General features: G+C 43.0%; 4 protein-coding genes and 1 non-coding gene across 7 annotated transcripts; 3 read left to right on the top strand and 2 right to left on the bottom strand.

Moving 5' to 3' along the window:
• Positions 1–14,521: 14,521 nt before the first annotated feature.
• Pnpla4 (patatin like phospholipase domain containing 4) lies at positions 14,522–15,598 on the bottom strand. The gene has a single exon (XM_048347459.1). It carries the CDS (start codon positions 15,502–15,504, stop codon positions 14,614–14,616), a length of 891 nt encoding a protein of 296 aa, XP_048203416.1. The 5' UTR covers positions 15,505–15,598; the 3' UTR covers positions 14,522–14,613.
• Positions 15,599–65,284: 49,686 nt separating this feature from the next.
• Positions 65,285–86,132, top strand: Eif2s2 (eukaryotic translation initiation factor 2 subunit beta). Its single transcript, XM_048349024.1, has 9 exons — positions 65,285–65,446; positions 71,094–71,271; positions 73,433–73,536; positions 77,893–78,028; positions 79,356–79,456; positions 79,937–80,085; positions 82,620–82,676; positions 85,113–85,198; positions 85,658–86,132. Exons 1-9 carry the CDS (start codon positions 65,432–65,434, stop codon positions 85,831–85,833), a joined length of 1,002 nt encoding a protein of 333 aa, XP_048204981.1. The 5' UTR covers positions 65,285–65,431; the 3' UTR covers positions 85,834–86,132.
• A 7,143-nt stretch (positions 86,133–93,275) lies between these two features.
• Positions 93,276–164,055, bottom strand: Raly (RALY heterogeneous nuclear ribonucleoprotein). 3 transcript variants are annotated; one of them, XM_048349025.1, is made up of 9 exons: positions 163,823–164,054; positions 127,292–127,374; positions 101,126–101,386; positions 99,695–99,767; positions 97,451–97,680; positions 96,785–96,898; positions 96,393–96,589; positions 94,912–94,960; positions 93,276–93,638 (listed from the first exon to the last, which is right to left on the bottom strand). In XM_048349025.1, exons 3-8 carry the CDS (start codon positions 101,379–101,381, stop codon positions 94,916–94,918), a joined length of 915 nt encoding a protein of 304 aa, XP_048204982.1. In that variant the 5' UTR covers positions 101,382–101,386; positions 127,292–127,374; positions 163,823–164,054; the 3' UTR covers positions 93,276–93,638; positions 94,912–94,915. The 3 variants fall into 3 exon arrangements, with proteins under 3 accessions (XP_048204982.1, XP_048204985.1, XP_048204984.1); XM_048349028.1 differs by having other exon boundaries at positions 97,451–97,617; positions 163,823–164,052; XM_048349027.1 differs by lacking the exons at positions 93,276–93,638; positions 94,912–94,960 and adding an exon at positions 95,025–95,217 and having other exon boundaries at positions 96,363–96,589; positions 163,823–164,055.
• LOC125354060 lies at positions 154,479–154,585 on the top strand. Its single transcript, XR_007211444.1, has one exon. It is a non-coding gene; the product is annotated as a U6 spliceosomal RNA (small nuclear RNA).
• On the top strand, positions 159,206–159,637 carry LOC125353739 (alpha-ketoglutarate dehydrogenase component 4-like). The gene has a single exon (XM_048349396.1). It carries the CDS (start codon positions 159,206–159,208, stop codon positions 159,506–159,508), a length of 303 nt encoding a protein of 100 aa, XP_048205353.1. The 3' UTR covers positions 159,509–159,637.
• Positions 164,056–230,776: the final 66,721 nt, after the last annotated feature.

The raw sequence follows: 230,776 nt of genomic DNA, 5'->3' as shown, positions 1-230,776 counted from the left end.
TGCAACCCCCTGGTTCCTGAATATTTCGGCTAATGACTCCCTCTTCCAAGTCTGTGGAGGCTGAAAGACTCAGCTAGTTGAGGAATGGTATTTTGCTGCCAGTCACTGCAAGTTGGTTTAAATAGGTTGTCAAGATTCTGTAAGTCCTGGCCAAAGCCTGCCAAGGGGAGGTGGGGCAGTGAATGCCATGTAAGCATACTCTCTTGTTTCTGTAGGGACACCCACTGAAAAGGGTATTAATTTGCCACTTCTGGAGAAACTGGAAGGTCTTTATTGAATAGCATGGGGCCTTAGCTCTACAATCTGCCTCATCTAGGTTGAGTCCATGAACTTACTCATCTCTTTGGGAGGAGATCTGTGCTGGCTCCTGTTGTGGCTAATGTTTCTGTTAATCTAGGATATAGCAGAAAGATGACCAGAGCATCACAAGACCTGGTTTCAGATTCCACTTGCCTATCAAGGCTCTGTGGTTTTGAGCTGGTTTATCTGCTTTGAGTTGCTTTATCGTAATGCAGGTAAATATCCTGAAGGAGATACAGTGAAATGAAGTGAGCTAGCTGTGAGGCTTTGTACACATGAACTGCACCTGAAATCAAGGGAACACATTGTAGCACAGGAAGATTCTTTCCACAATTATATTGTGAGGCCAAGGAAGGAGTTCAACGATTCCCAAGTTCCCCCTGTGTTGGGGCCACTGTAGTATAAAGGCATTACACTAGAAATCAGCAAAAAGTGACATTATAACCTCCAGAAAACTGTCAGGAGAGCTTCACAATTCAGTGGGGGATGATTATCTTAGTAAAAGAAATATAAATTTATAAAGGACAAAAATGTATCTTGTATGTGTCATACTATGTGTTAATTACTCAATATTGCTTTCTCATTTACTCTTTATCAATGATGTTGAGAACTTCCATTATAATTTGTTTGTGTAGATGAGACATCGAGGATCTTTGCATTAAGAACTGTCTCTAGGGGCTGGGAATATGGCCTAGTGGCAAGAGTGCTTGCCTCGTATACATGAGGCACTGGGTTCGATTCCCCAGCACCACATATACAGAAAATGGTCAGAAGTGGCGCTGTGGCTCAAGTGGCAGAGTGCTAGCCTTGAGCAAAAAGAAACCAGGGACAGTGCTCAGGCCCTGAGTTCACGGCCCAGGACTGGCCAAAAAAAAAAAAAAAAAAAAAAAAAAGAACTGTCTCTAGAGAGTAAAATTCTTCCATGAAACCTTCCTGCATCTTCACAAAATATGTCCTAAGTATCCTAATTAACGATGATTTTATTTTCTGAACTTCTTTAGTGTTATTGACTGTATCACCAATTGCATGCATCTAATTATTGTAAAGTCTTATTTGGCTAATTTATTAAACAGTAAGCATTTATTGAACTGCCAACCATGGACTAGACAGTAAGGTTACATAGATGAGTAAAGCATATCCCCTTTAATTAGGAGTTAAAAATCTAAGGGAGAAGGCTGGGAATATGGCCTAGTGGTAAAAGTGCTCACTTTGTATACATGAAGCCCTGGGTTTGATTCCTCAGCACCACATATATAGAAAAAAAACGAGAAATGGCACTGTGGTTCAACTGGTAGAGTGCTAGCCTTGAGCAAAAAGAAGCCAGAGACAGTGCTCAGGCCCTGAGTTCAAGCCCCAGGACTGGCAAACAACAAATAAATCTAAGGGAGAGCCAGGCACTAGTGTCTTATTCCTGTAATCTCATCTACTCAGGGGGCTGAGATCTGAGGATCACAGTTCAAAGCCAGCCTGGGCAGGAAAGTCTGTGAGTCTCCAATTAACCAGCAGAAAACTGGAAGTGGAGTTGTGGTTCAAAGTAGCAGAACACTGCATTAAGCAGAACTCAGGGACAGTGCCCAGGTCTTGAGTTGAAGCCCCATGACTGACAAAATTAATAATAATAATAATAATAATAATAATAATAATAATAATAATAATTTAAAAAATCTCAGGGAGGAAAGAACCCACAAGTAATTTATAAATGCCTCAGTTTATCTAAGATTAAGTTACTTTCTCTACCTCTTTCCCCTTTAGTTTAGAACACTTTTATTTCAGCTTGCAAAGGAAAAAAATTGAACCAATAAGCCCCAAAATAGTAAACACAAAGCTTAGGGCAAAGGAGAATTTTGACTAATAAACTAGACCAGCACCTATCCATAAAAGCCAATAATAAGCGAAGTGGAGGCAACTGAGTTAAAACTAAATTTCTCCTATGAACTTGTTTCCACATGGCAGAATGTTATACTCCCAGCACTGAGACAGTGCAGATGCTGGTTCTCTGTGATTTAAACATTCCCTATGGAGGAAAAAAAGTCATTTCCTGGTAACTAGGTACGGCTTCAGGAAGAAAACTGCTTCAGCCTTTCTCCTAGCCAGTTATCCTAACAAAACATTGTAATGGTACTATTCATAAGTGCAACACAAACTTTTTTTTTTGCCAGTCCTGGGCCTTGAACTCAGGGCCTGAGCACTGTCCCTGGCTTCTTTTTGCTCAAGGCTAGCACTCTGCCACTTGAGTCACAGCGCCACTTCTGGCCGTTTTCTGTATATGTGGTGCTGGGGAATCGAACCCAGGGCTTCATGTATACGAGGCAAGCGCTCTCGCCACTAGGCTATATCCCCAGCCCTGCAATATAAACTTTTTTTTTTTTTTTTTTTGGCCAGTCCTGGGCCTTGGACTCAGGGCCTGAGCACTGTCCCTGGCTTCTTCCCGCTCAAGGCAAGCACTCTGCCACTTGAGCCACAGCGCCGCTTCTGGCCATTTTCTGTATATGTGGTGCTGGGGAATCGAACCTAGGGCCTCGTGTATCCGAGGCAGGCACTCTAGCCACTAGGCTATATCCCCAGCCCCAATATAAACTTTTTGACATACTGAAAATCCATAGATAATTATATATGCAAACTCTAAAACCTAGAAAACGTTGCTCAGCTTTGGTTTCTTCTTGGTTGTTTTAGTTCATTTGAATCCTGCTTCCTTGCAATATTAGCTTCTTTTTTGTGGTTTTGTTTTCAATTTTTTAAATTTATTGTCAAAGTGATGTATAGAGAGGTTATAGTCTCATACATTAGGCCTTGGGTACATTTCTTGTATTGTTTGTTACCTCCTCCCTCATTCTCCCCTCCCCCCTCCCCTTTATCCTCTCCCCCCATGAGTTGTTCAGTTGGTTTACACCAAATGGTTTTGCAAATATTGCTTTTGGAATCGTTTGTCTTTTAGATTTTTTTCTCTTCATTTTCATGTCCTGAGTTAATTCATTCCAACTACTTTTAATTAAAAAAAACCTTTATTGTGCAAAGCAACAGAGTAGGCACGTATAAGAAAACTGATATAAGTAAAAGATTCCCTGCTTCAAAGGAAAAATATAAGTGGCCATTCTAATATGGACCCAGAAATGTCATGATCTTGAGATGAGTACTTATACTCTTAAGAGCCATGTAGTTGGCCTAGCACAATCCCCTCTATAATCCCTGAGGTTTTAGGCTGGGCTATGTTAGTGAGACCATGTGTATGAAAATGCTTTTCCCAGAAATAAACATTGGAAGCAACCTCTAAAGTGCAGCTGAACTTAAGAGTATCTCTCTTAGTGTCACCATTGTAACCTAGTACCCAAAGAAGAGAGCCAGTCACCAATCTCTGTGACTATCTAGGGTATCCATTCTCCATCCTTTCTAAGCTTAATCCTGGGTAAAACATTCTTCACTGAAGCCTCATCCTGCCTACAGGACACTATCACCAAAGCTGTCCTAGTTCCATTCCAGGCTTTAGCCCTTGAATCACAGTCCTGTCTCTATTCCCATTCTCTCTGGGTGATACCATATGTTCTCTTGGTTTTAATTGCTATCTACCTGCTAATAAAATCTGAATCTGTGAACACCAGATTTTTAATTTTAACATATTTTCAGATATCTATCCATCTACTTATCCATCTATCTATCTATCTATCTATCTATCTATCTATCTATCTATGGCCTATAGATACCACATAGTAAACACCACTTTCTCTCTGTCTTTCTTGTCTCATCAGAGCTACCATCAATCACACAGTCACCTAAGCTAGACGCTAGAAAGCCTTCCTTTTCTATTTTCCCTTTCATCCAAGCCCCTTGTATCTGCTGCTTCCCAAACTTCTTCCCTACATGCTTATTTGTCTTTTTGCTATATTATTCTGCCTTCATTTATATTACTTTCCCTGATCTCTTTGTGTCAGGATACGTTGCATCCGTGTTCTGCTCCTCGTCTCTTGTTTCCTTCCACATTTTTGCTAGCCCTGGCCTTTCTGTGTGAAATGTGGGATCCTTCTGTCATCAGCTCCTTGCTTCTACATAGCAATTCATTGTTTAAGGTTCAGCTCAGACATCACTTCTTCCAAGAAGCATCCCCCAACTAGCCCCTTCCCTTGGCCCATTTGCTGCTTGCAAATCTTAGTGTGCCTCTATCAGTATGTAGACATTATTTATTGCTGCTGTTTTCTATGTCTTTGCAGGCAGAAATGACACCATTATACCCTCTATGTTTTAGTGTATGGTTTAAATTAAACTTCCAACAATTGTCCAAGTGGATAAATGTCAGAAAATATCCTTAGATTTTTTTTTTTACAAATCTTCATTGGGTGGGTGGGGGAACCTGAGAAATTATTTTAGCTAAACCTTTGTTACTCGTTCAATTCCCTGAGCATTTTAACAGGTGACTGCATCTATTTCAAGTTTATGCCAACTTCATAGTGACCCTACAAAAAAAGACATTCCTTAATCATTTAAATGCCCAGCTTGGTGACTGTCTTTGTTGCTTCTCCCTTGTCTCCCTCATGTCTCTAAAGAGCCAGCTGGAGAGACACACACATCTATATTCTCCTCCCTATTCAAGTGCAATGTGAACTCCAGTGTGGCCACCTGGGGGCAGTGCAGTGTTGAGGATGGGTTTTACAACAGGATTTGGGGAGCAGGGCTTCTGAGCAATTCCAGTCCCAAGTGTGATTTCTCCCTTCTTCAATTTAGTCCATCACTGAATGGATGAGAGGAGGAGCAGACTCTGTGCCCAAGGATGAGGCTCACTTACAGAGCGGTATGCACACCCAAATATACACATCCTGGAAAATTTCCAGCCTCCAACTTCTGAGGCAAGATTAAACAAAGAAAGTTGAGGCTTCTTTAAGCCAGGAATTACAAATAACTTAGAGAAAAGAGTGGAGGCCAGCGTTAAGCACTGTTAACAGGTATAACTTTGTTCCATGGCATACATGTAGTAGAACTGTTGAGTCTCCCAAACAGCAGTACAAAGCGTTGCTCATCTCCTTGACGTGCCATTCAAGGTCTTACCGCCTTAGGATCCAGGAGCCTGTGAAAAAGCTGGAGCAGGAGGATGTGGCACTCTTCAGCCTTATCCCCTTAAAATCAGGCTCAGGAAATAAGCTCTCCTCTGTCCTCCTCTAATTTAACAGCACTTCTTTTTCAGACAAAACAAATCAATCATCTCTGAGACCCTGGGCTGATTGAAAAAAACAAGTCTATTGATTTCCTTTTTCTTTTTGAGATGTGAAAAGGCCTTTAGTACAAAAAGCCCTGGTTATTCTTTCAGATAAGGACTGTGGAAGAGGAGGAATGGCCCATTCTTTAATCAAGCACAGAAATGGTTGGTGCCACAGAAATAAGAGACAATTCATTAGGAAGTTTACCCTAGCAAACACTGAAGCAGGACTCATCTTAGACCTTGTTCTAAAAATATGGGGGCCCTTCTAGGAAGAGGATACACAGTGACACTGTACCAGCTGATCTGGGTCAGAAGTAAATAGAAAACTCAGATCCTCTCATTTTCTGTGTATGATCCCAGAAATACTGGAAGGTGGGGCTGGTACTTCCAGGTTCCAATTCCTGGAGGGCTGGTCAACTTTAGGCTTTTACATTTCATGATCTCAAGAAGAGGTTTGAGGAACCCATGAGAGAGTTATCCTAGGAGTCCATCTAGCATGCTGTGTAATAATAGAACTCTCTTAATTACTTTTGCATAAATAATAATTACTATTTTTTCACAGTACTAGGGTTTGAACTCAAGCCCTTGTTCTTGTACAGCCAACACAACTCCAGCCTTGTTTTTTGCTGGTTGTTTTGGAGCTGGAGTCTAGCAAACTTCTCTACTTGGGCTGGCCTTGAATCTCAGTTCCCCAGATCTCAGCTTCTTGAGGCACTAGGATTATAGGCATAAACCACTGGCATCCAGCTTATAAATTGTTTAAACAATTCATTAAAACAATTATTTTGGGGTTGGGAATGAGGCCTAGTGGTAGAATGCTTGCCTAGCATGCATGAAGCCCTGGGTTTTATTCCTCAGTACCACATACACAGAAAAAGCCAGAAGTGGCGTTGTGGCTCAAGTGGTAGAGTGCTAGCCTTGAGCAAAAGAAGCTCAGGGACAGTGCCCAGGCCCCTGAGTTCAAGCCCCAGAACTGGCAAAAAAATTGTTTTGACTATTGAGATTGCTATAACCCCTTTAAATTTTAAACCTAAGATATATTTCTCATATAACCATAGTCTGACTGTGGTAGCTGCCTCTTGTAGTACTATGCAAGGCTTTGTGGCCTATGGGTTGTGGACAGTGGTCAGATCTGGCTCCATGAGACCCACTGGTGGGACACAAGCACCTCATCCTGATTCTGAGTCAGTGTTGGGAGCCCAGAATCCTGCAGGGCCAACACTTCTCTGAGTCCTCAGGTTGCCTGTGTTGAAACCCCATCTGTGAGACACACTGGCAGATCTGGATATCAAGTCAAAAGTCCTTATTGATTTTTGACATAAATGGAGACAATCTACTCACATGTATTAGGGTGTTACAGGAAGATCCAGCAATTTCATCATAAAAATCTCTATTTTGATCTGAAACTACATCATTCTATCCAGATGTCTAGCCTCCTGTGTAGCCATTCCCCCTGTTCTCCAGGCATAACAAGTACTCTGATGCCTTTATGACTTTCTTGTGTAGTCACCTTGCCTTGGAATACTTTGTTTTCCTCTCTGCCTGATGAATTCTTTACTCATTTTTAAGGTCCAATTAAATTGAATCTCTTCTATACCTTCTCTTTTTTTCTTATTTGTCAAAGTGATGTACAGAGAGGTTACAGTTTCATACATTAGGCCTTGGGACATACCTTCTCTTGACATGTTCCCTTCCTTGAAGTTCACTAACATCCTTGTTTGTCCCTATCCCATGATTTCTATGTGTCTCCCTATAGCATGCCAAGCTCAGTGAATGTCTTGAAGACTCAGGAAAGAGCCACTTTGGGAGCTTATTTCCTCTTCTCTCCTCATCCTCTTTGTCCAAGACTTCATCTTTGTATTATAGCTCTTAGCATAATGCTGGACATGTAAAAATTATTTAAACACGTATCAAATGTGATGAAAGCTAGATGACATTAGGAAAAATATGATTGCTCTTTTATTTTCACTTTCCATTTTCTACTTTTCAGGAAATTTTGGTTACTGGCCTTGATTTCCTCTTCTGATTATTTCAATTCTCTGACCATATGCATTTGATTTCAATTTTACCTCCAGTTACTTATTCCTTCACTCAGCATGTATTTTATGGAGCACCTACTGCTCTACAAGCACCATTTTAGACACTGAGTATGTAGCAATGATGAAATACTTTCAAGAAGCTTACACAATGGCTAGAGAATCTGAACAAGTAAACAAACAAGATGATTTCAAATAGTAACAGTTCTAGAAAGGAACAAGGGAGTGAAGTGGGGATAATGGGAGAGGCTGATGAAACAAGTTCTGTCTGAAGAGGGAGTACTTTAAATCAGAAGGGCAAGGAGCTGACTACACATAGCTGGGGGAAGGAGGAGAAGGCTTTCAAGCAGAGAAATCAACAAGCACCCAAGACCTGAGGCAAGAACAATAGCTAAAAAATTATAAAATTATTACTGTTTTAAGGGTTTCCTTTGCCTGTCATTATCCCTTTACCCCTTTATCCAAGAGTAGCTTTGATCCCTTCTAGGAAGTGACTGACTTTCCCTACCCTTCACCTTCTTACCCCTCAATCCACAGGATTTTCTACCAATAAATCCTGCTGAGCTCCTCTGATGATAATCTGATCACAATCATCTTGGTGACTAAAGCCATCTATGTGATCCGAAGCTTTCTGTGGCTCTTTATGTTAAACAGTACTTCCCGCCCTGTCTCTGCTAAGTCTTGGTTTTGCCCTCTCAATTCCAGGGGGAAGGTTACTTCACAGGAAGACTCAAGTAGAAATCCAGGGATCCATGGAGGGGGGAAAAATCCAGTTCTCTGACTTGACATCCACAATGCCTGAGCATAGAGTTTACCTCTGTGAATCCTAGAAGAATCTCCCTACTCCCTACTGCCATTCTTTTCTCCACACTTCACATTTGCTCACATTGGGCTCCCATGCCCAGCTAGTAAGGGAGTCCCAAAGAGCTGCCTCCCCTCTTAGATATCAGAGCAGCTGCTTAAAAGGCTTGAAGGTTTCCTGCTGCCGGAGACATAAAATGTTCTTAGCAAGCTAGGAGCCTGAATCAAAACCATATGGTTTGTTTTGCAGTAAAGATCACAGGGCCTGAAAAATATGAGAAAGGAGGGCCATCCAGAGGACATGCTCTTTGGAGTGAGGAGGAAGTGCCTCCTCTGATCCTGGCAGCCCTGTGACCACAGGTGGGGAAGCTCGCCTGTCCTAGGACTCCTGACCTAGCTGGACTCTTCTCAGGCCCAGAGATGTTGAAAACACAAATGTTGAAAGAATGAGATTATCTGTTCCCTAAATTATCAGGCCCCTCTAAAAACTTCCTGACCAGATGCCTCAAAAGTGAGAACTGTCCTTATCAACTCATTTCTTTAATGAACTCAAATATTCCACATCTCAGAAATAACCAAACAGCCCCTGACCTGCTTGCTTACTGTGTATCTAGAATATAGTTTAAGAGGAAATCCTGGATTTTTTTCTAAGGTGCTATCATGATAGAATCTACAAATATTTTTGTTGACAAGGTGTTGTGCAAAAGGGGTACAGTTATATAATAGGGCAGTGAGTACATTTCTTGTGATATCTTACACCTTCGTTTTTCTTTCCCTTCCCTAGATCAGGTAGGCATATATGCAATACCCAGCGTACTAAACTCATATACAGTAGCCACGTGGTGTGCACCAAAGGAAATTCACCTAGTACTTTAAATATAACGTCAACAATAGAGTTTGCTTATCCTTGTCTTATATGATCACATATACATAGCTGTTGAGCTACTATGATCCACTAAGAGGTCTATTTTACACCTTTTTATGTTTAGTAGTTGTTTGGTTTTAGATACATAATGTAAGGTTGCTAACCCAAACCTGTGGAAATACCATTTGACAAGAAGTTTTTTGTTGGGGCTGGGGATATAGCCTAGTGGCAAGAGTGCCTGCCTCGGATACACGAGGCCCTAGGTTCGATTCCCCAGCACCACATATACAGAAAACGGCCAGAAGCGGCGCTGTGGCTCAAGTGGCAGAGTGCTAGCCTTGAGCGGGAAGAAGCCAGGGACAGTGCTCAGGCCCTGAGTCCAAGGCCCAGGACTGGCCAAAAAAAAAAAAAAAAACTTTTTTGTTTCGAAGACCTGGTCTCTACTGTCCCCCCCGCCCCCTCCCCCGCCCCCAAACAGTCATATATCAAGGAGACCATGCCCCTTTGTTCTCCGTGTTCTAGGCTTGTTTCACTAAACATTATTTGTTCAAGTTCTGACCATTTCCCTGCGAATATCAATATTTTATCATTTCTAATCACTATGAATCTACAAATATTAAAAAAATAAATTTAGTGCTGGGCATGGTGACACTGCATGTAAGCTATTCAGGAGGCAGAGATTGATTGGGTCATGCTTGGAGGCTAGCCATGTTAGTGAAATCTGATCTCAACAAACAAGCTGAGCCTGGTGGTTCTGTCCCCAGTCTAACTCTTCATGTAAGAGGCATTTTGGGTTGTGAAGGATTGTCTTCAGGAAGGGAGTAGCATGGTTTTCATGACAGTGGGTAAATCATCCTGAGAACAAGTTGTTATAAATTGAGCCAAATACCTTTTATCCACGTAGGTGAGCTCCTTCCATACCTACCACTTCCCATTTTAGTGTTCTGCCACAATATCCTTGACAGAAGCTGAGCCTAGGCTGGAGCTATGTTCTTTTTTCTTTATAAATTACTTAGTTTCAGGTATTGTAGCAATCCAAACAAACTGAGGGTATTAGGAGCTGCCAGATTGGTGGGATTGCTGGACGTTTCCAACCAGGTTAAAAATAAGTTTTATTTTTCTGTTTTACATATTTTGTAGGCCCCCTTGTTTTCATCTATGATGATGCTCCTGAGTCCTGGGCTCAAAGTTGGACTCAGAGTGACCTGAGCTACAAGAAATCCTCCTGCCTCCATCTCGTAAGTAACTTTGACTACAGGTGTGGAACGCATGCCTGACAGATTCTTATTTAAGCTTCACAGTATTGTATTTTGGAAGAGCAGAGTATATTAACTATTATTACATGTGAGAGGATACAAATCCATGATTAAACATTTTGCTCAAGTGTACATAGCTCTGATGTGACCAGAATCAGGACTAGAATACTAACTTTCTGACTTTTCGTGTAGTATTTTTCACTTTATTTGGTTCACGCTTATAATCCTAGCTACTCAGGAGGCTGAGATTGGGGGATCACAGTTCAACACCAGCCAAGCAGGAGGGTCTGTAAGACACCTATCTCCAATTAACCACCCGAAAAGCCAGAAGTAGATGTGGCTCAAGTGTCCTTGAGCAGATAAAACTCAGTTACAGCACCAGGCCCTGAGTTCAAGCTCCAGGAATGGCACGTGCACACATACACACACAAAGAAGAGCAACCATCTTCTTTCCCCAATCACATTCAAAGAGTAGAAAAGCTGTTTTCATTTTAGCAAGCAAATGAGAAGAACATGGCTTATATCCTGGGTGAGTCTGCCCTGTACTAAAAGACTGGGTAATAAAGGTTGGCATCTGGTTTCTCAGAGAGTACTTACGAGATAACTTTAAAACCAATGAGCGGTCTATCTGCAAATTCTTTCTAATTTGTACATTCTGAATGTTTGTGATATAGGGAACTCATCTACTTTTAAATCTTTCTAGGAAACTATGTCTACACAAATTTGGTCCAACTTCATTAGAAAAGGGAAAGCAAAAACCATACAGGGTAGGAAAGTCCATGAGACTCATCTCCAATTAACCATCAAAAAGCCTAAAGTAAGCTGTTCCTCAAGTGAGTGCTAGCCTTGAGCAAAAGAGCTCAGGGACAGCACCCAGGCCCTGAATTCAAGCCCTAGTACTGGCACAAAAGGTGAAAAAAAGTGGAAAGTGGAAGCAGAATGAATGCAAAATTCTCTGTCATACACTTGAGCAGTCTGAGTATGTGCTTGAACTCAGGAATAAGGTGCTGTCCCTTACCTTTTTCACTCAAGAATGGTTCTTTACTAGTTGAGACACATGTCCCCACTTCCAGCTTTTTGCTGGTTAATTGGAGAGAAGAATCACATGAGCTTTTCTGTCCAGGTTGGCTTTAAGCTGTGATCCTCTATCTCAGCCCCTGTGCAGCTATGATTACTGGTGCGAGCCACCAGTTCTCAGCTTGACAGAATCATTCTTAAAGTAGAAAACAGGAAATGGGGGGGGGGGCGGGAGATCAGGTTTCTGGCAGCAAAGTTATAGCCAGGACAGTACATTTGAATGAGATAAGAAGGAATACAACTTGGAGAGAAATGTACCCAGAAAAATAGTTTGGGAGCTGAGAGAAAACTGATTTCAGATGAGTTGAAAAGATTTATTTCATTTTGGGAAGGAAATCAGAAATAGCTCTAGGGATAAAGTCATCCCTTGAGTCCTAAAGGTCTGCATTTTATTCACAGGTCAGCTATCTTGAGGAAAAAGAGGAGGTCTGAGTGGAGGAGGTTTCATGAGTCACTGGGCTGGCCTCCTTTCCAAAGGTATGATCCAGCCATAAATTGCCTTCTAGACAGCCACCAGTTCAATCTCCATCTGTTCCCCAAAAGTGTATTTACAAACTTGCTCTTTGCATTTGGGTGTTTTTTAGGAAGAATCAACTTGGAGAGCCAAAGTACTAAACTTGAGCCATTTTAAAGCACCATTTGAATCTTGTTAACTGCCAAAAAAACCCAGAAGTGGCTCTGTGGTTCAAAGGGCGGCCAATCAAAAGATAAGTGGAAATGGAGGTATAGCTTAAAGTGGCAGAGTGGTAGCCTTGAAAACAAAAGCTAGGAACAGTACCCAAGCTCTGAGTTCAAGCCCCAGGACTGGCAGAAAATATCATCATCATCGTTATCTGCCTGAGCTCCCAGCACTGATTTAGAAGTCTTAAGAGAGTAGTAAACTCAATGCCAGCCTGGGCTACATACTACATACCGAGGACCTTTCTAAAGGAAAAAAAAAAAATCATTTATTTCCCTGAACTAAATACTCTAGATATATGCTAGACATATGTATGCTAGACAAGTACTCTACACCATGGAGCTATACTCCATCCTTTTGTATTTTCTTTGAAGAAATGTTTTATTATTTACTTTATTGTTATTATCTTTATTTTTTGGAACTGGGGATCAAACCTAGTATGCTGCACTTGCCACTGAGCTACATCTTGTCCTGAACTAATGTTTTAATTGAAAGAAAAGAGATAAAAGTGATCAGTTTGGCTGGGTGCAGTGGCTCACTCCACTAATCCTAGCTCAGGATGCTAAGATCTGAAGATCATGGTTCAAAGCCACCCTGGGCAGGAAAATCCTTGAGACTCTTATTTCCAATAAACTACTCAAAAAAAAAGCTACAAGTAGAGCTGTGGTTTAAGTGGTAGAGTACAATCTTTGAACAAAACAGCTCAAGGATAGCACTTAGCACACACAAACACATGTATGTATGCTTGAGCCTGTGTGCACACACACACAAACATAAGTTTGAATACCCCTAGAAAAGCAGAACCTAGCTCTAGTGTAAAGATAACCACCATTCTTTTTCCTCCCAGTACTGGAGTTTGAACTCAGGGCCTATCACTTCCTAGGTAGGTATTCTATTATTTCAGCCATGCCCCCAGCCCTTTTTTGTTAAGCTAAGCACAGTACCTCTCAAATCTCAGCACTTTCAAATCATCTTTTTTCCTTAATATACCAGATTCTTCCAAGAAATTCTGGGCTACTTCTGCAGATAGGTAAGTTGGAGGAATACATTCCTCAGTTGTGGGTTTATTTATTTATTTTTTGTATTTAAGAAGATATTTAATTTTTTTTTTTTTTTGAGAAACAACTTTTAGGGGAGCTACAGGGGCTCCGTCCAATCCCACAGGTCCTCGGCCTGTTTTCAACATGACGTGTGGTGTAGTGTTCTTGTTTTTTATTTTCCCCTAAAATGAAAAAAATAAGGTGGATGACAGCAAGGGTGGTGACTCAGTATCCCCAATGCCGAGGAAATACACAAACAGCACACAGAAGTATAGGAGTCATTTTCTGCAGGATTCTCCCCACTCTGGCTGCCTTGCGGAGACCTCGAGAGAGAATTTTTTTTTGGCCAATCCTGGGGCTTGGACTCAGGGCCTGAGCACTGTCCCTGGCTTCTTTTTGCTCAAGGCTAGCACTCGGCCACTTGAGTCACAGCGCCACTTCTGGCCATTTTCTGTATATGTGGTGCTGGGGAATCGAACCCAGGGCTTCATGTATACAAAGCAAGCACTCTTGCCACTAGGCCACAGTCCCAACCCTCGAGAGGGAATTTTATGGCGACTTGAGGCAGGAATTTCACTCCGCATTATCTCCACCCAGCCAGAAAAGGGGCATTTTTCTCTTTTTAGAAGCACTTTCCTCCCACTGAGGCCCAGGGTGGCGTCCGTCAGTCAGTTTGTTGGCCTTGTACGGCCTGCGGTGGTGATTTTCCCCAGTGACTCCGAGTGACCGCCATTGAATCCACTCTGGTTTCTTCCCTATTCATTGTTTCCTCCTTACCCATCATGGCGGGAACGACCACCAAGTGCTCAGACGCGCTTCTCCAGGAGGGGAAATCGAGTCACAGTTGTTCTACGCTGAAAGGGAATAGAGGCTGTGTAGAAAGCTCGGTGTTTTTTCTCTCCAGCTTCGGTCTCAGAAGCTCCGTGAAGCCAAGCGTGGGCAGTTGCCATCGCAATGTTTGTCAACAACCCTGGTGAGACTCCACCGGAAGTCTCCTTCCAGCAGCCACAGGAAGTTTTCAAGCAACCACTGGAAGTCACACTGCAAGCCTTCAAGCAGCCACCCGAAGTCTCATTTCTGAATCCCCGGAAGTCTTCAAGCAGACATCCACATCCGGAGTCTCACCGCAGCAGCCACCGGAAGTGTCATTCCAGCAGTCACCGGAAGTCTCACTCCAGGAGCCACCAGAAATATTCAAAAAGCCACTGGAAGCTTCACTGCAGCAGCCACCTTAAGTGTCACTCCAAAAGCCACAGGAAGTCTCACTCCAGCATCCACCAGAAGTGCCATCCCAGCAACCACCGGAAGTCTTAAAGCAGCCACCGGAAGTCTCATTCCAGCAGCCACCGAAGTCTCGCACACTTCCCGGCGTCTTCATTCCAACCAGTCCTCCTTCCGCAGGAAGCGCAGGGCATCCTGGAAGCCAGCCTGGTATAAGGCCTCCATGCTACCCCGGGCGGGAGGGAAAAGGGCGAAGCGCAGGCGGACCAGGTTCGCCATAGACAGCTCCACTTCCTGCCTAGCGATGTTGACGGGTGGGACCCGCCGGCCTCCATCCTGGGGGCCTATGTCCGTCCTCCCGCAGAACGGGGACGCGGTGAGTGTGCGGCCTGATGGGAAGACGGGGAGGCCGTCGGAGAAGACGCCGTCCACCCAGGGCTGCCCCTGGTGACGCACGGGCTTCAGGCCGGCGTAGACGGGGACAAAGCAGCTGGCCAGGAGCACCTGGACCAGGTCCTCTCTGGAAGCGAAGGTGGACACCCTGTAGTTGGCTCGGGAGCGGGCGTGGGTGAGGGAGACGAGCAGGCGGTGCTCGGCCTGGAGGTGGGCGTCAGGCGGGAACAGGGATTCGATCCCGCGCCTGAGCCGGCCCAGGAAGTCGTAGCCGGGGGTGGCAGCGCCGAGCACTTGAGCGCGAGTCTCCTCGGCCAGGGCGAAGGCGAAGTCGGCGCCGGCCTGTATCCGGTGGGGCGCGGTGAGCAGCAGGGCGGCCGCCAGCGCCCCGGCCGAGGCCCCCGCGTAGCCCCGCAGGGCCCGCAACAGCCTGGGGCTGTGGGTGCTTAGGGCCTGGGCCACTCCCAGGTGCCAGACGCCCAGGAAGCCGCAGGCCGCCATAGACAAGTGCAGAGGGCCGCAGTTCATCTCCAGGTCGCGAAGAACTGGATTTCCAACTGCTGAGGATCCGGGTTCGAATCCTGCGGCGGGGCTGCAGGGGGTCCAGCCGGAAAGGGGAAGAGGGGACCGCGTTGTCACCGGAGCCCGCATGTCCAGGCCGAAGGAGAAGGCGGGACCAAGCTGTCACTCAACGCGACTTCACCTATCAGAAGAGGGGAGCTTCCTCCGCCGCGCGGGCGCGGCTCTGTGACGTCACAGCGGCGCCAGACCGGGAAGCCTTTCCCCACGCCCCGAGCCTCCGCCATATTGCTGCCGGCTTCCCACCCGCGGCCGGAGCTGTGTTGATGGCGGCGGCCGCTCGACCCCAGGACCGGAACCGCGGCTCCTCCGTCACCACTCTAGCCGGGGGTAATGAGGCTTCTGACGTCCGTGTCAGCGAGCCGCCGCCGCCCATCAGTTGTGTTTTCTATATTCACTGAGGAATTATGCCCACTCTTACATTCTCAGAGGACAGTTCATTCATTTGACTAACAAATATGTATTAGGTATTTTCTATATGGCAGGTAGACAATGGGAAAACAATACGAAAAAAACAACAGGGGTTGGGAATGTGGCTTAGTGGTAGAGTGCTTGCCTATCATGCCTGAAGCCCTGGGCACCAAATACACAGAAAAAGCCAGAAGTGGCGCTGTGGCTCAAGAGGTAGCATGCTAGCCTTGAGAAGAAAAAAAAGAAAAGCCAGGGACAGTGCTCAGGCCCTAAGGACTAGCAAAAAAAAAAAAAAAAAAAAACAGTGGAAATGGATTTAGATTAAAAAAAAAAGTTATAAAAAATGAGAATACTAAAAAGAAAGTAGGATACTGCACAGGGTACCTGGAAGAGGTTTGCATTAGATACAGTAGGAAACAGCCCTTTTTGTTTATATAAGCTCTGTATATATTCTGGATATTTTTTCCTCCTCCTCTTCTTTCTCCTTCTCTCCTCCCTTCCTCCTCCTCTTCCTTGTCAGAGCTTGTACTGAGGGCCTGGATATTGTCTATTGTCCCTAAGCTTTTGCCCTAAGGCTAAGTGCTTTACCACTTCTGGTTTTCTGATGGTTTATTGAAGGTTAAGTCTCACAGATTTTCCTGCCAAGGTTGGCTTGGGACAGTGATCCTCATATCTCAGCCTCCTGAGTAGCTAGGATTGCAGGTGTGAGCCACCAAGTGCCCAGCTGGATACTACTACTTTGTCCAGTGAATAGTTTGTAAAGATTTTTCTTTCATTCTGTGGGTGGTGGTGGTGGTGGTGGTGGTTCTTCCTCCTGCTCCTCTTCCCTCCTCCTTTTTCTTTTGTGCCTGTCCTGGGTTTGAACTCAGGTCCTAGGCACTATTCCTGAGCTTCTTTTGCTCAGGATTAATATTTTATCACTTGAGCCAAAGCTTTACTTTTGAGGTTTTGGTGGTTAATTGGAGATGAGTCTCTCATGGACTTTCCTGTCTGGGCAGGCTTTGAACCACAGTCCTCTGATCTTAGCTTCCCGAGTAGCTAGGATTACAGGCATAAGCTACTGCCACCACCCACCACCACCACCATCTCCCCTTTGTAACTCCTACTGTACTCTTCCTATCCTCTTCCTTCACCTCCTTCTGGTGCTGGAACTCAGGGACTAAGTTTGTCCTTGAACTTCTTTTGCTCAAGGCTAGTGCTCTACTACTTGAGCCATACCTCCACTTTCAGGTTTTGTGTTTTCTTTTAATGGTTAACTGGAAATAAGTCACATGGACTTTCCTGTATGGGTTGGCTTTCAACTGTGATTCTCAGATCACAGCCTCCTGAGTAACAAGATTACAGAAGTAAGCCACTGGAGCCCAGCTGTGCCCTTTTATATGTATCTATTATAAACACTATTCAGTTTGGTTTTGGTTTTTCATCCTACCTGATATTGGTATTTATACTGGGGTTCCCTTGCTGTGCTGTGTAACAAAACTATTGTAAACCTCAGAACTTTTATTCTTTTTTTTTTTTTTGCCAGTCCTGGGCCTTGGACTCAGGGCCTGAGCACTGTCCCTGGCTTCTTTTTGCTCAAGGCTAGCACTCTGCCACTTGAGTCACAGCGCCACTTCTGGCCATTTTCTGTATATGTGGTGCTGGGGAATCGAACCCAGGGCTTCAAGTATACAAGGCAAGCGCTCTTACCAGTAGGCCATATCCCCAGACCCAACTTCAGAACTTTTAACTTACTATTTTATAGGTCAAAAAATTGTCCTAGTCTGGGTGGGTTCATTGCTAAGGCTCTCATATGACTGCTAGCACTCTTATCTAAAAGAATACTTGCTTTCAAACTCATTCTGTCAGAAAGTGGTGCCTGTGACTGTACAACTGGGTTTTTCATTTCCTTGCTAGCTTCTATCACCACCTAGTGGCTACATGCATGAATTTTCCTGTGGCTCTTTTCTAATATACTAGGAACAGAACCCTTCTGAACCAGTAGTAGATCTCCTTCCCATCCAGTCCTCCTTAATCTTGAATACCTATGACTTCTGCCACCATAGGGAGGAATTTCTCTCCTTTTAAACAGCTTATGTGACATCTGCAAAACCTCTAAGGAGCAAAATCCACAGAGGCCATCATTGAACTGGGCCTCCTATACTGTACCATGTATACTTTTTTTGTTGTTGGTCGTGGGACTTGAACTCTGGGCCTGGGCACTGTCCTGAGCTCTTCATCTCAAGGCTAGTGAGCTACCACTTGAGGCACAGCACCAATTCTGGTTTTCTGGTGGTTAATTGAAGGTAAGAGTCTCATGGACTTTCCTGCCTGGGCTAGCTTTGAACCACAATCCTCAGATCTCAGCCTCCTGAGTAGCTAGGGTTATAGGCATGCGTCACCAGTGCCTGGCTACATGCTTACTTTCAAAAAATACTACTTAAAAGAATTGATTTAGGACTGGGAAGTGGTAGAGTGCTTGTCTAGCATGCATGAAACCCTGAGTTCGGTTCCTCAGGACCACGTAAACAGAAAAAGCCAGAAGTGGTGTTGTCGCTCAAGTGGTAGAGTGCTAATCTTGGGCAAAAGAAGCTCAGGGCCAGTGCCCAGACCCTAAATTCAAGGCCCATAACTGGCAAAAAAAAAAAAAAAAAAAGATTTAGAGACTTAAAGGACAGCAACATACCTTTCACTCCACTTTCTTTAATGTTAATAACTTACATAACCACAATACAATGCTCAAACTCAGGAAACTGGTTTACATAGTGGTATAATACTCCAAGTGAATGCATTGATTTATATTAATTTCTCCACTAATGTCAGTCTCTTAGTCCAAGATGCAATCTAGGACCCTACATTGCTTTTAACTATTACAGCTCCTTAGTCTCCTTCAACCTATAGCAGTTTCTCTGTGTTTTTTTTTCAAGTACTTTTTTTTTTTTTTTTGCCAGTCCTGTGGCTTTAACTTTGGGCTTGGGTGCTGCCCCTTTTGCTCCACTGTGCCACTTCCTTTTCAAGTTCTTTTAAGGAGTGACTACACATTATGTATTTAATATAATTTCCCTAAATTTGAGTTTGCGTGATGTTTTCTCATGACTAAGTTAAAGTCATTACTTTGGGCAAGAAGACCACAGAAATGAGTGTGTAGCCTTCTCAGTATTTTCTATCAGAATGGTGTTATATTCTAGTATTGGTAATATCAATCTTGCCATCTTGGTTAAAAAGATGTCTTCAGGTTCTGCACTGTGGAGTTACTATTTCACGCTCTGTAACTAATAAGTATAATACAGGAATGTGTGAAAATACTATTTTTCATCATATATTTACCAACACATTTCTATAGCCATTGATGGCTATCGTTTGCAACTGTTATTGTGGTTTTGCCTAATCATGATTTTCCTAATCATGATTATGCCTTTTACATTTACTATTTGAAATTCTAGCATAAAAAACTATAATCTTCATTTATTCATCTAGTTATATTTATCCATATAATTTCACAGATATTTTATTTATGGCTTGTAATTCAATAGTGTCATTTTACTGCCCACATTATGTTACCTTTGATCATTAGATGGATCTTTCATATTGGCTCTTATATTCTCTCAAATTTTGCCACCACAAGATATTCTGCTTAGTATCCCACTGTGTGGCCATACTTTGGTTTATGCATCTACTTTTTTACTTGTGGACATTTAGATTATATCCCACATTTTACATATATAATCAATGCTCCAATGAATGTGTGCATTTACATTCTCATACTGTTAAAGATTCTTAGGATTGCTAGGTTAATGGCAAGTTCATCAGAATAGGCAAGTCCATACAGAGAACATAGATTAGTGTTTGCCTGTTCAGGGGTAGATACAAGAAATGATTACTGATGCCCAAGGGATTTCTCTCATGTGCTCAGAATACTCTAAAATTAAATTGTGATGCTTATACAACTTGAGTAAATATCCTAAAAAACACAGAACTACATACCTTAAATAGGTAGAGTTTATAGTATATGAAATGCATTTCAATAAAATTATAAGAAATTAATAAGGTGATAAGGAATATGTAGTTTTGATGGGCCTTTTCAAGCTTTCCTCAAAGAAGCTGTGCTAATTTGCATTTCTGCCAGCAGTCTATGAAAATGCCCATTTCCTAGAGCTTCACCAGGAGATGTGGTCACACTTTTGATGTTTGTCAATTTGATGAGTAAGAAATTAGATCTTGGGGTGAGGGGTATAGAAAGGGGGAAAATGAAAGAAGAGGTAACAAGTTGGATAAGAAATGCGTGCACTGCCTTATGAGACTAACCCCTCTGTACACCATTTTTACAACAAAGAATAAATTTTTAAAAAACTTAGATCTCAGTGTTACTTTAACTAGTGTCACTAATTATGAGAACACTATTTCATATTTTTGGCACATGTATGGGAAGTCTCATGTAATTTCCCTCCTGCACCCCCTCAATTTTCAGGTAAAGAAGAATAATTTTTTTTAATAAATTTGTTTTTCTGGTCCTGGGGCTTGAACTCAAGGCCTAGGCACTGTCCATGAGCTTCTTTTTACTCAAGACTCTTACTCTACCACTTGAGCCACAGCACTACTTCTGGCTTTTTCTGAATAGTTTGTTGGAGATAAGCGTTTCATGAACTTTCCTGCTTTTAAGCTATGAGCCTCATATCATAGTCTCCTGAATATCTAGGATTACAGGCATGAGCCACCGGTGACTGGCTCCAATCAATTTTTGTTTTGTTTTGTTTTTTGCCATTCCTGGGGCTTGAACTCAGGGCCTGAGTACTGTCCCTGGCTTCTTTTTGCTCAAGGCTAGCACTCTACCACTTGAGCCATCGTGCCGCTTCCGGCTTTTTCTATATATGTGGTACTGAGGAATCGAACCCAGGGCTTCATGTATATGAGGCAAGCACTTTACCACTAGGCCATATTCCCAGCCCCTTTGTTCTGGATTTTATTGTAGTTAGAACCTATTCCTGTTTTCTCCTAGTACAGAATTTCATGAATAAGCTTAGATCTCTGATCCATTTGGAATGTATTCTTATGTATGTCATTAAGTATACATTTTTTTTCCAAAGGTCTGTCTCATTCTCTATATTAAAAAATTCACTCATACAAGGAAGGAGGAAAGATAGTGATTTAGCGATATCCATCACTCACCTGTGTCTCCACAAATTTCAGGTGCATGGCTTCAGGTAGAGGGAAGCAGTATGGGAAACAACAGGAGTTCAGTGGTAAACAGTACACAGAGATCAGGTGAAATCCAGAAATTCTTAACTTTAGATCTGTAAAAGAAACAGGCTAAGGTAAGGACCTCCCCCTGTCTACTGGATAAAGCCTGAAAATCAGTGTAGAACCCAGAAACTTGTAACTTGGACACAGATTTGTGAACACTAGTCTTAAGTCAGTAGCAAGTGTGGGCCACATTGCAGAGGGAACTCTAGAGTGATTACATTTAGGAACTAGCCAAACATCAAGGAAGAGGGGAGAGATCAACTTTGTGTGAGGGCTGGGTTAGGATGATGTACACAGGTTCAGGATCAGTCAGTGCCTGTGCTTTACCAGTGCAAATTGCTTTGGTCTGGTTGCTTCCTACATTTTCAGAATCCCAGAAAAAATGAGGAACAGTTTTCTTAGGCATTTCCCACACTGGCAGACCCCCTCTGGTGAGAAGGGGCATCCAACTGGGTATTCAGCAACTGGTGGAAACAGTTTGTGGTGGCTCCAATATTGCCTGCATTGCTGGGCCTGGGTATGAAAAACAAAGGCAGAAATTCAAGCCACTTTAGTCATTTGCCATGACAAGAAAGGAAGGGTAGGGATCAGCCTGTAAACAGCTCTTTCTGGTCTAACCTGTTTGAACTTCAGAGAGAAAATGACTCAATACCCCTGTGCTCTTTGTATAGCAAGGAAATTGCAAAATGACAAGCCAAAGAAAAAAATGAACCACCTCCATCCTCATGGTCTAAGACCACTCCAAAGTGTAGATGCTCTCTGAAAAACCATCAACAAATAAAACAACTAAGGGCATGACTCAAGTGGCAGGACGCTTGCCTAGCAAGCAAGAGGTCTTGAGTTCAGTTGCAAGTGCCACCATAAACAAACAAGAAAACAATGAAACTATAGGCCAGTTTTCTTAATGAAGTAAACGTGAAGATCAAATGCAAAACAAATTTAGCAACATATGAGAAAGATCAGGGGACTGGGAATATGGCTTAGCGGTAGAGTACTTGCCTTGCATGCATGAAGCCCTGGGTTTGATTCCTCAACACCACATAAACAGAAAAAGCCAGAAGTAGCACTGTGGCTCAAGTGGCAGAGTGCTAGCCTTGAGCAAAAAGTAGCCAGGGACAGTGCTCAGGCTCTGATTCCAAGCCCCAGGACTGGAAAAAAAGAAAGAAAGAAAGGGAGAAAGGAAGGAGAGAGAGAGAGAGAGAGAGAACAAATGATAAATCACACACATAAACATAATACAACACATCGAATCAAGGGCACAAGTCACACAATCGTTTCAATAGATACAGAGAAAGGCTTTGACAAAACTAAACATCTCTTTATGAAATTCCTGAAGAAAATAGGAAAAAAAAGAATCATATCTCAACATAATAAAGATGGATTATGGGGCTGGGAATGTGGCTTAGTGGTAGAGTGCTTGCCTAGCATGCATGAAGCTCTGGGCTCCATTCCTCAGTACCACATAAACAGAAAAGTCCAGAAGTAGTGCTGTGGCTCAAGTGGTAGAGTGCTAACCTTGAGCAAAAGAAGCCCAGGGACTGTGCTCAGGCTGTGAGTTCAAGTGCCAGACTGGCAAAAAAAAGAAAAAGAAAAAAGGTGCCAATGGCTCACAAATGTAATCCTAGCTACTCAGGAGGCTGAGATCTGAGGATTGTGGTTCGAAGCCAGTCTGGGCAGGAAAGTCTATGAGACTCCTATCTCCAATTAACTACCAAAGAAACCAGGGGTAGAGCTGTGGTTCAAGTGGTAGAGTGCTAGCCTAGAGCACAAAAACTCAGGAACAATGCCCTGGCCCTGAGTTCAATCCCCATGACTGGCAAAGAAAAACACCCCAAAAACAAGATTTAAGGATTTACAGAGCTGGTTGACACAAACTATTTTATTTGAATTACAGAGAAGATGGTTGTCCTCAGTTGGCTTGTGAAAGAGCTAGAAACAAAAGAACTCCACTAAAGAAAGACAATGAGGTACATTTCAGCCTAAATTAGCCTTGAAAGCTTATTCTCTGCAAACTAGAAAACTATTTTAATTAACACCTCCAAACTTGCCTTGGAACTTTATTGAAGCTGTACACTTTTCAGATTTTCAAAGCAGTCTCCAGCTTTAATTCTCCTCTTCATTAAATAAACTTCATATGCCCTATTCTTTGACTTAAGAATGTCATCACTGTAGATGTGAAAGAGCCTAAAAATCAAAACCTTAAATTAATTTTACTTTAGATTAGTGTGATAGTCCTATAAAATCCCACTTTCCTCAAGTCTTGCCTGCGTATCTCAGAAGGTCCTAGCTACCTCTGAACTCTGCTGGCAGAAAAACAGGTATACTGTATAACAAAGTGAATATAGCTGTGCTCTAACAATACTTGATTACACAAACAGGAGATGGGCTAGATGTGGCACATTTGCTGTTGAGTTTTCTGACCTCTGGTCTATAGGATCACCTGCTTCATGATGTCCTCTCAATGGGACATTTCATCATTTGTTTCTGACTAATCTTCTATTGTTCCAACCCTTAGACTTCATGCAGTCCTCAAGTCCTCCCATGTGCTTTCCTGCTTTCAAGTCTTGGCCTATGCAGATTCCTCACCAAGAGTAGCCTCTTTCCTTCCACCTGCCTTTCAAAAGCCTACCCAGCCTCTGGGGTCAGGCTATACCTTCTTTATGGATAACTCCAAAAACATTCTCACAATGTAGTTTTTCAGACCATATACTGAGAAGAAATAATCTAATGATGTATATTTCAAGTGACATTTTGAAATAGAGATGTTCTTCCTTACAAATAATTACTCAAAATTATTTTAGACATTTTACTTTAATTTTAAGATAACTTGCCTTTAAGAGATCTCTCCTGGGCTGGGAATATGGCCTAGTGGCAAGAGTGCTTGCCTCCTACACATGAAGCTCTTGGTTCCATTCCCCAGCACCACATATATGGAAAACGGCCAGAAGGGGCGCTGTGGCTCAGGTGGCAGAGTGCTAGCCTTGAGCTGGATGTTGCTCAGGCCCTGAGTCCAAGGCCCAGGACTGGCAAAAAAAAAAGAGAGGTCTCTCCTCTTCCCAGAATAATTGAAGAGGTTGGTTATTGATCTCTCCCATTGTTCCAGAAGTAAATACCTGAGATATTTGTTAATTGATACTTTAGAATGCATCAGATTCTATACATGTCAGAAACCTTTAGTTTAAATCAGGTGTTTGGGTTTTATTAATGGGTTTTGCTGCCTTTCTAGAAGGTGTATTACTAAAGCTAGAATTTTAGAGGCCAGGCCTAAATGTTAGAACTTCTACATTTCAGTTCCATCCACTCACCCCATGTGTCAAATCAGAGACAGTGTAAGGCAGAGAAAGGAGATTTGTTGTAAGGCCACAGACAGTGATAAGGAAGACAGTATGTCAACCCATCTTCAGCCATCTTCATGGTACAGAAATGAGCTACAAGTTTAGGCAGATAAAGAATCAGGGGCTGGGTGCTGGTGGCTTATGACTATAAGCCCAGCTACTCAGGAGGCTGAGATCTGAGGATCCCTGTTCAAGGCCAGCCCAGGCAGAAAAGTCTCTGTGAGACTCTTATCTCCAGTTAACCCTCAAAAACCAGAAGTGTAGCTGTGGTTCAAAGTGGTAGAGCATTAGCCTTGAGAAAAAAGAGCTCAGGGACAGTGCCCAAGTCCTGAATTCAAGCCCTATAAAAAGAAAAGAAGATGGAAGGGCTGGAGGCATGGCTAAAGTGGCAGAGTGCCAGACTAGCAAGCTTGAAAACCTTATTTCACACCCTAGTACTCCTACAAAAAAATAATGAAGTCAGTGTGTTATTTTTCTGACAAAGTCTTCAGCATATTCTCCACTCTTCTTCCCTCCCCCCTACTAGGACTTTGTCTGTTACTGTGCTGGTAAAGATCCTTTCCCAAGTGGATGGCTGTCTTTCTAGTTTGGTGGCTATGTCCTTAGCTGTGCAGAAACTTTTTAATTTATAGTAGTCCCATTTGTCGAGTCTCTCCCCTATTTGTTGTGCCCCTGGGACTCTATTCAGGAAGTTCCTTCCTGTGCCTATAAGTTCTAGTGTCTTTCCTACTCTGTCCTTCAGTAGTTTCAAGGATTCAGGTCTGATGTTGAGGTCCTTGATCCATTTTGAGTTGATCTTGGTGCATGGTGATAGGCTAGGGTCTACTTTGAGTTTTCTGCATATGGCTGCCCAGTTTTCCCAGCACCAGTAGTTGAAGAGTAGTTGTATGTCTTTAGCTCCTTTGTCGAATATCAGCTGACTGTAAGAGTGCGATTTTATTTCTGGGTCTTCAATTCTATTCCATTGGTCTTCAGGTCTGTTTTTATACCAATATCAGGCTGTTTTTGTTATGATGGCTCTATAATAGAGCTTGAAGTCTGGTATTGTGATACCTCCTGCACTGCTTTTTATGCCTAGAATTGCTTTGGCTATTCTAGGTCTTTTGCTGTTCCATATGAATTTATGGGTTGCTTTCTCTATTTCAGTGAAGAATGTAGCTGGGATTTTGATAGGGATTGCATTGAATTTGTATAACAATTTGGGCAATATGGCCATTTTCACTATATTGATTCTGCCTACCCATGAGCATGGGAGGTCTTTCCATCTCCTTGTGTCTTCTTTGATTTCCTTTCTTAGATTTTTATAGTTCTCATTAAATGGGTCCTTCACATCTTTGGTTAGGTTGATCCCTAGGTACTTTATTCTCTTTTTGGCTACTGTAAATGGTATTATTTCTATAATTTCCTTTTCTGCTTGTACATTGCTGGTGTACAGAAAAGCTGCTGACTTTTGTCGATTGATTTTGTATCCTGCTACTTTGCCAAAATGGTTTATTAGGTGTAGGAGTTTGGGACTGAGTTTTTTGGGTCCTTCAGATATAAGATCATGCCATCTGCGAACAGGGATAGCCTGATTTCTTCCTTGCCGATGTGGATTCCTTTGATGTCCTCCTCTTGCCTTATTGCTATGGCTAGGGATTCCAGCACTATGTTGAAAAGAAGTGGGGAGAGTGGGCATCCTTGTCTTGTTCCTGAGTTTAGGGGGAATAATTTTAGTTTCTTCCCATTTAATACGATATTAGCAGTTGGTCTGTTATATATGGCTTTTATTGTCTTGAGGAATGTTCCATCTATTCGTGTTCTCTCCAGAGCTTTTTTTTTTTTTTTTTTTTTTTTTTTTTGGCCAGTCCTGGGCCTTGGACTCAGGGCCTGAGCACTGTCCCTGGCTTCTTCCCGCTCAAGGCTAGCACTCTGCCACTTGAGCCACAGCGCTGCTTCTGGCCGTTTTCTGTATATGTGGTGCTGGGGAATCGAACCTAGGGCCTTGTGTATCCGAGGCAGGCACTCTTGCCACTAGGCTATATCCCCAGCCCCTCTCCAGAGCTTTTAATGAGTATGGATGTTGTATTTTGTCAAAGGCTTTTTGGGCATCGACTGAGATAACAATGTGATTCTTGATTTTAGTTCTGTTGATGTGGTGAATTACATTGATTGATTTACAGATGTTGAACCATCCTTGTATCTGTGGGATGAAGCCTACTTGGTCATGATGTATAATTTTCTTGATCAGTTTCTGGATCCTGTTAGCTAATATTTTATTGAGGAGCTTTGCGTCTGTGTTCATTAGTGATATTGGTCTGTAATTCTCTTTTTTTGTTGGGTCTTTGCCTGGTTTGGGGATGAGTATGATATTAGCTTCATAGAATGAGTTTGGGATTTCTCCCTCTGTTTCTATTTCACGGAAGAGTTTGAGGAGTATTGGTATTAGCTCCTCACTAAATGTTTTATAGAATTCGTTGGTGAATCCGTCTGGACCTGGGCTTTTCTTTGTTGGGAGGTTCTTGATTACCCCCTGTATCTCGCTGTAAGTGATTGGTTTATTTAGTTGATTTATTTCTTCTTGGTTCAGTTTGGGAAGTTTATACTTCTCTAAGAATTGATGCATTTCTGTAAAATTATTGTTTTTTAGTGAGTAGAGGTTCTGGAAATAGTTCCTTATGATTGTCTGAATATTGTGTGTATTTGTTGTAATTTTTCCGGTGGAGTTCCTGATTTTACGTATATGAGTCTCTTCTCTTCTTTTTTTTTTGTAAGTCTTGCGAGGGGTCTGTCAATTTTATTTATTTTCTTAAAGAACCAGCTTTTAGTCTTATTTATTTGTTGAATGGTCTTTCTATTTTCAATCAGACTTATCTCTTCTTTAATCTTTGTGATCTCTCTCCTCCTAGTCATTTTAAATTTGATCATTTCTTGTTTCTCCATTTGTTTTAATTTCATCGTGAGGTTATTCACCTGCTCTGCTTCCATTCTTTTAATGTGAGTGCTGAGGGCAATGATCTTGCCCCTCAATACTGCCTTAGCTGTATCCCATAGGTTTCTTCGTGATGTATTTTCATTGTCTTTGTGGCTTATGAATTCGTTAATTTCATCCTTAATTTGTTCTGTGGCCCAAGTGTTAGATAACAGTGTGGGGTTTAGCCTCCAAGAATGTGTACAGCCTCTGTGGCATCCTTTGTTATTGAGGGTTACCTTTATTCCACTGTGGTCAGATATAATACATGGGATGACGTCAATACTTTTGTATTTTCTGAGGTTCTTTGTGTGGGCTATGACATGGTCTATTTTGGAGTATGATCCATGGGCTGCTGAGAAGAAGGTGTATTGGGTTTCTGTAGGGTGAAAGATTCTGTATAGATCTGTCAGATCCATTTGGGATATGGTGTTACTTAGGTCCTCAGCTCCCTTGCTAGTCCTCTGGGTGTTGGATCTGTCTCTTGGAGAGAGTGGGGTATTAAAGTCACCCACTATGATTGTGTTTGGGTCTATCTTGTTCTGTAGTTCTGTGAGAATTTGCTTGACATATGTAGGGCCTCTTTTGTTCGGTGAGTATACATTTATCACTGCGTTGTCTTGATTCTGGATTTTTCCTTGTATGAAAATGTAGTGTCTTTCTTTGTCTTTTTGAGTTGATTTTAGTGAGAAGTCCAGCTTGTCTGAGATCAGGATTGCTACTCTTGCCGTTTTGGTAGGTGTGTTTGCTTGGAAGATCTTGCTCCATCCTTTCATTCAGAGCCTCTTTTTTTTTTTTTTCTTCAAGATTTAATGTACATTTATTCTTTTTTTTTTTTTTGGCCAGTCCTGGGCCTTGGACTCAGGGCCTGAGCACTGTCCCTGGCTTCTTCCCGCTCAAGGCTAGCACTCTGCCACCTGAGCCACAGCGCCCCTTCTGGCCATTTTCCATATATGTGGTGCTGGGGAATCGAACCAAGAGCTTCATGTGTAGGAGGCAAGCACTCTTGCCACTCGTCCATACTCCCAGCCCTACATTTATTCTTAACACGTGGAACATAGAGTATAAAGATTTCATACTGAATAAATGATATTCATTAAGCCAAAAAAGAAAAAAAAAGGAGGAATTTACATCAAGTTTTAGCTACATTGTTGAAATACAAATATGCAGATTTTATCACTGAAAAAATCTCAATTTTGTGTCTTCATCAGGAACTTCAACTGAACCTAGAACTTTTTCACACCTCGATTAGAAAGAAAAACAAAACAAAAACCCAGGAAAAAATAAACTATAAGTTGATTGGCTGCTGAGACAGCAAGGACTTTTTACAGATACCTGTACAGCACTGCACCAAGAAGGGCAATGTCAGAGCCTATTTTTATCCCTTGCTGTAAGACAGGTCTTTTGAAGACAAGAGATGGCAACTTTTTGTTTGCGGATCCACTCTGTCAGTCTGCTCCTCTTTATCGGAGAGTTTATACCGTTTATGTTCAAATAGATCAAGGATAAGAGTGTTTTTCCCTCGAATGTGAATTGTAGTTTCGCTGGATATCTAATTCTGCGTTGGCAATTGTTGGCCTGTAGGACTTGGATTGTGTTCTTCCACTCTCTTCATGCATGGTAGGTTTGTGTGGGAGGTCTGCTGTTATTCGGATCCTTTTTCCATTGTAATAAATCTCTTTCTTCGCTTTGGCTGCATTCAAAATTTGCTCTTTATTCTTGAGATCTGAAGTCTTGATTATTATGTGCCTGTGCGAGGATTTTCTAGGGTCTGGTCTGCCAGGTGTCCTATAGGCTTCGGTTACCTGGGTGAGGTCCTTGTGAGATTGGGGAAGTTTTCTGCATTAACTCTATTGAAAATATGTTGAAGCCCTCTGCTCTGGTATTCGGCTCCTTCTTCTATTCCAATTATGTGAAGATTATATCTCTTGTCTTTGTCCACTAGCTCCTGGATTAGTCTGTCCTGGAGTTTTACTGTTTCTTGGAGTGTGGTAATTTTCTGGTCCTTATCGGCTGCATCGTCGTCCAAAAGAGAGATTCGGGTTTCAATATGATCTATTCTTTGTGATGTGGTTTCAAGCATGGAGTTTATGGCTGTCAGGGAGCTATTTATGGTTACCAGATCAGCTCTGATTGTGGAAATTTCTTCCTTTAAAGAGTTGTATTTTAAATCTATTTTTTCATGCATTTCGCTTCTCAGGATGTTAAGGTCTTCTTTAACAGAGGTTTTCACTGTCTCCATTTTTGCTTCCATTTTTTCTTGACTTCCTGAAGGTCCTTCGAGACTTCCATTCTAAACTCCTGGAATTGTTTTCTGAATTTGTTCCCAAGGCTTTCCATCATTTCTGCTATCATAGCCTCAGTTGTTTTTTTATTCTCCATCTCCTCTTCAGTTGTACTGCTTTTTGGAGCTGGCGAGTTGGCTTGCCCTTTCATGAAATTTGTAATATTTCTTTGTGATTTGGGCATCTGGAGATCTGTAGGAGGCGTCCTTGGGTTGGGTTTGTGCTGGTTCCCGCTGGTCCGTCAGTGGGAGACTTGTTTGTGTCCTGGCTCTGGGTTTGAGTTTGGCTGTTGAACCTTACTGCCCAATGGGTGAGCGTGACCGTCTCAGTTGTTGCCGGGGTGTGTCGCCCTCACTGCACTTGGGGGTGGGTTAGTTCTGTATCTTTCTCTGCAGGACAGTGTCCTGCCCCTGTGCTGTGCTGACCCTACCGTGCCCCTGGTGGGGGTTTGCAGGTCGCTGATTCAGCATGGTGTGGAGACTTTTCTCTTCTTTGGTTCTTTTTCCCACTCGGTACAATGGTCAGAGGAGCTCCCCTCTCAGATTGAGATTTGCCGCTGAGAGGCGGCTCGCCCACCTGTGTGGATTGCTCCTGTCGGAGCAGGTGTTCCTATTGAGGGGCAGCCCGCCCACCTGTGTGGAGTGTGCCTATCAGAATGGGCATTGCCGCTGGGGGGCCCTGCCCACCTGTGCGGAGTGGCCTAACAGAGCAGGTGTTGTAGTTTACCTGCTTGTGCACTCCCACTGGGGGTGAGGCAGGAGATCATCCTGCTGGAGGGCTAGCACGCTGGCCCACGCTGGCCCTCCGGGGGGGGGGGGGGCACGTGCGTGTGCACTCTAGTGCTTCCTTTGGGGACATGCTGCCCCGAGTTGTTGGAGTTTGCTTGTGCCCTCTCGCGAGTCTGCTGTGGGGGGTGGTATGCTGGACCCCAGCAGGTTCAAGTCTCCGGGTGGGGGTTGGTGCCCACAGACTCTCTGCACTTCCACTGTGAGGGGGGCGTGTGATCGGGCCCAGGTGTCCCTGCTGGGCTGGTATTGCCCACCAGCAAGCCTGTGACTGTTGTTCAAAAAGTCTGCAGGGACCAGGCGCCTCAGGTGGCATTCCAATGCCTACCAGTCTCTGGCCCCCTGCTGAGGAGGGGGCGGGGCAGGTGTGGCCAGATTCAGGCTCCTCTGCTGGGGCTTTGTGGGGATGCCTGACTAAGGTGTTCCCTGGTCCCCTTGTTGGGCGCTGCTCTGCCTCTGCTAGCTCCCGTGTCCTCCCAGAGGTTGTAGGGTCCTAGAGCCACAAGATATGGGGCTCCTTTGTTCCCTTGGGGTAGGGAGGGATAGAGGGAGCTCTAGCTTCTTTGTAGGGTTTGGGTCTCTCCTAGCGCTGGTCTCGCGTTTGTGGGGGGAAGTAGTGGGGAACTTACTGGTCCTGGATTGTGTGTGTGTCCCACACTGCTGTGGGCTTTTCGGGGCTGGGGTGCTGGGGTGTGGCGATCGGTTGTTTGGTGGTGGCAGTCCCGGCTCTCCCCGTCCATCAGGCTCTCACCGTCTGTTCCGCCCGGTTTCCCTGTTTACGTCTGTTCCCGGCCGTTCTGTCCCACGCCGCCGTCTGTCTCGGTCAGTCTGTGCTCCGTCTGGGGTCCGTGGAGCTCCTGCTGTCTGGACTCTGCACTCCTGGTGTGACTTTTCGGCTGTTGGTTCGCTGGCACCGGGTCCCCTTTCTCAGCCTGGCCCTGTTCAGGCCAGGGTCGGTGTGTGTGTGGGGTTAACCCCGGAGATTTTCTGGCTCCATGCAGGTTATAGGCTCTTCTTTTTTTGTTCTTTTTCAATTCTTGTGTTTCTCTGTTGCTTCTGGTTGTTGGGTTTGCTGGATTCTTGATGGGGTGTTGGGTGCTGGAGTTCCCAGCTCATTATTTGGTTGGAGCGAGTTGAGGTGCCTCCCTATTGTGATGGCGCCATCTTCCCTCCCTCTAAAACATTATTCTTTTTTTTTTTTTTTTTTTTTTGGCCAGTCCTGGGCCTTGGACTCAGGGCCTGAGCACTGTCCCTGGCTTCTTCCCGCTCAAGGCTAGCACTCTGCCACTTGAGCCAAAGCACCGCTTCTGGCCGTTTTCTGTATATGTGGTGCTGGGGAATCGAACCTAGGGCCTCGTGTATCCGAGGCAGGCACTCTTGCCACTAGGCTATATCCCCAGCCCTAAAACATTATTCTTAAACCTATCTCTCTAGTAATTTATGAGGGATATTTTCTGTAAGCAATATGATTCCTTAATTTGAACCTTTTTGTTTAAAGATGATATAGAGAAACATAAGCTGTTCTTCCAATATGATAAATATGTGTTTCAAAATCGAGCTGGGGATATGGCCTAGTGGCAAGAGTGCTTGCCTCGTATACATGAGGCCCTGGGTTCGATTCCCAGCACCACATATACAGAAAACGGCCAGAAGTGGCGCTGTGGCGCAAGTGGCAGAGTGCTAGCCTTGAGCAAAAAGCAGCCAGGGACAGTGCTCAGGCCCTAAGTCCAAGGCCCAGGACTGGCCAAAAAAACAAAAAAAACAAAATCAACCCATTTTCTTCCAGGGACATTTTTCTTTGTATAGGTGTAAAGAATAAGCTGAGCATAGTGGTACATGTAATCTAGCTTGTAATCTAGCTAAATGTGAGGCAAAGATAGGAGGATCTCTGTCTGAGACTAGCCTCAGGTAAAAAGGTGAAACTCAACCTGAAGAATATACTAGACCAGGAAGGGCTAGGGACAAGGTTCAAGTGGTAGAGCACCTAGAAATTATAAGACCCTATGTTCAAACCCCAAGCGTTTTATAACAGAAGCTCCAAGATACTTTGTTCTCTACCTACTAAACATAATACTAAAGTAGTCTGGTTTCAGCAAGCCTGAGGAAGGAAGACTAGACAAAAGGCTAAAAAGCAAGCAAAACATAAGCTTTCTATGAGGCACTTCGTGTGCGTGGGGGTAGGGGGGTTCTGGGACTTGAACTCAGGACCTAAGTGCTGTCTTTGAGCTTTTTTGCTTAAGGCTAGTGCTCTATCACTTAAGCCACAGCTCTACTTCTGGCTTTTGGGTGGTTAATTGGAGATAGGAGTTTCATGGACTTTCCTGCCCGGCTGGCTTTAAACCATGATCAATCCTCAGAACTCAGCCCCAATTAGCTAGGATTACAGATGTGAGCCACTAGCACTGGGCTCTACTGGGCACCTTTTATGAAACCATAATTTTCATAACTTATCAACTTTGCTGCAGAAGGAAGACAAAAACTGTCAATAGCTGAGTCACCAGGAGAAGGCACAATAACATTGCAAAGACATGTTTTACCTTGAAAATCAGCTGCTTCCCCCCTAAATACATACCAAAGTGAATTGCTACATGTCTTTAAAGAGCTGCAGCTTTTCTCTAAGGGAGAAAACTGGTGCCGGTTTCCTAAGAGGGCCAAGTTGACGTCTTTAGAATCCAACATCAGGAGAAAGGAAGATGGACTGTACTTTGAAGTGCTCTGTTTCTAGGCCCTCACCACTTGCTTATTAGAAACTTTACTTCACCCACATCTCCCCTCCAAAGCACATGTATGTGAGAAAGAAGGGACAGCACAGAAACATGCTGCCAATGGGAATTGCCAGTTGTGAGCGCCTACAGTGATGAAGTGCAGACAACCGTGTCTTGTGTTCTCTTGACATGTGCTTTTGTGTATTTCAGGCCAGAGAAGCCTAAGTTGGGAATAGGTGAAGTGCTATCCTTTCTTCTTGTGCTAAGACTACCTTATTTCCCCAAGTCATCATTTGTGTATGGGTGGTGACTAATTGTAGTCTAAGGTAAGAATAGTAACAACAGGGCTGGGAATGTGGCCTAGTGGCAAGAGTGCTTGCCTTGTATACATGAGGCCCTGGGTTCGATTCCTCAGCACCACATATACAGAAAATGGCCAGAAGTGGCGCTGTGGCTCAAGTGGCAGAGTGCTAGCCTTGAGCAAAAAGAAGCCAGGGACGGTGCTCAGGCCCTGAGTTCACGGCCTAGTACTGGCCAAAAAAAAGAAATGTCCTCACTACTTTACATGTGTAACTGTAACCCCTCTGTCCAACAGCTTGACAATAAAACTAAATTAAAAAAAAAAAAGAATAGTAACAACAGAGCTGACTTTTTTGTTGTTGTTTTAATTTATCCAAATACTTCTGTGCAAGTGACTAGGCGTACAACAAAACATAGGTAGCTCTATATGTCCTATAAAGTCATTTTTAGGCAAAGTTGTAAGAAGACTTGAAAAGGTACAGAGTGTGCTATGAGCAAAAACACCAAGTTTTACAACAGGGAAGGGAGTTAGTTGGGACAGATTTCAGAGTTTTTCCTTAGTAATATGCATTAGGCATTAGAGTGGACATTTTAAACTATGTTTAAAAGTCATTATCTTGGGGCTGGGGATATGGCCTAGTGGCAAGAGTGCTTGCCTCGTATACATGAGGCCCTGGGTTCAATTCCCCAGCACCACATATACAGAAAATGGCCAGAAGTGGCGCTGTGGCTCAAGTGGCAGAGTGCTAGCCTTGAGCAAAGAGAAGCCAGGGACAGTGCTCAGGCCCTGAGTCCAAGCCCCAGGACTGGCCAAAAAAAAAAAAAAAACAAACAACAAAAAAAAAGTCATTATCTTGATATTCAATTCTTTCCATAAATGGTCTTCACCTCTCCAACCTTTTCTCCTTTCAGTAGTCTAATCTGGATCACTGAAAAACTAGCTTCCTAGTCTAATTTAAAATGCAATTATTTTAGTTCAAATGGTCCTAGGAACTTCTAAAACCTACGGGGGGGGGGGGCTGGGAATGTTGCTAAGAAGTAGAGTGCTTGCCTAACATGCATAAAGCCCTGGGTTCAATTCCTTAATACCACAGAACAGAAAAAGCCAGAAGCAGTGCTACAGCTCAAGTGGCAGAGCATTAGCCTTGAGTAAAAGAAGCTCAAGGACAGTGTCCAGGCACTGAGTTCAAGCCTCAGGATGGGCAAAAAACACAAATAAGGGCTGAGAATATGGCCTAGTGGCAAGAGTGCTTGCCTTGTATACATGAAGCCCTGGGTTCAATTCTCAGCACCACATACGTAGAAAAAAGCCAGAAGTGGCACTGTGGCTCAAGAGGTAGAGTGCTAGCCTTGAGCAAAGGGAAGCCAGGGACAGTACTCAGGCCCTGAGTCTACATCCCAGGACTGGCAACAAAAACAAAACAAAAAATACAAATACAAATAAAACCTACTGTGGGGAAGTTTTTCCTATCATACACAGACTTGATCTATTTCTTTTGTTGAAACTTTATCATCTTTTTGTGAAGTTGTAGGCACCACAAGGACAAGGACTGTATTGGTCCTGTTCAGTATGTATGTCCAGTGCCTCCCACTGCCCACATCTGATGCACACTTATTGAATGCATGAGTAAAGTAATGCCTTAAAGCTCTGGAGGATGGTAGGGATAGGGATAGCAGGATAGTGAGTAGGGGATGCCAAAAGCAGAAGTATACTAGACAGAATAGGAGCAAAGCTGAAGGAATCTTAAGGATGCTGCTTTCTGAGGCCTAAAGATGACCCTGCTTTCCAGGAATTGCTTTACAGAGAAAATGTTCAGAGGTAAAAAGAAGCAGAGTTAGGAGAGCCATCTGAGGAGAAGAAAATGACAAATACATGAAGGAAAAACTATTTGATGAGACCAGAACAGAGGAAGTGAGCAGGAAAGCCTTGCATAGTCAGTGGTCAGGAGAATGAACTAGAGAAACCATGGACTCTATCTAAAGAGGATAAAGGGGGAATCCATTGTTCTGCAAAAATGATAGGAAAATCAAAGGTAACTCTGAGGTACCTGGCCTTGAAGTAGCCACAATGGTGATAATGGCAGCAGGAGCAGCAATCACTGAAGTTGGGGGCATAGAAACCAGAGATATACCAAATTGCCAGAAAACTTTTCACAATAAAAACAATGGTGGAAGTATGAAAAAAATCCAACATTTTTAGCAGTCCACCTCCAACAACATGCTGAATAAATTCAAATATGGTGGATCCTTCAGCTTAATTTATTCTCCTGAATCTTTGCCCTCATTCACAGGAGTTGTTAGGCCTGGCTTCATAAGTAGCAGCTCTGTTTCAACTGTTGCCAGTTATTTCTGGCTTGACCATACCCAAGACACTTAGCAATAACTAGTCAGTGTGAACTACAGGGAAATGAGAAACAAGAGAGGGATCTTTTTTTATTATTATTAAGCTTTGCCTACATCAACTCATGAGCCTGCTTTGATGAACCACTGAGACTCTTTGATGAACTCCACAGATGAACTCTTTCTTGTCTGAGAACTATAAACCTGTCATTTCCTCTGCCTGTACTAATTTACCCCCTATTCTTTGCAGGACTAAGTCTTATGCTTCAGGTTTCAGTTTAAAAGTAATTTCCTTAGAAATCCCACATATGAGGGATCTAAATGAGGTATGTAATTCACACAATATGAATTATTATATACAATGACAACCAAGTCCAAATTTCCTGGAATCATTTCTTATAAATTAATAAAGTATTATTAACAATGAGTTTACATTAACCAGGCATAAACATAAATGATATTTAAAAGAATAACTCCTCTCTTCTCCATTTGAGGTTCTTGTATTTGTGAAAATTAGACTTGAATACAAGTTTGAAATAAAACACATTTGGGTGAAGTCTTTGTTTTTATTTTTCTAGTCTCTTTTCTGAGTTTGCCTTTTGTTTTTATATTACCTCTACTGGCTTTCTCTCGTCTCTTTTTTTCCTCTACTTTTGTCTATTTATTCCCTTCCCTTTGTCTTAGTTATATGAAACATATTCCCCATATTCTAGCATTTACTGAAATCAAGCCTTACTTATTCTCCTGGTAATAAGATCCAAGTAGCCTAGAGAATCGTTCTGCTTTTTTCATGTATTGATAGAACCAATACCCAACCAATTCTTGAAACCTTGAAATACCCTTCCTGGGATTACTCTAGAGCTCACAGGCAGGGATCACGATAGGCAATTGAAGAAATCACAGCCACTAATATGCTTTGTAAAGAATATCAATCTCTTACTCTCACCTACAGATATAAAAGTATCTTTCAGAGGTGCCAATTATAATAAATAACAAGTGTACAGCTCATTAAAGTACTTTTCCTTTGTGTGTGTGTGTGTCTGTCCTGGGGCTTGAGCTCAGGGACTTTGCACTGTCTGTCCCTGAGTTTTTGTGCTCAAAACTAGTGCTCTACCACTTGAGCCACAGCTCAGCTTTCATTTTGTTTTTGTCTCTGTGTGATTTTTTTGCTGTTTAATTGGAGTTAGGAGTCTTACAGTCTTTCCTGCTCTGGCTGGCTTCAAACTAAGATCTTGAGATCTTAGCCTCCTGGATAGCTAGGATTACAAGTATGAACCACTGGGGCAGGCCCTGCTTTTTTCATTCTTAATCTCATTTCAGCAAATCTCTGGGTAGATATTATTTCACCCTCATTTAACATCTCAAAAAAAATGAAGTCCACATAAGAAAAGGACTTTCCAAAGGTCGCTAACCTAGTAATTGCCAGAATTTAGGCTCCAAGAAGACCTCAATTCCATATTAAAAACAAATATTTACAATAAAACTAAAAATAGTAAAAAGAACAGTGACAAGAAAAGAAACAAGAAGTCTTCCTGAGCCATAAGGGAGTTAAATAATCCTTCATGGAATGCCTTCTGATGCCGATTCTCTTCCTTCAAAGAAAATAAACACAAACATAAACATCCTGATTATCAGAATTTGTCCTGTGGGAAGACCTTACTATTCATAAGCCACTACATGTGTTCACATTTATATCCTAAACATGTAGTATCTGAGAGTAAGTTCTCAAGTTCTTTCTCATTATCCTTTGTGTGATATCTTAATCCATATTTTTGGAGTTTTGTCTATATTTCCTAGCTCAGAACTCCTTTCCAAAGCAGGCTGTAGAAATTAGAATTTTTGTGTCTGATGGAGGGTCATAAAAGTTCTACCTTCCTGGGCTGGGAATGTGGTTTAGTGGTAGAGTGCTTCCTTGCCTAGCATGCATGAAGCCCTGGGTTCGATTCCTCAGTACCACATAAACAGAAAAAGCCAGAAGTGGCACTGTGGCTCAAATGGTAGAATGCTAGTCCTGAGCAAAAGTGCCCTGGCCCAGAGTTCAAGTCCCAGAACTGGCAAAAAAAAATTTTTTTTTCTAACTTCCTGCCTTTTATTGATCATAGTGACAAATCTCTGATCTACCTTACCTGAGGGCAGATCAAAGACACACCTCACCCCAGAGGTGAACATTCCCAGAGGAGAATGTTGCACAAAGAGATAAAAAAAAATACTTGGAGAAATAGAAGCAAGAAGATTTTTCTTTGTTGCTGTTCATGCTTTCATTTCTTTTTTGTCTTGTTCATCTGTCTTTGGGTAGCAAAGGGGGGGCACAGAATCAGAGGGACATAGGGCGAACAAATGAAGCAGTAGTACACTATGTTGAATTATACAACTTGGAGATGGAGGTGGGAGGGTAAAACTGGGAGACAGCGAGGGAAGGATGACATTGCCCAAAGAGAAATGTACTCATTATCTGACTCATGTAACTGTAATCTTCTGTACTTCACTTTTATAACAATTTTTAAAATAAGGACAAGAATAATCATAATATACAGGCCTTGCAGAATTTCCCCATTCTATCAGTAATCATGTCTATACAATAAAAATCTCAATTAAAAACAACAACAACAACACCACAAAAGACAGGGTTTAGAGAGTTTCCGGATAGCTGAACACATGGAGATCTCAGAAGGGGAAACATGCAAGCTCTGTGTGTCTTCTAACATACTTTCATGTATGTACCTCTTCATTTGCATTCTTTGAACTACCTTTGATAATAAAGTAAACCTACATGTTTCCTTGAGTGCTATGAGCTGCTCAAGCAAATTAATCAAATCAAGGAGAGTGCCGTGAGAACTTCCATTTATAGGTGGTGAGCCATAACCATCTAAAGTGTGGGGTGAGAGATCTTAGAACTGAGCCCTCATACTGTGGGATCTGACTCTAGCTCCAAGTTAATAGTGTCACTTGAATTAGAGGACAGCAGTTGGTGTCCAGTGATGAAGAAATGCCTACTTGCATATGACAAGAATTCTCTATACATTAAGGTTACAAGAGTCTTCTGTGATGATCTTTTGGAAAAACCCCATTGCCTGGGAAATTCCCAAAGCTTCAAACAAGCCTTCAGGTGTCTGGTCTTGTCCTCTTTCGGTCTCTCCTCCATACTGTTACATGTAATGATTCTGAAGTGTAAAATCTATTCATAGCCTTCCCCAATGGCTCTTATTATGGGCTGAACTGTAGCCCCTCTCTCAAAAATATGCTGAAATCCAAATTCCTTGTATCTCAAAATATAGTAGCATTTGAAGATATGGTTGTGAAAGAGGTTTAATTAAGCTAAAATGAAGCCATTAGGGTGACCCTAATTCAAACTGGGGGTCTTTATAAGGTACAAGGACACAGGCACAAATAGAGGAAAGACCTTGTGAAGAAGATAGAGGCAGAACATAGCCATCTGCAAGCCAAACAAGAGAGGACTCAGAAGAAACCAACTCTGAAAACACTTAATTTTGGGATTCCAGACTCCATACCTGGGAGAAAATGTATTTCTATTGAAGCCACCCCGTACATAATACTTTTGTATGGCAGCCCAAGCTAATCAATTAATACAAGTTCCCAATGACGACACCACAAAATATAAACATTTTAATTCAAGGTCCTTCATGATCCAAGTAGGTTCTTTGGCTATTCTCCATTCACTACATAATGGCTCTTTTATTCTCAAACTCTTTATGAGCGTCTCCTCCTTTATTACTGTGTGAGGTCCTGAAAAGGAGAAACTTTTCATCTTTAGACTCCATCACACTGACACATTAACAGGTAAATATCTGCAGATCAGTTGGACTGTAAGGAAACCATTTTCTTTATCGTCTCTTTCTCCACAGATGAAGAGTCAGCTTTCTCCACTTTGGCTGCCCTCAGACTGGCAGCTACTTTGACTTATCTCAAAGTTAAGAAAGGGTTGGTTCTATAGACATCAGAATACTGAGAACATGGCTCAGAAGTTTCAGCTGTATCTTCTGTGTCTTCTCCTGTAGCATCCAGATTCTTCACTGAGTTCTTCGGACTCTCAGTTTCATCTCTTGGCAGGCATTTTCAGAAGTCCAATTCCTAGAGGAAGTCAGGATCTCCTTCTCGTCAGTCCATCTATCCTCTACCTTGTTCTTATTCCATACAAAGAATTCCTCTATGCAGCCAGGGTAGAAAGGCATGAAAGCACCAAGCTTACATTATCCCATTTTAGAAATAAAATGGAAAGACACTGTTTTTCTCCTAAGAAAAGATTCTATCTCATATTCACAGATAACATGAGTGCTTCTTAGATTTCTTTTTTGGTAGTATCAAAGTTTAAATTCAGGGTCTTGGACTTGCTTTGCTTTCTTGTTCAACTTGTGTTCTATCACTTGAGCCATACCTCCAGCCCTGCTTTTTTTGCCAGTCCTGGGGCTTAGACTCAGGACCTGGACACTGTCCCTGAGCTTCTTTTTGCTCAAGGCTAGCACTCTACCACCTGAGCCACAGCACCACTTCTGGACATCTGACTTTTTCTGTTTATGCAGTACTAAGGAATCAAACCCAGGCTTCATGCATGCTAGGCAAGCACTCTACCACTAAGCCACATTCCCAGCCATAGAGTAATTACTTTTGCCAGCAGAATGAGAGACTATGATTTGTTCAGGTCTGAGGAAAATTCTTTATGCTGCTTGGTGCCGCTCAGCCATTCACACATCAAGTTCAGTGAGTGAAGCTGTGAATGAAAGGATCTTCCCATATATGTTAGCTACAACTCATATAATAATTATGACCAAGTTCACAGTATGACATATGACATAGTATGACAAATGTTCGTAGTAGCTTTATAAAAACCAGAAGCTGGAAATGACACAAATGTCCATCAGTAAGTGTTTCCAATGGATGGTTAGGTAAACAGTCTGTTATAGAAATCTCATAATACAAAGGAATGAGCTTTTCAGCAACCTAGTAAATCTCAAAAACATAAGCTGAGTAAAAAAAGGCAGACATAACAATATGCAGTATATGATTCCCTGTGATTTAAACTTTAGAAATGACAGGTCTAATTTACAATGATAAAAATCTATTCTGACTGTCTGAATATACGTAGGAAGGAAGCAGATTGAGAAGGCCATATGTGAAATGGTAATGGCAGTGGTTACACAGGTGCATATGTTTTCAAAAGTCACCAAAATGTAACTTGAAATATGCATATTTTGTATAAATTATGTGTAAATAAAATTTACCTTACAATATACCTACATAAAGCACTCACTTTTCATAGATATGTGAAATTGATATATCATAGTGTGATGATTATCACAGTATTGACCTTTCAGAATAGAGTCCAAGTATCTTGAGAATCCCTTGTTAGTCAGGACTCTCACTGGCTCTGCAAGCCATCTTTCAGAGCACCACTCTCCTCTACTGTACTTGTGGGCTTGAACTCAGAGGCTGGGTGCTGTCCCTGAATTTTTTTTCCCCTCGTGGTTAGTGCTCTATCGCTTGAACCACAGCTCCATGTCCAGTTTGCCTTTTTTTTTTAAATGGTGTTTGATTGAAGATAAGGGTTTCACAGACTTTCCTTCCTGGGCTGTCTTGGAACTTTGACCCTCAGATCTCTGCCTCCTGAGTAGCTAGTATTATAAATGTAAGACACTGGCACCAGGCTCCTCTACTGTATGTTGACTCTCACATTAATTGCAGAGCCTCAAAATTTTCTGCCTTTTTGCCTGAATTTATATATATATGCTCTCTTGGTCCACCACAGTTCACCAAGTAAATAACTTTTCCTAACAGCCATCTGTGCTGCCTTTCCAGATTCATTAGGCAGAATGTATTCTTTCTTTTTTTTCCCCTGCATTAAACCCTGAATATTGCTTGTTTTTGTGCTTGTACTGAGGCTTAAACTCAGGGCATGGACACTGTCCCTTAGCTTTTTTGCTCAAGATTGGTGGTTTATCACTTGAGCTTTATCACTTGGCTTTTGGCTTTTTGGTAGGTAGTTGGAGATAAATAAGTCTTAGACTTTCCTGCCCTGGTTGGCTCAGAACTGTAAACCTTATATCTTAGCCTCCTGAGTCCCTAGGATTATAGGTGTGAGCCATGGGCTCGCAACCTGAATAGTTTTTATTTGTTACTTTTATGGTCTTTTATTTGAGACAGGGTCTCACTATTTAGCTTAGGCTAGTCTAGAACTTGGGATCCTCCAGTCTCAACCTGCTAAATCCTGGGATTACAGGTATATGCTACGATGTTCAGGTAGCTTCTATTTATGTGTACACTGACTCCTCTATTAGACTCCTAATAGGAACAGACATTACTTCCAATGAAATATATTGATGGTTATTTATTTATTTATTTATTTGGCCAGTCCTGGGGCTTGGACTCAGGGCCTGAGCACTGTCCCTGGCTTCTTTTTGCTCAAGGCTAGCACTCTGCCACTTGAGGCGCAGCGCCACTTCTGGCCATTTTCTGTATATGTGGTGCTGGGGAATTGAACCCAGGGCCTCATGAATACGAGGCAGGCACTGTAGCTACTAGGCCATATCCCCAGCCCCTAGTTATTTATTTTTTGTTTACATTTGAAAAATAGAAGTTAAGCAAAAACTCCTGAAATGTTCACTTTCTATCAGAAATTGTGTTATACCTTTGTATCTCCTGGCTGGACTATTTGTTTTTTACTATGACATCAGAGTTTCAGAGGAAAGCTATAATCAGGGACCCTACAATCCAGAACCATTCTCTATGTCTCAAACAATATAATATATATTTTTATTATGAAGAGCTTTTCTGTTAATTATTAAGTCCATATGTATTTCAATAGAAATTTAATACTTTTTTACATCATTCACACTCAATCCATCATGGTTACTTTTAAGAGCCATTTGATGTTCAAGAAGCCATTAGAACCCCCCATAATGCTCATTTCTGAGAAAAAGGATGTGGGTAAAATAAACCAAAACCAAATGTTAACAAAATCCTCAAAGAATAAAAATAATCATACTGAGGAAAGCTATGCTACACTGCTTTGGCTTTTAAAATTCCAAATGTGTCAGTGTGACTTAAGAGGCCCCCACATCTTTATTACACATTCCCTAAGGAACTGGGTAGAGAGGAGAAAAGGAACAGAATTTGAGGGATACCGGAATATTGGGCATGTTGTTTCCAGTAGATTTTTAGTTTAGATTTCCTGAAAACTCTCTGCTGAAAAATATCAAAAATTTAAAATTAAAATGTCATAAATACCTTTTTTTTTGGTCAGTGGTGGGGCTTGAACTCAGGCCCTGGGTGCTGTCCCCTCTTCTTTGCTTAAAGGCTAGCATTCTACCACTTTGAGCTACTGCTCTATTACCTGTTTGAGTAGTTAATTGGAGATAAGAGTCTCATGGGACTTTTCTGCCTGGGATGGCTTTGAACCATGAGCCTCAGATCTCAGCCTCGTAAGTAGAATGACATATGTGAGCCACCAGTACCCAGCTCATGAATATAATTTTAAGTACACATGTACTCCTTTTTTGTTTTTGCGTTTGTGCTGGTACTAGGGCTCCATCTCAGGGCCTCAAACTTTTACTCAGATTCTTTGCTCATGGCTGGTGCACTGCAACTTGAGCCACCTCCACTTTTGACTTTTACTTGATAATTGGAAATAGTCTTTCAATTTGTCTGTCTCAATCCTCAGATTTCAGTCCCCTGAGTAGATGTAAGACATCAGTGGCTGACTGCCCATGAGTTCTTTGTTGTTGTTTTGTTTTGTTTAATTTTGTTTTGTTTTTGCCAGTCCTGGGGCTTGGACTCAGGGCCTGAGCTCTGTCCCTGGCTTCTTTTTGCTCAAGGCTAGCACTCTACCACTTGAGCCACAGCGCCACTTCTGGCCTTTTCTATATATGTGGTGCTGAGGAATCGAATTCAGAGCCTCATGAATGTGAGGCAAACACTCTTGCCACTAGGCCATATTCCCAGCCCTGTGCATGAGTTCTTAAGAAAACAAAAGTCATCTAGTTACCAGTGGCACAAGCCTGTAATCCTTGCTACTCAGGAATCTGAGATCTGAGGATTGCATTCCAGGCAGGAAACCTCATAAGACTCTTACGTCCAATAAAATACCAAAAATCCAGAAGTGGAGCTGTAGATCAAGTGATAGAGTGATAACCTTGAGCAAAATAAGCTCAAGGACAGTGCCCAAGAACTGGGTTTAAGCCCTAGGACAAGAACAAAAATGAAAAAAAAGCAAATATCCGGGATAGTTCTGTCCATCTGTCCTTCTATTTGTGATGGTTAACTGTCAACTTGATTGACTAAGAAATGTCTAGAAGATTAGAAAGTACACCTCTGAAGCTGTCTGTGATGACATTTCTATAGATGATTAGATTATAAGGAATCTCACCTAATCCATGAATTGATGCCTTGATGGATTCATAACATGGTATTTTGAGGTGATAGTGAATGCTAGGATGTGAGGTCTAGTTGGACAAAGACATTTGTTGGGGGTGTCCCCTTTTGAACTATATCCTATCCTAGGCTCCTTATTTGATTTGATTTTTTTCCCTTTGCTTCCTAACTGCCATGATGTAAGCTGCTCTGTTTTGTGATGTCCTATTTACCATGATGGACTAAAATCATGGGCCAAAATCAACAATTCCTCTCCTTGTTTCTCTAAGGCATTTATTCATAGAAATGAGTGGTCTGACTAAAATACTGTATTAGACAGAGAAAAAAGGACCTAACATTTTTGTATTCTATGTTTTAACATCCCAGAAATCTTTCCTAGGTCTAAGAATATGGCCTAGTAGCAAGAGTGCTTGCCTCGTATACATGAAGCCGTGGGTTCAAGTCCTCAGCACCACATATATAAAAAAGGCCAGAAGTGGCACTGTGGCTCAAGTGGTAGAGTGCTAGCCTTGAGAAAAAAGAAGCCAGGGACAGTGCTTAGGCCCTGAGTCCAAGGCCCAGGACTGGCAAAAAACAAAACAAAACTTTCCTAGATGAGAAGATACTGCCCTTCCCAGAACTAGCTGACTCCTAGAGACATAAAAATGCCCCAAAGGGAGCAAGTCTTTTACATGTATACTAACCAGGCTCTAGCATGCCTTCTCTACCTTGTCCAGCCACCCTGGAAGGCAATATTATTCTACCTTAATTATCCCATGGCCAGGTCCCAGGCAACAAGGGATAGCTCAAGTTTGCAGAAACAATTCAAGTTACCCAATTATCTATGTACCTGGTCCTCCCTTGCTTTATTGTAGTAAATCTCCAGACTTTAGCCTATATGGGAAATTCCAAGACGCAAAAACATAGTGAATATTTTTTTACTTCATAGTACTGGGGTTTGAACTCTGGCTTGCACTTACTAAGCAAGTGTGACTAAGCCATGTCACCATCCCTAGAATTAGTGCTTCTAAAGTTTTTATAGATATAAGGTTTTCCAGAAAGAAAACCCACCACATGGTTCAGGAGTTTAGTGGGAGGAAAGCAAACTGCCAGCCCACACAAGATGGAGGCGTGGGGAGACAGAGGGGAAGAAAGAAGGGTAACAGAGAGAAAAGAGCAAGAGAGAAAAGGAAAGAGCATGGGGACTGTGTTGAACTGGATTATATAGGGAGAGGCGGGAGGTATGGCCAGGTGCAATTGGATGTGACCTCAGAGAAGGAGGAGGCAACTGGCTCCAGGTGTGCCAGTTACCTAGGTAATGCAGGTACTGAGCACAGACTTAAAACAGGTGGGGAGCATCTGCATGGAGCCCTCCTGAGGGTGGACCTCACAACAGGTTAATAGAGAAGACTGAATGAACCCTAACAAGTACACTGGAATATATTTATAATTGACAGGGATTTAGCATATAGCAGTCCTTTTGGACAATATTCAATCGTGATTTAGCTTTTAGGCAAAGAGAAGAAATGGGAGGGCCAGTGACAATATTACAGATAAGGTGGCTCACAGAACCAAAAAATAGTAGAAAGGGAACTTTAGTTAGATTTCCTAATATTTGCATATAAGACAGTCTCAACATTACCTTAAGGAAAACAGCACTTTGAAGAGGCAGAATATTTATGACATGTAACTCACAATAACAAAATCTCAGTCAGTAAAACTGATTAGAGCTCCCCAAATAACAATATTCTAGCAGTCTACCTTATTTTTCTCATTTTGTGTGTTTACAACCATGACACTCCAAATGAATTGGAGCACTTCAAAATAATAGTCTTGTTAGGACTTTTTCCTCAGTTATATGAAGTTGTTTCTTTTTAATATTTATCTAGAACTTTTCTGTAAAGAGAAGGTCTGAATGAACACTAAACATCTTCCTTTTCCTTTCTTCATCTCTGTGAAATCTGGATTGTGGTTTGAAGCCAGCTTGGACAGGGAAGTCTGTAAGACTCTCATCTCCAACTAACAATAAAAAAAGCTAGTAGTCGGGCTGGGGATATGGCCTAGTGGCAAGAGTGCTTGCCTCGTATACATGAAGCCCTGGATTCAATTCCCCAGCACCACATATACAGAAAACGGCCAGAAGTGGCACTGTGGCTCAAATGGCAGAGTGCTAGCCTTGATCAAAAAGAAGCCAGGGACGGTGCTCAGGCCCTTAGTCCAAGCCCCAGGACTGACCAAAAAAAAAAAAAGCTAGTAGTCACACCGTGGCTCCAATGGTAAGGCATAAACTTTGAGTGAAAAAGCTAAAGGACACCACCCAAACCCTGAGTTCAAGCCCTAGGATTGAGACACATGCACACACAAAATAGCAGGAGTATATTTTACCACATTCACAATCATGCTCACAAAATGCATACACATACAATCTAAAAGTGAGGGGGGGGCAGTGGTCTTCCAAAACCTGAGACACTCTCTGAAACTACCATTTACTTCCTTTCATTTGTATCACCATTTTCTTAAGTAAAACATTTATACTACTATTGGATGTACAAAGGTGATTTAATTGAGAGCTGGGGGTGTTGATATCTCATACTTATAATCCTACATACTTAAGGAATTTGAGATCTGCCAGTCCAGGCAGAAAAGTCTGTGAGAGTCCATATCCAAAATAATTAATAAAAAGTCAGACCAAAAGGCATTTCAGGTGGTAGAGCACCAGCCATGAGCAAGAGTGCAAGGTTCTGAATTGGAACTCTAGTACTGTTCCTGGAAGAGGCAGAGTTTTGATTACTGAATGCTGGAAAAGCATTTATTTATCCCTCTTATTTGATCAGTAATGCAGCACAGTAGAATTCTAGGCTGAAAGTATTTTTCCCTCAGAATTTTGAGAGTACAGCTACATTGTCTTACAGTCACAAGTGATATTGGTAAGAAATCGACAATTCTTATTACTTACTCTTTTACCTACTCCTTGTTTTTCCCTACTCCTTGTTTCCTTGAGTTTCTTTTTTCTTTTCCATTTCTATTTGATGATATCTTCCTTGGTGAAAGCTTAAATATCTGGTGATGTTTTGCTGTCCCTTCATAGTTAAGAATGAGTCATTAAGAAGGTATTTGAAATCAACATTTAAAAGAATTTTTCAGTTGCTGGATTTCCTTGTAGGATGATACAGTGGAGACCTAGCATTTTATTACAGAGCCCACAAATATCAGATTTTCAGAACTTTCCTTTTGGATTATTTTAGTTTAAATTACTCCCAAAATTACCTCTGATATCCTACCTAGAGATTATAAACTTTGCTGTTACCTTTCTTGGGTCAAAATCTAGCAAGAGTGCTGGGTACATTTCACATTCAGCATGTAGAGAATATATCTAGTCTGTTTTCTGTGTTGTATCCCCGTAATCTAACCTCCCCAGTGTGCCTGAGTCTAGTTAGGTTCTGCCACTCTATTTTTTTTTTATTTGTTGTTTACAGGGTAAATGATGAGGATTCTGCCAGGCAGATAGAGGGAAAATTAGCAGGATGGACAAAGAGACCTTGTAGTTTAACTTCCTATGAGAACTTTCAGCCACAGGGTACCAGTGGCTCATGCCTGTAATTCTAGCTACTCAGAAAGCTGAGATCTGAGGATCACAGCTCTAAGCCTGCCCACCCCAGCAGATACATCCTCATGAGACTCTTATCTCCAAAAACAGGAAAAGGAGCTGTGGCTCAAAGTCGTAGAATGCTAACCTTGAGCAAAAAGGGCTCAGGGACAATGCCCAGATCCTGAGTTCAAGCTCTATAACAGAAAATAAAACAAAACAAACCAAAACAACAACAATACTTTCAGCCACTCCCAACTCTAGTATCCCAGTGTTCTGCAACAAAAATCTGTGTATCTTTTCAACTGTTTATTATCTCTAAAGAATGACAGTATTTTTTAAAAAGCTGATATCAATCAAGATTTATTCTACTTATAAACTCATTTGTTGAATGTTGACACCTTTGTGTTAACATTTTTTGTAATTTATTTATTAATTAAGCAAAATTTTTTGACAAGTTGTGCAAAAAAGGTACAGTTACATAGTAGGGCAGTGTGTACATTTCTTGGGATATCTTACACCCTGTTTTTCTTTCCCTTCCCTAGGTCAGGTAGACATATATACAATACACAATGTACCAAGAACATATACAGGGGGCTGGGGATATAGCCTAGTGGCAAGAGTGCCTGCCTCGGATACACGAGGCCCTAGGTTCGATTCCCCAGCACCACATATACAGAAAACGGCCAGAAGCGGCGCTGTGGCTCAAGTGGCAGAGTGCTAGCCTTGAGCGGGAAGAAGCCAGGGACAGTGCTCAGGCCCTGAGTCCAAGGCCCAGGACTTGCCAAAAAAAAAAAAAAGAACATATACAGTACCCACATGGCCTACGCCAAAGAAAATTCACCTAGGGCTTTAAATGTAATGTCGACAATAAACAATATGTCGACAATAGTCTTATATGAACGTACATACATAGTTTTTGAGCTATTGTGATCCATTGAGAGGTCAATTTTTGACCTTTATATGTTGAGTAGTTGTTTGGTTTTAGTTACATAATGTAGGGTCGCTGACCCAAACCTCTGGGCCATACCATTTGACAAGAAGTTTTTGGTTTCACAGACCTGGTCTCTACTGTCTCCCCCTCCCCACACCTTAACAGTCATATATCAAGGAGATCATGCCCCCTTGTTTTCTGTGTTCTAGGCTTGTCTTGCTCAACATTATTTGTTCAAGTTCTGACCATTTCCCTGCGAATACCAATATTTCACCATTTCTAATCGCTATGTAGTATTCCATTGTGTATAGGTACCATACTTTTTGGATCCATTCATCTGTGGAGGGGCATCTGGGTTGTTTCCATATTTTGGCTATTGTGAATTGTGCAACGATAAACATGAAAGTGCAGATGTCTTTTTGATATCTTGGGACCTGTTGTTCAGGATACATGCCTAGGAGTGCTATGGCTAGGTCATAGGGTAGATCTATGTTAAGATTTTTTAGGAACCTCCACATTGTTCTCCAAAGTGGTTGTACTAATTTGCACTCCCACCAACAATGGAGAAGGGTGCCTCTTTCCCCGCCCCCCCTCCAACATTTGTTGTTGCCTGAGTTCAGAGTATAGGCCATTCTAACTGGAGTGAGGTAGTATCTCAGGGTTGTTTATATTTGCATTTCCTTTACTGCCAGGAATGTTGAACATTTCCTCATATGTTTCTTTGCCATTTTTATCTTTACTCTTGTGAAGTCTCTCTTTAGCTCCTTTGCCCATTTCCTAACTGGTTTACTGGGCTTAGAGGGGCTTAGTTTTTTGAGTTCTCTGTAGATCACAGTTACTAGGCCTTTGTCTGTTGCTGTGCTGGTAAAGATCCTTTCCCAAGTGGATGGCTGTCTTTCTAGTTTGGTGGCTATGTCCTTAGCTGTGCAGAAACTTTTTAATTTATAGTAGTCCCATTTGTCGAGTCTCTCCCCTATTTGTTGTGCCCCTGGGACTCTATTCAGGAAGTTCCTTCCTGTGCCTATAAGTTCTAGTGTCTTTCCTACTCTGTCCTTCAGTAGTTTCAAGGATTCAGGTCTGATGTTGAGGTCCTTGATCCATTTTGAGTTGATCTTGGTGCATGGTGATAGGCTAGGGTCTACTTTGAGTTTTCTGCATATGGCTGCCCAGTTTTCCCAGCACCAGTAGTTGAAGAGGCTCTGTTTTTTCCATTGTATGTCTTTAGCTCCTTTGTCGAATATCAGCTGACTGTAAGAGTGCAATTTTATTTCTGGGTCTTCAATTCTATTCCATTGGTCTTCAGGTCTGTTTTTATACCAATACCAGGCTGTTTTTGTTATGATGGCTCTATAGTAGAGCTTGAAGTCTGGTATTGTGATACCTCCTGCACTGCTTTTTATGCCTAGAATTGCTTTGGCTATTCTAGGTCTTTTGCTGTTCCATATGAATTTATGGGTTGCTTTCTCTATTTCAGTGAAGAATGTAGCTGGGATTTTGATGGGGATTGCATTGAATTTGTATAACAATTTGGGCAATATGGCCATTTTCACTATATTGATTCTGCCTACCCATGAGCATGGGAGGTCTTTCCATCTCCTTGTGTCTTCTTTGATTTCCTTTCTTAGATTTTTATAGTTCTCATTAAATAGGTCCTTCACATCTTTGGTTAGGTTGATCCCTAGGTACTTTATTCTCTTTTTGGCTACTGTAAATGGTATTATTTCTATAATTTCCTTTTCTGCTTGTACATTGCTGGTGTACAGAAAAGCTGCTGACTTTTGTCGATTGATTTTGTATCCTGCTACTTTGCCAAAATGGTTTATTAGGTGTAGGAGTTTGGGGACTGAGTTTTTTGGGTCCTTCAGATATAAGATCATGCCATCTGCGAATAGGGATAGCTTGATTTCTTCCTTGCCGATGTGGATTCCTTTGATGTTCTCCTCTTGCCTTATTGCTATGGCTAGGGATTCCAGCACTATGTTGAAAAGAAGTGGGGAGAGTGGGCATCCTTGTCTTGTTCCTGAGATTAGGGGGAATGATTTTAGTTTCTCCCCATTTAATACAATATTAGCAGTTGGTCTGTTATATATGGCTTTTATTGTCTTGAGGAATGTTCCATCTATTCCTGTTCTCTCCAGAGCTTTTAATGATTATGGATGTTGTATTTTGTCAAAGGCTTTTTGGGCATCGACTGAGATAACAATGTGATTCTTGATTTTAGTTCTGTTGATGTGGTGAATTACATTGATTGATTTACAGATGTTGAACCATCCTTGTATCTGTGGGATGAAGCCTACTTGGTCATGATGTATAATTTTCTTGATCAGTTTCTGGATCCTGTTAGCTAATATTTTATTGAGGAGCTTTGCGTCTGTGTTCATTAGTGATATTGGTCTGTAATTCTCTTTTTTTGTTGGGTCTTTGCCTGGTTTGGGGATGAGTATGATATTAGCTTCATAGAATGAGTTTGGGATTTCTCTCTCTGTTTCTATTTCACGGAAGAGTTTGAGGAGTATTGGTATTAGCTCCTCACTAAAGGTTTTATAGAATTCGTTGGTGAATCCGTCTGGGCCTGGGCTTTTCTTTGTTGGGAGGTTTTTGATTACCCCCTGTATCTTGCTATAAGTGATTGGTTTATTTAGTTGATTTATTTCTTCTTGGTTCAGTTTGGGAAGTTTATACTTCTCTAAGAATTGATGCATTTCTGTAAAATTATTGTTTTTTAGTGAGTAGAGGTTCTGGAAATAGTTCCTTATGATTGTCTGAATATTGTGTGTATTTGTTGTAATTTTTCCGGTGGAGTTCCTGATTTTACGTATATGAGTCTCTTCTCTTCTTTTTTTTTTGTAAGTCTTGCGAGGGGTCTGTCAATTTTATTTATTTTCTTAAAGAACCAGCTTTTAGTCTTATTTATTTGTTGAATGGTCTTTCTATTTTCAATCAGACTTATCTCTTCTTTAATCTTTGTGATCTCTCTCCTCCTAGTCATTTTAGATTCGATCATTTCTTGTTTCTCCAGTTGTTTTAGTTTCATCGTGAGGTTATTCACCTGCTCTGCTTCCATTCTTTTAATGTGAGTGCTGAGGGCAATGATCTTGCCCCTCAATACTGCCTTAGCTGTATCCCATAGGTTTCTTCGTGATGCATTTTCATTGTCATTGTGGCTTATGAATTCGTTAATTTCATCCTTAATTTGTTCTGTGGCCCAAGTGTTAGATAATAGTGAGGGATTTAGCCTCCAAGAATGTGTATAGCCTCTGTGGTAACTGTTGTTATTGAGGGTTACCTTTATTCCACTGTGGTCAGATATAATACATGGGATGACGTCAATACTTTTGTATTTTCTGAGGTTCTTTGTGTGGGCTATGACATGGTCTATTTTGGAGTATGATCCATGGGCTGCTGAGAAGAAGGTGTATTGGGTCTCTGTAGGGTGAAAGATTCTGTATAGATCTGTCAGATCCATTTGGGATATGGTGTTACTTAGGTCCTCAGCTCCCTTACTAGTCCTCTGGGTGTTGGATCTGTCTCTTGGAGAGAGTGGGGTATTAAAGTCACCCACTATGATTGTGTTTAGGTCTGTCTTGTTCTGTAGTTCTGTGAGAATTTGCTTGACATATGTAGGGCCTCTTTTGTTCAGTGAGTATACATTTATCACTGCGATGTCTTGATTCAGAATTTTTCCTTGTATGAAAATGTAGTGTCTTTCTTTGTCTTTTTGAGTTGATTTTAATGAGAAGTCCAGCTTGTCTGAGATCAGAATGGCTACTCCTGCCGTTTTGGTAGGTGCGTTTGCTTGGAAGATCTTTCTTTCATTCAGAGCCTATTTTCATCCCTTGTTGTCACGTGGGTCTCTTGTAGACATCAGATGGCAACTTTTTGTTTGCGGATCCACTCTGTTAGTCTGCTCCTCTTTATCGAAGAAATTATGCCATTTATATTCAAAGAGATCAAGGATAAGAGTGTTTTTCCCCTTCCATTTTCCTGTTAGGCTGTTTTTCCTCTCTTTTTTTTGTTGTTGTCTTTAATGAGCTGCTCTTTCTGTTGGGCTCTGGTTATTGTAGTTTCTTTCTTTTTCTGTCTGTGTGTCCTGCACGATTTCTGTTGGGTGGGGTTCCCCTCTTAGAATTCACTGTAAGGCTGGTTTTTTTATTCACATACTCCTTTAGATCCTCTTTGCTATGGAAAGATCTGGTGTTACCCTCGAATATGAATTCTAGTTTCACTGGATATCTTATTCTGGGTTGGCAATTGTTGGCCTGTAGGACTTGGATTGTGTTCTTCCACTCTCTTCATGCATGGTAGGTTTGTGTGGAGAGGTCTTCTGTTATTCGGATCCTTTTCCCATTGTAGTAAATCTCTTTCTTCACTTTGGCTGCATTCAAAATTTGCTCTTTATTCTTGAGATCTGAAGTCTTGATTATTATGTGCCTGGGCGAGGATTTTCTAGGGTCTGGTCTGCCAGGTGTCCTATAGGCTTCGGTTACCTGGGTGAGGTCCTTGTGAGACTGGGGAAGTTTTCTGCAATAATTTTATTGAAAATATGTTGAAGCCCTTTGCTCTGGTATTCGGCTCCTTCTTCTATTCCAGTTATGCGAAGATTATATCTCTTGTCTTTGTCCACTAGCTCCTGGATTAGTCTGCCCTGGAGTTTTACCATTTCTTGGAGTGTGGTAATTTTCTGGTCCTTATCGGCTGCATCGTCGTCCAAGAGAGAGATTCGGGACTCAATATGGTCAATTCTTTGTGCTGTGGATTCAAGTGTGGAGTTTATGGATGTCAGGGAGCTATTTATGGTTGCCAGATCAGCTCTGATCGTGGAAATTTCTTCCTTTGAAGAGTTGTATTTTAAATCTATTTTTTCATGCATTTCGCTTCTCAGGATGTTATGGTCTTAACGGAGGTTTTCACTGTCTCCATTTTTGCTTCCATTTCTTTCTTGGCTTCCTGAAGGTCCTTCTAGAGTTCCTTTCTAAACTCCTGGAATTGTTTTCTGAATTTGTTCCCAAGGCTTTCCATCATTTCTGCTATCATAGTCTCAGTTGTTTTTTTATTCTCCATCTCCTCTTCGGTCGTACTGCTTTTTGGAGCTGGCGAGTTGGCTTGCCCTTTCATGAAATTTGTAATGTTTCTTTGTGATTTGTGCAGCTGGAGTTCTGTAGGTAGCTTCCTTGGGTTAGGTTTGTGCTGGTTCCCACTGGTCCATCAGTGGGAGACCTGTTTGTGTCCTGGCTCTGGGTTTGAGTTTGGCTGTTGAACCTTACTGCCCAATGGGTGAGCGTGACCTTCTCAGTTGTTGCTGAGGTGGTCACTCTCTCTGCACTTGGGGGCCGGTCAGTTCTGTGTCTTTCTCTGCAGGACAGTGTCCTGCCGCTGTGTTGTGCTGACCCTAGCTTGCCCTTGGTGGGGGTTTGTGGGTTGCTGATTCTGCGTGTCGTGGAGGGTTTTCTCTTCTTTGGTTCTTTTTTCCACTCGGTATTTTGGTCAGAGGAGCTCCCCTCTCAGATTGAGATTTGCCGCTGAGAGGCGGCTCGCCTACCTGTGTGGATTGCTCCGGGGCCAGTGTTGTTCTTGAGGGGCAGTCCACCCACCTGTGCGAAATGCGCCTATCAGAGTGGGCCCTGCCTTTGGGGGTGGGGTTCCCTGCCCTCCTGTGCGGAGTGCGCCTACCAGAATGGGTGCTGCCGCTGGGGGGCCCTGCCCACCTGTGCAAAATGCACCTATCAGAGTGGGCCCTGCCCACCTGTGCGATGTGCGCCTATCAGATCAGGTGTCGTAGTTTTCCTGCTTGTGTGTTCCTGTGGAGGGTTGGGCACGTGCTGCACCGAGTTGTTGGAGTGTGCTTGTGCCCTCTCGTGAGTTTGCTGTGGGGGGCGGTATGCGCGAGCCCCAGCAGGGTCAAGTGTCCAGGCGCGGGTTGGTGCCCCCAGACTCTGCGCTTCAGCTCTGAGGGGGGTGTATGTTTGGGCCCAGGTGTCCCTGCTGGGCCGGTATTGCACACCAGCAAGCCTGTGACTGTTGTTCAAAAAGTCCACGAGGACCAGGCGCCTCAGGTAGCATTCCAATGCCTACTGGTCCCCGGGCCCCTGTTGGGGAGGGGGTGGGCCGATGCGGCCTGGTTCAGGCTCCTCTGCTGCCTTGGCACTGCTCCACCCTTGCTAGCTCCTGTGTCCCCAGCACCACATATATATATATATATATATATAACTGCCAGAAGTGGTGGTGTGGCTCAAGTGGCAGAGTGCTATCCTTGAGCAAAAAGAAGCCAGGGACAGTGCTCGGGCCCTGAGTTTAAGGCCCAGGACTGGCAAAAAAACACACACGAGAAAAGATGGACATTGTAGTACATGCCTATAATCCCAACCAAGGCTGAAGCAAGAGATTCCTGAGCTCATGGCTAGCCTTGGCTACATAGCAAGTTCCAGGCTAGACTAGGCAATATAGCAAGACTCTGCCTCCAATATTATTTAAAAAAAAAACCCATAAAGAACAAAACAAGCCCTGTTATCCTAGCTACTAGAGTCTGAGATCTGAGAATCATGGTTTGAATTCAGTCTGGGAAGGAAATTTTATGAGACTCTTATCTCCAATAAGCTACTTAAAAAAAGCCAAGTGGAGTTGTGGCCCAAGTGGCAGAGTGCTAGCTAGCCTTTAGCAAAAGAAGCTCTCAGGCAGTACCTAGGCCCTGAGGTCAAACACTAGGACTGGCACCAAACAACAACAACAAGAAGAAGAATGAAAGATACTCTTAGTGCCCATTTAAAAATTTAAAAGAATTATAACTAGAAAATATAGAGATGAAATTCTGCTATTATGAAGCTGATTTGGAAAAAGCTGAGAATTACAGTACCGGTCTCCAAGTTCTATTACTACTTTACCTATCTCTTGATGTTAGGAAAGTTGAATTTTCTCACTGTGGTGTCCTCATCTGTAAAGTGGTGATAATCATCTCAATGCAATTTATATTACTTATTTAATCAAGTAAAATAACTTATGTAAAAGTACTAACATATATCATTTGTCATGAACTCTATTCCAGTAAATACATTCTCTTAGTCCCCTAATTTCAGACTATTAACTATATTAACATGAAAAGAAGTGGCACTGTGGCTCAAGTGGTAATACGATGGCCTAGAGCACAAAGAGGGTCGGGGCAGAGCCCAACTCCTGAGTTCAAGCCCCAGGATCAGGGAAAAAAATAATACAAGAATCTGGAGCTTGTATTTCCTTATTTAATGCAAAACCACACTGATAATTAACATCTTAGATTACCAATAGTCCTCATAAAGGCTGTTTATTTGCTGTTTTCGTGAAGCCTAATTATATGGTCAGACCAAATTGAAGGGGTTCAGCATACAAACCCTTTGAAGTGGTAACAAGCTATGGCTGAGGTATCTTAAGGAACATTTTGTTATGAAATAAGACGCGAAACTTGTAATGAATATTGAGAGACAAGGGACACTTGGAACACTGGAAAAACTACTCATCAAAACATGGCCTTAAGAGTTGTTTTGTTTTGTCTTATTTTATATGATCTCCATACCAGAGCCAGCAGACTTCATTATCCTGATTAAAGATGAAGGAACAAGGGCACTGAGTAAAGAAGGGGCTTGCTTAATATTCATCAGTAACCAAGAATTTGTCTTTTGACCCTCTGTTCTGCACCCTGTTGTTGTTTTTTAATGTGTGAAAATACACATGCCATATCATCTCAACCATTTTAAAGAGTACATTTTCAGGACTCTTTCATCATATGAAACTGAAATTCTGTGTCCATTAAACAACACCCCTCTCCTTGCACAACCTACAGCCCCTGACAAGCTACACACGATTTGCTGTTTCTAATTTTCCTACTCTAGGTATCTAATTTAAATAGGCTAGTGAAGTATTTGTACGTGTGCGCGCGCGTGCACGTGCACACGTGGGCTTGTTCTGGGGCTTGAATTCAGGGCCTGGGCATGGTCTCTGAGCTTATTTTTGCTCAGGGCTAAGATCTATCACATGAACCACAGTTCCACTTTCAGATTTTTTTTGGTCATTTTAGTGGTCAGACTTTCCTGTCCAGTCTCAGATCTCAGATCTCAGCCTTCTGAGTAGCTAGGATTACAGCCAGGAGCCACCCATGCCTGGCTAAGTATTCGTATTTGTATGTTTGGCTTATTTCACTTAAAAAATGGCCTCAAAGGCTATCCATGTTGTAATATATCATAATTTCCTTCCTTTCCAAAGCCAAATGATATTCCATTGTACATATATACCACGTTGACTTATCATATTTGTCTAGTGATAGACAAATATGATTCCTCTTGACTATTGTGAATAATGTTGCTGTAAATGGAGGTATACAAATATGTCTTTAAAAACCTATTTATCGGGGCTGGGGATATGGCCTAGTGGCAAGAGTGCTTGCCTCGTATACATGAGGCCCTGGGTTCAATTCCCCAGCACCACATATACAGAAAACGGCCAGAAGCGGCGCTGTGGCTCAAGTGGCAGAGTGCTAGCCTTGAGCAAAAGGAAGCCAGGGACAGTGCTCAGGCCCTGAGTTCAAGGCCCAGAACTGGCCAAAAAAAAACCCAAAAAACTATTTACAATTCTCTTGGACATATAACAAAAAGCAGAATGGAGTAATTCTATGTTTAAACATGTGAAGAATAGCCATATAGTTTTCCATAGTGGCTGCACAATATTACATTCCTATCAACAGTGCACAAATGTTCCACTTTCTTTACGTTCTCATTAATACTTGTCATTTTTAGTGTGTGGCTCTTTTGTATATCATAGCATTATAATAAGCATAAGATAGTGTCTCTCTGTGATTTTATTAAGAATTTGAAGTCATCTATTGAGATGCCAAAACACTATGCAAGCTTGGGTAACAATTTATAGTAATGATACTACTCGGTTTAAGATACATTAGACTAGAGAAGGGAAAGAAAAACAGGGCGTAAGATATCACAGAAATGTACACACTGCCCTACTATGTACCTGTACCCTTTTTGCACAACACCTTCTCAAAAAAATTTGTATTCAATTAATAAATAAATTAAATTTTAAAAAGACACATTAGAAGGCACTCTTTTAACACATATTTTCTCCTCCCAAGAATTTTATAATCTATCTAGAAAGAACAAATGCATTTAAAAATAAAAATATAGGAAGTAATAGGTGGGATGGGAGGGAAAAACTGGGAGAGAGGGAGGGAAGGGTGACATTGTCCAAAAAGAAATGTACTCTTTGCCTGACATACTTAAAACTGTAACCCCTCTGTACATCACCTTGATAATAAGAAAAAATTTAAAGGTTAAAAAAAAAAGAAATGTACTCACTGCCTTACATATGAAACTGTAACCCTGCTGTACATCACTTTGTCAACAAATGAATAAATTAATTAAAAAAAAAACAAAAAAATATAGGAAGTAGAGCTGTGGCTCTCAAGTGGTAGAGCACTAGCCTTGAGCACAAAAGCTCAGGTACAGTGGTCAAGCCCTGAGTTCAAGCCCCAGGCCCAGCACAAAATAATAATAATGACAATAAAAAACAATAGCAATAATAATATATGCAAAAATAGCATAGTCTAAATGCTTACTCAGTAATATCAGTAATTATTATGTGACAACAGCAAATTGTAAAATAATAATAGTCTGGGTTGAGCAGAAAAGTCTGTAAAGATAAACTGGCACCTAAAAATAGTTTACAAGGGAAGGTTCAAATTGTCAAAGAGAGGGGATTTTAAAATATTTTACTTATGAATTCATTAATTCTTTGAGTAACATTTGACGACCTCCAGATGGGTATTAGACACTGTGTGAGGTACTGAGGTTACAGAGTCCTTCAAAGACAAAGGATGCTGTGTGTGTACAAGGTAGACCGAACCACTCCTTGAGAGCCTAATAATCTGTCAAGAAGAATGTTATCACCTTCTTTTACTGTGAATCATAAAGGGAATATATAAAACACATTTCTTTCCTATGTTCACACGCAATTATTCCAAACAGAACACAGCTGGGAAGTTTCTCATTTTCCCTTGAGAAGGACACTAAGGTCAAGAATCTTAAGGCTGCTGTCAAGTTAGTTATTAGTGCTAAGTATCTGTTATCTCATGTGAGTTTTTGCATTCCTAAACATGCTGGGGGAGCAAAGAAAGATGAATAAGAAACAGAGCCTGTCTTCAAGGACTTCAAAGTGACAGAGTAATAGAGGGATGAGAAGGAATAGGGTTTTTTTTTTTAATCCTCCTAGGAAATCAAAGGATTTGTGTTTTTTGTTTCCAAAAAGGATCATCAATGCTACATATTAAAGAATAACTGGAGTTTATCTAATGGAAAAAAAGAAGGAAGGATATTCTATCCAGGAGGAATAGCATGGACAAAATAAATAGTGGAGCATATTCATGAAATACTATGTGAGTTAGTAGGCAAGAAATATTAAATGATTTAGTGCAACTGGGAGTAATAACAAAGGAAGGCAGTATAATGATAAGTAGGGAATGCTGGAGTGAGAAAGGATAGCTATCATTCTGAAGGTAACAGAGAATTAATTTTTAGACAGGTTAACAGCATAACTAGGTTTTATTCCAGGAAAAACTATGGTCTAGATGGAGGATGAATTGCAGTTACAGAGAACTAAGACGTCAGAAAAGGAGGCCAGCTGGCTAACCACAAATAATGTTAAACTTTTGTTTATCAAACAGATATTTGATTTCCCTAGTGCATCTATCATAGAAAAAAAAAACTTGAAGACTGACTCATAATAACAAAATTCATGAAATACTGTGGTAGAAAATATAATTCTAATTTTCTGATACACATTTTCATCAAATATTGATAAGGAATTTCATTTCTCTTAGATACTGTTGCGAACTCTGGACCTGAGTGCTATCCCTGAGCTTTTGTGTTCAAGACTAGGGCTCCGCCACTTGAGCCACAGCTCCACTCCCAAATTTTTGGTGGCTAATTGGAGATCCAGAATCTCATGGACTTTCCAGCTTGGGCTGGCTTCAAACTGTAACCTTAAGATCTCAGCCTCCTGTGTAGCTAGGATTACAGATGAGAGCCACCAGCGCCTGGCAGTTTCAGTTATCTTTACCATGTATGACTAAGTAAAGGTTCTTCAACTATTTCACTTTAAGTAATCATATTAGAAAAACTTTGAGCTATTAGATTTTCACTTATTAGTTTAACAAATAATTTTAAATGCCTATAATGAATAAGGCACTTTAGTAGAGGCTGGGGATATCAGAGTAAATGACAGATTTTGTACCTATACTCAAGAAAATTACAAACACGGGGCTGGGAATATGGCCTAGTGACAAGAGTGCTCGCCTCATATACATTAAGCCCTGGGTTTGATTCCCCAGCACCACATATATAGAAAATGGCCAGAAGTGGCGCTGTGGCTCAAGTGGCAGAGTGCTAGCCTTGAGCAAAAAGAAGCCAGAGACAGTGCTCAGGCCCTGAGTCCAAACAAACACTACAGTAGTGAGGTGAGATTAAGAAAATCACAAGTAAATAACAAATCAATAAACTGAACAAATTGTGTTAAGTGTGTGGTCTTGTTTGCCACAGGAAAAATACTAGACTAAGAATCATAAGACTGGGGTACTAGTCCCAGTACTGCCACGCTTGGTCACAATATCTATAAATCTGCTATTTTATGAGTCAAGTAAAAAGACAATGCAATGTTTTAAAGTCAATAAAAAAACATAATTTAGTATCCAATTGAATGATTATCATCATTAGCTCACTATAAGGCAGCTACTGAAGATCCAGCAGGGTGTTAAGCATTAAGAATAGTTCAGAGTGAAAATTCTAGTACTGTTCCCCCATATTTCTGTGTGTGTGTGTGTGTGTGTGTGTGTGTATGTGGTATGTAGAGCAAAAATTCTAGTACCTTTTTCCCATATTTCTGTGTGTGTAGAGTGAAAATTCTAGTACCTTTTCCCCATATTTTTCTCTTTGTATGTGTATGTGTAGAGCGAAAATTCCAGTAACTCTTCTCTCTCTCTCTCTCTCTCTCTCTCTCTCTCTCTCTCTCTCTCTCTCTCTCTCTCTCTCTCTGTGTGTGTGTGTGTGTGTGTGTGTGTGTGTGTGTGTGTGTGTGTGCTGTTCCTGGGGCTTGAACACTGGGCATGGGCACTATAACTGAGCTTTTTTACTCAAGGCCAGCACTCTACCACTCGAACCACAGCTTCATTTCCAGCATTTAGATAGTTAACCAGAGATAAGAGTCTTATAGACTTTTCTGCTGGCACTGGCTATAAGCCATGATTGTCATATCTCAGCTTCTTGGGTAGCTAGACTTATAGGCTTGGACCACAAGCTCCAGATTTCTCATTTTTTTGGTAGAGTCTATAATTTGGCTTTTATATCTATTCTGTTCTGAAATCACAGTGGTTACCCTCACAAGTATGATAAAAAAATTAATAAATATCTTGTATGCTTTGTAGAGATTGCTAAGTTACATTATAAATATGCTGTCCAAGAACCTCTGGAGTTTCAATAGACATGAAAATAAAACATTGTAGGGCGAGGAATGTGGTAGAGTGCTTGCCTAGCACGCATGAAGCCCTCAGTACTACATAAACAGACAAAGACAGAAGTGGTGCTGTGGTTCAAGTTGAAGAGTGTTAGCCTTGAGCAAAAGAAGCTCAGGGACAATGGCCAGGCCGGGAGTTCAAGCCCAGGACTGGCAATAAATAAATAAACAAACAAACAAAATAAAATATCTCAAGCCCATATTGGTGGCCCATGTCTGTAATCCTAGATACTCAGGAGTCTGAGATATAAGGATTGCAATTCAAAGCCAGCCAGAGCAGAAAAGTCTGTGAAACTCTTATCTCCAATAAACTACTCAGAAAAAGCTGGAAGTGGTGCTATGGCTCAAGTGGTAGAGCACTAGCCTTTGGCACAGAGGCTCCAGTGCCTGGGCCCTCAGTTTTGCCCCAAGACTGGCAAAAAAAATAAACAAAAAAACAACTGTCTCAGCAATGCAAAATTTATTTGCGCACAGAAGAGTGTACCATCAGCCAAAAATCTGGTAAGCAAGCACACAGAGCAGGCAATCTGCTCAAGTATTCATTTCTAACAGAGTACATCTTGCCCCTTTTCTCAGATTGGTGGATCTCAGGTTCACTGTCTATTCTCCATTGGCTGGTTTGAATGGGGGTAAAATGTGTTTACATAAAGTGATTTTGAAATAAGATTAATAGTTCACAAGTAATCCCAAAATGTACCCACACCCTCTGCTATTTCTTGAATAGTCTGGGGCATGTTGTAATTCCATCTGGAAAAGACAGTTGAAAACAAAACCTTACATTTTACAAATCCTTTCTTTTTTTCTTTTTTTTTTCTTGGCCAGTCCTGGGCCTTGAACTCAGGGCCCGAGCACTGTCCCTGGCTTCTTTTTGCTCAAGGCTAGCACTCTGCCACTTGAGCCACAGCACCACTTCTGGCAGTTTTATATATATATATACATATATATATATATGTGGTGCTGGGGAATTGAACCTAAGGCTTCATGTATACGAGGCAAGTACTCTTGCCACTAGGCCATTTTCCCAGCCCCACAAATCCTTTCTTATCCCAAAGCAATTCCTCTTTTCCTTAACAAGAGCCAAGCCACTGGGCCAAAGCAGGAACTTTTATGTAATATACTCTGATAGAAAAGACAAATTTTCTCACAATTATAAGAGCTTATGAAAATACAAGTGGTTATTTGTGATGATGCTAAGTAAGACTTTTCTCTTGGAAAATCTGTGAAAGCTTACCTAACATTGCTTTGTGACTTTGGCCAGTTCATCAAGGAATCTTGGAAGCACAAACTTTCTTAAGAAAGATTTCTTTAAAGTAGTCAGTTCAGGAGGTTATTATTCTTGGTACCATCCTGAAAAAAAAAGTTGTTTCTTTAAAAAGTGATAAAGATTATTTGCTAAGCAGACTAACAACTTAAAAAAAGAATAGAGTACTATAACACCTTATAAAGTTTCCTTTATTTATATTTGGTATCTGCTTTAACTCAAGGTTCTGGCATGGTTTTTTTTTCCCATCAGAGCTTGATTTGAGCCACACCTCTACTTTCAAAATTTCCTGTGTGTTTTTACTAGTGTAAATTAAGTAATAAATTAAGTGAACTAAGTAATATAAAGTTAATTTCCAATGAGCTCCTTTTCTCTATTAGCTCTCTTATCCATTTGCTTATTTCAATTTTTATTCTCAGTCTTCTTAGCTTAATAGGATTTTCAAAAACCCAGTTTAAGGCTCGAAATATGGCCTAGTGGTAAAAGTGCTTGCCTCGCATACATGAAGCCCTGGGTTCAATTCTTCCGCACCTCATATACAGAAAGAGCCAGAAGTGGTGCTATGGCTCAAGTGGTAGAGTGTTAGCCTTGAGCAAAAAGAAGCCAGGGACAGTGCTCAGACCCTGAGTTAAGGCTCAGGACTGACAAAACAAAACAAAACAAAAACTTAGTCTATACTGTTTCCTTTTCTCTTCAAGGCCTTCCCCATTCAAAGTGATTTGGAGAATTTTAGGTGGAAAATGTTTATTATGGCTCAAAGACTAAATGGTATACACCAGTGGTTTTCAATCATGGTGAATTGATCCAACCAGGGAACATCTGACAATGGGTTGTCCTGACAGGGCAAAGGTGCTCATTGTCATCTATGATTAGAGTCCAGGGATACTGCTAAGTATCCTAAAATGCACCAAATACTATCCAACAGCAGAACTGTCTGATCCAAAATGTCAATGCTGCTGCTATTGAGAACCCTAGTATGCACATGTATCAGCAGCTGAAGATGACTGAGGTTTGGTGTGGCAGCAATTCAGGTTTCTTAGTAATTCTGAGTCTCAAGGTGGTAAACAAGTAGCCAGTGGTCCTTTAGCTTCCCAGGTTCCCTTTTTGTTGGCTGTGTCTGACTTCGGACTAATTATTGAATGCTATAAAAGCAATTTCCTCATCTGAAGAAAGGGGCTTCTAAAGCATCCATTTCATTAAATTGTAAACTCCTTTGGGGGCAAGAACCCCATAGTATAGGAGTCCATAAGGACAGCATAAAATATCCATAGGATGCTCCACAAAAATATCATAAGAATGGATACCTAATTGGGATACTAAATATTTGTGGACTATTTCACACAGTTGTTTTGAGGCCTAAAACAGAGAAATATATTAAGTAATATAGAGCATAATGCGAAAAAGGTGAACCATGTTAGCGAGCAAGGCTGGCACAATTTCACAGAACACACTGGACAAGGCCACTCTGTGACCACAATGGACGAAAACAAAACCATTCTTGATGGGGCTGGGAATACGGCTTAGTGGTAGAGTGCTTGCCTCGCATACATGAAGCCTTGGGTTCGAATCCTTAGCACCACATAAACAGAAAAAGACGGAAGTGGTGCTGTGGCTCAAGTAGTGGAATGCTAGCCTTGAGCAAAAAGAAGCCAGGGACAGTGCCCAGGCCCTGTGTCCAAGCTCCAGGACTTGCAGAACAAAAAAAAAAAAAAAAAGAAAGAAAGAAAGAAAGAAAAATTCTTGAATCATGTTTAAATTCAAACAAAAATATTGCCCCAACTACCAAAAACAAACAGACTAATATTTAATATTCGAGGGGACTACTGCTGCTTCATCAATCATGGCTTTAGCTTCACTTTGTTCTCCTTTTTTTTTTTTTGGCCAGTCATGGGCCTTGGACTCAGGGCCTGAGCACTGTCCCTGGCTTCTTCCCGCTCAAGGCTAGCACTCTGCCACTTGAGTCACAGCGCCACTTCTGGCCATTTTCTGTATATGTGGTGCTGGGGAATCGAACCTAGGGCCTCGTGTATCCGAGGCAGGCACTCTTGCCACTAGGCTATATCCCCAGCCCTCCTTTTTTTTTTTTTTTTTTTTTTTGATGTAAGAAATTACTTAAATACCCAATTATAAAATTACTCTCACTTCCTAGTAGCATCCAATCTAGAGAAGCCCTGCTTCTTTGAAGCCTCTCTGCAAATTACCTAAGAAGCCCAAACTATAGATTCTATCCAGCACCTCTTCTACTTGAGACACCCTACTGACCCCCTCCCCTTTGGCATACCTCCCTCCTAGCAAGGACAATTCATCCAACAGCTGAGGTACTCTCAGAGATCTTTGACTTGGGAGTACTAGTAATAGTGAAATGCCGTAAGTGGTGGAGGCCCCAAGGAGACTTACATGAAGCTTCAGACCAGTCAAGAAGAGACTCTATAAACAAGTCCAATGAAGATTTTGTCAACCAAGACTGACTATATGGTGGTCCCATAAGATTATGCCGTCCAGGGACACTAGCCATCTGAGGTTGAATATATGAGATTCAAACATGAGGAAATTATTGACACACTTCTCAACCTATCCTCAGTATTAAGCAAGGATGACCGTATTTTGAGACTTTCGAGGTAATTGCCAGCCGTAGAGCGGGAGCTTCGCCTGGACGTCGCGCACAACCTTCGGACCTCTGCTGCGCAAGCGCCCGTCTTCCGCGGGCAAACTACACGTCCCAGCATGCACGGCGCCGCGGCGTCTCCTGGTAACTCGCGCCACACGAAGCGCGCAAGGCTGGCTCTTTCGCGCGCTTGCGCACCAGCCAGCCCCGCGCAGGCGCACTTCCAACGAGAGGGAGGAGGGCGGGGTGTCGTTTCCTTTCGCTGATGCAAGAGGCTAGTGCGGTGCTGGGTGAAGTATCGGCCGGAGCTGCGCTGCCGCCGACGGGGCCTGAAGCTGATCTGTCTGACTTCCCGTCCGTGCCGAACCCACTCGAACCACAGCCATGTCCGGGGACGAGGTGAGGGGCTGATCCTGGGGTTAGGGTTAAGGACGGAGGCAAAGAAGCCAAGCCTACCCCAGTGTGGGAAACGGGGCCTGCGGCCTAGCGGTCGGCGGCCGCCATGTGGGGCAGCCGGGCCTAAACGGCCGGGTGCGGCGGAGCCGGCGAGGGCTCGGAATGGACAGGCCGGGACGCACCAACGCTCTCCCGTGGGCGACGGCGCCGAGGCTAGCCTCCTCCTGGGGTGTCGTTTCGGGAGTGGAGGGCCCACGTTGAGTTTCCCTCCCTGTGGGGATCGAGTTCCCAGTTAAAGCCCCGACTGAAGGAGCGTGGGGTGGGCGACGCCTGAATTCTTGCCCGCTGGACGCCGGTAACCGCAGCTCGTCCCGCTGGGGGCCCTTGCTGCCTCGACTGAGCTTCCCCCCTCGGCTCCTCTGGTGCGCCCAGGTTAAGAACTTTTTGTAGGCTGGCTTTTCTGGGCAGGTATCCCGCCCCTGTTCTCCCCTCGAAAGCTCAACGTTTTCTGAGGGGCCAAGGAGGTGGGAACGGAGGAAAAGATACTTCCGCTTGAAAAAGTGACCTCTCTTCCCGGAAAGTTCCCAGGCGGGAGTCCTCGGCTCCCAGCGACGTAAGCGGGAAATGTGGATGCGAGGCTGCCCGTATCTTCCCCCCACCCGTCGGGCTGGATTCGTGTAAAAACCCAGCGCTTTAAAATGAAATTGCTTAACAAGTGGAGGTAGAGCCCACCCCCGCCACCCCTCAAAAAAATCTGAGGAAGAGTTTATAAAAATTCATTTGGCCTATAGGGTCTTAGAGGGGATGAAGAGGAAGAATTCGAAGCTGTCCACAGGGTCTTTAGGAAGACCCTGAACGATGCTTAGAATTCTCAAGCTAGTGGAAAGGATGGTTATAAGGAATGATCGAGAAAGGCAAATGTGCTCACAGAAAATGGAGTACTCTCAGTTTGGTTGGATACCGACTAGTTGGTGGAGTACTTTGAAGAGCAAATTAAGGAATTTTTTGGTGTTTTTTTTTCTTCTTGGAGGGTACTCCAAGCTCTTATTTGATTCTCACATTAGTTCCTGTTGTCTCCATTTTAGAGATAGGAAGACTGAGGCTCACGGCTTTGTATATGTGCCCACAAAGCCTAGGTGGCTGAGCTAGTAGAATTTCACACCTATGTTATATTGCCCCCATTTGGTGACTAGCAAGCTTTGGCTAGCTTAGAAAAGTCAAGACAGGGCAGATGGTTCTTGTAGGAAGCTCATGGTAGACATTGCACTATCTACTGTATTAGAAAAGTCAGTGAGTTAGTGTTTCACTTTTCTTTTTGTCGGTTGTGGGGCTTGAACTCGGCTTGGGCACTGTCCCTGATCTCTTAAGCTCAAGCCTAGCACTCTACCACTGGAGCCACAGGGCCACTTCCGGTTTTCTGGCGGTTAATTGGAGATAAGAGTCTCTTCCGAGCTCAGCCTCTGGAGTAGTAAGGATTACAGGCATGAGCCACCGGCACCTGGCTTTACCTTGTTTTATTTCTGCTCTTGTTCCAAACTTTTCCTTTCAGGAGATAGCTACTTAAATGTAGTGCAAGTAACAGTGATATTCTTTGTGTTAATGTCTATGGTAAAATGTTCACAGCATTATAAAATACAGCTGTCATGATGCGGGAAGAAATTACTGATCCACAGGAAGTAGCAATAAGGTCACGAATATAGTGATTTGGGGGACTGAAGGAATCATTTTTGGTAATCAGGTTTTCAGAGAATTGAATTGAATGAATACACTACCAAAGGATGAGGATTTTTTTTTTTTTTTTAACCAAGCAGAAAGGCAGCACCAGCATTCTGGCAATGGACTTTGGAAGCCAATAAAACATTGTGCAGCTTAGCACTTCTGAGTGAATCTCCCATTGTGTCATTTTATAGATAGAAAAGTTGGGTCTGGGGAATTTAACTTGTAGGTCACATAGCAAGGACCTAGAGCTCTGGACGTTGGCTTTACTGTGAAATGGAATGTTCATGTAGAGGAGGAAGGTAAGAATAGCATTTAGGTTCTGTTTTCATGTAGTGTGGTTAACTTAAGCATTCCGAGGAAAAATTTGTAACTTTAACTATAGATTCATGAAGACAAATGAAAATGTGGAGTTGGAAGTGATTTATAAACTGTCAAGATCTTCCCAAAGTGGAAGTTATCCATTCTTACTGGCAGCCAAGTTAGAATATGAAAGAGACCACTGTTGAAGCATAGTTGTGGGTTGCTGTGTTTTATTTTTAAGGCGATGTAATGACATAAACTGTTTATCTTTTTAAACTCTACAATTAAGCCAAAACATGATCATCATAGGCAATTTTTAATTTTATAATTATAATAATTTATAGGGTCTCTGTGTGGCCTAGGTTGACCTTGAGCTTTCCTTGTCTCAGCCTCCTGAGTGTGTTAGGATTATAGATAAACACCACTATGCCTAGCTTTAGATGATTAAAAGCAAACTGGGGGAGTTGGAGACATGGCTCAGTTGGTAGAGCACTAGCCATTGAGCAAAAGCATCAGGTACCAAGTTTGAGGCCCAGCCTCAGATATTCATAGTTCGTTATTGTTGTTTGGTCTGAAACATACTACTAGGCCCCATTCACAAGGTGGTAGAATATCGGGTTTTCATACAATATGGTTAAGGTACTTTTGCAAAAGTTTTACATTAAAAAAGTTTCTGTTTGAAAATAGAATTTGCTTTGCATGAAGTATACAAAGCATAGAAGAATACAAAGAAATGTCCCAGGATCCTATTACCCAAGGGGTGAAAGTGCTGTGTTTTATTCTTGGAAGGAATTTTAAGTTAGTGCCTTGTTTCTGGGTTCTTTTGTGGTTCATACCCATCTGCTGAGTATAGTGTAGCCAAAAAGTTGTTTTCCTTGGTAAAGTTGAATGGAAAAAGACCATTTGATTAAACACTGTAGGCTATTGTAAGGGTCATTTTTGCTATTATGCTTTTTTCTTCCCCCCTCAAATACAAGAAGTTGAAAATGGAAGTTTTTTGTTGTTGTAGACTTAAAAAAACAACACCCAACTCATTTGGTGCATTGTCAGTAACTTTACCTTTCAAACCCAGACTAGCCTCATAGAACATTTGTAATAAATTCAGCTGAAAATCTTTTTAAGACAGTTTCACTATGTATTTAAGCTATTCCTAGAGCTTTATAGTTAGCCCAGGCTGGCCTTCAACTCCCAACAGTCCTGCCTCAGCCTTGCCAATGTTGGGCTTGCATACATTCACCTCCATGCCCATCATGAAAGTCATAAAAAGTCATGGTTTTGGGTCAAGATGGATATGAACTTGTCTTTTGAGAGTTCTGCTTGGAATCTTTGTATACTTACTTATAAGTAACTTAATGCCGGCTGTGGGGTTTAAATTAAATTGCCTGGGTACTATCCCTTAGCTTTTTCACTCAAAGCTGGTTCTCTATCACTTGAGCCATAGCTAGCTAGCATTTAGCCGCCCAGGGTGGCTTTGAACTTCTATTCTCAGATCTCAGCTTCCTGGGTAGCTAGGATTACAGGCATGAGCCACCTTGGAACAACTTTACATGAATAAAATGAGACAAGCAGTATATTATGTATATAAATATTAAGTATCCAGAGGTAGTAATTGGAGGAGATGTCGACTATTTTAGCATAAGATTCCTTCATTAGTACCCTTTAAAAGGCTATCATTTGTATACCTATACATCTAAAAGAATGTTTTTCATGTGTCAGAAAGCACTTGTGAGGCTCCCTCCCACTGTCTTTTGCTGAATACTAATAGTTATAAGGCAGTTAATATTCCAGGGATTCTGATGCTTGAAAAAAAATGTATAAGTGGATTGTAAGCTTGCCAGAACCAAATATGTAGTGCCTCGAGTGCAGTCTGTCATTTTGCCAAGTCTCCCTATTTCAAGAATGAGGATGAACTGTAGCTACTTCCCTGAAAGATTGCAGAACTCTAATGAACTAAGGCTGAGTGGAGACAGCTGTGGAGACAGACTTCTTCCTGGCTCTTCTGTCTTAGAAGATGTTTAGATACTCATTTAAAATTACTCATTTGTGCAACTGGATTCTTATTATAGTAGGAGATAATAATTGAAATGCGATTGAATAAAAATTCCTGAATGCTGGGGCTGGGAATATGGCCTAGTAGTAAAGTGCTCAACTCGTATACATGAAGCCCTGGGTTCGATTCCTCAGCACCACATATATAGAAAAAGCTGTAAGTGGCTGGTGCTGTGGCTCAAGTGATAGAGTGCTAGCCTTGAGCAAAAAAAGAAGCCAGGGACAGTGTTCAGGACCTGAGTTCAAGCCCCAGGAATGGCAAAAAAACAAAAACCCTGAATGCCTTGCAGATATTTCTCTACTGGGTAAGGACAGTAACTACTCTGTCTTACTACATACAGACAAAAGTTTGTCTTATAGGTTGCAGATGGATTTCCTTTAAAGTTAAGATTTGTCTGAACTGAAGGATAAATTAAAAAAATAGATCAAGCCAGTGGCTCACACCTATAATCCTAACCACTCAAGAGACTGAGATCTGAAAATTGTGATTCAAAGCCAGCTCAGGCAGGAAAGCCCATGAGATTTTTACTTCAATTAACCACGGAAAAGCTAGAACTGGTGCTGTGATTCAAAGTGATAGAGTGCTAGTCTTGAGCAAACAGGCTCAATGAGAGTGCCCAGTTTCTTGAGTTCAAGCCTCAGGACTGGCACCAAAAACAACAGCAAAAAAATCAGATCAAGTTTCCTGACACTCACTTGATAAGTTCATAATAAAAACATTTATAACCTGCCTAGGCATTGGTTTTCGTTTAAGTAAGTGAGGAGTGTAAGATAGATGATTTTATGATTGATTCAGCAAGTGAGGAGTATAACATAGATGATTTTATGATTGATTCAGAATGTCCAACTTTCCTTATGAAAGCTAAAGTGAAGTTATGATACTGTACTTTACAAATTGAAAGAATGCACATATTTTAGTGTGTTTTATTATTCTTCCATAGGTTCCCACTTAATATAAGAAATGGATGGACTAGTTTTTAATAACTAAAAATGAATATTTTTTTCTGCCCAAAGCTAGTGCCCTACCAGTCCATCTTTTTGCTGGTTTATTGAACATAGATACTCACAGATTTAGTCTACAAATTCTTACTTTGAATTTTGACTCCATACTGTAGCTAGAATTACAGGTACGGGTCACCAGTGACCATGTTATTTTATCTTTTAATATAATTTGCTGTTATTAAAGTGTATAGAGGTTATTTTACTTTTTTAGAAATCTTTTTTTGAGTGTGTGTGCACACGCATGCCGATATTGCTTGAACTCGGGCTGAGTATTGTCCCTGAGCTTTTGGCTCAAGACTATTGCTCTACCACTTGAACTACAGCTTCACTTCAGCTTTTTGGTGAAGATAGAGATAAGAGTCACATGTACTTTCCTGTCTGGCCTGGCTTATTTAAACTGTGATCCTCAGATCTCAGCCTCCTGAGTAGCTAGGATTACAGGGTTTGTTGTTCCTTTTTTTTGCACTTCATATTACCAAATACTACTTTTAAAGCATATGTTTTTTGAGGATAGAGCATATTCGGAATGTGAACATTGATTAAAAAAAAAATCACTTGGTTCATATTGTCTTTTAAACAGATGATTTTTGATCCTACTATGAGCAAGAAGAAAAAGAAGAAGAAGAAGCCCTTTATGTTAGATGAAGAAGGGGATGCCCAGACGGAAGAAACACAGCCCTCCGAAACAAAAGAAGTGGAACCAGAACCAACTGAAGACAAAGATGTGGAAGCGGATGAAGAAGATAGTAGGAAAAAAGGCAAGTGATTAATGGCAGATTCACTGGTGTCCTAGAAGCCTTGGTACCATTAGTGATAAGATTTTGTGTACTCAGTGACTTTTCAGCCTGATGAGGCCATTTGATTGAAGCCAAGACCATCAACTGTCTATGTGCACTGAATCTTGCCAGATTTCTGATAGCTTTGTTGTAGGGAAATTCCCACTGAATTCATAAGTTGCAAAAATGACCTCATCATTCCAGGGCTGGTTTTCCAGTCTGACCTGTCAGGTCTCCTCCAGTTTTAATGATAGTATACACAGAAAGAAATAGGACTAAGCTAGTTTTTTTAGCAAGTCTGAAAATATATGTAAAATATTATTACAATAGTCCCTAATCTATCTTAGGTACTAGTTTGGGTTTTTCACCCAACATACGCACTTAAAATTTGACTATTCAAGAGAAATAAATTATTCAATAAATGTAAGTTGCACATTTGGAACCATCTTGTAAGTAATTTCTGTTGCAACAAGATAAAATAAATTCATAAATAGTTCTTTGAAAAACTAGCTAAATATTCTAAAATATTCTTAGAAAATAGTAGGGCAAATAGAAATGTTATTGAACAGAACCTTTTTTTTTGTTTTTTTATTAAATTTTGTTGACAAGGTGTTGTGCAAAAGGGGTACAGTTACATAATAGGGCAGTGAGTACATAGCTTGTGATATCTTACACCCTCGTTTTTCTTTCCCTTCCCTAGATCAGGTAGGCATATATACAATACCCAGTGTACCAAAATCATATATAGTAGCCACGTGGCGTATGCCAAAGGAAATTCACCTAGAACTTTAAATATAACGTCAACAATAGAATTTGCTTATCTTTGTCTTATATGATCATACATACATAGCTGTTGAGCTATTGTGATCCACTGAGAGGTCTATTTTAGACCTTTTTATGTTTAGTAGTTGTTTGGTTTTAGATATATAATGTAAGGTCGTTGACCCAAACCTGTGGAAATACCATTTGACAAAGTTTTTGTTTTGCAAACCTGGTCTCTACTGGTTCCTCCCCCCCCCCCCCCACCTTAACAGTCATATATCAAGGAGACCATGCCCCTTTGTTCTCTGGAACTGAACCTTTTAATGGTAGAAACAATTCCATCAATATTCATAGTCACAGTGTATAGTCTTTATGTGTTTATCTTTTTTGTCAGTAGTTGGACTTGAACTCTGGGCCTGAGTGCTGTCCCTAGGCTCTTCAGCTCAAGGCTAGCATTCTACCATTTGAGCCACAATGCCACTTCGAGTTTTCTGGTGGTTAATTGGAGATAAGAGTCTCATGGACATTCTGCCTGAGGTGGCTTTGAACCACGATCCTCAGATCTCAGCCTCCTGAGTAGCTAGGATTATAGACGTGAGCCATTGGTGCCCAGCTAGTCTTTATTTTAATTAGCATAAAATAATTTATATAAGGACTTTTGGTGATTGGTTCCATAAAACGTTGAGCGTGGGCACTAAAATCCAGTTCAGCAAGGCTCATTCTCTTAGTATTTGAAAGGGATAACAGGCAAGTTAAATTGGTAGTGATTACCTCATTTGGAGTGAACTAAATAACCCAACTTACCAGGTTTAGAGACCAAGATCTATGAGATAGAGACAAGAGCTGCTTTGGCTCATAGCGGTAAGAGACTGCAGACACACTTGGAATTGGAAGAAGTTCCGTAGGGCTGAAGCATGGGATTGTGGTATTGGAGGTGGGTGGGGGAGTATCAGGGATAGGCAAAAGTGAAGAGATAAATCTGAAGTCTTAGAAATTGTGCTAGTGGTGCTGGGAATGTGGTTTAGTGGTAGAGTGCTTGCCTAGCATGCATGAAGCCCTGGGTTTGATTCCTCGGCACCACATAAACAGAAAAAGCCAGAAGTGGTGCTGTGGCTCAAGAGGTAGAGTGCTAACCTTGAGCAAAGGCCCTGAGTCCAAGCCCCAGGACTGGCCAAAAAAAGAAAAAAGAAATTGTGCTAATGCTCTGACCTTGTCTTAGAAACAGTAAGGAATGATATAGTTGTTACATTACTAAATAAATGTTCTTGCCATGGACTCAAAGTCATATGGTGTTTTTCAGAACCATAACCTCTGGTTGGAAAACAGTTTGATGTGTTGCCTCTTGTAAGTTAATAATCAATGATCCCCAATCAATTTTTAGATGCTTCTGATGATCTAGATGATTTGAACTTCTTTAATCAAAAGAAAAAGAAGAAAAAAACAAAAAAGATATTTGATATTGATGAAGCGGAAGAAGGTGTAAAGGTAGTATTGCTTTCTTGTTGAAGGTAAAACTTGACCTCTTAAAAGGTTGCTTGCTAATGGCTGTTTTTTCCACTTTTATCTCCTAATAATTTCCACTTTTATCTCCTAATAATTGTTGTATCTCCTAATAATGGTTAAGTACTTACTCATCACTGTTAAAGTCATTTTCTTTTGAATGTATCTGACAAGTTATCTTTTTTTCCCTCAGTACTGGGTTTGAACTCAGTGTCTCTTGCTTGCTAGGCAGGTACTGTACTGGTTGAGCCCTGCCTCTAGTTCCTGACAAGGTATCTTAAAGGAATATGTTTATGTCTTACATATTATATTGCATGCCACTGAGATAATCATAAAATTCTCCTAACTACACTGAGGTTGTTCTGCTGTGATAAATTTTGTGGAATGAATATTTCTAGTTTTTTGTGGGGGGACGAGGGGTGGGGGTTAAGGTTTTGCTAGCAGTGAAGAATGAGCCTCTAGACTATGGTTGTTGACCCTGCAGCACATAGGCTAACTAGACCACCCAGGCTAATCTGTGGAGTTCTCTGATCTTGTAAAGACTTCAGACCCTGTAAAAATCTTTTGAATGGGAAGTAGATACCTAGGTTAGATAGGTGAAATGGAAAATATATGGAAGAAGGAGCTAGAAGTCTGTTGTCCCCTCCCACCCCAGAGCTACTATTTTTTTTTTTCATTCTATTTCATTTATTTGGCAATACTGGGTATTGAACCAGTGCATATACATGCTAAGCAAATACTCTGCCACTTGAGTCATGCCTCAGCCCTTTTGCTCTTGCTTGTCTCACTAATTGCCCAAGTTGGCTTTGAGTTCCTGCTGCTTCTGCCTCCCTCGTAGCTTTGACTACAGGTGTGCGCTAATTTGAACTACCATTAAAACAAGCAAAAAAAACGAACTTAGGCAGGAATCACTTTAGCAGAGCACATATAGCCATTAAAAAAAGATCATATAGTAATTTTTTGTATATATATATATATGTATTCACAGAGAAGAGCAGGAACACACATATACACACTCCATTTTGTATCCTCTTCAGAAGTTTTTCTTTGGTAAAGAAAAACTCCAACTTAAATAAGATGTTTTCCACATGTAACAGCACATTTATACAGCAGTCTATTGAGTTTGGGGAATACTGTTGTAATATTTGGTGATGGGTGTGTATTAGTGATTACAGTGAGTCAGGCACTGTGCTAATTGCTTGGATACTGAAATGAGTATTTTTTCCTGTTTCCAAAGAAACTTTAATTCAGGAATAATTTAGAATACCTTGGAAAGTGGTAATTTTACCTGGGTACATCAAGTTTCCCCTTCTTTGGGAATTCCCTTCTTGTTGTTTATTGTAGGGAAATGGAGAAAGAGAAATGCTCAGATTTTACTGAATAAATGAGGCTTAAATATCATAGATAGTAAAGTGACAGAGATGTGACACAGAAAGTTAATAAGGTTTTGTCAGATAATTTTGTCCTGAAATGTTCCTGGCCTGCTCACTTTGACTGTTTGGAATACTTTTTTTCTCCATGACTGAAACCATGTTAAAGAGGCAGTTGAAGGTATCCTGGTCATTAAGCAAGGCATAGATAGCAAATTGCTTGTGAATTTTCTGACCATTGTCGGGTTTTTGAACAACCTTGAGAGGCATTTTTTGGTATTCTCTACCTTCTGTGTCTTGACCTCAATTTGGTAATAGACCTTATTGGGTTAATAAGGACTAGAAGCTGTATGGTGTAAAGTAATTTATAGGTTTTTTACATTTTAGCAAGGATTTATTTTAGTATATCAGGATAAAATAAAGAGAAATGAAGAACCATTTTCTCTACTCCAGAAATGGAGTATAGGACTTACTTCACGTTTACCCTTTTTTTTTTTGGCCTGGGTCCTGTCCCTGAGCTCTTCAGCTCAAGGCTAGTGCTCTACCGCTTTGAGCCACAGCACTACTTTTTGTTTTTCTGGTGGTTAATTGGAGATAAGAGGCTTATGGACTTTCCTGCCCTGGCTGGCTTTGAACCATGATCCTCAGATCTCAGCCTCCTGAGTAGCTAGGATTACAGGTGTGAGCCATCATGCCAATGTCATTTACTCTTTATCTCTGTACTCTACCAATAGCCAGTTTCCTGTTTGTTTGGTATCTAGCTAATACAATGGGCTGATTCATGTGGCATCAAGACTCTATAATTGGGTTTGAAATAACAAGTTTTATTTACTCCCACTTATTCTAGCTTTTCTGTTGATAAGATTTCTGAAGTTACTGTAGCCATTGCCATAGTAACAGTCCAAGATATAGGCACACAGAATTGGTGACATTGACAGTATTCTTGGGATAGGAGTTGGATGAACTGGTCAGAGGGTGCTTTGACTCTTCTCGAGGCTTTAATGTGCCCTTTTATCCATGACTGCAGCAACTAATTTTGGGGTTAAGCTGTACCTTGTCTTTATATGTCATGAATATCACATGACTTTCAGTTCCTCATGAGTTCTGCTTCTTGTGATGTATTGAAATGATGCTTAAAGTAAAGCATCCCAGTGTGGTGCCATGCCAATGTGGTGTAACAAAAGGTAAATATTTAGTCTTTTCCCTGGTTCCTGGCACCAATTCTTAACGCTCTTGCAGTCAGATTGTGTTTCGTTTTCTAACAAGAAGACTGGTGTTTGGGTTGCCTCTGGATAGCTTCAGAATGAGGGCTGATTATTAGAAAGACTAGGTCATGATGAGATGGTTGGAACCTTCCATTGCCTCTGCCACCTGTGACAATGACAGGAGGGAGGAGAGGGCCTGGAGAGAGAGATCTGTCACTATCCAGTAGTTTAATTAGTTGGGCTTTCAGAAGGAAATCCCTAAATGACTGTGTACAGAGAGCTTCTAGCTTGGCGACTTTACAGAGGTGCTAGGAATGTGCTCTGCCTAGAGAGCCTTGCTTTCTTGGTCACCTAGTCATCCCCATACCTTGTCTTAAACTTACTTCCATTTGGCTATTACTGAGTTGTAACTTTTGTGGTATTAGTACAATGGCAATCCTAAGTAATATACTTCTCTAAGTGCTGTGAGTGCGAGGAATTCAAACTAGTGAATTTGAGAGGGCATGGGAAACTCCAAATTTGTATCTAAGTTAGATGGAAGTATAGGTAACCTGGGGACCTGATACTTGTTAAAAACATTTGAAATAAGACTCTCTAAACTATGAAGGTTGATAACTCCAGGTAGTGGTTGAATTGAATTATATGACTACTCAGTGGTATTGGTGAATTGATGAAGAAAAACAAATATTTGGTGTCAGTAGGAGAAATCACCCCATTGGTTATATCATATTCATGTAGAAATTTATTTAAATACTCTTGGGCCTGGTTCTTGCTGAAGATAGTCAGAAAATTAAAAATCGTAGGCACTAGTGGCTCATGCCCATAATCCTGGCTATTCAGGGGGCTGAGATCTGAGGATCTGAAGCCAATCTGGGCAAGGAAAGTTCATGAGACTCTTACCTCCAGTTAACCACCTAAAAGCCAGAAGTGGAGCTGTGTCTCAAATGGTAGAGCGGTCAGCCTTGAGTGAAAAGGCTAATAAGCAGAAGCACATGGCCCTGAGATCAAGCCTCAGTACTGACCCCCCACCCCACCCCCCCAAAAAAAAGGTTAGAACCTTTGAAAAATCACTTTTAAAAAATAATTACAGGGGCTGGGAATATGGCCTAGCGGCAGAGTACTTGCCTCACATACATGAAGCCCTGCCTTCAATTCCTCATGACCACATATATAGAAAAGGCCAGAAGTGGCACTGTGGCTCAAGTGGTAGAGTGCTAGCCTTGAGCAAAACTAAGGCAGGGACAGTGCTCAGGTCCTTAGTCCAAGCCCCAGGACTGGCAAAAATAATAATAATAAAAATTACATTAGCCTTACTTGGAAACATGGGTAAAAATGTCTGAAGACTGAGTAAAAAGGAAGGGTAAAACAGGAATGATCCCACAAAAATAAGGAACCAGTGGCACTAGTGGCTCATACCTATAATTCTAGCTACTAAGGAGGCTGAGATCTGAGGATTAAGGTTTGAAAGCCACCTAGGCAGGAGAGTCCATGAGACTGTTTGCTTCAGTTAACCACCAAAAAGCTGGAAGTGAAGCTATGGCTCAAGTGGTAGAATGCTAGCCTTAAACACAAAAGTATCTTAAGTAGTTCACAATTTAAATGACAATTTCTGGGCCAGTTGGGCCCCTCTATAAGAGGCATGTACCATTTTTAACTTTAGCTTTGAATGTGACTTTCCCCCTCTAAAATGACTCTTGCCCAAGTAATTGTTTTAATAAAAAGAATGTTCTAGGGTTGAAATGTTGACACTTATCTCAATTTCTTAGGATCTTAAGATTGAAGGTGATGTTCAAGAGCCAGCTGAACCAGAAGATGACCTTGATATTATGCTTGGCAATAAAAAGAAGAAAAAGAAGAATGTCAAATTCCCAGATGAAGATGAAATACTAGAAAAAGATGAAGGTAATATTGGGAATTAATAGCTTCTTGAATACTTAGTTAAGCTATAGTGTCCTTGCTTGGGTTGGGAAGCTTTATTTATTTATTTATTTTACTTTTTCCTGCTCCTTATTTTCATTGCCTAATAATGAAAACTGAAAGGAATTAGTATCTTAACTTGACCATGATGGTCAAAGATTTCATGGGAGAATTTGATAATTACATTTAAAATATTCTGATTCAGATTTGGGAAAATTACTGTAACTGAATTTAAAGTAATGTTAAAAAAAATTAAGCTGGGCACTGGTGGCTCACGCCTGTAACCCTAGCTACTTAGGAGGTTTGATAGGAGGATCATGATTCAAAGCCAGCAGGAAAGTCCATGAGTCTCTTATCTCCATTTACCTGCTGAAACTGAAAGTGAATTTGTGGCTCAAATGGTAGAGCACTATTCTTGAGTATAAAAGCTTGAGGACAACACACTCTTCAATTTAAGCCCCAAAACTGCCTCAAAAAAAAAAGTTTAAAATTAAAATTTTTCCTGAAGTTCAAAAGGTTTGCACAAAAAAGTTACAAATTTTGTTCTTCATTTCTTCCTTTCTTTTTGTGTGTGTTTTTATGGATGTTGAAGTTTACATGCTTCAAAACAGGTGGACTTTTTATTCTATCTTACATTTGCTAAGTTAGTTATATTTGTTGTTTTTGCCAGTCCTGGGGCTTGGACTCAGCGCCTGAGCACTGGCCCTGGCTTCTTTTTGCTCAAGGCTAGCACTCTACCTCTTGAGCCACAGCGCCACTTCCAGCTTTTTCTGTTTATGTGATGCTGAGGATCAAACCCAAGGCTTCATGCATGCTAGGCAAGCACTCTACCACTAAGCCACATTCCCAGCCCTCGTTGTTATATTTTTATTACCATAAATGTCTATTAGAGATCTTTTGTGAGTGTGTGTATATATGCTGGCTTTGGGGCTTGAACTCAAGGCCTGGGTACTGTCCCTGAGCTCTGAGCTTCTTTTTCTCAAAGCTAGCGTTCTACAACTTGAACCACAGTTCCACTTACAGCTTTTTTGGTGATGAGTCTCATGGCATTTCTTGTCCAGGTTGGTCTCAAACTATGAACCTCAGATCTCAGCCTCCTGAGTAGAATTATAGGCGTGAGCCACCAGCACCTGGCCTATGAGAGATTTTTTAAAAGTCATCATATCCCCTTCTACAATGAGATGGGGTTGTAATGAGCCTTTATTCCTTTGTGCTTTGAGGATGTTTTGAAAGCCGGGGGAAGGGGATTTCTGTAGCCCCCCTCCCCTTGGTTCTTATAGCACGGTCCATCCTTAATTCTTTGTTATCGTAGCTCTAGAAGATGAAGATAGCAAAAAAGACGATGGTATCTCATTCAGTAACCAGACCGGGCCTGCTTGGGCAGGCTCAGAAAGAGACTACACATATGAGGAGGTAAGATAAATTCTGTTGAAAAGGGCTAACTAAGCTGGTCACTAGAGCAGCTAAATTGAAGAGACCATTGAGATATATATTGATGGTGAAACAAGTACAGAGGTCTTGGTGCCAGTGTATAGTATTTCCTCAAGCCACTCATGGAGTAGCCTTGCACAGAATGTGACCGTCACTGTCCCTATCTGAGTTCACAAAATGTGGAGCCCTCTGGGAATCAGGTGGGCCTTGGTGACAAAGTGGCAAATTCATTTCCAACTTAGGCTTCCTTATTTGAGGATAACTGAATTTTTTCTGTGTATCAAGCATTTTGCCATAAAAACAGCATCAGTGGGAACTCATTGGTTAGTTTATCTTTTAGCAAAGAAAAACTGAACATCCATAAAGTATAATGAGTTCTTGCCCTCAGAAGAGCTTCCAGAATATGCAGTAGGAGGTATATATTTAGTAAGACTGTATTTGAATACCACTTTATCCTTTCAGCTACTGAATCGAGTATTCAACATCATGAGGGAAAAGAATCCAGATATGGTTGCTGGAGAGAAAAGGAAATTTGTTATGAAACCACCACAAGTTGTTCGAGTAGGAACCAAGAAAACTTCATTTGTCAACTTTACAGATATCTGTAAATTGTAAGTTGGTTAAGGAGAGCTTTCATTCCAAATACTAGATTCTCAGTGTTGTGTCAAGGATAATAAATGTCCTTACTGTGGATTCTTGCAGGTTCAAAAAGGTGTTACAAGTATAGGGGTGAGGTTAGGTAGAGGGAGGCCACAATTCCTATGTGTCAATTCTTTTAGGGTTTTGTTGTTGCTTTTTGCTCAAGGCTAGCGTTCTATCTCTTGAGCCACAGCATCACTTCTGGCTTTTTTTCTATGTATGTGGTACTGAGGAGTCGAACCTAGGGCTTCATGAGTATGAGGCAAGCACTCTCGCCACTAGGCCATATTCCCAGCCCTCAACCTAACTTCTTAATATACCATATAAAACTTTCATTAAATAATGTTCAGTTCATGTGTTTTGAAATAGTTCCTTAGTTGGACATATTGCTACCAGGTTTTATTGGAAGTAAAGCTTCGAAAGATGTCTAAAAATACATCTTTCGACTTACTAATGGGAGCTCAGAAAGCTGGGTGTGGTGAAGCATGCCTGTAAATCCCAGCTTCTAGGATAGGAGGGGCAAATGATGAGAAATTCTAGGCCAGCCTGGGATACATAATCAGATACTAGCTATAAAAACAAAGCAAACAAACTCAGAATGAGCCTTGTGTCAGAACAGAATTGCTGAATTAAAGGAACTGGTATTTTTATAGCAAACAGTGGCAAACTGCTGCTTGCTTCAATATATACTTCCACCTGCAATAAAGAAGCCTTCCTCTTTAATTATATACTTATTAGTGAAATGGAGGGTAAGCTGTGGGCCTCGTACTGATATGCAAACACTATACCACTTGAGCCACAACTCTACCCTTTTTGCTTTTTATGGTATTTTTCAGATAGTCTCACTTTTTGTCCAGATCTGATTACAGTCCTACCTTAGCCTTCCATATAGCTGGGAAGAAAGGACACCAAACTATGCCCGGCTTGTTTCAAGATAGGGTCTCAATATTTGCTCTGGCTAGCCTTGAACTCTGATACTCTCAATCTCCATTCCCTCCAGTAGCTGGGGTTATAAGCATGAGTCATCATCACAGCTTGATTCTTTTGTTGTTATTTTTTTAATTCACATTTTGAGAAAAAAATAGCTGTATAAAACTATATAATAGGGCTTTTTGCGGGGACGGGGTGGGGGGAGTCCTGTGGCTTGAACTCTGAGCCTGAGTGCTGTCTCTAAGCTTTTGTTCAAGGTGAGCACTCTATGATTTGTTTATGTTTTTGCCAGTCCTGGGGCTTGAACTCAGGGCCTGGGTACTGTTCTTGAGCAAATTCTTTTCCTTAAGGCTAGCACTCTACCACTTGAGCCACAGCAGCACTTCTGGCCTTTTCTGTTTATGTGGTACTGAGGAATTGAACCCAGGGCTTCATGCATGCTAGGTAAGCACTCTACCACTGAGCCACATTCCCAGTCCAATACTACCACTTGAGCCTCAGGGCCATTTTCAGCGCTATTGAGTAGTTTTATTTGTTCCTCCAGGCTGGCTTTCAACCATGATCCCCAGATTTCAGCTGCCTGAGTAGCTAGGATTACAAGTGTGAGCCACCAGTACCTGACTTATAAATTAGGTTTTAAAAGTAAAAATAGTATATTGGATGGCATATTTGCTTTTTAAAAATTGGATGGCATATTTGCTTTTTAAAAATTAGCTATATGCTTTTTTGTATGTGCCAGTACTTTAATTCCAGGTGCCTTTCCCCACTGGGCTTTTTTTTTTTTTTTTTTTTTTTTGCCATTCCTGGGATTGAACTTTGCCCCTGGGTGCTGAGTTTTTGTGCTCAAGGCTCATGCTCTACTACTTGAGCCACAGCTCCACTTCTGGCTTTTTTTTACAAAGTTAATTGGAGAAAAATCTCAGGGACTTTCCTGCCTAGCCTGGCTTCAAACTGGTTCTCAGATTTCAGCCTCCTGAGTGGTTAGGATAACAGGTATGAGCCACCTTGCCCTGTCCTCACTTGGCTTTTTTTTGCTCATGGCTGGCACCATGATCTTCCTTGGTCCTTCTACCTCTACCTCCTGAGTGCTTGTATTATAGGTGTGTACCACCATGCCCAACCCTCTCACTTTGCCAAATTTTTTTGCCAAGTAGCAGTCTCTAACTTCAGTCTTTCATGCTTGTACTTCTTGTGTTGCTGGGATTGCAAGTGTGCATCAGGATGCCTAGCTTGGTTTCTGAGATAAGGTCTTCCTAACTTTCACCTTAAACCAGCCCTGAAGTTTACAATGAAGGCCACCTGTATCTCTTTCTGGTCCTTCTTAAACAAGGACACTATCCTATAAAGTGTCTACTTAACCCATCTATGTTTTTTAGATATCTACACACATGTGATTCTGCTTTCTAAGCATTGAAACATGAATACGTGGTATTATATAGTACTTTATTTCCAAGTTTTAAGTGAACTTTGCACTGGAAATCATCTGGTAGCTAACTGATGAAGTGAAACTTGATGGATTTTCAGAAGTTTGGTCAGATATACATGAAAGGTACATTGATCTTTTTTCTTTTTTTAGATTACATCGTCAGCCCAAACATCTCCTTGCATTTTTATTGGCAGAATTGGGTACAAGGTAAGAAACTATCAACAGTTATGTACAATGATTAGCACTAGGCATTTAAGAAGAACCACTCTTAATCTGAAAAGATTATTAAACATGCACAGGCACAACAGTCAATAATCCAAGGAATTTTCAGGCCAGTAGGGAGTGAGATGGCTTTATTTCTATGTGAGCTTGGCTTGGCGCTTAGGAGAGGCTGTGACTGTCATGAGTTCCACCATGTTTAGTGTCCTGTCACTATTGGAACACTTCAGTCTTCTTTTGACCATGTTTAGTTTCCTGTCACTATTGGAACACTTCAGTTTTCTTATTTGGAGCAAATAATAGATTTCAAGAGAATTCCCTTAACTCAGAATTTTCTTTTTTAGCACTGTGGGGTTTAAATTGCTTTTGCTAGGCAGATCTTCTCTCTTGAGCTACATCTCCAGCCCTAGAGCTTGTTTTTTCTTCAACTGATAAGAGGCTAGTAAAGAAGTTAGAGCTTCTTTACTGAATGACATGAGAAAACATTGAAGCAACTGGCTACTTGTCTATCTGCAGGGCTCACTTAGGAAGTCATTGAGCCAGTCCATGCCCATTCAAGGAGGCCAGGATCTCATGGAGCATAGGTAGATGCTTTTGCCTACTGTAAATGCAGGGAATTATGTTCCCCTAGAAATAAAACAATTGTAGATTTAGGTCATTATACTGACAACACATATTGAGTACATATTATGTGTTGGGTACTATATACCAAGTGCCATTTTGTGTACCAACTCATTTAAACTTTATAACAGTTGTATGAAATAGAAAATGACATAACTTCTCAGATTTGAAATAGGGTTCAGTGAAGTCTAGGTCACTGCTAGTGGCACAGTCCAAATGCAAGCTTAAGTCTGCTTGCTTCTGGAGCTTGAGCTCTTAAAAGGCATTTTTATCCGTGGATAGTACAGAGATAATTAGGTATTCTGGACTTTTCCTGCTTTTTAAAAAACATGGGGTTTTGTTAAACTTGCTGTGATGTTAAAGAATAGTTTACTGGTAGCCGGCGCCACTGGCTTCTGCCTGTAATCCTAACTACTCAGGAGGATCACGATTTAAAGCCAGCCTGGGCAGGAATGCCCATAAGACTCTTTATCTCCTGAGTTTGATTCCTCGGTACCACATAAACAGTGAAAGCCAGAAGTGGTGCTGTGGCTCAAGTGATAGAGCACTAGCCTTGAGCTGAAGAGTTCTGGGATAGTGCCCAGGCCAAGTTTGAGCCCTATCATCAACCAAAAAAAAAGAAAAAGAATAGTTTACTTGACAGTGATATACACATGAGCTCTTTTGTACGATTGTGGGTTTTAAATACAAATTGACTAGAATCATTTGTTTAAAGGAGCAAAAGCTAGCAAAGTAGCAGTGTTTTGAAAAATCTCGGTTTTGTAGTCACGTGATATAAATTACAAGTGGTAATTACTGAGCGTATGGTAATATATTTTAGAATTAAGATTACTTTTTTTTGGAGGGAGGACCAGTCCTGGGGCTTGAACTCAGGGCCTGAGCCACTGTCCCTGGCTTCCTTTTACTCAAGGCTAGCACTCTACCTCTTGAGCCACAGCACCACTTCTGGCTTTCACTGTTTATGTGGAGCTGAGGAATCAAATCCAGGTCTTCATGCATGCTAGGCGAGCACTCTACCACTAAGCCACCTTCCCAGTCCTTTTTTTTTAATGACAGTGAATGAAAAAAGTGTTTCTTAGGTTTGAATCACTTTAGCCTTTGGATCCTTACGGTTAAGGAATCATGGGAGAGGTTTAAAAAATTAATACATATATAACCAAAGCCAATTTAGTATTTTCAACTACGCTTTTTTTTTTCCCCCAGCCAGATTTCTAACTATCACTGGATCAAAACTTTTGGTACTTGGAATTTTTTCTTTCTTTCTTTCAATCTTTTTTTTTTTTTTTGGTACTGGGGAATCCAACCCAGGACGTTGCACTTGCTAGGCAAGCGATTTGCCACTGAGCTACATCCCAGCCCAGTACTTGGAATTTTTGTCATAGGTCCTGTTCTGTTGCCTGAACTACTGGGCCATCCCCCTGCTCAGCCACCTACTGCAATTATAGATGCATACATTATACCTGGCTTACAAGCTTTAAAATACATACTGCCTTCTCGTGTGTTTTTTATAGCTTGTTTACTTGCATTACACATGGTAATGCAATTCAGTGAGAGTTTCCTTTTTGGGTGAATGGGCTGTAACACAACTCATTTTAGACTCAATTATAAATCTGACTTGCCACTGGAAATAAAATTGGTTGAAAATGGCTTTAAAGTTAGGAAATATGGGTAGGTCAACAGACTGCTGATCCTAAACTTTTCCTACATTACTGGGAATATTTAAATCCATCAAAGATCCGAGAATTTGGTTCCTTCAGGGGGAAAAAAAGCAAGAAATAACGAGGATATTTTTGTTCTCCATAGCGGCTCTATAGATGGTAATAACCAACTTGTAATCAAAGGAAGATTCCAACAGAAACAGATAGAAAATGTTTTGAGAAGATACATCAGTAAGTGTATAATTTGATTGTTTTTGGGAGAATCGTTTGTAAGGAGCCTGGTCTGTTTTGGGGGAATTGGTAATGAAGGTGAGGTAAAAGATCTAGCTGAGTAGGCCTGCTAGTCAATTCTAGAGCTAAAGGACAAATAAGAGAACCCTGCCTGTGATTCTGGTCTGGTCCTCCTTTTGTTTCCAAACTACCTATGAAGGCTCAACAACTCACCTATAGAAAACTAGAATAAAATGAAGCTTCTTTTCATCCTGCAGCATTTGAGGTCTTTGTTGTAACTGATGGTTTAATTTCAGAAGTGTCAGAATAGATGGTTTGTTTTCTTGCACTAGAAAAACAGTTTAGTGATTCCCTGTCTGGATGCCCAGATAAACTGTCCTGAGCCAGGGCTTAATGAGTAGATGTATTTCTGTGCCTATCTGAAGGTACTTAAAATGCTGTGTGTTGCTTTTTCTGCAGAGGAATATGTTACTTGTCATACATGCCGGTCACCGGACACAATCCTGCAGAAGGACACCCGACTCTATTTCTTACAGTGTGAAACTTGTCATTCTCGATGCTCTGTTGCCAGCATCAAAACCGGCTTCCAGGCTGTCACAGGCAAGCGAGCACAGCTCCGTGCCAAAGCTAACTAATTTGCTAATCACCACTGATTTTGCAAAGTGTTTTGTGGAGATTTGGCTGGACAGGTTTATCATCAGAGTGGATATACCATTGTACTAAAAACAAGATAGAAACGCTGCCAAGTTGTTTGGCAGGTGATTGATCTGAAATCCTTGCAAGATGCTGATGCTCAAGCTGTTGACATACTCATTACCTACTTAACAACTGTCAGAGAAACGTGATGGGGTAAGGAGGTGCTTTTTTAAAATCGTTCATAGACTTCTGTAAAATGCAAGATAAATTAAAGTTATTATAACAGTGATTCTTTCAATATGGTTTGTCTTTCAGTTTTTTGGTTTTTTTTTCCTATAAAAAATATGCTCAGTGAATTACAAAAAGAAAGGACAAGTGTATGCCTGGGCTTTTTGTTTGAGGTCTGTGTCTTTGTCCCGAGAAACACTGGCAGGCACTTCAGTGGGCAGCTGTGACTATCTTCAGCTTTTGAGACATGTGGCTAGAGTAGACATGGCTTCCCACAAGAGAATGATTGGAAGATGGGCCTGTTTGCATTGTCCAGGGAATGCCTCAGTTTGAATTCCTATGTGAGGATTGATGGTCCTACCTCACTGCCAAGTCCTCATTTCTCTCATGTGGTACCTAACAGCTCTGCAGAGGGAAATACAGGTGCTAGGGATATTCTCCCCTCAGAATTCTCTTCTTTGTTGGCATGTCTTATATCTAGCACGCTAATGCTAATTGGCCATCTGTGTTGGCAAGGTAGCATTGGTACGTGCAGTACAGGGAACTCTTCTTAGCCAAATGATGCTAAAGGAAGCTTCTCTCATCTTCTAACCTTATGCTCTGGGTCTGAAAAACACCCACCAACTTCTGAATGTGATCATGAGAAACCTTGAGTTGCTGCTGCCTGTGTGGTAGCACCTCCAGTTCTGTCTCCTGAGGACTTGACTGGATGGTATTCTCTCGGCACACAAAGAAGACCTTGCGTCTGTGCTGTGCTGTGATCTCCCTTGTACCTGATGAGGATAAGGGAACTTTTTCCTGTTACCAGATTGTCCATCCATACCAAGTAACCTAGGAGCACTCACTCAGTCCTAAATGTCTTAACCACATTCTTTTTGATCACTGTGACCCTTAAAAGTCTAAGGCCAAGTGTTGTCAAGTATCTTGGCTGTGAATGGGTGGGTGGAGCTTCCTTCAACCCTGTAGTTCCTCTGGAGGGGACCATATGCTGGCTGAGTTGTTACCACTGCTGTGATGATCCCAACTGCTGTTCAAGATTCTGACCCCACTTTCTTTGTACCTGCCCACATGATTCCCAATGTTGAATATTACTGCGTGAATAAAGCAAGGATCAGTGCCTCTTGTGTAATTAGCTTTCCATTGCTTTTGTGTATCTGTGTGTGTGTGCTGTACATCGCTTTACTTAGTGGGATCCCTTAGGGCAAGGCATATTGACAAGTTAGCAAACAGACTCGTGTCTTCAACCACTTAAAACTGCATTTTCAAAGCTAGTTCTCAGCTGAGATAGTAAAATGGCCTTGACTACTGAAAATAGTTTATTGTGGATCACCTGAATATAGTAGCATCAACATGTAATGTGCCCACTACCTCTTGCCAACCCTGTCTCAGTTGGAAGGAATCTTGATTTGGAGTGACAGAACAAAGACAACCATGGATTTTTTTTTCCTTTGAGATGAATGTAGTCCAGACTGACTTCAAACTTAAGATCTTCCTGTCTTAGCTTGCCAAGGGCTGGGATTACAAGTGGCACTACAATGCACAGCTAATAGAGGATTCCAAACCAACGTTTTCATTTCAGAGTGCCTTAGAAAAGTGTTAAATAGTGTTACTACACAAATAAGATGGCTCATGGTAAACAAAAAATTAGAACAGGTTACAGTTGTATTCTAGGAAATCCGTTTAGTTCCATACTCCTCACATGTTTAGGTCCCCACTCCACTATATGTAAGATACTCTTTACCCTAGAGCCCACAATAGCATTGAGAACAGAGATGTTATTTGTGCAGTGCCTAGAAGGTTGTGGGTATTAAATATACAGACAGCCATTCTTCCTCTGCCAAACATTGCATAGGGTTAAGTGTTGGCACAGAGAAAATGCTGGGCTGTGGATAGTACAGAACGAGTGCTGTTGTTGAACATGAGGAGCCTGCTATAATTGAGCTCCCAACTATCCAGTTCCTTTGTCCTGACGGCTAAAATTTCACATTTAAACAAAACATTAGATTTTGACCACCAATTTTTGGGAGTTAAGCTTTGTGACTTTTTTTTTAGTTGAGATTAAATTATAACTGAAAATACTAAAACCATCTTACCAATTTTAGAGAGTCGAGACCCCTTTTCTGGTTGAAACTGCACAGTGGCCAGGTACCAATTAATGGCTCACACCTAAAATCCTATCAAAAATCTGCAGTCCGAGGGTTGAGGAGTGAAGCCAGCCCAAGCAGGAGACCAGTAAACCAGCAAAAATCTGAAAGTGGAACTGTGGCTCAAGTGGTAGAGTGCTAGGCTTGAGCACAAAAGCTCAGGGAACAAGGTCCAGTCCCTGAATTCAAGCCTCAGGACTAGCATACACAAACTAGACAAAATTATATCAGTTGACTAGTTCAGTACCTGTAGTGGTAGGTGCATAATTCTCAACAATGTTATATGTATGAGCTTTTGAACAGCCTAGCGCATCAATCCTTTTACCAGTTATCCTGTATTTCCTTCTATAAAGTGAGAAAATGCTGTTTCAGGTCATGGTAAGACAGCGTATAAAGTGCTTAGTTAAGCCAGGACTGCCTAGCATATAGAAATTTTCTTCTGTTGTAGGTTTCAAAGATTAGAGAGCAAGATTTGTGGCTGGTAGTGTGTGAATCATGCCTTTACCCAGGCCCTGCCAAGTGTGTCCTTTTCACACTAACTCATGGGGCCTGCGATACTGCTTTGTTCATGCCTACTCTTGGGATGGTTGTCCCAGTGGGTTTTTTTGTTTGTTTTTTTGCCAGTCCTGGGTCTTGGGACTCGGGGCCTCAGCACTGTCCCTGGCTTCTTCCCACTCAAGGCTAGCCACCTGAGCCACAGCGCCCCTTCTGGACGTTTTCCATATATGTGGTGCTGGAGAATCGAAACTCATGTGTAGGAGGCCAATAGGCCATATTCCCAGCCCCCTGGCTTCTTTTTGTTCAAGGCTAACACCCTACCACTTGAGCCACAGTGCCACTTCTGGCCTTTTCTGTTTATGTGGTGCTGAGGAATCAAAACTCAGGGGCATGCTAAGCAAGTACTCTACCACACATCCCCAGCCCCTCAGTTGTTTTGTTTTTGGTGGTACAGGTGATTGAACCCTCAGTAAGCACTCTACCTCTGAGTTATACAGATGCCATTTTGTCTCATATAGCTCAAACAGGCCCCACATGTAGAATCTTCTCAGCCTCCCAAGTGTTGGATTTACAGGCAATTTGCTGCTGTATCCAGTCTGATTCTAAACCCTGTCTCCATGGGGACACCAAACTCGCAAGGATTTACAGTGTATGTAATAAAGTACCATAGTGGCTCATGTCTATAACCTCAGCTCTGGAGATTTGAGAACATCATAGTTCAAGACCTGCCTGGGCACAGTTTGTGAGAGCTCCTCATCTCAACCAATAAAAGGTAGGTATTTTGGTACGTGCCTGTCATCACAACTACATGGCCAAGGCTAGCTTAAGCAAAAAGGGCTGAGAGCACAACTTGTAGTTCCCATCTGGCAAGAACAAAGCTGTGAGTTAAATCCCAATACCACATATACCATTTGGGTCACAGTAGTGGCCATGACTCTTATCTTTTCAAATCTCTCCTAGTTAAACAGGAAAGTTGGCTTCTATTATGAGTACATCAGAAGCCATTGGAGGACCAGCAGTCCTAAAGAATCAGTATTAATGGACACTATTGTTAAAATGACAAAAATTTGATGAAACACATCGAGCAGTAACTTAGTCACATGATGGAAGTAGGGGTTTACATCATGCTTCCACCTCCATGATGAACTTGAACTAATTAACTATTCGATCCTAAATTTTACCTTCCCAATTTAAGATGAGTCCTTCCACCCTTGGAGGATTGTTATGAGGGGGAAATAAAATACAGTATTTAAAGAACTTATGGCACGTGGAATGCTTTCTACACATGTGTGCATGTGCGCACACACCGATGCGTATGAAGTTGAGTTCAGTACAATTAAGCAAACAAAGTGAGCTGGGCGTGATGACACATGTAATCACAGCATTTGGAGGCTGAAGCTTTAGGATAGTAAATCAGAACAGCTTTGACTACAGAGTAAGACTACCTCAAGTTCCTGGACTCCAGACAACAGAAGCTCCTCAGTGTTTACATGCACAGGAATCCTGAACACTTCCCTGTACTCAACCTCAACACTTCACCAAAACCTGGAGTCAAAGAGAAACGCTCATGAAATAAATGCTAGAGAACAGGTGGCTGGCTGGAAAGTGGCCTAAAACTGAGGAATGTGTAAAGACAGAAGAACCTAGAACCAAACTCCTGATGATGAACTTGAGTGTCCTCAGTTGGGAAAGGCCTCTGAAGGGAATATGCAGTTCTTAAAGAAGCTAATTGGACACCTCTCAAGTGATGACTGCCGAGCAGCAGCTTAAAGGGTGGTGGCCACTTCTCAGAGGAACCTATGTGAAACTTGGAACAAGATATGTAGCCATGTAGCAGTAAAAACAGCAGCCAAAAAAAGTCACATCTTTAATACCCATTTCAGTGGACTGGCACAGGTAAACTAAGTGACTCAAAAAAGACCTGCTGTGGTAGCTGATTCTCAGTTGCCTGAAGTGATAAGAATTGACCAATTCATGTGAGAACTAAAGTGGTGGAGCTAAGACAGACAACCACATGTAAACTGTGAATAAGCAGAAGTTTCTGGAAGGAATCGGGCCAGCTATTATGCGAACAAAGCAAACAAGTGTCAACAGGAAATGGGCCATATGTCTCCTGAATCTTTCACGGTCTCTTCTTAAACTTCTACAAAAGACAATGGATTTGCAAAGCTTAAGCAACTAAAAATCTACCAGCTGATTTCACTTCTTTACCCGAAACTGACGAAAAGAAAAGCCAGATCAACTAGGCATGTTTCGTCATCTGCTTAAGGGCTACCGTCTGACAGAAATTCCATTTAACAGCAATTGAATTTAACAAAGCTATTTTTAAACTTGGAAATGTATGGTTGGTTGTCTAGTTAACAAATTTTTAGAGTAAGGAAATGAGTGACTGGAGAACTAGTTGGTAGTTTGAATATGGAAAGCTTTCAAAACTGGTAAATGGCTCAGGGGTGTAGAGCAAAGGTAGGATGATTGCCAACATGCATGAGGCTAAGTTCAATCCCCAGCACCTCCCAAAATACTTCAAAAGCTATAACTGCTTGTTACTTGACTTACTGGTCCAAGCTAGAAGCAGAAAGGCATAATGAAAACGTTGCTTGCTGGGGGCCAGTGGCTCATGCCTGTTATTCTAGGTACTGGTACTCAGGAGGTTGAGCCCCGAAGATTGTGGTTTGGTTTTTTGCCAGTCCTGGGGCTTCAACTCAGGGCCTGAGCACTGTCCCTGGCTTCCTTTTGCTCAAGGCTAGCACTCTACCACTTGAGCCACTTCCAGCTTTTTCTGTGTATGTGGTGTTGAGGAATCGAACCCAGGGCTTCATGTATACAAGGCGAGCACTTTACCATATTCCCAGCCCTGAGGATTGTAGTTTGAAGCCAGCGGGGCCAAGGAAGTCCATGAGACTTATCTACAGCTTACCACCAGCAAACCAAAAGTGGAGCTGTGGCTCAAAGTGGTGTAACATTGACCTTGAACAGAAAAGCTCAGGGGACAGTGGGCAGGCCCTGAGTTGAAGCCCCACAATGGACCAAAAAATTCAGTTTCTTGATGTGTATCCATGGCAGTGAAAAGAGGAAAAAAAAATTAACTCTCAACTGTTTGCACTTTCCTGATTCTTGGAGGGGGTGAGGGGGCCTAGAGCTCAGTACTGGACACTTGCTCATTGGCTAGTGCTCCAACTAAGCCATGCCTCCAACACCCTTTTTTCCTGGTATTTTTGATACTTGATGTGTTGATACGCTGAATTTGAGGACCAGCTGCTGGGTTGTCATGGCCTTGTTCATGTTTTGCTCTGAACTGGTCTATGATGTTGAACCTCTGGACCTAACCATGACACATGGAGACATGTAAATTTCTGTGGGCTGTGGACGGCCAGCCACTATCCTGGCCTTTGCCTTGAACATTAGTCACAGAATAGGAATAGTGGGCTGCTGTTCCTACCTACCCTTGCTAGGGTGCTCAGGAACGCAGAATGAGTTTGGGGCAGGAAGAAGGCACTGAGGAGGGTACCTATGACTGGTGTCTGAGAAGGTTTAGTTAGAAAAAATAACTAGTTTTGCTTTCCATAAACAATTCAAATATAATTGGGACACTGAAACTACAATGACAATTTCACACCCTAAAACTGTTAGGAACGAAACCCCATGTCATAAAGATCTTAGTCATCTTTTTTCTTACTTGTCCTTACCTCTCTCACTTGTCAAGATGATGCTATAATTAGAATTTCACAATCTACTTTCTATAGGTCCCTTGATGGAATGATGGATGTCATGTCAAACCCAGATTCTTACAGATTCTAAAAGATCCTATGACCTAGATAACTTTACTAACATCCCTAATGCAATCATTTGCTCAAAGCTGTACTAGAGATCTCTTTTATAGGGGCCACATACTCTAATCTATTCCTGCCTTTGGTGCTGAGGATCAAGCCTAGGGCCTTTGAACATCCTAGGCCACTCAGCCTTAACTCATTCCTGCAATGCTAGAGGACAGATTACTATCTAATCACTGAAAAGAGAAAAATATGTGCCATTGCTGACACTTCTTCCACAGACAAATACTTCAGGTACCATAGGACTCATTACAAAAATTAATGAAGACTATTTGGTTGAAAGGCAGATTTAGCATTCTTCATCTTCAATTTTAGTTAGATTGGCTCATAACTCTGGCTAAAGAGCATATTCCAAACTCTTGGTACTATCATTCCAATAGTCATCCTGTTGTAGTGTATACTGACTCAAAGTTTTAAATGTATGCACCTACAATTATCTACCATTCGAGGCTTACCTCCTATTTCTCCAGCGTGGGTAATTGGAGATAAAGAGTCTCACAGACCTTTTCTGCCTAGGCTGACTTCAAACCCGAGTCCTTAAATCCTAGCTTCCTGAGTAGCCAGGATTATAGGCTTGAGCCACCAATGCCCAGAAGCCATTTTTATTAATCGTTTGAATAAAATTATACAAGGAAACTAAGGCCTAGATCCCTGGGAGGAAGAAGTGAATAAATAGATCAGATGGGATTCGGCACACTAACTTCCTTTTCATAAGAAAACACAAACCATTTCACCTCAGAACAGGTTTGGATCCAATCTCTTTATTGTCAAGGTCCCCTCCCTGTACCACCCACCCCCCCAAACCTATAGAAAAAACCCAAGCCTGGGAGTGTCCTGGGGAGAGAAAACAGTGTGGGGAAGTCCTGTGCTCTGCCCTCTGGCCTGGGCAGTGCAGACAGGGAGGGTGCATAGGGAAAGGGAAAGGGAAGGCCGGTAACTCCATCTGCAGAGAATGTGGCACTGGCTGGGATGCGTGGGGGAGGAGTGCCTGCTGCCAGTTTTCCTGCAGTACCCACTATGGGTCCAGCACCCCGCATGGGTGCCTGGCTTGAGGCCTGAGACAGTGATGCCTTTCTCCTGCTGGTGGCCATTGCTCCTGTCAGACTGAGAAAAGAGATTTAAAAAAAAAAAAAAAAAAAGACACTAAAACTGAGTAAAAGGAATTTTGATAGTCTGTTCATCACAGAAGTAGGGAAGAAAAGATGAAAGTATGGTGTCTGTAAACAAGATACGTCTACACTCGAGATCTGGCCTCTTTTAATTTTCTGGTTGTGTATCTGTAGACAAACCTCACCTGTACCCTAAACTTCCATTTCTTCATCTGAGCTGCTATACATTGTTTATGCTTCAAAAAGTAAAACAAGTTACAAAATTCCAAACAGGAAAACTAAACATGAGTAATTTTCTATACTTAAACTGTTTGGAATCTTCTATGCTCAACGGTTCTATGTTCAACTGGTGGAGCATCTTATAGCATAAACATATCATTAATCCAGACAGCTCCCTGAGATTACTGTGACCGAGATCATCATCCATGTCTCCCTTACTCTGAACATGGTTCTAAGAGAATCGGTAGGACAGTAGGCAGAGCAAAATGTGATGTGGCTTTCTTCTGAAGTAGAGAGCAGAGTGGGTGGCCAATAGCCAGAAAGTGGGCTTTGAAGCTACGTCCACACTGGTGGGTTCAAATCTCAGCTCCACCAACTAGTACCTTGAGGTCTTGTTAGGTATGTGCCATCTCCTGGCACTGTTCAGTACCTACTTCTTTATCTGGCACAATTCCAACCTTGCAGTGTTGAAGATGATGTCAGATAAAGCAGGGTAAGTTCCTAGCCCTAAGGTATTTCCTCCCCACATCAGGATCAAGTCCAAGCCCCTAAGCCTGGTATGGAAGACCCTTCCTATACTCTAGCCTCTGATGATGAATAGAGCCCTCTCCCTACACTGCAGTGTTGGGCCACAGCACAGAGCTGTGCCTCCGCTAAGATGGTTTCCTTGGTGGGGATACTTCTCCCTCAACCATGAGCAGGATCAGCTATGTATCATTTCTTCTTCCCTCTGGGTTTCCTTCTGTTGTCATCCTTCTCACACTGGGTATTAATAGTTTGTGTCCTACCAATGGACTAGGAGTTCAAAGGTAAAGACAGGTGACACTGCTCAGAGTGTTCTGAGGAAGCCCTTTCCAGGTGGTCCTGGATAAGTATGGCATCTGTGTTATTTGCGTCTTCCACCTGCCAAGCCTCTACCACAGAGGCACAAGGTAGCTGGACATATAGGGGCCCTTATCCTTGGACACAGCACTCCCCTACTAGGTCTGCTTTAGGAAAAAGGAACACTGTCCACTGTTTTCCTTCTTGTGCCCCCTTATCCCCCATACCTGCTTATTGCAAGGCCCCATCCTCTGCATCTGTGTCCTGGCTGTGCTCCTGAGGGAAAAGGCAAGCAGAAACCACACATCACTCACTGAAAGCTCTGAGTTCTACCCTGAGCCATCTGTCCACAAAGGTCCTGGAGCTCAGGGCCCATCTGAGAGCACGACAGACAGAGGGAAGGAAATCCAAAGGGGAATGACTATGGAACCAGTCAATAAAACTGGTCTAAGATTCTAAGTGGGTGGTTTGAGGGCCCCACGGGAAAGAGAAGGGACCAGAGAGCAAACATGTATGTAAGAGTAGCAGGAGGGTTCCTTCTACACATGGAAAAGACCTTGGACTAGAGTAGGCTAAACAAATTTTGTAGACTGATAAGACTCCCCATCTTTGGGGTGTCTAAGAGAATAAGATGAAATATCAAGCTAGGGTCAAGAAAGACCAGCTGGTCATAAGGAAAACCTCCTTTCAAAAGACATGAGTCCATTTGTCCTCAAGCTCGAGCCTAGTAGTGACTAGAAGGAGAAGCTCTAGAACTTGGTGAAGTTTGGGCTTCAAGCCAGGTTTGGCCCTTATTAGCTATAAGGACCTAAAGCAAGCTACATGACCCCATCCCCCAACCCCAGTCTTGGTTTCTCAGCATAGTAATCTGTAGCCATTTTACTGAATAATGCAGGACTGGTCTCAAAAGTTAACCAAGTTAGAAAGTATGGACAAAAGGTGTGGGACTCAAGCAGGTTCTTTTTTTTTTTTTTGGCCAGTTCTGGGGCTTAAACTCAGGGTCTGAGCACTGTTCCTGGCTTCTTTTTGCTCAAGGCTAGCACTCTATCACTTGAGCCACAGCACCACTTCTGGCTTTTTCTATATATGTGATGCTGAGGAATCGAACCCAGGGCTTCAGGTATATGAGGCAAGCACTCTACCACTTGGCCATATTCCCAGCCCCTCATGCAGGTTCTTAACGATTCACACTGGTCTACCTTCCCACTCCCTGTAAAGCCTCCTCTGCCTCAGCTTCATTACTTCCAAAATAGACAGGTGAGGGGTTCATCCCCTTTATTAAGCAGCCTACTTCAAGCTTGAGCAGCAATGGCTTTTAGAAAATCTACATGTGGAACAGAAATCCACTTCCATATGGGTTCCCAGGCAACCCTATTACTCTCTGGAACTCTGTAGCCTGTGAGCCATCCCCACTCAAACCCAGTTCTCTTCTCCAATCCACATGGAGAAGACAGGCCAAAATAGACTCCACCAAAGTCTGTCTTAGTCCCCAGTAGAACTTCTGACTGGCAGCTGAAATAGGCAGCAACTTGCTGCTCATGCTTCCCTCTCTTCACAGGACTAGAACCTCTGGGAAGGAGGAAAGAAACAACTGAAGAAGAGCAAACCAGCTCAGAGGCTCTCTTCCATCCTGTGACCCTCCTGACATTAAGAATACAAAGTCAATCCTGGTCCTTCCCAGCAGTGCCCTGCCCCGTCAGCCCCTCACCTGTTCTTCTTCGCTATGTGTCAGCAGCCCTTCCTCGTCGCCATCATCTCGAGTCTGGGCTTCTCCCTGAGGCACGTCTGCCTCAGAAACAGTATCCTCTTGCGGGGCTGGTGGCCGGGCGCTGCTGCTGCTACTATTACCAGTTCCGCCACCGCCACCACTGCTGCTGCTGCTGCTTTCAACCTTTTTCTTGCCATCTTGAGGTATGGGGGGTAGAAGAAAAGCAACTAAAATTCATGTGCGCAGCTGTAAATTAGTACCTTAACAGAAGCTGACCTCAGCACAGTGGGTACAGATGGACTGGGATTTGCAGAATCATGCCATTGAGATCTTCCCAGCACCCAATCCCCACAATGCACTGTCCTCCCCATCCTTAGCTGTCAAAGTCTGACCTGGGTTGGCCCTTTGCTCTTCAGCAATCTGCTCCAAGCGACCCAACAAGGCGTCAATGTTGGACTTGATCTGCGTCAGCTCTGCCTTGATTGTCTGCAGCTCACTGCTCTTTACTGAAAGCGGAGAAGGAACAGGGCTGTTACCTTGAGGTGTGGACCTTAACAAAACCCCAACTCCATTCTGCAAACTAGGAACACAGTTCCTTTTTGGCTCTTTTCCTGGTTAGGGAAAAGATCTCTTCTTGAAACTACCTGGACACCAGCCCATTCTTCTGAACCAGGCTCTTTCTATGAGACATTTTGCTACAAAAGGGACTGGGGATAAACAGCAATATACATCTATGGTATGATCATGTGTACCTGGTTGTACTCAGGGTAAGATCTGTTTTTAAAGGTATAAAAGGAGGGTCTTTTGCAATCATTGCTACATATCTGACTGTAATATATGAATACTGAAGTGCTTATGGATCATTAGGGTCTAAGTCCAAACAAAGCCCCTTCTCAAATGGGAGACGTTTCTTCTTGAACATTTATGGAAATACTCACTTGGTTGTATTAAGAGTAGAATTGTGGGAAATTTGTTTCTTTTTTCCAATGTAAAAAAAAAAAAGCGATTCTCTGATTTTGCTGATGATAAAAATACAAATCTAAGAAGATGTCACTCACACTTGATCTTCACTGAGCCAGTAGTAATGGCTGTAGAGCGGCCAAAGAGCTTGACGGGTATGGTAGTTTTGACACGACGGACCAAAGGGACTGTGACCCGGGGTCGCTTCACAGGGACTGCCCTGGGCACTGGCACAGGTGACAGGCGACCACGGTAGTCAAAGAGCCTGTGAGGACAAAAAGGCCAGAGGCTGCAGCATGGCCTGTAGCCACCAGAGGTCACTGCAGCTCTAGCCGTACATGTGAAGGTATGAGTCCTGTGACCTTACTTTATCAGTCTCTCCCAATAAGCCCAGGAGTATAGAGGAAGGGCAGCACAAATCCCAGTTGGGAACAATCTCTGAGCTTGTCTGATTCTCAGTTTTCCCATCTGCTCAATGAGGATAGCTATTCAATTCAGTGTCTGCCCAAGTGTGCTATGAGAGGATCTAGTTAAAAATACACTTTAGAAGGTGTGACAAGTGAAAAAACCAGGATATTGAGAGCCTCAACTCAGGAACACATGGCTTCAGAGACAAGACAAGTCTAATTGTAAGCCTTTTCCTTCTGGGCCTCCTTAATATCTATCTTGTTCCACTTCAGAGATGGAGGCCAGGAGTTCAGGAGCCTATCAAGATTAAGCAGTTCAGTCAGATACCATGGTCCCTAGATTGTGTGCTATCCCCTCACCCCCCATACACATGCACACCATCATCTGGCCCTGAATCTTCAGAAAGCCTTTTCCTAATGATAGTAACTTAACGGAGGTCTCTCCCACTACATCCACTACTACCATCATCAGTCTGGGATACACTTTGTACTGCTTTTCTGATGGCAGTCATCACTAGGCAATTCAATGTTCATTGCTTAGCGCTCTTGCTGAGGGTCTGCTTGCCCTAGGGATGGTGATGGCTGGAGTTGGAATCTCTAGGCATGAATCCAATCCTGGACCTTTCATTTCTACCTAAAGGGGACAGCCCTGGCCTTGGTCAGAATCACTCAACCAATCACTCATTCTCTAGAAGAGCCCTGAAAGATCAGTTGGAAGGGATTTGCCTAAAGTCACAATAAACTCAGTGATAGATTTGGAACTAGCACTAAGTCTTCTAATTCCCAGACTAAGACACTTCCCACCACATTACAATGTTTCCTAATACCCTGCCCCCAGGAGGCAAAAATAGACTCTGTTCTTCCTGTGCTACCTGGAGTGGGCAAGTTGGAATGAGAGAAGCAGGAAGGAGTCTGGGCCAGTCTTCACCATGACTTCTAGTCAACAATATGGCTAGTAATGTTGGAATGGAAGCCCACAGCTTCACAGCTGGGGTCTGCATAGGCTTGGGGGATAGAGAGTAGAACACAGCCCATTAAGCATCATTCCGATTTTCAATGGCTGCTGATCTCTTAGCTATAAATATAAGCGTAAACAACTCAGAATGAGCTTTGGGCTTTTTTTCTGGCTAACTAGAGACCTCACAGAATGAAAAGGGCAAGAATGAAAAGCAGAAGTCTGAGAACTCAAACTCTGCAACTGGCTCTGTGCTGTTTTGTATTTCAACTGGCTATGTTTATGTAAAGTCCATTGGATGTACTGTACCCTCCTTGATTGAGTCTCACTATAGGACTAGAAGGAGTAAGGACAGTGTGTGTGAGACAGTATGGTGTGATGGCGGGATCTCTGGCCTGGGCACCTGCAGAATGGCACCATGGTCCCAACTCTGCCACTGGTTTATGGAGCAACCTTGTCCATGCTTGTGGGCTCACTTTCCTAACTGGAAGACTAAGTAGGCTTCACCAGCAATCATCCTTCCCGCTTGGTAGTTTCATGCCTGGGCACAACCCTCTCCTGCTTGCCCATTGTAGAAGCTGTCCTAGTAGTAACCATGGTCAAAGCTGGGGAAACAAAAGTGAAGAAGGGGCTGGGAATACCGCCTAGTGGCAAGAGTGCTTGCCTCATATATATGAAGCCCTGGGTTCGATTCCCCAGCACCACATATATAGAAAATGGCCAGAAGTGGCGCTGTGGCTCAAGTGGCAGAGTGCTAGCCTTGAGCAAAAAGAAGCCAGGGACAGTGCTCAGGCCCTGAGTCCGAGGCCCAGAACTGGCAAAAAAAAAAAAAAGTGAAGAAGGCCAGAGCTTAGGGATGGACACATAGCCTACTCCCTACAGAACTCCAAGTTCTAGGCCCAGCATATGGTCACTGCCAGCATTTACTCTCTCTCTGGAAAGAAGGGCTGTACCCACATAAGACAAAAAGAGTGCCCCACCTGTAAATGGCAGATGCTGCTCTCTTTAGCCCCTTAGGTCTGTTGGGCTTGGGCTCTCCAGCCATGTTGATATCTGTGTGGAGGGAGGAAGCAATGTTGGAATTCTGGCATAACAGCATTATGCCCAAACATATCATTGTCATTCATGCACCCACATAGTAGTTCATGTGCTTATGTTATGTACATGTACTGAGGCAGCCAATAAAGCAATGTCTTCATACATCAGGTACATACCCAGACATCACATAAATATGTTTACATATAAACATATACCATGTACATCATATACACATGCACTCAAGTATATTCATCAAGTATAGAGAATATATACACACCTCAAATATCCAAGTAAGAAAGTTATACACACAGATAATATTTATGCTCAAGTATACTCAGACTTGGCTGGGTGTACATAATACACTCAGTTATACATATCTGAGCATACATAATATTTATAGTTATATATAACTGTCTATAGTCTACACACAATCTTATGGACATTCTATCAAATGTATGCTTAGAACAATGTTTAATCCATAAGACCTCAATAAATATTCGATAAATATGTGCACACCTGCATATACACTCAAGTATATTCAAACACAAACATACACACACTCATATCTATACAAAGGTATAAGTCCATATATTCAATCACAGCTATATACTTCATATCAAAAATATATTTCTTTTCCACCAGGTACAGTTGGCTCGTGCCTGTAATCCTAAGTACTCAGGAGGCTGAGATCTGAGGATCACAGTTCAAAGCCAGCTAGGGAAGGAAAATCCATGAGACTTATCTATAATAAACCACCAGAAAACTGGAAGTGGCGTTGTGGTTCAAGTAGCAGAGCACTAGCCTTGAGCTGAAGAGCTCAGGTACAGCACCCAGGCCCAGAGTTTAAGCCCTACTACCAACAAAAACACAAATATACTCAGAGAAGAAATGTATATAAACACACTTGAATGTATGAACTGTGGATGTATGAACCACCAAACCCAAGGGGACCTGTCCTGCTTTGCCCTCAAATTCCCAACTCATTCTTCCTGGTGGTCATAAAAGGCTCTAACTTGACCATCTGCAGACCAAAGTAACAGACTGTAACAGTCCACTGTTACCTTTCTGTCTAGGGAATTTACATTTTAATCGAACCTAAAAGCTTGCTATTAAGCAGTACTAAGAAAGCAGAGACAGGACAAAATAATTTTCAGAAGCTTCTATTAACTCTCTCCTATAGACATTATCATAACTCCATACTGAATAAATAACTTATATCTGTTCAAAGTTATAAAATCCCTGAGCAATGGAAGTGGCTGTGGGGAATAGAGAAGGGGACTAAAAGGAGGAATGGACTGTGAAGAACAAGAGAATTGACAGCAAGCTATTCTACAGGATATTCAGATATCCCTGTGGAGAGAGGCTTAACTTACCAAGGGTCTGTCCTGCCAGCACTCGTCCGTTCTCTCCCAGCACAGCTGCCCGGGCATGGCGCTCATTGGCATACTGGACAAAGGCATATCCCTTGTGCACAGAACAGCCAGCCACACGGCCATACTTGGCGAAGATAGTCTCCACATCTGACTTCTTCACCACAGCTGTGTTGAGGTTTCCGATGAAGACTCGGGAATTGATGGACTTGGGGTCATTCTTATTAGTTACATTGCTTGTCTGGATCTTCACAGACATGGTGCCTATATGAAGAGAGGGTCACAGTGAGTTTGGAATCAAGGGCTTCATGATGTCTATCTGGATTAAAATGGATTATTGCTCCTTGCCTTTTTTACTCCCAAGCCCTGCAACATCCAACCTCCCTGTGTCTGCATCTGTTTTCTTGTATCACAGAAAGTTACCTTTTTTTTTTTTTTTTGCTTGTCTTGGAGCTTGAAGTCAGGGCCTGGGCACTGTCCCTGAGCCTCTTTTGCTCAAGGCTAACACTCTACCACTTGAGCCACTGCGCCACTTCTGGCTTCTGTTTATATGGTACTGAGGAATTGAACCCAGAGCCTTATGAATACTAGCCAAGCACTCTACCACTATGCCATATTCCCAGGATTACCATTTATTTCATGCAGGGTGCTTTACATTATGTTTTCTCATTTGGTACTCATGTAAGTAGATAAAGATTCACATACCAATATATTGCAGATGGGAAGAACCTGATGTTCAGAGGTCACAATGCTGAATGGTAAGGCTGGGATTAACTAGTTTGCTTGATTGAATCCAATTCTTTTAAGCCCACATGTTAATACTCATCTCAAATGTTACCTCATTTAGAATCTAAATTTAAAGATTATTCATGGCTTTTTTTTTTTCCTGTTCTGCAATGTAGGATAACATGCTACTCTAGAAGAGTAGCAAAGAGGCCCATGGTTAAATACATATTACAGAAACTGTTTAGTCTGATCTAGACATGGACCTATTTAGCCCACTACGATCACTCTGCTTCTCAGGGTTAAAGCCAATTTAAATACCACATTAAGATATATTTATCTGAAAATTACCTTTAGTAATCTCTTACTATTTACCACTTTTATACTTATTCACTCAAGCTCTGTTTTGTTTTTCTTGAGGCTAAATTTGCAAGTACTTTGTTTTCTACATTCTGGGTATGTCTTTTATCCCTATCTTTCCTGGCTTCCTTTTCTAAAGAGATTATATTTAAGTACAGGTTTCAGGGAGAAGCAGCAGCTAAATGTCAATAGAAAAGGACCATACTGGGCTGGGAATATGGCCTAGTATACTGTAGAATGCTCACCTCGTATACATGAAGCCTTGGGTTCCATTCCTCAGCACCACATATACAGAAAAAGCCAGAAGTGGTGCTGTGGCTCAAGCCCCAGGACTAGGAGGAGGAGGGGGAGGAGGGGGATGGGGAGGAGGAGGAGGAGGAGGGAGAGGAGGAAGAGGAGGAGGAGGAGGAGGAGGAGGAGGAGGAGGAGGAGGAGGAGGAGGAGGAAGGCCTATACTTAAGCCTTGGCATTTCTATGTCCTGTAGATATCTTCTGCTCATTAGTATGGGCTGGTACAACTACAATCTCAACCCACTCAGGCCATTTCAGAAAGTGCCACATGTATAAAAACTTTCACCAGCAGGCTAGACCTATTTACCTAATTATTTGAGAGCAAAGAGGACTTCTTTCCAGAGAATTAGATAAAAGAGCTAAAAAAAACAAGTAAAGGAAATCCTTTTGCCATACTAAGGTAAAAGACTTTATGTGTCTCTTAAATGTTTCTATCTTAGAAGTTGGCATGCTCTGGCCAGCTGATGGCACTGTTTACAAAGATACCATAGGGAGGACCAGGGACCATGAGGGGAAAGGGATGCACCAATTGAAGCCAAAGACTGAGAGGGTGTTATCACTGCTATTGAAGGTCTCGTGCCAGCTTAGGAACTGATTTAGAAGGGATAAACTACTATTACTTAGTTTACCTTTACAGCCAATCATCAAAATGCATAAAGCAGTGAAGGATACCAATTAACCATTAAAACACACTTGTTCATATGATTCCTTTGAGTTGCCCATTTCTCACAGTTCTGATAATCCCTCTCCTACTTGGATCAAGCCTTTCTAAGGGCTAATTCCCTGTCCATTCATGAGTATACAAAAGAAGGTTATGGGGCTCCTGTGTGATATCAAGATCACCAGGGAAATAGTTTTGATTTGACTGGAGGAAGCCAACCAGTTGGTGTGACTGAGACAGAAAGAGGAGAGAAGGGATGATTCAGACAGACCTATTGATGACTGCTGGCTCTGCCGTTGACCTGGCAGGGGTAGAACAGCTGTTGTGGATCCCTCAGACCTCTGCTAGGAGCCTCTAACATCACTGGGCAGGAAGTATTTGCAGAGCACCTGTGCTTGGTACTGCGGAGGCACCAGTAGTCACCCCTTTGCTAGTACATGCAATCCTTCAGGTTTGGCACTACCCAATCTTTTCTCTAATTACGTGAAGTGTGGGATAATGTATGTACACACACACACACACACACACACACACACACACTTCATAAGGACTTTTCTATTCTGGCAATACATTAGTGGATCATTCTAGATTAGGGCCAAGTTCAGGCAAGAGTACATTCTCTATGATGCCAAGAGGAGCCATGTCACATGCAGATCTATTTCTTGCATCTGGTCAAGGAAATATGCACACTGATCACTCTAATTGCTTGGCTTTCTGTAGAAAGGGTCCCCAGGGTAATCTAAGACAGCTCACACCTGTAATCCTGGCTACTCAGGAGGTTAAAATCTGAGGATCATAGTTCAAAGCCAGCTTGGGTAGGAAAGTCCATGAGATTCTCCAATTAACCACCAGAAAGCCAGAAGTAGAGCCATGGCTCAAAGTGGTAGAACGCTAACCTCCAGAGAAAAGAGCTCAGGGGCAACACCCAAGCCCTGCGTTAAAGGCCCAAGACTGACAATAATAATAATAATAATAATAATAATAATAATAATAAAAAACCAGGACAGTGGGGCCTTCTAAGGTGATTAGGTAATGAAGACAAAAATCCACATGAACAGAGTACCTTCATAAAAGAGACTCTAGAGAGCTAACGTGCACTTTTTACCATATGAAAATGGAGCAAAAAAGCCAGGTCCTCACCAGACACTGAATTTGCTGATGCCTTGATTTTGAACTTCTCGGCCTCCAGAACTCTGAGAAATAAACTTCTGTTTATAAATCACCTTTTTGTTTCTAAGAGCAGAATGAAAAGTTGAGGTGCCAGACTATGAAATCAGGCCCCACCACGTGAACCCCATTTTAGAATCGAACCCTGAGCCAATCAGATTTGTACCTGTGTTCTAATCTTGCTTGCACAGCTGATTGTTGTAACCTTGTTCTTTGCCTTTATAAGCCCTGTGTAATCACAGCTCGGGGCTTCCTCCTAACCTCCACTGTGTCTGTGGGTAGGACGAGGCCCGAGTTGGCAGCTCGTTAAATAAAACCTTGCCTTGCTTTTACATTTCGGAGTGTCTGAATCTCAGTGGTCTTCTTGGGGGTGGTCTTGCGACTTGGCACAACAAAGTGAGGCAGAACACGTGAGGAGGCAGGGAAATTAAAAATAATAAGTATTAAAAAGGCCAGATTCAGAAGTTGGAAGAGGAAGTAAACTGAAAAGAACTTGAGAACTTGAGCAAGCTCCCTTCCCATCAACCACCACCTTTTAAATATTAAGTCACAAGAATAGAGAGATATAAAAAGCCTATCAGACTCTCCCTTCTCCTTGATATGTTAAGCTGCAACTTGGCTTTAACTACTCCAGACGCAGAGATGGGGAGGCTAGCTCAGAGAAAATCTTGCAAAATCCCGTCTCAACTAGCAAAAAGCCAGACATGGTGGTAGATTCCTGTCAAACTAGCCACATGGAAAGCTGAAAAATAAGGATCAAAGCCTAGTTAAAAAGCAAGGTCCTATTAGAGAAGTCCTGAAGGTATCTGTTGTTCTTGTGTTTTGGGCAGCCCTTGATAACTTGATATTTTAGAATAAAAAGCATTTTGGCCACTCAGAATCATTGTCCAATCTTTAGGAGATGCCAGATAACATCACACGTATACCCCTAATAAGTATAAAAACTATCATTTTGGTACTTTCACTCCTATTTGCTGCATAAGAAGCAAGAACCATCTCTCCCTCGTCCCTTGCCCCTTCCCTACTTTATCCTATTACACTAAAACTTCTTCTACTTGATGTGTTTGTGTAAGCCTATTTAAAATTCTTCCCATACTGGATCTCAAGTTCCTGTTACTGAGTAGAAACTAGGAAGCTAAGAAAACATTCTCTCAACCCTCATCTGGTGACTGTGACAACATTCTTTTTTGTTGGGGGGAGAGGAGGGGGTTGAACTCTGGGCCCAGGCGCTGTCCCTGAGCTCTTTAGTTCAAGGCTTGTACTATACCACTTGAGCCACAGCTCCACTTTGGTTTTCTGGTGGTTAACTGGAAGTCTCACTGACTTTCCTGCCCAAGCTAGCTTTGAACCGTTATCCTCAGATCTCAACCTCCTGAGTAGCTAAGATTACAGGTATGAGCCACTGGCCCGGGTCACTGACAATATTTTTTATCTTGATATTGCCAGTCTCATTTGCTGAGGATCAGCATAAGTGACTTATTTAAGGCCAACTGGCTAGTGAGGGAAGTAGTTAGAGGGCTTGTTTCACATTCTACATAGCACTGTCTCAACAGTTATCCTAAGCCTCTGAGTCCCCTGTCACCCCTCTGGGCTTCTAATCCTGCTTCCTAGATTAAATCCAGCCTTAAACATTTTCCATCCCTAATCCATTTCTCATGCAAAGATGATCTCAAAGGTACTGATGCCGCTCCAGATCTTGGGTGTTCCCAGTGCTGTTTAGAATGTTCAGGGTAGTCCTAAGGAACTCCATTGGCTTCAGTCTTCTTGTGGAGATGATCAAAACACCTTGTGCCATCCCACTAGCCTTAATGTAACTCTGAGGACATCTGGATGGTTTAGAAGAAAATAACTATCAGCACTAGGGAGACTAATTCTGGAGAACCCTAGCAGTTATTTACAGGTAATGTCCAGACCCTCTCCTTGGTTCAGAAAATCTTGGGTTACCAGACAGCCAGAGATGACAGAGCATCTATTAATCTCATTAAACTCACCAGGCCCCTCTCATCAGCATTGCCCAAATGATCATTATTAACCAGACAGAACTAATTTCCCAAAAAGTACTCCTTTAGCACCTGACCATTTCTATTCCCATGAGCAACTTCACCTCCCAGAATCATTATTATTTTATCACTATTTCCTAATAACAAAGGCAAAATGGACACAAATTAACAAAAACAACACAGGCTCTGGCTCCTGAGAGGACTAACTTCCAAATCTAATACCACCAACTTAAGGGCCACCATCTTGTTCATTTCTCTTGGCCTTGGAATCCCTCAACTGATAAACAGGAACTCTCCGAATCTGAGATAATATACAACATATTAAAAAAAGAAACTGGGTGTTATGTCTTAGCTATAAAATGTCCTGAAGGCCAGAAGTTGGCCTTGTTGAGTAGTGACTGGATCACCAAGATGCTAAACCTCATGGATGTACTAACTCACTGATTAGTTCTTGGCTGAATGGGCGGGACCTGGTTAGAGGAAACAGGTCACTGGGGCACTGTATGAGGAGAGCAGTATGTCTTGTGCCTGGCCCCTTCCTGAGTCCTTTGTTTCTGGCCACCATATGAGCGGCTTTGACCCACCAACTTCCCATCATGATATTCTTTTTTACCAATAGACCCAAACAAACACCAATAGACCCAGATGACCATATGTTGAAATCATGAGCCAAAATAAAGCCTTTTTCTCTTGACTTACTCAGGTATTATAATCATAATGACAAAAGCACACCAGATAACCCAATTGCCTTATGAAAGCAGATGAATTCAACCTGGCACTTTAGGTCACCCATATTCACTCAGGCTTAATGTGTACTACTTTCACCTGAGATCAGGAAAGTCAGAATAGGGAGGCTGTGCATGCTCACTCTCTTATTCTAGTACTAAGTACCTAGGAACTTCAAAATAGTGCTTCTTCCCCATGCCTGTCAAACTACTACTGTAGAAGTCTGGTAGAGTAAAGAAGTTCCAGGCTTTTTTGCTCAATCACTCTCACTCCTCAATTGTACCATGAGGCTCTAGTTCTATAGTAAAACACTATCATCAGTATATGGTAAGCCCTGAAGGGTCAATCAAAGCACAAACAGAAGTCAAAACTAGGCCTCATCTTTACCACAGCATGGTCTGAGTATATATCTTGATACCCTGCCTTCCCTGCATCTTACACACTAACTCTATACTTGACCAGCTTTAGGCTGAGGCTTAGCACCTGCTGAAAGTGCCCCTTCATAGATATGGGAAAAAGAAACAAAAAAGGTGGGAGAGTAATTATCTTAGGCCTGTAGCCCCCAAAACGGAGTTAAAAAGTTAAGTATTTAAAAATGATTGTTGTTAATCTATCTGGGTGCCAGTGGCTCATGCCTGTAATCCTTGCTACTCAGGAGACTGAGATCTGATCTGAGCATCAAAGTTAGAAGTCAGCCATGGCAGGAAAGTCCATGCCTCTTACCTCCAATTAATTACAACAAAGCTGGAAGTGGAACTGTGGCTCAAGTGGTAGTTTGCTAGCCTTAAGCAAAAAAGCTCAAGGAAGGACAGTACCCAGGCTCTAAGTTCAAGTGCACACACACTCATACACATGCACATCATGCACATCACACACACACACACACACACACACGCACAAATAGCTAATCTCCTTATTTTTGCCAAAACAACCACCTACCTATCCATCTAGTCATAACTAAAATTTAAATTCTAAGCTAACTATGGATCAAGAATTAATAACCATTTATTCATCCAGCAATTGATCTAGTACTTTACTTTCAGCAGGGGGACCACCTACAATGTCCACAAAGCACTGGGAAAGAACCTAAGTAAATCAATATGGGAGGTCAGAGAAGGAATAAGAGAATAAAAAAGTCTACTAAAAAGAAAAGTGTTTTAAGATGAATTACCACTCACAAAGAGGCTACTCCAGGCGGGACAAACTGTAGGGGCAATATACAAAATGTGCCCTGCTTTCTTTCACCCCTATCCTCCCATCCCCCTCTCTCCAGCAAGCATATATAAGGCTGGAAAAAAATGCTTAAGTAGAATATCTCCTATTCCTTGATAGATACATGTTTAGTCTTGAAGGAGCACACAGTTTAATATGCAGCAACTTTAACAGGCACTTGCTGGAAGCTTTATAGGCATAATCTTTCATAATTCTGATTACAAACTAATGAGATAAGTAGTATCACCTTCATTCTACGGGTGAAAAAACTGGTTCAGAGTTCTTAATGTTTTATTCTCAGTCACATTAACTGGCATGATTGAAAAATCTTGTTTGCCTTGATTTTAAAACTTGCATTCTTAGATTGGTCCCATTAAGCCCTCATTCACAAGGAAAATGCTATTGGTTTTTGCTGCTTATGTGCCACATGACCTATATGACTACAAAAGACCCTTACGGAGTTAAACAGGTACTTACTATGTGCCAGGAACCACACTAAACCTCTTACACATATGTGGTGACCATTTCACAGATGAGCAATTTAAGGCTTAGCACTTAGTCCTACTCAACCCAGGCAATGGCAGAACTGGGACAAATCTATATGAGACAACAGTCCTCTTAATCTTGGTACAGAATGGGCTTCAATGCTAAGCAAGTCTTGAACCTGCTTGTAACTGGTCAACTTCTTCCTCTGTCTCTTAACATTTTCTAATTCTTGCTGAGGGCATCCACTCAAATCTAAGAGCTATTCAGCACTAGCTGAGAGCCTGGGGGATAGTCTCCTCCCCCTTCCCATGCCTTAAGGGGCTAGCTCCTCACAGTGATAATGTGGTAAGATTAGTCACTGCTTGCTGTTGGTTGATTATAGCTATTCTTTTCTGTAAATGAAGTTTAAAAGTCATCAAAGGGTTTGTCAGCTGTGACTTATGAGCCTCTCTCCTGCAGGGAAGTCAGGCAGTGACAAATGCCCTTCTCTTTCTGCTATCCATTATAAGTCGGAAGGTGCCATGTTCCAATTACTGGAGACCCCGATGCAGCTCTTGGAAAACCCTGCTCCAAGCTGTAGCCATTACTCAGGCCTGGCAGGGCTGCCAGCAGGGCTGCCCTAGGCTCCAGCCCCTCTGAGTAGAAATGGAGTAAGTGTGTTTTCCTGACTTTGTGAGCTGGCTCCTTACACTCCTTAACTTGTGTTATCCCTAATGGTTTGGCTGTCTTGAAGCCCAAGATGAAGACTGCCTAAAACAGGCATGAGGAAATAAGATCGTGTTACCAGGTGGATTATGTGGGAAATACGGTGCTTCAGGTAGAGATTAGAGGATAAAATAACTAAGATGTTTGGAAAAAGAGTCTGGAAGGAACCTAGTACAAGTAACAGCCTTAGCATTCAACACCCATTATATGAGAGACTCTGTCAAGCTAGATATTGTGGAATTGAAGATTAAGGAAATGTAATCCCTGACATGGAAAGTCTAATGGAAAAAATTTAGAAGTCCAGAAACATTACTTACTCAAGGTTACAAAATGAGTCAAGTCATAGATGGGATTAGAAAACAGATTTCTATCTCTAGTGACAGAAAAAAAAAGAGTGACAAAAAAAAAAAAGCCCTTTCAAGGTATGTCAGGCTAAGAGCACTGCTTAGATCCCCATACAAATCCCACTCGATCACTTACTATATATATCTGACTCTGGCCTGTCCCATACATAGTCTCCAAAGTCTTTGAAAACTGGAGCTGATTTAAAGACTTACTATGGAGCTGTAGTAAGGATTAAAAAATACACACATTGTACCAAGTAGAAGGCATATATTAAGTACTCTAAATACTATTTACCAACAAATAATTGCTAAAATAACTCTTTGAGGAAGTATTATTAGTGTATTTTTACAGATAAGAAGAAAAGGTGGTTTCCACTTTACCATACTAAGTAAGCCAAAACATTTCAAAATTATTTGGAGTGAAGGACTAGCTTGTTTTGTAAAAGTCCAACCCATTGAGCTGGGTATCTGGCCTAGTGGTAGAATGCTCCCCTCACATACTATGAAGCCCTGGGTTCAATTCCTCAGCACCACATAAAAAGAAAACCAACCCATTATAAGCAAGCATTTGTATATAACAAAACATGAAAATGCTACAAACCTTTTTAAGGCTGGACACCAGTAGCTCACACCTGTAATCCTATTTACTCAGGAGACTGAGATTCGAGGATTGTGGGCTGGGAATATGGCCTAGTGGTAGAGTGCTTGCCTTGTATGCATGAAGCCCTGGGTTCGATTGCTCAGCTACACAGATATGGGCAGGAAGATCCCCTGGGATGAAAAGCTGCTGCAGGTTTTTTTCTTAGCCAGAGGTACTAAGCAGGCAGCCAATTGGCTGAAACCAGATACTGGATGGTGCACAAGTTGGCAATGCAGTGAAATGTAGTACCCCCCTCAAGTATAAGGCTAATTAATTAAAATTCTTTCATTATAATCACCCCTCACAGCCCCACAAAGGCTTGATCCTAAGGATAATGGGTCTTAGTATATGTTTTCTTTTTTATTTCTCACATTCAAATAGGAGTAGGGAGGAAGGCTGACCTCTCTCCAGAATGTTGATACTAAATATCACATAGAATTCTGCTATAATTTGGATATTGCTTGAGTGTTTTCTAAGACCTGTGTGTGAAAGGGTTGGTCCCAAGGTGGTGTTACTACAAGTCGGTGGAAACCTTGAAAGGAAAGGCCTTCTTGGAGGTCTGTAGGCCACTGGAAGCATGTCCTTAAAGGGGATACTAATCTATTCCTTTTTCTCTACTCCCTAGAGCTTGTAATGTAATCAGTTTCAGCCCACTATACATTCTTTTTTTTTTTTTTTTTTGGCCAGTCCTGGGCCTTGGTGGACTCAGGGCCTGAGCACCATCCCTGGCTTCTTCCCACTCAAGGCTAGCACTCTGCCACCTGAGCCACAGTGCCCCTTCTGGCCGTTTTCCATATATGTGGTGCTGGGGAATCGAACGGAGAGCTTCATGTGTAGGAGGCAAGCACTCTTGCCATTAGGCCATATTCCCAGCCCCCCACTATACATTCTTGTCACGGGTCCAAAGTATCAGGACAACTATAGACTAGAGCTTCTAAAACTGAGCTAAAATAAAACATTTTCTTTTTATAATTATTTCAGGTATTTGATTATTGTGTTGGAAAACTAACACAGGCTCTCAACATTATCCCACAGTGCCATATATTTGGCACAAAGGTAACCAATAAGAATGACTTGTGGAGTGATTTGTATCACAGCCACTCTGCCTTTTTTTTTTTTTTTTTTTTTTTTTTTTTTTTGGCCAGTCCTGGGCCTTGGACTCAGGGCCTGAGCACTGTCCCTAGCTTCTTTTTGCTCAAGGCTAGCACTCTGCCACTTGAGCCAGAGCGCCACTTCTGGCCGTTTTCTGTATATATGTGGTGCTGGGGAATCGAACCCAGGGCCTCATGTACACAAGGCAAACACTCTTGCCACTAGGCCATATCCCCAGCCCGCCACTCTGCCTTTATCACTCTTGTAGAAACATTAGTTCCACATGCCAGGCACTGGTGGCTCACACCAGTAATCCTAGCTACTCAGGAGGTTGAGATCTAAGGATTGCAATTCAAAGCAGGCAGGAAAGTCCATGAGATGCTTATCTCCAAACAACTAGCAAAAAAGGTAGAAGTGGGGCTGTGGCTCAAGTGCTAGTCTTGAGCTGGGGGGGAAAGAAAACTGAGGGACAGCACCCAGACTCAAGTTCAAGCCCCTGGACCAGCAAATAGATAGATAGATAGATAGATAGATAGATAGATAGATAGATAGATAGATAGATAGATAGATAGATAAGAAAGGACAAAAAGGTAACTCCACAAATAGTATTACACACCTGCCTTATATATGCCCCTACTATCTTCTATTTAAGACCCTTTAGAGAATCAAATTCACACCCTTTAACAAAGTTTACAAGGTCCTTTACAAGTTCAGGCTACCAAATCCAAACCCAACAATTTTCTAAATGGTTTAAGTCACACTCACTTTATATGTGAGTAAACCCTAGTGCACAGGCAGTCAGTTTAACTGCACATGTCAGAATGAACTGGGTATCTATCTCCTAAGGGGATGGTTATCATATTCCAAGTATAAACTCAAGACTAAATAAATACCTTTTCTTGGGGTTAGTTTATAAGAAGTAGGCATGAGAATGGGGGTATTGTATGGCTCAAGAAAACTTTTCCTTCAGGAATACCTTAGATATTCCCTTGAGGCTGCCAACCTGACCCTTCCTGCTCCCACAGATGTAACTTCATTAATAAACTTGGCTTAATCTCCCAAATACTCCTTTGCACATAATAGGATATACATTTCCCTACCTAAGTTCAAGAACTGCTATTGCCTTGAACATCAAATAAATAACCAATGAACAGCTTAGCTAAACTACAGTGAACCCCCAAAATGACAGACTCCTAATCAATTTAACTGATTAGCCCAAATACCACAGCTGCTGGGGTACACGTTTTTGTTTTTTTTAATCTGTTTTAGAATCCTTTTGAGTCCCCTTTCCCCTCAAAAAGGAGATACCACACTAAACAGGCAATACTGCAACAGCTAATTAAGGAAAATAAATTCCCCAAAACTGAAAAAAAAAAAACTCAACTATAAAAGAAAAAGGCTTAAATTTTGGACAGATCAGGATTTAAATCTACAAGCAAGGACTTACTAGTTATGTGACTTTGGCTATGTCATTCAAAAATGTCAGTCAGATGGTGCTCAGGCCCTGAGTCCAAGGCCCAGGACTGGCAAAAAAAAAAAAACAACAAAAATTGTCGGTCAATGTTTTCTAGTAAGTATACACAGAGCATGTTTGCATGCACACGTGTGTAAACACATGTACACAGGCACATGTGCACATGGTCATTCATCAACCCCTATTTATTTGGCCTCTTAAATACTTTGCAGGATGTAGCCTCTACCTATCTACTTTTTCCCACCAGTCTTAAACTTCTTTGTCACTAAAGTAATATCCTATCATTTCCTTTCTTAAAACTAGGTTTGCCTCATTATCTTAAATGCTTAGAATAAAAACTTCTGCTTATCACTTGAAATTACTAACTAAAACCATTGCTAACCAAAAGCACAATTACTTATATGCATCTTATATTTATTTCTTTCCCGTGTTTTTTCCTTGTGTATTATATATAGTTACACCATTCATTCAATTTAAGTCAATAACCTTTTTTTGCTTTTTTCTTCTTTTTGAGACAGGGTCTCACTACATAGCTCAGGATGGCCTCAAATACGCAATCTTCTGTCTCATCTTTAACTCATGCTGGTGTTAGGAGGCACATACTACCATGCCCAGCATAACCTATTTCTTTTCCAACTAGCATTATCAAGCAATTATGCTAAAGATCTATATTGATGTTAAATAAACCTCTTTTTGTTTTGTATTGCTTTTTCAGACAAGAGTCCTGTTATGTAGCCTAGAGTGTCCTCCAATTTGTAATCCTTCTTAACTGCTTGAATTATAGACATGCACCACCATGCCTGCCATAACTATTGTTTAACTAGCTCAAAATTTTCCCTAAATGAAGTTATCATAACATATATATCCATTTCGGCTAGTTCCAATTTCTCACTATTATAAATAATAGCATCTGGGGAAAAACTTACACATTGGATTATTTCCAAAGGACAGAATCTCAGAAGTAAAATTACTGGTCAAAATGTATGAACACTTTTATGAGTCTTAAAATATGCTGCCTAAGTGGGATAGGAATGTGGCTTAGCAGTAGAGTACTTGCCTAGTCTCAAGTGGTAGAGTGCTGCTCAGGCACCAAGTTCAAGCCCCAGGACTGGCATGCACATGTGTGTGTGTGTACACACACACACACACACACACACACACACACACACACACTAATTGCTTTCCAAAGAAGCTATAATACATTTACATTGCAATCTCCAATGAATGCTACTTTTATGGCAACCTAACCAGTCATGTGAGTTATGAATAAAGGAGGATCGCTCAATGTTGCTCTTTTGTACATGTAAAGATGAATAGTCTCCAGAGCTTTTTAGTTTCAGCTCTACAGAGTTTTGAATGCCAAAATGTTAATATAGGTTCCTAAGCAGAAGAATAATATACTGAAAAGGTTTATTTATTCATTTATCAAGAAATCATTTATTGAGTACCTACTTTTGTCAGATACTCAGGAAATACAAGGGTGAAAAAAGAACAACCTCTGCCCTGGAAGAATTCACAGTCCAATCAGGACAATTAGAGCCTGTGTTTCATCTTGATAAACTATGACAGAAACCAATTAAAATTCAGAGGTATGCCACTTACCCTAGGGACAAAGAGAAGTAAGAGAACATCAAGAAGAGGAGTCATCAAGACTGGGCTGGGAATATGGCCTAGTGGCAAGAACACTTGCCTCCTACACATGAAGCTCTCAGTTCGATTCCCCAGCACCACATATATGGAGAACGGCCAGAAGGGGCGCTGTGGCTCAGGTGGCAGAGTGCTAGCCTTGAGCAAAAAGAAGCCAGGGACAGTGCTCAGGCCCTGAGTCCAAGGCCCAGGACTGGCAAAAAAAAAAAAAAAAAAGAAGTTCTCATTTTGAGCTGGGACATGGTTTAAATGGTAGATCACCTGCAGGTATGAGGCCTTGAATTCAAATCTAGTACCAGAGTGGGAAGGATATGTGGAGGGAGGTTGGTTCTCATTTTATTCAGAGGGACAAGTGAGAAATAAACTGTTTAGGAAAAAGGAAACAGTATAAGCAAAGCTATGGAGCAAAGCTTCCTATATTTAGTGAATAATAATATATATTATGCTTTGGTCAGTTTAAGATGTAAGGATGCATGCTCCAAGAAATGGTACACAGAACTTACCTAGAAGCTGGGGATATAACACTGTGATAGAGAACTTACCTAGCATACATAAGACGCTGAGTTTGATCCACAGCATCAATGAGCATCTACACAAAATAAAGAACCTAAGTGACAACAGATCAGAAGTATCTCGTAGCCACTGAATTATCTTGTAGCCATTCTAGATTTCATGAAAGCCAATACCCATTCCTATGACATATGATACATGGTATCAGCAAGGTATCACACATGTAAGTCCCTACAGGTCTTCAGAGTTGACCAACCAATTAAATCCTTAAGTAGAGTATCTTTCCTGTCTTAGGTTGAATTATGTTTGTCTCATGTGTTAATCTCTTACCAGGCAGTTTAGAACTTTTAAGGTATTGTTCATACCACCTAGCACATTTTTAAGTACATGACAAGAGCTTCAATAAAGCTCATGAACCAATTAACTAGAGGTACTTCATGCAATAACACATCACGAGGGCTGGGGATATGGCCTAGTGGCAAGAGTGCTTGCCTCCTATACATGAGGCCCTGGGTTCAATTCCCCAGCACCACATATACAGAAAATGGCCAGAAATGGCGCTGTGGCTCAGGTGGCAGAGTGCTAGCCTTGAGCAAAAAGCCAGGGACAGTGCTCAGGCCCTGAGTCCAAGCCCCAGGACTGGCCAAAAAACAAAACACATCACTATATTCACTAAGCCCTAGCATAGCCCCTGCCAATCTCAGCAGACATACAGTCACTGCTTCTCCTGGAAAATGCCTTGCCTCCAAAAGCTACCTCCTCTTTCTTGCTCATCCTTTCAAATGGGGGAAAAAAAAAAAGATACAAAGGGGCTGGGAATGTGGCTTAGTAGTAGTGCTTGCCTGACACACATGAAGCCCTGGGTTCCATTCCTCAGCACCACATAAACAGAAAAAAGGCCAGAAGTGGCACTGTAGCCCAAGTAGTAGGGTGCTAGCCTTGAGCAAAAGAAGCTCAGGGACAGTGCTCAGGCCCTGAGTTCAAGCCCCAGAACTGGCAAAAAAAAAAAAAAAAAGTTATAAAGTATGTGATAACCAAGGAACATATCAGGTGGCCAAGAAGGAGAACTGAAGTATCTTGACAAATGGACAGTCAACAGACGAACAGTGAAACACACACCACACCACACACACTCTCTCTCTCTCTCTCTCTCTCTCTCTCTCTCTCTCTCTCTCTCTCTCTCTCTCTCTCTCCATTCCTCAAGTCAAGGACTTTCTCAGTCTTACTAACAGTTTCTGAACAAGGCCACTTCCCTCTCCACGAAAACAACTTTTTCTTCTACTGGGAGCCAATGGCTCAGGCTTGCAATCCTGGCTACTCAGGAGGCTGAAATCTGAAGATCATGGTTCAATGCCAGCTGAGTCCTTGAGACTCTATCTCCAATTAACCCCTAGAACTAGATTCTGACCTCTTAGAAGGTAGGCCTGCAATCTCAGACTCTAATCCTGCCTTTAGTGATATGCTTTGAAGAATATACTGTATAATCTTGCAATTATAAAAGAGGTAACTGGGGCTGGGAATATGGCCTAGTGGCAAGAGTGCTTGCCTCGTATACATGAAGCCTTGGGTTCAATTCCGCAGCACCACATATATATAGAAAATGGCGGGCTGGGGATATAGCCTAGTGGCAAGAGTGCCTGCCTCGGATACACGAGGCCCTAGGTTCGATTCCCCAGCACCACATATACAGAAAACGGCCAGAAGCGGCGCTGTGGCTCAAGTGGCGGAGTGCTAGCCTTGAGCGGGAAGAAGCCAGGGACAGTGCTCAGGCCCTGAGTCCAAGGCCCAGGACTGGCAAAAAAAAAAAAAAAGAAAATGGCTAGAAGTGGCTCTGTGGCTCAAGTGGCAGAGTGCTAGCCTTGAACAAAAAGAAGTCAGGACAGTGCTCAGGCCCTGAGTCCAAGGCCCAGGACTGGCAAAAAAAGAGGCAACTTTTTAAACTAGATCTAGTAAATATTTAGGTATCTAGAAAGTTCAGAAAAACACAATAGTCTCTACCAAATGCCAAAGATAACTCCTGCCAATGGCTGGAGAAAAATTTCATAGCACATTCCTACCCACTGAACTTCATGATGGTGACAGAGTAGTAGAAATTTGGTATATTCTCTTCAAATGCTTCTTAGGATCTCTCCCATAAGTACTAGTGTCAGAATGGTCCTCATTAAGAGCTACACTATGGCCTTCTACATTTAAAGCCCTCCAAAGCACAATTCAAAGTTCTTAACAGCAAGAACAGAGTTCAGCTTTACTGGTTAGAGGCTTTCTCAGAAATCCCACTAATAAAATAACCTCTGGCCTTTATACTATTTGGAAACATTTAGTGGCTATAAAGTCTGTTATTTCCTCATCTTCCTGCTTACTGAAAAAAAAAACATCAAAACAGCAAGCATGGTATTCTAACAATGTTCTCTGATTAGAGTATGCAGAATTGTCTGTAATTTTAAAATTTGCTAGTTAGAAAAGGAAGAATGATGGAATGAAAATAATGGTATAGTTCAACAGGAAGTCAGGCACCCTGAGCTTTATACCTGGGAGTTCTGTAAGCTCAGTTGTTTCATCTAGAAAATTAAAGAATAATACTCAGATCAGTATTATATGGATTCTTCCGTGGAAGATGACTGTTTTCCAAGACATTAATGACAGTTCCTTAGAAAAGGACTCCAGATCAACTAATAGGAGACTTGCATACTCTCCTTCTTGTCAGTTCTTTCAAACCACTTTCAAGAGTCACATGCTCACTCAGCTCTGAGAAATCAGCAGTAAAGAAATGTGCTGACTTTAGGGGGTGGGACTATGGCCTAGTGATTCAATTCCCCAGCACCACATATATAAGAAAAAAAACGAAAGTGGTGCAGTGGCTCAAGTGGTAGAGTGCTAGCCTTGGGCAACAAGAAGCCAGGAACAGTGCTCAGGCCCCTGAGTTCAAGGTTCAAGCCCAGGACTGTCAAAAAAAAAAAAGCACTGACTTTAATCGGACTTTCTCAAATTACTAACATCACTTCTGAGAAACACATAATTTGAGAAAAATACACTGGGACACATTTTAAGGGCTCCTATCATCTCTCACCAATACATGATTGCATTTAAAGTACCTGGTTAGGGGCTGGGAATATGGCCTACTGGCAAGAGTAGGCTTCATATACATGAAGCCCTAGATTCGATTCCTCAGCACCATAAATATATAGGAAACGGCCAGAAATGGTGCTGTGGCTTAAGTGGCAGAGTGCTAGCCTTGAGCAAAAGGAAGCCAGGGACAGTGCTCAGGCCCTGAGCTCAAGGCCCAAGACTGGCAAAATAAATAAATAAAAATACAATTTAAAAGTACCTAGTTAGTGCCTGGAGTACCCATGCTTTCTTCTAATTCTACTCTAGTTAGTTCTCTTAACTTTATGAAACACTTAAACCATAATCTAATTAAGAGGAATTTACTATGTCTAGGGCACTTTACTGACTCAAGAGAACCAATTTGCAATGACTCACAATATAATTACATTTCAAGTTCTGAAATGGGAAACCTGTAGTTACTGAACTCCTGAAACCTGTAGTTACTGAACTCCTAATACTTACTTTGTGCTGTGTTTTCTGTATAAAACATATAGTGCTGGGGCTGGGAATGTGGCCTAGTGGTAAAGTGCTTGTCTCGTATACATGAAGCCCTGGGTTCGATTCCTCAGCACCACATATATAGAAAAAAGCCAGAAGTGGCACTGTGGCTCAAGAGGTAGAGTACTAGCCTTGAGCAAAAAGAAGCCAGGGACAGTGCTCAGGCCCTGAGTCCATGCTCCAGGACTGGCAACAAAAACAAAACAAATAAACAAAATATATAGTGCTAACCTCGTTATCAGAAGGAAACTGAGGCTCCAAGAGGTTAAGTAAGTTGCCCAAGGTCACACAACTAGAAAGTAGTAAGCATTGGATTCAAACCAAAAACTATTTGCTTACCAAATCTTGGTTATGTTTGGATACTACCACATGATTATCAAATAGTCACTAACCCTTTCTGGGCCTTCATCTCCTTAATGCCAGGTAAAAATAGAAATCCTTGCATTCTTTCCTCACTACTCTACAGCTCAAAAGCAGTTTAGCAGATATAAAAAGGCTCTGTTAGTTCTTACAAGGTTACCAGTAGTCTACTCCACCACTCCTCCCACTCTCATCCTCCCCCCAAAAATACTGTTTCTTAAAGAATTTCCAAGTAGGACTTTGGATAAACAGGAAACACCAATTTCTCTCAATATTGAGTGTTCCTTAGACTGTTTGGCATTCATTTTAAGCAGCCAAACTGCTTCCTATGGAGTCAGGAATAGAACCACCAGTGGTAAGAGATCTACAACCCGGGAGATGTACAATGAGAAGATGCCAGAATGGTTTGGAAGCCAGCCTCGGGGTTTTTTTTGTTTTGTTTTTGTTTTGCTACCAGTCTTAGGGTTTGAACTAAGGGTCTATGCATTGTGACTGAGCTTTTTTGCTCAATGCTAGCACTCTACCACTTGAACCACAGCTCCACTTCCAGCTTTTTGTTGGTTAATTTGAGCGAAGAATCTCAGGGACTTTCCTGCCCAGCCTGGCTTCCAACTCCAACCCTTAGATCTCTTCCTCCTGAGTAGCTAAGATAACAGGCATGAACCATGGGTACCTGGCTAGGGGCTAGACTCTTTAATGCCAGCTTGGAACATGCCTAGAAAACAGACTCAATGATCATTTAAGAAAGCAGATCCAAACAGCCCCTGCATGCAGTCAACCATTACTTAAACTTGCTGGGCTCCAGTAGCCCATGCCTCTAATCATAGAAGCTAATCAGAAAGCGAAGATCTGAGGATTAGGGTTCAGAGCTAGCCTTGACAGATAAATCTGAGAGTCCAGTTCACTAGCAAAAAGCTGGAAGTGAAGGTATAGCTCAAGTAGTAAAGCACCAGCTGTGAATGCAAAAGGCCAAGAAAAAGCATAAAGCTTATTCCAAGCCCCAGTACCAGTATACACATAAAAAAGGGACAGTTTCAACTACACTGAATCCAAGGAATCTATTTCATGTGAGGAGGCCTAAAGTCTGGTCCTAGTTCTTGCATGAACAATTCAATGACCCTGGTGTACTTATAACTTCTGTCTCATCTGTAGAGCAAGTTCTGTCTACTCCATACTGCCATGAGTAGCCAATGTGATAATGATAGAGATATCATCCATAAAGGACGAGAGCGGGATCAGCAGCAACTGATAAGAGCATTGTAGCACATGGCACTAAAAGTTCAGGGCACAGGATGGGTAAACTGTGCAATAAGCTCATTTTCCATCCCACCTCCCACCTCCCCCTCAAGCCAGCCTAGTACTTTTTTTTGGGGGGGGGGAGGGGGTCAGTCATGGGGCTTGAACTCTGGGACTGCATGGGCGCTGTCCCTGAGCTCTTCAGCTAGTACCCTACGACTTGAGCCACAGCACTACTTCTGGTTTTCTGATGGTTAATTGGAGATAAGAGTCTCACAGAGTTTCCTGCCTGGACTGGCTTTGAACTGCAATCCTCAGATCTCAGCCTCCTGAGTAAGGATTACAAGTGTGAGCTACTGGTGTACCTGGCTCTAGCTCTGCTTTTCACACTACAAATAATCTCTACATTTCCAGAAGTAGAGTGGAAGGGGTTAATTTTCCACTTAAGAAGGGGACAGAAAGGTTATCATCTACTTTTCAAGTTTGTTCAAATCAACTGTTATACAAAATAATAAACTGTTATACAAATAAAGCTTAGGATTTGGATTTATAATCCTAACTACTGTTAATCAAAAGCTGTAAAACTAAGCCAAGTGTGGAGGTACACAACTATAATCCCAGCCAGTAAAAAAGCAGAGTCAGGAAGGTCAAGAGTACAAGGCCAGTCTCATCAATATACTGAGCAAAGTCCTTCCCCCCCTAAAAAAATTCAATGAATAATGTGTTTTATAATTCATAAAATGCCACACAAATGCCAGTCATTACAAAGTAGTTTTCCTACCAGCTTATAAACTACACATGATAGTGTATCACTTGACAAGTATCATCAAAGCCCAGAGAAAGTGAAGCAACAACACTGTTCAACCTGACTTCCTCCTGCAGAAGTGACAGTTCCTTTACTCTAAGGTTGTTTGCTACATGAAACTGAGAGATATGAGAAAGGGGATTACATACATCTTAAACATTTTTGTATCCCAGTGTTTATCTCAGCAGTCTTTTTTTTTTGGGGGGGGGGAGGGAATACTGAGGTTTGAACTAAGAGCCTTGCTCAATTGCTTTATAAGTACTCTACCACTTGATGGTGCTCCCAGACTTTTTGCTTTTGTTATTTTTAGAATAGGGTTTTGATTTTTGCCCCAAGCTAGCTCATGATCCTATTTATGCTTCCCACATAGCTGTGATACCAGGCACTCATCAACACTCTTCCTTCCAAGATGGGATCCAAAACTTCAGTCCATGAACCTCCCAATTCCTGCCTCCAGGGTAGATAGTATTACAAGTGTAAGCTAACACATAAGGCTTAGTATGACACTCTTAAAATGAGGTTGATTACTAAAACTGATAGCAGACACTGTACCAATTACAATCCAACACCAGGGTTTATAGCTACAGAGTTGTAACTACAAAGAAAGTGCCCCAAACCTCATAGATTTGACCTACCTAAACCTTTTATCTCTTCCTTAAATCCTCCATGCTAGTATTATTCAACTCTCTATTCTTAGGGTAGGGGAGGGGAGGGGAGAGAAAAGGGGAGAGGTCGTATATAAGGAGGCCAAGGGGTTAGCCTTTGTAACTGCCAGGCTAAGAAGCCCACTCAGCCTTAGCATTCCATATGCCATAAGTATTTGCTGAATGTGTCTAGGAATCCGAAGTGGGTACAGGAGAAATATTCCTGGCCTGGAAATCAGGTGACCTTATTCTAACTACCACTACAATGTGCTTAGTGACCATAAGCAAGCCTGAGTCCTTTGGACCATCTAAAAATAAGTTGTCCCTTATGAATGATCTCAGATCTTTACAGTGGCAAGAGTATAAGACTTGGATTCATTTTAAGTCCTAGGAGAGGTACTTCTCAGGACAATTATATATTTCAAGTTCAGGATGCCCAACACCCATATCAGGCAACAGACAAAGGATGCTGCTGTCAACAGCCTCCCACCCCATTGGTTTACTTAATTCTTCCTGATGAAATGCCAAGAATAAATTGTAGGTGAGCAGCAGAGCATTTTAATGAGTCCAGAACCTAATGAATCTTTTCCTTCCTCTGTCAATTAGAATTTCAAAGCTAGGATCCCCACGGACCAATTTATTGGGAGCAGAGAGAATCCTTTTATTCATCAGCTGCTGCCTGAGTCACCTGCCCAATTGGAGTATCATGCCTGATGGGATAGAGCTTGGCCCACAAGGCTTCTTTTTACCTAACATTTCTTGAGTCTGAAATTGAGGAAGGAAAGGAGGGGTCCAGAGTAACAGGTGGGGTTGATAAGTGAAGAACAGCCTTGATTTTACTGCCATCTTCTAGAGATACTGGTATGTGAACTAACTGCAACTGATCAACTTGCCATTCACAAAGAAACCCAGGGGAAGTTTCAGGCATTGTGTGGCATCTACTTGCCTGAAGTATTCTGAATTCTCTATTCTGTGCCAATCACTTAACTGTACCTGTGACAAAATACCTGAGAAAATTCAACTAAGAGAGGAAAGATTTATTTTGGGTCCTGATTTCAGGGCCTATGATGAGGCAGAACATCATAGCAGCAGACACATGTAACAGATGCTGCTGCTCATCTCATGGCAGCTAGGAAGTAGAGGATAATAGGAAGGGGCCAGGGAGAAAATAAATCCCTCAAGGTCTGCCCCCAGTGACCTACTTCCTTCAACAGGAGGAAGTTTTTACCACAGGTCAGCTGTGGACTAAGATCCTCCTGTCTATATGCTTCCTACTAGCTGGGATAAGAGGTATGAATCATCATACCAAGTTCACAAAATAGATGGGGATCTTGCTAATTTTTACCTGGTTGGCCTCAAACCACAAACCCCAAGTCTATCTCTCAAGTAGCTGGGACTACAGTCTTGTACAATCAACCCAACCTTTATTTCAGCAATCTTTTTTTCCATTAACAACTTAAATCCAGTCTTTTTTTTTTTGCCAGTCCTGGGCCCTGGACTCAGGGCCTGAGCACTGTGCACTGTCCCTGGCTTCTTTTTGCTCAAGGCTAGCATTCTGCCACTTGAGCCACAGCACCACTTCTGGCCTTTTTGCATATATGTGGTGCTGGGAAATTGAACCCAGGGCTTCATGTATATGAGGCAAGCACTCTCGCCACTAGGCCATAGTCTCAGCCCTTAAATCCAGTCTTAACTGTTGTCTTTCTGCTAGTTTCCATATTAATAAGTTAAACAAAACCTGACACATGTCCATAACAAAAAAACTTTGTAAGTTGGTTGTTTTAGAGTTGGTTTTGAGTGTGAAGCGATAAACTGGGAATTTTAGTTTTCACCTCCCTTTTCAGTCTTTCCCCAAATATTTTGTTTTTTTACTTTCCACTTAATCTTTTATCCTATCTTTAATCCTTTTCACATGGTATCCTTAGTAAAGAGTCCTCCTCTACTCAGTTCATATGAATTAACTTACAGAAAATACATTTGGGGGGTGGTGCAGAGAGTTCACCCCAGGAGTCAAGAAAAGAAAGTCTGGAGAGATTGAGCTGCCCAGTGCAAGGATTCCTGGCTCTTTGTCTCACTGTAGCCCTTTTGTTTCCTACAAAAGTCCCGAGCACCTTCTGATCCCTGAGATAAAAACATGTAGGACAAAAGCCTTTTAGTGCCTTCAGGGAAAGTCTTAGGAAAAAACAAATAATATATGTTCGTTGTATATATTAGAATGATGTGGCCATATACATCCACAGGCATGCCTACCTCACAGGAACCAGATACTGGGAGACAAGAGAAGCTGGACGTGCAGGCATAAGATGGCAGTTAAGTGCCACAGCAGTCACTTAAGAAATGACATCATGATATAAAAGCCAAACGTAGTGGAAAGAGGCCTAGGCTGAGGGTTAAGGCACCACTCATTCACAGTGTACCATGAACACAGTACTACTCTTTGCTGGGCCTCAATTTCACAATTACAAAATGGGAAGGTTGGACCAGGGTCAGTGTTGCTTTCACATCTTGTCCCCAGTAACCTGGCAGCCAACTGCCTCAGGGGCTTCTGTGACAAAGGTAGTAGGAAGACTGAACCACTAGGCCTATTAGTGGCTGCTCCAATAAAAACAGTTCTGTTGGGTATTATATGTTTAAAAAAAGGGTTTCTCTGTAAACCTGCTAAGTATCCACTAGTGGCCCTTAATTCTAATACAATGAAATTCCATTGTTGTATGACAAATTATGCTGGGGAAAATGTAAAGAAGGAAATACCTTCTCTAACTTTATGTCTAAAAGTGTGCTATTAGAAAGTTTTATTAAGAAATCTCTAGTAGTTTAACAAGAGAAGGGACACAAGAGGACAGAGGGCTCAAGATGCAAAAGAGCCTTGCCCCTTTGACAACTGAAGGTTGAACAGATCCATGGCAAAGGGACAGAATCTTCTCAGTGAGGACTTAAACGCATTGCTATTACAGAAACTAAAGATTTCAACTGTAGTTCATTTCTGCCACATAAAGGCAGGTTCCTTCCATTTCCTCACAGTATGGTCTCTGAAGATGAAACTGACAACTGTGAAGTGAAAAGTGAAGAACTATCATAACCATATTATCCTTAAAAATATTTTATGTATATATATATATCTTATATATATATCATATATATATATATATATATATATATATATATATATATATCATCTCTCGCTTGATCTGTAGAAGAGCTTCATCAGACTTGAGATATACAGATCCTTTTTCTTTCCTTTCCAGTACTCAAAGGTAGTGATACAAATAGGGACATGTTGCTTGACAATATTACCATCAACCAACTTTGAAAATAAGTAAGCACACTTTTTACCTTTTTACCAGCAAGTAACAATAAATTCTGGGTCCTTAGTCCCACACCCAGTTCTGGAGAAAGTAGTCTAGGTAAAGCAGAAACTTGGGAAACTATATCCAAGCCAAGGAAAGTACTCCCATTATACTCAGGCCACCAAATGTCCCTTTTTGGGGACTTCTGAACACTTTATAACTTCCTAAAAAGGAAGAAACCAGAGAAGCAATATGGTAGTCAGAGAAGAGCTCAATCTATGGGATCAGCAAGACCTGAAGAATCCATTTACTTCACTTCACTTCAGCTTTCCCTTTAGGAACTACTAACAGCTTAATGAACTAGAAAAATTAGGGTGATAATCTATGTAAGGTACCTACAGCACTAAATGTCACTCAAGTGAAAATGGGTAAACTAGCAAGAAAAAAAAAAAGATTCATATAACAAGTTAACCCCAGCCAGCAGATCAGAGCTGAGTGGAATAGAATGGAAACAGGCTGATTTAGAGAATCTATTGTGTTCACTGAAGAGCATCTGGGTCTTGTACCAACTAAAGAAAACAGGAGTGTTTATGGAGCACTTGTTTCTAAAACAAGTATAGGCTATGTTACTGACATATACCACAGGGGATTTGAAAAGGCTATTGTGGAGACTTTAAAGCTGACACGCTTTCAGTTCCAATCTTTACTATTACATAAATATCTGTGCAATTGACCTTGAGTCTAGAGGGAAAAACCTTGGAATGAGACACAAGAGACCAGGGTTATAGTCAAGCTCAACCTGAGTAGATGATTTCTTTCTTAATCCTCAAGTTATTCTTTCCTGTTCTGAATAAGGCACAGAAGTACAAGGGATATCAGCAATTACAAATTAACTTTCTACCTTGTTTTCTCATCACAGAGCTGAGGAAAATAAGATGTAAGAACAAACTCCTTTCCCGAGGTTGAGTTAATAGAATAAGGCTCAGAGTCTGAGTTACCAAGCTCTCCTTTTTCAATTTAACACTGAAGACAAGGTTTCAGAATTTATTTCAATCACTGATAATTGAATATAATCTAAGCCAGGTATGTTTTCAAAATCTGTTAATTACCATCCTAATAGCATTATAAAGTAGGATTATATTAATTTTACAAATAAGGAAACTACAGCTCAGAGATCAGGAAGATTATTTTTTTTGCTTGTTTTGTTTTTTTGCCAGTCCTCGGGCTTGAACTCAGGGCCTGAGCACTGTCCCTGGCTTCTTTTGGCTCAAGGCTAGTAGCACTCTACCACTTGAGCCACAGCGCCTCTTCTGGCTTTTTCTATATATGTGGTGCTGAGGAATCGAACCCAAGGCTTCATGTACACGAGGCAAACACTCTACCACTAGGCCATATTCCCAGCCCCCAGGATGATTTCTTTTTGATGCCAGCCTGAACAATAAAGTTCACAAGACTTTCTTCTCAACCAAAGAAGAAATCTTCCTGATCTCAGTCTCCCAAGTAGCTAGGATCACAGGCATGAGCCTTCAATACCCAGTAGCAGTACTGGGGTTTGGACTCAGGGTCTCATACTTGCTTAGCTGGCATTCTACCACTTGAGCAATGCCTCCACCCCTATTTTTGCTGATTATTTTGAAGATGAAGTTTAACAGACTTTTCCGCTTGGGCTAGACTCTATCATCCTCCAAATCTGAACCTCCTAAAAGGAGCCAGGGTTATTGGAATGCATGGTTCATGTATTTGTTCAATCCTCCTCATAATTCATGATCACATTCTCCTCTACTAAAAAAACAATAGGATTTTCTGAAGCTGATGTAGGGGCTTGGTAGGTCATGGTAGAGACTAAAAACAGGAAGGTATCTGAAGGTTGTGAGGTCATATCAAAGAAGCTTACAGAATATAAGAATAGGTGCCAGGACTCAAGATACCTCCCAGGAAAAAGCAGCTCACTGGCAGAAGAAAGCAGCTTTGCATTACTCGTGGTATATGATTACCTACACCCTCATGGCAATTTCAAGAAAGTAATGTGAACCTTCTTCCAAGACCAGGAACTATTTATGCCAACATCTAATCTCTTAGAATAAGAGAGAAATCACCATTAGGTTATCTGTATGAAGAGTAAAATAAGATCTCATACTAGTGACTCTGTATCTTAAACCAAGCTTTCCTGTGGTTTGCCCAGATACCATCACTCACCAGTACCAAGGCTGAGCTTTGCCAGTTATTTCCTTCTGTGGGCTACAGGGTCAGCTGCAGCTGCCTCTGGGAACAGAGCTCACCTATAAGAGAGAGAGGTCCATTAGGGGCCCTACTCAGAACAGACACAAATTTAGGACAGTAAGAGTACTTTGTTTTGTTTTGTTGGTCATGGGGCTTGAACTCAGGGCTTGGTCACTGTCCCTGAGCTCTTTTGCTCAAGGATAGCACTCTACCACTTTGAGCCAAAGTGCCACTCTCCATTTTCTGGTGGTTAACTGGAGATAAGTCTTACAACAAACTTTCCTGTCCCAGCTGGCTTTGAATTGCAATCCTCAGATCTCAGCCTACTGAGTAAAGGCACACATTTTGGACCCTAGTGAAAGACAATTTCACTATTAAATATGTCATTTCAGATTGTGCTAAGTGCTATGAAGAAAAATTAAAGCTAGGTAGAAAAGAAATGACAAAGAGTGAAATCTATTTTGGGTAAAATGATCAGGGAAAGCCTTTCCCAAGGATGACATCAGACAAAAACCAAGACATGCTTTGTTCACACTGACAAAAACAGCTCTACTGACTACTACAAGGAAAGTGTTTCTCCCTTTCTGCTGAATTCTCCAGACAAATGTAAATTGAAGTCAGGTAAAGGTGGAGACAGAAGCAAAGTTTCATTACAACTCTCTAGATCCTAGGTTTAAGATCTACAGTTTAGCTATATTTGTCTGACCTATCATATTCAATTATAGAGAGCACTGGTCTGAGAGTCAGGAAACCTAAAGTCTAGCTCTAATTCACTGTGACTCTGAAAAAAATTACCTTTCTGGTCCTTATTTTTATGTAAAACAAGGGTGATCATAATCTGCTCTTCTGAAAGATCAAAAAAGACTAATAAGAGGCTATGCACCTGTAATCCTAGCTACTCAGGAGGCTGAGATCTGAGGATCGCAGTTCAAAGCCAGCCCAGGCAGGAAAGTCCATGAGACTCTTACCGCCACTAAACTACCAGAAAACTGGAAGTGGCGTAGCTCAAGTGGCAGAGTGCTAGCCTTGAGCTGAAGAGCTCAGGGACAGCACCCAGGGTTGGGGTTCAAATGCCCTGACAACAACAACAAAAACAAACAAACAAAACTAGTAAGAACAAGTTAACTATTTAAATCTTTGATTTGATATGAAGCAGTAAGGAAATGAGAAGATGGCCTAGTTGAGCCATTCCATTTTCTCAGTTAAGAGATTTATCTGCTTTGAGTCAAAGAGCTGGGAAGTTCTATGGCAGAAAGTATCACTGTACCTCCATCAAGATAGGCATAGAGCTAGGTAGCACCATGCCTGTAATTCCATTATTCTGAAAGCTTAGGTAGAATGGCCAAGAGTTTGAGGCTAGCCTAGAAAGCACAATGGACCCCAAGGGCACATGTCTGTTATCCCTAGTGATGCCTGTTGTCCCCAGCAACACACAGTACAAAGAGGATCATACTCCAGGCTGTCCTAAGCATAAAGCAAGCCCCTATCATGTATTCTGAAGAACAAGACTTACTTTTCATTAAAAATATGAACATTAGGGGACTGGGAATGTGGCTTAGTGGTAGAGTGCTTTGCCTCACATGCATGAAGCCTTGGGTTCGACTCCTCAGCACAAAAAGAAGCCAGGGACAGTGCTTAGACCCTGAGTTCAAGCCCCAGAACTGGCAAAAAATAAAAAATAATAATATGAACATCAACAATTCACAATAGAAAAATATGGAAACAACCCAGATGCCCCTCTACAGATGAGTGGATCCAAAAAATGTGGTACCTATACACAATGGAATACTACATAGCGATTAAAAATTATAAAATATTTGTATTCGCAGGGAAATGGTCAGAACTTGAACAAATAATGTTGAGCGAGACAAGCCTAGAACATAGAGAACAAAGGGGCATGGTCTCCTTGATATATGACTGTTGGGGGGAGAGGGGGACAGTAGAGACCAGGTCTGCGAAACAAAAAACTTCTTGTCAAATGGTATTTCCACAGATTTGGGTCAGCAACCTTACATTATGTATCTAAAACCAAACAACTACTAAATATAAAAAGGTCTAAAATAGACCTCTCAGTGGATCACAATAGCTCAACAGCTGTGTATACATGATAATATAAGACAAGAATAAGCAAACTCTATTGTTGACATTATATTTAAAGTTCTAGGTGGGCTGGGAATATGGCCTGGTGGCAAGAGCACTTGCCTCCTACACATGAAGCTCTCGGTTCGATTCCCCAGCACCACATATATGGAAAACGGCCAGAAGGTGCGCTGTGGCTCAGGTGGCAGAGTGCTAGCCTTGAGCAAAAAGAAGCCAGGGACAGTGCTCAGGCTGAGTCCAAGGCCCAGGACTGGCCAAAAAAAAAATCTTTCTCTTAAAGTTCTAGGTGAATTTCCTTTGGCGTACGCCACGTGGCTACTGTATATGAATATGATTTTAGTACACTGAGTATTGTATATATGCCTACCTGATCTAGGGAAGGGAAAGAAAAACGAAGGTGTAAGGTAGCACAAGAAATGTACTCACTGCCCTATTATGTAACTACCCCTTTTGCACAACACCTTGTCAACAAAATTTAATTGATTAAAAATACTAATAATAACAATATGAACATCAGATATGCTGAGTACTTTCTAGCCAAACACCCATGGCTCACACCTATGATGGGGGGGGGGGGGGCGGGGGACTCTACTTTAAAAATAACTAAGACATAAAAGGGGCTAGAGGTCTCAGTTCCAAAAAGCACAGGCAGGAAAACCTGAGATTCTTATCTCCAATTAATCATCACCCAAAAGCCAGAAGTAGAGGTATAGCTCAAGTGTTTGAGCTCCAACCATGAATGAAAAAGCTAAAGAACAATGCCCAGGCCCTGAGTTCAAGCCCCAGCATAGAAAAAGGTGGGGGGGGGGGGGGGTAGGGGCAGAGGCATGGCTCAACTGGTAGACCACCTGCTTTGCAAGTGCAAGGTCCTTAGTTCAAATTCCAATACAGAAACAGCAAAGAAAAATGGAAATAAAGACAACCAAGGAAACTAGAAAAAGCTCCCAAGTTATATACACAAATCCTAACAGGTGCAAGTAGATTAAAAACTAGGAACCACTAAAAGTCACACATTATTTAAAGTAGTAATAATTAACAATTTAGTGGTGAATAGCTCAGGCTCCAGATTCATACACGTGGGTTTGAATCTCTGCTCTCTCTTACTAGGTTTGTAGCCTTAGGCAAGGTACTTATCATTGGTGCCTATGTTTTCAGTATTTGTCTTAAAATTTTCCTGTTTAATAAAGTGGTTAGTGGCAAAACAAATGAAACAGCATCCAAGTCCAGGATAAATGTTCAATGATAGGTATTTTTATTCCATTCATATTCCACAAAGGGAAACAACAATCAGAAACAGTAAAAAAATTCCAAGAAACAAATGTAATTTACTATTACCTATTATACATCCTTCACTGCATACAAAGCCTTAATTATTCTTGGAAGGAAAATGGGGAAGAAAGGACAGGCTGGACTGGATCTCAACAGGCAAGGACTGTTTACTGAGACACAGTGAGGGGCAGCAACATTCAGGAATGGAGGTTGTGGAAAGGGGCAAAGCAAGGATTAGGCTTTTATTAGGCCAAATAAGGAAACAGGTGCCTTACAGGGAACAAGATGTGGTTTTTCTTGAAACTGTGGAATTCAGGGACTCAAGGTTAACCCAAAACAGAATGTTTCACCGGGTGTCAGATACAACCAGATGTGCCTGGGGTTATGAAGTAAGGGTGAGTCCTTCATACTGAGGCTTTAAATGTATAAAAAGAAAAGTTTGGGGGAGAGTAGTGGGTAATGGGGTCTGTGGTTGTTTCCCTCAAGCTGCTTCCTGTTGATGAGAGATAACATTTAGATGTTGGTTTTGGTAAGGTTTTGAATTGGCAGGTTAGGTCTCCTCTTTGTTAAGGGGATGATATCCTGTAGACATGTAAAAACTCATTCAACTATTGGGAAGTCAATGCTCATATGCACTCCCAGATGAATTCAGAAAGGTATTTAAGGAGACAGGGTCCTATGGAGCTAGAAGAATTATGACAACTGGATCCAGAAAAGGGGCGAGCCAGGGGCTCCAAGACATCCAAGTGTCTTTCCATGGAGAGGAGGAGGGTCGGTGTGCTCTGTATTTGGTTTGTATGGTCTCTATAGTTGCTTGTCTTATGCCTGATAGGTTAGCACAGAAGCAGCACTTCTTTCACAAGAAGGGGCAGATTCTCCCTTTTTCAGCTATTAGGTCAAGTCCACTCGATTTTGGAGGATCATCTTAGCTAGGAAGTCTAATTGGTTTTGAAGGACATTAAGATTTTGTTGAACTAAGGAGAGGTCCTCTTTTATTTGTGTAGATAATTGACTGTGCTGGGTTTGTTGTAGGGTTATGGCTGTGCTTCCCAGGGCTGTGGTGCCAAGAAGAGGCTTACCCAGAGGTACAGGTAGCAGGACTGGGTTTCTTTTTTTCTCAGTGATGTGTGAGGTAATTGTTAACTTCATAGCTGGAAAAGACGTCCAGGTTAAGAACACCATTTTACAATGGCCTCCAGGGTGACAGGTATGGACCCCACTGGGGCAGGCAAAGTAGGTTCCATTGGGAACCAAGACTCTAAGTAGGGTGGTACAGCTGGCTAAGATGCCCACGCATTGGGGTTCCCTGATTATATGTATGGGGGTTCAGAGCTACACAAGTCATTTGTGGTGATGCTACGGAATGTTAGGTGAAAGAGTCCCACCCCAACATAGGACAGCTGGCTCCCACGTAGGCATATCCAGCAGTTCTTGGCCAGGTCTGGGTTGACCTGTTTTAAGAAGCTGTGGCTAGAGTTTGCAAGAGCTAATACCTAAAATAGAAGAGGGTCAGGGAGTGGAGTGTTGGGGGTCCAGGTCAGGAAGTCTTGGTTCCAGGTTCCAGAGGTTTAAAGAGTTGACCTTGCTTATAGGGATTGAAGCATTGGTGGGGGTAATGACCAACTGTAATGCCTGGAGGGAGGGGGAGGGACTAAAGCACAGTGAGCAATTGTACCACCATCTGATCCCCAAATCCCACTTTCCCCATGTTGCTAGGGAGGAAATAGGTACTAGAGTATGCCTCCCCACCCCCACCCCCCCCACTGACCCCAATTGGCCTTCGAGGGAAGAGATTCTTAGTCCATCAGTCAGGAATCCTGACCAGACTCCTCCAAGAAGCAAAGTCTACACAGGACCAGTATTGGAGGAACACCAGGAGTGGCTTTGGCAATCCTCCCAATTTCCGGGTATGCACCCATGTGCCGTAATATGTTGGGATCTTGAGTAATATCAGCTGCATTGGGTTGTCTCATATGTGGGAATTGGGAATAATGGATTAGCTTTGGGCTAGAGGAGGAGAAACAGTCAACGGAGAGTGAGTATCTCCTGGGAGAGCATATAGTTTGAGAGTAGCGGATGCTGTAGGCAAGGCAGCAGACCACACCAGCTTTTGTTGGTGATGAGTTGTAATCAGAGTGCAGGACCCAAAGAATAGGAGGAGGGGAGTCATGGTGAAAAGGTTTAGGGGAGGGAGAGAGTGGGGTGACATCAAAGAAGCAGAAGGGTTGCCAGAAAGGCATACATGAGGAGGGTGAGAATGGCCCATTCTCTAAGGGGCCAGTCTGTCAGAGTTGTTTAGAGTAGCCCTATGGTGAGGAGGATAGTAAGGAGGATTATTAGTATAAGGAATAGGGATGGAAAAGCATCCCTCACAGTTAAGAAGGTAGAAGACTAGAGTGCAAAAGGTAATCTGGTAAGGGAAGAATGATGTGAAAATCTTCTGTAACCAGAGTATCACTATGGCCTCGCTAAGATCATCAAATGTGATAGGCTGAGGTGTCAGCCAAATGTCATCCAGAAGATCAATGAGGAATGTTCCTGAAGTTAGGGAGAGTCAGGGTCTTCTGCAGGACCTGAAAAGGTAAATGTGGGGTTGGGTACTGTTTCGTCTTCTGGAATTAAGAGCATTAAGTTGAAGTTGTGTGGGTCCCAGAAGTATGGGAAGATATTGAGGGATGGCCTTTCTGAGGCAATAAAGGTGGATTCATGGTATAATGTCTTGTAGTTTGGCAGCAGTGGGAGTAAGAAGACTAATTTTGAGACCCCTTCCATTTGGGACTTAAAAGGGGAAGAAAGAGATTGACTTCCTGTAGGCCCAAAGACTACATGCACCTTAAAGAAAGTCTGCCAGGAGGAAGAAAGATGGCGCCGATGGAATAGGGAGGCACTCCGACTCGCTCCAACGGCATAGTGAGCTGGGAACCCCAACACCCAACACCCCATCAAGAACCCAGCAAAACCAGCAGCCAGAAGCAGTGGAGAAACGCAGGAAAACAAAAAGGAGCAAAAAAGAAGAACCGAAAACCTACACGGAGCCGGAGATTCACCGGGGCACCCTCCCCCCACCAGCCGACCCTGGCCCAAACAGGGTCAGGCTGGGAAAGGGGAACCCGGCGATCGGCAGACAGGCTGCCAGGAGCGCAGAATTCATATAGCGGGAGACCCCACGGCCACAAGGCAGGGTGCGGACCAAGACACACCGGCAGCGACGAGAAGTTCGGGTCCACACCGGGTTTGGACAAGGGAACCCAGCGCGGCAGAAATCGGGAACCAGGGAAGCCACCACGACACTTAGCCAACCCCTGGAGGGCCAACGGCAGCGCGGGACACACACACAAAGCAGCAAAAGTGAGTGCCCTCCCCTCCCCCCTCCCCCACCCCTGACGGAACAAAGAACCCACAAATCAGGCGGGGGAAACCCCCATCAGGCGCTGGGAAGTCAGTTTAGCAGGGGAAGGGCTCAGCAGCACCAACACCCCACAGGTTCCTGAACTGGCAGAACCGGCCCCGCCCCCTTCCCAACAGGGGCCGGGAGACAGCCGGTTGTGCAAACCCCACCTGAGGCGCCTGGACCTCGCAGACTCTTACAACTAAAACCACAGGCGCTGGTGGGCAATACCAGCCCAGCAGGGTCACTGGAGCCTGATCACGTCCCCCCTCCTAACAGCGGAGGTGAGGTCTGAAGGTGCCAAGCCACACCCGGACAGTCGATCCCACTGGGCCCCACACGTACCCCCCCCCCCAACGGACTCGTGGGAGGGCGCAAGCACAACCCAACAACCAGGGCTCGCTCTGGGAGGCATATCCCGCCGAAGTGCCTGTTGCACTGAAACGCACAGCGCACAGGAGGGCGGGGGCCTCGGCGACAGCGCCCGCTCTGGTAGGCGTACCCTGCACTGGTGGGCGGGGACACAGCGACAGCACCTGCTGCCCGTAGACACGTCTACACAGGAGGGAGGGAGGAGCTACAAACCAAACCTGAGAAGCCATCCAGATCTCCAGATGCGCAAATCACAAAGAAACATAACTCAGTTCATCAAAGGGCAAGCCAACTCGCCAGCTCCAAAAAGCAGCACGACTGAAGAGGAGATGGAGACTAAAAAGCAAATGAGGCCATGTTAACAGGAATGATCGAAAGCGTCAGAAATGAAATCAGAAAACAATTCCAGGAATTTAGAGCGGAAATCTGGAAGGACACCCAGGAAGCCAAGAAAGAAATGGAAGCAAAACTGGATACAATGCAAACCTGCTTTAAAGAAATGGAAGCAAAAATGGATACAATGCAAGCTGCCTTTAAAGAAAATCTCCACATCCTAAGAATTGAAATGCATGAAAAAATAGATTTAAAATACAACTCTTTAAAGGAAGAAATCTCCACGATCAGAGCTGATATGACAACCATAAATAGCTCTCTGACATCCATAAACTCCGCAATTGAAACCATGACACAAAGAGTAGACCATATAGAATCCAGAATCTCTTGCCTGGACGATGAAGCAGCTGACAACAACCAGAAAATGACCACACTCCAAGAAAAGGTGAAGCTTCAGGGAAGACTAATCCAGGAACTAATGGGACAAAGACAAGAGATATAATCTGCGCATAATTGGAATAGAAGAAGGAGCCGAATATCAGAGCAGAGGGCTTAATCATGTTCTCAATAAAGTTATTGCAGAAAACTTCCCCAATCTCACAGGGGGACCCCATCCAGGTAACCGAAGCCTATAGGACACCTGGCAGGCCAGACCCCAGGAAAGCCACCCCAAGGCACATAATATTCAAGACTTCAGACCTCAAGATTAAAGAGCAAATTCTGAATTCAGCCAAAGCGAAGAAGGAAACTTTTTTCAATGGGAAGAGGATTCGAATAACATCCGACTTATCCACACAAACTTACCAAGCTCGAAGCGAGTGGAAGAACACCATCCAAGTACTCCAGAATAACAATTTACAACCTCGGATCAAATATCCAGCGAAATTGGAGTTCACATTCGAAGGGAGAACCAGATCTTTCCACACCAAAGAGGAGCTAAAGGAGTATGTGAATAAAAAACCAGCCCTACAGCGAATATTAAGAGGGGAACCCCACCCAACAGAGATCGTAAAAGACACACAGGACAGAATCAGAAAGAAACTTCAATAGCCAAAGCCCAGCAGAAACACAAGCTCACTAAAGACAAGAAGAAAAAAAAAAAAAGAAGAAAAAACAGCCCACCAAGAAAATGGAAGGAGAAAAAACACCCTTATCCTTGATCTCTTTAAATATAAATGGTTTAAACTCCCCGATAAAGAGGAGCAGACTGGCAGAATGGATTCGCAAACAAAAAGTTGACATCTGCTGTCTACAAGAGACCCACCTTACAGCAAGGGACAAAAACAGGCTTCGAGTGAAAGGATGGAGCAAGATCTACCAAGCAAATGCATCCACCAAAACGGCAGGTGTAGCCATCCTGATCTCAGACAAGCTTGACTTCTCTTTAAAGTCCACTCAAAAAGACAAAGAAGGACACTACATATTAATACAAGGAAAAATCCAGGATCAAGAAATCACGGTGATAAATGTATACTCACCAAACAAAAGAGGCCCGACATATGTCAAGCAAATTCTCAAAGAATTACAGAGCAAGATAGACGCAAACACAATCATAGTGGGTGACTTTAATACTCCTCTCTCTCCAAGAGACAGATCCAACACTCAGAGGATTAGTAAGGGAGCTGAGGACCTAAATAACACCATTTCCCAAATGGATCTAACAGACCTATATAGAACCTTTCACCCCACAGAGACCCAATACACCTTCTTTTCAGCAGCCCATGGATCATATTCCAAAATAGACCACGTCATAGCCCACACAAAGAACTTCAGCAAATACAAAGTATTGACGTCATCCCATGTATTATATCTGACCACAGTGGATTAAAGGTAACCCTCAACAACAAAGGATACCACAGAGCCTATACACACTCTTGGAGGCTAAACCCCACGCTGCTATCCAACACTTGGGCCACAGATCAAATTAAGATGAAATCAACGAATTCATAAGCCACAATGACAAAGAAAACACATCACAAAGAAACCTATGGGACACAGCTAAGGCAGTTCTGAGGGGCAAGATCATTGCACTCAGCACCCACATTAAAAGAATGGAAGCAGAGCAGGTGAATACCCTCACGATGAAACTAAAACAACTGGAGAAACAAGAAATGACAGAATCTAAAACGACTAGGAGAGGAGAGATCACAAAGATTAAAGAAGAGATAAATCTGATTGAAAATAGAAAGACCATTCAACAAATAAATAAGACTAAAAGCTGGTTCTTTGAGAAAATAAACAAAATTGACAGACCCCTTGCAAGACTTACAAAAAAAAGAAGAGAAGAGACTCATATTCGTAAAATCAGGGACTCCACAGGAAAAATTACAACAAGTACACACGATATTCAAACAATCATAAGGAGCTATTTCCAAAACCTCTACTCAGCAAAAAACAATAATTCTACAGAAATGGATCAATTCTTAGAGAAGTACAAACTGCCCAAACTGAACCAAGAAGAAATAAATCAGCTAAATAAACCAATAACTTACGGTGAGATACAGGAGGTAATCAAGAACCTCCCTACTAAGAAAAGCCCAGGCCCAGATGGATTCACCAACGAATTCTACAAAACCTTTAGTGAGGAGCTAATTCCAATACTCCTCAAACTCTTCCGCGAAATAGAAATGGAGGGAGAAATTCCAAACTCATTCTACGAAGCTAATATCATACTAATTCCCAAACCAGGCAAAGACCCAACAAAAAAAGAGAACTACAGACCAATATCACTAATGAACACAGATGCAAAGCTCCTCAATAAAATATTAGCTAATAGGATCCAGAAAGTGATCAAGAATATCATACATCATGACCAAGTAGGCTTCATCCCTCAGTCACAAGGATGGTTCAACATCCGTAAATCAATCAACGTAATTCACCACATAAACAGAGCTAAAATCAAGAATCACATTGTTATCTCAGTCGATGCCCAAAAAGCCTTTGACAAAATACAACATCCATACCTATTAAAAGCTTTGGAGAGAACAGGAATAGATGGAACATTCCTCAAAACAATAAAAGCCATATACAACAGACCAACTGCTAATATCATATTAAATGGAGAGAAACTTAAGTCATTCCCCCTAAAATCAGGAACAAGACAAGGATGCCCACTCTCCCCACTTCTGTTCAACATAGTGCTGGAATCCCTAGCCATAACAATAAGGCAAGAGGAGGACATCAAAGGGATCCACATCGGCAAGGAAGAAATCAAGTTATCCCTATTCGCAGACGACATGATCTTGTATCTGAAGGACCCAAAAACCTCAGTACCCAAACTCCTACACCTAATAAACCAATTTGGGCAAAGTAGCAGGATATAAAATCAACCCACAAAAGTCAGCAGCTTTTCTGTACACCAGCAATAGACAAACAGAAAAGGAAATTATGGAAACAATTCCATTTACAGTAGCCAAAAAAAGAATAAAGTACCTAGGGATCAACTTAACCAAGGAAGTGACGGACCTATTCAATGAAAACTACAAAAATCTAATAAGGGAAATCAAAGAAGACACAAGGAGATGGAAAGACCTCCCATGCTCATGGGTAGGCAGAATCAATATAGTGAAAATGGCCATATTGCCCAAATTGTTATACAAATTCAATGCAATACCTATCAAAATCCCAGCCACATTCTTCACTGAAATAGAGAAACCAATCCATAAATTCATATGGAACAGCAAAAAACCTAGAATAGCCAAAGCAATTCTAGGCAAAAAAAGCAATGCAGGAGGTATCACAATACCTGACTTCAAGATCTACTACAAGGCCATCATAACAAAAACAGCATGGTATTGGTATAAAAACAGATCGGAAGACCAATGGATTAGAACTGAAGACCCAGAAATAAAACCGCACTCTTACAGCCAACTGATATTCGACAAAGGAGCTAAAGATATACAATGGAATAAACATAGCCTCTTCAACTACTGGTGCTGGGAGAACTGGGCAGCCATATGCAAAAAACTCAAAGTAGACCCAAGCCTATCACCATGCACCAAGATCAACTCAAAATGGATCAAGGACCTCAACATCAGACCTGAATCCTTGAAACTACTGAAGGACAGAGTAGGAAAGACACTAGAACTTATAGGCACAGGAAGGAATTTCCTGAATAGAGTCCCAGGGGCACAACAAATAGGAGAAAGACTCGACAAATGGGACTACTACAAATTAAAAAGTTTCTGCACAGCTAAGGACATAGCCACCAAAATAGAAAGACAGCCAACGATATGGGAAAGGATATTTACCAGCACAGCAACAGACAAAGGCCTGATATCGGTCATCTACAGAGAACTCAAAAAACTAAGCCCCTCCAAGCCCAATAAACCTATTAGGAAATGGGCAAAAGAGCTAAAGAGAGACTTCTCAAGAGAAGATATAAAAATGGCAAAGAAACATATGAGGAAATGCTCAACATCCCTGCTAGTAAAGGAAATGCAAATAAAAACAACCCTGAGATACCACCTCACCCCAGTTAGAATGGCCTATACTCTGAACTCAGGAAACAACAAATGCTGGAGGGGCTGTGGGGAAAGAGGAACCCTTCTCCATTGTTGGTGGGAGTGCAAATTAGTACAACCACTTTGGAGAACAGTATGGAGGTTTCTCAAAAAGCTCAATATAGACCTACCCTATGACCCAGCCATACCACTCCTAGGCATCTATCCTAAACAGCAAAATCCAAGATATCAAAAAGGCATTTGTACTACCATGTTTATCGCGGCACAATTCACAATAGCTAAAATATGGAAACAACCCAGATGCCCCTCCACAGACGAATGGATCCAAAAAATATGGTACTTATACACAATGGAATACTACATAGCGATTAGGAATGGTGAAATATTGTTATTTGCAGGGAAATGGTCGGAACTCGAACAAATAATGTTGAGTGAGACAAGCCTAGAACACAGAAAACAAAGGGGCATGATCTCCCTGATATATGACTGTTAACAAAGGGAGACGGAGAGACAGTAGAGACCAAGTCTGTGAATACTGTATATGTTCTTGATACATTGTATATTGCATATATGTCAACATGACCTAGACAAGGGATAGAAAAACAGGTTGTAAGATATCATAAGAAATGTACACACTGCCCTACTATGTAACTGCACCCTCTTTGCACAACACCTTGTAAAAAAATTTATGTCCAATTAATAAAAAAATAAAAAAATAAAAAAAAAAAAAATAAAAGGGGAAGAAAGGATGTTAGAAACAGTGGGGTGGGAGACATACAAAAGATTCCCTATTTGAAGGGGAGCATTTGGGAAGGAGGTGTAGAGTTTGGAGTCAGCATATTTCCAGAGTTCAGAATGAAGGAGGGGAGATTATTGTACGAGGAAAGGGGGAGTGATAGAGGATTGGAAGGGGGGAGTGGTCTGCTACAACATAAGCTTGAAGGGGCTTATTTGACAGGGCTTGAGGAGGGGCACAAATCTGGCGTAGTGCTAGGGGTAGGAGTTTAACCAATTCTTGCTTGAGTTCCAGGGTTAATTTGGTTAAGATTTCCTTAAGAGTTCTGTTAGCCCTTTCCACCTTTCCTGAGGACTACAGGTAGTAGAGAATGTGAAACTTCCAAGGGATTTATAGAGATATTGTTGGGTGACAGCAGACAATAAAATTCAGATCCATTATCAGATTGTAAGGAAGAAGGTAGGCCAAAGTGGGGAGGCACTTCAGTGAAAATTAATCAAGCTACAGTAGACGCTTTCTGGATGGTAGTAGGAAATGCCTCTACCTACTCTGTGAAAAAGTCTATACTTGTGTCATCTAAGGAGTTAAATAGGTAAAGTCTGCCAGTCCACGGCAGGTGAGGAACCCCTTACCTGGTGTGTGGGGATCTGGGGCAGACAGAGGTTTGGGCTAGGATTTGTTTTTCAGCATATGTCACAGGAAGCAGTGAGGTTTTTTTTTAAGGTATTGCCTGTTATATGGGTCAAAGATTGGTTTGTAGGAAGGAGAGGAGGGCTTGCTCAGATGGATAGAAGATAGTGCAGTTAATATAAGGCTTTATTCCATCAGGGGGAGGTTTTCAGGATGCTGAGTTTTAAGAAGTAGTAGTTCAGTTAATGCTTGTATGTTGAGGATCTGTTGGCTAGGGAGTCTGCATGATTATTGAGAAGAAAGATATAATCCTTTTTCTTTTGATGACTAGGCGGTGGATAATGGCTACCTGCTCTGGGAACAGTGCTGAGTCCAAGAGATCCTGGATAAAGGTGACATTAATTATGGAAGATCCTTTTTGGGTTAGGAATCCTCTCTCTCCAGATTGGGATGTTAGAGTGAATGATGTTATATGCATACTTTGAGTAAAATATTGGCCTGTTGGTTGGTGGTGTGGTGGAGGGCACATGTAAGGGAGACCAACCCCGCCTGCTGTGAGGAGTATGTGGCAAGGATTTTATTTCTATGTATCTTGTATGGTTTGATCTTTCTGGGCTGCCCTGGATGATGATGTATCTCCTATGTGTAAGGAGTGTTTTTATGAGAACTTCCATCAATGAACCAATCAGAGACCCCAGGAATGGGTTGGTCCAAGATGGGATTTAAGCAGAGATCTAAGGTATCCAAACAGGAATGTATTAAAAGTTTCTGACTCAGTTTCCAACCTGAGTTGAGGTAAGAAGGTGGCAGAGTTTAAGGGGGTGGGGTTGGAAGACTGTTCAAAAGACAGGGTAGGATCAAGGAGGTATACATTGAGAGTCTGGACTCAGGAGGGAGGAAGGGAAATGAAGGCCCTGTGGCATATGAAATCCTTGAGTGAGTGGGAAGTGAAGATGTAGAGGAAGATTTCGTGGGTTTCCAGGACCATGAGTGCCACTGCCACCAGGATCTGGAGACGGGGGCCATCCCTATACTACCATATCTAGTTGTTTTGATAGGCAAACTTGAGGGCAGAAGGTGTCCCCTCCTTTATGGCAGAGAATTGCCAGGGCCTGTCCTTGTTTGTACATAGAAAAAGTGGAAGCCCGGGGGAAAAATGAGGGAGGCGGTTAACAAGTTGAACAGAAATGTACTCACTGCCTTATGTAAGAAACTGTAGCCCCTCTGTACATCACTTTGACAATAAGTAAGTAAATATTTTAAAAAAAGAAAAAGTGGAAGACTTGCATAGGGAGTGCTTGAGTTGATGTTTTAGGGTAGGGAGAGATTGTAAGGAACAGTGGGGGTTTGTTGAGGGACCTCTGGGTGGCTATGTCTAGAGGGTGTGTTGTAAGGGAGAAATTGGGGATCCAGATGCAGAAAAAGTTAAAGAAGCCTAGAAAGACTAAGAAGTCTCGCTTGGATTCGGGGAAAGGATAGTTTAAAAGGTCTTGAACTCTATGTGAAGGTATGGTTCATCCCTGTTGTAAGATTCTAAGTCCCAGGTAGGTGACCGATTTGGGGCATATTTGGGTTTTGTCTTTGGAAGTACTATACTTCCAGGCAGCAATAAAGCTGAGACAGAGAGTGGAGTGTTTAATGTTTGGATCAGGTGAGGGATAAATATACCCTTTAGTTTTGTAGGGGGTCTTATGTGTTCTGGCAGTTAAAGGACAGAAACAAGTTCAATCTGATCACAATAAATGTTATTAGCTATAACAGGGATGGGTACAAGGTGTTCTCAAATTATCATCCCTAACAGCTCCAACCACGCTGGGTCCTTTAAACTCCCTGCCTACACATCCTCAACTTCTCAAACTATGTTCTAGATTTTCTAGAATATCCACCTTTTCCACTTGAGAGCCTTAGACAACTAGACAGGGGAAGAGGAAGAAAATAGGCAGAATAAGGGGCATGGCGACTCACACCTGCAATGCGAGCTAGTCAACTCAGGAGGCTTATATCTGAAGGATCAGTTACAGATCAACTCAGGTAAAAAGTTTGCAAGACCCCATTTCAACCAATAAAAAAAGATGGGCACAGTAGTTCACACTTGTAATTCCAGTATACAGAGGAGGCCACAGTCCAGGCCAGCCCAGGAAAATTTTAGAATACTTAAGAAATAATGAAAGCAAAAGGGGGTAGAAGCATGGCTCAAATCATATAGCACCTGCTTTATCATTTGAAGTACAAGGCCCTGACCACCAAAAAATGAAGGAAGGTGGGAGGGAGAAGAGAGGGGGGAGAGGACAAGAGAGAAAAAGGGAGAATGATTCTGTTCCACAAACTCAGTCCTCATCAGACTAATGAGGTAATTTTTTAAAAATTATACTCACAATTATTTACCTGAATTTCTAGGTAGTTAAGTAACTGGACTAGGGTTATAAAACTAATAAAAGTATGTCTTATTTTTGTATCAGGTGTCCTTTTCTGTTCATGGTAACTTTCAACAAATTTGACTTTTACAAAGTTCTAAGGCAGGGCTGGGAATGTGGCTTAGTGGGAGAATGTTTGCATAGTATGCATGAAGCCCTAGGTTCAATTCCTCAGTACCACATAAACAGGAAAAAGTTGGGAAGTGGAGCTGTGGCTCAAGTGGTAGAGTGCTAGCCTTGAGCAAAAGAAGCACTGGGACAGTGCCCAGGCCCTGAATTCAAGCCCAGGACTGGCAAAAAAAAAAAAAAAAAAATTCTAAGGCAAATAAGTAGGGCAGATGTTCCCTACTAAATTATGTTGTCCCTTCTTTTGAAAAAGTCTAACACTTCTGATTTGTTTCAGACCTAATCCTAACATGTATCTTTACTTACAAACCATATAGTTACCTTCTAACTCAGCTCATGAGTACAGAGCTTTATTTTAAGCATTTTAAGCTTTGTTGGCTATAGTAATCTCTTTACTAAACTCTGCCACTGTACTGTAAAAGCAATCATAGATGAACAAATTCCTTGGGTGTGTGGCAGTCTGCCAATCAAACTACAAAAAGGCAGTGGGCTACAGGCACAGCTCCTGGCCATGGTTTGCTGACATCTGTTCTAACACATCTTCTGTCTCTTACTTTTGTCTAATACTTCATTATATACACTTGCTATCACAACCCAATACCTTCTCAATGGATCTCTTGCCTACAGGATAGTTTGACTCTACATATCCCCTACCATATCCTTTTGGAACACTGTAGTCCAATCACAGCAGATGGCACTTGGAAACTTTGGCCAAGCCATTCCCTAACATCTACAATGCCCTTCTCTATTCTTCTGCCAATACTACCTGTGCCAAATGCCCAATGCCAACCCTGTGACAAGTTTCCCACAGAAGTTAATCCTTCTTTAGTTTTTCTGACCAGCCTCCTTCCAAGAGTAAAACTTCCCAGCACATCCACATGTTCATGTTACAGTAAACTGTCACATACCTACCTATCCCAATCTACTGGGAACTCCTGAAACATGGAACTTCAACTGATACATCTCTATATTATTTTCAGTACCTGGTAGAGAGTAAGCTCTCAGGCTGCCTATCTATGAGTAGAATTTCTTCTGCCTTATATAATTTGATGCATACATGTAAGTGTTCTTTACCTACAAACAGCTACTATAAGTCTAACCTCAAGAACAGGGACTGTGTCTAATTTAACTGTATCCTTTGCAGTACTTCAAATACACAGTATCTGCTGACTTAACAGACTTCTTTGGTCCTAAAAGAATCCTGAGATGATTCACAGATATCATCAATGGATCCTTCAGTTGGTTCCAGTGGTGGGCACCACCCCTATCCTAGCATTTACCTTGAGTCTAGCCAAGTAATTAGATAAATAGTGGCCAAGACATCTCTCAAGGTAGCACTAGGCTGTGTTGAGTTAAAAGAACTGAATATATGGGTTGGAAAGAGAACTTTTATTTTCACATCTTTTTTTAAAATCACTGACCTCAGGGCTGGGGATATAGCCTAGTGGCAAGAGTGCCTGCCTCGAATACACGAGGCCCTAGGTTCGATTCCCCAGCACCACATATACAGAAAACGGCCAGAAGCGGCGCTGTGGCTCAAGTGGCAGAGTGCTAGCCTTGAGCGGGAAGAAGCCAGGGACAGTGCTCATGCCCTGAGTCCAAGGCCCAGGACTGGCCAAAAAAAAAAAAAAAAAAAAATCACTGACCTCAAACTGCATTTTTAATACCAGCCATAAACTAATCCTAGATCCCAAGGTAGCCCTAGACCAGCAATCTTCTAATTTTCTTGGTTCTCCAAGGCAGAAATTTTACTAACGGCTGCAGTACTATTTCAACAGAAGAGAAAACCCAGAGATGTGGTAAGAATTATCAGGCTCATCATTTATGGGTAACAAGGGGATCTCTACAGAGATTTAAGCCAGCATACTTATCCTGGCTTGGTGAGTCTGTGGGACCAAAGACTAAGCGAATACAGCAAACAAGGCAAACACACAAAAATATTTTTTCTTAAGCCCAGAACAGAACATTTCATCTGGGTTAAGTGAGCTTTTGTCACAGGCATGAGGTACTTAGCATATCTGCCATTCCAGGATTATGGCTGTCAAGCTGTAATTAGGGTAATTAGAGTTAAAAATGTAATTTCATTTCAGGAGTATTTTGAACAGATTCCATTAATTTCCTTTTTAAAAAAAGAACACAGAGAGGAGGGGCAGGCATGAAGCAAACAAGATTTTACCATCAGAGAAGCCAACCCATTTTGCTCAGGCCAGAGGAACTTTCAAACCACTGCCAACAACTCACAGCACCTCTGCAGGCTTGGCCAAGAATACGGCTGCTCTTCAACTTTCCTCCCTTCTTCCCCACAGAATTCTAGAATTCTAGAAATAAGTCTCAATTGGCACCTGCTAATAAATCCACCTCCTCCTTCCCATCTGCTGCTCCCATATGGCTGCCATCCGATGGCTACTACTGTAATCCAAAATCTGGCAAAGGGCAAGGGCCTCATCTCATTTGCTGCATGTTAGGACCTGCTCTAATGCCCACCTCATGCCATCGGTTCCTGGACACATATTACATTTGTTTGTGTTAGTTCTCAGGGTCTGGGGTGTCCATCCCCACCTTAATTGTTCCTTCAAATCACAAATCAGTTTCTTGTACGTTCTTTGATTAAGATGCACAAAATATACTTTATTTGTATCCCTGTCTGTTTCTAGAGTATGAGGTAATTTAAGAATCTTTGTTACTAGCACAAGTCCTGACCAATAGGAGACATTCACCAACTATTAGAATTACCAACTTCAGGAAAAGTGGGTCCAACCATACCAGCTGCTGAATGTGTTAAACCTTCAGGTTCTCCAATGCCTAGAAATATCCAACTTTAAGTCTCTTCTCCCTACTTCTGCAAGGCCAGTTCAGCAGCCTGATTCTGTACTCCATACAGAAGAATCCTTTCCATTGATCCCAAACGATGATTGATATCTCCTATTAGAGGCTGCTTATTCTGTAGGGACCTTAGAAAGGAGATAAGAAAGCAAAAGCAAGTAGAACATCTTCCTCTCCCCTCGACTTACCATTAGTTTTAAAAATTTCCTCTAGTCTTTGAAGGGTAGGGGCTTGACCCCAATTCAGTCTATAGGAGGGGAAGGGAGACCTCTGATACAAAACTCACAAGCTGGAATTAGTGCTACAAATTTTTTTAATGATGATCAACTTCATATTATTTATTTCTATTATTAATGTTATTTCTATAATGGGGTCCCTCCAAGGAGGGGATCACAATGTAATGGCGTCCAAGGGAGGGGGATTCCCCCATTCCTCCAAGAGTCCGTCACTTAGAGACAGTCTCAAGTAAAAAGATGGGTTTATTGGGGAAGTAAAAAGTATACTGACCGGCTAGGGTCATACCCCAGACTTGAGAGCTGGAACCGCCCGCATCAGTAAAAAGCAGGCTGGCCGGCCAGGGCTGTAGCCCAGACTTAGGAGCTGGGACTGTGAGCCTACAAATGTTGTAGTATATTACCACAAAAATATGGTACCTGACATTGGGTAGCCACATCACTTCACTTTGACTTCTCTCAGCTTTGTATTCCTTTTCCCACCAACAAGTAGGTTAGGAGAAATAGGAATATAAAGGGCTTAACTTGCTATTTAACACTTAGTAGATATTAAATAAGTGACTTTTCCAGCTGAAGAGGAACTTGTATATACTATGTACTAGCATCATATTATGTATGAGTAAGGAAAACATATCAAAGAGGGGATAACAAGTTAATCATTTCCCCATCTGTGGGATCCCCAACTGTTGCTGGGCTCAGAAAAGGTGTGTCAAAAAGAACTATTTGTGTTGCTAAATCTAGCTAGATCCATTTCTTAGTAATCAGGCTCTTTCCAGCTAAGAGCACTCCTCCAGCCTTCATCACATGTTCTCCAGGGCTGGCTCTAGGCCCATATTGATCCATTTCTAATTAGGAGCCATATCAGTACTACACTACTGACAGAAGGTCAGGGCCAAGGCTGCCTCAGCTGGCATCTGACCAAATGATCTGAAATGCCCAGCTCAGGGTAAAATCTTGTGAGGTTAAGAGATCCTAGACTATCCCAATGAGGTAGAAAAAGAATCCAAACCAAACTCTTTGTTAAACAGTATTAAATATTTTCAGTGAAAAAGTCTTTTATGAGCATGAGCTTTGCAATCTTAGTTTGTTTTTTTAAAAAAAAAAAAAAAAGGTCAAGTCCAGAAAAGACAACTGTCCAAAGTAGTACCAGGAGATAATGTAGTTCTAGTTTGTTTCTCAAGATGTTTCCCAACATCTAGGCACACTGCATGAGCTCAGGGAGCTTGTTAAAAGATACCAGTTTCTAGGCACATGCCCATGATCTTAATTTAGAATAGATGCAGTGGCCAGTGGCACTAGCTCTTTTGCTAAATATGTGATTATCTTCCAATAAAAATGAACTATAAAGCAAATACTAGTGGCTTACACCTGTAAGCCTCAGGAGACTGAGATCTGAGGATTGTGGTTCAAAGCCAGCCCAGGCAGGAAAGTGTGAGACTCTTATCTCCACTAAACTACCAAAAATCCAGAGTGGCTCAAGTGGTAGACTTCAAGCCGCAGGACTAGTATGAAGAAAAAAGAAATGAAATGAACTCTGAACTCACTAGATCTAGTTTGGACCTCGGCTCAAATTCACCTTAGACTGTAATGCCATTGCAAAGCAATCCACTGTTTTCAAACCTAGCCCTCCCCTACTTTGTTATTTTCCAGTGGCTCAATGTCAAAAATCTGTCATAAATGGTCTAGATTTCCCAATAGTTAGCTAACCTTGCTGCCAGCAGACAGTTCTTTTCAAAACTAGCATGAAACTAAGATGTCAGTTATAAAGACAGACTTAAGCACCTGGTTATAACTAGGATGTGGGAAATGTTGTATTGAGTAAGTGGATCTGAAGCACAAGTAGAAATGTGTCAGTGCTTGTGTTTGTATACATGACACAGCCTTGTCAAAGTGTGCAAGAAAGGCTTGCAGATACCTTCATGGCACATACAATTTCAGGTTATCAGGGTAGAAGAGAGTAGGACAAAGGCTTAAGAGGGTAAATATGTACATATATGGGAGGGGGGAATAGATGACTGGAAAGTAGAAGGAAAATTATATAGAAGAAAGAAACATGCATCAAAGTGCCTCAATTTGGTGTGTACAGAAGCCTACATAAATGAGTAGGTATAGGATGTATATGTTGTATCCCCTACACACAGCTATACATATGAGAAAAAAGATCCATGAGCATTTCTATTTCATCCAACCCTGGCTTTGCCTGAGGGCTTGTAATACTCAAGGGCAGCCTATCTATAGAAAATTTCTCATTAAAACTGACATTTGACAACTACTAAAAAAATAAAATGTAACAATACTCCAACATTGTGAGAGGTTAAAAAAAGTCAATGCCAATAAAACAGGGGACAGACTAGAAGTAATTATGCCACAATTACTTCTCAGCTTCACAAGGGGGTGTTATTTGGAGTTAAATATTATATGCTTGATTCACATCTCCACCCATAGGCCTGGATTTCCAGGGTTTCTGGGAAGAAAAGAAAAGTAGGTCAAGCAAGTAGAGAAAGGTAAATCTTTTTCAAACAACAACAACAAAAAATAAATAAATAAAAAAGAACTGAAGAACTGGGCATAATCCTAGCTATTTAAGAGACAGATATCAGGAGGAGAACTGTGGTTTGAGGCTAGCCAGGGCAAAAAGTTCGTAAGACCCATCTCAACCAATAGGTGGGCACAGTTTCATATAACTGTAATTCTAGCTACTCCAAAGGCTGAAAACAAGAGATATCCAGTAATGGTAAAAAAAAGTTCACAAAACCCTGACTCAACTGTTATCAAGGAAAGCTTCTGTATGTCTGTAATCCTAGCTATTCAGGCAAGCTAAAATCTGAGGATTGGGGTTTGAAGCCAGTCTGATTTCAAAACAAAACAAAACAAAACACAAAACCCTAAGACAATTGGAGGTAGAGCATTAAGTGAGAGAATGGCCCTGAATTCAAAGCCAGTTGTCAGCATTAGAAAAAAAAAAGTCTCATGACTAGTTGCCCTTCTTTACACAAGTCCCCCTATAAAATAGGAAACAGATCCAATACCAGCTTCTGCCTATGGCAGTGGAATAACAAGAATTTCCCAGGGAGGAGAAGGGAACCAATAGAAAGAGGAAAACAAAGGAGGGGGTGGGAAGATACAAAAGGGAACAAAATGAAAGCAAAAGCAAAGCAGTGAAGGGAGGGAGGCAAGTAAGACACAGGAGAGTTCTATTTTTACATTGAGACTTGTTTCTAAGCTGTCCTCTACATCTTTCTAGGTAACAAAAAAAAAAAAAAAGGTCAATCAGATGCTAGTGACAGAAATAGCCCTGCACTAGGAAGAAGCTGAACACATTACCAACTGCCATCTAAACCCTACTGCAAGATGACAGGACTGCACTAGAAATGGAGTCAGCCTGTCTCTCTACCAAGCTCTTTGCCTGATGCCCTAAGAAAATGAGACAAGGGGCTGGGGATATAGCCTAGTGGCAAGAGTGCCTGCCTCGGATACACGAGGCCCTAGGTTCGATTCCCCAGCACCACATATACAGAAAACGGCCAGAAGCGGCGCTGTGGCTCAAGTGGCAGAGTGCTAGCCTTGAGCGGGAAGAAGCCAGGGACAGTGCTCAGGCCCTGAGTCCAAGGCCCAGGACTGGCAAAAAAAAAAAAAAAAAAGAAAAAAAAAAGAAAATGAGACAAGAGCACCAAAGGTCTGGTGTGTTTGGGGATGGCAAATCTTCAGGACCCACAACTGCTGCTTAAAGCTCTGGTACTTTCCCTGGACCTTTTCATGTGCAAAACAATGAGAGTAAACAAGAAAGGAGGAAATGATCGTTGTCGTGAGAAGAAAGTACTTGGTTTTTTTGTGGTTGTTGTTGCTCATGGGGCTTGAACTCAGAGCCTGGGCGCTATTCCTAAGCTCTTTAGCTCAAGGCTGGTGCTCTACCACTTTGAGCCACAGCGCCATTTCTGGTTTTCTGGTGGTTAATTGGAGCTAAATATCTCACAAACTTTCCTGCCCAGGCTGGCTTTAAACCACAATCCTCAGATCTCAGCCTTCTAAAGTAGCTAGGATTACAAGTGTGAGCCACTGGTAACCAGCCACAGTAAAGTTTAATGTAGAAATTTTTCCTAACCTAGGAAGACTCTTACTCTCAAAACTGCTTTAAAAAAAAATTTGTTTTTTGGCCAGTCCTGGGGTTTGGGACTCAGGGCCTGAGCACTGTCCCTGACTTCTTTTTACTCAAGGCTAGCACTCCAGCTCTTAAGCCACAGCGCCACTTCTGGCTTTTTCTATATGTGTGGTGCTGAGGAATCGAACCCAGGGCTTCATGTATGGGAGGCAAGCATTCTACCACTAGGCCATATTCCCAGCCCCAAACTGGTAAGTTTTAAATTGTGTTTTCTTTAACCCCTACCACATTGATAGTACAGGCAGCCTCCTCAGAAACACTAGCTCCTAGGGCCAGGAGGATGCAACATGAACTCATAAAGCCAAAATTGAAACTTTTGTGACTACTTATTCCCAGTTCAACTCACTGAGACACCTAGTAAATTCTACATATATGTATTTCCTGGCTTTTGTTCTAATCTTTCCATAAACTGTAATACTGCTATGAAAAAGGTTGAGGCAGAGTTAAGAATGATTCTTTCAGCTAGGTGCCAGTGGTTTACACCTGTAATTCTAGCTACTGAGGAGGCTGAGATCTGAGGAACAGAGCCAAAGCCAGCCAAGGCAGGAAAGAAATGGAAGACTCTAAAAAAAAGAAAGAAAGAAAGAGATGGAAGACTCTTATCTCCAAGTAACCACAAAAAGGCAGAAATGGAGCTGTGGCTCAAGTGGTAGAACACTAACTAGCCTTGAGCAAAAAGGAGCTCAGGAACAGCACCCAAGCCCTGAGTTCAAGACCCATGACCAATAAGAAAAAAAATCCAAAGTAAAGATCTAGCCCCACTAGACCCTCTGAGGTAGAAGTCAAAAGGCCAACTATTATCCTATAATTTGATGCTTTCTCATTTAATTTCAAAGACTCATACTAATTTATCACTCTTTCCATAAAATAATTTAGGGGTGAAATGTAGCTAAGAGGAAGAGGACTTGCCTAGCAGGTGCTAGGCTCTGGGTTGTATGTTTTACCATGCAATTTCGTGTACAGTCCAATATGCAACCATGTGTCTTAACTGGAGAAATTATAACATAGTTCATTTATTCATCCAAAAATTACTTGTATCCCGTGACAAGCACACAAAAACATTTATTAAGAAAACAGTCAAGGGGCTGGGGATATAGCCTAGTGGCAAGAGTGCCTGCCTCGGATACACGAGGCCCTAGGTTCGATTCCCCAGCACCACATATACAGAAAACGGCCAGAAGCGGCGCTGTGGCTCAAGTGGCAGAGTGCTAGCCTTGAGTGGGAAGAAGCCAGGGACAGTGCTCAGGCCCTGAGTCCAAGGCCCAGGACTGGCCAAAAAAAAACAAAAAAAAAAAAAACAGTCAAAGTCTTTGCCTTTATGGAGCTCATAGTCCAACAATTCACAATGGGGGTGGAGGGTCATATAGAATAGGAGGCACAAAGAGAATAATCTGAAGATCTAGAGTTTGTTCCACAAACAATCTAGACCAGTTGCTAAACCACTTTGAACTAGTTCCTTCCTCTGTAAAAGGAAGTTTTAGTTAAGTGGGTGTGGATGAAAAGTCCTTTAAGCTGAAAAAAAAAAATATGGGGGGGGGGGCAGTCCTGGGGCTAGAACTCAGCCTGGATGCTGTCCCTGAGCTTTTGTCTCACAGACAGCAACAGAATGACAAGTTATCACTGGCATCAATATAAAGATCGTTCACTTAGTTCTTTAAGTGTTTTCAAACATTACAGAACTCCGTGTAGAACTGAGCTGGCTGTGGGGGGCTAAGCAGAGAACAAAAATTAGTTGCGTGAATGTTCCAAAGAAGAACATGCTATCCAGTGGTAAGTGCCAACAGGCACCAGGCTTTGGGCATCAGACAATAAGAAATTATATAGCTCTGACAAAGCTGAGAACAAATATGCTCTTGTCAAAAAAAGCCTGTAAATGAGGTAGTAAATGGGAGAGGGGCGAGAAAAACTGGAGAATGTTAGGTTTCAAACTCAAGCCCTCTTACGAGATAGTCTGATACTCCAAATTCTTGTATTGCACAAAGATAACAGCTATGTCTATCTGCTTCAGGGTTCTCAAAAAGCAAAGCATGTTAAACAATACATTGGCAAGTCAGTATACAAAGAAATGTTCTACAGGGAGCCCTGGTAGAGAACTGAGAAAGTGAAGCCTTCTGTAGAGTAACAGCCTATTCCTATAAAGAGGAAAATTGTTCATGATCCACTGTAACTGCTATCCCCTTAAAAATCATCCTGCTTCTTCACATGGCATCAGTCACTCTCACCTGTCATCTTGGAGTAGGGTTTAGAGCTATTTCTACTGAAAGACAATCACAATCTCCCTAGGCTAGGGTCCAATACAAAAGAAAAACATTGTAAACCAAAGATAATAAATACCCTGAAACTAAAACAATCCAAGGGACTGATAATTGTCTATCTCTTAACATATCTGGATTAGAAAGCATTTAGGAGTCTCCAATGAGGTAGAAGTTGAACAACTTGGTTTTCCCAAACGTTTATCTTTTAAAACGCTTTTCCTGAACTTCACAACTAATTTGTTTTCTTTGCAAAAGAGTAAAAAAAATTGCATCTATTACACCCAGATCCTCTTGAAAGTAAACAGTACCAATGCTAAATGTTTGTTCTCTTTGAAGTAGGATGGTATTCCATGCTTTACTCAGTCATTATTCTACCATCTCTAGATTCCTTCAGCATTCCCATAAAAGCAATAACAGCTTTGCCAAACAGAAGACACAAAAAGACTAGTTGACTCTGGGGGCAAATCCAAGGAAGGAAGCACGCACGCGTACACACACACGCGCACAAACACACACACACACAATGATTTATAGGAAAAGACAGATTAAAAAATCAGTAGGACCTACTTTTTAGGGTTGAGGTGAGAATTAAATAAGTTCTTACATGTATAAAGGGCTTAGCATGGAACTTTCAGTAAATATTAGCCCTATTACCATGAGCACATGGTACCAAGTATAGTTTCTTTATAAAGTGGGTTCAAAATTCAGTGAAACTATTGTTAATATTAAAAATCAAATGTTTAATTTGACAAGGGGCCTAGACTATCTGATGAAAGTCTCTAGTAGTAGCTCTAGCACCTCTAGTTTCTTGACAAACACCTCAAGAACTGACAAATGGTTAACATAAAAGTGGTCCTTGCTGGGAGCACCCAATGCCACCTTATTTTCCTTTAACTTAAGGTATATTTTTTAATATTTGCTGACAGAACTAAGAGGAAAGGCTCTAAAACATGATCAATGTTTGTGTAGCCTTCAAAGTGATTTGGTTAAAAACAGAAAACAAACATCCAGTAAGGGTTCACTGGCAGGATAAAAGCTGACAAAGAAATGGCAATTTTTCCCTTAGCAATATACACATAATAGGAAGCTCTACACGACTATATTCTTTAGATTTTTGTGTTTCTATTCCTTTTCCTTCACTTTAAGAGAACACACACACACACACACACACACACACACACACACAAACACACTCTTCCTACATACTTCATCAACTGTTTGCTGGATCAATTATTCCCTGAAATGAAGTAACTCTGAGCAAAAAGGTTATTCTTGTCCACCTAGCATTTAAATACAACTTGGTTTCAGAACACTATAATTATATTCTACTTGCTCTGGGAGCCTGTATATAAGAAGTCATTATCTACCTGCAAAATATGGAACATCTATCTCCTTCCCCTCTGCTTATTAGCAGGAATATGAATACTACTCCATCAGGTCACTCATCTGTGTCTTTGCTCAAGATGTTCCTATTACACAAAATCCCTTCAGTATAATGCAGTATAAATTTCTGATGACTTCCCAAGTGAAAGAAGTAGGTGAAAGAAGCACATCAACTGAGAAAAGATCTGAGTGTTGTTTCTGGCTAGTCTGAGAGAAAATAAATATTGGCATTTATAAGCACAATCAGACAAATATTTGAAATAACAGTGGTCTTAGCATATAGTCACTATTATTAAATGTTACAAGGCCCATCCAGCTCAAATACTCACTTACGTTGAATATACCAGATGGTATACACCTGTAATTCCAGTAGTAGGGAAGTGAAAGACTAAGGGTTTGTCTTGAGGGCAAAGGCAAGGATCTTGAGTTCAAAGCCAGCTCAGATACATATCAAGACCCTCTCAAAAAAAGAAGAAAAGGTGCTCACTTCAGCAGCACATATACTAAAATTGGAACAATACAGAGAAGATTAGTATGGCCCTTGCACAAGGATAACATACAAATTCATGGAACGTTCCCTATTTTTCCAATGCAACAGCAATACTTACAAGACAATATGCTGTAAACCAACTGTACAACTCAGGGGAGGGTGAGGAAGGAACTGGGGGAGGGGGGAAAGGTGGGAGAAAAATGAAGGAGGAAGTAACAAGTTTGGTAAGAAATGTACTCACTGCCTTACTATGAAACTAACTCCTCTGTACATTACTTTGACAATAATTTTTTTAAAAAAGAAGAAAGTTGGGGCTGGGGATATAGCCTAGTGGCAAGAGTGCCTGCCTCGGATACACGAGGCCCTAGGTTCGATTCCCCAGCACCACATATACAGAAAACGGCCAGAAGCGGCGCTGTGGCTCAAGTGGCAGAGTGCTAGCCTTGAGCGGGAAGAAGCCAGGGACAGTGCTCAGGCCCTGAGTCCAAGGCCCAGGACTGGCCAAAAAAAAAAAAAAAAGAAGAAAGTTATGCCTTACATCTCCTAGCTGTAGAGTAGCTCAGACCACCCTTTATGACTAGAACCCAAAGAGATCTCTCTCCCTTATGAAACATCTGTCATTCACCTATTATCTCTGACAAATGATTCATGGATTTTTCACATGTAAACTGCTTCACAGCAGGCTCTTTGATATATTCTAATTTTCCCCTAACAATATTATGAGGAAGTCAAGGTAAAGAGTATTAGTCCCATGCCACAAATACCTGGCATTATTAGTGCTGGGAAACAAGAACAGACCTTTGTCACCTAAACCAAGCTATACATCAAACTGCCTTATTACCAGCATCATCTTCATGGTTTTATCTTTGAGGGACATAACCTTAAAGAACAGACTATACATAACGTTTTTATATCCCTCCATCAATTATGCTATTTCTAGTCTGACTCCAGAACCTAAATATCTAAGCCAGGGCAACAAAGAGAAAGGAACTAGGATTTGTCCTACTTGCTTCCCGAAAAAAAAATCAAGTTGTGCATGGTTTGTATGTTCTTCACAGGGAGAACACATAGTAGGTGTTCTCTAAATTCTTGCAATGAATTGAGCTTAGGGATAGAAAGTTATTCGATTTCTATGCATAAATAATCATGTTATACCAGTGACCAACCTACTCAACATAACTCTATCCAACTGTATCTAATTGTAGTATCCGACTCTATCTAATTGTAGTAAATTGTAGTAAAAGTTGACAACTTTAATAGGTGTGAAAAATCAAGGCTAAGTTTTTTTTAAGTTTAAAGTTATTCTTGTGCTCAACTGATTCATGTGCAGCCCTCATTACTACATTGACAGCAACATTCTTCAGTGCCAGCTTAAAGCCATATGCAAGAAAAAAGTATGAAAGCCTTAAAATGGTCTGGGGAAGCAAGAAACATTTAACCTCTCAAAATGGCAGGATCATAATTTATACACAAAAAACAAACCTACAAAAATGAATTCTTTTAAATCCATTTCTGGGCGTCCTTTCACTAACAGAAACTGCAAAGGAAACCTAGGCAAATAGATCAAGAGAAACCATGCAAACAACACCTTTAACTAAGCTTTCTAAAATCCTTAACAAATAAACAAGAGACAGCTAAATATCCAATAATGCCTCCAGAATGAAGAAAACCTGGTCAAAAACACTATGCTACTAAACTTGTTCTTCTAAAAGAGAATACTCATTTGGAATAAAGCAATTAATTCTTAACTTGATAAATAAGCAGAAATATTCAGTCCTAAGATGGTATTTCAAGGGCCAGGTAACTCAGGTAGGAATACCTACCTCACAAGGCTAAAGCTTCAAGGAACTATGAGTTTCTGATCCAATTTTTATCCAGCACTACTATCCAGCCCTGTGAGAAATTTATAGTGCTTTTTATTTTCCCTTTATTATGCGCTTTTAAACAGTTTGGAACATATTTAAATATAATTTTTTATAGTCTTAGACTCCCAAGTTTGCCCCATGGGACTATGGCTCCAAGTTTATAATGGAACTCAATAGAAAATTTGATAAATTCACTTCAAAGAAAATTTTCATCAATTGTTCCACTCTAAAAAGCAATATCCATCTGTTTATATACTGAAAGGTATTGTCCATAAGCGCCTAGAATTTAACCCTGAGATACTCTCAATGCTCTAGTCAAGTCTTTTCTTCTAGAGATAAATTTCTAAAGTCACTTCCATAAAACTAGAGATTCAAACTGCTAAGAGGAAGACATATCATTCAAGGAACCTATTCCAATCCCCTTATTTAAAAAAACAAAGGTCCCAGAGTATTCGGTAATTACAATTAACATGAGTCTGGCAAGCACCAAAAACCCCACTGAGCCAGGCACTGATGGCTCATGTATGTAATCCTAGCTACTCAGGAGGCTGAGATCTGAGGGTCAATGTTTAAAACCAGCCCGCCAGCCCAGACAGGAAAATCTGTATGAGACTCTTGTTCAAAGTAGTAGTAGAGCTCTTGACCAAAAGAGCTCAAGGACAGGGCTGGGGATATAGCCTAGCGGCAAGAGTGCCTGCCTCGGATACACGAGGCCCTAGGTTCGATTCCCCAGCACCACATATACAGAAAACGGCCAGAAGCGGCGCTGTGGCTCGTGGCAGAGTGCTAGCCTTGAGTGGGAAGAAGCCAGGACAGTGCTCAGGCCCTGAGTCCAAGGCCCAGGACTGGCCAAAAAAAAAAAGAGCTCAAGGACAATGCCCAGGCTTGGAGCTCAAGCCCCACCACCGAACAAAAACAAATAACAACAAAAAAAAACAGAAAAAACACTGAAAGCTATTCTCCCCAGTCCAACTTACAGTACATTAGGAGAATGGCCCGATTTGCACTTTAATTCGCTGACCACTCCCAACACAAATGCCCTCTGGGAAACCTAAATATTTAACCATAAGCCCCTTTCCCTACCCCAGCTTGATGCTGGGATAACTTTGATAGATAGTGAATAGTGGAGGGCTTTGATGGCTCTTCTGGAGATAAAGTCCAGTAACAATTTCCCAACTTCCTCTTTTACTCCCAGAAAGTTAAGACACACTTATTTATTATATGAAGAGATTATAAAATGGTAAGAAAGGTAACACCAAGTACTTAAAAAAGAACTGAGCTGGGAATATGGCCTAGTTAATAGAGTGCTTGCCTCACATACCTGAAACCCTGGGTTCAGTTCCTCAGCACCACATATATAGAAAAAGCCAGAAGTGTGCTGTGGCTCTAGTGGTAGAGTGCTAGCCTTAAGCAAAAAGAAGCCAAGGTGAGTGCTCAGGCCCTGAGTTCAAGCCCCAGGACTGGGGAAAAAAAAAAAAAAAAGAACTGTAGAAACAGAAAACATAACAATGTAGAAACAGAAAACATAACAATGATCCCTATTTCTATATATTCATTTAAGAAGGAGCGAAGAAGGCCAATTTTGTCTCCACTTCCCACTCCCACTTTCTAGACCTTCGTAATGAAGAAATGGCCAGAAAAGGAAGAAGAGTGTGTGCGGTCAAGCCCACACACTTAATAGTAGATAGAGATCAGACAAAATGATCCTCAGGCTCCCACACTAAACTTCCATTTTATATGACTGTCCCCTTATCTGGAGTCCTAAGTGTCTATGAGCTGTACCCTGTGCACAGGTCTGAAACTTTCCATTTAGTATCCAAGGGAAAAGAGGTGACATTCCTGTTGTATATTACAATTATACATTTAATACATATAGCTAAAACTGAGTAATATATTTTTTCTACCTACTCATGTGGATCTCCATCTCTACTCCCTACCATTGCCTAAGAAAGAGGAAAGAAAGGGAGAACTGCTCCTACAAATACCATCTGAATTAGATATCTAGACTCATAAAATGTTGTTAAAACAGACCGTGCAGGTCACCTATTCGTTATTTCTCTTCATTATTCAGATGAATTACCTGGGACATATGCCACTGGACAAAAAGACTGAAAAAGTAAAAATAACCAGCTGGGCACTGGTGGCTCGCCCTTGTAATCCTACCTACTCAGGAGGCAGAGTCCTAGAGCACTAAAGTTCAAAGCCAAACTAAACAAAAATGTCTGTTGAGAATCTAGCTCCAATTAACCAGCAAAATACTGGACTGGAGGCAAAGTTCAGGTACAGCACCAGCCACAAGCAGAAAAGCCAAACAAAAGTGCAAGGCTCTAAATTTTTGGTATTAGCACCAAAAAAGGGAAAGTATACCATGATCAAACATATGGTCTTGGCAGCTGCCCTACTCCCCATCTCTGGAACCTTACTTATCCCAACCCTTTAATGGCATTAGGACAAAATTCCAATCAGCTTTCATAAGCAAACATATCAACAGTCAAATCAAAGGGAATTTTGAAAGACTAGAATGCAACATCTAACTCCAGCCTGACCACATGTAACCATAAGGACCCATAAATACCCTTTAAGAATCCAAATGTGGGGCTAGGAAGATGGTCTAGTGGTAAAGTGCTCCTCGCCTCATATACAGGTTCCATTCCTCAGCACCACATATATAGAAAAAGCCGGAAGTGGCGCTGTGGGTCAAGTGGCAGACTAGCCTTGAGCAAAAAGAAGCCAGGGACAGTACTCAGGCCCTGTGTTCAAGCCCCAGGACCTGCAAAAAAAAAACAAAACAAAAAGAATCCACATGTGCATGCCCCAGAAGCTGCCTTTCCTGGTGTCATGATGGGCAGCAATGGTCATGATGGTGTCTGCCAGCAGGGTTGTTGAGGTACTCAAGCCACATACTCCATTAATAAGACTTCCTAACAGAAGAGAAAATCCTAAACTCAGTGCATCAGAAGTTTTGAGATCAGCAGGCCTCCTACCTCACTCTTCTTTGGTCTCCCAGGATGCTAAGGGAAGTAAATCACCAGATATGATACATCAGGGTCCACCAGACACTGCAGCAATATTAGAAATATTACCTCAGAAATACAGAAGGAAACTTATATCTCAAGAAGACATGGAATTCATCCAACATGGAGGGCCAGAATAATCATTGAGGCTGCAGTTTATCATCAAAGAATTATCTTTACAATAAAGGACTTCCAAAATGACAAGTACAAAATTGTATATTAAACAACCTTAATAAATATTCTGAGAAAATGAAATATAGAAAATATAGATGGATATTTCTTCTTTCTTTTTTTTTTTTTTTTTTTTGGCCAGTCCTAGGCAGTGAACTCAGGGCCTGAGCACTGTCCCTGGCTTCTTTTTGCTCAAGGCTAGCACTCTGCCACTTGAGCCACAGCGCCACTTCTGGCCATTTTCTGTATATGTGGTGCTGGGGAATTGAACGCAGGGCCTCATGCATACGAGGCAAGCACTCTAGCCACTAGGCCATATCCCCAGCCCCTAGATGGATATTTCTATCTCCTAATTTATGTACCTTGCTCAGCTTCTCCACAAGCTTACCAAATTATGTATTTTATACCTTTAAAGTACACATTAAAAAAGAAAGAATCCAAATGTGAATCCTTCCTGTGTGCTTTTTTAAAAAAGGAGAGAGTTTGTCATAAAGGTAATCCACTTAATCAGCTTCTGAGATGTTTCAATCCAAACTGCTGCTGTCTAACACTGGTATTCCTGATCACTGGATGGAACAACCCTGGATGACCAGAAAAGCAGGGGCAAACAACCACACATGAGAAATTGTCTGTTCTATTGTAAAGGCTCTAATTTTCTGAAAATACAGAAGGGGCTATCGTTGATGAAGGAGTCTTCAGCAATAAGCAATAAGGAACTCCAATCCCCAGGAGAGAAAAAGAGCAGAGAAAACTTTACCAGAGACACAACAAAACCTAGGTTCCTGCTCAGGGGCTTCATGTCACACACTGCTGCATGAAGAATAGTAGCAACTTTACGTTCACTGAGCACTCTACAAAGGAAGACAATCAAAGTGCCAGTCACAAAAGGGCAAATACTGTATAATTTCACCTATGTGAGATCCTACAGTGGTTAAATTCAACACAAAAAGCAGAACAGCAATCGTCAGGGGCTAGGCTGCAGGAATGGGAAACTTTTTTTGTGAACGGTCATTTAGATATTTATGTATCATTACAGACCATTCAAAATTTGTATCAACATAGGCAGATGAACCAGCCATTCCATGTCTGGCATGTCATGTAACCACGTAACAAATGATCTGGCAGGCCAGCCCAGACTTTCCTCACCTCTGGCAGGGTAGAGGGAACAAGGAGTTAAGTGTTCTTGGGTAGTTCAGTTGGGAAAGGAAATAAGTTAGGGAGATGGACAGAAGTGATGGCTACACAATGTAAATATACTTAATGCCACAGAATTAAGCTTTTTTTTTGGCCAGTCCTGGGGCTTGGACTCAGGACCTGAGCACTGTCCCTGGCTTCTTTTTTTTGCTCAAGGATAGCACTCTGCCACTTGAGCCACAGCGCCACTTCTGGCCGTTTTCTGTATATGTGGTGCTGGGGAATTGAACCCAGGGCCTCATGTATACAAGGCAAGCACTCTTGCCACTAGGCCATATCCCCAGCCCCAGAATTAAGCATTTTTAAATAGTTAAGGTTATAAATTATTTATATAGAGTTACATCCAGGGTATGGCTCATACCTAGCTACTAAAGAAGATGAGATGTGAGGATAGCAGTTCAAAGCCCAGCCAGGCAGAAAAGTCCATGATTCTTATTGCCAACTAACAAGCAAAAAGCAGGAAGTGATGATGTGGCTCAAGTAGTAGGTTACCAACTTTGAGCAGGAAAGCCAAGCCAAGTTCAAGCCACAGTACCAATATATATGCATATGTATGTAATTTTTTAAAGCCTGCCAGTTTAAAGGTTTGCAGTTTGAATCCTGGCTTCCCCACTTAGCCATTGCATATAATTGAGAAAGTCATGAAACTTCTCTAAACTTTTTTTCTTCAGAACAGAATAGTACCTGATTCATAGGTAGTCTAAGGATTAAATGACACATTTGTTCCACTGTTAAGTCTCAGTACAGTGATTGGTAGGACATGCGAAATACTTATTGTCAGATATTACTATTACAACAAAGCACTTTCATAGTCATTTTCTTTCCATAGTCCCCACAACGCTTGAGAGTTTACACATAAAGAAACTGGCTCTGTGTGCCACAGTAGCTCAGAAGGCTCAGTCCATTCCACAGCAAATCCTCTAATAAGGTGTTCTGTCTGCTATACATATTAATTCTGTGATGTAAGTGCCCTAACCCTGCTATCTCTCCTGCCTTACAGTAAAAAGGAGATTCCCTTACATTAAGTAACAACCCAGATACTGGTTACAGAAGAGTACTATAATCATAAATAATATAATACAGAAGTGACTAACAAAGACACCTGACAATTCTGTCCTACAAAATCTGGCCTCCTTTTAACATTTAACACAAGGCACAGAAAATGGCTGGGGCTACAGAAATGCCTTGGGGTTTCCAATTACGCAGGATTCCTGATCTTAAGGTCTGGCAAAGATTAGTGTCCTTTTAAGAGGTGGTAGAGTATCAAAAAAAAATTAAAAATTACTAGACTGAAAGGCTGAGAACTCTAGTTCTGTTATTAAACAATTTACCTTCCCTTTCCAGAGATAGGCAAGTTGATATACAAAGTATGGTATACAAGGCTTCAACCTCATGTATACCACCACTCCTAAATCTAGAATCTTGGGGGAAACCAAAATGGACCTACTAATACAAACATCAGGAGAACTTAAGGATCTGGGCCAAAGTCCTCTCAATGTGATTTTTAGACTCGCTCCACTACGAGAATCAAATACATCAGAAAACTAGAACACTGGAGGGGATGGGGAAAAGTGGGAGAAAAAAGTGAGGAAGGGGTAAAATGTTGGGACAAGAAATGAACTCACTACCTACCTAACATATATAACTGTAACCCCTCTGTACATCACCCTGACAATAAAGATTAAAAAAAAAAAAAAGAAAACTAGAACACTTGCCTAAGTTAATTTTAGTTCACTTCAACCCCCTTGGGCCTTTATCTGAAAACAGGGAAAATGGAACTGAGAACATAAAAGGTATAGAGGGAGGAACATGACATCAACAAAAGATGGACCTCATTATTTATAAAATATAGACTTAAAGGTTCCTTAAGCCAAACACCATAGATCTGCACATGTTAGAGATCTGGAGTCTCCAGCATTCTTAATTTGTAAAGGCAATAACAACAAAAACATAACATTCACCCTAACTTAACTTTCCCTTGGAGCTCTGGTAGAATAGGATTTCATCCGTACTACAGTGGACATTCACCCAGAGTCAGGGAGAACTCAGTTTATGTCTCTATAAATGGTGTGACCTAATGGTGTAAATCAAAACACCCTTTGTACTAATGTGTTTATGTCAGGAAAAGTGACAGGTTTTAGCATCACTGCTTTGCACTTCTGTGGCTACAAGTGAGTTAGAACACATTGTTTAATCTATCTGTACCTTGATTTCTGCTTCTGTAAATGGAGATAACTCTAGAGGGCCGTTGTGAGCATTAAATGATAGAGGCTTATGAAGTTCCTGACTCAGACTCATTAAATATTACCTGTTGGTGTATGTATAACGCTTCTCTCACAAGTCCCTTCCCTCCCTCCTTGAATCCATGAACATCCTGTGAGGCCAGTTTCCATCTTTACTCCATTTCACACAGGGACAAACAAACTGGGGCTCGGCCCCCAAAGGGGCTGGGACAAAGTGCAGGATTCGGCCCCAGTTCGAGGGCCTGTAGCTTGCTCCCATCTGTATCCAAGAGGTGCAAAGATCCCTGGACCCGCAGAGGTGGGGTCCGAAGTGTTCACACCCGTAGAGAGCCAGACAGAGCGAGTTGTGCGCGCTTAAAGGAGCCCGAATACTCAGCTCAGGCGTGAGAGCCAGGAAGCAGCCCCGGGCCAAGGCCAGAGCCAGGGACAGGCCCGCCCGAGGCCTCCCCAGCGCGGCCTCCGCACCCCTCCTTCCTCCCTCCTCCCCTCGTCGGGCGGGGCGGGGCGCAAGCACAAAAGACTCCAACTTCCAAGCGGGCGCCAGCCCACCCCAACTCCTGGCCCGGGCCAGGGTCCGGCCCGCGACCAGAGCGGGCAGCGACTGCCAGGCGGCCGGGAACCGGCGCGAGTGGGCCGGGGCCGGCGACCCTGGGCGTCGGGCCCGAGGGGGGGGGGGGGCGGAGGGGGAGGGGGCCTGGAGTTAGTCGGGCTACCAGGACTCCCGGAAAGGCCGAAGAAAAGAGTTTCTAAAAATAGGCAGCGGCCCCCCTGCAGGCGTGGGAGACGAAAAGGCACCGGGGAACACCCCACACGCACCCCTAGGAGACGCCCGCAGCCTCCACTCACCCGCGCCGAGAGGTCTAGAGGAAGCCGCGCGGCACAGAAGACGGTGCCGCCACGTTCGGAGGCGGAAGGGAGAGAGGAAGGGAAGGAAAGCGGGAGGAAGGAGACGGCCCCGGCCGCGGCGAGAGGAAGCGGAGCACACGCGCAAGAGTCCACACCGCTACCACCCCCTCAGCTCCTCCGGCTCTGCCCGCAGCTCCCGCGCCGCTCGCGCTGCACTGACGGAGCGCGAGCCCCTCCGCCGCGAGTCCTTCCCCCGGCCCGCACCACCCCGGGCGTGCGGCGCGGGGGGGGCACTCCCGGAGCCGCTACCCAACACTCGGCCCTCCACTCCACTCTGGCCTCGGGCTCTCCTTCCCTTCTCACCTGCTTCCCCAGGAAGGATTCGGTGACACCGGCACTGGGACACCGCAGTCAAGGCCCGGCCTGGACAAACTACCCAGGCGCGTGGGGTCTCCCCTCCCCCTGAACCTGGCTTTGGAAAGGTCCAAAGATTCGGCGGGGAGAGAAGAGGGGCGGGGCCTGGCCGAGAGGCGGGGCGGGGGCGGGGCTAAAGTCGCTGACACCAGCCTGAAGCTCTGAAAGCGGGGCGGGAGAGAGAAGGTGGTGATGCCCTGGGAACTGCAGAACCAGCCTGCTGTCGGAGACTCGGGAGGCTTCCGAGGACCCGCAGCTGTGACCGTGCTCGCTGGAAGAGGGATGGGCGGAGCTAAGGGAGAGAGTTCCGGGAGGTGTCCTCGGAGGGGGAGGAGATTTCGGGAGCAGACGGGGCGGAGGCCGGGCTCAGGGGAAACCCTGGAGCCGAGCGACTCCCGCGGGCCTGTAGAAAGCGGGCCCGGAAGCACGGCAGGCAGGAGGGGGGCGGTCCAAGTGCCACTCTGGGGAGGAGCCGGAAGGGGGCGGGTCCTAAAGGAGGGCCTGGTGGGTGGTACTTGAGATGGGCGAGGCCTGAAGAATGGGCCCGAAGCTGTCTGTTGATCTATGCAGGAAGGAACCCGGAGAGACGAAGTCCTTTTCCCTTCCGTGGAACCTGGAGCCCCGGCTGAGCGAGGATTTTTGCTCGCTGTCGAGGCTGGGGCTGCTGCGTGGGTGGTCTGGGGAGAAAGTGTCACTTTATTCACAAAAACAAACAAGTAGTTTATACAGTCGAATAGCTTTGCCTTTTAGTGGTGCAGGAGGCGTTGTAAGACTTAATCGGGGTAGAAGTTTTCCTCGCGTTGGGAATCTCACACTTGAATCGGTGTTGCAGCCTCCAGGGTCCCCTCCCATCCCCACGCGTCTTGGCTTCTCTGAGACAGCGGAGGGGACTTCTGAGAGCACAAGAAGACCTTTGTCAGCTCTAGACCTCCCTGAACACTGAGAACGGCTTCGATTCCCCATCCCTCTCCTCATCTGTGTTTTCATGATTGTATTTTTCACACTGCTTTGCCTAGAACCTGCCTAAGAGATGGAATTCCTGAGAACCAAGCAGTTTGAAATGAGTGCCCTGATTCTGCCAGACCAGCAGTAATAACGGCCCTGTCTGTCGTTTGATGACGTCCATGACCTGCTTTGAAAGAAAGAGAAATCAAATGGAAGAGCTGGTGACACTAGAGAGCAAGGCCTAGGATATTCTTTACTCACATCTCTGCCTTAAATATCTCATTTGGCCTCTTGTTCTATCTCATGTTCTCATGTCTCCCTTACTAGAATGTAAGACCAAGAATGATATACTGCTGTGTATATTACGGTGTTCTCAGACCAGGCATTATGTCTAGCACGCACCTAGTGTACAGTAAGTACTTGAATAAATCAGTCAAGTAGAGCAGTCAATCCAGGCTCTACCAACCTCTCTTTCTAGCCACTTCCTGGCTGCTTGCTTCCTTGTCCATATTTGCTTGAATATACCACAATCTCTCTGTTGGACCAGTTTCACTACTGCTTGGTTGCTCCTCCCCTTATGCCCATATATTTCAATTCATCTTTCAACAGCTCAAGAACCACTTCCTCAGAGGCTTCTCTGACCTTTCAACCCCATCATCAGACAAGTTGAGGCCGTTACCCTGCTCACTGCCTTGATTGTAAAACTTGCTTGTGCCAGTAATATCCTGTTCCCCGCTGGCATTTAGGATTATGTTGACATTCTACGAAGTACTGTGTGACCTGCAACCTGCTACATCTGAGCTCATCAGCTACTACTCTCCTATTCTTTTCACACTTTGGCCTCCTTCTTGCTCTGACTTGCCAAACATAGTGCTGCTAGGAGGGCCTTTGCACTTGCTGTTGTGTCTGCCTCTAATGTTCTTCTTGCATGTATTGCTATACCCTCCTCATCTTCAAGTGTCAGCTCAAAGCTTTCCTTGTACTTCCTCATACCTTGTCCTGATGGATTTTTCTCCCTAGCACAGTTTCACCTTTATATTTGTTTGTTGTCCTTATGTATATTTGCTTATCATCTCCTATTCTTATCTTCCACTTCAGTGCAATTTCCACAAGGACAGGATATTGTCTGTTTTGCTCTTCTTTCATGCCTAAAATAGTAGGCCCTTGTTCAGTGTTTGTTAAATGACTACACCTCAACAGAAAAATTCCAGGAAGATTCTCAGCCTTGTCCTGATGAATCTCTGAAGCTTACAGAAGGTGTTTCTAAGGAACATTTATGAAGCATTTGCTGTTTGCTGTAGTTGCTAGGCAGTCTACTGACTGCTTTTTAAGCTTGTTTAATTCCCACAACAGCTTTATGAAGTAGATATTATTATAATCCCTATTGAACGAACAACAAAACTATGTCACAAATAGGTCAGCTTTCTGAAAGTCATACTACAAAGAAATGATAAAGTCCAACTTTAGTGTCTAAATAACTATACTATCCTCTCTTCTGATTATTAAGGACTCAGTTATAGGTTATAATAAAAGTGAAGAATGAGGAATAGATACTCCTTTGTTGTCACGATGGTATGGTATATAATGTAATGCTGACACTTGCACTGACACACAGCAGAATATTTCTCTCTCTCTCTCTCTCCCTCTCTTTCTTTTTTTTTTTTTTTTGTCAGTCATGGGGCTTGTACTCTGGGCCTGGGTGCTGTCCCTGAGCACTTTGCCTCAAGGCTAGCGCTCTACCACTGAGCCACAGCACAACTTTAGACCGATACATCTTTGAACCAATACGTCTTTGTAGTTTGAGTAGTTTCTGTTGAGATTCTGTAATTTAAAACTGCAATTTCCTAACAAAAACATGAGTGGGGTTCAGCATACTTGTGTCTCTCATCTCTAGGGAGAGGGGTGGTATTTACAGAAGGTTGTCTCATATTCCAGATCTCGGAAGCATTGGATATGAAGACAGGATAAGAACTAAGGGTTTCTAGAGAGTAAGGTATGAGTTGAAGAAGAAAAAAGAAAGCACAGAAAGTTGACTAGAGCCAGGAGCTAGTGGCTCATACCTATAATCCTAGCTACTCAGGAGGCTAAGTCCTGCAGTTCAAAGCCAACCTGATCAAGAAAGTCCACAAGACTCCTATCTGCAATTAACCACCAGAAATCCAAAAGTAGCACTGTGGCTCAAAATGGTAGAGCCTTAAGCAAAAGAGTCAGGGCCAGGGGCTGGGGATATGGCCTAGTGGCAAGAGTGCTTGCCTCGTATACATGAAGCCCAGGGTTCAATTCCCCAGCACCACATATCTAGAAAACGGCCAGAAGTGGCGCTGTGGCTCAAGTGGCAGAGTGCTAGCCTTGAGCAAAAGGAAGCCAGGGACAGTGCTCAGGCCCTGAGTTCAAGGCCCAGGACTGGCAAAAAAAAAAAAAAGAGTCAGGGACAAAGCCAGGCACTGAGTTCAAGCCCTATGACCAACAACAACAACAAAAAAAAGTAAACTTAGAACTAGGAACTGGTTTCTACACTCAACTTGATAAATGATAAGAATAACTAAAAGGTTTTTAATAGAGGATATTTTAAAATGATGTTGATCCCAGAAAAATAATAAAAGGACAACAGTGTAAGAACATCTAAAAATAATCTGTTTCAAGGACTGATGTGGCTTAGTAGTAGAGTACTTGCCAGGCATGCATGAAGCCCTGGATTCAAAACCTAGCATCAGGGGCTGGGAATATGGCCTAGTGGTAGAGTGCTTGCTTTGTCTACATGAAGCCCTGGGTTTAATTCCTCAGCACCACATATATAGAAAAAGCCAGAAGTGGTGCTGTGGCTCAAGTGGCAGAGTGCTAGCCTTAAGCAAAAAGAAGCCAGGGGGGCTGGGGATATAGCCTAGTGGCAAGAGTGCCTGCCTCGGATACACGAGGCCCTAGGTTCGATTCCCCAGCACCACATATGCAGAAAACGGCCAGAAGCGGCGCTGTGGCTCAAGTGGCAGAGTGCTAGCCTTGAGCGGGAAGAAGCCAGGGACAGTGCTCAGGCCCTGAGTCCAAGGCCCAGGACTGGCCAAAAAAAAAAAAAAAAAAGAAGCCAGGGACAGTGTTCAAGCCCTGAGTTCAAGCCCCAGGACTGGCAACCCCCCCCCCCAAAAAAAAAAAACAACCTAGCATCAGAAAAAAAGAAAAACCTTAAAAAAAAAATCTAGGGCTGGGGATATGGCCTAGTGGCAAGAGTGCCTGCCTCATATACATGAGGCCCTGGGTTCGATTCCCCAGCACCACATATACAGAAAATGGCCAGAAGTGGTGCTGTGGTTCAAGTAGCAGAGTGCTAGCCTTGAACAAAAAGAAGCCAGGGACAGTGCTCAGGCCCTGAGTCCAAGCCCCAGGACAGGCAAAAAAAAAAAAAAAAAATCTAGGTGCTAATGGCGCACATCTATAGTCCTAGCTACTCAGTAGGATGAGGTTTGAGGACTGCAGTTTGACACCAGCCTAGGCAAAAAAATGCCAGAAGCGTAACTGGTTCAAATGGTAGAGCACTAGCCTTGAGCAAAAAAGCTCAAGAACAGTGCCCAGGCCTAGAGTTCAAGGTCCCGATCTGTCCCCACCCCCCAAAAAAAAAACACCAAAAATCCAGCTACACTGAATTTTGTTTTCATCTCCTAACAATACTACAAGGTCATTTCTGGTTTTGTCATCATATCAAGGATCAAAAGTCCTACGTGAGGTCAGTTCCCCAATCCTGCCATGAACCATAATACTTAAGTTGTGACTTTGACACAAATTCTCAGGGTGTTATAGAGCACAGTTTCTTTTCCACACCTATTTTATAAAAAGGGAAAATAAGGCTTGGAAAGGTACAGAGATTTATCAAAGGTTCTACGGGACATCAGTGGCAGGCAGGGATAGCTGCTTTCAAGGCTAATAATGGACTTTCCAGTGGGAATGGTATTACTTCCTACCTATTCTGCAGTTGGGAATAAAAGTAGCCCTCTTAACCTCACTTCCAAGTTCCAGAACCCTCCATTGAAAATTCCAAAAAGAAATTTTCAGCTGTTCTACTAAAACAGAGATTAAGACTGTTTCTGGTTCCAAGAACAAAATTCTAGGGAAGGGCTTTGAATGGTCCAACTCAAACAGGTACCAAGCCCTAGACCAGTCATCTGGCTGGAGGGCCAAGCATTATGAGTGATTCAGTTTAAACTAAATACCATTCTTCTACCTGTCATTGTGAATGAGGAAGGGGCTTATGTAAGGAGATATTGGGAGCCTAGTTGCAACTATACAACAAGAGGAAGGTGAATTTCCAGCAAAATGGTGCTCATTGTTCTGGGAAGATTAAGTAACAGATTCCTACTATACCTAACGCATAGTCACACAGACACCCCCCCACACACACACACACCCAATATGTTATTCTCTGCTCAACTCTCATCATTTCTCCTACTGAAAAGCCTCCAGTGGCCTCCCATTGCCATGCCAACAACATGGATCAAAATTTCAAATGCCTACAATGGCCAGAATGCAGGTTAGGAGGAAGGCAGTAGAGGGGACAGTACTGTAGTGAACTGATGCTAAGAGACACTAAATTGCTAGATTTTCCAAGAGAAACCCCCAAATCTAGAGTTTCATGTAAAACTTCTCAAGTTTTTAGCCTCCTCCAAGCACCCTGAATTTGGGTTTTCTTACTTTTTAATATAATTTTATTGTTGTTATTAAAGCATTATACAGAAGGGTTGCCATTTTATAAGTCAGGTAATGAGTACATTTCTTTTTGGGGACAATGTCATCCCTTCCTTTGCTTTCCCCCAGCTTCCCCCTCCCATCCCTGTCCACAAGTTGCATAGCTAATGAATGACCTATGTATAGAGTATACTGAATAGCATATGATGGCATTTGTTCTCCCTCCCTTTCAGCCCACCCAAAGGGGGGGGAAACGAAGCAAAAACAACCAACAACAACAACATAAAAAAGTTACTATTTCCTGGAATTCATATCGGTAAATAGCATTTTAAATGTTCAAATAAGTTATACCTTTGGGCTCCTCTCTTAAGAGTATTCTCCTTTAGTCTGACTGGTTTTGTGTGACTGCTTAGAGTCTTGTATAGGTCATCATGTCCAGTTATATTTCAGATCTAGCTTCCACATATAAGAGAAAGTATGTGCTATTTGTCTTTCTGAGCTTGGCTTACTTCACTTAGCATGATTTGTTCTAGGTCCATCTATTTCCCTATAAATGACATAATCTTATTCTTTATAATGGATGAATAACATTCCATTGTGTATATATTCCATATTTTACTGATCCACTCATCTGTTATAGGACATCTGGGCTGTTTCCTCAATGTGGATCTTGTGAATAGTGCAGCAATGAGCAAATGTTGCTACTGTATCCTGACTTGTAATGATCTGAGTAGATGCCTAAGAGTGGTATGGCTGGGTCATAGGGAAGTTCTGTGTTTAGTTGTTTGCCAATACTGGGGCACTGTCCCAGGGTACTGTCCCTGAGCTTCTTTTGCTCGAGGCTAGCACTCTACCATTTGAGCCACAACGCCACTTTGCAGCCTTTTTTTTAGTGGTGGGGGTGTAGTTTATTGGAGATAAGAGTCTCATGGACTTGCCTACCTAGGCTGGCTTCTAACTGACATCCTCAGATCTCAGCCTCCTGAGTAGCTAGGATTACAAACAGGCATGAGCCACCAGTGCCTAGCTTATGTTTAGTTCTTTTGAAGAACCTCTAAACTCCCTTCCAGAATGGTTGTATGATTTTACATTCCCAACCGCAGTGCAATAGTATTCCTTTTTCCCCAAACATCCCCACCAGCATTTGTTGTTCTAACTCTTGATGTCGGCCAATTTAACTGGATGGAATCTCATATTTCCTTTATGGCCAAAACTGCCCAAGTTTTAAATATTGGCTCAACTGTGCAAATAACTTGTGCCAAAAAAAAACTATCTCTGCAGGCCAATTATTAGAGTCTATGGTGTGAAAATTGGCAATCTCTCGGATTAAGGTTAAAGTCTATAATTAGAGAACTTTGGAGTATGTGTTACTTAACTATTTCTACATAACAAACCACCCCAAGAGTTAAGTGGTTCTTCTGCCCCAAATAGTTATTGCCTAGAGAAACTATTCTCCCATTTCCATCTTCACATGTTCTGGTATTTCCTTATCAAAACCAGATACCAGTAGTGTCTCCACCAGGAAGCTCTCCTCAAGTCCCCTGCACCACATATTGCCACTGACTAGGTCTAAATGAGATGTGCTGCCCTGCCATGATTACAGCACATATCTGGGTCATTTAAAAACAAAGTCTGTCTAGTTCACCATGTACCCTTTCAGCACAGTCACACAGGAAGTCCCCATTAATGCCATCAGACTGAATTGAAGTGAACTTGAACTCCAAATATCCTTGAAGATTTTTTTTTTTTTTTTTTGCCAGTCCTGGGGCTTGAACTCAGGGACTGAGCACTGTCCCTGGCTTGTTTTTGGTTAAGGATAGCACTCTACCACTTGAGCCACAGCGCCACTTCTGGCCTTTTCTATATACGTCTTGCTGAGGAATCAAACCCAGGGCTTCGTGCATAAAAGGCAAGCACTCTACCACTAGGCCACATTCCCAACCCTCTGGGAGATATTTTTGCCCACCTTTCTCATTTTATAGATAGAGATGTGAAGCTTACAGAAGGGAATTCAGATATCACCTACACTGAAAGCTGTCCATCAAAAGACTTGTAGAGGGCTGGGAATATGGCCTAGTGGCAAGAGTGCTTGCCTCCAACACATGAAACTCTCGGTTTGATTCCCCAGCACCACATATATGGAAAACGGCCAGAAGGGGCGCTGTGGCTCAGGTGGCAGAGTGCTAGCCTTGAGCGGGAAGAAGCCAGGGACAGTGCTCAGGCCCTGAGTCCAAGGCCTAGGACTGGCCAAAAAAAAAAAAAAAAGACTTGTAGAAAAGAGTAAGAGACATCCACTCTTGACTCCTTGTACAGTACAAATAAAACTCTGTGCTTAATCTTTGTCGATATGATGTCTGCCACTTCAATAGAAAACATTTCTCATTTCAGATGCCTCCATTAGCAAGTCTTGGTCTGGAGCTGACCCTCCCTAGTGTTCAATAATTGATAACATTATAGCCAGAAATCGAATGAGCAAGCCTCAGTTCAAAGTCTATTCCTGCCACTTTTTCTGACAAACTTCTCAAGTTCTGTAGGCACCAATTTCTTCCTGGATAAAGTAGATATAAATTACATTTACCTTGAAAGTATTGTGAAGCTAGAAATAATGTGTGTAGTGTCCCCTGACACACAGGAGGTGCTGGGGAAATACTGAGCTTTTATAATGATTGTTATGGATGAGGAAGAGCATGGAAATCCAAAAGCTCTGACTTCTCAAGGGGGGAGACTCATCTCTTAGAGACTATAAATCCATATTCTTTTCCTAAACTGATAAAGGAAAGTAAGAAACTGAAAAAGGAAAGTAAGGAGGAAACAGAAGGATAGTGATAAGGAGAGGAGGAAAGAAGACCTTGAGGAAAGGTTGGCAGGTCATAGCTGTCTGGCTTTCCCTGATCCATGTTCTGCTACCCCATCTTAAACTCTTCCATCCCATAACCATACTGTGTTCAGGCCTTAAACATGTGTTGGGATGAGACCACCATCATTGAGCCACCTGGGGGGGTGGCAAAGAAAGTGAAAAAGGTGCAGAATCAGGGCACCCTTAAGACAATTGATAGCAGGCTGGCAGTATATATCATCTCCACCCCTGTGACTAGTGATTGGGGTGCTCAAGGTTATGAGGGAAGCCCTTCTAGGTCAAGTAGGGTATGTGCCATTCATTCCTCACTGGCTCAGAACTCAGGGCCCATGGCTCTGTCCTCTGCCTTCTCCTCACTGTGGTTTCTACGATCATGACAAACAGAAAACAGGCTAAGCTAATACCTTTAAAATATGGTCTTCATTAAGTAGGGAGCAAATCCTTCTACATCTTTCCCCTCTCCCCAGTGCCCTCAAGCCTCCTAACTAGAGAGAACCCTGTCTCCTACTTTCAAGTGACCTTACTCACCCCCTACTGCATCCATGAGCAACAGCACTGAGATCAGAGGCCTCAGCACTAATTGAAATTGACATTAGGGCTCACTTGCTCAAGCAGAAGCATACTACAAGAAATATCAACAAGGAAGTCTTAGCATCTGTGGCATTTGTTTCAATGAGAAACCCAATTTCTGAATCATCTTCTTGGAAAAGGATTGAGTGCCCAAGAAATAACAGCTACATGCAACCTCCCCCTCACCCCACCACTACCCCCCATACACATGCACACCCTTCTCCCAATGTTTAGAAGAGGCACACAGACTTTTCCAGTTCACCTTGCTGCAATCCTGGTCTCTCAGATGCCATTCTGCAGTTCTCACCCTGCACATTTCCCCTTCCTATGCTCCATGTGCTTCTCCAAATCCATTTGGCTATATTAAAAGTTCATGGCCAGGCATTGGCCCCAGGCTTTCTTAATTGCTGAACCACAGGTATTCTCAATGAGATGGCCTGAGAATTTGCCAGTTTTAAATCCCATCAGGGGACTTCGATAGCACTTGACTCAAGCGTGGCCAACTAGGACCATCTATTCTCCTACCCACCCAAGAGCCCTTCTCCACACACAAACACTCAGGCCAGTCACTTGGGTTGACACTATGGATTGAAACCTAATGTGGTTTCTGAAAGCCTGCTCTTGCCAGAAAAACCTACAAGGCAAAAGCAGACATAAGATCCAGGAGTTGAAAGGAGGAGGGACACTCAGGGGCTATCAAATTTTATCCTGCCCGTGAAGACCCACACTCTTCACCCTCACTCCCAATCAGACACTATGAGAATAATTGTGGCACATAGCTAACTTTGGTAGCCAATCAACTATGGCCCTGAGCATTCACGCGCCTACCTAGTCCCCTCCCATATGGGCGTGGCACTTGGCCATTTATGAAAATGGTCTGTGGGACATCAGCAAGGACAATGCAGGAAGAAGCTGGGGCCTGGGCGCTTAGAATGTTCATTTTGGAGAACCTTAAGGAACTGGACAAGATGTCTAGCTGCCTTACTGTGGGAGACCATGTGGAGGAAACTGAGAACAGGAAGATCAGAAGTTTAGCCATGCCAGCTTGCTTGCTGAGCCCAGCCCTCAGCCTACCTGCCAGCTGAATTGAATAAAACTATAGAGAGTTCACCAGCAAGGTCACCCGAGTCCAGCCTGTGTTGAACAGTCATAAGAAAATCAAATGGTGCCAAGTGCAAGGGGTCTCAAGCCTGTAATCCTGGCCACTTAGGAGGCTGAGATCTGAGGATTGCAGTTCGAAGCTAGCCCAGACAGGAAAGTCTGTGAGATTCATATCACCAATTAAACACAAAAATCTATAAGTGAAGCTGTGTCTCAGGTAGAGCACTAGCCTTGAGTACCAAAGTTCATGGATAGTACCCAGGCCCAGAGTTCAAGCCGTAGGAATAGGGGGGAAATGATGGACAAACCAAATGGCTATCACTTTAAACCACTAAGCTTTGGGGTGCTTTGCTATACAGAAATAGATAATCAGAAGGGCATTCTTTTTTTTTTTTTTTTTTTTGGCCAGTCCTGGGCCTTGGACTCAGGGCCTGAGCACTGTCCCTGGCTTCTTCCCACTCAAGGCTAGCACTCTGCCACTTGAGCCACAGCGCCGCTTCTGGCCGTTTTCTGTATATGTGGTGCTGGGGAATCGAACCTAGGGCCTCGTGTATCCGAGGCAGGCACTCTTGCCACTAGGCTATATCCCCAGCCCAGAAGGGCATTCTTGTTGAATGAAAGAACCTAGCTCCAAGGAGCTCTCAAAGCTCTCTCATACCCAACAAGGCTTTTTGGTTTTGGTTTTTGTTTTTGTTTTTTTGGCGGTCATGGGAATTGAACTCAGGGCCTTGGGCCCTGGTCCCTGAGCTTCTTTGTGCTCAAGGCTAGCACTCTTATCACTTTGAGCCATAGCACCACTTCCAGTTTTCTGGTAGTTAATTGGAGATAATAGTCTCACAAACGTTCCTGCCTAGGCTGGCTTCGAACCACAGTCCTCAGATCTCAGCCTCCTGAGTAGCTGAGATTATAGGTATTAGCCACCAGTGCCTGGCTAAGAAGGCTATTTTGTTAGTGCTCTCGTTTTACAGGTGGAGAAGTTGAGATTCAAAAAAGGGAAGCAAGTGGGGCTGGGGATATAGCCTAGTGGCAAGAGTGCCTGCCTCGGATACACGAGGCCCTAGGTTCGATTCCCCAGCACCACATATACAGAAAATGGCCAGAAGCAGCGCTGTGGCTCAAGTGGCGGAGTGCTAGCCTTGAGCGGGAAGAAGCCAGGGACAGTGCTCAGGCCCTGAGTCCAAGGCCCAGGACTGGCCAAAAAAAAAAAAAAAAAGGGAAGCAAGACCTAGCCAAGCAGAGGCAGAGCTACTACACACATGCTTCTGAATCCACTCCTTCCACTGAGTTTAAACAACACAAAGCAGCTCCTTCTCAGGGACCCAGTCTTTCCAATTGTTGTTCATAGGAACCAGGTGGATGGACAGACAAGGACAAGTGGTGGGTGAGGATGGGATGGTAAGCACAAACTAGCTCCAGCCGAAGGTCATCATGTTCAAAACACTCCCCAGTTAATCCATGTGATGGGAAAGGACACTAGGTTCCTATCAACTCCCCACCTGTCACAGAGGCAGGAGATTTCTGTGGGTATTTCATCTCCAGTGCTATCTTGTCCCAGTCAGTGAGCCAAGTTTGGTTCCATAGCCAGGAACAGCTCTCAGCAGGATCCTGGCTTCAGCAATCATCTCTGGAGGGCTGAGAGGATACAGACAGGGGCAGGCAGTCCATGACAGATGGGTTCTCATTTCCTTAAACCATGTGTCCGGGGGCCTCTCCAACCCCTCACTGACTCTGCAGAGAGGAGAGAGAGAACAGTCCACATGCAGGTCCACGTACCATCCCTCATCTCTCAAATAACATTGCCAGAAGGTGCCAGAAGGATCCACACAGGGACTGGTTAGCATCAACTCAAGCAGAGGAAAGGGTAGGGAATACAAAAGGATGAATCTTTGACTCAAAAAGGATTCAGGATGTTGTTGCTCAGTAACAAAGTACATGGTTAGCATGCACAAGGCCATGGTTCAATCCCTAGCACCACAAGTCAGTAAATAAATAAATAAAATACTAATTGACCTACCTGATACTGAATTACATTGAAACTAGTTAAGTTTGTATTTTTCCCTTTCAGTAGGAAAAAAAAATGGGACTGGGGGTGTAGCTCAAGAGAATATTCACTAGCACATACAAGGACCTAGGTTCCATCCCCAGCAACCTGCTCCCCTCAAAAAAAGTGTATGTGGGATGGGGGCTGAGACCAAAAAAATAAGTCACTTATAGAAAGTAAATAGCCTATGAATCTGCTTTCCCTATAAGTTACAATGAGTCACATTCAATCCCCTAATTAATACAATCTCTGTGAGGACAGGCATCTGTACTTGCCTTGATCAATACCACACTTTTTAGCATGCAACACAGTGCCAGGCACACAAAAGATAAGGAATAAATATTTGTTGAATGAATACATGCTCTATATTTCCCACCAGTGGCTTATTCTCTCTCAAAATCCAAGCTATTTGGATTTAATTAGTTTATTGCAGCTTGTCCAGAACTGGGCAGGAATGCTGGTATTTTCTCTCAGACAATTAAGTACTTTAGTAGAGAGCCAGGGACAAGCAACTGCTCTCTGTGCCCCATACAAGCCTGGCTGGCCCTGCAGAAAACGCTGAAGCTGTCAGAGCACCAGCTGGTGACCGAAGGGCTGTGTGCGTCTCTTCCATTGAATGCCCTCTTAATTAGTATAAATAATAGCTGGGTTGTCCCTTTCTACTGTTGCATATTTGTCTCCACGGCTCGTTATGATCAGAGATGAGCAGTCCGCCTTGATTCCTTATGTAGCACAGAGCTGGATCCCAGGACCCAGCAGTGTCCCTTTCTAGTTAGGTGATGCTGAGCAAGTCATTTTCCCTCTCCAAGCCTTGTATTCATTATCTGGATGAAGAAGCACCGAGTCTGGAGCTTGATTTCTTCTCTGTATAGCCTCTTCTCATAATACACAAACACAACAGGTTTCTTCTACATTAAAGGCCAACATAACACTTCTCCTACAAGGGTCTTTGTTATGATGTGGGCCATTGAATCCTGGGTTCAAATTCTGATACTGCTTCTTTCTGGCTGTGTGACTCAAAAAAGTCACATAATCTCTGTGAACTGTAGTCTTTCCTTTTGCCTGAGACATAGTCGTATTGTATATCCTAGGCAGGCCTCAAACTCATGATCCTCCTGCATCTCCATGACTGTTTGCACTCTCTTCTTTATCACTAATGCACACACGCCCTACTTCATGCTGTCCTCAGCTGCTGAGTTTAAATCCTAGATTTGCTGTTTGCTAATTGTATGACCTTAGGCAACTTAATATTTTCAATTCTCAGTTTCCTCATCTAAGTAGGAATCGTAACAGTATTTTCCTCGTGAGTTGCAGTGAGGATTCAGTAAGTGAATATATGGGAAGCACTTAGAATCAGCTCTGAATAAATGTTTGCTGTTGCACTTTTGCTCTTATGGTTATTCATCTCATCAAAACTTTACAGCTCACCCCAAGAAGAAGTCTGAGGTAGGCTATAAAGTATAGCATATACATGCAGTTGTGATCAGGGAAGGTAACATAGGCAAAGAACAACTGCTAATATTTATTGATTATTGACTGCCATGATAATGGACCAGATATTACAATGTGTGCATCAATTATGAGCTTAGTTGTAAGAAGCAAAAATCAAGAGGAATAGCAGCGCAAACACAGAAGCTTTATTTCTCTTGTATAACAAGTCTCTCTTATGTAACAAGAAGTCTGGAGAAATCTAGGCACATGATTTTTGCTTTGGAATGCCAATCCAGTCAAGGCCTGTTCTCAAGGTTTCAATATGACTGCTGGGCTTCTGTGGAAAACATGAAGGATAGAGAAGGGGAAGAGTGAGTAGAAGAACGGCTCCATTAAAAAAAGAGTGAGAGCTGGGAATATGGCCTAGTGGTAAAGTGCTCACCTCATATACATGAAGCTCCTGGGTTCAATTCCTCAGCACCATATATATAGAAAAAGCTGAAAGTGGCGCTGTGGCTCAAGTAGTAGAGTGCTAGCTGTGAGCAAAAAGGAGCCAGGGACAGTGCTCAGGCCCTGAGTCTAAGCCCCAGGACTGGCAAAAAAGAAAAGGAGAGAGAGAGAGAGAGAGAGAGAGGAGAGAGAGAGAGAGAGGAGAGAGAGAGAGAGAGAGAGAGAGAGAGAGAAAGAGAGAGAGAGAAAACCTGGAGGGAATTTAAATAACCTGGATCTAGGCATCCCTGGAATCAGTGTCCTTAGTTTGATTATACAAAACAAGAAATCTTCCTTTCTTACTCAAACTAGTTGCAATTCGGTGTCTATCATTTCTAACAAAGATCCCTTGACCAGTACTAATATTCCCAGGAAAAGAAGAGGAAGAGACTCCAGATGGCCTCCCAAACAACAGATGTTTAGAGACAGAGGCTGAGACAAGAGAAAAAGCAGCCGCATAGCAATGGCTGCCAATAGCTGGTCTTTGAAAATGTAAGAAATGCCTTCCAGGAACTTCTAGGAATACACATATTCCCTGCTTAATTATTCTCTCATTCTCTCTCTCTCTCTCTCTCTCTCTCTCTCTCTCTCTCTCTCTCTCTCTCTCTCTCTCTCTCTCTCTCTCTCTTTCTACACACACACACACGCACCAGACAAGGGAAAAGACATTACCACAACACAACATTCTGAGCCAGGTGCTGTCTTGTATAGCATCTTTGTGAAGTTGTTCATTTCCTAAGTTTGTTCTCTTTAACTCCAGGAGGCAGCCAAGAAAATAGATGTTTTAGCTCTTATTCTGTCTCTATTCTATCTCTCCCTTCTGAAACATTTCTAAATTAATTTATTACCTTTTAGAACCTTATATAACCATAAAAACTAGAACAAAGCCATTCTTTCTGAGAAATTGCACAATACACATCTCTTCTCCAACAGAAGGTCTCATGTGCATGTAAATGCCGGAATATAAAGCAATCAGATTATGACAAAGTTCTCCAGGATCACAACTCAGCCTGATGGGCAGAGGAGGGAGTGTATAGGCATAAACTCCATGGCAATATTTGTAGAATATTTGTAGAGAGAAATATAGGTTAATTAGAAAAATTAGTGTAAAATTTCTGAAGCCATCGTTTGGAAGAAAGGAAGAACCTGTCATATTAATAGTCATTTTAAAAGGTTAATTCTACTTTGGAGAGAAAGGATAATATAGAAGAGATTTACAAAGAAGGCTTGAGGTCCTGTGTAAAAACAAAAATTGCTAAGAAGAGAAATCATGGGCTTATGGTTGATCATAGATTGGACTGATGTTAGAAACATTTCCTCCTTTCCCTTCCACTTTCATGGATAGAGCATTCTTCTTCCCATCTTGCCACTAGACTTGGCCAGGAGAATTGCATTGGCCAATAGAATAGCACCAGACACAGAGCACATGGGCCTTAAATCTACTTGCACAACTGGGCAGGCTCCCTTGCCATTCTGTCATCTCCAAGAATTCAGTCTACACTGGTGAACCCAGAAGGAAGATGGGACATTGGATGGGAGATACTGGAGCAGAGCCACCCCAGTCAACTTGTTAAGAGAGACTGGGCTGTCTGCCCAAATGACCAGGAAACTCATAACCCCAAACTAATACTCAGTGTCCAATGCCACTGAGCGTTTGAGTTTGACTGTTTTGTGGTCTTACTACAGCAACAGCTCACTCACTGACACAGGCTATCTGCGTGATTTTCCTCAAATATGCAAATTAGAGGATCCCAACAATATTTTGGTTAATTTTTTCATAAGAGGTTAAATGCACATATGAGCAAACTGCTGATCTTTAATTACTGCTAATTAGAGTAGAATCAAGAACCCAATAATACACCACCCTGACACTTGACTGACCTTAGGTTACACCTTCAGGAATGAAGGAATGATAGTTTCAGCTCTGAGACCACACAGTAAACCCTAGCCCATGGAACTTGGGTAGGAAGCTGAATGACCCCTGAGCAGCCCTGTATGGTCTGATTGGCTATGCCAAGTAGGCAATGCCTGCGCTGAGGGGGTGGCTCAAATGGTAGAGTGTGCCTGTCTAATAAGCTCAAAACCCTGAGTTCAAATCTAAGTTCTGCCAAAAAAATAAAATAAAATAAAGACACATAGCTCTAAAGACTGGGCATGGTAGCTCCCATGTATAGTCCCAGCTACTTAAAACAGGTAGAAATTGGGAAGATGCCAGTTCCAGGCCAGCCTGGGAAAAAGTTTGAGACTTCATTTCAATCAATTTCTGGATGTGGGGGGTATATGCTTGTTATTCCAGCTATGTGGGAAGCATCAACAGGAGTTTGGGCTCAAGCTAGCAAGAGCAAAAAATGTTATCACCCACAAGCAGCTAGGAGCATAGCTCAAGTACTACCCGCCTAGGAAGTACAAAGCCCTGAGTTCAACTCCCAGATGAATCAAAACAAAACTAACAAGGGTACAAGGCCCGACTGCCCTTTACTGTGGTTGTGTTTGCAGCAATCAACCTTGAGGGATGAAGTCATGTCTGCTACTTATTGTTAAAGCAGTGGTTTCGCCAAAGAGTTCTCCTGTCCTTTGACATGCTCAGTATGTGTGCAGGCCTGCCTGCACCCTTCCTGGAATCTTGGACAGCAGGGAGAATCAGCATGAATCCAATACTCTCCTATTGTTGTAGGGAGTACAGCTGACTCCATCTTGACTAGGGAAACATGGTAGGAAATGTTGCGGGGAGTAGGTTAGGTCAACCTGACCCCAGAATTCTGCTTCTGTAAATGGCTTGCTTAACTTGTCTGTTGCTTGCTCTACCCCCTGCATCAACCCCCTACATCTACATCTGCGCTATGCTTTTACCTTTTTGGTTTTTTTTTTTTTTTTTTTTTGGCCAGTCCTGGGCCTTGGACTCAGGGCCTGAGCACTGTCCCTGGCTTCTTCCCACTCAAGGCTAGCACTCTGCCACTTGAGCCACAGCGCCGCTTCTGGCCGTTTTTCTGTATATGTGGTGCTGGGGAATCGAACCTAGGGCCTCGTGTATCCGAGGCAGGCACTCTTGCCACTAGGCTATCTCCCCAGCCCCTTTGGGTATTTTTTTTTGCCAGTCCTGGGGCTTGAACTCAGGGCCTGAGCACTGACTGTCCCTGGCTTCTTTTGGTCAAGGATAGCACTCTGCCACTTGAGCCACAGCGCCACCTCTGGCCTTTTCTATATATGTGGTGCTGAGGAATTGAACCCAGGGCTTCATGCATACGAGGCAAGCACTCTTGCCACTCAGCCATATTCCCAGCCCCACTTATACCTTTATAAACCCCAATCTGAGGACTGCTCGGGGTCACAGAGTTAGCTCCCAAGTCTACACTGTGTCCCTGACCAGTCGGCCCACTTTTCACTGTCGCAGTTCAGCACCCGAGTCTATGCTGCGTCCCTGGCCGGTCAGTTGGCTTTATGCTTCCCCAATAAATCCATCTTTTTTCTTGAGACTGTCTCTGAGTGGTGGACTCTTGGAGGGACAGGGAACCCCCCTCCCTCGAACCCCATAACATTTCTAACCCCATAACACTATACTCTGTGAGGAACAGTCCTTGACTCTGTCCTTGCGGTCAGGATCTTTTGCCAACATCCTGGGACAGTCTAGCTGATGAATTTAAATGCAATAAAATCTCAGACTGTCCTGATATGGGTCACCTCCCATGACTGTTAGCCATCCCATGCATCCTACATGAATGATGGATGACGCTTGTGAACTTCAGAGAAGATTCTGCAGCAACATACAGAGACAACTTGGGAAAGGGAACTCCACAAATAAATCAATCAAGATGTTAAGGGGCGTCAAACGGACTCCATCTCAGATTAGTTAAAGAGAGCAGAAGCTGATTCCATCTTCACTAAGATCTCCCCCGCCCCTGAGCTTCAGAGTTCAGGGCTCCGCCCCATCTGCTCGGAATCCAGGGAAGATTCCCTTTGCTGTGATAAGATTATGTAAACTGCTTGACCACCAGAGTTGTAGAATGTTTAACATTAAACCTGTGCCCTCCCATCAAGGAGCAGCCTTACCCCAGCCGCCATGAGTAAGTATATCCGCCTGCATCTTGTGGGGACTCGCCAAATCCACAAGCCAATTCTAACTAAAATGATAGGTTGGTTCAAATAGATACTTTGTGGCAGACATAACTCCATTGGCCACCTGCGTGTGACCTGACATGCTCTCTAAGTGTTTTAACCTTATTGGCCACCTGCGTGTGGCAGGCTTGACCATGTGGTGTTTGCCTTCCAGCAACAAAACAAACAAATAAACAGGAGGGGGAGGGGGAGGGGGAGGGGAGGGGAGGGGGAGGGGAGGGGAGGAGGAGGGGGAGGGGGGAGGGGGAGGAGGAGAAGGAGGAGGAGGAGGCGGCTCAGCTGGTGCTACAATAACTCCTACAAAGTGGAATCTATCCTTTACCCATTCACAAGATGATTTTAGATGGCATGTGGGAAAGCATGATTTAAATTGTTTTTTTATGAACTAGAAAAACACTTTAAAGATTGTCCTCTTTACAAGCATATTTGAACAAGAAAAGGCTAGGTTAACTCAAACAGCAAGTATAGTAAACAAGTGTGTCTAAGTTAGGCTATGATTAACTGCAAGGAGGAAAACAAAATGCTCTTTGCAATGACTTAAACCATAAAAACCAAATGCAATTGTCTCACATAGCTGAAAGTTTGGGTGTTGCAGTTGTCTATTGCTGCATAACAAATCATCTCAGTGACATAAAATGAAATCATTTTATTCTGCTCATTGGTTTTGAGGATCAGGAATTCGGACACAATGGGGAAGACTTCTTTTTGTCCCATTAGGGTCTTATCAAGGGAAACTTGAGGGCTAGAATTATCTGAAGATGTTTTTCTTCACATTAATCTAGTGCCTGGGCTGCTATGACTCAAACGCTGGGCCCAGTGGGACTGCGGGGAGTCAGATTACTTACCCAGTGGCTCAGGCAAGGCAGCAGCTGCATGGTCCTTAGTGATCCAGTCTCTGAAATCACAATCTATCACTTCTTTTTTGGTAGTACTGGAGTTTGAACTTTGGTCCTCAAGATTGCTAAAGTGGTGCTTTAATCACGGAGCCACTCCTCCAGCTCTATTTTCTGCTGCTTATTGTGGGGATAGAGGTGCTTCCTGTGGGCATACTCGATTCGCCTATGGTAGGATTCCTGGTAACTAGAATAATAAATACACACTACCCTGTCCAGCTCTTCACAGAGAAAGGGTCGTGTGTGTGTGTGTGTGTGTGTGTATGTGTATGTGTGTGTATCAGTGTAGATAGGGATTTAAGCATCATTCATACAGATGAAATGTTATAACTTCTGTAACTTAAACAAAAACTGCAGGCTAGGAATGTGGCTTACTGGTAGAGCACTTACCTAGCATGCATGAAGCCCTGGGTTCAATTCCTCAGTGCCACATAAACAGAAAAAAGCTGGAAGTGGCGCTGTGGCTCAATCAGTAGAGTACTGGCCTTGAGCAAAAAGCAGCTCAGGAACAGTGCCCAGGCCCTGAGTTCAAGCCCCGAGGACTGGCAAACAAAAACAAACATAAAAACAAAACCCTGGAGTATGGGGCCATGTGTATATAGTTCAGACACAGAGTTCTTGCATAGCATGCATAAAGCCCTGGTTCAATCCCAACCCCTGCAAACCCCAAAACAAAATAAAGCAAAAACTACAGTGTGAGCAGGTCATGTTTGTACATGCATGCCTATAACAACCCCAGCACTAAGGAAGATCACAAGTTTGAGGCCAGCTTGGACAACATAGTGACCCTGTCCTATAAGAAGAAAAAGAAACTACAATATAGATGTATTTATCATATCAATGTCTATAGTAAATATTTTTTTAAAAAACAGTTTTTCATTGTAAGCCTAGCAGATACATGCCTGTAATCCCAGGAACTTGGGAGACAGAAGTAGGTATATTACAGCTAAAGCCTGCCAGGGCAAAAAAATGAAGATCCTGTCAAAATAAAACAAACACCCAACCTAACTAAAAACAAAAGGTCTGTGTGTGTGCTCAAGCACAAGCAGTATAGCATTGTGCATTAGGCCTAGAGTTCAGTCCCTAGTACTACCAAAACAATAAATGAATAAAGCCTTTTTTATTGTGAAATTTTCATATATATATATATATATATATATATCTTAAAGTAGAGGGATTCATATAACAAAGACCCATGACATGAGCTCACCATGCAACTTCACTGATGATCAATTTATGGTCAGTCTGGTTTTATCTCAGCCCATAAGCATTTCCTTCCCTTCCCACATTATTTTGAAGCAAATCTCAGACATCATATCATTTAATCTGTAGTTAATATGCATTAGAGTTCTCTCTTATTAAATAATAATAAAAATAATAAAAGGAATGGTTGACTGTTATAAGGAAATGCTAACATTATAGACACAGACAACATGAAAAAATAAATATTCCTCATAGCTACCATCTCTAGAGATAGCTGCTATTAGCATAATCTCAGTGGATATCCTTCCAGCTCTCTTTCTGTGCATGTACTGGCATATATTAATACTTTTCAAAATATCAACAGACCCATTTGGTACATTCTTGTTGTGCAACAAGAATATTTTACTTAGTAATATATTTTGGACATATCCATTGCAGCAAAAGTTCTGGTTCTGTCTGTAGCTTTTCCCAGCCCCTGATACACCCTAGGAAGGTGAAGCAGATACAGTTGGAAAAAGCTTTAGCCAGAGGCTATCATATAAACACAGGCAAGCCAGCATTTCTACTCTTCTTCTCTCCTCCTCCCCCGCCAGTTAGATTTTTAGTTACATTGGTTCAGCTCAGTCTGCACAAACAATATCTGGGTTTGGAGAGGCAGGTCTGAGCTGGTGATGCTGAGAAACAGCAGCTGTGGGGGCAGAGGCCCACAAGCTCCTCAGTAGCTGCAAACCACAAGCTCCTCAGTAGCTGCAAATAAACTTGGACTGGAGCTTCTTAGAAGCTAACCTCTTGGAAGCAAGTGTCTTACTTGGACTCTGTCTTTTGTGTCTTTTATTATGGGAAATTTGTTGAGATGTCTCTTTTACAAGGGTAAGAAATTGATCTCTCATTTACTCTCTTTCTCTCCCTCTACCTGGAGAGAATAAATCCAGGGCTTCACATATGCCAGTCTGTTTGTTTGTTTGTTTGTTTTTAGTGGTACTGGGGTTCTGATCTCATGCTTACTAAGCAGGTGGGTGCTCTACCTATTGAATTGTAATTCTAGCCCTGCCGGGAAACTTCTTCACAGACCATCTTATTAGGAATCAGTGCCTAATAAAATTGGAATTTTTTCTTCAAATCAGTTTTTTTTTTTTTTTTTTGGCCAGTCCTGGGCCTTGGACTCAGGGCCTGAGCACTGTCCCTGGCTTCTTCCTGCTCAAGGCTAGCACTCTGCCACTTGAGCCACAGCGCCGCTTCTGGCCGTTTTCTGTATATGTGGTGCTGGGGAATCGAACCTAGGGCCTCGTGTATCCGAGGCAGGCACTCTTGCCACTAGGCTATATCCCCAGCCCTTCAAATCAGTATTTGAAGAAAATGATTTGGTAATTGAAGCCACTAAGAGAAATCAATTGAGAAACTATTGGAAATAATAAAAAGAATTTCAGGGGCTGGGAATATGGCCTAGTGGTAGAGTGCTTGCCTCCTATACATGAAGCCCTGGCTTCGATTCCCTAGCACCACATATATAGAAAAGGCCAGAAGTGGCACTGTGGCTCAAGTTGGCAGAGTGCTAGCCTTGAGCAAAACAAAGCCAGGGACAGTGCTCAGGCCCTGAGTTCAAGGCCCAGTACTGGCAAAAAAAAAAAAAAGAATTTCATAGAGTGAGTGGTACAGGGTTAATAAAATAAATACTGCTTTCAAATATGCAAGCAACAACAGGTAGTAGAAGAAAATATTCCACTTGCAGGAAATACACAGAAGATTCAAGTTGTAGGCTGGGATATAGCTCAAGGGCAAAGCGCTTGCCTAGCAAGTGCAACATCCTGGGTTCAATCCCCAGCACCAAAAAAGAAAAGACAAAAAAAAATACAATTAAAAAAAAAAAAGAAGATTCAAATTGTGAAAAAATTTAAACATTGCTTTCTTTTGTGTTTTGAGATTTTTTTTGTTTGCTTGTTTGTTCTTGTAGTCCAGTCCGGTCTTGAACTCATAGACCTTGTTGGCCTCAAACTCACAAAGTGTTGAGATTATAGGTATGTATCACTATGCCTGAACTTCACATTTCTTTATAAAATATATTTTTGTATATTGCATATTATTTATATATATGACTTGATGCTCATAAAATGCCAACATTTTAAATTAAATAAATAATTTCGTAAGAAAAGTAAATGAAAAAGAATAAGAGGAAGGGCTGAGGGTTTAGCTCTATGTGTAGCATGCATGAGGGCTTGGATTTAATCAACTAGCACCACAAAGGAAAAAGAGAAAGCGAGAGCTCAAAGAAAACTAGCTTTTTCAAACATTCTACCATTCTATGACAATTAAGACAATGTTGGCCTTTTGGTTAAGATCATGCAGCATAAAACAGTGTTGTGAAAGCTGGGGGGGCGGGGGGAAGAAGAGAAATAATGAACTCTTTAGGGGTTAGGAGTGTGTCTCACTTGGTAGAGTACTAGTCAATGAGCCAAAGGCATCAGGTACCAAGTTTAAGTTCCAGTCTGGGACCTAGGAAAACCATGTTATGATGTATGAATAGGTAGATTACTAACAGAACAAATCAGAAAGCCCCAAATACACACAGGATAAAATTATATGATTCTAGTGGTATCTCATGCGAGAGATCAGATGGGCTTTTCAAAGAAAGTTGATGGAGCAACCAGATAGATACATGGAGAAGAAAAGATAATACTCATCCCTCACTCTCTTCACCAGGATAATTTCCACATTGATCAAAGCTTATGATTAAAAAATAAAGACATTAGGAGAGAACATGGAAAAAATCCTTTAAGACATGAAAGGGCCTAATTGTGAATCTGAATCCAGATACATTTAATTAAAACAACAAAAAAGTTGCATAGAAAAAAATATCAGAAGCAGATTTAAAAGGCAAACAATAACCTATGGAATGTTTTTTGCAGTTAACATCAAAGGACGAATCCCTTTATATGTAGAGCTCCAGGAATTCAAAAAAGCATACCCTAATGGTAGATGTACAAAGGATAAGAATGTAAGTGTATTTAATGCCACTGAACTCTACACTTAAAAATGGTGAGGTCAGGGGGTTAGGAATGTGGCTTCATGGTAGAGTGCTTGACTAGCATGAATGAAGCCCTGGGTTCAATTCCTCCATACCACATAAACAAAAAATAAATAAAGTTAGTGTTTTGTTTTTTTTATGGTGAGGCTAGCCAGGTGGCTCACACCTATAATCCTAGCTACTCAGGAAGCTGAGATCTGAGGATTGAAGTTCAAAGTCAGCCTGGGCAGGAAAGTCCATGGAACTCCAATTAACCACCAAAAAAGCTGAAGTAGGGGCTGGGGATATGGCCTAGTGGCAAGAGTGCTTGCCTCGTATACATGAGGCCCTGGGTTCGATTCCCCAGCACCACATATACAAAAAATGGCCAGAAGTGGTGCTGTGGCTCAAGTGGCAGAGTGCTAGCCTTTAGCAAGAAGAAGCCAGGGACAGTGCTCAGGCCCTGAGTCCAAGCCCCAGGACTGGCCAAAAAAAAAAAAAAAAAGCTGAAGTAGAATTGTGGCTCAAATGGTAGAGTGCTAGTTTTTGGCATCAAAGCTCAGAGACAGTGCCCAGGCCCTGGGTGCAAGCCCCAAAACTGGTACCCTCCCCCCAAAATGAAGCTGTCTGTCAGCGATCATGCCTGTAATCCCAGCTCCTTGAAAGGCTGAGCTCTAAGGATCAAGATTCAAAGGTAGCCTGGTCATGTAAGTCTTGGAAATTCCATCTCCAATTAATCAACACAAGAAAAAACAGGCTGGAGATGTGGCTCAAGTGGTAGAGCTCTAGCTGCAAGCAAGAAAGCTGAGCAAGAGCTAGAGGCACTGAATTCATATCTCAGTACCAACACGAAAGAAAGGAAGGGAGGCTGGGGATATGGCCTAGTGGCAGGAGTGCTCGCCTCGTGTACATGAGGTCCTGGGTTCAATTCCCCAGCACCACATATACAGAAAATGGCAGAGTGCTAGCCTTGAGCAAAAAGAAGCCAGACAGTGCTCAGGCCCTGAGTCCAAGGCCCAGGACTGGCCAAAAAATAAATAAATTAAATTAAAAAAGAAAGAAAGGAAGGAAAGAAAAGAAAAGCCTTTGCCTACATTGAAAACTATGGAAGTATCCAGGCACTGGTGGGTCAAGCCTATAATCCTTGCTTCTCGGGAGCCTAAGATCTGAGGATTGTGATTCAAAGCCAGCCTAGGTAAGAAAATCTATAAGACTCTTAGCTCCAATTAACTAACCAGAAAATGGCAAGTTGTACTATGGCTCAAGTGGTAGAGTGCTAGCTTTGAGCAAAGGAGCTCAGTGACAGCACCCAGGCCCTGAGTTCAAGCCCAACGACTGACAAAAAAAAAAAAAAAAGGTGGAAGTATACACCAGAAAGCAATTGAAGTGGTTCCTTGAAGAGGGGAATAGAGTTTGTTTATAACATTCATAAGGTTGATCATATTTGATTTCAAAACAACCAAAAGATCTCTTCAATTGCTGTGTGGAGAAGAGATTAAAGGAGCAAAAATCAAACCGGAGACACCAAAACAGAAACATAACAGACACTCAGCTAGAGAACAGCACAGCTCCAGGCTCTTTAGTGCAGCCTAACTTTCCTATAAAGACAAATCTCAGCCCTCCCTGCTTAGAAACCTTTATTGTTCCGGGATGAAGGCCAGTAGCTCAGTGTGGCATCGGAAGCATTTCACAGTCTTCCCCATAGCTGTTCTTTGAAGGCTTCCCCTCCTCACTGCACCCATCGAACACAATGTTCTCTTTGATCCTAGCCCTTGAAGGGCTGTCATGCCTATGGGCCTTTACATATACTATTCCTACTACCAGAATACTTTTCCTATGCCCTTTACCCTTTACAGTCTCTAAGTCTTTAAGGCAAAATTCAATGTTCTCTTTTCTGGGTGCTTCCATGACCAACTCAATCTCTTGAATTCCCAGATACAACTAATTGCTCCCCATCAGTTTTCTCTGAGTGCCAATTGATCACTGGCAGCATTGGCATATACTCAGCTGTCTCATTAATTGCATTAAATACAGATGTTCCTCAGGTTATGATGCAATCAGCTCTTAACAAAAAGTCATCATCAGCTGTAATGAGGGGAGCCGTCATTTGTGTAACATCATCTCCACTCATTAAGTTGCCAGGTCAAGCCCAGGAAGCTTAGGTCAATGTCTGTCATATCACTTCATTGACAATGGCTGTGTTCAGGATCCTGGTGCTCAGAGACTCTCTGAAAGGCCTAGGATCATGAATGTCAATGACCTGTTTGTACTACTATAACACAATACCCAAGACTGGGAGGTTTATAAAGAACACAATTCACTTTCTCACAGTTCTTCTGGCGGGAAAATCCAGGATCAAAGCGTTAATGGATCTGGTGAGGGCCACTCTCTGCTTTTAATAGGGCGCCTTGTGGCTACCTCCTCAGAGGAGACCAAGATTGTTCTCACTAAACAAAAGTGACAGAAGGAGTTAATGTACCCCCTCAAGTTCTTCTGTAATGCACTGGTCAGCTTTCAAGAGTTCTTCCTTTTAGTAGGTATACCTGCAGCACTGGGCACTAAGGTTTAACCTGAATTTGGAAGGGAGGCAAATATTCAAAGCACTCATTCTTATATTTTATTTGGTGCCAGCCCTGGGGCTTGAACTCAGGGCCTGGATATTATCCTTAAGCTTTCGTGCTCAAGGCTAGTGCTATACCACATGATTCATTCACAGATCCAGATTGTTTTTGGTAATGTATTGGAGATAAGAGTCTCATGGCTTTCCTACCTGGACTGGCTTCGAACCAAGATTCTCAGGTCTCAGCCTCCTGAGTAGCTAGGATTATGTTTGAGAGCTACCAGCGCACAACACAGACTCTTTGGGGTTTTTTGTTTTGTTTTGTTTTTTGTTTTTGCCGGTCCTAGAGCTTGAACTCTAGGCCTGGGTGCTGTTCCTGAGCAATTTTTGCTCAAGTCTACTTCTCTAGCACTTGAGCCACAGCTCTACTTCTGTGTTTTCTTTTCTTTTCTTTTTTTGGAAATTTTGTCTCACAGACTTTCTTGCCCAGATTGGCTTCAAATCATGATCTTCAAATCTCAGCCTCCTGAATAGCTAGGATTACAGGCATGAGCCCAGCTCACCTACTCTTCTTAAAGAAGCAGCATTTGCATGGTGGTGCCCAGAGCCCATTCCAGTCAGCATAAGGAAGGGCTGAACTGTCATCCTCCTACCTCGTTCCAGTGAGCCCATTATTGGAGTGCTTGCCAAGGCAGAACACTGAGATCCTTCAGGGTTCTAGCTCAACAGCTATCAGGATTTAATCCCTTCGGCATAGGTAAGTGTGCATGGATACCAGTTAGTTCACACTGCAATCCTAGCTACCCATTAGGTTGAGATCTGAGGATGGGGGTTCAAAGCCAGCCAGAGCAGGAAAGTCTGTGAGACTCTTATCTCCAATTAACCACCAGAAAACTGGAAGTGGTGCTGTGGCTCAAAGTGGTAGAGCACTAGCCTTGAGCTGAAGAGCTCAGGGACAGCACCAGGCCCAGAGTTCAAGCCAACAACTGACCAAAAAAAAAAAAAGTGCATGGAGCTTGGTGTGGTAGTGCACACCTGTAGTCTCAGCAAGGCCAGCTTGGGCTAAATAGCAAGACTCTGTCTCAAAAAAAAAAAAAAAAAAAGAAAAGAAAAGAAAAAAAAAGCTACATGTTCCATACAGAAGCCTGTAGCCCCCATGGGACATTTACACTTATTTTTTTATTTTTATTTTATTTATTATATATATATATTTTTTATTTTATTTATTTTTTTTTTTTGCTAGTCCTGGGCTTGTACTCAGGGCCTGAGCACTGTCCCTGGCTTCTTTTTGCTCAAGGCTAACACTCTGCCACTTGAGCCACAGCGCCACTTCTGGCTGTTTTCTATATATGTGGTGCTGGGGAATCGAACCCAGGGCTTCATGTATACGAGGCAAGCATTCTTGCCACTAGGCCATATTCCCAGCCTGGACCTTTACATTTAAATTAGTTAAAGTTAAATTAAAAGGTCCCTGACTGATGCCTGATCCCCACCAGCCTGGGCTTCACAGGTACGATCAGAGCTTCGTCTTTCCCAACACCCTGGATGAAGTAGACCCCAGCCTTGGGCAAATGGAACAGGCATCCTGCTAACAGGGCAATAAAAAGGCTCCGAAAGCAGCACCTGGGCTTTCTACAGTACATCTGTTCTTCAAATCACACGTCAGGGATTAATGTACATTATAAACCAGAGGTGCTACTTACCCATCTCTCTCTTGAACTTCTCTCAGGGCCCTCTGGACACTGCAGTTGGAATTAACCACAGTCTCCCTCCCATCTTGGGCCTGGGTGGTGCCCTTCCAGCAGTTTAAGTAGCCCAGAGCGGGAGTGGGGACCATGGAATGGGGGGAAGAGGACAGAGGAAGTTCATGTCTGCACGTTTCCACGTTGGACCCAGGTTTTACACCTGTGTGTGTGTGTGTGTGTTTGAGAGAGAGAGAGAGAGAGAGAGAGAGAGAGAGAGAGAGAGAGAGAGAGAGCACGTGTGTGCGTGTGTCGGTCCTAGAGCTTGCTGTCCCTGAGCTCCTTTGACTCAAGGCTAGTGCTCTACCACTTGAGCCACAGTTCCACTTACAACGGCTCTTTCTGAATAGTCTGTTGGAGATAAGAGCCTCATGGACTTTCCTGCCAAGGCTTGCTTTGAACCATGATCCTCAGATCTCAGCCTCCTGAGTAGCTAGGATTTCAGGCCTGAGCCACCAGCGCCTGGAGGTTCTACACCTTTCTGATGCCCACACTATACATTTCAGCCTGGAATCTGCACATTGCCTGCTTGAAGTCTATTTTCTCCTTGTTTCCAATTTTAAAAATCCTGATATTCTTTGGGACTGCAGTGTTACTAGAACTAATGATGCTCATCCTGGCTCAGTGGCCAAAACCTGTTACCTGCTCAGTAACCACTGTTGCTCAGGGAGGAGGTCTCCAAAAGGGACAGGGCCTCTGTCTGGTCCTTGGGTACCAAGTTCTTGATGGTGTCACCAAAACAGAATTTGAGGACACATTAAGGTAGAGACCAAGGAAGTTCATTAGTAAAGCAAAGGAAAGGAAACTTAGAGAGATGTACACAGCCCAGACCTGGGAGTGGGCATACCTGATGACAGGTGACATCACAGGAATTTATCATGCAAACATGGGTTGGGGTTTGGCTCAAATCCATCTCAGGAGAAGTACTGTCCTTTGTTTTGATGCCTGGTACAGTCATTATTCTTGCTATGACACTGTTTTACCAACTTGGCCCTGAGATTTCAAGATCAGCCTACTCAGTAACCCAGGGTCGTTGATGTCTGGACGTCCTTTCAGACAGAATGGAGTCAGCCTGAGACCAGCCTGAAAAGTAAAGTTTTTGCCTGGCATGCATAAGGGTCTGGGTTCCACCCTAGTACTGGGAAGGGGGAGGGGGGAAGTGAGGGAGAAAGGGAGCAACCCAGGTTTGAGAAGCCATCAATTGTGGAGCAGGAGAAGCAGAGTCCTAGCAACCAAAAAGATGATAAACAGCTTTCCATGAGAAAATGGGAGGAAAGTCTGTCTTCTGTGAGGAGTGAAGAGACAGGGGATAAGAGTATAAAGATTGAGAAACAAGCCAGGAGCCTGTGGCTCACACCTGTAATCTTTTTTTTAAAATTTATTTATTTTTTTATTAATTGAACATAAATTTGTTTACAAGGTGTTGTGCAAAGAGGGTGCAGTTACATAGTAGGGCAGTGTGTACATTTCTTGTGATATCTTACGACCTGTTTTTCCATCCCTTGTCTAGGTCAGGTAGACACATATGCAATATACAATGTATCAAGAACATATACAGTGTTCACAGACTTGGTCTCTACTGTCTCTCCGTCTCCCTTTGTTAACAGTCATATATCAGGGAGATCATGCCCCTTTGTTTTCTGTGTTCTAGGCTTGTCTCACTCAACATTATTTGTTCGAGTTCTGACCATTTCCCTGCGAATAACAATATTTCACCATTCCTAATCGCTATGTAGTATTCCATTGTGTATAAGTACCATATTTTTTGGATCCATTCGTCTGTGGAGGGGCATCTGGGTTGTTTCCATATTTTGGCTATTGTCACACCTGTAATCTTAACTTCTCAGGAGGCTAAGATCTAAGGATCATGGTCCAAAACCCGAGACAGGAAAGTCTGTGAGACTCTTATCTCCAATGAACCACCAAAAAGATAGATGTAGAACTGTGGCTCAAGCGGATGAATGCTAGTCTTGGGTGAAAAAGTTAAGGGAAAGCATCCTGATGCTAAATTCAAGTCCTAACACCAATGCACAAAAAAGGGCGGGGTGGGGGAAGAAAGAAGAGAAAATATAGTCAGTCACCAAGAGGCTATGTAGCTGGGTTCAGTGGCTCATGTTTGTAATCCCAGGTCCCAGGAAGATGGAGATAGGAGGATCACACAAGGCCTGGCCCTTGACACAGAGGAGTAGGACTTTCCCACAAATGGTGATGAGGCCAACGAGGTCCCAGTTTTCAGCAAAGTAGACATGTCCTAAATCTTCTTTATCGAACCCTTTGGATTCACTCGGGAGGGGGCTGGGAGTGGTAGTTGCCTCTGAGCCAGATTCACTGAGCATAGTTTGAGTTCTTGCTCTTCTATCTGCTAGTGTGATGCCACCTTCAGTGTCAGATTGTTGGGAGATGATGTTTGTACTTGAGTAAGAACCCTTGTCACATGGCTGGCCATACAGTAGGTGTTCAGGGAATAGTTGTTAGGTCCGGGCTGCCACAGTGTCATTCATTTATTTGATCAGGCTGGCCCAAGATAAAAGCATGAGACCCTGTCTGAAAATAATTAAAGCCGAAAGGATGTGGCTTAATTGGCAGAAAACTTGCCTAACAAGAACAAGGCCCTGAGAGAAAGAAGGAGAGAGAGAGAGACAGAGAATGTGACTGAGAACATGGATAGCTTGGTATTCATGGAGGTTGGAGAACGGATGGAAATACATGAAAACACAGAAGTGCCCAGTAGTTATTTTGAACTTGTTTTCAAAATGTAGCCACTTATTTGTGTATATGCATCCCTTCCAATTTTTTTAGAAAATCTTAGAAGACAAAAACCCTAGGCCTAGGGCTGGGAATATGGCCTAGTGGCAAGAGTGCTTCCCTCCTATACATGAAGCCCTGGGTTCGATTCCTCAGCATCACATATATAGAAAATGGCCAGAAGTGGCACTGTGGCTCAAGTGGCAGAGTGCTAGCCTTGAGCGAAGAGAAGCCAGGGACAGTACTCAGGCCCTGAGTTCAAAACTCAAGGACTGGCCCAAAAAAAACCTAGGCCTGCTGGATGCCAGTGGCTCATGCCAGTAATCCTAGCTACTCAGGAAGCTGAGATCTGAAGATTGCTGTTCAAAGCCAGTCTGGTCAGGAAAGTCCTTGAGGCTCTTATCTCCAATTAACCACAAGAAAACCAGAGTGGAACTGTGGCTCAAGTGGTAGAGTGCTAACCTTGAGCAAGAATTGCTCAGGGATAGTGGCCAAGCCTTAAGTTCAAGCCCTATGAGGACAAAGACCACCACCACCACCAACAACAACACAAAAGAACCCTAGGCCTGAAGATGTACAGCTCAACAGCAGAGCACTTTCCTATTTGTGAGGCCCAGGGTTGGATCCTCAACACTACCACCAAATGAATGAAAAACAAGACTGCTCTTACTCTACTGATGGAAATAAAACTACAACACCTCACTTTGGAGGGCAATTTGGTAGCTCATCTAGCAAAATACGAAATACATGAGCTCTTTGATCCAGAAATCCACTTGGAAGAATTTATGGAGCGTTCTTGTATATCGGCACCAGGAAATACCAAAATATTTGCCCCTTGCTGCATTGTCTATAACAAGAAATTTGGGGAAGAATCTTGTCTATAGAACTTTAGATCAATTCATATATTCATGTGATGAAAAACTGTAGAACAGTTAGTATAAATGAAATACACCTATATAGTCTCTCCATAGCATTAAAGACACTTGCTTGATGATAAAATGCATTATTGTGTCAAAACATTGCAGAAAATAAAGTATGATGCCATTTGTGCATTTAAAAGTTTTAATTGTGATTATAAAGGCGATGGACAGAGGGTTTGCAGTTACATAAGTCAGGTAAAGGGCTGGGAATGTGGCTTAGCGCTAGAGTGCTTGCCTAGTATTCATGAAGCCCTGGGTTCGATTCCTCAGCACCACATGAACAGAAAAGGCCAGAAGTGGCTCTGTGGCTCAAGTGGTAGAGTGCTAGCCTTGAGCAAAAAGAAGCCAGGGACAGTGCTCAGGCCCTGAGTCCAAGCCCCAGGACTGGCAAAAAAAATTAAAAAAATAAAATAAGTCAGGTTAAAAAATACATTTCTTTCTTTCTTTTTTTTTTTTTAACAAATCACACCTTCCCTTGCTCCATTTATGTGTATTTAAAACCACATAAGACAAGCATTTATGGCCACACTATATTCAGTGAAAGTATAAAAACAAGATTTGAAAAGACAGATACCAAATTCCTTTGGGTGGAGTCCTCTAGGGAGGTAAGTGAACCTGGGCGATTTCACTTTCAATCCTATTAGACTTTTAAAAATCAGCAGTAAATGTTATAAATGATAATACGAAATTCCAGGAGTTGGAAACCATGGTTATTTATTAGATTACTCTGCTCTTTTCTGTATTTAAAAAAATTTTTACTAAGAAAAAAATTTAATTATACTCATGAATGCTTTTTGTGATTTGAGTGGTTATTTGTCTGTGTGTGGCTGAGTTTCACATCTGGGTCACAGAGATTCCTGCCAGAATCAGGACCCTGGGAGGCAGCTGTTACGGAGCACACAAGCCCTTGGGATCGCCCAGCATGTCGCGAGAGACCTGTGGGCCTATGGGCCATGGTACTGGAATCTGAGTCCATTTTACCAAGATTACCCGCAGTGAGCAGACCTAGGAGACATCTGGGTTACATTTGTAATTGATACAGCCAATGACACCCGTGATAAGCAGGTCTCATAAATTAAATGAGTGGTGGGGGAAAAAAATGTTTCTCTGCTTGCTAATTTCCCAGTGTCACTATTCAAGCTTGACACAGATGGTTTTCTCCGATACTGAATAATCCTGCACACATTTGAAGCGGATGGTTCAGGCCTGTAATCCTAGCTTCTTGGGAGACTGAGAGGATCACAAATCAAGGCCAGCCTGGGCAGAAAAGTTCATGAGCACCCTCTCATATGAGAGCTAGGCACACCTGTTATCCTAATCGGTGCAATCTAAAATAAACAGATCAAGGCATACAACTGAGTAGGAAGCTAGACCTTAGAATTGATTTTGCAAATGATGGTAAGAAAATATGCCAAGATCAAACTTGCTGAAATATGAATTATGATTTTACTCTTTAGCTTTTTCATTCATTCATTCATTCATTTTTCAGTCATGGGCTTGAACACTGGGCCTGGTTGCTGTCCTTGAGCTCTTCAGCTCAAGGCTAGCGCTCTACCACTTTAAGCCATAGCTCCATTTCCTGGATTCTGGTGGTTAATTGGAGATAGGAGTCCCTTGCCCTTTCCTGCCCAGGCTGGCTTTGAACGTCGATCCTCAGATCTCAGCTTCCTGAGTAGCTAGCATTACAGGCATGAGTCACTGACTCCTGGCTCATTCATTTATTTAAATGACTGCCCCTCTTCCTCCAAAAGGAAATTGACCCAACCTTTAGCTTGGAAAGAAGAAAGAAGAACTGTGGTTTTTATAAAGGAAAAGTTATCCTGAGTTAATTTTTTTTTTTTTTTTTTTTTTGGCCAGTCCTGGGCCTTGGACTCAGGGCCTGAGCACTGTCCCTGGCTTCTTCCCGCTCAAGGCTAGCACTCTGCCACTTGAGCCACAGCGCCGCTTCTGGCCGTTTTCTGTATATGTGGTGCTGGGGAATCGAACCTAGGGCCTCGTGTATCCGAGGCAGGCACTCTTGCCACTAGGCTATATCCCCAGCCCCCCTGAGTTAATTTTTATGATGTGAAGTAGAATCCATCTTCATTCTTTTGTAGATAGATATTCAGTTGTCCAAGTGCTGTTTGTTATTGAGCAACTAGGATTTCCTCTTTGAATTGTATTGACATTTATGCGGTAAGCTGAGAAAATTTTGAACTCAGAACCTTGTGCTTACTAAGTAGGCATTCTCCTACTGATCTGCTCCAGCCTCCCCCCCCCCCATCGTTTTATTTATTTTTTGAATAGGTCTCACATACTTACCCAGACTGGCCTGCACCATGACCTACCTAGTTACACTTCCCACAGTAGCTAGGATGTCAGGAGCATGAAACCACACCCAGCTCTTGGTTGAAATGGAGTCTTACCCACTTTTTGCCCCATCTAGCCTAGAACTACATTGTATACTGTGTAGAAATGTCACAGTAGAGCCCTTCCTAGTGCAACAAATATATGAGTACATAAAAGAAAAGAAGGAAGGAACAAAGGAACGAAGGAAGGAAGAAAGGAAGGAAGGAAGGAATAAAGGAAGGAAAGAAGGGAGGAAGGAAGGAAGAAAGGAAGGAAGAAAGGAAGGAAGGAAGGAAGGAAGGAAGGAAGGAAGGAAGGAAAAAGTGTGTGAAATGGTCTAGGGCTGGGGGTGGGTTCAATGATAGTCAGCCTGTCAAGATATATTAGATAGGTAAAATCTGCATATAAGCTATGTAATTCTCTTGTATACTTCAAATCATCCTTAGATGACTTATAATATCTAATACAATTGAAATAGACAGGGACCCTCATAAGAACAAGAGACAGACAGGCTCATATTCTGAGTTTCTTTTTTTTTTTTTTTTGGCCAGTCCTGGGCCTTGGACTCCGGGCCTGAGCACTGTCCCTGGCTTCTTCCCGCTCAAGGCTAGCACTCCGCCACTTGAGCCACAGCGCCGCTTCTGGCCGTTTTCTGTATATGTGGTGCTGGGGAATCGAACCTAGGGCCTCGTGTATCCGAGGCAGGCACTCTTGCCACTAGGCTATATCCCCAGCCCAGGCTCATATTCTGTAAAAATGAAAGTGTCTTCCCTCGTTTGTCAACAATGTACTCATGTCTAATCCCACCCCCTAATCCCCTTCCCCTGGTACAAGGCAACAGCATGGGATCCCCAAAGATGAACTGGGCCCAGAAGAAACTTCTTTTAAAATGTCATCTGCATGACCAGTAGAAAATTACAGGAGCCTGGGCCAGTCTAACAACAATCAAAGGGTCTGTTTCTTCTGATCTTTCCCACCAGGGCTCTCTACACCCCTTCCCTCCCATTTCTGCTGCCTCTCTTCTTCTTCAAAAGAAGAAGGCCCCACAAAAGCTTTTGCTTTAACATTCTTTCTGTCTGCACCTTTGTGTTTGTTTCCATTACTACCAGGACAGTTCTGTCACATGTGAGTCACAGTGTAAATGCAATGTTAAAAATAAAAAAAAAATCTGGCATGTGGGCTGGGAGGATGGCCTAGTGGCAAAAATGCTTGTCTCATATACATGAAGCCCTGGGTTCAATTCCCCAGCACCACATATATAGAAAATGGCCAGAAGTGGCACTGTGGCTCAAGTGGCAGAGTGCTAGCCTTGAGCAAAAAGAAGCCAGGGGACAGTGCTCAGGCCCTGAGTCCAAGGCCCAGGACTGGCAAAAAAAAAAAAAAAAAAAAAAAAAATCTGCCATGTGCCCATCACTTGCATCTGCAGTCCTAGTAACTCAAGAGGCTGAGCTGTAAGGATCATGGTGTGAAGCCAGCCTGGGCAGAAAAGTCCACGAAACTCTTATCTCCAATTAACTACCAAAAAGTTGGAAGTGGAGTTGTGGTTCAAGTGATAGATTGCTAGCCTTGAGCAAAAAAGTTCAGGGACAGTGCTCAGGACCTGAGTTCAAGCCTCAGGACTGGCACACACACATACATACACACACACAATCACACTGTATTATTGAGGGAATAGTGAACAATCTATACATGCTCAATACAGACACAAATGTTTCCTGTTAATATTTTCTATCACCAGTTAGTTCAATCCACAGAGCCCATGGATACAGATATGTGTTTTATACTTCCGGTTCTGATCTCAGCAACCCAAATGATCTGATCCCCGCCCTGGTGAGGGCCAGGGGTGACAGCTACCTTACCTATCCAGCCCAAGGACAAGGTGATTTACTAGTTAACCATTTTATTGAGAGACAACACACAGTGAAGTGATTGCTGGGTCATTGTGCTGTTAAATCTTCCATGGGCATCTCTGTCCTGTCCAATATTGATTACCATAGTGACCTCATGCTCCTCGCTTCTCCTGACCTGGCCTATCATAACTCACTTTGGAGCAAAGCCCTGAAGAGAAAGGAGCTCGGGCATCTGCCAGCTGGGCCTGCAACTTCACTCCAGGCAGCCTACATCCCAGTGATAATTTATTCTCCAAATTGGCTCTCCCCCAATCAGTGCAAAGGATCTGCCAAATTGCATCTCCAGAGGAGGGCAGCCCCCTCCCCTTTCCTTCTCTTTGTGTCATCTTGGAGTTTATAGGATGATGTAAATTTCCTTCCTCTTGATGAAAGTGAGAATGAATAATGCCCACCAAAAAATGTAAACCTTGAAGATCCCAAGCTATTTACATAGGGAAAACTTTCTATATCCATTCCAGATCACATGCTGGCCCACCCAGAGGGAGGTATTCATTGTGAAATTCAATTACCAGACTTCCTTCAGCTGCTCCCTGGAAGACCAATTAATTTCCCCCTTTTTCTGCCATGTGGAGCCTCTTTATAAAGCTACAATTAGGAAGCTCCCAAGCTGGGCACCATGCTCATGCCTGTACTCCTAGCTACTCAGAAGGCTGAGATCTGAGGATCCTGGTTGGAGGCCAGCTCAAGTAAGAAAGTCTCTGACATTCTTTTCTCCAATTAACCTCCCCCCACCCCACCAAAGCCGGAAGTCGAACTGTGCCTCAAGTGGTAGAACGATAGCCCTAAGCAAAAAAGCTCAGGGAAAGCACCCAGGCCCTTAGTTCAAACCTTTGTACTAGCACATAGACACAAATACACACACACACATACACATGCGCACACACACACACACACACACACACACACACACACACACACACACCAGAACTTTGTCTAGCACTTCCTAACAGTCACTGTGCTAAGCCCTTAACAAATACTGGCTTGCAGAGAAGGGCAAGGTGGACATCTGAAGTCAACTTGTGATGATCTCCATGGGCTTGATGTGGTTTGTGCCCCTCATCTCAGTGTCCTGGGAGCAGCTTTCTGAGTCTGTTCTTCACACTTCCCAGGCATGGAGCCCCAGGGTCCAGGAGATGGATATCACTGCCTAAAACTCATAGGATGTGAGAGACTCGCATCACGAAGCTGCAAACTGAACTCACATCTGTCCACCTCCAAAGCCAGGCTCCCTTGGCCCCCTAAGATCCAAAGTATCCTCCAGGTGAGAACCCAGTTGGGCTGGTGCCTGATACCAAGAGAAGGGAAGTAGGCAAATTATTTCCAATAGTTTGCCAGATTAATGAAGCAGCCTCTGGCTCACTGGAATGGCTAAATGGCATCTACACATGCTTTAGAGCCACTTAGCAGAAGGAGGCCTGGGAGATGACTCCCCAGAGTCCAGAAAGCCTCCCTGGGGAGACAATGAAGTGATGAACTGGATGAGATCCCCAGCTTCCTCAATGCTTAAGGAGGAGTCCTTTGTTAAGTCTTGACAAGTACAGCTCTGACAATGAAAGTGATGGAAAGCAGCAAGTATCACTCACATTTTATTCCCAGGTTCAAAAACCTTTGTCTGAACCAGACACCAGTGGATTGCACCTGTCATCTTAGCTACTCTGGAGGTGGAGATCTGAGCATCACAGTTCAATGCCAGTCCAGACAGAAAAGTCTGTGAGGCTCTTATCTCCAATTAACCAACAACAACAACAAAATATATCAGAAGTGGAGGTGTGGCTCAAGTGGGAGATCACCGACCTTGAGCAAAAAATCTAAACAAGCGTATAAGGCCTTGGGCTGGGGATATAGCCTAGTGGCAAGAGTGCCTGCCTCGAATACACGAGGCCCTAGGTTCGATTCCCCAGCACCACATATACAGAAAACGGCCAGAAGCGGCGCTGTGGCTCAAGTGGCAGAGTGCTAGCCTTGAGCGGGAAGAAGCCAGGGACAGTGCTCAGGCCCTAAGTCCAAGGCCCAGGACTGGCCAAAAAAAAAAAAAAAAAAGAGTATAAGGCCTTGAGTTCAAGATCTAGTACCTGAGCCGGGCGCTGGTGGCTGAAATCCTAGCTACTCAGGAGGCTGAGATCTGAGGATCAAACTTCAAAGCTGGCCCAGACTGAAAAGTCAATGAGCCTCTTAGCTCCAATTAGTCACCAGAAAACCAGAAGTGACACTGCAGCTCAACACTAGCCTTGAGTGAAAAAGCATAAGGACAGCATCCATGCCCTGAGTTCAAGCCCCATAACTGACAGAGAGGGGAAGGGAGAGAGAGAGAGAGAGAGAGAGAGAGAGAGAGAGAGAGAGAGAGAGAGAGAGAGAGAGAGAGAGAGAGAGAGAGAGAGAGATTGAGTGCCAAAAGAAAAAAGAACCTTCAGGATCTCCATGGGCTGCTGGAGAGGCCAGTGTGGTTTCCTCAGGCTAAGCGGTCTTCCTCTTGAAACCCTGGGGATGGTGGAGCAGAATAAGCTTTTAGCCCATTGGCACAGGACTGGCTCTTAAGGCTGCAGGCCCAACAAGAACTTGGTACCTAAAGCAGGGAGACAAGACAGCACTTGACTGGGAGCTGAGAAATGGAGGGAGAATTGAGAGTGAAATTCAATGAGTGTCCCACTTACTACTGCTGCAGAAGAAAATGCTCCAAACTGACTGGCATATAAGAAACCATGTGTTTTCCTCATGCCCCATAATTTAGCTAGAGTTTAGCTAGGACAGCTCATCTTCTTTTCTTTTCTTTCTTTTTCCGTTGTTTGGCTTGAACTCAAGATCTGGGCGCTGTCCCTGAGCTTTTGTACTCAAGGCTATCACTGTACCACTTAAGCCACAGCTCTACTTCTGGGTTTCTGGTGATTCGTTGGAGATAAGAGTCTCATGGACTTCCCTGACCAAGCTGGCTTTGAACCACGATCCTCAGGTCTCAGCTTCCTGAGGAGTCATGAACCACCAGTGCCTGGCAAGGCTTGATTATTTCTTTTCTTTTCTCTCTTCCCTCTTCCCTCTTCTCTTCTCTTCTCTTTTGGCCCAAAACCAAGACTCTTAACTCAATACATGATGCTTTTGCTCATTGCTCTACAAACTGAGCCACACTTCCAGCCCCAGGACAGCTCATCTTTCTGCAATGTCAGTCACAGCTGGACAAGCCATCTCCAAGATGGAACTCAGTGCTGGCTACACCAAAGGTGTTTGTCATTGGATTTTACTGCTTGCTTGGATAGTGCAGAATGATCTCAAGGCAAAAATCCCGTACTTAGTGGTATCTGCAAAAGCCTTTTTTCCCCAAATAAAGCCACACTCATAAGTTCTGTGGATTAGGATGTGAACATCTCTTTTGTGGAGGGGATAGGACTGGCAGTACTGGGGTTACAGCTGATACCTCAGGTACAGGAACAGTAAAAAGGAGGTGCCATCATACTATGAATGATCCTTTATACTGAACATTGTTTTTCCTCCTCTCACTTCCCTCCTTTCACCCTGTTCTCTTTTCCACATCTCCCTTCCCAGTGCTATTTACAAGCCTGGAGTAGAACAAAGTGCAAAATAAAGGCTGACAGCAAAGAGATGGGCCAAGATGCATGGGGGAAAATGGCAACTCCTGGTTCCTTAATTGTGCATAGCAATGCTAGCCCCTGGGCAGGTATTTCTTCCATTCCCTAGGCATTTCTTTGCATAACCAATAGGTCTGTTGACATATTTCCCAAACAAAAGAGCGGTTCTTGCTCAAGGAAAAATTCTAGCATCTGCCTAGGGAGAGCAATATGTACAAACTGGCTATAAAATAGCACACTTTCTCCCAGCACTTATAAGCCACAAGAGTGAAGTCTCTGGTTTCTGATCAAGTGTGGGGAGAAGCCAGGCTTCCCCGGGCCCCTATTCTCGAAGGGATTTTGCAGGGACCGCATCCCAGAGAATATTGGTTAGGCTCTGCTCGTCCGCATTTTCTCTTCAGGCCTTTATGTAATTATTGCACTCATAAAAGCAGCTCTTGCTTCTTTCCAACTGTGATTTCTGATTGCAGGATTGTGTGCAGAGGGGTGTCCCCTCTCTGGACTCCATTTTTCTGTCATCAACACAGGAGGCAATACAGTATGACACCTGTAGAGAAAGCAGAGAGCTTGCTCCCTTTTACTTATTTCAGTGTAGGGCTTCATGTCAGATATCACTTGAAATAAGTTTGAAGACTGGTGAACTTCACTGACTTTTGTGTATGTGTGCTGGTTTGGGGCTTGAACTCCAGGCCTGGGTGCTGGCCCTATAGCGTGTGTGTGTGTGTGTGTGTGTGTGTGTGTGTGTGTGTGTGTGTGTGTGGTTGTTGTTGTTGTGAGGCTTGAATTCGGGGGCTGGGCACCCAGCCCTATACAGCTTTTGTGCTCAAGGCTAGAGCTCTACCACTTGAGCTCTGCTTTCCAGCTTTTTGGTGGTTCATTGGCAATAAGAGTCACATGGACTTTCCTGTCCAGGCTGGCTTCAGAGTAAGGTTTTCAGATCTCAGCTTCCTGAGTAAACAGGATTACAGATGTCAGCTACCTGCTTCTGGCTCTTCACTGACTTTTTTTTTTTTTTTTTTTTTTTGGCCAGTCCTGGGGCTTGGACTCAGGGCCTGAGCACTGTCCCTGGCTTCTTCCCGCTCAAGGCTAGCACTCTGCCACCTGAGCCACAGCGCCGCTTCTGGCCATTTTCTGTATATGTGGTGCTGGGGAATCGAACCCAGGGCTTCATGTATACGAGGCGAGAACTCTTGCCACTAGGCCATATCCCCAGCCCTCTTCACTGACTTTTAAGAGCTGCAGCCAGGGCTCACTTTGTGCAACTTATTCAACAACTATCTACTGACAACTACAGGTACCACATAGTGCCCTGGGCACTGGACACACAGCAGTAAAGGTCTCTGCTCTCGATGGAGCACACACAGGAGTGGACTTTTCTTTTTTTTCTTCTTCTTCTTCCTTTTCCTCTGGTACTGTGTTGGAACTCAGGACTTCACACTTTCTAGGCAAGTGCTCTACATGTGAGCCACATTCTCAGCCTTCTTTATTTTTTCAAATAAGATCTCTGGCTTTTGCCCAGGGACAGACTCGGGTTATCTTCACCTCTCAAGTAACTGGGATTCTAGGCATACACCACCACACTCTGCCTAGCCCCTGCGTTCTTAAAAGAGAACTGCACATTCTGTTAGGAAGTGGTGGGCGCCCTGGAGACCATGGAGAGTGGGAGTTACAATATGAAAAAGCCATCAGGGAAGGCTTTACGAAAGGCCATGCAAGGGACATGAGCAGGGAGCCAGGCACAAACTCAGGGAGGAGACAGTACTTCAACTCCAGGTCCTCTGACAGCCCCCGCCTCCACAGATTCAGCCATTGCTCTGAGTAGGTTCTGCATGCGCCACCTTACCTTTTACCTCCTGCCCCAAAGATTCTCTATGGACACCGAGATGGGAAGTGACATGGAATTGTCTGGGGGCCCATAGGAGCTACCAGAAAGGGGAGGGGATGATGTTAATGTTCCCAAGAGAGATGGAAGCTGGTGGGTAAATTTTTTCTCATTCCTTCCCTCAGGAGGGTGTCCTGAGTTGGTGCCATTTTGTGTGGCCTCTCCCAAGATATTTCTGTGAAAGCTAGCAATTAGTCTCTGGTGATAGCAAGTGCTGACCTGCCTGGTAGTGCATCCTTGTTAGTGGCTTGTCCTTCCTCGTGATTGCACCCTCTAGTGAACACGTGTGACACACAGCTCTGTTTCCAGCTCTGCTAGCTGGGCAACTGGGCTCTGCCAAATGTTCTGGATGCACAAAGGCGCAAAGGCAGGAGTCTGTTGTGGCTTTGCATCCACAGGGATGCAAAGGCAGCTGGGAGATGAGAAGGGGAGGGGGCAGGAGGGGGCAAAGCCAGGGGCTGAAGGGAGATGAGTAGCACAGTGAAGCCAGCTGTGCTTCTCAAATTGAATGTGCATAAGAATCACCTGGGGCTCTTATTAAAATGCAGAGTCAGATTTAGTGGGCGTTTGGCGGGTCTGAATTCCTATCAGCCTCTGTGAGGGATGGAAACAGCAGGTATATAATACATAGTTGCAGTAGTAGAGGGGTTGACCATTGTAAGTTCTATGGCTTCACCTTGAAAGAGATGAGAACCACTGGAGGGGTTTGAGATGGCATAATCTGCCAGTCAGGAGCTGTGCTGCACTGGTCCAAACAAGAAAGGACTTAGGATACTTTAATATCTCACCTAAAAGCTTTAGTCTTTTACATTTCATATTCTATAATTGCTTCCTCCACTGTGGAAACCACCACAGTGATTGAAAATGAGATTGTAGGTAAGACACAGTACCACGCTTTGTTTCCATAGTTTATTTTCATATTGATTACAAGTATAGTCTTCATTTTTAGTGATGATAAACAGCTCTCTATTTTTTTTCAGGGCTAGGCATCGAACCTAGGAAAGTTAGCAAGCATTCTATCACTAAGCTACATCCTTAGCCTCTAACAGCTATCTTTAAAAATAAATCAAATATACCAATAGATGATTTAAAAGAAAATACTACGTATACTAGGAGTAGGGGCACAAATCTGAAGGTAGCTCTCAAATGCCTAACTTTAAGATTCACTCAAGTATCGCTGCTGGTTGTATATTTCATTAAATTATTATTGGGAGTACCTTTTTTTCTTTGGCCATACTGGGGTTTTTAACTCAGGGCCTCACACTTGCTAGGCAAACACTCTATTTGAGCCATACCCCCAGCCCTCAAAAAAGTGCTTGACTTACTTTTCAGGTAGGGTTTTGAGTTTTTGCCCAAGGCCATTCTCAGACCAAGATCCTCCCACCTATGGCAAAGTTTACAATGAACTAACTACCAAAAAGCTGGGAATGGAGCTATGGTAGAGTGGTAGAGTGCCAGCCTTGAGCAAAAACAAAAGGTCACAACAAAAGCACAAGGACCTGAGTTCAAGCCCTAGTATCAGCACAATTGAAAGCTCAAAGAAGGAGGAGGGGGAGAAAGGGGAGGAGGAGGAAAAGAGAAGAAGAAGAGAGGAGAAGGAGAAGGAGAACTAAGGCAATTTTAACCCCAGCAACCATAGATCTCACTCCACTGGGGCAGGTCTGGGCTGGCTACCCTCTGAAACCGTTCCTTGTCTCATTCCATCTCCACTTAGAGAAAGACAACTGACTTTCAACTCAATTCATTCGAGGTGTAGAACAAGGATATCTGTCCAGTCTCTCCTGCTGATAAATATTTGAACAGCAGTTTGTTCATTTTCTTTACTCTCTACCATGGAGATTAATTGCTATTTTACATTATACTTAACTTATTAGCTTAGGATTTACTCCCTCCCTGATACCACCAGCACTGGCCTTCAATAAAACATTTTAACCTAGACAAACTCATTAAATTCTTGAAGGTGAGTGGGCAGAACGGAGGAAGAGCCAGCCCTAGCTTTGCAATTTTGAGGCATCCATTTGAAATCCATCAGGACAGTGTCTAGAGGATTGGGGCTGGAACACGCTGAATGAGTAAGGATGAGAAGCTCCTGGAAGAAAAGTCCTGCTAGCCACCAGTATAAGCCCTCCCCTGGAGCAAATCCCACTCCCAGGCTTCCCACAATCATTTATCCTCTTGACCACTGAATCATACCTATAGAGGGACTGAACCCAGGGCCTTGTGCTTGCTAGGCTAGCACTGTGCCACTTTACCTACTCTCCCAGTTCTGCTTTTAGTCTGCCTTTTCAGATAGGGTCTCACAGTTTTGCCCAGGCTGGTATCAAGCTGCGATCTTCCTACCTCCACCTCCTGATCATCAGAAACGAAAGGCATATACCACTATGCCTGGCTTATTGAATCATATGTTTAGGATCTAATTTTACTCCTTGGACTGGACATTGTGGTGCTGAGAGCGAAGAGTTGTACAAACAGATGTTATCATCATAATCCCATTCACCATCATAAATGTCATACTGTCTTTGTCTCCAAGGATGGACCTGATTTTGAGCATATGGGATGCTGTATATCAATGAGGACCTGTTCCCCATAAGCCAACTGCTACACCACTCTTCTCTGACTCCACCCCTAGCCGGGCTCATTCCTCCATCATCTGGTCAAAAATTCTAAAACATTCTACAGAAAGAAGTAGGTGTTTAGATTTGAGAAATATGGTTTATGATCCTATTCTGTTTCCTGAAAGGCTTCCAGCTTTTAGGACTGGTTTTTAAGGGTCTGACCTTAGTCCTTAGACTTGATATTCAGCTCTGCTGACAGCAGTAAAATAACATGCCCAGGGTAACAGCTCCAAAGAAGGAAATAAAAAAAATGCTGGTATTTGTTGCTGGCCACTACTGCAGACATACTCTGCATTTATGGCTGTTCTCCCTGGAGGCTTTATGTATTTTTTTTTCTTTAAGAGCCTCTGTTGAGTTGTCCCAACCAGGAAGAGAGGTTATGAAATTTTACCTCTAAGAAAAATGGCGTGAGGCCTCAATTCCTGACCATCCGGGTAGCTCCTGACCTGCACACACAGATCACCAGCTCTACCCATCCTGGGCTTGAGCAGTAGATTTCTGACACCACAGAATGTCCTTGATGGCACCTATTCCCCAAAGCCAAAAGTACCCAGTTATCTTATAATTGCATTTTTCCAAGGGAAGATTCTAGGAGAGTCAAAGAGAAACCACTACTCATGGACAAGGAAGTGGCTAATGATTGTAAGCTGTAGATCCCGTCATTCCCTGTTCATGAGGCTACTTAGAGAGTAGAGGGTAGACAATGGGTAGAGCACAGAAGGATCAGAGCTGGAACCTCAGGACCTTGACCTCTGTCCTCCCCCCCTCTTATTTTTTGGATGCCAGTACTGGGTCTTGTACTCAGACCTGGGTGCTGTCCCTGAGCTTTTGTGATCAAGGCTAGCACTCTACCACTGGAACCACAGCTCCACTTGCAATTTTTTGATGGTTAATTGGAGATAAGAGTCTTATGCGCTTTCCTGCCCTAGCTTGCTTCGAACTCCAATACTCAGATCTCAACCTGCTGAGTAGCGAGGATTCCAGATGTGAGCCACCATGCCTGGGCTCTAGCTCTCTTTTGGAATCCACATTCTTCTCCCGTCTTTCCTCACCAGCTTCCTTGCTTTATACACCCGCATTGTGTTCAACTGCACCTAACTGTTCAGGTTCTCCCAGGAGCAGGCCTTGAGACAAAGCCTCAAGGGCAAGGAGTTCACCTAAGGGGTGATCCCAAGAGGTACTGGTAGGGGCACAGAAAAGTGAGGCAGGGAGAGGGAGGGTGTGTGACATAAGCCGGTTGAGGAGAGTGGGCTGCTAGAACCCAGTCCTGCAGGGCCTGGAGCCTGTGGAGCAGGAGTCACAGTGACCCCAGGGGCAAGGGAGCTGCCATGTGTGCAGCAGCCAGCACTGACAGGAGAAAGAGACTCCCGTGGAAGCAATCCGTCCCCGGTGTTCTGGTTTTTGTTGTTGTTGTCGTTAACTTTTTTTGTGTGTTGCTGGGAAGTCAAACCCAGGACCTTGTACCTAATAGGCAGGTGTTCTACCACTGAGCCAAAGCTTGTTTTGGTTGTTGTTGTTGTTTGGCAACAATGTAACAATAAGTTCCCATACCCTCCCCTGATGGCCTTTATCCATCCCTCAAGTCACCACTGGCTGGCGCAACCTTTTTTTTTTTTGGTGCCAGTCCTGGGGCTTGAACTCAAGGACCACACACTATCCCTGAGATTTTTTTTTTCTCAAGGCTAGTGCTCTACCACTTGAACCACGTCTCTACTTCTGGCTTCTTTTGGTACTTAATTGCAGATAAGAGTCTCACAGACTTTCCTGCCCAGGCAACTGGCTTCAAATCTTGAACCTCAATCCTCAGATCTCAGCCTCCGGAGTAGCTAGGATTATAGACATGAGCCACTGGCACCCAACTTGGTCCATCCTTTTGAGTCAGGCCACAGGTCAGAGGGACTGAGCCACATTTGGGTACACCCGAGTCTACAAGTTGTTGAGGCGGGGGGGGGGGGTGGGGGGGTCACAGCTTGCTTTCACCGGGGCTATCCCCAAACCACTGTCTGTGCTACAGACAATGGGAAAAGAAGCAAGCATAAAACTTAGCTAAACCTCTAGATACTGCTCCAGACAACCCATACATGGGGCCATATGTGGGCTGGCTTCCTGGCTCAGAGGTTGTGACTGTGAAAACCTGTCCGATGGGACAGAGCCACGAGATGAGAGGCATGGTTCCCCTGTCTGAAACCCAGCAGGATGTGAGGCTGACAGTTAATTAGGTTAATTAGGAAAGCATGCCTTAAAATGTAATGCTGCTTTCATGAGCTTTTAAAGCCCATCAAAATGTTTGCTGAGCTTTATGGCTAGTAATTAACAACCTTGTAAAAATACACAAGGAAAGAAGAAGCTATGAAGTAGGCAATGACTGGCAGCTGTGGATCCACGGAACCTGGTTCTGACCTTTACAGCCCCTAGGTTCAAGACCAGTTTGGCTTTGGCTGGCTGTGATCTCAGGGGGCCCCTCTCCCTGGTCTCCATAGCCTCATCTGGCCAGAAGAAAGCTAATGACTGCTGAGACCTGCACCCATCAGCTTTCTAAGCCTCTCCCTATTGTGGGACTTGGGGGTCAGCCTGCCTGTAGGCCCAGCTCTGAGGGCTCTTCAATCATCAAGGCCCCAATATTCTCAGCATCCCACTCCATGCAACTGGACATGCAGAGTCTTTGTGGCCAAAGGCCCATCATCCTACTTCTGTAACCGCGTTTCCTTCTAGAGACCCCTGCCAGGCAGTTCTCAGTCTCTACACTTTAGAAATCATTTGGCTCCACCCCAGACACTAAAGAGGTTTGCAACATCTCAGCTATAGCCAATCAGAGCAGCTCAAAGAAGATCTAATCTGAGCCAATGAGACACAAGGGAGATTTTTTCCCCCCCATTCCTGGGCTTTGGACTCAGGGCCAGAGCACTGTCCCTGGCTTCGTTTTGCTCAAGGCTAGCACTCTGCCACTTGAGCCACAGTGCCACTTCTGGCCGTTTTCCATATTTGTGGTACTGGGGAATTGAACCCAGGGCTTCATGTATAGGAGGCAAGCTCTCTTGCCACTAGGCCATATTCCCAGCCCCCACAAGGGAGATTTTATCCATCATTTCCATTGATATCATTTTAACCCGGTGATGTGGCAGCCATCTTGGCACCAGGTAGAGTGAGAGCTAGGTTAGCATGGAGCAAGGTCGAACCAGATGATGGAGAAGGACCAGGGTAGGTCCTATTGTTTGGACCCCTGAGTTTAACAATGTCTTAAATTTACCCTTGAACTTTTCAATAACACCAACCAGCACATTCCCTTAGTTTAAGCCACTTTTCTTATAAACAAGAATTCTAACAGTTACATGATGTGTTTGTGAAAGAAAAACAATTATAAAAACAGAGATAAAGTATAAACTAGAATTTGCACCTGCCATTTCCTGTGTGTAAAACAGAACTTGCTCTTTCCCTGGTTGACAATTCCTATGCATCCTCTCAAAGCCTAAAGCAGTGTTGCCTCCCCTTTCCCAACTCTCAAGGCAGTTAGCCCCTCTTCCCCAGAGCCTATAGGAGACATGGATGTGTGTTCTTGACTGATGTCCTTTTCTCCTGTACCTTTAGCCCGGTGATCTTCCTTTTCTGGACTGGGATGGATATGCAGTCTGTCATTTGTACCTGGGTCAGATTGTCAGAAAAGAGGCCCAAGGGAGGGGGGGAAATGCAAAAGTTGAATGTCTGAGAAGGAGACAAGAAGCAGGAAGAACTATTTTCCTGCTATGTGTTGCCTTCTGCATCCTTGGGCTCAAACAACTGTAGATCAAAAATATTTGAAAACAGCTGGACACTGGTGACTCACACATGTAATCCTGACTATTGTACTCAGGAGGCTGAGATCTGAGGATCACAGTTCAAAGCCAGCAGGGCAGGAAAGTCCATGAGACTCTTATCTCCACATAACCACCAGAAAACCAGAAGTATGGAAGTGGAGCTGTAGCTCCAAGTGGTAGAGTACTAGCTTTGAGCAAAAGAGCTCAAGGATAGTGCCCATGCCCTGAGTTCAAACCCCACAATGGACAAAAAAAACCAACAATTTGAAAACAATTCTGTCTCTTTGGAACAGAAAGAAAGGAGGCCTAAGTAGGAGGATCATGGTCCAAGATGAGCTCCAGGCAAAAGTGTGAGACCCTATTCAAGAAAATCACAATAGCAAATAACTTAGCAAAAAAAGAGGAGAGAAAGAAAGCTTATTTTGACTCCGCTTGAGAGGTTTCAGTCCATGGTTGTTTGGCTCTGTTATTTTGGGGCCTGTGACAAAGCAGCACACCATGGAGGATGTACATGGCTGAGAAGGCTTCTGAACCCATGCCAGGAACACAGAAAAAGAGAGGAAAAGGCAGATGCCTACTGTACCCTTCAAGGGCATGTTCCCCAAAGACTTAAAAACATCCCACGAGGCCCTGCCCTCTTACAGTTCCCCCACTTCATGAGCCGGGCATGATGGCACACATTTGTAATTCCACCACTTGGAAGGAGGCAGGGAGATCTTGAGTTCTGGACCTATTTGGGCTATACAGTAAGATCTTATCTCAGAAAGCAAGGGAAGAGAGAGAGGAAGACAGGAAGAAAGGTTTCTACCACTTCTTAACAGCACCACCCTGGGGAAAAGCTTTTTAACTGGGGTCTTTGAAGGCCATTTTAAAGCCCAAATATAGCTTATCTCCCTCTAGTCTCTTGTGACGGTCTTTCCAACCATCAGTCATATCAAGATTTCTTCTAGTCTCCCTGGAGTGCCATTATTCTTGGTGTCAAAACCAAATCCTTTCATGGTCTATAAGCCCTGATCCATACCTTTACTCTCTTATCTTCTCTCTTCTTCTACTGAATGACTTTCTTTTATGCAAAGATAGTGGCTAATGATCATGGTAAATGAGTCACTCTGGGAAAGGAGAAGGGAAGGAGGAGAAAGGAGAGAAGAGGTTGGGGGGAGGGGGGAGGAGAAGAAGAGTGAGAGGAATCCAGCAAAGACAAGGAGAGAAGTGAGAGGAAGACAGGTCCAAGAAGAGGGAAGGTCTTAAGAAGTGATTTTCTCAGTGGAGACTCACAAAGCTGAATATCCCATTCAATTTCTCTTTCATTCCCTTAAAGGTTTTAAACCTTTTCAAATAACGAGCAGTTTATCAGGGGAACAGCATCTTGGCAGCTATGCTGGATAAAGAGAAAAAAAATACTAGCATCTTTTGACTGGTCATTTTTTTCCCCTCTGTTTTCAGCCTAAGCAGGCCAGAGTCAGTATCCATTATTAATAGATGCATGTTTTATTGAATGTATAAAGACCAAAGATTTGTAACTTTAATAATCTAGATTCTTATTTTAAATTCTCCAACATTATTATTTATTGATTGGCTAAGGATGTTTCTCAGGCAATTGCCAAGCTGTCAATTCCTGGAGGGGAAAATGGAGGGGGTGAGTGAGAGGAATGAGCAAGGACGGTGACTTCCTTCTTCCTGACTACACTGTGAAACTTCCACAAAGTGAGTACTCCCCGTGGCAGGCCCTGGACGATGCAGACAGGCCGCCTCCCTCCTCCCTTGCTTCACTTGGAAGACAGCAATGGAAACCATCATATGGATACTGCAACCATTTGGAATGGGAGGAGCAGTAGAGGAAGTTGAATGGTGCTGTAGTGTGGTTAAGTGTTTCTCAAAGGCCTGGACCAAACCTAGCACCTGTGACTTACAACTGTAATCCTAGCTACTCAGGAGGCTGAGACCTGAAGATCATGTTTGAAGCCAGCAGGAAAGTTGATGAGACTTTTTATTCCCAATTAACCACGAGAGAGAGAGAGAGAGAGAGAGAGAGAGAATATCTGGAGCTGGGGTTCAAGTGGTAGAGTACTAGCCTTGAGGGGAAAAAGCTAAGGGACAGTACTTGGGCTCTGAGTTCAAGCCCCAATACTGGTACCAAAATAATAATAATAAAATCCAAGGTTTGGTCCCCAAATTGTCTTTATTGGGAAGTAGTGAAGCCCTTTAAGAGGTGGCATCTAGGGGCTGGGAATATGGCCTAGTGGTAGAGTGCTTGCCTTGCGTACATGAAGCCCTGGGTTCAATTACTCAGGTGAATGGGCTTCCTCTCCCACACACTTGTACCTGCTGCCCCCCCCCACTCCCCCACTCCACCCCCACCCCTGCCCAACGCCAAAGGGCCAATTCATCAAGGGGTGAAACTTCCAAAATGGAGCCTTTTTTGTAATTGGTTTATCTCAGGCATTTGCTATAGTAAACAGAAAGCTGAGTAAGGCAAATACTTCAAAGCTTTCCTCTGGAATTAGGAAGATTTAAGTCTCAGGTCACAGCTTAGTAGCTATGTATTATAGTTTGAGTGTGAAATGCCTCCTCCATTTATGGTTTGAATGCTTTACCCCTAGCTTGTAGCACTACTAGGGAGGTTCTGTAAGCTTCAGGAAGTGAAACCTAGCTGGAGAGATGGTCTCTCTCGCTCTCTCTCCCTCCCTATCTTCTTTTCCCTCTTTCCCTCTTTCTCCCTCATCCCCCTCTCTGTCTGTCTGTCTGTTTCTCTCTCTCTCTGCTTCCTGGCCGCCATAATGTGAACTGCTCTGCTCAGCGCCCACCCCACCTTCTGTGCAGGACTCTTCCATGCACCTCTGAAACCAAAATAATTCCTCCTTTTCAGCTGTTTCTGACAGATATTTGATCACAGTGATGAAAAAGGCTAACTAATGCACTGTGCACTCTGGGGCAACCTACATTCCCTCTCTGAGCCTCAGTTTCTCACCTGTAAAATGGGAGGCTCAAGGCTGTTGTGAAGGTGACCTCAAATATCGCTGCACACAGCCTCTTACAGCAGAGGCCTGGCCTTCGAGGCTATGGGGCTCCGAAAGTCGTGGGGGGATGGAAGGGTGTCTATACTGAGGGTTCCTTGAGAACATTCAATGCCTGAGTCTGATCTGAGAGAAGAGCAGAGCCCAACTCCCACCCTCCCTGTGCACTGATTTTCCTCTGGGTCTGGGAGAAAATGGCCCTTTAGGGGACAACCCAACTCATTCCCATCTTTCACACTCAGCCTGGAGGAAGCAGCCTCCAATCTCCCATCCTCCATCCCCAGCCCTCCAGAGAGGACCCAAGGGATATGGGATGTAAGATCCTAAGAAAAGGCACTCAACCCGCCCAGCCCAGGAACTGGGAATCAGAGCAACAAGAGCTTCTCTGGAGGACTCTCCAGAGGCGAGGGGTGTGGTCAGACACCTTCCTAATCAAACTCATCCCGCTCCGCTTGGAACATGAGACACTTGAGTGCTCTCATGAATTAAATCATTGCTCTGTTTTTGTACACACTATAATGACAGTATTAGACTCACAAATATATTGGCTTTTTTTTTTTTCAAAAAAGGATATCATACTGTCAAACTAGATGCCCAACCAGTAATCACTTTCTTGTTTGTTTTGTTTTTTGCCAGTCCTGGGGCTTGAACTCAGGGCCTGAGCACTATCCCTGGCTTCTTTTTGCTCAAGGCTAGCACTCTACCACTTGAGCCACAGTGCCACTTCTGGCTTTTTCTATACATGTGGTGCTGAGGAATCAAACCCAGGGCTTCATGTATATGAAGGCAAGCACTTTACCACTAGGCCATATTCACAGCCTAGTAATCACTTTGTTAAAAGTTTTAATTTGAGGGGCTGGGATTGTGGCTTCATGGTAGAGCGTTTACCTAGCATGCATGAAGCCTGGGTTCAATTGCTCAGTATCACATAAACAGAAAAAGCTGGAAGTGGCACTGTGGCTCAAGTGATAGAGTGCTAGCCTTGAGCAAAAGGAAGCCATGGACAGTACTCAGGCTCTAAGTTCAAACCCTAGGACTGGAAAAAAAAAAAGTTTTAATTTGAGCCAGGTGCTGGTGGCTCACGCTTGTAATCCTAGCTATTCAGGAGACTGAGATCTGAAGACTACAGTTCAAAGCCAGTCCTGGCAGGAAAGTTCATGAAACTCTTATCTCTAATTAACCACCAGAACACTAGAAGTGGAACTGCAGCTCAAAGTGGTAGGGCGCTAGCCTTGAGCAAAAGAGCTCAGGACAGTGCCCAGGCCCTGAGTTCAAACTCCATAACCAAAAGAAAGAAAAAGTTCAAGAATTACTGCTATATACAAGGATGTATTTCATTGTCATAGTGGATAAGAGAAGAAGCCAAGCTGGGCACCAGTGACTCACACCTGTAATCCTAGCTACTCAGGAGGCTGAGATCTGAGAATCACCATTCAAATCAGCCTGGGCAGGAAAAGTCTGAGAGAGACTTATTTCCAATTAACCACAAAAAGCTGTATACGGAGCTGTGGCTCAAGTGGAAGAGTGTGAGTCTTGAGCAAAAGATCTCAAGCACAGTGCCCAGGTTCCAAGGTCAAGCCACAAGATCCGCATGAGAGGGAGAGAGAGAGAGAGAGAGAGAGAGAGAGAGAGAGAGAGAGAGAGAGAGAGAGAGAGAGAGAGAGAGAGGCGCCAAACTCCAAATCCTAGATGCCGGGTGATCCATCTACATAAAATTCAAGAAAAGAAAAAAAACAATCTACAGTGATAGAAGTCAGGAAAATGGCATCTTTGAGGGGTACTGACTGGGAGAGAAACTTGCAGGGGGATAGAAATGACCAGTGTCTTGAAATGGGTGGAGGTCTCATGGGTATAGACAAGCCAAGATTCTCTGGGCCATACATTTATACACTTTACTGTCTGCAACTTATACTCTATAATTATTTAAGAATTGAATTAGGGGGGCTGGGGATATAGCCTAGCGGCAAGAGTGCCTGCCTCGGATACACGAGGCCCTAGGTTCGATTCCCCAGCACCACATATACGGAAAACGGCCAGAAGCGGCGCTGTGGCTCAAGTGGCAGAGTGCTAGCCTTGAGCGGGAAGAAGCCAGGGACAGTGCTCAGGCCCTGAGTCCAAGGCCCAGGACTGGCAAAAAAAAAAAAAAAAAAAAAAAAGAATTGAATTAGGGGCTGGGAATGTGGCTTAGTGGTAGGGTGCTTGCCTAGCATGCATGAAGCCCTGGGTTAAATTCTTCAGTTCCAGATACACAGAAAAAGCCAGAAGTAGAGCTGTGGCTCAAGTGGTAGAGTGCTAGCCTTGAGCAAAAAGAAGCCAGGGACAGTGCTCAGGGCCTGAGTTCAAGCCCCAGGACTGGCAAAAAAAAACAAAACAAAGAGCCATGGCTTTTGTGGTAGAGCACCAGCCTTGAGCAAAAAAGCTAAGAGACAATGAATGCCTCAGTTCAAGTCCCAGAAGGAGCTGAATTATTAAATCTGGGATTGGTGGTATAGTCCCAACTGAGGCAAGAGAATCGCTTGAGTCTAGAAGTTAGAGACCAACCTGGGCAACATAGCAAATCTATCCCACAAAAATGTTAAAAGAAAACACATTTGTTTGTTTTGATTATTTGTTCTTTGTGGTCATCCATGGCTCTTACTACAATTTAGAGTGTAACACAGCACTGAGTGCCTCTATCATAAGCCATTCACATGGGGCAAGCAACAGATGCAAAGGAAGCTTACTTAGGCCCTTGCTTTCTACCTGCAAGGAGCTGGCTCTGGCTCTGGACCTAAAACAAGGCTTGTAGCTGAAGGGGCTTCCCAGGTCAACCGTACTTGGTGCCCTTGAGATCCCACATCCATACACACCCCAAGAGAAACAAGGCCAGGTGTGGGCAAGCTACTCCATGGGACAACTAGACCACCGGACAAGTGCCAAAGGGTAAGAAGGGGCTGGGAACAGGCAAAGCCTAGGTTAAGAGCCTCCCTAGGCATGGGGCTCTATGGGATGGGAATGGGTCAGCTCCACAGGGTAAGGGAGGCCAGGGCCAACCAGAAGTAGAGTTATAAGGACATCAGCTGAGATTGGACAGCAAGGAGGCTCAGAGACCACAGGATTCTTCATCTCCATGAGGACCACTGCTGGGAGGTGAGGAGATTGCCACAGATGGAAGATGGACAGCCAGCTCGGATGGACAGCAGACATCCAGTACCTGCCCAATATTACACAGCCAGCCAAGGCAAGACCCCACATCATCCTGTCATACTCCAATTCCCCATATCTCCAATTTTCAACAAAACCAAAAGCTTGCCAGGCACCGGTGGCTCATGCCTACAGTCATTACTACTACTCATTAGGCTGAGATCTGAGGATCACAGTTCATATCCAGCCCGGGCAGGAAAGTCTGTAAGACTCTTATCTCCAAGTAACCACCAGAAGACTAGATGTGGTGCTATGGCTCAAAGTGATAGAGCACTAGCCTTGAGCTGAAGAGCTCAGGGACAGTGCCCAGGCCCAGAGTTCAAGCCCCACAAACAAACAAAAAGAGCTTAATTCTGGAATCTTATGACAATTTGTATATAACTTTGAAAGTAGGAGAAAAGATCCATCCCATACCATCCTTTCGAACAGATTTTTAGCTTGTTGGGAAGCATAAACAACAACAACAACACAAAGGCGATAATTAGTTTTCAATTCAGGAGAGGGTTATGGAACGTGAACCGTTTGGGTAATCGGCTCTGGTGCCATGAAGTGGTAATTAATTTGGTTTTTCCTTAAAATGCTTTACTTAATTAAGGGAGGTGTTGATTTATATACGCCCATCCCCTAGGGGTAGTTTGTAACACAGGAGAAAAAATTTAGCCTTCTCCCCCATGTGTTTTTTTGGTGGAATAATTTCATTACGTGTAGATACACTTTTACAACAGTGATTGTGACAGATCCCGAAGTTATGAGCTCATAAACACTGGGCAAGGCGGGGAGGGGCTGGAGATGCATGATAATGGGAAATACTCTCATAATCAAAAGGATATTTCAAGCTGTGACAATGCAGGCCAAGAGAGGGAGAGGAAGCTAGTTTGTTCCAAGAATCAGAGGATGCTGAAATTAACCAGCACCTGCCCACCTGAATCCTTCTGAGTCACCTGGTTCTTAGGTCTCAGCTCCAGAGGGAAGACGTTCACCACATGAACTGAGAACGCTTAAGCTTGTTCTTGGATGTATTCAACAATTAGTTATGGTGGTTCTGGGGATCAAAACCCAGGGTCTTGTCTATGCTAGGTAAGTACATTCCCAGCCCAACAAATACTTAGCATCTAAAATGTATCAGACACTGTGCAATGAGCCCACTGGAATATAGGGGACAAGACAGGCTCCTTTCCTCCCTACAAAGAATATATAGTTACCAGACACAGGTAATCTTAGCTACTCAGGAGGCTGAGATCTGAAGACTACAGTTCAAAGCCAGCCCTGGCAGGCAAGTTCAGGAGACTCATCTCTAATTAACCACCAGAACACTGGAAATAAGAGCTGCAGCTCAAAGTGGTATTGTACTAGCCTTGAGCAAGAAGAGCTTAGGGACAGTGCCCATGCCCTCAGGGACCAGCAGGGAAAGGTGTCATTCATTCTGAAATTATCTCCAACCTTTAGGGTGACAGTTTTGAGATTATAGGTCCCCTGACATCTATGAAATGCTAATGATAGTAAATGTTTTAGGCTTAACGGGATCTTTTCAGCAAAATAAGGCCCCAGCAGCTCTGTTTTCAAACATTAAATGCAGGACGAGGGAAGTGGGCAGGATTGTGAGTGCTGAATTGGGTATCACTGTGAGATGAAATGTCAGTTTGTCTGCCTCATGCTGGCCTCTAGACAGGGGCATCCTGGGACCCATGACACCTCTCACAGCCACCACTACAGTTGATTGAACCAGAGATGGTCACCTGACGAAAGCCAGCAAATTCACTGGTTCATTAACAACCAAAAAGAGACTATTAAGGGGTTTTTGTTAAGGTGTTGAGCGTTAAGGTGTTGAATTGTAAAATCCTAGATACCAGCTGGGCGCCAGTGGCCCATGCCTATAATACTAGCTACTCAGAAGGCTGAGATCTGAGAATCAAAGCCAGCCCCAACAGGAAAGTCCTTGAGACTCTTATCTCCAACGAACCACCAGAAAACTGGAAGTCGCATTGTGGCTCAAAGTAGTAGAGCGCTAGCCTTCAGAGAAAAAGATCAGGGATAGCATGCAGGCCCCACAACTGACCCCCTCCTAGATACCAGCAATACTTAGTCTATATTTGCTATACTTGCTGCTGGTATTGTGGACTGAAGGACTCTGAGATTCTATGAATGGCTGAACCACACAGGGAACAAAGATATCAATTTCCAGCCAGCATTTGTCCCCAAACCCCAATAAATTGTGCTCCCATCTTGGTTTCTACAAAACCTCACAGACACTTTAGTAAACCCTGTCCTGTTAGTAAACCTCTATCCTGTTCAGCAAGAAAGGAAACCAAATTCATCCCAAAGGAAACCAGATGTGAAGGCTGTTAGAATATCCAAAATATTTCCAGTAAAAACTGTAGATTTTGCCAATTTACAAAAATCAAGTTTACAAACTAACATTTAACCTTTCCTGACTCAAATTCAGTCTATCTGAATGGCTGAGTACTAGAATCTGACCACCCAATACAAAAGTCAGGCAGGCCAGGTGCCAGTGGCTCAAGCCTGTAATCCTAGCGACTGAGGAGGCTGAGATCTAAGGATGGCGGTTCTGAAGCCAGCCTGGGTAGGAAAGTTCCTGTGAAACTCTTATCTCCAATTAGCCATGAAAGTAATTGGAAGTGTGGGTCAAATGGTAGAGTGCTAACCTTGAGCAGAAAAAGCTAAAGGACAGCACCCAGGGCCTGAGTTCAAGCCCAAGTACTGGCACCAGAAAAAAAAAAAAAAAGTTTCTTTGTAAAGGGAACACAGGTCATTTAATTGAAACCAACTCTAAGTTCTGAAGCCCAAGGAAAGAACAACCTAACAATCTGGGTTCTAATTCAGAATCAGATTAGCTGTGTGCCCTCAAACAGACTGTTTGCCTCTTTGAGTCTCAGTTTTCTCTTCTGTAAAATGAGAATGATGATGATGAATCACATTCTCAGGATTGCTATGAAACGGGCTTTAAAAACTCTAACATACACTTGGACATGGTGATGCACATCTCCAGTCCTAACATTCAGGAGATGGACACAGGAGGATGGAAAGTTTAAGGCCAGCCTAGACTATGTAGTGAGACCCTATTAGAAAGAAAAGAGAAAAAAAATGAGAGAGGAGAAAGAAGGTGGGGAGGAAGAAAGGAAAGAAGGAGGGAAGAAGGGAGGGAGGGAGAGAGGGAAGGAGGGAGGAAAGAGAGGTGGGGGAAGGGAGGTAGGAAAGAATGGAAGAAAAGAAAGAGAACCTAGCATAGGCTTCCATTTAATTTTCTTGAATCCTTTCTTCCTGTTCTAGCCCCCCCACCCCCGACTTTACAGTGCAGTTTGTTCCATGGTGACGAGGCGGGAGGGAGTCCCTCAAACTATTTCAAACCATAATTGCCTTACTATTTTGGTAAAGGAACAAAAAGACCCACTGCATTCGCCTCTCAAAATGTACAAAAATAAACTCCAAATGGAATTCAGTTAAACATAGCAAACATTTAAAACTTGGAAGAAAATAGAAACAAATAGTCACCAAGTGAGGAATTCCCCGATTCCATGGCATCAGAGAAACTCGTGAGCTTTGGTGGCTCGTGCCTGTAAATCTAGCTACTCAGGAGACTGAAATGTGAGGATCACGGTTCAAAGCCAGCCGGGGCAGGAAAGTCCTTGGGAGATTCTTATCTCCAATTAACCAGCTAAAAGTCAGAAATAGGGTGTGGCTCAAGTGGAAGAGCACTAGCTGTGAGCAGAAAAAGCTATCAACCCAAGCACTGGCACTCAAAAACAAAACTAAACTAAAAAATCAGGGAGATTTCTTTTGTAAAGGGAACACAGAGGTCAACTAATTGAAACCAGCTTTGAGCAAAAAAGCTTAGGGACAGTGCCCAGGCCCTGAGTTCAAGCCCCAGGACCAACATGCACACACACACAAATGCACACGGAGAAAAAGCTTTACAGAGGATGTGTGGACAGATGATTAAATGATTTGTGACTGATTCCAGGATTTCCTCCAAGACCCTAAGGCTTTCCTCCTGGCCCACGAAAACAGCCGTCCCCATAAGACATCTTCCCTCTGCTAACAACTAATTAATGATCATTTACTATGTCTGCTGTCCCTGATGGTGACAGTGGGCCCGCAGAGCAATGCAAGTATGTTTGTGTTTGCCTGTTTCTAAGACTGCACTGGGGATGGGAATAGCTGCTTGATATGCCAAGGTATAAACAAGCCAAGCCTCATCGTTTTCCATACTCCTGGCCTCTACCGCGCCCCAGCCGAACTGAAGAAATTCCTTTTATTTTTCTAGAGAGGCAATACACATCTCTGCATGTCTCTGTTATTGTTATTGATCTCCCTGGGCTTCTTTATGGCCAGAAATAAGGAATCCAATTTGATTAGAGGTTGATTTCGCCTCCAAGGCGAGACCCATCAATACAACAACCAAGAGTCTGGCAGACTCCAATTTGGTTAGACTTGATCCGGCACATTCAGGATGGCAGCAAGGCCCGCCCTCAACCCTCAGCTGCCCCTTCCAGCTGTCCTATGCCTCCGCTTCTCTGCTGACTCCCTGACTCCCCTGAGAGGTAAGAAACCTAAGGCTCTCTCTGTCAAGCTCTGTACATCCATGTGACAGTCCCCAAAGTCGGAGGTCCAACTAATTTGCCTTCAAATCTTAACTTTAACCTGTTGTGGGGCCTTGGGCAAGTCATTGAAGGTCCTGAGCCTTTGTCTACTATCTATAAAGTGAGTGAATTGGGATCTCTTCAAGTTGCAATGGAAGAAACCCTGTTTCAAGTTGACCTCAAAGCCCCCCCCCCTTCATTCAATGGCATCAGTCTCTCCAGGGTCCCTTGGGGGCCTCTTTCTAGCCCAGGGGCCTTCCAGCCCAAGACAGAGCTTTCCTGCCTTTATCTTCACCAAGCAGATCTCAGATTAGGAAGCACCTCCTCCAGCTTTTCTCTTTTCTTCCTCCCTCCCTTCTTTTCTTTTTTTTTTCCAGATAGGCTCCCACTAGTGTTAGAGATGGCTCCAGGATGTTGGGGTTTCTCATAGAGGTCACCAACTAGAAAGGAACTCAGCAAGGCCAAGTTTACTGCTGCAGATGGGGACCCTATCAGCCAAAAATCTGGCAAGCAAGCACGCAGAGCAGGGCCTCCATTCCCTTTGCAAGCCCTAGAGCAGCAGGCCTGGACCCTCTGCTCTGATTGGTGGAGCTCAGGTTCACACTGGGCGGGGCTTGGGAAGGTTGAAGAGGGTAGGATGTATTTACATAAGGTGACCATTAAACCACTTGGAGACAAGATTAAGTCTTGATTACTCACCTCCTCTGCTACTTTCTTGCACAATCTGAAGTATGCCTTAATTACTCACACCCTTTGCTACTTTCTTGCTGATATTGTTTTTGCAGAGTACGATAATCAATAAGAACCCAGACCCTAGGCCAAAGCAGGTATTTTTTAGGAAAATAATTCTCATGAGACTGACAGAAAGGAAGCCACCTACTTTGACAGAAGACAGTTTTTCTCACACTATTTAGCTCAAGCTGGCCTAGAACTAAAAAAAAAAATGTTCCTGCCTCAGCCTCTGAATGCTGGAATTACAGGTGTGTACCCTCATAGCCAGCCTCCCCCACATTGTCAGGGTCTTGCCTCTGAACCCCAGTGTCACAACTCTTCCCTCTGTACTATACGCTGTACTCTACAGGGAGCCCAGGAGGGCTAACAAATCACTTCTGTCCTATGCCCTCAGCATCTACCATGGGACGAGGCCCACCCACTGTGATTCTCAGTAAATAAGTAGCCTGTGGTGATCAAGTGCTGTGTTGGTTTCTGCCCCAGCAGAGCAAATCACCCCTAAACGGCTAAGTGTTCAAGAAGTGCTTTGTGAGGCCTACAGATGTCCTGGGTCAGAATTTCAGCCCAGCCCAGCGGCAGTGGCCAGCATGGGCTCCTTGATGTCTGCCCCTGGGAAGTGGGGTGTCTCATCTGTTTGGCTGCTGGCTAACCCCTCAGTTGGGGACATTCAGCTGGAGCACTTGCAAGTGGCCTGCAGATCCCCGGGTAGTTGTATGTCTTTCTCTGACCTGACAGTTCAGAATCTACAGGGAGAAGTGCCTGGCTTAGTGGTTAAGAGTGCCTGCCTAGCAAGCATAGGTCCTGAGTTCAAGCCCTAGTGCCACCGTGGGAGGAGGAGAGAACAATAGTTCTGAATCTAGAACACTTGAGCGGCCACGTGGACGTGGCCTCTGAAGCCATGCAAGTCACTTCCGTTGCTCTCAAGGCATGCATGGATGTGATCCAAAACAGGCTCAGTTTTCCTTGCAGCTTCCGACAGCTCCACATCTACCCTTAATGATGAGAAAAGGCCAGATTACCTGCAACCTGGTCACTTTTCCCAAGCCTGTCAGACAGCTGAGATCAGGGCAGCCAAGCAGCCTGAGTACTAAGAAAGAGCAGACATGGGCACGAGACTCACACAAGGGGGCAGACACCAGCGGACACACAACAAATCAGAAATCAGTTCTCCTTCTTAACCAAGTACTAAAAGTGCGTGTGGGCCGGGAGGGGAGCTTGGATCCCTGGGAGCAGCCAGCACTGGGGACTTCGCTTCTCCTCACAGGCTGCACTGGGCAAGTGAAAGGTTGGGGAAAACCTGCCTCATGCTGCAGGCCCAGGAAAGGAGAGGGCGGCAGCCACTGCTGGGAAAAGAGCCACCAGCCACTGGGGAAAGGACGTGTCTACAATGGGAAAAGATGGGAGCCTCAACATTGGATGGCTAAAGAAGCTAAGAAACACAGTAGATGGTGGGACCTGGGAAGATGAAGGAGATATGGCATCACCCTGGGCCTTTTTTTTTTTTTTTTGGCCAGTCCTGGGGCTTGAACTCAGGGCCTGAGCACTGTCCCTGGCTTCTTTTTGCTCAAGGCTAGCACTCTGCCACTTGATCCACAGCGCCACTTCTGACCGTTTTCTGTATATGTGGTGCTGGGGAATTGAACCCAGGGCCTCATGTATAGGAGGCAAGCACTCTTGCCACTAGGCCATATCCCCAGCCCCACCCTGGGCCTTTTGACTTTGAGTTTTTGTTGCCGATTTATTTTTTTTTATTTTTATTTATTTTTTTTTTTTTGGCCATTCCTGGGGCCTTGGACTCAGGGCCTGAGCACTGTCCCTGGCTTCTTCCCGCTCAAGGCTAGCACTCTGCCACTTGAGCCACAGCGCCGCTTCTGGCCGTTTTCTGTATATGTGGTGCTGGGGAATCGAACCTAGGGCCTCGTGTATCCGAGGCAGGCACTCTTGCCACTAGGCTATATCCCCAGCCCTGTTGCCGATTTATTTTTTTGAAATGCTGAGGACTGGACTTGGGTCCTTGCACATGTTAGGCAAGCACTCTGTCACACTGAGCTGGAACACTGTCTCAGAAGACTACGGGGCACCTACCCTGCATGGCTGTGAGAGCCAGCACAGCCATGAGTCTCAGAGGGATGACACCCTGTGTCCGTGGCATGATGCAGCTGGCCTGGGGGATTTCCAGGTGACAAGGCCACCGCAGCCCAGATGTCACTTTCTTAAAATACATGAGCCCTGACAAGAATAGCTTCAACCCTGTATGACAGAAACAAAGGTCCATGGACCCAGACTGAATGCAGGTGTGTAAGAAGAGGGTCAGGAGTTCCCCAGCTCTGAGGACGGCCCTCCATATGTGTCATTCGTCAGGCCCCGTGGCTCTCTGGCTCATCCCATCAGCAGCTGTCTCCCCTTCAGGAACATCACCTGAAAAAACGACCTGGGCATCAGATACTCAGCAGCGCATCCCTGACTATTACCAAAGGGAGAGGTCACTTTTGTACGCTCCAAACAGGAAAGCTGCTTGGTTTTGTGGTACTGAGGCTTGAATCCAGAGCCCTGAACGTGCTAGGCAAGCATTCTACCACTGGGAGTCACACTCCTGTCTTTTTTCTTTTAATGGTGGTGCTAGAGTCAGCTCTGGGCCTGGCTCTGACTAGGCAGGCACTCCACCACTGAGCCAAATCTACAGCTCCCTCTCTCTCTCTCTTTTCTTTTTTTTTTTTGGTCCTGTTATTTTAGGTATGAGTCTCTCACTTCCTTGCCCAAGCCTGTGCCTGAATCCACCTACTTTTTTTTTGGTTGTTGTTGGTTGTGGGGCTTGAACTTGAGGCTTGGGCACTGTCCCTGAGCTCTTCAGCTCAAGGCTAGCGCTCTACCACTTGAGCCACAGCACCACTTCTGGTTCTCTGGTGGTTAATTGGAGATAAGAGTCTCACAGGCTTTCTTGCCCCAGTGTACGTTCAACTGCAATCCTCAGATCTCAGCTTCCAGAGTAGCTAGGATTACAGGCATGAACTACCCGCACCAGGCCCCACCTACTTTTTATTCCCCCCTGCTTTTTTTTTTCCCGGTCCAGGGGCTTGAACTCAGGGCCTGGGCACTGTCCCTGAGCTGCTTTTTGCTCAAAGCTAGCACTCTACAACTTGAGTCACAGCACAACCTCTGGCTTTTTCTGTTTATGTGGTGCTAAGGAATCAAACCCAGGGCTTCATGCAGGCTAGGTGAGCACGCTACCACTAAGCCCCATTCCCAGCCTTTCCCATCTTTAGCTGAGGGGACAAGTATGTGCCACCTCACCCAGATTCTTCCATTGTGATGGAATCTCCCATCCTCCTGATCTCAGCCTGCATGTAGGTATGATGAGCTATCAGTACCCAGTTGTATTTGGTTTTTAAAAACAAGTGCTCACTACTTTGCCTCAGCTGGAACTGAACTCTCCAACGTCCTACCTCTGGCTTCTGAGTAGCTGGGATTACAGGTGAAAACCACGGCACTTGGCTGGAACAGCCAGTTAGGAGCCATGGGGAGATCTAGGCGTGGCATGGCCAGATTTCATCCTACAACATGTGCTTAGCTACTGACTGGGGCTGGGACAATGGTTGGATGGGGGCTGGGGAAGTCTGTGGAGAAGGGAGACAGACAGAAGGCAGAGCTAAAGGAGTAGTGGCAGGGGCGGCCATGCCAGCCAGTTCCTTTATCCTCAGCAGAGGTGGGGGTGGATGGCATGGAGCCTTGCTGGCCCCTGACCAGCCCTGCTCCTCTCCCATGACCAGCCACTCGGCCTTCTGCATGCAGCCTTCTAATCACCAGGAGATGAAAGGCCGAAGGCTGCCCTCTTGCCCTGGTGACAAAGGCTGGTTTGAGCAAGAGTAGAGGGAACAGGTCAGAGGAGTCCTGTTCAGCTTTCTGGCTCCCAGATCCTGGCCTTGCTGCTGCTGTGGGCCTGGGGAAGCCAGCCAAGTCCTGGGCTTGCTGAAGCTTCCTGGCCATCTAAGACCACTGCACGGTGACAAGAGCAAACCCAGCAGATGAGATGCAGGCCAGGGTCTCCAAGTCAGTCATGTCAGATCAGGGCCAGCGTAAGGAAGGGCTCAGGAGGACACAGGGCCTGGTGCAGCTGAACCTGGGCTTCAGGGTCTCCCATACCCGGGAAGAACGTCCCTGATAGATGAGGCCCCACCTGTATCGCCAGTGATGCCTGACTTCACAGCAAGTCAGCTGGCTGCGGACATGAACATCGGCTGCACAATGCCTCTGAGGCAGCCCCTGCACTGGTGCTGGGTGGAGCTCCGGGTGCCAGCCCAGGGTCAGGCCAAACACACCAGCACCCTGCGGCCCTTTTCTCTGTTCACAGGAAGGTCCTCACAGGTCGCTTCTCCCGGGAAGGGGGGCTGTGCCTGGCTTGCCCCTCGTACACGCCTGCCTGGCGGCCTGCCCCCCCTGAACACAGCTACGTGGGATCCCAGCATTGCCTACCACTCTACCACCTACCTTCACCATTTCATGGGTCCTTGCGGCTACCCTGGACTATGCAGGCACCCTTCTTTTTGTTTTTGTTTTGGCCAGTCCTGGGGCTTAGACTCAGGGCCTGAGCACTGTCCCTGGCTTCTTCTTGCTCAAGGCTAGCACTCTGCCACTTGAGCCACAGCGCCACTTCTGGCCATTTTCTGTATATGTGGTGCTGGGGAATTGAACCCAGGGCCTCATGTAAACGAGGCAAGCACTCTTGCCACTAGGCCATATCCCCAGCCGGCACTCTTCCTTTAACTAAGCAGACTCCTCTCCTTTACTTTAACCAACAGCCTTGCAAGTTTGCACAGGAGGCACTGAGGCCCAGGGAGGGGAGAAAACATACATCAAAGTCTGTCAGCTAAGTTGAGGATTCATGACTCCAGCTCAAGCCTATGTGACTCCAAAAGCCAAAACAAACAAACAAACAAACAAAAAAAAACCTCTCCCTGACTTCTTTTTTTTTTTTTTTGCTCAAGGATACCTATTCTATCACTAGAGCCACAACTCCATTTCTGGCAGGTGTTTTTGTTTTTTGGGGTTTTTTCTTTGGTGGTTAACTGGAGATAATAGTCTTAGGGACTTTGGCTTTGAACCCAAACCCATGATCCTCAGATCTCAGCCTCCTGATTAGCTAGGATTTTATAAGCATGAGCCACCAGTGCCTGGCTCCATAGAAACTTCTTGAAGCTCTCACCTGGCTCACAGCTTTTCTAGAAAGTTAAATAAGAGTTGGGGTTTATTATGAGTTAGGTCAGAGCCCAGCACTCCACTGGTTTGGAAAGGCCGGGCCTGGTGTAATCAGAAAGTCAGCACAGATAACTGACCTTATCCTTTGTCCTGAAGGAGAAGAGTTCAGTAAGGCCCAGTAATCTTAGCTACTCAGAAGGCTGAGATCCTGAGGATTGTGGTTAGAAGCCAGTGCAGGCAAGAAAGTCACTTAAGACTTTCATCTCCAATCAATCATCAAAAAGGCCAGTAGAACAACTGTGGCTCCAGTGGCAGAGCACTAGCCTTGAGCAAAAACAACAACAAAAAAGCTCAGGGACAGCACCCAGGCCCTGAGTTCAAGGCCCAGGACCAGCGCACACACACACAATACAGACTCTTATCTCCAACGAACCACCATAAAAATGGATGTGGAGGGCTGGGGATATAGCCTAGTGGCAAGAGTGCCTGCCTCGGATACACGAGGCCCTAGGTTCGATTCCCCAGCACCACATATACAGAAAACGGCCAGAAGCGGTGCTGTGGCTCAAGTGGCAGAGTGCTAGCCTTGAGCGGGAAGAAGCCAGGGACAGTGCTCAGGCCCTGAGTCCAAGGCCCAGGACTGGCCAAAAAAAAAAAAAAACAAAAACAAAATGGATGTGGAGATGTGACTCAAGTGGGTAGCATGTCAGCCTTGAGCACAAAAGCTAAGCAAGAGCATGAGTCCCTAAGTTCAAGCCCAAGGATTGGCACACACACATACAAAAAAAATTCTGTTGAAAAGTGGTGAGGTACTTTCAGTAGACTGAAAGCTCATTATCTCCAAGGTAAGTAGGACAGTGACTTTTACAGTTTTAATGAAGTATGTATGACAGGGGTATGAAGGGGTTTGGAGCAGAAAGTCCCTGCCCAGGGCCAGTCTATGGGGCCCAGTGACCGAATGAACTACATTTCATCTCTAGGTGGGTTTTCTGTCCCGGATAAGTAAGCTCTGTAGGTTTAGGAATAGTTGACCCAGGTTAGGCTGGAAGGAAGCCTATCATTTACCCTTTAGTGGGTAAGATGCTCACAGAGCCATCTGTGACATTCCATGACCTCGGTAGGTCACCTAGGCTAGCTGGCAAGCTTAATGACAATGTTTTCTCTCCAGTCCAGGTTAGGTGTGCTTTACCATTTGGCTCCTGGCTAGCTGCCATCTAGCCCTGGCAGTGGGAAGTACAGCGACACTTCCTGTCTCTCCCCAACAGCTTCCTGGGCTCCAGCTAGCTGCCTGCCACAGCCCTGAGACCAGAACCGCCCCAAAAGAAAAAGAAAACTTTTTATTAGGCCTCTCTAAATGGCGGAAAATAGTTGCAGGCATAAAAAAGGCATTCAGCTAGCGACTTCCCAGGCGTCAAAAATTAACAGCCACTACATTTTATTCCAAGGAATTAATGGAAATTTTTACATGGTGGTGTAAAATGCAGGGGACAGAGAGAAGGACACGACTCCTCACCGAATTCAGCTCCTGGCACCTGCTCTGAGCTGCAGCCACCGCCTCACAGGAGTCAAAAGTGGTATGGCGTCCTGGAGGAGAGTTATGGGGGGGCAAATTCCACAGCTCCCACTAGACACACCAGGTGTGTGTCACTGTTCCTGTCCTCCTTTCCCCTCCCCACGGTGACAACTGCTTCTACTGATTCAGCCTCCGTTTTCCCATCTGTGACATGGCTACAGAATTCTGGGATCACCCTGTGAAGAGAGTCCCATGGATCAAGAGATAGAGAAATGAAAAGTAACACAGTTAGCCCAGTGGGCAGGGTGCCGGTGGCTCATGTCTGTCATTCTGACTGCTCAGGATGCTGAGATCTGAGGATCTCCATTTGAAGCCAGACAAGGCAGGAAAGTTTGTGGCACTTGTATCGCTAATAAACTACTAAGACAAAAGCCAGAAGTGATGCTGTGAGTTCAAGCCCCAGTACCAGCACACACGCACACACGTAATGAAGTTAAAAGGGCCTGATGCTGGACTCAGACATTAAAACCAAACAAGTAACAACTGAAAAGGCCAGTGTCCTCTCCCATGCCAACAACTTCCTATCAGAGGGTGCCCTTCGAGGGAGCCCCTGGACTCTTCAAGTGTCCTTTCCAAGACCCCTTCTTCTCTCCCACCCAGCGGGATGATCATAACAGCCTCTTCCCAGGGTAACGACTTATGACTCACCAATCCTGTCTCTTGCTGGTTTCCTACTTACGGAGACAGAACCAGAGATGTGGGGCCTGGAGGGTGGTTGGGATAATAGAACTCGCTGGCCTGCCTTCCATAGCCCTGAAGTGATTGTCTGGCCTCCACTTTAACAATGCTCTTTAGAATGTGGGGTGCTTGGCACCTGGCCTCAGTCACCACTTCTGGGGCTTCATGATCCATGCTACTATG

This window comes from Perognathus longimembris, chromosome 6, assembly GCF_023159225.1.
Source record: "Perognathus longimembris pacificus isolate PPM17 chromosome 6, ASM2315922v1, whole genome shotgun sequence".
NCBI classification, from domain to species: domain Eukaryota; kingdom Metazoa; phylum Chordata; class Mammalia; order Rodentia; family Heteromyidae; genus Perognathus; species Perognathus longimembris.
This window is presented reverse-complemented; position numbering and strand designations above follow the sequence as displayed.

Coding starts and splice junctions, on each gene's coding strand:
- Pnpla4 (XM_048347459.1), bottom strand. CDS start 15,504: ATGCGGGCTCCGGTGACAACGCGGTCCCCTCTTCCCCTTTCCGGCTGG.
- Eif2s2 (XM_048349024.1), top strand. Junction 79,457..79,936: donor GAGACTACACATATGAGGAG/GTAAGATAAATT, acceptor TTATCCTTTCAG/CTACTGAATCGAGTATTCAA. Junction 85,199..85,657: donor TGTTTTGAGAAGATACATCA/GTAAGTGTATAA, acceptor CTTTTTCTGCAG/AGGAATATGTTACTTGTCAT.
- LOC125353739 (XM_048349396.1), top strand. CDS start 159,206: ATGGTCATGATGGTGTCTGCCAGCAGGGTTGTTGAGGTACTCAAGCCA.
- Raly (XM_048349025.1), bottom strand. CDS start 101,381: ATGTCTGTGAAGATCCAGACAAGCAATGTAACTAATAAGAATGACCCC. Junction 97,681..99,694: donor GCAGCATCTGCCATTTACAG/GTGGGGCACTCT, acceptor ATGTACGGCTAG/AGCTGCAGTGACCTCTGGTG. Junction 96,899..97,450: donor TGGCTCAGTGAAGATCAAGT/GTGAGTGACATC, acceptor CTCCGCTTTCAG/TAAAGAGCAGTGAGCTGCAG.